The following is a 288358-nucleotide window of genomic DNA, read 5'->3' as shown; positions in this document are numbered from 1 at the left end:
AAGGGTTGAGTCAGGAAGGGGTGATAAAGGGCACCATTAGAAATGAGCGTTAGAACTCTAACTCTAAGAAATTGCAGGGCAGCAGAAAGGAGGTGGAGGAAAAATAAAAATACTATCAACCATCAAATATTTTGCGAGCAACTTAAAATGTACAATAATACATTAAGGAACTCAAGAAATTCATACTTCGCCAAAATAATCAGTAATAACAAAAATAATCCCAAGGTCCTCTTTTCCACCATAGATCACTTATTTAACCCTGATTTTAACAGCTCCCAAAGAACCCCCACAGACTCACTCTGTGAGCAGTTTGCAGACCACTTCAGGGGAAAAATCAGCGCCATCAGATCTGATATTTTATCTAATCGCGATATGTTTGTAAACACATCTGATGGCTCGATTGTACCTGAGGAGACACTGGACAGCTTTGTCCTGGTTAATGCTGAGAACCTTCAGAAAGTTTTCTCCACAGTGAGACCCACCACATGTCTTTTAGATCCAATCCCTTCTTCACTCTTTAAAACACTTTATGGATTTTTTGAGGCTGAGCTTTTATACATGATGAATTGCTCTCTTCAGTTGGGTGTCTTCCCTGCTGCCTTTAAAACGGCGGTGGTGAGGCCCCTTCTGAAGAAGAGCAATTTGGATTGTAATGATTTTAATAACTACAGACCTGTATCCAACTTACCATTTTTAAGTAAAATCTTAGAAAAACTTGTTTTTACTCAGATTACTGATTTTCTCAATGATAGACAGATCCTGGAGATATTCCAGTCTGGATTTAGGGTGAACCACAGCACAGAGACGGCTCTCCTAAAGGTTTTAAATGATCTTAGATGTAACTGGGACTCCCAAAAGCTCTCAGTCCTGGTGCTACTGGATCTAAGCGCAGCCTTTGATACAGTAGACCACGCTATTCTTTTAAACAGACTAAAACACATGGTGGGCCTCTCTGGTGCTGTACATAACTGGTTCACTTCCTATCTCTCTGACAGAACTTTTATGGTGAGTATGGATACATGCTCCTCTAAGATCCATAGAATGACATGTGGTGTGCCTCAAGGGTCGGTTTTAGGCCCTGTACTTTTTAATTTGTATATGCTCCCTCTCGGCAGTGTCATCAGGAGGCATGGAGTGAACTTCCACAGTTACGCTGATGACACGCAGCTGTACATCTCCGTGTCTCCTGATGACACCAGACCAATGGATGCCCTTTTTAACTGTATCTTAGATATACGATCTTGGATGGCAGAAAACTTTTTACAGCTTAACCAGGACAAAACTGAAGTTTTAATCGTCGGTCCCGAGGCTCAGAGAGAGAAACTCTTGTCTAAATTACAGGCATTTTCACTATGTCCTTCGCTACAAGTGAAAAACCTGGGTGTTATTTTTGACTCTGAGCTTGGTTTTATCCCACATGTTAAACATGTAACCAAAATTGGATTTTATCATCTAAAAAATATAGCCAGAGTCCGCCCTATTCTCTCTCGGGCCAACACGGAGATGCTGATGCATGCTTTTATTACCAGTCGCATTGATTACTGTAATGCCCTGCTCTCTGGTCTTCCTAAGAAGAATATTTCAACTTTACAACTTTTGCAAAACTCGGCAGCTCGTGTGCTGACGAAGACCAGAGGGCGGGCCCACATTACACCGGTTTTAGAATCGCTGCATTGGCTCCCCGTGTGTTTCAGGATCGATTTTAAAGTTCTTTTATTGGTTTTTAAATGTCTTAATGGTCTTGGGCCTTCTTATCTCTCAGATCTGCTTTTACCATACGAACCCTCGCGGACCCTGAGGTCCTCTGGTACTGGCCTTTTGATTGTCCCTAAAGTCAGGACACATACTCACGGAGAGGCAGCTTTTCAGTGGTATGGTCCTCGTCTGTGGAACAGCCTGCCGGAGGAGCTCAGGGCCGCAGAGAACGTACATGTTTTTAAGAACAGGCTCAAGACCCACCTTTTTAATTTAGCTTTTACTTAGCGTTTATTTATTTTATGCTTATTTATTCTTTCCTGTTATTCTATTATTAATTTAGACTTTACCTAATATTTATTGATTTTATTCTTATTCATTTTTTAATCTTCTTACTCTATTTATATTTATATTGTATCCTGTTCTTATTTATTTTATCATTTTACCCTGTATATATCCTATTGTGTCATATCTCCAGTGTTTCCTCAGAGGGCGCTCTCTGCACCGGGGCTGTGATCGACTGTGGCTGCTGGGTCTCTGGGGGTCCTCTCAGCCTGGCTGGGGGGCTCCTTGGCCTCCCTCCTGCTGTGTGCCCAGCCTGGAGGCTGCGGTCTGTGACCGGCTCCCGGTGCAGACGGCTCCCTGTTATAGTGTTTCCTCACTTGGCTCATGCGAGCCCAGCCCAATTTTTACTCTTTAAGTGTGCGCGTGTGTGTGTGTGTGTGTGTGTGTGGGGGGGGGGGGATATATGTGTGTATTCACATCATTTATGTTAGTGTGGGGAGTGAGTTGGAGGGTGGGGTGGGCTGCTTTTAACTATGTAAAGCACTTTGTGCTACATTTTTTTTTTGTATGAAAAGTGCTTTATAAATAAAGATTGATTGATATATTTCTAAGCATGTCCTTTATTATAATAATAATAATAATAATAATAATAATAATAATAATAATAATAATAATAATGTATATAAACTATACATTATTATTATTTTTTATAAAGGGAAAGATTAGAAATGAGTATATCTGAGGGACAACTCAACATCACCCACTGTCTCAGATCTTTCTTTTAAAGGGACATTTTCATAAAATCATCCAATATAAAAGAAAATGCTGTTCTGGAATAAACCATCAAATTTGTGCATATTTTAGTAAATGAGATTCATTCTAAACTGACAGGTTTGTGCAATCTGCATATCATCTGCATACTGCCCCACCTCGATTACTCTATATAAGGAAAGTTGTTTGCCTCCAGGTATAGTGGAGAAACTGGTCATGATATTGCAAGATAGAAACCTGCACCTATAAGGCAGGGAAAAAGTCAGATTTAAGAAACTCAGGCTGAAATAATGGAGCTTCTGAATATTGCAGCACTCAGTGTGGCTTAAGTGAGGAAAAAGTTTGGGCATCAAATATGATATAAAAAAAAAGACTAGCACACTACAAGAACACAATATCATATTTGCCATAATACCAAGAAAGTAAACATAGTACACGTATTGTCTGATTGATGTTGTACCCAAATAGATTCATATCACATACGCAGGGGAATGATGAAATTAACATAAACACTCGTATGAATGATTTATGTACAGATTTTTGAGTACCCATTGTTAGTAAATGGGGACCAATGGATCTGCATTGATTAAAAACCAATAGTGTGAGAGAATACACAGAATTTTAATTTTCTTTATGTAATCAGTTAATCAGTCAGTCTTTTTTAATTATCTCATAAGGTGTAAAGCTTTTGACAAAATGTATATTTGAAAATGCATAATCTGCTATAGGGCTGCACGATTTTGCATAAAATGAGAATCACGATTTTTTTTTTATTAGAATTGAGATCACGATTCTCTCACGATTTTCTTTTCCAGTATAAATATTTATTGCACTTATTCACTGCACATTAACTTCGTAACAGTTGAGACTGAACATAAAAACAATAAATAAACATAAAAACAATAAATGTCTCACATTTTGTCGTTGCCGCAAAATGTTGTACTGCTTGTAATTCCGTCTCCACCGTTGCTCGACACTGCGTGTATAGAGCAGGTAGTGCAACAATAGAAAATAGTTGCAGGACAGCACTGTGTAGCGTTTGTCTAGGGTGTTGATCATTTTCCTAAATCCCTCGTTTTGAACAGTGTTGATGGGAGCCATATCTTTGGTCAGGTGATAAGTGATAGCCTCCGTAGTTTCTTTGCCTGCGGGAGTTCGACGGGTATGGGGAAGCGCTGTATAAGGTTCCCATTATTGATGTTTGGGTGGTTGACCGGGACGGATTTTCTCCTGTCACTTTCTTGGCCTTTACAGCTTCCTCATCTCTCAGGTGCTCTCCGTTGTTTTTTCAATGCCAGCTGACTTCTGTATCACGTGGTATAAGGCTCCGCCTTTGTCATTTGTTGAGCAGGAAGAGTGAGCGCTTGTTTTCATGCAGCTTATGTCCCAGATCAAAATGCGGTACAATTGTCATCTTTTTCTTTTTTAGATCGTTGTCACTTGGAAATGAGAACGCACATAAGTATGAATTGAGATCGTGATTTTCTAACGACTAATTGTGCAGCCCTAATCTGATATAATATACAATGATTGAAGCATTGACAATAGTGGAAAGCCTTAGTATTTCTGTATTGCCATGCTTTCAGTTGATCTCTTCTTCTGGGCAAAATTCATTTCAAACTTTCTCACAATACAATTATTGCCGAGATTTTTTGTGTTTAAAAAAAATACATAGAAATCACTATTTAGGGCAAATATGAGGAAGATGATTGCATTTGTCTTCATAACCAGTAGCTGCATCTGGTGCTAAAGAGTTTTACATCTTCATGGTGTCTTTTATTCTAAAATCTGTAGGGCCTTCCAGTTCCTTCAGATGGTGCTGCCACACTGCACTCTTCTTTTAATCACAATGTTCAGGTTGGCAGACAGGTAAGGAAGTATCCTCCCACAGTCAATTTCAACTGTGGGAATGAACCATGAAAAGAGGAAACGTTTGTATCCATACTGGTGTGCTCACACACCAACACCATACCACAGAAAAATGGTGGTTAAATGATAGATTTACATATGTGATTCAAACCGCCTGTGCTGCCTGTGTCTGTGCAGTAATAGCTTTGATATTTTCATTTAAGAGTGGGTGTACAAGCAATATGTGCATCTTTAATAAGATACAAGTGCACATAGCTGGAAGTGCTTGTAACTTGTTAAATACATGTATTTGCGAAACAGAAGGAGAATTGAAGCTTTTGTAATTATGTCAGGTGGATAAGTGAGACTGCGTTGCAGGTAATAGCTCACTTCACTCTTTTTCTTTTTTGTTTTTTTTTTCTAAATCGATAACGCATTTCAGTGTAATATCCGTCGCTCCAGCGCCTTGATGCTGCATGCGGTACCTCTGCCTCAGGATACATTTTCAGAGGTTATCCAAATGAGATCTGCCTTTTTGTGGCTCTTGTTATTACTCTACCACTGGTCCTGTTTAAATCAATTCAGTTTCTCAAAAAAACAACGCTTTGATCCTTGATTTTATCAACTCCAGCTTTTTAGTGTTTCTAATTTCCTCATCCCCCAACATTTTGTTTTCATCCTGGGCCAGCTGTTGTTTTCCAGTGCCTCCCTGTAATATGTGTAAGACGTTTTCTTCTTCATGCCTCAGCCTTGTAAAAATCCTTCTTTTCCTCTTTCCTCAAGAAGTAATTTGCCAAGCGCAACATAAACAAGCTTAGTATCATTTTATCCAGTCTGGCTTGGAACGTGTCAAGTATTTATTACTTGTTCCTCTCTCTCGGTCAGCATACCTTGTGGATAGAGCTCAAAGACTGTCACTCTAGACAACAGAGTAAAAAGCCCATCAAAATCACATTAGGACTTGGTTTATACTCAGTGACGCTGTACTTTATAGAAAACATGTGAAAGTGATTGTTCTTTTTGACATATTGCTATCAGGCAATCAGCACATTATATAAGATTTATGCATTATTTATAATTATTAATAAACATGTTCTAACTCTGCCACAGCATTATATTATGATACATTACACAGAAAGTACAATGGAGTGCCCTTTTGTCCTGCGCAGAAGATCTGCGGCACAAACCACCTTTGAAATTGCAATGTTCTGTTTTTGTTGAGACTGTCTGAGACCTGTTGACTTAACTCTGTGGTCATTTTGGAAGCTGTAGTTTGCGGTAAAGTTGTACTGGAAAGCAAACCAGTAATTCAAACAGGTCTTTGTTGATGTTTAGCATGGTACTACTACTACTTTAAGGGTGTACTCACACTAGACACTTTTGATTTGCTCCCTGCCTAAGCATCAATGTCCCCTTGTACCACTCCAATACTGGCTTGTGCTATATTTGCCATTAATCTGTGCCTGATTGCACTTCAGTTTATCTTTGTTTGTTTTCATACTCCATACATACTCCTGTTCAGTACCTTTAAATTGAGCTCTGGTTTGTTTTTCTCCTTTGTGCAGTTCATATTTTGTAAGGTGCACTCTATATTTGCAATCGGACCAAAGCAATATCCCCAGACTTTTTGGGCGAAGTGGTCTTAGCTGAGTTCCAAACAAACTCCAGAGTGGTTCATTTAAGATGAAATTGTGATTCAACCTTAAGCCAAACCAACTACCAGGTGTATGTTACAGACTTGAGCTAAACGCCTTTCCATAACTATGTATGCTTTGCATTTGGGGTGGCTGTGACTCAGGAGTTGGAGCAGGTGATTTACTTATTGCAAGATTGATGGTTCAATCTCTGGCTGCTCCAGTTTGCCCAGAGTTTTCTTGCACGGTGCATTCACTGGCGTTTAAATGTGTGTGAATGTGTTCCTGAATGGGTAAATGAGACATGTCGTGTAAAGCACTTGGAGTGTGGGTGCTATGTAAGAATCAGTCCATTAACCATTGGGAGATGCAGCAAAGTACCATAAACCGCTTATTTGTTTTGAAAAGTGCTATACAATTAAAGTTTTTTGCCCTGTCCCAGTGTTGTCAATAAGTGGGCTGAACAATCTTATGTGGTTTGTAGAAATGCAGGAAAATTGGTTTTCTTTGAGTTTACTTGCAGTTTCTTCTGTGTGAAAAGAAACCAAGGCACTTAAAACAGTTAAGTGTACAAATATATCAACTGATTGAGAGCAGAGTAAATGAACTATAGGTGTGCAAACTCTTCCCTCTTTCATACATTTATGCTTTTGAGAATTGCACTTGCACAACGCAGTGAGATCCATTATTTTATGACATTTTGCAGCCTAATTAAAGCAGTTTTTGGAAGTAGTGGCACGCTGTCCTGTCCTTATGGGTATGGCTAGCAGGACACTACATGCGTCTCAGGGCCAAGTTACACTTGTCAAACAAACTGGAATTTAGGAGTCAAATGTGCTCAGTCACAGTGTTGTGAGTACACCGTGATATACCTGTATTCTTACTTTGACCCACTAACTTTTATAGTGTGAACAATGTTGGAGTGGTTAACACATCTGCCGAACATGCAAAAGACCCCTGATTTTAGACCAGAAGGAGGCAGAAACCCAGCCTCGGGGTGTCTCAAGCTAGTGTACTCACAGAGTTGGTTCCAAGCCTGGATAAAAGGGAGGGTTGACTCAGGAAAAGGCATCCCACGTCAAATTTGAGGATCCAGCTGCTGTAGCAACCCCTTAAAAAATAAAGGAGTAATGTGTAGTAGCCAAAAGGTTGAGGTACTTGACCCTAAGTTACTCAGCAGTGCGTCCATGCAGTCTGAACCCAAGTGAAAACACTTGGGTAGAAAAAGCACAGAAAATTTTGCTTGTATGAATTGGTGTGAAGGGGTGAATAAGTCAAGTTTTATAAAGTCCTTTGAGTGCTCAGAGTAGAAAAGAGCAATATAAGAACCGTTTGTTAATCACTTCCTGCAGAGCTAACATGTATAATATTGAATTACAGCAATCTCAGGATGCTGGCTGCCCTCAGTATTCACCAGAAGTCGTCATATTGCATTTGTGTTTTTGACTGTATTCTTGTTGTTTTGTTTTTGTTTTAGGTTTTTAGTCCGCTCATTGATCAAAATGAGTCACAACCCTTTGTTGAGGCTGGAGCAGCGGGCAGCTGAGGCCGATCAGCTCATTGAGTACCTCAAACAACAAGTCCAGCTACTGAAGGAGAAAGCCAGTAAGATACGCTCATACACTTTTGTTTAAAGAAATTTCTCAGCTACTTTACATATGTAAGGATTTATGTTTATGTTTGTTTTACATTCAGTTTTTCCGTTATTTATTACACGTACTTGCAATAAAAAAAAATAAAAATAAAAAAAGCTTTTAAATAGTTTCAGCTTTTTAGGGAAATATATTTCCACATTTAGCCTCTCCAACAATGATGTTCTGGGCAAACAAAAACATTGGGCACTGCCATGCCTAAATGCTAATACCAGTATTTGGGGTGGTAAATTATTGCATACTGGTTGATAATGAAGTTTGTTTGATTTTCTAATTTGTTTAGATTGGCTACATGCAAAAAGTCCCTGCACATGCCACTCCAGTGCCATTAACCTGTAATAAATAATAAAATGTTGCATTTCTTTTTTGCATTTCTCCTTTGTTATTCTCATGAAATAAACAACGTTTTGGGTGGATGCAGATGTTTACAAGAAACGTCGAATGAGCATTACATTTTTTCTCTTCTGTTAACTCATAGGTGCTGCATTTATTTATAAGGTTTGCCATAAATGTACAGTCTCAAAACTGTGAAACTCTATGTTAATTTTGTGGGGATTTTACATTCAATTGTGTGCTGACTAGTAACAAGAATTTACTGCAGTTCTCCAGGCCAGCGTCAGAGAGGAGAAGAAACTGATGGTGGAAAATGCCAAATTAAAGAACGACATAGAGGAACTTAAAAAGCAGCTGCTGGAGAAAGAAAAGAGAAGAGGAGGTATGTTGACTTTTTGTTCCCGGCAAGGCTTCCATCACAGATTAAATGTTTGTCTTCAAAAAGATTGATGTTGTTATCCTTTATATCTAGTTTTTGAAGCAATTGTGAGCACCGCCTGACCATTTGATGTTAGTTGTTGCTCATTAGAGCGTTTGTTTGGTTTGTGCTATCAATGATAACATCTTGTGCATTCTCGCCTTAGCCTATTATAACCAGCTCTTTTTTTGGGGGGGGGGGTATAAAACAACCATACTGCTTCAAAAACTCCCCGTTATATTGTGGGAATAACATGTGTGTCAGCCATTGCACTTATGACATATATTGACATTGAGAGGTAAACAGCTGAGGCCATTTAATGCTTTCCAGAAAAAAGATGCAGGAATAAAAGAGGGCTGGAAGAAATAAGTAATTTATCCTTGCTCAAAAAGCTGGATATGTTTTGGAGAGTCGAAAGATTGTGTTCCAATAAACTCAAGACAATGTTTTTCCACACAGTATATATGATTGTGATGTTTAGCTTTGGGGTTTCTTGTCGATGGCTTTAAGGTGACTGAAAATGGCTCAATCAAAACGTGGATAAATATAAAGGTTATTGAAAGTCAAAGAAATTCCTCAGCTTTGGATATCTGCCTGCAGCGGAGTTATGTTTTCAGTGCCTTTTGTCTGTTTGTTTTGTTCTGTCAATGAGATTACACAAAATCTACCAAGCTAACTTTAATGAAGCTCAGTGAAGAGGTTAGGAATGACCAAAGGAAGAACGTGTTCAATCCTGATGAATTGATTGAAAATGCTCATGTGAAGAAGGATTTCAATGAGAAACTCAGCATATTGCAGAAAAATAAATGTCAGCCTGAAAACCAGATTTCTAAAATTTATTATGAAATGTGAATGATATGCAGATAATTACCAAGGCGTCTAGAAAGGTTACATTTCAGGTAATCGCGCACACATTTTTTTTCTTGGTATTGATATTTCACTCGGGGATTGTATCTTATGTAATATTTTGATAGAGAAAGGGAAAATTGGTTTAAATGTGGAAAAAACCTAGAGAGGAAACTTAATGGGAATGTTAAGAGTTTTAGAGGTTGTTGCCTGTAATTCCAAGGTAAACCGGAAAGGTCCTGATCTCAGGTCCCAACATAGAATTAAGGTAATTAAAAGCATTATGGTGACGGTGGTGTGCCTGCAGACTGATGTTTGTCAGACATAGACACTGGATTTTGTAGGAATTCAAACATCAGGCGCCTGAAATGAGGGGTTACTTGTTCCTACAGAGTTATTGTCGGACATTGTTCCCCGCTTTATGGTTCCTTTTCCTTGTTTCCATCAACTTGGACACTGTGATTTTCCCATCAAAACAGTTTGCATCAGGAGAGCAATCCTCCCACTGGGTGTGTAAATAAAGCACCCCCCTATATCATTTCATCATATTATGTTGATGCAACCAGCTCTGTGCATGAAAAGGGTCAACCAAGAAGTTGTGTATGTGAAGTTTGAATATTCTCTGTTTTGTTCCAGTGCAGCTTTGTGTTCGTTCATTCATTCACATCGGATTTGGGAAACATGGAGTGCGTTCAGATCAGCCACAGAAAAAATGAGTCAATTATTAATCATGTACATTTTACTAATATTTTGCATCTGTTCTTTCTGTAGTGCTTGATGTTCCCATGCCATCAAGTGCCACCACTGTCGAGTGCAATTCAAAGCCCACTCCTCCTAAACCCTCTGGTCCAGCGCCTTCTGGTTCAGCACCATCTGTTGCTGCCGTCAAGGACATCTCTCCTAAAGATGAGGCTAAAAAGAAGAAGCCTGAGAAAAAAGGTAAAAGGAAAAAGATCAGCAGATGTCAAGCTGGCTCAACTATTTAAGTTGCTTTAGCTCATCTGCAGTTGCTGGACATGTGCAAGCTGCTTTGCAGCCCACCTCCACCCATCCATCCATTTTCTTTCACATGTCTAATTCAGGGGCTGGAACCTATACCAGCTGTCATAGGGCGAAAAGCCAGGTACACCTGCACAGATCACTAGTCTATCCCAGGGCTAACATAGAAAGACTGATCATATAAAAGACCCTCATATTGTTCACCCTCATATTCAAATCTATGGCCAATTTGTAATCACCATTTAACCTTACGCCATGCATAAGTTTTTGGACTGTGGGAGGAAGCTGGAGTACCTGGCGAGAACCCACGCAAGCACAGGTAGAACATAAAAACACCACATAGAAAGGCCTCAGGTGGGATTTGAACCTAGGACCTTGTGGCCGCGAGGCAAACCTGGTAACCAACAAACATCTTTCTCTATGTAAATGTCTAATATCAAGTGAAAATGAGAATTATCTGCACATGTGGTCTGTTTTTATGCCTTAATGGTTCCACAAAGCACTTTACAGTATGTTCCCTACTGGCCCATTCATGCACACACTGACACGTCAGGTACAACTGGATGCAAACCAACTTGTCAAAGGACTTTTATTACGTAGTTGGGTCTGGGATCACTCCCATTAGTGGACAACCCACTCTACCACCTGTTCCATGGCTGCCTCATCGCCACAGCCTGTTAATGGATCCAGGATTTCAGGCTCCGCAGGACAATATCCAGTGACGTTTGATTTGTTTGGAATTTGTAAACCACATATATGACAAGTCGTCTTTGTGCAATGTCACAGCTAATTGGATCTAATTTGAGCGTAATTTAATGTTAATGTTTCATTGATGTGCATCATTTGTGTACTTTATTATGAAGTTAAACTGTTTTACGTTTATGACAAGTTTACAGTACAAAACAAGAAAATCCATGCCATAAACCTGGATTAATTAGCAGTAAAACAAATATTTATTCTTGTTTCAGGAAATCTTGTTTGACCTAATTGCGAGGGCTGCAGCATACACACAGGCAAGAGTCAGCTCTGGGTTTGTTTATGAGGTTACTATTTAAAAAGACACTGACTAAACTAAACCACATCCCACTTCTAAAGAAAGTAGAAGGCGATCTGACTAGATGGAAATCTTTACCCATATCACTCATGGGAAGGGTCGCCACTATAAAAATGATGATCTTGCCAAAAATAAATTACTTATTTTTGATGATCCCTAACAAACCATCACAAGATTGGTTCAGATCTCTGGATTCATATATTTCCAAATTCCTTTGGAAAGATAAACCCCCGCGTATTAGCTTAAAAACGCTACAAAGAACCAAGGATAGAGGAGGATTAGATCTGCCTAATTTTCACCAATACTTCCTAGCCAACAGGCTTCAGTTCATCTCAGAATGGTTAAAACATACCTTCTTAGTTGAGCCCTGGCTAGATGTTGAACAGGCACTATGCAAGGATCTAGAGATTTCAGACCTACCATTTATTAGCTCAAACATCAAAAGACATGAATGCTTTAAAAGTATCAACATCAGCTTTTCTCTAACAGCATGGTGGGAGTTTCTAAAAATAACGGAGTCTTCATTAATCCCATGCAAACGTACACCTATCTGGAATAACCCTGACATATTACAAAACAATAATATGATTAATTTCCCAGAATGGAGTTGTAAAGGAATTAAATACTTAGAACATATATTAGAAGGAACAGAATTTATTCCATTTGACAGACTAGTTGAACAATATGGGATCAACAAGACAAGGTTTTTAGAATATCAACAAATTAAATCCATAGTAAAAAAGAAATTTAACCTCAGTCAAGTTGAATTACAAACACCACTAAGTGCGGCACATTTTCTTACTCTTAAATCCCCCAAATTATTATCTAAAATATACAGAACACTTTCTAAATTAGATGAATCAATATCCCTTCCTACTGCAAAGTGGGAAGCAGATTTATCAGTCAACCTAGACCAAAACTTCTGGTCTCAGATTTGCTTAAAAACTTTTAAATTAATTAAAAATCCCAGTCTGCAATTAATACAATACAAAATACTTCATAGAGTGCACTATACAGGTCATCGGATGTTCAAGATGGGCTTTACATCTTCCAACAACTGCTCACACTGTCAAGGCAATACACCAGACAATTACATCCACGCTCTTTGGTTCTGTCCTCCAGTGCAAAAGTTTTGGCGCGAGATATGTGAAGACTTATCAAAGTGTCTGAAATGTAACATTCCAACTTCCCCCTTAGTGTGTCTACTGGGCAGCTTAGATAATGTCACTTCAGAAAAGAATATAGCCCATATGATCTTCACTGCCCTATGCATAGCCAAGAAAACAGTCCTCATGAACTGGAAAAATAAAAATAATCTTAATTCTAACCAATATAGAAATTATCTATTAGATTACATTAGTCTTGACACAGCCTCTGCCACCACATTAGATCAATTGCTCTGGGCCCCTTTTATCAGCTCCATCACCTAGTGGGGGTGGGGGGGTCATAGTTCGGTCCCGCCTTCACTGTTGTGATTGGTGAGGGGGTAGGGACAGGCTTAGGGCGTCGGGGGGTTCCCCGGAGGCATCTTCCTTGGGGGGCTCAACCCGGGGTAGTGGTCACGTCCGGTTGGGGGCTCTGTTGGCTCTCAGGTGACTGTTTCCTCGCGGCTGCGTGCAGCGGGGCTAGGGGAGGGTCTGTGCTGACGGACGTGGGTTACTGACCTGGCAACCTGGCTGCCCCTGGGTGGGTCCGGGATGGGGGTGAGGTTCTGGGGGCGCTCCGTCTCTGGGCTGGGGCCCGGGCCGGGCCTCGGGGGCTTGGGTCCTGGTTGGTGTGTTGCCGGGGTTGTGGGCGGGTGGGTGCATGGGGGCCCGGCCCTGGAGCAGGGTGCCGCCGGTGCGTCGAGCCGCCTGGGGGGCTCTTCAACTGGTAGGGGGGATGGTCACATCTTGCAGGAGCTTTCTTCTCTTCAGGAACTCTCTGCAGGAGGGGGAGATACAGGAGAGGTGGAGGAAGATCTCAGCCTGGGCGTTTACCGTCTTATGTAGTCTGGAAGATGTGTGGATGGTGGGGTGGGTGCAGTTTTCTCTGTGGTGGGGTTTGGTGGACTGTCCAGGGCTCTGCGGAGCCGGGGGGCGCTACTGCACTGGGCCCCGGTCTGATGGGCCTGGGCCCCCCTTCCCTGGCGGGTCGCGGAGGGTGGGAGTGCCTACTGGGGTCAGCGGGGGAGCTGGCCCCAGGGAGGGGTTACCTGCCCCTCCCTTCCTTCCCTCCCCATCTCCAGCTGCCTCCCTCTTCCCGCTCCTCCACAACCACCCACACATGCAGGGCCTTGGAGTGGGGGTATGTCACCAGGGTGCAGAGGAGGCTACCCCCCCCCCCCCCCGTCCCCTTCTGGCTGCCTCTGCCTCAATTTTATCCCACAACTTAGACATTCACATTATTCACACTCTCATTACACATACATATAGGATCTTGGGGGTGGGCACAATCACGGAGTCCAAATTACCATCAGGGTGTATACCTCACCCCTGACGTCGTTGCCCACCTCTCAATTTTAAATACACTTAGTCATTGAGGGCTAGCAGGAGGGACTATGCGCTTACCTGCTGCTCCTTGGCAGGTAGCTCCATGCCCTCCTGGGTTTTAATTGCACCTTAGAACACATATGCATCAACACTACAATGAGCGGGTGGAGGGAGGTTTGGAGTCTTCTCCCACCCCCATTCTCTGCGGCCTGCTGGAGCGGGAGGGCTAGTAGGAGGAGTTGGCCGTCCGACTGCGGTCTGGGGTGTGGGGCCTCCCTGCTGCTGCGGAGTCGGGGTGGTCTGCCTCTCCCCACCGCAGGGAAAAGGGTAACACCACCTGGGTCTGGGTGCAATTCCCCCCTCCAGGGGCAAGGGTACCTAGACCCGGTTTGTAGAGTACGCTTGGGGAGTGTGATTGTGTGTACAGCGTCTCTTTATGTCTGTCTCCACGTTGGTTGAGTGTGGAGTGAGTGCATATGAGGGTGGGAATGGATGTTTGTATCTGTGTGCGCCTGTATGTCTGTGTCTATATGTCAGGTTGGGTATCAGACGCCACCTCTCTGGGGACACCTCAGGCCCTCCAAGGTTTGGAGGCCTATCTCCACCCACCACCACTTCCCCTGCCGGTGGCGGACTCCCTCAGGTGTCGGTGTGTTGGTGGTTCTTTGTGTCTGGGGGTGGGCGTCCGGGTACACACCGGCTCACTCCTTGGCGGCCGCTTGTCGGGGCCTGGGGCCTGGGGCCTGGGGCTCGCTCGGGCCCCTTTGGAGGTGGGGTGCCCCCGGCCTCTCGGCCTGGGGCTCGGTCACTCAGGCACAGCTGGGGGCCGGCGGAGCTCACGGGCGCGTCACTGCAACTCCCCCTGACTTCTGCTCCGCGGCTGCTGGGCGAGCCCTCATCTGGGACTCTCCTCAGCTCTTACTGGAACAGTGGCGCGGCTGCCCCTCTGTTGGTCTTCCATGGTCTTTTGTGTTCTGGGGGCCTCTGGATGTCTGGAGTTTTGATCTCCTCCATACCCGCTTCACACCCTGGAGGACGGGGCTGTGGCCCCCCCACACTCCCTAGCAGATCATTACATGGAGAAACCTTTGGAATGCAAGCATGCTGATCCACACAGGTATGCACACATGGGTATTCACAGACGCGGACTAAAGCTTTCTTGGCTGCTGCCTCAAAGCACACTGTGCGCTGTCTATCTTGCGTGCTGCACAATATCGTTTATTATTTAGTAAATATTGATATCTATGACTAGCTAGTTTATTGTGATGGTGCTTTGTTTTCTCTATTATTATGTTGCTCTTTGTTGTTTGCTGTCTCCTCTGTTTGTTTTTTTTTGTTTGTTTTTTTTTTTTTCTCCATACAGGTGACCCAGGAGTTCTTTTTTTTTTTTCTCTCTCTTCCTCCCCCTTCTCACCGTCTCTTCTCCCCTTTGGTTTTCTTTCTTTCTCTCCCCCTCTTTCTCTCATTCATTCCCCCTGTCCTATTTATTTAAAAAAAAAAAAAAAAAGACACTGACAAATTCATTGGAGCTTCTGGCTTTTCTCACATCCAGAACTGTTCATAAAAATGGTGACTTGGTCTTTACTTCATTCAAACACTTATCTATATAAGCTCATGTGCAGCTTTGGAGGAGTTTAAGTAATGTTACATGACTGTCCTGTCATCACAGTAGAGAAACAATAACATGGTGTAAAAGCGATGAATTTAAATTAAATGCAGGTTGCAATTTCAATGCTTAAGAGCTAGTTTGGCCTTTGAGGAATGATAGAAGACTGAGATGATTTCATCACAGCATGGTGAAGGAAAGCTGCTTGACCTCTAGAAAGTAGCATTCAGTGGCACTTTTCGTAAATCAAACTTGGGTATTGATATTGTCAGTAGGTCAAAATATGTCCTCTGTAATCCTGCAAGTATGTGAAAAATATCCCCTCGCCAAAATTATTTCCGAAGTAAAGGAATTTGCAACACAGCTTTTCCAAACATCTTGGTTTTATTTTGGATGCTTACATTATTTTACTTTGCACATAGAAACAAAATGATTTCAGCCTACAGTTGTCTGTTGTAGTTTTAAACTACAGGGAGTGCAGAATTATTAGGCAAGTTGTATTTTTGAGGAATAATGTTATTATTGAACAACAACCATGTTCTCAATGAACCCAAAAAACTCATTAATATCAAAGCTGAATGTTTTTGGAAGTAGTTTTTAGTTTGTTTTTAGTTTTAGCTATTTTAGGGGGATATCTGTGTGTGCAGGTGACTATTACTGTGCATAATTATTAGGCAACTTAACAAAAAACAAATATATACCCATTTCAATTATTTATTTTTACCAGTGAAACCAATATAACATCTTCACATTCACAAATATATACATTTCTGACATACAAAAACAAATCAGCGACCAATATAGCCACCTTTCTTTGCAAGGACACTCAAAAGCCTGCCACCCATGGATTCTGTCAGTGTTTTGATCTGTTCACCATCAACATTGCGTGCAGCAGCAACCACAGCCTCCCAGACACTGTTCAGAGAGGTGTACTGTTTTCCCTCCTTGTAAATCTCACATTTGATGATGGACCACAGGTTCTCAATGGGGTTCAGATCAGGTGAACAAGGAGGCCATGTCATCAGTTTTTCTTCTTTTATACCCTTTCTTGCCAGCCACGCTGTGGAGTACTTGGACGCGTGTGATGGAGCATTGTCCTGCATGAAAATCATGTTTTTCTTGAAGGATGCAGACTTCTTCCTGTACCACTGCTTGAAGAAGGTGTCTTCCAGAAACTGGCAGTAGGACTGGGAGTTGAGCTTGACTCCATCCTCAACCCGAAAAGGCCCCACAAGCTCATCTTTGATGATACCAGCCCAAACCAGTACTCCACCTCCACCTTGCTGGCGTCTGAGTCGGACTGGAGCTCTCTGCCCTTTACCAATCCAGCCACGGGCCCATCCATCTGGCCCATCAAGACTCACTCTCATTTCATCAGTCCATAAAACCTTAAAATAATCAGTCTTGAGATATTTCTTGGCCCAGTGTTGACGTTTCAGCTTGTGTGTCTTGTTCAGTGGTGGTCGTCTTTCAGCCTTTCTTACCTTGGCCATGTCTCTGAGTATTGCACACCTTGTGCTTTTGGGCACTCCAGTGATGTTGCAGCTCTGAAATATGGCCAAACTGGTGGCAAGTGGCATCTTGGCAGCTGCACGCTTGACTTTTCTCAGTTCATGGGCAGTTATTTTGCGCCTTGGTTTTTCCACACGCTTCTTGCGACCCTGTTGACTATTTTGAATGAAACGCTTGATTGTTCGATGATCACGCTTCAGAAGCTTTGCAATTTTGAGACTGCTGCATCCCTCTGCAAGATATCTCACTATTTTTGACTTTTCTGAGCCTGTCAAGTCCTTCTTTTGACCCATTTTGCCAAAGGGAAGGACGTTGCCTAATAATTATGCACACCTGATATAGGGTGTTGATGTCATTAGACCACACCCCTTCTCATTACAGAGATGCACATCACCTAATATGCTTAATTGGTAGTAGGCTTTCGAGCCTATACAGCTTGGAGTAAGACAACATGCATGAAGAGGATGATGTGGATACTCATTTGCCTAATAATTCTGCACTCCCTGTAGTGTCACACACGTCTCCTGAGCAATGCCAGCCCATTCTTCTTTGGCGAATCTCTTAAACTCCTCCAGATTTGATGTTCCTTTGGCACGGACCTTGATCTTAAGTTCACCCCACAGCTTTTCGATGAGATTCAAGCCAGGGCTTTGTGCAGGCCTGTTAATACCATTCACGTTGGTCTTCTGGAGGTAGTTCTTCACCAGGAACCACATTTGTTTTGGGTTGTTGTCGTGTTGGAAGACCAATTACAACCCAGACATAGTTGTGCTGCTGACTGCTCAAGGTTTTCTTTGAAAATCTTCACATATCCTTCTTTCTTAGTGATTCCTTCCAGTTTGACAAGATTCCCAGATCCAGACATGTGAAGTGTCACCACGGCATAATATTCCCACCGTTGTGTCACAGTGTGGAGGCGGTGTTTTTTTCTATGCCTTTTCCTTTTTCTCTATATAAACCTAAACTGATTCCTTTTGTTTTTGGCTTGATGTTTCATCAGATGACAGCTTGAACCCTTGAAGTCTTTTATACTGTATGTTATTGGAGGATAACCCTCAGTTTTAACTTGATTTTTAAGTATCACAAAGTTAAAGTTCATCGCTGCACAGCAGTTTGTTATTTTATGGCTAAATAGATATTGTCTGTTTTACCTTTTTGTGACTTGTCATCTTATGTGCAGCACTTTGTGTTTCTGTCTAGAAAGGTGCTATATAAATACAATTTTATTTTTTATTTATTTATTTATTTAATAAAAGGGTCTGTTTTTCAGCAGGGTAAATAATATCGGCACCGGTCATTTTTGTTTTTTTTATTAATATTATTCTGTTTTTGTGTGCAAATAGAAACTATTTATGCTTTGTAAAGAAAACTGCTATGTTTAGAAATGTTATTTCATTGGGGGGCTAATAATTTTGTCCTCATCTATATGGTTCACACTTTGTGGCGTCTGACTTCATTTCCTTCTATGGAAATGGAAACATACATTGGTGATATTGTTTCAGCTATGGTTTGTTTTCTGCAAGATTCCATGGGAAGTCACCAGTTGGCTGAAAATATTCTCAATGCTTTTAAATAAATATTTCCTGTCATATTATTCACATTTATTATAATACCATGAAAACTGTGACAGATGTGTTTCTTCAGCAGATGTTTCTTTTAATACATGATGAGTAGCTACTGACTGACTTTCCTTTTAAAAGCATTTTTGGCACTGAAATGTGCAATTTTAAATTAAACCATGTTCCTGTACACTCTTAGCGTGAATTTATTTATTTATTATTTCTGCAGGAGAGAAAGCTGAGAAGAAACAGGCTGCCCCCAGCCAAGAGGATGCCAAGGTGGATGTGTCTCGTCTGGACCTGCGTATCGGCCGTATAATCACAGCAGAGAAGCACCCGGACGCTGACAGTCTGTATGTGGAGCAGGTTGATGTGGGAGAGGCTGCCCCCAGAACAGTGGTCAGCGGACTGGTCAAGCACATACCTCTGGACCAGGTACAGTATTACTCCTTCAGACAAGATAAAAGTTTTCCTGTTATAAATAAGATTAGAGAAAATACGCATTTATGTTAAAGTTTAAGGGGTTTTATTTGCTTACAAATTATTTCGATTTGTTTCATTACAGATACTAAAGTAAAATGTTTATTAGAATTTTATTAGATAAACAAAGGTACGACAAACAACGAAATCCGACATGTCGAAATATCTTATTACTCTAGAAGTAGAACATGATGGAAAATTTTCAAATTAATTTTGCATAATGTGTGGTGTTAGTTACACTAAAATAAAAGCAAGTATTGAAAAACGGAAACAGACTGACGGGCTCATCGGCTGCATCTTAAATTGAACTCACAGCTGGCTACAGCAAAATAATGTATTAAAATCTCTTTTTTATTATTGCAAAAGTACAACAGTGAAAGTTTCTGTGTGCACTTCACTGGACCTGCAGCCTCTCGTCCACTCTGCTCCACCTCAGTTTGCAGCCAATCACGTACTAAACTTTGTTTGATTCAGCCTCTGTGCTCCAGATTTGACTCCTTATTTGCTCGGATTAGCTCTCCACACTCTGGATTCTCTTCTCAGCTCAGCTACAATTGACCAGTCTATTATGGAAATGCTGTTTTATAACATTTCTGTACTTTCTCCAGCTTTCTAAAACTCCAGAGACATGAATCAAAAAACTAAATGCAACAGCACAATGAGTTATTTTTACATTGATATAGCAGACCTTATTATTGTAGGATCTTTACCTTATAATGTAAAGCAGATTGAGGCAACTGCTGCTATGATAAATTAAGTTGAATTGAATTTACTAAAAGGTGTCCTACATTTTTTTTAGAAAAAGGTCTTATTTTCTTAGATCTGGGATGCATCATCTCATCAAAATCCTTTTTTTTTTCTTTCTTTCTTTCTTTCTTCTTAGCTTTTAGGGAAACTGTCTTCTTTTAAATCGTGGTAAACCTCAGAGGTCTCCTGGGTTTTTGCTTCCTTTGGTTATTGAAATGAGGCAAAGAGACCATAAAGCCTTGGATGCAGTCATTTCGAATTAGAGCATTGGAATTAGCATTATTGTTTCTGATGTATTATGAAATTCTCAGTCCTGTCCTCAAACAAATCAAATTCCTTTCAACCAAAGGAATTGGATATAATTTGTTTTTCCTCTTTCTCTTTGTATGCAGATGCAGAACCGCATGGCAGTCCTGCTGTGCAACCTGAAGCCAGCCAAGATGAGAGGAGTAGTGTCCCAGGCTATGGTCATGTGCGCCAGCTCGCCGGATAAGGTTGAAATTCTTGATCCTCCTAGCGGAGCAGTGCCGGGTGACAGAGTTACTTTCCAGGGCTTTCCAGGTACGGTTACTCTCGTCACTTTAATTTACCTGCACAAAAGAATATGCCGACCCATCAGAATTGAGGATTTTATCTTTAAACTATTTCCAGACAAGCAAGCACCAGGGATCACTCGCTGATTACCAGTGATAGTCACTGACATTTAGTTTGAAAAAATTTCCCAGACTCGTATCCACAAAATGACTCTGTGTTTGGGAATTGAAGGGTGTCGCTGAACCCTTTCACTGCCAGAAACAACATGGCGGTTTGAGCACTCATTCCTATGAAGACACCAATCACAATTTGTTTTTAGACCCCACTGAAAGCTCTCATTAGCTGACCCCTCGTTTCTGTTTGGTGGTAGCTAAATGGCCTGTGACTGCTGCTTCGGCAGGCTAATCAACACTCCCTGCTAGCAGCGTAACGTGATCTTTTTTATTGTCAGTTGAAAAGGTAATTACCTTGTTAAGCCCAAAGGATATAAATGAGTTTAGAGAAGAGAACACACGACCCCCAGTTCCTATCTATTAACTAATCAGCAAGACCATGTAGGAGTCAGGTTCCTTTCCTCTGAAGTTTCCCAAACACTTTCCAGGATATATGACCTGAAACGGCAGAAGAAGAAAAAAAGCCATCACAAAATACATTTGCAAAGCTGAATATGATGAAGGGGTTCACAATAACAATATTGGGAGTTCACTTTTTTGAAATGAGATATAATCAGCCTCAGTCTATGGTCCAAGAAAGGGTATTAGGCTACGTTCACACTGCAGGTCTTGATGCTCAATTTTGATTTTTTGATCAAATCCGATTCTTTTTGTCTGCTTGTTCACACTACAAATAAAATGTGACAGCAAACGCGCTCTAGAGTGAACCCTCAAAGCGGCCCGCATGCGCAAAAGAAGACGTCACACACAACGCGCTCAGTTTAGACCCAGACCAAACAGTATTGTTCGACTGATCGCAATTAATACAAAGACTTGTTTCGGACTTTACGTTTCCCAATTTTGCTTTATTTTGTTATTTACATATGGCCTAATAATGATCCTTATTGCTGTTTTAGAGAGGAGCGGTGCTTCAAGGATAGTTGCAGATTTCTGTCAGAATCTGCAGATTATACAGTACAAATAAAATGTTCACGTTTCTGCAACGTTGTCTTCCCAACAGTTTCACTAACATCTACACGGGATGGCCAGGAAGCGTTCGCGATGTCTTCTCGGGTGCTTCTCCAGAGCTGATAATTGCCGTCTGTCTTGTGTCAGTGACGTAAAAGCCGGATTTAATGCGACATGACCGTTCAAACAGCAGTCACTTTCTAAAACATCAGATATGTATCGGACTCAGTACCACATACGAAAGTGACCCAGATCGGTCAAAAAAGTCAGAATTGATGTGCTTTCGCCTGCAGTGTGAACGTAGTCTTAGAGGTAACAGACACTAAATACTGCAACATGCACGGGATGTGAACATGAATGGGTGTCTTTCTCTAGCGCTGTAATTGGCGTCCTGAAGGGAGGGGCAGAACTTGACACTGACAAAAAAATTTAAAAAGGAAATGTATATACAGGAAAAATCTTTAGTTTTTCATCTTTGGTGAGTTTAAAATCGCAAAGTCATTGGTGCATATTCACAACTCTACTGCCTGCTTGACTAGTGCAAACGGGTTTGTGTTGTTTTGAGCTTCTTTAATTGACACTAAACGGAAACATGCAGACACCCTCCGGAAATAAAATGACACAAAATTGAAAAGAAGAAATATTTTTTAAAAATCTGAGACTTTAAAAAAAATAAATAAATAAAATTAAGAAAAAAGAAAATATAAAGAACTATAATAACTCTTGCCTCAAGTGCAGCAGGCCACATGCATCCGCACAGGCTTTCAGCTGTACCACTTGAAAAGCGTTCTTATTCATCGTGTCCTCTTTTTAACCAGAACATTTTTATGGATGCTACATTAAAAGAGTCCTGTTCTAACCATCCTCTAAAATGTGGTTAATGAGAAAACAAAAGGAGTGGAGAATGGGAAAAGATGGGATTGGGATTTTTTTTTTTTTTTTTTTTTTTTTTGTAATAACGTTTTGTTAAAAAAGTCAGGGAAGTTTTTAAAATACAGTGAAACAAAGGTGAAAAATAAAGCTGTCCTTTATTTTCCTCCTATCAAAACTCTTATAGCAGAGTTTCAGTTGAAGACAAACGACTCCTGGTGTTGGTAGATGGTTGGCAATTGTTAACATTTCCCCCAACTAATGGGACCCAGTACTTCTGCTTGAACTTAAGAATGTACACAAGTGGCTCATCAAAACCTCTTTCACGCTTCTGATCAAAAACTGATTGTTGCCACTCTTGGGTTGTAAACCAACAGAAATTGCTGCCCTGAGAAATGAAACACATTTGTGTCCTCATAGCCCGAAATGGTTGTGTAGAGTGGAAAAAGTCAACACCAGACAGAAGTCAGCCAGTACCGGCTATAAATCTTCCTCAAATGCCAAGCAACATCAAAAACAAGGGCATCATAAAATGAGAACCTCACCTAATTGTTTCCCTTGGATTCATATTTTGATTCTGAGAAATTCGGTTTAGATGTTTTGAATTACAAGACCAAATGGCCTTTTTCAAAAAGCGGATGCTCTAATAGCACATGACATAAAGTCAAACCATTCACAATTCATGTGGTAGACATAAAATAAGGATTAGCTGGATAAATCATGAAATTACATATTGTTGGTCAGTTGCTCACACTTTCATGGTTTCAAGGTCTCCAGGGCCCGTTTTTATATTCATAAACGAACCCTCATAATCTCAGAGAAATGTGCTTGCTTATTATTTGTATATGCAACCACAGAAACCCTGTATTTTGTATTAGCAAAAGTAGACTTACTTTAATAACAGAACCCTCTGTATGTTTCAGGAAAGGTGTCAGCTGAATGATAATAGCTTTTGAAAAAAACAATTATGAAGTTCTTTGTTTTGTTTTCGTGTCATCGTTGCCGTCTTCAGGGCCAATCTGGCATCTTTTGAGTAACAGCTGGTGTGTAATGCCACATAGGAGACAGTATAAAAGATGGATTACCACAGCAACTTGGTGAAGTCCCATTTAAAGGCCTAAAGCTGAGCGTTTTTGCTGTAGCTTTCTTGATGTTTTGAGATGTGAGGAAAGAGGGTTGGATCCGACTGTTAAACCACAGATTCATTTGGTAACTTTCTGACTTCTAATGGCTTGTGATTGACAAGCCACTCAGCATAACCGCTTCTTTTTCTCTGGCTTTAATAATGACCAAACTTAAGACTCAGTCACTTTTATTCATTATTTATTATTCATATTTATTCTCACTCCAAGCTCTGCACAAGATTCTCAATGTACTCAGACATAGTTTATGCATACGAATGGAAAAATAAAAGATTTGATCTTTATCCATCTTTATTTAGCATTTCTGGAGGTCACAAGGATTTCAGAGTGTTACATGCTCTCTTTCCAGACTATATTCCTGGATGACTGGGGCTTGAAAAAATGGAAATACCAGTTTAGCCCATAATGTGTTCTGAGTTCTCAGAACGTGGGAATCAAGTGCCCTTTTTCCATGGACTCCTGTAGGCAGTTTTTTGCAATCGGAGAGGGTTGCTTCGGGCTCGCCTTTACAAAAGATGCAGATTTAAGCCAATTCTGATTTGTCTTCATCATTCCTCAGGGTAAATTCATTTGTTTTCAACTTTATATGTGCTCATTAAGCAGTGCAGAGGCCAACATGTTCTTACTTGGATACAATAAAGCTCCTGGATAATGGGTTTTGACAGAAAGTGTGGGTCTTCACACATTTTTCTCCCGTTTTGGATCAACCTTTAAAGCTGACATGAGCAATCACGTTTAGAAGTGATTAGATGGGTCACAGTTTGCAACAGCTTTAACCCATCTGGTTATAAGGGATACCTAAAAATCAAATGCAAAGAGTTGGAACATCACAATAAAAACATAAACTCGTAGTGTTGGAGAATGTCCTTCACATGAGCAGAGAATAAAAGGTGAAGTCTAATATTTTCTTTTGATTGCAGGTGAACCTGATAAAGAGCTAAACCCCAAGAAGAAGGTGTGGGAGCAGGTGCAGCCAGACCTGCGCACTGACGACCAGTGCGTCGCAACCTACAAGGGAGCTGCGTTTGAAGTCGCTGGTAAAGGAGTGTGCAAAGCTCAAACAATGAGCAACAGTGGAATCAAGTAAACTAACAGAGCTGCTAGAGAAAAAAACCCTCAGTGTTTACTTTGCAATCATCTTCAGTGATGGATGGTGGAAATGGAAGTAAATGCTTTGAAGATGTTCAATAAAGGGGATTTGAAAAGTCCTACGAGTCTGTCCTTTGACTTTCAGGTCTTTTCTTTTTTAATGCCTGAACTAGACACAGTCATGGTCTATAAAGTGTAATCAATATTGTTGTGTTTATGGTTTAATTCTCCAGGTTTTGTCTTCCCCCAGGCACATTAGCTTGATTGTGCTTTGATTTTGCGGATGTAACTCTACCAAACTGGACTCCAACTAGTTTTGAGCATTTTAATGAGCTGGAAAGGAAATGGGGATGTTATACTGCAAAACCTCAACATATATCAGCTGCTTAATCGTCTTTCAGAGGCTACCTAAATGGATCTCAGCCCTGGCATTTTAATCTAATGGTCCACTATTATTAGCTCCACCGTTGCCGGTGCCCTGTGCTTTGTTTATTGCCGTCTTGAAAGTCTACCTTCCACCAGAAATTTCCGTCTTCCCAAAAGAAACAGAGCTCTGCATCAGAGCCTTTAATGTTACATCAACAGTAATTAAGGCCATCCACACTACAGAAACATCTGTCATGTTTTTAATGCAGGCCACCACAGTCTGAGTCCTATTCTCAAGCACTCCAGAAAGTATGTGCTCAATTTCAAGCACAATTTTCCGAGGTTTGTTTTGCTCTATGGTTAGTGAGTTGTGATGGAGTCAAGAATTAAAAACCAACAACAACTGGATACCAGTGGTTATTTTCTTTTTTTCATAACAATGAATCAAACAGAGACGGCATGATTCACACTGAACCTACGGCAAGATATTACATAGCTTAGCTCTAGCTAACAAACTTATTCTGTGGAGGGATGTTTGTAGTTCAGTTAGTTTATCTGCTGATTGTTAAGGGATAATTTTCATCTGTTGCCAGAGGCCAAAAAAGTCACCTGAACTTAAAATAAAATGACATTTAATTATAACAAGGAAAGCGACTGGGATCAACAGCAACTCAGCCATGAAGTGCACAGAGGTTGAGGACTTATCCGGAGTCAGTTGCTACAGACCTTCGAAATTCACGTGGCCGTCAGATTACCTCAAGAACAGTGGCCGAGCCGCTGCACCCAAGCCTTAAATCACCAAGCGCAATGGTGATGTAATGCTATAAAGCATGCTGCCACTGGACTCTCGACCAGTGGTCCTGGTGATCTTATCAGAAATGATGAATGCAGAAAAGTACCATCAGATTTTGGCCCACCATGCAATGTCACCCCGAAAATATCTGAGTAGCAGCGGCTTAATTTTTCAACATAACAATGATCCCACTGCCAATGCAGTAAAAGCATCCTGCATAGAAAAACACAGTGGAACACCGCCAGACATGGATTGTCCTCCACAGAGCACGCACCTCAACGTTAATGAAGCAGTGTGGGATCGTAATGACAGAGAACAGAACAAAAGGCAGCCAAGATCCAAAGAAAAGCTTTGAATGTCCTTTAAGAAGACTGGAGAATATACCCTATTTTCCTGGGAAATGAAATAAGCAGGATTCTTGCACAGGATTTTAGAGAGTGTAATCTGCCCAGCAGGTAAATCTGCAAATTTTACCACAGTATGAGTGGTACCTCACAGCATATAGACTTTAATGGCTGTTCCTCGATGCTTCACATTTTCTTTTTTGAGATCCAGAACATATATTTTTGTTGAAGCAAACATCTCAGCTATTAGACAGTGTGGCATGGCGGTCATATGCTTATAAATGGCTTTGCTTGTCATATTCAGAACCCTTGTATGGCTCAAGTAAAATAACTGTTTGGAAATCCTCAAGGAGAAAAACCTGTCATTTGGGTTTAGGTGACATAGACAGCTCTACAAAGTGACCCCTGCTAAAATGTACACTCACTTAAACCACAGTGTTCTATTTGGGTTTTGTGCAGCCGCAAGGAGTGTTGCAATCTGAAGGAAAACTCTCTCCGTGTTTGTTTTCAGGCACATGTTTGCACATTTCCTGACAAAATCTTCACCTTCTTCATGAAACAGTTTATTTATTCCAACAGATTATCGTGTGTCTCTCATATCTCATTATTAGAGTTTACCAGATTGTTCTGTGTTGAGTGCATTTGGTTAACCAAAGCCTGGATAAGCAGGAATAAGAGGGGAGCGCTGTGTAGTTATAACTGTTGATATCAGAAATAGTTGGCTCACCAACTGAAAATACTTTGTGATACCTTAGCAGTAGATGTTGATGTTTTATTCTTTATCTTCCAATGTCCTCAACCTGACCTGTGCAAAGAAAAAGAATTCTTCCTGCACCTTCAGAAATCACTGAATACACACAAATAACTTTTTGATGTGGTTATGTTAAACTCATTTATGTGAACAGACAGATAACAATAACTATTCGTGCCAATCTGATGTAATTTTTCTCTAAACTTTGTGGTTCTAAGCTTCACAAAGAGGTTCTCTACATCATAAGACAACAGGGCCATGAGGAAGATATTTCTCATTTCTGTGGCCAAGTATTTATTATTTCACCAAAGTGTCAAATTGTTACAGGTCTTTACAGAGGAATGCAAACCTTTTGGGATAAAAATCATGATTTGCTTTTGACGTGTGATTTGTATTTATATATGATTCAATCGAAAAGGCGCTGTGTGTTTCTTGATTACTTCAAGACCCTTTGGGTGTGTTTGGTGTTCTGTCAAGTTGATAAATGTGAGTGTGAGAGTGTGTGTGTATTTTAACAGCACTTTTTACGAGCCTTACTTGCAAAACTGATGTGTTCGCTGATGATCCAATTTATTGTTTGTGTGGCAAAACACTTTTTCCCATGCATTCTTGAACTGCTTGATCAACAGTTGCCTCGTGTCTACGGCATAGAGCAAGTCTATAACAGGAATCAACTTAGTAAGAAAAAAAATCACTATCGTACAGTAGCTGCTTACTGTAGCCTTGCTCGATCTTACCCGCATAATATATTTAGAACAAACTGCTTATGCTTATGTAACTGTCTAGACTCTAGATGATGGCACTGGGGCAACAGGCACAGTTTGCCATGAAGAAGGTGGCCAGGCCTTTAGAGAGGGAGGGACGCTGTAGTTACATCCCTGTCTACTCCAGTCTGCATGCTAGCTGCTTTCCAATGTGTAAGTAAATTGGAAAGCAATTTGTAAGCATGTAAACATAGAACAAAAAATAACCTGCTGGCTGAATGAGGCATGCTGTATAAAGTGCAGCATGCGTCATTCAGGCAGTAGAAAAGGGCTATTTAAGAATTAGTCCAGATTTCTGGCCCTGCTCGCCTACAGAGAAAACGAAAGTACAAGTACACCCTGACTGCTTCCACAGGAAATAACAGGCTAACTAGTGACCTGTTGTTGATAATTGTATGCACTCATCCAACTGATCATCAGCAAGTCTGAGCACCTCTATAAAAGCAGAGCTTTTGGCATTTTGCAGCTCTTGGACAATAATCCCACAATAATGAAACAATGTCCCCAAGGTCAGACAATGCAGTGCTCAGAAGAATAACCCAAGAGTTACTGCTCAGACTCTACATCCCCCCATTAGCATGCTGAATATTAAATTTCATGACAGTACAATTATAAAAAGAGTGCATTTCCAGGTGTTTCCTTCTTCTGACTGAAAAAGAACATGGCAGCACAGCTTAGGTTTGCAAAGATGCATGTGAAAGAAAACCACAAGACTTCTGGAACAATGTCCTTTGGAAAGACGAGATGAAACTAGACGTCTAGCCATTATTGTGCAGCATCACATTTGAAAAAAATCAACATATAATCACACAACACCTCATAGCAGGTGCTAAATATGGTGTTGGAGGGGTTGTTCTGAAACCAAGGGAGCTGAGTATAAAAAGTATTCTAGAGTCAAATGTCAGGCCTTATGTCTGCTAGCTAAAGCTTGGCTCAAATTGGGTCATCCAGCAGGACAGTGGTCGTAAGCACAGCTGCATATCTTTAAAAGAAAAGAATCAAGGTGTTGCAATGATCCTATAATTGAAATGTGGAGGGACTTTAAAAGAGCTGCCCACAACACTGACATTGCATCTCACTAACCATTGTTGATGACATTAACAATGGCCATCAACATTTCCAAACAGCTGATTTATGTATTACCTCCAGAGGTTGTAAAAGTAAAAATTTTAAGTAAACTAATGTAAAAACTTGTAGATTTGGGTAAAAAGGAAAGTACAAAGGCAGTTATATTTTCTTGCTGATTTAACCTGTGCTTCTTTTATGCCTTTCTTTTTTTTGTTGTTAATGTTTTGTGGAAATTGTTTGAAACCAGGTTTATATGTGAAAGAAGTTCATGTATATCTATATCTTATATAGAAGTAGCAAGTGTGATCGGGGAGACACATGTGAAGCCAACGTTCAGTTCACAGTCATTACATTCTTCCCTCTGGGAGACCCATCATCAGAGTGACCCCTGACAACCCTGACTAAAGAAATGTTTCTCCAAACTGATTAAGGAAGTTTTGAGCGATCGTATTTTGCCTATATTTGGAAGAATTTTGCCGATGGAGCCTTTGCTCTATGACTGTCACACACTTAAGCCTCTGAATATTCATATCTTCTTTTCTTCTTCATCCTTCCGCACTACATCACAGTTTAAGTAGTATTTACATAATGGCAAGTAAAATGGGACCAGTCAGAATGTGGTTCAGATCAGGGATAAACAAAACCTACAAATTAAAATAATCAACAGCTTTTTCTTCTTCTTCTTCTTTTTTCTCAATAATGACAATAGATGGGCAGAACTGTGTTTTGAGTGGAAAATACTTGTGAGTGTGCTGAGGGAAAGACAAACCTCCATGGACATATTTTGGCTGCAGTTGAAAGAGCAGCTTTTGCATGCTCCTCAGTGTGTGGTTTCATGCTTCACTAAGGTTCACAACGAAGAAAATTATCCAAGCTTCTCTTTCAACTGGAGGAAATCTATTATCCATATGATGGGCCCCGCTGGACATTTTAAAGTACTGATTACGTATATGAAAACATGTCTGCATCTGACATGAGTGAAGGGATTTTTTGGTAGAGAGCCGGTGTTCCCAGACCATTTCGGTTGTCGTTTTTGCCCAAGCTCCTGCGCTCCTGTCTCTTCACTTGTCACACAAGTGCTGCGACTCTACTGTCATGAGACTTAAACTCATCAGTCAACACTAAAATCAATGCAGAAATTACAAAAGTAGCGCACAGTAATTCAAAACGTGGATCCAAAGATAACAGCTGGAGGCTGTAGCATCAGCTTGGCTAACGCTGTCTGACAAGTCCGACTAAAAGGAAGAAAGTGATACCAGTTATTCTGTGGACACATGCAACTGATGAACACAACGCAGAAAATTCAAATGGTTAAAAAAATATATCGGTTATTAAAAAAACATGAATGCAAATGAGACATAAGAAACGCTGCTGTGATTTAAGACTTCATTCTCTACCTTGGAAAAACCAGTTGGCAAAATACAATCTCTACTGAATGGTCCATTCAGTAGCTGTTTTGGACCACTGAGTCATATCAGATGATCTTCAGCAAGCTAATCTGCCTGTTTTCATAAAGTGTAGATGTTGTGATAAAGATAGCATGTAACAAAATAGTCAAATCTCTGAAGTCCGCAGAGTTTTCAACTGGAGCTTGCAGTCTTCATCTCATGTGTGGAGCTGTTATTACCAAATGGAAGCCCCACGTTTAGAGTAGATCAAGCTTTTAGTCAAAAGCCAGTAAATTAATCTTCAGGACTGCTGCTAATGGTCAAATAATAAAGGCCCATTCCTAAATAAACATGGCGACTGGAGAAAGATGAATCAAATGCAAGTAAACTGAGTATTTTATTTCTCATCAGTGTCATTTTACTTGATTAAAAGTACAAAAAGCATGAGCGTCAAAATGCATCAATTGGCAAAGGAACTAGAGTACAGTTATAAACCATAATCTCACCCTAACCTGCAAAGTAAAAGAAACTGAAGTTATGAGATAAAAGAAAAGGAGAGTTTTTAATATATTGGATAAATATCCATCTGTCCGTCCATTCTCTTGTGCTTTAGGGTTTAGGGTTGTGGTTGGACTGAGGCCTATCCTGCTGTCGCAGGACAAGACTTGTAATTATAAGACTCATAAACAATAAATTGTAATACTTCTAATACTTGGTTGTGATAAAAAGACGACAATAAAAGAGTGTATTCTGACGTCCAGACTTTGTCTGGTGGATCTGCGTCCATGTTAAATTGTTGCTCACATGTCTTCTCAGGATGTTTATTGTGGCTTCTTCTATGGCCTACATATAAGACTACATAATTACACCTCTGCAAAATGCACTGTTACACCTGTTCTTTACCTGCTGCTACAATCCAATGACTCCTACATACAAGGTTGTGCTTGTGCTTAGACATCCGAAAACAAAGCGAAGACTTAAGGACATTATGTCATCGGACATATTAGTCACAGTATACAACAGTAACAAGAAAAATCACTGAACAAGTAAATGTATTGTACTTCCGAGACACCTTGAGAGTTGCTTTGCTGACCACAGGAGGGCAGAGCCCCACCACAAAAAATTGCCACCCTCACTGCACAAAGAATAGGCTTTGTGCGCTTCACTGAACAAATAAATGTGCCTGATTGAGCTGACCTTTTAGTATGGTAAATTGCCTTTTTTTTTTGCTCTGTTGACATTTAAGCCGATTTGAAGTGGTATAAGGAAAGTCCTGCTCATGTGGAATCATTCATTCCTGCTGCAAAGTGTAAGAGGATGTAGCGGAGGAGGAAGTATTATATGACTGTATAATTACCTTTCTGAACAAAATGCTTTGTTTGTGCTTATCTGATCCATTTGTGATACTGATCCATACAGGGCTGGTACATCTAGCCATCCATTTCTTATCAGTGAGCTAAGTGATGAAAGAATATTAGGAACAGAAATTTGAGTTTAAAAAAATCGAAGTAAATAAGGATGTGGTTAGCTTTGCTAATTACTGGACCTGATGCCAAAGAATGAAAAAGGAAAAGGCTGCTGAGACATGTGTTTTGAGTTGCAACCTTCATGGCTATTCCCTCACTTGTCTTAGGAGATGGCTGAGAAACAACCCAACTGAAAACATTTTGTTAGGGCTATATGTGTTAGCGCTGACCTGTAACATCACACACAGAAGAGCACTCGCGGCAGCAACATCAAAACCGAGCTCGAGGTTTTGATGCCGTCTCGATGACCTCATTCGTCTTTCAGCAGTCAGCTGGCCCGCAGAGACACTACGACATGCCAGAGGAAATAAGACAATTGACAGAAAGCGTCTCCAGTGAGACTCCAGCGGAGCTTCACCTCCTTTTCAAACAGCTTGGGCTTATCTTCATTTTCCTTTACACTTACTGAGTCAGTCTGAGTGTGTCTTTAGACCTCTTGGAGGAGAGAGAGGAGGGGAGTTCCCAGGGGGGAACTTTTGAGGTGAGGACCATAATTAGAATCAAACAAGGACACCACTGTCCCCCTGCATCCACAAGTGAAACCCAAGATAACAAGGAGGGGAAATGTGAATGGGAGCTTTTTTGGACAAATTAAGACTTGAAGTTGAGACCCTTACCTGTTTTGGTTTATGGCTTCTTGCCTGTTAAAGGCTGATTTGTATGCCAGTGTTCCTGGGCTTGACGGCAGATGACAGTCAGAAGTGTAGGGTAAGCGTAATTTGATACCTGGCAAATCAGTGAACACAGTTGTTTGATTTACAGAGTGAGAGTTGGACAAGGGGCTCTTGTTTCGCTGTGGTTGTTGTGTTATAAAGTATTATTATTCAGAGGATGAGATCGGTTTACCTTTCTAAGCACTGTCAAGTCCAACTCACATGAAAGCAGATGGCACGTAGCTGCAGTCAATTACCATATGGACAAGTGATATTGCGATATTAATGAAAGGCACCATGTAATCCCACGTTGTCTTGAATAACATGCGGTAGGTATAAAAAATGAAGACAGGCATTGGCGGTGCCCACAGTCCTTACTGCATTCGCCACATTGGATATAATGTTCTTGTTTCAATGCTTGTTGAGTTCGCTTATTTACCCGTAGCATTTTGGGGAAAACCCCTCATTTACTGACGAGAGAGGAAGTGCTGATGCGGGCTTTTGACATCCTGGTGCTGAATCACTAAATAGCCACATGTGCGCACAATCAAACTGCAAACTAAACTAAGAACAGGCTGAGCAGTTCCGCTGTAAATTTTTGACACTGGGAATATGACATTGATTCATAGTGCCAGGCAGAATTATCAGTTGAATAACCCATCTGGCTATTCAGCATCAGTGTTAGTGATGCTATCATGCCGTTGATCTATTCAGATGTGGAGCAGGTGACTGCATTTTGCACATCATTGCCTCTAACTCTGTGTAGTGTAGGAGCCAAATATAAATAAACTTGGAATGCCAGAGAATTTGTGTCACTCCAGTAACACAACATCAGATGGTGGAAAAAGTAAGAGGTATGACTTCAGCGTCTCCTATTAGTCAAACCAAAGTCTGAACTCCAGAGCCCTCCAATCACACCTGAAGCATGGAGTTGACTCATCCCTTTATGTGTGTGTGTCTGTCTGAGCTGCCTCAGCAGCCAAGAGGTGCATGGTGGGCTTTGATGACATCCCTGAGTGGAAAATCAGCTATGACTGTGCCTGAATCGTGCTCAATTGAGAAGCAACACTCATTTTAAAAGAATTGCTGGCTGTTAAACAGTCATTTAATCCCTAATATGGATTTTAATGCACTGTAGCAGGATTACAGATGTTTTTCTTAATGCTACTCCAATAGATGGTCCAGACATATCTTAACAAGCATTTAGTTAAAATTATGTGCCTGTATTTGGGATAAAGAATACAAACTTTGGTTTTTCCTGTAATATCACTACAAGTCTTACTTTTTGGGGGGTATTTAGTGCGATGTTTTGACTGGTGTTCTTGCCAGGGTATCTCCTGCCTTCAGCCATGTCAACTGTAATAGGCTTCAAACCTCTTATTTAAGAATAAATGCTTAAGAAAACTGATAAATATATGAAATGTTTTGTGTAAATACTCATGGCTTCTTGATATAGTGCCACAATCATGGCAGCAGTCGCCTCAAGGCACTAAAGTAAAGTAGAGACACTACATTAATACAGAAAAAACCTCAGCAATCATATGACTGCCTTTACGAATGGCTGGGCACGAGGGGAGAAAGACAGGACAAAAGACACACATACCGTATATCTTGCATAATATATGGACAAATGTTGCACTGCACTGCATAATATCTGAATTCAGATGTTTTTACTCCCATTCCCACAGGTAAATAAAATGGGTAATTCTCAAGGTCTGACTTAATTTGAGCGTAGTGCTGTAATAGGACACCACTGCAACAGGTCAGCTCATGAAATTTCTTCCCTCTTAGATATTCCACAATTAGCTCTAAGTGGTATTATTGCAAAGTGGTACAGCAAACTACAGGAACTCAGACAAAAAGTAAAAGCCTACATAAATTATAGAGGAGGTCTCAGAGTGTTGAGGTGCACAGAATAAAAGTTGCAAACGGTCTGCTGATTCAGTAACTGCAGTTCCAAACCTCCTCTGCCATTAACATCAGCACAAAAAGGAGCCAGGAGCTTCAAGTCATAGTTTTCCATAGCCAAGGAACGTGTAGGTGTAACATGTAGCTGGCTAGTTATTTCTGTCCATTTAGGGTCTTCATAAGTTATCGTATGTTCTGGGCATTAAGCTCAGAGCACCATTGAGCCCAAGTTCATCTTTAAAAAGTTGATAGCACTGCTATAGACTTACTCTTTTTCTCCTCACAGAGAGGCCTGCCAAAGTGGCATACATAACTAGCACAGCACCTCAGCCACCTTCACAGCCCAAGTGCAATGATGTAATGTGAGTGTGTGATGTAATGATAAATCTTGAGGCCAGAGTACAACAGTGACCTTCAGTTTAAGACCTGTCGATCAATGATGCCTTATCATGCAGTAGTTGATTGAGAGATATGCTCGGTGTCACGTAGGAGTATAAAGCCTGTCTTTCCTCTGATCTTATCAAACGGAAGGCCTCAGATTATGTTACAGGAGTAAACAACAAAAAAGTCACAGAGATAAATGGAGCTCTATGCTGGCTGATTCCTCCATATAGTGATAAAGACATGAAAATCATTTCCCCCAGTAAACATGCTAGCAAGACCTTCTTCTTTCAGATGTAGATTAGTCATGCTTACAGAATAATTTCAGCATCAAATACACCACAAAGTTGTGGCTAATATGTCTGGAAGCTTTTTCTTTTGAACTTTTTAAAAAATAAATAAATCAGAATATCTACAGGAAGACTTTGAGTTCACTTTAAAGGAAATTACTCACATATAATCTGACTTTTTCTTGTGTGAACAAATGTTTGGGATTATGACACTTAAAAACTGAGCTGTCCAACGTGCTGAATTTCATGACAAAAGTATTACCAAAAAAATTAATCACTCTTTTTGGGTTTTCAGAATTTTCATCTTTTTAAAAATGTTATATTTAGTATATTCAAACATAGTACTATCTCTATATTATTCACCTGTGAGGGGATGTGTTTGTGTGCATAGACCAGCTGTTGGTTGTCTAAGAAGAAAAGATTGCATGGGAATTCAACCTTTTTTTTTTCATAGTGGAACGCTGAAGGAAGAGTCACATCAAGCCCGTCCCATGGAGACGCTTAGATAAACACACAGCTAAAAGAGAGGGGGAGTCAGGTTTCACCATGAGGTACTCGTAAGAGAAAGGAGAAGCAAAAAGCATTGTGAAAGTATTGTAGTTGCTCTATTTTCCATCCCCCGTCATCCCCCCACCCCATTGCAGACCGGACATCTACAATTTTCAGAAACAAACACGAAGCAGCTCAAGCCTCGAAACAATGGCCTGGAGACCCGATATAATAATGTGAGTTGGTCGTAGGACTCACTTCTGACTTGAAGAGACAGTTAACTGAAGGGACTTATGGAAGGGACATATGGCCAAGTGTATCATTAGTATCAGTGAGCCACCTCCAACTACTGTCATTACTTACCATCACCCATTTCACCTCAGGCTGGCTAAATCAGTGTTTGAATCAACAAGGAGCCTTGCTTTGCAACACTTTAACATCTGGGCTCTGATTTATTATTATTATTATTTTTTATGATGACAGCCAAGTAACTGCCTCATAAAATAAAACAAAAAAACTTGTATTTTTTTCGAGAATCATCTCTAGTGTTGATAAATCATAAGTGGGAATCAAGAAGTCTAATGGTTTTGATTTGGCTCCACCTCACAGTTAATATGAAAGGCTTGTGAAAACACCAGGATCCAAAATAAAATTCCCCCCTCTGAATCACCAACTAATATTTGGAAACTACCAATAGCTGCAGTCAAATAATTTTGGTGGTCCTGACATGTATGCTTTATCCTTTTGAACCTCAAAACCATCCAGGTTGTCATTAAAGATTTATTTCTTTCATATCATACACCAGAGATGTTTGGATAGCGACTGTAATATTTCTGGAAAGCAAATAAGAGTCCAAAAAGAATCTAAGCACTTAGTTCAAATGCAGATTTAAAGGGTGTAGTACCACAGTTTTAATGGAGATTTGGTTTAGTTTTGAGTGCAACTGCTGAGGGTCAGTACTTTAACATGCTAGTCTGATCTTCACTGAATTGACGAGCCTGATTTGCGACTGCAGATGGGAATTGTTTCAGTTAAGATGTGTTAATTTGATCTTAAATGGAGATTTGGACGTGGAAAGTGGAAAAATAAAGAATAAAAAGAGCAGCCAATGAAAAGAAAACAAACAAAAAGCTTTGATGACTGCCAACGGTGACAAATGAGTGTGATTTACCAGAGCAAGATTTCTCTTTCATTTTAAGACTAAAACAGTTGTTGTACACTGGAGTATTTTAACTTAAAACAAACAGAAATTCATTAAAAATGAAGGCTAATTATTAAACCTCATATGGCTTTTTTTCAAGGTGCTCTGAAAAGGATATCTGAACACATCTACAGTATAATCTTTCAATGCTCGAGTCAAGACTAATCGAGTCTGTCATTTATTCTGTTCCAAAGGAAAAGAAAGCAATCATCTGGCGTGGTTATGTGCAGGTACAGTTACTAGAGAAAAAAGAAAAGACCGAAGCTCATCAATAATATGCAGGGAACCATGTATTTGAAAAGCACTGAAAAACATCTTTCTCTCTTTCTTTTTTCCCCCTTTTTTTGCCCAAAGAAAATACAGAAGTACTCCATCATAAAAAGGTTCAGGTCTCATTACTCATTGTCAGTGGGTACTAATGTTAAATCTGTCGATCTCTTTAATGTAACATGTAAGGCAGATTCCTTTTTTTTTTTTTTTTTTTTTTTGCCTGTCCCGTTTGGCTCTTTTGCCATCAGAATTATTGTCTAAAGGCGAAGAAAGATGCCTAACGGATTTACTTTACCAAATGGACCATCCCGGCCTTGCCGTAATGGTCTATTTGATTCACCTTTTATTGTTTATTTTATTTTATTTTTTTAATTGGTAGATACGGGACAGACTTGAATGAGGAAAAGAAAAGGGAGAAAGGAAGAGGGAAAGAAAAACAGCGTGGAAGAGGCACGGGGATAAAGGGCAAAAAAACAAAAACCAACTAAATAAGCAGACAAACAAAACATATATCAATCACCTGGATCACCTGCTGAGAAAGAAAAAAGAAAACAAGCAGAAGAAAACGAGAGCAATAGAATAAACAACATCACGATGATCTATGGGAATATAACAGTAAATACTAAATATTAAACATTATTGTGCAGCAAGTAAGATCGACAGCGCACAGTGTGCTTTGAGGTAGGAGCCAAAAAGGGTGTAGTTTGTGTGTGTGATCACCCATGTGTACACCTGTGAGCTTGGACACGTTTGTTTTTTAAAAGGTTCCTTCATGTAATGATCTGCTAGAGGGTGTGGGGGGGCCACAGCCCCGTCCACCAGGGCATGAAACAGGTATGGAGGAGATCAAAACTCCAGACATCCAGAGGCCCCCAGAACACAAGAGACCAAGGAAGACCAACAGAGGGGCAGCCGCGCCACTGTCCCAGAAAGAGCTGGCGAGAGCCCCAGATGAGGGCTCACTCAGCAGCCGCAGAGCAGAAGCCAGGGGGGGTTGCAGTGACGCGCCTGTGAGCTCCGCCGGCAGCCAGCTGCGTCAGAGTGACCGAGCCCCAGGCCGAGAGGCCGAGGGCACCCCACCTCCGAAGTGGCCCGAGTGATCCCCAGGCTCCAGGCCCGATAAGCAGCCACCGAGGAGTGAGCCGGTGTGTACCTGGATGCCCATCCCCAGACACAAAGAACCACCAACACACCAATGTCTGAGGGCGTCCGCCACTGGCAGGGGAAGTGGTGGGGGGAGATCGGCCTCCATATCTTGGAGGGCCTGAGATGTCCCCAGAGAGGTGGCGACTGATACCCAACCTGACATATAGACACAGACATACAGGGACACACAGATACAAACATCCATTCCCACCCTCATGCTCTCATATGCAATTACTCAACACTCACCCAACGTGGAGACAGACATAAAGAGACGCTGTACACACGATCACACTCCCCAAGCGTACTCTAAGAACCGGGTCCAAATGACTTGCAACTTGCTCTGGTCACCATGAATAATAAAAATGAAGGAATTTTATTTTATTTTCGGGGTGGGAGGATGGATTATTAAAAGATGGTCCAATATTGAGTGAGAATGCTATAACTGACTGGAAAACAGATGCAATGTAATCCCGATTCCCCACAAACTTGGGACACTGTGCAAAATATAAATAAAAAACACAATGCAATGATCTGCAAATCTCATAAACCCATATTTTATTCACAAAAGAAAATGGAAAGCATATCAGATGTTTGAACTGATACATTTTATTAATTTCCAGACTTTGTCATCTCATCTCATCATCTACAGTACATATTAAAATCAAAAGAATCTGGAGAAAAAGTGGAAAACTGTTCTGTGTTCATCACAACTTGAAATTATTTTGGGAAAACACAGACGCCGCATTCTCAGGAGTAAAGAGGAGGGAGGCCATCCAGCATGTTATCAGGTCTCAGTTTAAAAGCCTGAATCTTTGATGGTACCGGGGCGCATCAACCATCAGGTTGGTGGTTTTTACATTTGGAAAGACTCTATCAATGCTAAAAAAGACTATAGAGGTTTTAGAGCAATATTGGGTTCCATCCAGTCAAAGTCTTTTAAAGGTAAGGCCTTAAATATCTCAAAATGACAATGCTAAACCACATACTGCATCTATTATGACAGCATGGCTTTGTAGTAGAGGATAAACTACAGAGGGCCCAATTCTAATCTGGCCCACTGAATGGCTTTGGAAAGTATGCAGAAAGGCATAAATGTTTGACTTTTAAATGCATTCTCACAAACGTTACACCTTCTCCTACTGATAAAGAGGTCCCCCACATCTATTCACACTATGCTAATAACCTAACTGATAATCAGTTTAGCGTCTACAATACAAAAGTGTCAGGTTTTTCTTTACAATGTGTTCACTGTAAAATAAATAATAAAAATAGAACATTTTCTTAGAATTAAAAACGATCTCTAATATAATAATTACAGGACAGTCTGGGCTATGTAGAACCAGAATTGTACATATAATTTATTTCTTGTTCTTTGGGCTTAGTCCTTAATCCCAAAGAGACGTGTTGACAGATCCTACTATAGAATAACTTCGATGTACAGCTGAAATTGCACTTTGCATCTTCACACTGACAGAAACTATATTTTTACTTGTCCGGCCCACTTAAGACCAAAGTGGGTTGTATGTGTTTCCAAGTGTAAATGGAGCTCGACATCGCTGTTGTCTGTGTGATCAACTGGCCTGCTTGTAGTCCACACCATTTACCAAACGAAATAATTTAGTGCATCATTAAACAAAAAATACAACAAAGAAAATCCAGGACTGTTGAGCAGCTAGAATCCTGTATCGGACAAAAATGGGACAACATTGATCTCCAGAAAGTCCAGTAGCTGGTCTCTTCAGTTCCCAGATGTTTACATTTACATTTTATAAAACATCCCAAAGTTTTTGGCCATCCCAAGGTTAACCCTATATCTTTGTCACACTCAGTTTCCATCTTCAATCTGACACTGCAGACGCTCCATTTTAATCGACTGATTTCCATGAATCAAACATCGTTGCATGTTTTAACAGAAAGAAGATACCAATTTGAGTCAAAGCTACTTAGAGCTAAATTAACATCATTTTAAGTTAACACTGATGCATAGCCATACCAGCATACTGATTTTGTCGGGTTTTTAGGTGGATAGTCAAAAACACATCTGTTTTCCATTTGTCAGTCAATAATTATGCTGATGTATATCATCTGATGTGATGAAAACAAGCAAACACTGGCTATTAGATATATCTCTGTTGAGCTTGAGAATGCATACAGTATTGTTATTCCTACCCACATTGCTGATTGGCTAATTGGTCCTTCCACATGATTCACTAGACAGATGTTTAACATGTTTAACAATGTTAGCCCAATCAGACAACTTGGTGGAGTCGAAAGTTACAGAGGCCTGCAGCCAGACAAAGGGTTATCCCTACTTTGACATGGAGTTATTGTTCCATGGGGTTACACTGCAGCTGTTGTGTGTTGCCTAAAACCTTTTTTTTTTTGGTTACTGTTAATACTTTGATCCGAAAATAGGAAAAATAGAGCCAAGTATAAATACCCCAGTATAAATACTGGGATTTTCATCAATCATAGTGTACCACTGACTTTATTAGATATGTTAGTTCATCCTGTAAAATATCTCGAGGGAAAGAAAGTTGTTAATTTGTTATGACAGGGTAGGATATAGTTTCTGATAAAAGATTAGTAAGCCTGCCAAAGAGTACATTTCTGCAGCAGGACAAATCCTTCTTAGTCGACTGTGCCGGGTAAACAGAACAGTGTTATTCCTGGTTCTGTACCACATGGTACCCCATAATACTTCTGAACAGGCCAGTTGTTATAGTGAAATACAAAAAGATGGGTTTCAGAAAAAGTGCATGAAAGCAGAACATCACATCATAAATGAAACCTAAACACTCTCAACATCCTTTGTCTGTGCAACTTCTCAACTATATCAGGCAACCAAGTGTGCTGAGGCCAGACAATGGATTTCTTCAGGGAGACGCACTTCAGAAAAATATAAATCACTGCAGACTGACACATGCCATTACCCTAGTTTTTGATATATGATGACATTTGGTTTCAACCCATGCTAGTAGAAAGCCAAAGAAGAAATACACAGCACAGTAGAGAGTATTGGAGCAGATAACAAATATTTCATGGTGCCTCTGGTACAGTTGTGTGTGGAATACCTGTTATGCCATTAATCTTGGTGCCACGTCACCTTTGATGGTTAATTTTTTTTTTCAAATTTACTGAAAAAAAGACATTGTGGAGCTGATAAATAAAAACCTAATGTTATGTAATGTTACCTAAAAATAGAACATTTTAGGTAAAGTTTTCCACAAGTGAGCTCGCCCACACAGGACCTCACTCCATATTAGTTATGGTAAATGAATCTGGGTGGCGGCAGTTAATCAAGGAGTGAGAGGGATTCACCTCCAGTGTCTGTGAGAAAACCTCCCAGCGAGCTGTTGATAAATGACGGGTTGGCAGCCAGTTTTGCGGTTCGGTGTGCGCGTGTGTTTTTGTGCACGTGTTTGTGTGAATGAGAGAGAAGGGGAACAGGGCAGGCTGCTTCACGGTGCGCACATGGGCACTGCTGTAAAAGGAAATTAGAGGCCAATGTAAAGCTGTGGGCTCAGCCAGGGGTCCTGTGTCTCCATGTGTGTGTGTGTGTGTTGTCTATTCAAGTGGAGGAATGGGTGGGAAGCGGGAGCTGTCTTTTTAAATGGCTGGAGAGAGGAAGGATGTCTCCAGCCTGGACTCTGGCGTCCCTTTGTTGTTCGTGAAAACAAAACAAAAAGAGAGGAGGACAAGGGGAGAAAGGGAGGGAAGAAAAAAGAGCATGAGGGAACGGAAGAGAGAGGGAGGGATAGAGGGAGGGAGAGGGAAAGCAGAAAGTTAGAGCCAGTCACTGACAACAATGAAGTCTGCTCTGTGACAGAGACATGATGTCACATTAGTGGAGTCCCTGGTGTGGGGGTGGGTGATGAACGGGCTGGGTGGGGCCATACCTCTATCCTCCCTCTCCCCTGGTGTGTCTGTCCTTTTTTTTTTTTTAGTGAATGAACCTTGGGAAGCATAATGGGCCAGGCTCACAGCTCCACTTCCGACACTCGTCATTTGAAACAGTGAGATTTCCAGGTCGTTCATTCATGCCCTGGTCCCTACTGAGCACTGCTTAGAGAGAGTGATGGAAGCCCGGTAAGGGATCGCCCTCATGGGAATGCCTGTGTGTTTGTGTGTATGTGTGTGTATGTGTGTGTGTGTGTATGTTGGGGGTAGCAGAAAAATTGCAGGTGGAAAGAAGTAGAGGAGCCATATGTTTTTTTTAAAACACACTCCAATATAAATGGTTGTGCATCACATTCACTTCACCCACGTCGGGTTCATGGCCTTGTCTGGCATTTGCACTTTTTCATGTGAACATGCAGCTTGCGTTTGGATCACACATGTGGTCCTTGTGACTGCATTCCCTGACACCGTGGTGGGTATGAGCCTCAAATGATTGCCATATGCAACACTGGAATATTTTCTATGTTTAGTGAGTTTTCATTTATGATCACAGGCTTTAATTGCTTCTCTCATTAGTTATTTCACACAGCAGAAGAAATTATTTGTAAACTTACAAAACTGTTTTAGTCAGTATATGGACAAGTAATCCCTATGAGCCAAAAGCAAGACTGCTGCAGTTTTCTTTTTCCTGGTTTAAGTATAGAAGCTCCATCAACCTGCTGTTCAAACCTTCTGTTTGGGAGGAGCAGCCAGTCAGAAGAAAGTTGATTTAAAGTGAGCTTGACACTTTGTGTCAGAGTGGATGAACAGAGGAGCTGCATCAAGATCCAGGAAGGATAAATAAAGGTTATTTCACACTGTGAACTAAGCAGAGCATTGGAATAACATATGGTGCAGTGAAAAAAACATTGACCCTTAGCTTTGTCTAATATTAATCAGAGTAAATACAAAATATCGTTTTTAACTTCTAGTTTAATTTATTTAGAGAAAAAGCTGAACCTACCTGGCCCTCTGTAAAGGTAATTGCTTCTCATGTTAAATCATGAATTCACTGTCATTAGCCACATTGTTGAATTCAGTTTCTTTAGCCACACAAAAATATTATCTACTACTATACTACTACTATAAAAAGTACTGTCTGACCTGCTCAATCAACAAATGACCAATAAAGTGAAATAAGTTAAACTGTCTCAAAAAGCACATCATGACAGGATGCAAAGAAACAGCTGAGAGTCAGTGACATCTACCAGTCTGGAAAGGATTAAAAGACCGTTTCTAAGGCTTTGGGACTCCAGTGAACCATGTTATCAATTATCCACAAAACTTGGAACATTGGCGAGCCTTCCCAGGAATGGCCAGCTTACCAAAATTACTCCAATAGTGCATCAATGACTCATCCAGGAGGTCACAATAGAACCCAGAACTACATCTACAGGCCTCACTTGTCTCAGTTAAGGTCAGAGTTCATGATTCAACAGTAATAAAGAGACTGGGCAAGGCTGGCATCCATGGCGGGGCTGAATAACTCAAAAAAACAAAATCAAGGTTTTGGGGGGTGCATTCAAAGTCCGGACTTAAATCTGATTGAGATGCTTTGGAATGACCTTAAACAGGTCTTTCCTGCTCAAAAACGGGTCAAATACTTTTTCACATCATTGTAAGTCTACTTTAAACACGATACAGCTTCAAGTCACTCACAAATCACATGAGTTCATGTTTTAAAAACCAGTTAAATAACCCTACTCATCCCCACTGGTCACATTAGGTGATTTTTTTTTCCTGCAACATTTACTTTCACATTAAATTTGAAATGTATAATTCACACATTAAGTATTTATTATTTCATTAAAGTTCCCCGTATTCATGTGAATGTTCTTACCCTTTTGGCCTTCCATTTCCTTCTCTCCAAACAACCACAGCTTGATGCTATTTTACAACAAACTTCTCAGCTCAGCCTGATTAGTGACACTGAAGAAAATTTTAATTAAATCCAAACACATCCACTGCTTGTGTAGAAACACCTGGGTGGCCCACCATGTAAAGGAAAAAAAATAGCTGGCAAGAGTATTGTTCTATTAATACATGATCAGGAACAAGTGAGGATTTGAATCTCCCTGTAGTACATGAAGAATTTGGGAAAGCCAGGAAGAAAGTGTGCAAAAGAACCCACTGGGAGCCAAACCACCCATTAAGCAACCTTCAGTAAATCCAGCGCAGTCTTGGCTGCTGTGGACAACCTTTTGTGAGCTAATCAGCATTCACATCTGCCCCATCCAATATGTGAAACAGAAATGACCCCAGGGAAGCTTACATTTCTGCTTTACAGCATAACCAAAAAAGTAATGTCAACAGTGTGCTCAATTAGATGTACACGACGTGAAGATGTTTACCAAAGGCCAGGGCATCTCATGGAGTAAATAAATAGCTTGTAAGTAGGGAGTCTGCATGTATCTCATTGTCTTGATTGGTTGCAGAGTCCGTTGGCTCCTGCCTGCTGCAGAGCTGTAGAATATAATCAGAACTGGTAGGGGTGGTAGTATTCCACTATGTTCAAAACTGAGTGTGGAGGGTGTGGGGATCAAAGATTGATAGTTATAGGCTTAGAATAACAGAAAGACAGATGGACAGAGAACCAGGAGTTTAAGGACAGAAGGACAGTTAAATAAAGAAAGGACCTGTGAATCCACCATGGGAAGGTCGCAGTAATTGTTGGAGTTTATTATCTAGCTAAAGGAAATTGTACCCTTTGCCACCCAGGAGCACTCAATAGTAACTATCAAGTTAAACTGCCAAAGTGAAACACTGTGACAAAGCATCTTTTTAGAGATGAGGGATGACAGTGAGATGGGGATGGGGTGGGGGTTAAAGCTTGTCCCCTGGGAGTAGGAGGGGCAGTATCACCATTTGGAGCTGTTGAAAGGAGCACAATGATGCCTAGTATCAGATTTGCCTGTTTGACAAATGGATCTCCTGCTGTGATCGTGGCAAGTCCAAGAGCTCTTATCTGTTGACAACATCATAGGATGGAGATAAATATTAAGCATCTTATTAAATGCATTGCAAACATGTAAGCAAATATATTTTTTAAACAACATAATAAATGACACAAAAAATACTTTGTATCAGGTTTTATAATATTGCTGCCCAAGTCACTGGACTGAAAACACAAAAAAAAGGAACAATGAATCACTGAAACATAACAAAAGACACCTAACTCAAAGGATGAACCAGTGCTGTGTTTACATATAACAGAAAACTCAGCAAAGAACCAATTTTATATTCTATCTTTATTTTACAAGATGGTATATTTGTAATTTTTTAAATCATTAAAATACAGGAGAAATTATTTGATGGACAAAAAACTAATCATTTGGAAACCAACAATCATATGATAATAATAAATGGAGGAGATTAGGAGAGGTAAAACAGCGAGTGCCAACAGCCATCTGTAAAACATGGTGGAGGCTCTGTCATGATTTGGGGCTGAGTTGGAGATCTAGTCAAAACTGACAGAAAGTACTGTCAGATTTTGATTCACCATGCAACACATCTGGAAAACAACTGATTGGCAATAACTTCATTTTCCAGCATGACAATGATTCCAAACTCAGTGCCAGTGCAGTAAAAAAATCATACCTGGACAGAAAAACACACAATGAAACACTGGCAGTCATGGACTGATACCCCAGTGCCAGGACCTCAACATCACTGAATCACTCTGGGATCATCTCGAAAGAAAATGGAAAAAAAGGAAGCCAACATCCAAAGAAGTGCTTTGAATATCCTTCAAGAAGCCTGAACAACTATTCCTGAAGACTGCTTCAGTAATTGGGTGCAGTTATCTCCCATTTTTCAACCAAAATATAAAGAATCAAGGGATGACTTAAGATTTTGCACAACACCATCTACTAAAGCCAGAGAGTTCCACCTTAGTGGTTTGTGAAGTACTATTTTGGGTCGAGATCGGGATGTGTCTGCATCCACCTGTGTATCAAATTTGCCACATCCCAAATAATACAAAATTTTAATCCTTAATAAAAAAACTTTTATTTTCACAGGCTGTGCACAGCTGAAAGCAGAAATCTGAGATGGAAGCTGTTTGTTTTTTTTTAAAACCATGGTTTGAGAAACTGCTGTTCTTTGGCACTTCTATGTTGGTTTTATCTTTTTACGCTCTAAAGGTTACAGCTTTGCTGTATAGTGGAGCTACCATATATACTGTCCACTCATCTGTGGCAATGTTGATTGAGCAACAAAGTAATGGCAGCCACATCTTAATGACTCCCCACTGCTGTTGATTCCAAAAGGACCTTGGTAAAATAAACTCCGGTAGTGTTTGTTTGCAGTCAGTGTTACATTCAGTGTCCAAAAGAGTGGAAACACAAAAACAGAGCGCTGTCACCACCTGCAAATTAATGACTCACAGCATTGACTGAAGCTGTCTTTTTGTGCATTTGGCAGATTTAGAAACGCTGCAAACATAAAGCTGGTTATTTGTGGGCTAAAAAGATGTATATAGTTTGTTTTTTTAAACAGCCTTGAAAATATAAGCGCATGAAGGGTTTTGTGAAAATTATAATTATGTAAAATAAAAGCAGCACAATGAAGTACACATTGTGTTTTTTTATGTTTAAGTTTAAGGAAGTGAAAAGAAACACACCCAGACACTAAGTGAGTGATTTAAGGAGGTGAGCATTGACAAATGACAAGTGTTTCTGCGCGTGACTACAAGATAACCCCTCACCACACACAGGCACGTATTTTCTTACCTAATAATTAACCAGTTTTGACACATCTGCCCATGAAGTCCGTATGGACCTCACCTTTTTACAAAAATCCAGCCTTTGAACTGAGAAACTACTATCCTCGACTTACTCTCACCAATAAAACCACACACAAATCTTCAATCCAGGCCTTGTAAATCAGAGTGAGCGCTGATCAAAGCAGGCCTGTGAATCTTACATGACATATCCTGCATTCCTTGCTAAACACATTCACATGCTGCCCTCAAAAGCATAGCACTTGTTTGTTGAGCCTTTATTCATTTTGAGCGTTGTTTTTTTGTTTTGTTTTGTTTTTTCGGAGCTGGATTCATCTGACTACTCTCATGAGTTGCATCGCAAAACAGCACGAAGCTCGTTCGAGACATAAACAGGAAGACTGGTGACTCATCTGTGAGTTTAAGACCCAGTGTGCATGTGTGTGTGTTTTTATTTTTAACTACTGCTTACTGAGGCATCAAGTATAACAGACAAAGTTAACAGACAAGTAAACAAAGCTTTTTTCAATTCGTTTCAAGCGGTTGAGGCATTTCCTCATTGATAGCGTACAATAAATCACAGACCTGAGTTCCCTGATGGAGGTGTATGTGAGATTGCAAATGTCGGCTGAAGTAGGATGGGTTGGACTACTAACACTCTAATGTATAATAAGTGTGAAAATGAATCCACCTACATAACCCTGGCACAAGTTGTAGTCAAGTGCATTCAAAGTGACCGAGTATCTCTTGGTTAAGATGCAGACTACCTGCGATTTTACGCTACATGCTCAAAGGAGCAACAACGTGCAGACATGATTCTCCTCAAACTACCTGGAGTTGACGCGGGAAAGCAGCTTAATTCTGTTTGAAAATCCGAGATACACTACATGGGAAAAAGTACTGAGCACCTCTTAATCATTCAGTTCAGCTGTTCTCAGGCCTATGGCCACAGGTGTATAAAATCAAGCACTTATCCACGTGACATTTGTGACTGACTTAGTTTGAGCACGGTACTGTAATGGGATGAAACTTCTTCAGTCTTGGATATTTCACGAGCAGCTGTAAGTGGTATTATTGCAATGTGGGAGTATTTAGTAACTACAGCAACTTACACACAATGTGACAGACCATGCAAAACTACATAGCAAGGTCACTGAGTGCTGAGGCACATAGCATGTAAAATTGGCCAACGCTATGCTAATTAAATAAGTGCAGTGTGGACTTGTTTGTTATTTAGGAAGGATTCATCATTATTTAGTACTCTAGTTTCATTCTGCAAGTGTTTATAGACGTTTGTCATAGATATTAGATTTATTTTATTCTAGCTCCCCTATCTTTGTGCATCTTACTGTTAAGTGACTCAATTGCTAGTTAGTTCCTGTTTTATTTTGGTAGTCATTCGTCTCCTGTGTCTTGTTTCCAGTTTTACTTCCTTTGTTATTGTCTTAATTCGTTTCAGCTGTGCCTTGTTATCTGCCTTGTTGTCCCTGATTTCCTCCTGTGTCTATTTTAAGCCTCATTTTGGCTTAATTGCTTATGGAGTCATACTGTGTCCCCATCTGCCCTTCCATGTGCTTTCCCTGTGTTTCAGTTTGGATTTATGGGCTTAGTTATTTGTTGCTTTGGTTTCTTGCTGCATTTTATTAATGAAAGTTATTCTTTGTTCATTGAGTCTAACTCAGTAGTCTGCGTTTCGATCCCTTTACAACCCAACATTAAGGTCAGCTAGAAATCTGTGTGCCGGAGCACTTGACATGGATTTCCATTGCAGCAGATGTATTGCGTAAGCGATCCAGTACTCACATAGGGTAATTCAGAACTAGAGATTTACTCTTGTTTCCACTTCCTCTTATGGCTTCATTTATCTTGCATACAATTAGTAACCCTCCAGTCTGTCTGCACAGCATACACTATACTGTCCACACTAAATAAAGAGAGGCTGCCTTCAGGAAATACACTGATATGCACTGATATATTTTTTTTGAAAACCGATTAATCTTTCACTGTTACAATTTCAAACATTTATCTAATTTAAATGTGTAAATTTGTAGGCCACTAACATGTTTCAAGTGGTTTTCCATGTTCGTTATTTCCTGTCCCCAGAGTCTACACTACAATTTATTCAGTGCTCTTGTACAGGGTGGGCCATTTATATGGAAACACCGTAATAACATGGGAATGGTTGGTGATATTAAAGTCCTGTTTGTGGCACATTAGTATATGTGAGGGGGCAAACTCCTCAAGATGGGTGGTGACCGTGGTGGCCATTTAGAAGTCGGCCATCTTGGATACAACTTTTGTGTTTTCAATAGGAAGAGGGCCATGTGACACACACATCAAACTTATTGGTAATGTCACAAGCAAAACAATGGTGTGCTTGGTTTCAACGTAACTTTATTCTTTCATGGGTTATTTGCAAGTTTCTGACCACTTATAAAATGTGTTCAATGTGGTGCCCATTGTGTTGGATTGTCAATGCAACGCTCTTCTCCCACTCTTCACACACTGATAGCAACACAGCAGGAGAAATGCCAGCACAGGCATCCAGTATCCGTAGTTTCAGGTGCTGCCCATCTCGTATCTTCACACCATAGACAATTGCCTTCAGATGACCCCAAAGATAAAAGTCTAAGGGGGTCAGATCGAGAGACCTTGGGGGCCATTCAACTGGCCCACGACGACCAATCCACATTCCAGGAAACTGTTCATCTAGGAATACTCGGACCTGGCACCCATAATGTGGTGGTGCACCATCTTGCTGGAAAAACTCAGGGAACGTGCCAGCTTCAGTGTATAAAGAGGGAAACACATCATCATGTAGCAATTTCAAATATCCAGTGGCCTTGATGTTTCCATTGATGAAGAATGGACCCACTATCGTTGTACCCCATATACCGCACCAAACCATCACTTTTGTTGTTCCAACAGTCTTGGAGGGATCCATCCAATGTGGGTTAGTGTCAGACCAATAGCGGTGGGGGTTTTTTTTTGTTAACTTCACCATTCACGTTAAAGTTTGCCTCATCACTGAACAAAATCTTGTGCGTGAACTGTGGGTCCTGTTCCAATTTTTGTTTTGCCCATTCTGCAAATTCTGTGCGCCGATCTGGGTCATCCTCGTTGAGATGCTGCAGTAGCTGGAGTTTGTAAGGGTGCCATTTGTGAGTAGCTAATATCCACCGAAGGGATGTTTGACTAATGCCACTCTCCAGTGACATGCGGCGAGTGCTACGCTGTGGGCTCTTGCTGAATGAAGCTAGGACAGCCACTGATGTTTCTTCATTAGTGACAGTTTTCTTGCGTCCACATTTAGGCAAATCCAACACTGAACCAGTTTCACGAAACTTAGCAAGCAGTTTGCTAACTGTAGCATGGGAGATGGGTGGACTCGCAGGGTGTCTTGCATTGAAATCTGCTGCAATGACCCGGTTACTGCATTCACCAGATATCAACACAATTTCGATCCGCTCCTCACATCTTAACCTCTTCAACATGTCAATGGTTGTGAACAAAGAGAAACTTGTAAATAACTCATGAAAGAATAAAGTTACGTTGAAACCAAGCACACCATTGTTTTGCTTGTGACATTACCAATAAGTTTGATGTGTCACATGGCCCTCTTCCTATTGAAAAAACAAAAAAACACAAAAGTTGTATCCAAGATGGCCGACTTCTAAATGGCCACCATGGTCACCACCCATCTTGAGGAGTTTGCCCCCTCACATATACTAATGTGCCACAAACAGGACTTTAATATCACCAACCATTCCCATTTTATTACGGTGTATCCATATAAATGGCCCACCCTGTAGACTTAAAATGCTGATGTGTCTTTACTACCATTTCACTGTTTGAAGAGTTTTGCAGTGATGGACAGGCAGAGAGAGAAACCTGTAATACTGCATAAAGCATACCAATATTTCTATTAAGATAACTACTTAGCTTTTAAAATGAAACTAGTATGTCACTGGTTATAGACACTGGTTGACAATAGACTTAATCAACTTAGAGTTTCTACTGATAATGCGTCTTCACTCACGCATACACACACACACACACACAGGTCTCACACTGGCCTACATCACACATGACTTTCTGCAAGTGTCAAGTCTCAGCTGGTTGCAATACTTAGGCCAGCATATGAGGTAAAGGCAGTGTAATAGCATGGGCATGTTACACTGAGGAATGCAAAAGAGTTGGATTGTGCTGTGCAGTACAGATGGAGGGTGACCTGAAACACAGTGCAACAGCAACTGTACTGAGAATGCCTTTCACTTACGGAAAGAACAAGACAAACAAGTAACAGCTGAAAACAGCTGCAATGAAGGCCTGCAAAGATGAAACGGGATGAAACCCATTCTTTAATGCCCATGAGTTGGACACATCAAACCATGCAAGGACCATGCAAAGAATGCTTGTACATTTTCTTTAACACTATATTATGAGATTCTATGTTTCAAACACTTAAAACCTCATTGTGTTTTACTTACAGTGGGAGCTTTTTGATGTTCTATGTTTCATGCAAAATTTAGTCACGTAACTATTTATACATATAACTATTTGTGAAAGCATTTCAATCAGCATATTAGAAAAATGAGCACCTTATCATTTTTTCACAGCCCATGACGAAAAACAAATTATATGCACACACACACACACACATAATATGGGCTGGGGTCGTTGCTAGATTTGTGTTAGCATGCAGTCTGCAAGATGCTTGCAAAGGACCAATGTTGCATTAGCAGTTGTCTCTGTCCTTGACGCACTTTGCCGTCACGCTCTTTTCATTTTGCACAATTTAAGTATCACCACTAGACAAATCCACCATTTTCCTCCTTCCATCACACAAATGGAAATCAGCTCGTTATATCTTTCAAATGATTATCTGATCCATTAGTTATTTTTGGTATCAGAGTATCAAAGGGGTTTTTTTTGACACTAGAAAAAAAACAAACATGTTCTAAGAGTTTTATTATTGAAAGGTACTGTAAGGATCTGATCTGGTGACATCACTAGATAAGAGGCTGATAAAAGAAATTATATATAAATATCATAGGTGTTTTAGACTTATGATGTTTATATATGTCAGCACTTGTTTTGAATGGTTCAGGATTACGTAAAACAGTAGATAGTATGTTAAATTATCTGTTGTTGTCTTTTTGAAAGAAATGCCAATTTAACACCATGTCTGACATGCAGTAAATCACCTCTCTAGTAAACATGACCTTAGTGTGATAAGAACGATGGCAGGTTTTTTGCTTGTTAGGTTAAAAAAAAAAATCTTTGTTGTGACATGAAATTGCAACCCAAAGGAGTCATGCACATGTTGGGCTTGAAAACAACAGCTGGCGAGCTAGTGCAGGTGGTCTAACGTTGTATCTAAATCAAGCTTTTTTTGTATTTGCTGAATCTATCCATATATTTTTCAAGGTTCCAAATTAAAGAACTATGAATACTTATTTAATTTGACTATATTATACATGCTGTTTCCTAAAAGTAAAATCAATGTGTATACCAGCAACTAATTTCCTTGAGGATTCTCGTAAATTTTAACACCATGAAGTCTGGCTGAGGCAAAGCTTGAGGAAGCCAAAACAGATGTTTTAAGATTTAAAAAGTGAGAAAAGAGCCATGACCCCAAAGTGTGTTGGAAATCAGCCTCAAACAGGTGTAAATGGGTTTATTATGATGATGAAAATGCTGTTAAGAGATGCATGGTATGTATTAGAAACAAATTCCTTTCATCTGTGCTAAGGTGCTGCCGAATATACAGCACAGAGCATCTACAGTTACACAACTAATGACCTGTAATGCAACTATTAGTGGATAAACAACATGAAAATACAGGTGAATACACATGAACGACAAGATACACATATACTGTACCATGGTAAATGCACATAAGGTTAAACACATTTTTAATGCATATAGATATCACCCACTGCTCATAATATCTGTAGGCTGTTATGCAGATGTGAAGCCTTGGAAAGCAGAAATACTTCAAGCACATGGTGTCTGATTCATAACTCGAGCATGAAGTAATTGGATCTAATATTTGAATGCTGTGCTTAATGTCCTGATGAAGAGTCCATCAGAAGACATTATTTTCCCTTGATTTGAACTATGATTTTGCTCCACTGTATGAAAATCTGAACCAGAAAGTATAAAAACAGGAATCAGTAAATACAAATGCTGAAGGTTTGGGACGTTAGCCAGCAATCCAACCTGTCAATGACTGGAGATGCCTCTTTTTTATCTTCTATAGCTGACTGTAATTTATTTTTATAGCATGAACTCACAGCATAACTCATCTTTAGTACTTTAATCCGACAATGTTATACTTGGGATTCTCTTCGCTTAAGTGTTTGGTGATCATAGAAAGGAAAAAAACAGAAACGTTTTATTGTAAGAAACCTCCAGAGGTAGGCTGGCAGAGAGCGGTCATCTGCAAAACAAAAGCAGAGAGAAGTAAAATGAGCAGCGATAAACCACAAACAGACAACAAGTAGACAACAAGTATTCCCGGATACACACAGGTGGCACATAAAAATGTAAAGACATATTAAAAGCTTTCAGCTTTGAAGTTGGGTAATAAAAATGTCAATGATGACAACAAAATTAAGTCAGATCAGGTTGAGATTTAGTCATAAAAGAGGTCTGGCAATTAGCGCTTTAATGTGAAAGTTTTCCAAACAACATGAGACAAATAACACAGCTTCAAAGATGTTAAATTGTCTGTGACCAAATTCCAAAATTATTTGGTAAGCGTGGAGATTTATGAGAAGACATGTCAAACACATGGACTCATGTACACAAACTATCAAAAGGGCCGTGGCGGCCAGCAGCCAAGAGTATATACGCACACATTGGTCTCGGATTAACTGACATTTAACCTGAAATGTCACAATTGTAAAGCAATGCTTATGTATTGTAGAGCTGAGAGTGTTTCTCCCATGTGTTTTCCTTATTATTATCTATCTGTCTATTTGTCATGATTTTGTAATGTCAGAATTATTTTGGAAACCTGATGCATAACTGACAATGAGATGTGGGAATATTCACACACTGAGAACGGAGGAGATTATAGTTCAGGTGGAAACATCTTGTATCATTTTGTTTTATTTATGTGTTTATTTTTTGCATTTTTTTTTTAAATTCTCCTGTTTTTTGTCAGACTGGTTTTTAAAAGAACAATTTTTCTCTTTAAAACATTTGAATGAAACATGTAAATCTAACAACGTTTTTTAAATATGAAAGGAAAAAGCAGTGAGACTAAAGTGGTGACTGTATATCAAATCTGCCAGTAAATAACTTAAAAGGATATATTCTTTTAAATTCATAAAAGACAGAAAAGCTCCGAGAGAGAGGAGGGAAAGGTGTGCAGTAAAACACTTATAGGTATTTCAGTTCTTTTTAACATTGTTGGAAAGTTCTTGTCAGCGATTTTAAAATGCTGAGAATCTGAAGCACATACACAGGTTAATGTGAATATACTGTTGTGGATGAAAAGCAGCCATAATTTGACTTGTCTTGACACAGATTCTATTTACAACACGTTGTATAGTGCCTCCCTGGCTCATTGGGCTGCTGTTACATGCACTGTGGTATTTCCATTAAGGACCAATGCAAATGTTTAATAACAGCACAGATATAGAGAGCTGACAAAAAGCAGCGGTTGAACAGGCAGGAGGCCCAGAGTTGGCAGGGACATTTCATCTGTTTGAATAACCTATGATGTAAAAAATATTCTTTTCTTGGACCATACACTGTTGCACAAGAAAGTCATGGAAAATAATAAATGTGAACCTTGCTATTATGTCAAAATAGAAATTTTGCCAGTTCAAACGATCGCTTCAGTGGCCACAGACTGCAGATTTAAGAAGATAAGAACACAATAATCAGCCTCCAGGCTTAGATATTACAATACGTCTGATTTAGTGCTGGCTGTGTGCACACATGGCTGCATGTGTGCATTCGTAGCAGTCCTTAGTATCCACTCTCTTAAAAAAAATAGCAGGTCATGACCCAAAACACAGTGTGAGCTTTAAGGGAATCCAGTTATCCATGCTAGAAATAACTACAAAGTAACTATCCTAATTTGCTCAAGTACTGTGAGTGTCATATCACCAAAAAGTAAATGCATTTCATCGTAACTCAACATTTCATGACCTGTCATATTTATCTTGTGGCCTTTCTGGAGCAGTAGCAAATGTTAAGTTGGCAACCAGTGGACTAAACTAACCAACTGCATAAAGTAGTGAAAACTTACCCCACCACCACCTCCACCTACAACAGTAAATTATCTTCACACCACTACTGACATAAATAAAATGAATGTGAGTGATACATCCCAGAAGGACAACATTATTTCAGAAAAAGTAACGACTTTCCTACTTTAAGTTCACTAATGTAACACTTTCTGCTCAGATTATTGCGCTTTTACTCAACTAAAGGATCACAGTTTTTCTTCCACCACTGGAATACAGATGTGGCTATCTCATTAACGCAACCTGTACCACCACCGCTTTTGCATTCAGATGGAGTGTGTCTAAAATGTATTTTACTGCATATGCTGCCTACTATTCCCTGCATACTATTAAAGCTTTAATCAACTTCTAATTGCAGGATTTAAGTTAATTCCTTAACTTCTGGTCTCGTGCAGACTGGAATAAAAGAGAACTCACAATAAGACCCAGTGACACAAAGGGTTTTTTAGTGGTTCAACCTGGTTTTCTGGGAATTTTTCCCTTAGCTGACAACATATTTGTTTTCATGGTGAGGATATGCAAATGATAAAAGACCAAGACAGAGACAGAAGAGACAAATAAAAATCACTGGAGCATCGTCATTTTTTTTTCAGCTCCATGTAAGTGTGATGCAGAAGGCTGTGTGATCAAGTCATGAGGTCTGCTTGCTTGAGAAGACTTTATTTCTCTGCCACAGAGAATGATATGAGCCATACCAACCCAAATTACATTTGTGATTTACATGGTGCAAACACGGGCACAAAATCAAAGCCTTCCACTGAATCATTTAGCATATTTTTTCTAGCTGCCAACCTTATGGGTAGTCAAACCTGTCTGCGTAAACGCCTTCATTTGTAATTTTTGCTGACACACACTGGAAAGTGCAGACCCAGTGACAGTCACTCTCTCATTAGCAGGTTTTTGGAGACTCCAGAGCCTGTGGGTGGCCTGGAACTGGAGAAAAGAGCTTTCGTTTTGCATCTACCTCTTCTTTCCATGGAGATTTGAAGTCTCAAGTCACCCTGAATTTACCCTTTCCAGCGTCTGTAGAGATTTTCTTTGCTGTTTATATTTTCAAAAAATGTATCCAGTATTTCAGCAAACAGAAACCTTATCCAAACAAAGGCAAAGGTAGGGCTGAGTTATTACATTCCATCAAAAGCACATGTGGAAAAAAAGGGACTGGACACTCGCTATATTGAAAGCACAAACTTTGGAAAGGGCGATGCACAGGGTTGGTGCTGAATACGCTGCTGCTTTTTACTTTCAAGAAATGTGAGAAAATGAGTTGCGGTGTGTGTTACCATCTTAAATTGAAAAATGTAGTCAAATATCCATAAAAATGGGCACATATTATGGAAAGGTTTTTAGTTTTTTTAAGCTAAAGTTTAAATAATTTTTATTGTTATTATAAGAATAATACTGAAAGTTATAACAGCAGAAGAAGACAGCAAGAATACCTTTGAGATTCTACACTTTTTTTTTACTTCAAAAAAATATGCATAGTGAACATCTGGTTAACACATTTACATAACTGGTCACTCCCAAATGTTTCCACAGCTAATGGAAAAACTGTACATGACTGAATATTATTTATTAATTTTCAAAGAAGACTAATAAAGTTCAGCAGCTAATTTACAATTACGCACACGGACCAGATGTTTATGAATTTTTACTGAATAAATATGAGAAGAAGCGTTTATCTTGGATTGAGGACTGCATTTTAGTGTAAGTGGATACTGACAGTAGTACTGGGAAATTTACTGCACAACACTTGTAAATCACAAATAATATTGTAGTTGATATATTGCAACACAACTTTCATAGGGCCACATGAACCTAACATCTGGTTCAAACTGTCTGTAACAACTTGAACAAAACCCTCCAACTAGTTTGCATGGGATTATTGTTAAGACAGTTTTCAACACCTCTGACATCAGGCTTTTTAACATTTTTGTAAGTCATTTTGAAAAATGAAAAAAGTCCCCTGGCTAGTAAGTAGAAGTGCATTTTAGACTTAATGAGGCATACGGAAAAGAACAATAGCTCCAAAATGATGCTGCTGCATTTGAAGTTTTGCAAAGTCTACATCTCCTGTTAGAGATGATGGAAAAAACATGTTGCTTGGGAACGGTCAAAAAGGATTGTACAATTATGTTCTCGAAATTGTGAGTATTGTTTCAAAGTAGCCTCTTAAAGAGCTTTCATCACATGTTGGCACTTTGAAGTGGTAAAAACAGTGATCGCATCTAGAAATGTCAGTATTATTTTCTATATCTCTTTTTAACCCTTGTGTACACAGAACATGCTATAAAGATGTTGGCTTGATGTAATCAAACATATGCTGCGCATTTTTACTGTATTTCTTTGAGCATATCAAAGACTTTTGTCTAGAGTTAACATCTGCAAAGCATCAGCCTATAATGGCTTTTAAGAAGTCTTATTTGTACTTCTGAAAAAAGCACAGTGGTGCTTGTACAGGACAGGTTTTACTCATAAAAGACAACTGTCGTCACTTTCATAGCACGTTCACAGAAAGTCTTCCTAACACGCTATCCCATCATGTCAGAAAGTAAGTACACCCTGTGATACAATAGTTTTTAGAACCACCTTTAACTTCAATAACTAGTTTATCAGTCTTTCAGTTTGTTATGGAGGAATTTTGACCAATTCTTCATTTTATAACATTGCTTCACTTCACTGAGGTTTGTGGGCATTTATTTATTCATTCATTTCACTCAGACTGTGGTTTTGACTTTGACCAGGTCATTGCAACACCTTGATTCTTTGTTTTTCAGCCATTCTGTTGTAGATTTGCTGCTGTGATTTGGATCACTGTTGCACAGCCTTAATTCAACCAAGCTTTAGATATCAAATGGCCTCACATTTGACTCTAGAAACCTTTTGAATACAGAAGAGCTCATGATCAAGACAATGACTGCAAGGTGCCCAGATCTTGTGGCTACAAAACAAGCCCAAATTATGACCTCTCCACCACAATGGTTGACAGTTGGTATAAGGTGTTTGTGCTGATATGCTTTGTTTTGCTTTCACCAAACATGGCGCTGTGCATTATGGTCAAACATCTCAACTTTGGTTTTGTTCGCCCACAGGATATTGTTCCAGAAGTCTTGTGGTTTGGTCAGAAGCAACTATTGCAAACTAAAGTTGTTCTGCTACATTACTTTTAGGGAGAAGAGAATTCTTGCCGGCAACCCATTCCAGATCTTTTTATTGTTTTTAACGGATGGATGTATAGATGGTATTGAATAGGTCTGACCTTTCAATTTATTTACATACAATTCAAGTGTATTTATATAGCACCAGATCACAAAGACAGTCATCTTAAATCCCTTTGTAAGGTTAAAAAAACAAAAACAAAAAACCCCTAAAATAATACAGAGAAACCCCCAACAATCAAAAGACCCGCTTTGAGCAAACACTGGGGGACAGTGGGAAGGAAAAACTTCCTTTTAACAGGATGAAACCTCTGGCAGAACCAAGGCTCAAGGAGAGGCAGCTGCCATCTGCTGTGACCTGTTGGGGGTGAAGGGAGGAAGACAAGACAAAGACATGCCGAGGAAGACAGCCAGAAATTAATAATAACTATTGATTAAACCAAGTGGTGTATAAAACATACAGAGTGAAAACAGGTAAAGGAAGAAGAAATACTCTGTGCATCATGGCAAACCCCCAGCAGCCTAGACCTAATGCAGTATAATTAGGGGACTGTTTAGTTAGGGGCCAATCCAGCTCCTAACTATATGCTTTCTCAAAAAGGAAAGTGTTAAGACTAATCTTGAAAATAGAGAGGGTGTCTGTCTCACAAATCCAAACTGTCAGTACGCAGCATTTAGGACAAAGTGATAATAGTCCAGCTTATAAGTAATAAATGTGTGAACCAGTTTTTCAGAGTTACTTTGAGACAGGATATTTCTCATTTTAGAGATGTTGTGCAAATGCAAGAAAGCAGTCCTACATATTCTTTTTAACTTGTATCCTGGTCAAGAAAGACTCCAAGATTCCCTACAGTGTTCGTGTGGGGAATCTGGTAATGCCATTTAAAGTAAGTATCTGGTTGGACATCACATTTCTAAGATTTTAGGGTCAAATACATCTTCAGTTTCATCTAAATTTTTAAGCCAGAAATTAGAGGTCATCCAGGTTTTTATGTCTTTAAGACATTCCTGCTGTTTAACTAATTGATGAGTGTCGTCTGGCTTCATTGATAGATGCGACTAGGTATGGTCTGCATAGCAGTAAAATGCTATGCTATGTTTTTGAAAGTTAATGCCCAAGGGAAGCATGTGTAATGTAAACAGATTTGGTCCTAGTATGGAACCCTGTGGAACTCCATAAGTACCTTAGTGTATGAAGACGACTCTCCATTTACATGAACAAACTGGAGTCTGTTAGATATCATTTAAACTACTGGAGCGCAGCACCTTTAATTCCTGGAGTATGCTCTAAGAATTAAAGCTACTTCTCATCAGCTGGGATTTCCTCTCCTAAGAAAGCCATGACATTGTATTTGCTGTTCTGAATGCTACAAGCTAGCAAAATGCCAAAACATATGAATTCATAGAGGTGTCCAAACTTGCTGATGATCAATTAATAAAGATCAATTAATAAAGTACATTTGATTATCAGCTGTCGTTATTTTTTGTTTCTTTGTTTTTAAGATGACTGCAAGTCCTGTGAAAACTTTCTTTTTCAGATAACTGTAAATAAACTTTTTTCATATTGAAAATATTTTTAAAGCCATAAATATAGTCTTCTAATTCAATTAAAACGTTGTAAAGAAATATATCATCTTACTGTAAAGCTGTAACAGTTTAGCAAGAAATTTCTGCAACTGTGTTTTGGTTATGTTCTAGTTTTGCACCAATAAATAATTTTCCTTTTTTAATTTCCTAGATTAGTTTTTATTTTCGGTATATCTTGGTAGTCACTATTAAATTGATAAGACTTAAAACTTATTTTTTTTGTTTGCATTTGTAATAGTTTGGTTTCAAATTATATAAGAGGTGACGACATGCCAAAACTCACCCCATCCAAAGATTGCTATCAGTGTAACAAAGCAAACATTTCAAAGGTTTATGCATGAAGATATTTGAAAGACCATTTATTTAACACACATATAACTTTGCTTTTATTTATAACAAATAAAATAATGTCCACACCTTTAATATCTAAAGTAAGATTTTCAGGGGCAAAGCCTGAATAAATTTGAGGGTCATGTCAGGAAGTGCATTCAGCATCTTTGCCAGATCAAATATCCGTTGGCTGTCCCAACCCCTCAGGGAAAGGGGTTTTTTTTAGCTATCAAAATGCATTATACGGTGTTTAATTTCCTGTTGTCATTGTAAGAATTCAGCATAAGAAGCAACACGATAAGCAAAAACAAGGCCCGTGTACTAGGAATACAAAATACATTCTTTTATTAATTCATCTTTGTAAATACATGAAACAGATCAATGCAGTGAATTCACAGAAACATCATTTCGTTGGATGCAAATCTTGAAACCATTTACACACAATTTACACAACACATTTTGGATTTTGATGCTCCCTATTTTAGGAACCATCCTTTTGATGCATTCAGTTTGTGATATCAGTCCATGCTATCTAAGCCTTTACCCCTTATCTACACCCACAACTTTAATCGATTTCAGTCTATCCAACTGTGCTTGTTTCTTCTGACATTACTCTTCTCACCTAGATCATTTTGCTATAACTTTTAGGATTCCTTTGTTATTATATGTACATGATATACATTGGTTCTTAAATACATTTGCTTTGCTTCCAGTCTATTTACAATATTAGAGCTTATTGGTATTTTAATGGTTACAAAATATATGTACTTGATGCTCTAAAAAATGTCTTAAAGCGAAAGGAGGCAAATGTTATATTGATTTGTAGGTAATGAGTGGTTATTTAAAGCACTGACACCAGGGGAGAAAAAGCATTGCTTCACATCCATTACACCATAAAACTCAATATTTCATCAAAAGAAAGTATCCAGTCGTATTTTAAAAGCAGAAAACTAAAGAGGGCTGTGTGCCATCAACAAGCCATTCGTTTTAACTGCAGTTCTCTTTAAAAACATCAGATTTGTGGAGCATTTTGCTTTCTAAAGGGAAAAATTGCGATTCCAACATATCCCTGAATCCCGTTTGTATGATTTGAAAAGCAGAACCATTCCGGTATTGAAACCACCAAGTCTGCAGCAAAGGACTACCTCAGTGCAAACAGTTTTAACCCGCACAGTTGTATCACAATAGATTACAGCTGTATCCTACATCAAACAAGATTCTCACAATGAATACAATACTTTATCTCTCTTCTTGTGGCTAAAAATAGGGTGACAAGCGAATGCCCCAGACGAAACTCATCATTCCAAAGCAAATGTTCTTTCTGTCTTTGGTGTAAGAGGCACACACACACATCAGGGAATGTATATTTGTTCTTTGGACATTGTTGCTGGTTGTAAATGCTTTGCGTAGCAAAAGCTGGGTTCGATCTTAAAATAAGTACTAAAGTTGGCAAACAGACAGTATAACATGCCAAAATTCTGATCCTATGAGTGTCACATGCGACATTATTTAAAGCTAACTGACTTCAGAGTTTGGTAGAGCATGTACTATTCAGTAAAAATATGGCTTTTGTGTTAATAGTCCTTTGGCTTCGAATATCATAAGCTGGAGGTTTAAGGAAAGACTGCTATGACTGTTGCTGCTATCTACAAAAAGTCCACACCTATCACAGCATCAGCTGACAAACTCTGTGGTTCCCTGATATTCACAAGAATGTGTAAAATGTTGGTTTTTCTTTGGGGGGGGATAGCATCCTATAAGCTCACTAATCTCTCAAAACCGTGAGTGTGTTTGTGTGTGTTTGTGTGTGTGCGTGTGTGTGAGGGTGCGTGGTTGTTATGTGGGGTGCAGGGATGGACCACTCACAGAGAACACATTAAAGCATTCCCATTTGCCCTCCGTTTGCAGAATAGCGAGCCTGAAGCCGCATCTGTTCTGTCTCTTGTCAGTCTCTGTCTTTTCCTTCTTTTCAGTACCGCCACAACCCATCCTTAAAAAAAAATAATCCCCTCACACATGGAGACGGAGGCCTTTAAGCCGACAACAGCTGCCTTCTGCTTCAGATCTTCTGGCACATGTGGAGTCTGGACTTGGACGAAGAGGTGGCGTCTTTCCACACCTTGCAGGAGAGGCCCTTGGCACAGTCACAGCGCTGGAAGAGTTCCAAGCCGTGAGTGCCTTTCTTCCTCTGCTTGGTGCACACTTCTCCCTGCCTCAGCACCGGTTTGCAGATTTTTGTCCAGAAATGGCGGGCGCAGCAGTAGCCGTCCGAGCAATCGGAAGAACGCAAGCATGGGTCACCCTCGTGACCTAGAGGAAGAAAGCAATAAAAATATATGACCAGTGATAAACCGACAAACAATAAAATGCAAACTTTGCATTAAACTGGCATATTTGCACTTGGAAAAACATAAACCAAAAAAAAAGCATGTTCACATATTAATGTTTAATACTGTTTTTAAATTGCAGGTCAACAGCGAAAAGCAGCCATGTTTTGCTAATTAAACAAAAGATATCAACAGCTGACTGATTCTATATAATAATAATTTCCATATGTCTAAATATGCTTTTTTTTAAACGCTCTTTCATAGGCTGTCCTAATTTTTTCACATGACTCTGTATATATCTAACACACTTGCCTGACTGAATCTTTATAAATCAACAATCACTAGAATTGAAACACTTTTACTTGCAGGCCTGTGACACAGCTTACCAGAAGCCGCATTATCATCCAATCCAGTCATCCTGTTTCCCTGACAAACCCCACTTTGCTGACTAGTTATTCCATTATTCCATCAGTGTGATGGACTGCTAAGTCAGACTGTTTTCCACTGGTTTAACATCACTGAGTTTCTGGGTTGAGTTTATTCAAGTGGCAACCTGCACCAGCCTATTATAATGTAATAATGTGTAAGGAGAGCGGGTGAGTCAAGTACAAGTAAAACCAAATGGCCTCATTTATGGCAGATTTAAGTAGTGCTCTTATTTCCACGATCATTTTAGCATTGGAGCCTTGAGGGCGTATTTATAGTGTAGTAATTTAAGTGTCTTATTAAACAGATTACTATATTGATAGTCCATTACTTGGCTTAAATCAGGTGACATGACTGCTAAGAACAGGTCTCTGTGAGTTATTTGCCTTAATTATGCCAAAGTTGCATTTTGTGGATAAAACTGGTGTATCATGGAAGGTGTCCTATCAATGAGACTGTTTGTATGGATTTAAGTAAGTGCAGAAACAGCAAAGGCATTGTGTTTTTTCTTTCCTTCTGGGATCTCCACGCTTAGATTGAGACACAGACACATGGGCAGAGGGGAAATGAGGGGCATATTTTGGTGCACTGCAATACCCATGAGTACTTTAGGGGTTTCTTAAAGTTGACAAGAAAACAATTCAGCCAGACCAGGATAGGAAAGGGACAGAGCAAATCTAACATTAGAGGGAAAGTAATGATGATAAAAGATAATGTCTTGATATCACTCGGTTCATACTGGACATGCTTTGCTGTCAGATCTCACCTTTTAGAGAATGCTTGGCCTGTCCCTTTCCATTCTTCCCACCCTTCCAGCCGTGGTCTTTGGAGGAGAGCTTGATATGTTCATCTAATGGTGAGATGTGAGGCGAGATCACGCTCTCAGAGATGGGGACACAAATGACTGTAAAAACAGGAGAAACATATATAGTTAACGAAAACGCCAATGCTGCTTAGTTTTTCAGGAAAACATGGCACAGACTGTTAAAGCTGAGCACATTAGCCTCTGTGAAAGGTCTCTCAAATGGATGCTTTCAGTGCATAATGCAAAGAACTCCTATATGTGTTAGTGAGCTATGTTGATTTTAAACAAAGAGCAGTTTCAGCGCAGCCTCTGCACACATTCACGCTATTCACACTAAAACATGTGACCACTGATTCTTAACCTCTGGGCCTCAATTGAATACAGTTCAGCTATGGTTCAGGGTTCTGTCTGAAAGCATGTGTTCAACATTATTTAAATAGATTGGCTCTATAACTAAGACCCGCTTTTTCAAGAACATTTGAATAAAACCAGAAATCGAATTTTCACGATAGTGCCCTGCAGTCATAACGTAATTGAAACTGAAATGCGCTACAATCATGCACGTGTGTGTGTGTGTGTGTGTGTGTGTGTGTGTGTGTGTGTGTGTGTGTGTGTGTGTGTGTGTGTGTGTATTCGTACAGTTACTGCAGCGGTTGCCAGCGCAGCACATAGCATCTCGATGACAGCGCTTCTTCCTCCTGCGACAGGTGAGGCAACGAGAAGGAGCCTGTTGAGGGCTGTGGCAGTAGCTGCCCACGCTGCACTCCTTGTCATTGCTGCAAGGGTACACCTGGATAGAGAGAGAAGATGTTATGTCCAAATATCTGTCTACCCAGTTTATGAAAGAACCTGTTATGTTGCGTGACTTCCTGGCAGCAGAATTTTGAATGATTGCCGTGGACAGCCCGATCTAAAAACCATGCCTCACATAACTTCCATTGGTGAGGCGACGTGTTTAATTGAAATGCTCCCTGGTGCAGTTTGAGCTATGCTGATGCCAGTTCAGTTGCAGGTTAAATACCCACTTACAAATACCCACTGGTTATGTTAAAAGCACATTAAAAGTGCTCGCAAGTTCTTAAAACACATTTTATGAAAAAATAAACAGAAAATGCTGCCTTTTGTTATTTGACTTTGATGTATTTGCCTAAGTGACATCAAGCAATATAAAGCACATGCACATATGGCTGCAGTGTAAACACAATTCCCTTAATTGCATCTGCAGGGTCGTTATTTTCTTCTTTAGAAAGGCGCACATCAGGCCAGAGTCAGAGAGTACCCATTGGGCATGCGGTTCCCTTGGCAACACTGATCCTGTCAGCATCCGAACTCATGTTATACCTCTTTTTACTGGGCCACTGGAACATCTTGAGATGGTAAACTAATCTGTTATCTCCACCCTTTATTTTTAATTTAACATGGCATATATTTTCTTGTAAAGATTTTGTGTCTCCCACATGTCATCACCCTCTGAATGTCTACAGAGTGCTGTGGTGCACATGGCATCACTGTTTAAAAGCGTTAAAGCTGATAGTTTTTTGCTCAAAGTATTGCGATACCTTTCCTATACCTTTCCAAAAGTCACGGCTGCAGCAAGCTAAAACAGTCAAGCCAAATGAATTTCACGTTACATCCAGGGGTCTTTGCAGAGACCCCTGATAACAAGAACACCTGATCCACCCCTGCAAAGGTGGTAGGTCTGTTCTTTCTAATCTGCAGCTGGGTCTTCAATTACTTTGCAAAATTATTGATTTAAGCTGTTCAACAAAGTTTCGTTTGGACCAAATACAGGACCTAGGAAAGAGCGAACTGAAGCCCAGGAGTTGTGTTTATTCGCTGTGTTACAGCTTCTTGCTAATGTACATGCCAGTGTCTGGTTGGTAGGTAAGCCTCTTGCATATTTTCCACCCTCTCATGAGCTAATCAGCAGCATTTCCCATTGCTAGTCACCTCAGAGTTGAGATTAGTTTAACATGTCACCCACCCACTTTGTGTCGCTTATTTCTCTGGTTCCTCCAGTTGTTAATTCAACTTTCTGAATAAAGAATTCTAGCTGGATTTTGATTGAAATACAGCAAATTCATATTTCTGAAAAGTAAGTTTAAAAACATGTGTTATTGTTTTGCAAGCCGAAGCTAAATTCCGCTCACTTTCTTTGTAATTACTGGGTGGCCCAAAAGACCCAAAACCTTAGCAAATTAACCCAAGAGTATCCAAGTAAATGGCTAGATACCAGTGGGGGTATGTGGTGAAACATATTGTTCAGTTTGTTGTTTGTAGATTGTTTGTTTTGGGTGAAATTACTACAGGCTGCGGTCCTTCTATACCAAGTTTAAGGGGAAAATATGCTGTAGGGATTAACTCGTCTATTACTGAATGTTTCTTTTTTTTTATTTTTCCGTGGGCAAACAATACAGCTATTAAAATGACCAAACCAAGGCAAACCACTTCAGTTTCTCTCAGTATTCCCTAACTGTTCACAGGCTTAATGGGGCTACATTTCGGTAGCCAATCACGCTCCTTTACAGTTCATTTGCCTTTGTTTTTGCTTTAGCATTTCTTGTTTTTACACCAAAAGCCTGAGAAATATTATGTAGCCAAGTACACAAGAGCTTTTACGTCTTTTCCCTAATGAAGGGACCACACAAAGAAGGCATAAAACTAACTATCCGTAGCAGTGAGAAGTGCAATTAAACCCAAGCTCAGTCTTCTGATAACAAGCGTGTACACTGACATGAGACTCTCTTTATTGGAACCACTGTCTTGATATAATTCCATACACATGCAAGTCCCATTGTCATTAGACTTGGAGCAGGAGCAAAGGAGTTTGGTGCAAATTGTAACACAAATCAAAGAACTTTGCTGACAAATGGAATAATGTCACGAATTTGAGCTGAACTCATCAACGCAGGGGGACATTTTAAACAGCTGCAGGAAAGGCTCACATCCACATCTGAGGGGACGCGCGCACACGCGCACACACACACACACACACACACACACACACACACACACACACACACACGAAAAAGAAAGTTCAGGTCACTGTGTTTCTGCACATCATTCTTTTATTTCCAACCATTCGGTTTAATTTGGAGGATAAGCTAAGATATGAAGTGGACCACATATTTGCACAACAGAACACCTATTCACGCATAACACCAAAGCTAAGATCAAATGGAATCTACTATTAATCACGTTCGCTGAAGACTGACATAAGCACACGATGTTTTGGTGGCGCTCCGCTGCCAACACAACATCCACATTTCCCTGGCACTGCATTGACAGATTTGATTTATTTGGTTTACCACTGACAAACATGGAAGAGTCAACATGTGAGTGAACATAAAAGAGGTTTAAATCAGAGTAAAATCATTACAGCCGCAGTAAATATAACAAACTCCTTTTGGGGGTATGAAGGTCAGTACAGAGAGGTCTACCATCCCCAAAAGAGCGGGCGCCGTTCCAGACGTCGATGTACACCACATGTTTAAATCAGCTATCGACAATATCAATATTTCAGCACATTAAAAGTTGTTACTCATGTGCTTTAGCTTCAGAAAGTGAACAAGATTAGACTTGCTGGAGGTTTGCCATGCTGACTTTCTCAGACTGGAAACACATGGATGCAATGATGTAGCCGTAGAAAAATGAGCTGAAATATTCAGCTGAACGCTCATCTATCATTATGACAGATTCCCATAATGCAAATGATTAACATTGCTGATGAAAGCAACAAATCCTTGGTGCTTTATGGATTCCCAAAATTTCTTAATTACTACAAGGTTAAGAACTGCTGTCAGGATGTGGAGAGGTCATATTTGTGCGTAAGCAGGAGGAAACGCTGAAAATTTCACCTCATCGATTGTTAAGATACGGACCCGCCCTGTCAGCACTTCTGAAGCTCATTAATAAACACAGTATGGACTTTTCCCAGCTCCCAGTCTTTGTACTAAGCCGAACTAATAACCTCCTGGCTTCACCTCTCTATTTAACGCACATTAAGTCGGCATTGATTCCTCAAAACAAACAACCCCAAACTGTTCCTCCCAGGTTTTTACAAACTACTGCTGTTATAATGAGAAATAAACTTTCCCGCTCAACTGTGGAGTTCAGTTTCTCTGCTAGCTCCTCTTTTAAAGAAATACGGACATTGCCGTGGACTCTCAAGAAAAGAATTTGCTGGAAATGTGGACTGAACAGAAGTTCAAGTTTTCTTTTTCTCTCCTGACAAGAAAAAAATTCTGGTTATCTAAAGAAGACAAATGGATCCAGACGTGCAGCAGTACTTCATACTACCTGCATTCAAACCTATCTGTCTTTCTGAGCTAGCAGGTTTGCATCGATCACAGTACACGGGGCACTGTGGGAATGGGGCTCACCTCTTCCATCATGTCTCAAACTGCAAGACAATCCTTTGAAACCCAATGATACGAGGCCGGCCCCCTAAATCACAGCTGATAAACTTGCCTTATCTTGTCATGTTTTAAAACGCCTCTTTTGCAACATCTGAGGGACAGGGTTTCATTTTGGGATGCATCTTATTAATCTCAAATCGCTTTTTTTCCCCTGTTGCTCCCTTATTTTTCCTTAGACAGCCTAGCAACATAAAAGAAGAGCCTTGGATCCTGCATAGGAAGTGGGTTGAGCACTCTGTACTGTGCAGCCTCTCATGGTATGCTGGTGAGACGATAAAGGAAGAGACAGACGGAGGGCAATAAGGGAAGCCCCCGGCCCTGTCTCGTGTTGCTCTCGTGCTGGTAAAGCTCTACGGCTTTGAAGAGGAACCTTAAATGTGCGGGAGCAACAATCTCCAAGGGATTTACTGCAGGATATACAGGGCTTTGAACCCTCTCTGCCAGTCTTTGGATCCCCTATTTACCTCTCTACAGTCATTCCAAAGTGCTGATATAATTCAACGGAAGAGCCCGGTAATGCATAAAAAAAAATAACACCAAGAATGTCTCCTCTCCTCTATGTCTAGAACCTAGGCAGAACCAAGAACCAGTATGAACGCTGGAAAGCAGCAGTGGAACAACATAACAGAAGGGTAATTTAAGCCCTTAGACTCCAGCTCTTTATGATCAACTGACAAAAAAGCAAAAAAAACCCCTCAAAGGTAATGTGAGAGAATAACAGACAAGAGGTTGGATGGGCCAACAAAATAATGGGCCAACATCAGCTGACAGGTTTGTTTGTTTTTTGTTTGTTTTTGTTTTTGTTTTTTTTAATAAAATTGCTACAATTGTTCCCCCAGACTTGTGTTTTTATTCTTGTGATCTGGACGATGAAGCTCAAACTTGCCAAAAACTGTATATTAGAAAAAAAGAAGTGAATTGAATTCTTCATCTACTTTGAACATTTTCTAAGATCAGATCAGATAGCACATGAGGGCATGGAGAAATGATGTATTTTATTGCTTCATTTGGAGCACTTGTAAACCTCACTGCTGAATGGAACGGTGATATTGACCTCCAATGCAAACACTAATAAAACATAAGGCAGAACTGCAGTCTGCTGCAAATGGCAAAGATCACCTTTATGAACCATGACATTAGTGAAGTCTCTCTTTTTCATGTAACTATTGACTATAACATCCCTCTGCCACCCAAATAATTTTTAGCATCTTTTACAGTTTTTAAACACACTAAGTTAAAGAAATTAGCGTTATTTCCTTCCACTTATTTTGCCTGGAACAAAAAAAAAAGTTGCAACAAAGCTAAAGCACTGTCTTAGGCATCCGCCCTCTTTGCTTTTTGTGCTCCTTCAGAGCTCCAGCTCATAACCTGAGGCAGTGAATGGTGTTAATGAGTGGCAGCGGCCTTAAAGAGTCAAACAAACGATGTCACTGAATAAACAAACTTCATTTGCCCTGAAAGCACAGACGGCCGCTATCAGATAACATAGGGAAGACTGCACACAAGTCACTCATACAAACCATGTCCTCAGACACAACTCGGCCTCTTTCATCACTCAAAACACATGTGTTTATAACCATATCCCTTTGAGCAGTAGGATCCAGAGTCTCTAAAAACTAGGCCTTCCTTAAGTTAAGTATACATTCTGAGTTGATCTTAGTCATTGCACCCATAGCAAGGCTCACAGTCACTGTACGCGAGCGGTGTCTTCAAAGGCTATCGGGGGAAAGCGAAAAAGTGCTCGATAGTAATCTGGGAGGTATGCTGCTTTAAAAGGTGTAATCTTGTGAAATAAGAGGTGCACAGGGTCTCTTCTCTCATTAACAAGTCGAGTTACAGTTAAGGTGGTCTCCACACAAGAACCCTAATGGTTCCGGCTCAAGGGCCTCATGGTACCCGAGGGACCCACATGCTGGAAAACCTGCAGAACTGAAGACTAAAACACACATAAGCAGTCACATCTTTTCTCTCTTTCTCAGCTCATTAGGATTCTTGAACAATCATTTTTGGCTCGGGGAGAAAGGCTACATTTTAATAGAGAGAGTCTCAGGAGATTGCTTGTTAAAAGTAAACCCTCTGGTGAATTCAATAAAGCAACTAGTTAAGGCCGACTGACCGGCTGCCGTTTTACAGGCACGTTATGCACGAATGCCGCCAGAGTGTTGGTTCCCTTGTGGGTTCAGAGGTTACAGTGGTGAGCGCTGCCTGCCCGTGCTATCCATTTCTGTTGGTTCCCTTCCAAGAAGCCCAGAGTGCCACCCACGAACACTGGCTGTCAAGGTCTTGGAGGTTTTGGCTTTGTCGGTTTTACTCCAGTCAGGCTGACGTGTAAGGGACGAGACAAAAGGAAAACACTCAGCTGTTTGCCCCGTCTGTACACGCAGGAATTCCTAACGCCTTTCCTGGTTTGTGCGTGATTAATGTCACCCTTATCATCAACCTTTGTCAGCAGCTACAGGAAATCAAAGCACATTACGTTATCAAATGCTTCCTTTAACCCAAAAGCTTTGACCAACATTTCTTATATCCATCATCTGATGGGTACAAAACTAAATTACACCCTGGTTTCCTGCTACAGCCACTCATTGTATTCCAGTAATCTTCTACAAAGTGATGTAAAACCAACGTTTGGGGAGATTCCTGGTAATTTTCAGAATAATTGTTAACCTTGAGTGAGTTTCAGATCCCCAAACAGCTGTATTAAACTATGTAAAAGTGAACTGAAGTACTAAAGAAAAACTGCATTTTAAAATAAAAATGGATACAGTGGTAAATTGTTCAGATTGTCTTTCACATAACTTTCACAAACACTAATTTGCTAACTATCCTCACCAGTTGTGGCAAACTCAGCAGTATTACAATGCATTCATAACACAACAGCGCCAAAGTCTCCTCCTAAAACTGACGCCAAAAGAAAACTTGAGCCGACACATGCCCTTTTCCCCAATCTTCACCCGAGTGCTAAACTGACATATGAAAGTAGAGAGGCACCTCAAAGATGGAAATATAGGATGCCAAAAGCCTCAATAATGGAGATTTTGTGTGTGTGTGTGTGTGTGTGTGTGTGTGTGTGTGTGTGTGTGTGTGTGTGTGTGTGTGTGTGTGTGTGTGTGTGTGTGTGTAATTGTGCAAGCTAAGGTACAGATATTGCAGATTTACCCCAAAAAACTTGCAAAAACTGCATCCTGTTGTTCTCTTCTAAATTAATTGTGCAGGACATTTTTACTGAAACACAAACAAGACTTTGATTTATTACACTATATAATACAGCTATTTACAGATAGCTACTGCATGATGAGAGGCAGAAGGACAGTGCAGCTCACTCACTATCGTCGAGCCACAAGTCTTCGCCAAGGCCGAGCTGCAGCTGTTTCTTTACCACTCTGGAAAACCTCATAAATGATATTAGCCATCCTGGTTTGGACCCACCACACCATGACATTATACTTTTGTAACAGTGTGGTGGTTTCTGCACACACATATTGTTTTCCCTCAGTCCAATCTTCCAAACCATTGCAAAGGCATGAAAGTAAGCAGGCGCTCAAAATTGTGGTCTGGCACTGCAGCTTTTCCATAATTCTTCTGTATCAGCTCGATGCCTCCTTTTTCAAAACTAAGCATTTCACTGATATGCAAGACGATCAAAAAAAGGCAAGGTGTACAGGCCAAATGCAAACGAAGCAGGTGAGACCACTGGGGGGAGGGGTGTCCTGGAGATGTGGCAGTGCCATCTACTGCTCGCACACTATCTGCTATGCTTATTTTATACATACACGCCTGCCTTCCAAGCTGATTTAAACATCCACCTCTCAGGAATTATTATTTGTTGGATTGTGAATTTTCCTGGCCAATCCACAGGTTTAGATGTTCACAGTTTTTTTTAATCTCATATTTGCTCTCACAAGCACTCTCTACAGAAATGCGGCACTTTGTTGAAACAGTGGGGATCGATACCCCTTTGAATGGGTATAAAGTGGTTGGTAAGAGTGGCCCCACAGAATCTCATAATCCCAGCAAGCGCCTGGACCGCTTTAATGACACGCGGATCCAGACAGAAAATTACCCCAAGTGTTAACTTTTTCTCACTTTTCTGACGGCATTAATGATTTACTGTGGAAGTGTGCTGCACCCGACTGTGGCGTCAGGTTTGAAAGGCAATTAGGATTTATGAGGGGTCCAATCCTCCCAATTTCCAATAACGATCCACACATGACGCAGCTTTCTGAAGGTGTATATTACTATTTTACCCTTTAATTGTGCAAAGGAAAATGTTTCCCACTCAGCAATCATAAATTGGAAAAGGGGAACTCGTGGAAGAAAAGTTTTTGCTATTACGATTGTTTTTGTTGCATTTCATAAACTGTCTTCTTAGTAATACAGGGCAAAAAGTGCTCTGACATCTCCGCTGATATTTTCTCAGACAGTGAAATAACTGAAGTTACCTGGATGTTGTGTTTCTTGGTGACTGTTGCAGATCGGTTGGTTGCCGGTGTCGGTATTTCTTCCAACTGACCGGGTTTGATGGAATTCGCCTTCGGGCGCGCCTCTGATACCTGGGATGTCCCAGTCCTGAGCGCAGTGACGAGAAACACTACAACACAATATCTATTCCAAGCAGAGACGACCATCCTCAAAAAATACTGAAATATATGGAAAAAGGAAAAAAATAATTTAGTAGAAAAGAAAAGAAAAATAAGTTTCTCAATGAGACGTGTGCGCCCTGGCAGTGTCCATGCGTCACGCTTGTCAGACTGCAGTACACACAGTGGTGATGATGATGATGATGCCAAGTTTCTGGTCCTGAAAAGGTCAAATAATTTAAAGGACTGCCATTGAAGATTCTTTTAAAAGCAACGACACAAACAAACACGGGGAGCCAGGTGCACGAGTAAAAAAAATTATTTTTTTTGTATGAACCTAAACTGTTAAAATGCCGATGCTCTGAGGGTCAGACAGAAACTTGACAAGAGGTCTCCACTGTGCCTCAGTCTGGCTGCGAGTGAGCGCTTAGTCCTGTAGCCGGCTGTTTTATGATCTCGGATACTTTCTTTTTACAGGATTCTAATGAGTTTGCTTCCTCCGCCCCTATTCACAACTGACAAAGAATGAAACTGATCTGTGCGCTGCGCTGCTGCTCTCGCATTGTCGTCTGGACACCGGCACCAGGAGCTCCGTTGGGAAAAAGCTATAAAATTATACACTGTGTATTTTAACTGAGCACTTAACCCTTTTTTACTGCGATCACGCAAAGGAAACGGGAAGGGAAAAAGTCACTTTGGCGAGTCCAAAAAAGAAGGAGAAAAAGGCTTTCTTTTGGAAGTGAGGTGGAACGCTTTACTTTAAAAAGAGAATTAATTTATCTGTCTGGGGGAAAAAATTGCACCTGTGCTTAAAATTTAAAAACTACCCCGCCTAATGTTAAAGAGAGAGAAAAAAAAAAGCAGTTTAGGGTTAACCAGCATTCCGGAATAACGTAGAATTTAAAAATAAAATCTGATAACTATTGTTTTCTCCCTGGGAAAGACATCCCTCATGATGCAAGGGATGACGACGGTGATAAGGTTACTGATGCAAGAATTATAGAGGCTCCTTTGTTGTTACGAGTCTTGCATGGGGATAAATTATATTCATGTTGGTTAGATAATGTATTTCTTGGTACAATGGCTTCTTTCAGTTTTAGGCAGGTAGAGCAGACGTGAATAATTCACTCAGGGAGTGATTCATTGTAGTGATTTCGGTGATGTATTGCTCTTATTGTGCGCACTTTACATGCATAAAATAATGTGATGTGCTTGGTCATGATCATTGATTATAGCGTTAAACATGATAACTTTCCGATGTGAACCACGTGCATGTAAATCAAACACAAAATTAAAAGAAGAAAAAAATAGCTGCCAGCAATCAAAATCATTTGCACACAATAGCTCACCTAATACTACTTTAGTCTTCACACAAGCTGGAAGCTTCTATTGAAGGCTGGAAGCCTGGCTGGGCAGGGATGAAACCAGAATACTGGTAAAGGCTTCTGACCTCAAAAGCGATCCATCACAGCCTCCAATTCAAAGTGTCAAGTTCTTTTGTCAGAGACAATGGGCGACCAACTGAACTGGGGAGTGGGAGGAAGTATTGGACTTGTCTGATGTAACTGTAGATGCGGAGGTGATACTATTTTAGCCTCTGTTGTCACCTGAGCGTGCACTGATTTACCAGACAGATGCTTTTACCAGAAACACATCTGAAAAGACCTCAATCCATTTTCAGACAAGTTTAATGTGGGAAACAAGGTTTGGATAATTAATTGGAGTAAGTCTGCATAACATAAACTTGCACTGAGTTAAATAGTTCTGTCACAGGGAAGTTTTTTTGTCCTTTGTGGGATAAATGGAAGATTATGTTCTTATGTTCAAATAACCATTGCAAGAAAGAAAGAAAGAAAGAACGGAAGGAAGGAAAAAAATACACAGAGCAAAAACTTTGATTTATTCCACAAACACTGGGTGGTGCCCAGCTGGACTTTGTCTGGCTTCGTTATTCCTGATGAAACAGCTGAAAAAGTCCCGAAAGAGACGGCAAAATGGGCTGACAGTGAATCAGAGGACCAGAGCAAAGAGAGATGGGTTTGGTTGGTCTGTGGCATTTCAGACACAGTCATCAGTTTAATACATGCAAACAGGAAAGAGAGGACACTTCAAATGATAGTCTACAGAAGCGTCAGAGGGGAGGAACACGGCGTTTTGATGCACTAGTGCTGATAAGTGTGGAAACATCTGCAGAAACCACAGCAGATTAAACGTGACGGTATCCTGCTGGAGGGAAGGTGATGTGAAGACTGCGGGCAGCAAAGCTTCTGGTCCATGACGGTGTGAGCATATTGCATGTTAGTGGATGTCACTGATAAGTGTAAGAAAAAAAAGATATTAAAAAAATAATAATATTTGAGTTGGGATTCACAGAGGGGGGGGGGAGAGCACAGGCTAAAGAACCTGGGCCAAAATCTGTGATTGCTGTCTTGGCTCTTTTAGTAGGAAATAGTTTCCTGTGGGATTATCTTATGTTCTGACACGCTATCATCACCCGAGCCTCCACACGGTAACCACATTTGGACTGTTATGTTGCTGTGTTAATACTTTAACAGAGGCAGATTCTCAAATGTTTAAGAATTTAAGCTGTCTGTAAAATCACAGCATAGAAAATATCACCTGTGAGTGACAACGGTGAAAGCAAAGCACAGCTGATTTGCACTTTGAACTTGAGGGAAGATTAAAAAGTGTATAGTGGAAATTAGAACCCATTCACACTAGACTGGATAAGGTCTTCCATCACTTTCAAACAACTTGGAGCTGGAGAAAAACTGATAAAAACTGTAAAATTATAGCCATGTTTACACTGGCTGAGGCAATCTGATTTTGCAGATGCCCCAGTTTCAATAGAATTCATGGCAACTAGACAGTGTAATAGCTGTGGCCAGTTAGGTAAACACACATTTTAGGTCTTAGATACTCCAGACTAGACTGATTAAGACTTAAGATTACCATTTGTTGTTGCTGGACGCACTGTTCACCGGCTTTTGTGATCAAAAAATTAATTTTCTTGAAAGTCAAGCATTTTCCAGTTGTGCCAGATGTGTGTCAGCAAACAGAAGGAAGCTGACTGCAGGGAAGCAAACGTGGATGCTAGCGTGTTTTGGCATCCATGAACTGACGTGACAAACTATTGTCATCTGTAAAATAAAATCTTTTTTTTTTTCATTATTATTTTACTTCATACAAGATTTCAGCTACTCAACATCCCTGGTCTCACTTGCGATATTTTGAGTTTGGTAATATACCAAAACTACCGTGGGAAGGCCAGTTGAGCAGCCACACGCATTTACAACTAAGTAATTCTGCAAAAATCTGTGCAGTATATGGTTTAGGATTGTCTTGGTGAAATCAGCAAGGACACAACATAGGTTTTCTTACTTCCTGAAGTATGTGTTGTAGCAATTACTGGCAATTGCAAGCATAATCAGAGCTAAACTGTTTTTAATTAACCCAAACTCCCAAACCTAACGTCTCTTGCGTGGCCATTTTTTGGTTTTATGCTTATTAGTTTTGTTGCTACGTCACTTTACCCGTGACACAAATGTTTAGATGGAGAAAACTGATGTTTCACATCTTTTAAATCAACTCAGTTTTTCCCTTGTCTTAGTTTTTCTTCACCAACATTAAAGTCAATGTAACCACCAAGTTAAAACCTAAACAACAAAATCAGTGTTTTCTTTTGTTGTTGTTTTTAACTATTTGCCATGTTTTTCTTGATATGCACTGGAGTTGTGCCAGATGCGATGAAGAGTGCATTATACTGAAATGACACAGGTTCAAAATCAAATAAATTGGCACAACTACACCCGAGCAGTACGGTAATCTGTAGCTACAACATTTTACGTCTTGTGTGAAGAACAATTTGGATTAACATTTTTGGATTACCATCAAAGCCGTTGTGGGTTTAAACTTTTGTGTAATTGAAGACAGTGTAAACCAGTTTCACTGTGCCTCACTGTGTCTGCTTCTTGTTAATAGATCACACAATCCATGAATGGTTTCACCTTCCCAGGCTTACCACCCACAACTATGCTTCATTACAACACATCAGTCAGTGTAGTGTAAGTCTGCCTTTGATTCGGGGTCACTCAGAAATTTGGGTGTTTATGTTCTGTCCGTAGTGCAGGGTTTCCCGTGGTGGAGAACCAGCAGCATATCTGTCATGCTTTGTCAGTGAGGTGGAGCTGAGTGAAAGACTGCCGCTGACTTTGATGTGGCTTATACAGAACATGCATATGGACTACACCCCACAATAGATGAACAATTTATCCAAGAGACTGTCTCTCCACTTTTTTTTTTACACATCCAGCAGATGTGAGCTGGCCTGATGACGTGGGTCATGCGGCAGATGGCTCAACATTAGAACAGCCGGCCAAAAGGAAGCAAGTCTGGATCCAGCAAATTAAATGTTTGGACGTCACACGAAAAAAAAAAAAAAAAAAAAAAACCACATTGGCTTTGATTTCATTGAAGGTGACTGTTCTCATTTTTATCACCAGCTTCCTTCAGGACGACATTAATGATGGATTATCTCGACATCTCTTCTCATAAAGAGCTGTTACCAAACACCATTTTGCTCCACATATTCTATTGCTTAAGTTGTGTTTTTACAACAAAATTCCTAGTTTACATCTATCGCTTGCAGAAATGATCCGGACAGTTTTTTTCACTACTGTTTCAACTCTTTCCAAGTAAAAAAACATTCTGCTTTTAATAAAAGATGAGCCCCGTGACTGATGCTGGAGTTATCCAGAAATTAAGACTTTGGGATCAAAGAGTTTTCAAACTTAAGTGCATTCAGAGACAAACAGAGATGTTTTGCAGAGATACGTCTCGCAGTTCATCAGCTCTTCGTACGCTCTATTTTTTCCATTACTACACATAAAGACTGATCAGTCCCTATTGCAATTATTCTTAAATCTTCTCTTGAATGCACTACTTCAAAATGTTCATGCTTCACTCTCCACAATTGTCATCAATCCTTACCAATAAGGATGGCTTGAAGATTCATTTTTCTGAAGCAGAAGTCAACAAAATCCCATATTTATTTTCCATATCCAACCTAGAGTCGCTCTATAGGCCAGCAGTGAGGCCTGCCCGACGGTTTCAGAGTCACTGCCATTTTGTAGCATGCTCGTAGGTTTACTTTTACCTTTCTTTAGGATTAAGGTTAAAATGTTAATTTAAAACTAAGGTCCAGGTTGAAGGGATAGGTCTGTGCAGGCAGAAACACCAAGACCTTCCAGAGGAACACCAAAGCGTTCCCGAGGCAGCCGTGGACGTGATCTCTTCAGTGAGTATTGTGTCTGCGCTGGAGTTACCTCCCAGTAGGTCTGAGACAGCTCAAGAGACGAATTGTGACTGTGCAGAATTGCCTGCAGAGAATTTACATTATAATGTACCAACTATGCATGCTCCACAGGTGGCAGACCGCAGCAGAGTATAATCAAGGCATATGGCTAAAGCCTTGATTATACTCCGTTCCTGACACGGATATAGAGACCTGGAGACACCACAGCCGAGTACTCGTGCCTGTTATATTTTTTTTAAGTCCACTTGAAGTCCCCTGCCTGGGATCCATACGCAGTTGTTGCTGCGATGCTGCAGTTATGTCTGTTTGTGTTATTTGCTATTTGCTTACGGAGAGGCTACAGACAGGACAGGACACAGACAGTGTTCCAGTCAGTCCTCTAAAATCCAAACTGCATTTTGCTTAATGTGGATGGCACTGTGTGTCGGTCAATGCTTATTCAATGACAACTGGACCAGAACAGGGAAGGGAGTGACAGTAGAGTTCAGGGGGAATGGGAAAAGTGTAAAACAATGGTCACAATTTTCATCATTCTTAACACTCTCTTTCACTTCGCTCTTTTTATGTTATAAATGGAACAGCATCTCACAGCTGACTGACAGCCCAACAACAGCAAGAGTAGCCAAATGACCAGTTGTACCACATATTTTTGACACTGGCCCCATTTGGCAACAGACGATCTGTGCAGGTAGATAGAGGAGCACTCTCTAGCTGCCTATGGACAGCCAGCATGCTACCAGTGCTGTACCATATTGGTCAAATATAAAGTCTCCTAGGACAACCCCCCTGAGGTCGCAAAGAACAGGCAGGCACATGGATGTCCACAAAGCCCTTGTGCTCAACCTCTAATGGTGAAATTTACTTCACTCGGACCCGAACAGACCCTAGTGGCCTCATGTAGGTGGCAAGTATAATCAAGGTCTAAGGCTGAGCCCAGACACTCTGGTCTTATTCGTGTGGTCAGTAAACTGACAGATAAAACAACAGTTCCAGCTCTTTCTTGACCACAACAGACCAGTGCAGCATTCACATATTTCATTAAGTCTTACTAATCTGTCACCTCACTCATTTGGATGTTTCAAAAGAGGAACAGAGAACCTTTATTTTATGTCAAATTAAAAACAGGGCGGCAGGTAGACTGTGTTTGTCTTTATTAAAAGCAGCAATTAGACACTAGTGTCAAAGTGATGTCATATTGTTTTCAGGCGCAGGCTTATAAATACAACAACTTTTAAAGAATACAGTAGCTAAAAAAAAAAACAGTAGTTACAAATCCAACAGTTTCCAAAAAAGCAGAGATGGAATCTTATTAGGTGCTTTGGCAACCTGTAAAAAAGCAAGAGGCCAGTTTTTACAGAACACTCTGTGGTTATGATGTGCTACATGTTAAAGTTAGACGGGGAACTTTTCTCCCCTCTCAAGAGTTTTTGGCCTGAAAAAGTTTAAGAGCTCCTGTTCCCAACATCATTTTCTCTGCTTTACTTTATTACCTCTGCTTCAGCGAGGGAGCAAATTTCATGACAAAACATTTCTAGTTCTGATCTCAGAAGTGCAGCTACCAAAAACTAAGTATTGTCTGAATTTAGAATCAACAAAACAAACAAAACTCCCCATCTTATTTCCCTGGCTTATGTATAGATTTGCCATACTTTCAGGGGTTTATGTAGTGGTTTTGATTTCTTAATCGCAATAATATGTTCAGTATTTCTTACTTTTTCTGGCAGGACCTGGATTACAAGTTGAAGCAACAGCAACATCTGCCCATCTCTGTCTCAGTTTTTGCCATTTTACTGTGACCAGGCATTGGGAAGCCAAATCATTAAACGCTAAAAAAAAAGAAGCTATTTTGTAGACCTAATATAAAGAAACAATACATTAACCAATAATCTATAAATGTTTCCCTTACAAACATAACCCCAATGACACCAAAACTACTCAAACTGTTAAATTACATCAGCGGTACAATGAGAAGGTAATTATTTTGTCATTAGGGTAGTACAAATTCAGATCTCTGCCATATGTGCATGTCATTACCCAATGACTGAAAGCAATTTTAAAAACTTTAACCAGCATACAGAAGTGCAAGAAAGCTCTAGATGTTCATTCTTGTGACTATTGGAAAACTAAAGCCACAGCATAACTTCCTCTGACATGTAATGATTAATTGTTCCGACCCGAGGCTCTCATGTGGATCATTAGCAATATCACTTTAATCAAAAGTCCAACACTACTTTCATAACTTCCTTCAACTGCACATTCCAGGAAGATGAACTGGAGGCTGCAGTAAGCAGTGTGCACAGCTCTGTTAAAAAGAGGACATGCTGCTTGGCAGATAATTGTTCCTATCCTCTCATTTCTCAGGAAGATGGATTAGGCCATTTCCGAAGAGTCTAGCTTTCAGCACATGAATGCACCCTGTTTCTGCTTTTAAACGACTGAGATTATTTAATCGATAACACTGACCCTTCCCTTGCAGAATGCTGACCACATGAAAGCACGCAGGGCTCCACTAATCAGGGACCTAAAAGGCCATTCCTGCCTCTAAATCAAACGATGCTTTCTTTGCCTCAGGCTGTGTGATGTGGTGACACACAGAGGCGCACTGTCACTGCTATTTGAAGTCGTCTTTAAAGATGCCCTCCTGAAGTTTCAGCGTAGACAGCTGATATGATAGAAAGGCAGCTTTGGCATTCTATGATCATTTCTCATGTGCAAATGAGCAAAGACATTAGAGTACAGGTACTACAACGAGACAATGGCATGCATACATACCAGGCTTTTGTTCTGCTGGCTTTAGTGCCACAGTTACCATAATAATACATGGAATGGGAGAGAATTTAAATATAGTTGTCTATGCTGAGGTTGACAAATTTGAAAAGAAAATTTCAGCCTGTGGTTCAGACGAGCATGAACCACGAATAACAGACTTCAGGTACGCATTCAGCAGAGCAGTGTGTACTGGGGCCAGAGTCTGGCAGCTTGTGGCCAACTCTCAGAATGAGATTTATGATGTGCTTGACCAATATAAGCTATAAATACCATGTTCTCATGATAAACTGTGATTTTACAAATATTTCATTGATATACCAGAAAATTAGATAATACCATCTGTGGGATTTTAATAGCATACTTAGACCTCAGCAGTCCGTGGACAGCAGAGATAAATGAAAGTTTAATTATTGTTGCTGAGGTCCCCGCGAGGAGTGTTGATTAGTTCTGACAGTAATAGTGTTTTAATTGAAGCCAGCCTCAGCCACATGCATGTGAGCTTGGTAGTATACATGCTATGTCTGGCTCACGCGTGCTATCAGCAGTTTACCCTAAAGTGCTGCTTTAAATATGTCTGCAGTAATTACAGCTGCATTTACAATTTGTGGTCTGTAACTCGCAGACCTGTCTGTGTATGTCCAGTAACAGCGTTTTCAGGTTTTCTAGGTAGCTGTTTCAGCAAGTTTATTACACTATGCTGCAAAGGGTTTGCAGCAGACATGTGATTTTCAGCTGGTAAATCTTTGATATTTAAGAAATTACATACTTCTCTTTCTGCCATTTATGTATGTGTATATATGTTTAGGTATAAATAACAGAATACTTGCAACTAATACAGGAATTCATAGATATTGAGAAGTCGTGTCATCAATTGTCACTTACTTTAGAAAATAAAACAATAAAACTGATTTTAAAACTTGGCTAGGAATATTTTAGCCTCAACTCTAAGTGTTAAAACCAGGATTCAAAAAGCCCAGAGACAAATAAGTCTGTTAATGCTTGAATGTCTTTTTATTGACAAATGAAAAGAATAGAATAGAATAGAATAGAATTCAACTTTATTGTCATTGCACATGCACAGGTACAGGGCAACGAAATGCAGTTTGCATCCATCCAGAAGTGCTTTAGTGATATAGATATATTACAATATATATTAGCAATAATATAGATATGTAAGTATATTACAGAAATGGGTCTATTATGGTATGTTATAATGTACACGGTATGAAGTATGTTGTGAATATTCTATAACTATAAGTATGTACAGGCTGTAGTGAGTACAAGCTATGTACAGGATATGAACAGGATATAAATATGAAAAACTATACAGAATATGAAATAAATAACTTTACAGAATCTGGGATATACAGCTATACAGAAATGGGAACTATGCAAGTTGTAAACAGTTGTAGGATTAAAGATTATCGAATGTACAGAATGATTATTTACACAGAGCTATACAGTAGTGCAGTTAAGATAAGTGAGGGTGTAGATAGTTTCTACAGAGGCTATATAAAGTGCTAGTAGTTGTGAGTGGTGGTTCAGTCCATGTTATTATTGTGTTTGAGGGTACAGTTGTCCATTGTGGGTGTGTGTATGTTCAGTCCATGAGTTTAACGTGGGTCAGATGTCAGGAGGCAGAGTTCAGGAGTCTGACAGCTGTGGGGAAGAAGCTGTTCCGGTACCTGGTGGTCTTAGTCCGGAGGCTCCTGTAGCGCCTCCCAGAGGGCAGGAGGGTGAAGAGTCCATGTGATGGGTGACTGGGGTCTTTGATGATTTTCCCAGCCCTTTTCAGACACCGCTTCCTGTAGATGTCTTTTATGGCAGGAAGTGGTGCTCCGGCGATGCGCTGGGCAGTTTTCACGACCCTTTGCAACGCCTTCCGGTCCGAGGCAGAGCAGTTCCCGTACCAGACTGTTATACAGTTGGTCAGGATGCTCTCGATGGTGCAGCGATAGAAGTTCACCAGGATGTCTGAGGACAGGTGGTTCTTCCTCAGAGTCCTCAAGAAGAAGAGGCGCTGGTGAGCCTTCTTGACCAGCTTGGAGCAGTTGGTCGTCCAGGTGAGATCCTCGGAGATGTGGACTCCCAGGAACTTGAAGCTGCTCACACGCTCCACAGCCGTCCCCTTAATGTGGATGGGTGGATGTGGGTCAGCATTCCTCCTGTAGTCCACGATGAGCTCCTTGGTCTTCTCGGTGTTAAGCAGCAGGTTGTTTCTGTCGCACCACTCAGCCAGACGATCCACCTCCTCCCTGTAGGCGGCCTCATCGTTGTCACTGATGAGGCCAATCACCGCGGTGTCATCTGCAAACTTAATGATGGTGTTGGAACAAATTTTAATTTTACCCAGTCAGCCTCTCTGCCCATTCCTATCTCCCCATCCTCTTTGTCCTTTTTCTTCCTGTAAACAAGAAACTGATCTTAGCGCACAGGCTTCAATGATGTCTCAATTCCAAAAATGCATCTGGAGCAAAGATGAGAGGAAGCTTCCTGGAGAAGCTATGATATGACTTGTGTATTTCTTGCATGTAGTTGCGCTTTTAGTTTTAACTATTCTGTGTGTTAATGTTTGTATTTTTGATATATTTCTTGTTGTGGTTGTATTCGTCAGTTGTCATAAGACAGCAATGAAATAAAAAAATAATAATAAAAGTTACTACTAGTTTGCATGTTCTCTCCGTGTTTACTTGGGTTCTTCCCAGGTCCTCTGGCTTCCACCCACAGTCCAAAGACATGCAGTTAATGGGGATAGGTTAATTGATTAATCTAAATTGCCCATAGGTGTAAATGTGGGAGTCAATGTGAGAGCGAATGGTTGTCTGTGTCTCAATGTGTTAGCCCTGCGACAGACTGGCGACCTGTCCAGGGTCTACCCTGCCTCTCGCCCTATGACAGCTGGGATAGGCTCCAGCGCCCCTCACAACCCCGAAAAGGATAACCGGAAGTGAATGGATGGATGGAGGTTACTACTTACTGAGTGAGAATGCAAAGGTTGGTGTGGGAGGGGTTGAGTGAACACAAAGACTGGTTGTGGTAGTCCAGTGCGGGGAAAAGAATCACTTTAAATAAGGGACAGTCATTTCTGTTGTGAGATCCAGCAATTTTCTGTGTACCAGCTGTGATCTCCTGAGTTGTGCTGCTGTTTTTGAGATCTTTGCCAACTGAATTCAGCTACATATAAGCAGGTGCCATGTCAGCTGTACAGCTAATTTCCAACCTCTAAGCAATATAATGGTTTAATTCAGTGAGTGAATCGAATCAACATCATCACCTTAAATTTAGTTTGATCTCTGCTACACCTTGTGTAACCTAAAAATGACCATGAACACCACAGCTGCTCAGCACCAGTCGAACATAGTGCATTACTGCAAACTTCACAACAGTGATGCAAACTAAACACTGTAGATTGCATTAAACTGCCCAGTATTTTCATGCAACCATTAAATAACAAAAAAGGTCAAATTAAAAAAAAATATATATATATAACTTCATCCATAGACCCAGAGATCCAATAGCTGTTCAGAAAACAATAAAATAAATGACACTACATGTAAACCTATAAATTTCCAGAAATACATGTCACTAATTAGTCCTTACCTTTATAAATGATCTCTTCTTCATCTTACATTTGGAGTGTTTTCTCTCCCCGTGAAATACAGCAGCTATAACTTTAGCTGGCAGACACACTGTGAAACAAACTGCACAGTAACAGTTTGTGGGTTTGTTTGATATTTTTTGAGTTCTTGTAAATGTTGCATTTGAAACTACCAGACAGTTTAAAAATGTTATTTCCTTTATGTTCACTTATCTTCTGTAGCACTAGCTAAATGCTAACCATATCTCGACCGCAACTTACCGACACCTGCAGCAAATACTCACTTTAGATTACTGAGGGAAAAATCCCCCAGATGTGTTAAATCTGAAGCAATGAGACTGTTTTCCAAACGTGAGGAGTGAAAAAATAAAATGTATATACAAAAATTTTGCGTAAATACAGTACTTTGTTACTTCCCTCCTCTGGAGATATTTCATTCTACAGCTGATGACTCAGCTCTTCTCTCCTAGTGCCTCCTTTGCTTGTATTTCAGGTTGAATGGACTAAGAGGAGAATGAGGATGCGCACATTGAGAAATGAAAAGGTTTTCAGCAAGGTGCTTACCTCTCTGAAACCATACCTCTCAACAGTCCACTACCAAATGCTTTCATATTTGACCACAAGCCATTATCATAGACTGTATGATAATGATGATAATCTATTGCTCATTCACTTTTATACCATCCATCTCCATCAGCTCGCTGCCAGAGTGTCAAGGCTGCTGAGAAGTATCTTTTCAGACCGTCTGCCTTGTAACTTCTAGAAGATGAACTATTTTTCTTGTTTTAAAAGAATAGGCATGTTTAGTTTGAGCCTTTACTATTACTGAACCACTGCTATAGCTAGTGTTGTTTTCTTATTTGCCAAAAATCAGACAACTAAACAGAACTAAACAAGGAAGAGAGCTGTTCACACTTGGGGATTTGGTAGGCCAACAGCATGAATACAACACTGAATGCTGCCTATGATCTCCAAAAATATATATGTTAATGAATACAAGTTTGACTTTTGCTTTTTTCTTTGTTTTTGTTTTTCTTTTGTTTGTTTGTTTTTTGCTAATTACCTGTTTTAAACATGTAGGTCTTATATGTTATATTCTGCAAGATCTCTGTTATGTTTTGCTTAATAAGAGTTTGTTAGGTAGTTAGCAGGTAGTAGTTAGGTAGCAGGTTTCAGATCTTTTGAACCTTGACTCATGTTATTGGTTACGTCTCTATAGAAATGTACCCAGCACCGCAACGCAATCAGTGTGTTTTATTTGGGGCTCTTGAAAATCTGACTTCCCTCTTGGGTTTAATCTGACTTCAGACCTGCCCATCCTAAAAGGTGCTTTTTTGTTGTTTGAACCAGACAGCTGTGGTGACATCACTTTTCTGTGGTCATTTGCTGTCATTGTTACAGAGTACGAATAGACTGAATGACTGCCACACAATGTTGTCTTGTCCCAAAAACTGTGATGCTGATGCAAAGAAAAGATATGGAAGTGGATTTCTTTGCACAGTCCGAGCATAGACTTCCACCACTGCAATTACCTCTGAGGTCTTTATTTGTGATCACTCAATCCATACCACGCTTGCTTTTATTAGTTTGTTATTTGTTTCAATTACTAAATCTCACTGAATATTTTAGTGCTCAGCCAGATTATCTTTGTTTATTCGCTCTTGTGTTGATTTAATACCATTACAAGTTCAAATATATTACAGGTTTTAGTTAGGTACAAGTCAGATACTCACACTGGTAGTTCTTTACTAGAAGAGCAGTAGCAGTTTATTATAATGCTTGTGGCTTACATTGCAATTTCCCACCATTTACCATGTAATTGTTTTGATGGTGTATTTTAGGCATTTTATTAGTTAATGATTACTTTTAGAGTTTTTAAAATAAATTAGATTCCACTTATGTATTTGTGTAACGTATCTTCACATGTTGTAGAGAGAAGGAAAAATTGCCCTTTTTTTTACATTGCATTTAAACAGTATTATTGGCTTTTTTTGTATTTTAGAGAGTCATATCCGCCTCCTTAGAAATTGTAATGCACATTACTCTCAGGTGTAGGTGTAGTGTGCTATTCTGTATTAACATATAACTAACATTACAATATAGTCCTGTGAGTCTAATAATGACAAACCCAGACCTTTAATGTAAAAAAAAATAGACAAGGATTTTTTTCTCTTTAATTTTAGATTATTAATCATACACTGAAAATTTGGACAACTTGTTGAAATATAAAAATTTAAATCACTAAAAAACTAAATGCTAAAAGTAAATTTAGCAAGGGAAAACAAAACAAAATATTTAAAAAAAATCAGGCGTATAACTAAGCAACTTCATTGGTCATTTAATCAACATTTTTCATGTATTTATTTAGTCCTTTAGGCCAAGGCTAGCTCCCCCTGTAAACGTGACAATTGTAGACGTAACTTGTAAAACAATGTTTAACTGAATAATAATTAATTAACTATTTGGGATGTTATACTTTAAAAAATCAATAATAGTATTTTCTAATGCCAATGCAAGACAGATTAGGGTACTCTCTAACACAGCACACACACACCATGATAATATGTGATCAAAATGAAATATTCGGACTCCTAACAATACTTATCAGAGCTTTATATTATATGTATAAAGCACTGATTATGAGACACATAATATATATTATATATTATGTGTCTCATTTCATTTAAAACACCTTACTCACAAATCCACTTAAAGTACAACTAATTTCTCCTTTGCTTTAAGTTTGCTAGTTGTTGCGCCCTTGTTCTGTCGTACCTAAATTAAAATATCATCAGAAAGTATTGTTAAAATTACACTATATTCACTCCAGTTAAGAAGAATTTAAGAGGTAATAATTTGTAAGTTTGGCAATACACAGTGTTAAAATAAAAAGCATCTGCGTTGGTTTTGCTCATGAAAATAAAATTACTGCTTCTGTTTTTTAGGCTCTTGTGTAATAATTTAGTACACGGAAATAATCATAATCTTATTTTTGAATATGATCATTTGCACATTGATTTAGTTTTGGTTTTAGTTTTCAGAAGTCCATTTTGGACACCCACACACAGCCAAAGCTGCCAAATACAAATATGGTGTGATCAGTAGCCACAGTATTTGGGCACTGAGCGTTTTAAGCATTGTACTGAACCAACAGATGAACCAACCAAAGTTAATTTGTGGTTCATCTGCGAATGCATTTTCATTTCTCAACAGCGAGGTCCGGCGTGGCGTGCCATGGTCCTTTAATTGATTGTTGACAGCGTAAATGAGAACAAATTCATTCCAGAGGATCCTTGAAGTGTGAGAATTTATCAAACTAAAGACACTCTTCCACATTCACTGAAACACGTTCACCACAATACCAAAAACATTTGTGACTCCTCTTTCCGGTTCAGTTATGAGTTACTCAGATTTGTTGGTCACAGCTGAAATATTTCTGGTTTGGACAAGTGAAGATATTCAGATTCAGATCAGTCAGATCCCAAATCTCTGGCCTTAATGCTGCAAAAAGATAACTCACTGCTGAGAAGCTGACTGTTTGTCGCAACTGAAAGACAGACATAGTTGAACACACACTTGATTAAGGCTGAAGCATCCTGCTTAATGACCCTGAGTGATGTATTAGGATGTTCCAAAATCATGCTGTTGTCACTGAAGGCTGCAGAAATGTGACCAGACGGTAAAGAACTTTGTAAATGGGGCAACAGTTAATCTTAAGGTCTTCATCCACTGGTGTGCAGGCTGTTCCTGAAAGATTCTTGGTAAAATCAAAACAGTGGTCACCATTTAGAGATGACAGTGTGTGAAAATGACTGTCATTCATGACCACAGTCATGAGTGTTACCCACCCCAAAAGGGTACTAATGGTCAATCGATACCTCAAAGCATGTGAGCTTGTGGAGAATAAACAAGCTCCACATGCAAGGACTTTTCTTGGAAAGTAAAGACCTTCTTGTGAAACAACTGAGTCTCCGTGCAGCTATTTTGTGCACTTAAAAATTTCAATTATGTTTAAACCTTACTTAAGTTCAAGAGATTTCTTTCAATTCATTTTTTTTTAAAATCTCATGCCATTTGTTATATACTTGTTTTAGCAATATCACAGTATTTTGAAATCTTATCAAGTAACTGTTTTAGGGGCAATGAAAGTGTCAAAACTATAAAGGAAAACAGACATCCTAATAAATCAAATCGAGACTGCAATTGTCAAACAAAAGGTTAAATGTTGAGAGAAGTAATAATAACAAGGTTCAGTGCTGTTCCCCTCTAAGTGTCAAAAAGTATTTTGGGAAAGCTAAAGGAAACTCAGCTTTTCTGTTTCCATTCTTGTAGTGTCAAAACAGCACAGGCGATACAGAAAGACAAATCTGTGGTGTCTGGATTAATGTGTCTGGTGAGTGTAGCTGCATATGTGCAGTGGTGTGAATTACGAGCCCCCTGAAAGACTATTATTTCGCTAAACACCCACCTCTCTTAATAAAATAATCCTACAGGAATTTTTCTCCAGCTGTGGGCCTCCCAAATTGTCACAACCTTTCATCCATCTAGCATCAGCAATATCCCGGAGGCAAAGGGCTGAATCCCTCTGTGCAACCTCTGGAAGCTTTCTAAGCTACAGTGGTGTGTCCAATAAACACAAATCATAGAGTGTTTTTGATTATGGTTAGCTATATTGGTCCTGGGTGTTTTTACTGATTTGATGTGACCAGATGTGTTTAGGTGTTAACTTTGACCTGGTAAAATATTATGTTTTCCCTTTGTCCCACAAAAAAAAACTTAAAGCAAAACTGAAGTTAGTTATGTGATATGTTTTCATTGTATCTCCAAGAAAGTTAAACCAAAGCCTTCAGTGTTTGAAAGCAGTTATAAATCTAACAACTTTTGGGAGATTGATGTAATAATACAAAATGGACAATAATCATCCATCCACCCCGGGTCGCGGGGGCAGCAGCCTAAGCAAAGAGGCCCAGATCTCCCTCTCCCCAGCCACCTTCTCCAGCTTATCCGGGGGAATACCAAGGTGTTCCCAGGCCAACCGAGAGATATAATCTCTCCAGCGTGTCCTGGGTCTGCCCCGGGGCCTCCTCCCGGTGGGGCATGCCCGGAACACCGACTCCAGGAGGCGCCCAGGGGGCATCCTTGTCAGATGCCCGAACCACCTCAGCTGGCTCCTTTCGATGTGGAGCAGCAGCGGCTCTACTCTGAGCCCCTCCCGGATGGCCGAACTTCTCACCTTATCTCTAAGGGAGAGGCCAGCCACCCTTCGGAGGAAGCTCATTTCTGCTGCTTGTATCCGCAATCTCGTTCTTTCGGTCACTACCCACAGCTCGTGGCCATAGGTGAGGGTAGGGACGTAGATCGACCGGTAAATTGAGAGCTTCGCTTTTACACTCAGCTCCCTCTTCACCACGACGGACCGGTGCATCACTGCAGCCGCCGCACCAATCCATCAATCTCCGGCTCCCTTCTCCCATCACTCGCGAACAAGACCCGAGATACTTGAACTCCTCCACTTGGGGCAGGAACTCATCCCCGACCCGGAGTGGGCACTCCACCCTTTTCCGGCTGAGAACCATGGCCTCAGATTTGGAGGTGCTGATCCTCATTCCCGCTGCTTCACACTCGGCTGCGAACCGTTCCAGTGCAAGCTGGAGGCCATCACCCAATAATCAATTAAAGGAAAGTTCCTCCTTATAAATTAGTAAGCACATCATTAAGAGATGGTGTGTCATAACCATGTGCAACCTGTCCCACTCACAATATCACAATTTAGAGATGTGAAATTTTATTTATAAGTTAACTAACCCCTCATTTTACTGTTAAATGTATCACATTAAATATTGTGATTTATCATTGTATATGTGTAATTGGGATACATTCTAAAATAATTTAATATATTTCTTTGATTATTAAATATACTCCTATAGCTATATAGAGACAATGGCAATTACATTCTGATGAAATCGGCACAAATAACATATATATCTTATATATTACAGTATAAGAAGATATCTTCATATACAGTCACTGGCCATTTTATTAGTTACACCCTACTTAGACACCAGGGTGCTGGAAACATTCCTCATAGACTCTGGTCTGAGTTGACATGATAGCATCACTCAGTAGCTGTAGATGTATCAGCTGCACATCCATGATGCCCAACAAGTCTCAGTAGGTCGCGGCATTTAAATGATGATCAGTGGGTAATAAGGGGCCCAAAGTAAATATCACCAAAACCATTACACCACCAGAGCCATGCGTTAATGTTGTTTATGAGAAATTCTGACTCGACCACCTGAACGCTGCAGCAGAAATGAGGACTCATCAGGTCAGCAAATGTTTGTCCAGTCTTCTGTTGTCTAATTTTGGTGGGTGTGTGCCAAATATAGCCTCAGCTGGATTTGCATCAACAACCATGCTGCATTCCAAGTCACTTAAATCAGCTTTTTTCCTCATTCTGATGCTCAGTTTGAACTTCTGGAGGGCGTCTCGAACATACATACCTAAATGCTGCCATGTGATTGGCTGATAGTTGATTTGTGTTAACAAGAGTTTGAACAGGTGTATCTAATGAAGTGGTTAGTGAGTGTATGTGCTAGTGGATGATGATCAAATTATACTACTGCATAAGGTTATGCAATATTTCAACATATTGTCTCAAGAGTGAAAAAGGGCTGCACTTTTCATATACATACCAGGTAGTTTTGGCAGCTTTTATTACCTTCAATTTCAAAATTTTCTGATAGCTACTTTGTAAAAGGATGTCAATAACAACCATGTATAACCAATTAGCCAGAACTTAGCCAAATGTCCTGCGTTTGGTTAGACTTTTGAAAGATTTATGAAGCCCATGCCCTTGTGTTGCACGCTTGCTGCTTGCCCTTGCAATACACATTGTTTGACAGCCCGGACCTGGATATTTAATGTTTCCTCTAAAACTGAGGTAGTGAGAAAGTCAAAGCCAGGGAACTTGTTGCTTCCAGCAAGCCACTGGTTTCAAACAATGTGTCACTAACAAAAAGGCCTAATAAAAACAAATTAAGCGCTGAGATGAAAGATGAAAAGAATTGTTGATACTGGCTTTGCTAATAAGATCCAGGTTCAAGCCGGAAAACTATGACAGCAATGAATCTGTGAGTCGATGTGTTTATCTCTGTGTCTCTGTACGTGTGTGGATTCAGTACGTGCCGTAATAGATGCCAGGTGTACGGCCACTCTCACGTAGCAGAGGAATACGCTGCAAAACGTGATAAACATTGACCGGTGACTCTGCAGTAATACAAGCTTGGTTAAAAATATATGCAGCTTCTGTGACTGCATGAGATGACACCACAACATAATGAATGATGTGAAGCATAGTCATGTGGGGCAAGCATATTTACATAGCAGATGTTAGACTTCATGGAGGTCTGCTACTTGAAAAGACCGTTGATTTACACTGACTGTCTCAAAAACATTAAAACAGGTCTACAGAGCACTGAATCAAACCAAATGAAATAGTTATGGTTGAGCTGGCAGTGAGCTCTGCATAGTCCAGTCAAAGAAAGTTCTCATTTTTAGAAAACATGTCATGGACACACTTTAGTCATTTGTGATATTTGGTCAAATTTCAGTTGGCCCTAATTGTGGCGAAGAACCACATTTGTCATGGTGGTTTTGACAACACTCGAATACTCGAGGGGTATTGGGAATTTCTGAGAGGCATGCTGACCCATTGCCTCTCCGGGGAGTTGTTAGATGCAGATGTGATGCATATTGGGCATGTTTTGTTTCTCAGTCACCGTGCACATGCTGTGACTGGAATTCTGCCTCGAGAAAGTGAACAAAGTGTCTGTGGTCAGGCTCAAAGAGAAGATCCATTCCCCAGGAAACATCAGAGGAAGATGATGTCCCTTTCCTTGAATGTAAATGACACTCAAAACATTTCCCAGAATTTTGTTTTTGTAATATAAGACCTCTGGGCCATGTGAAACTGAAACACTTCACCTTCATTACATATTGATGACTGCGCTAAATTAACCCCGTCAGAAAAAATGTGTATGGACTCTGAGTGTAGACGAAATTCGAAGCTACTTTGAGACCATTATAATCTATGTTGCATTACTTTTAGCAGATGAGTGGAAGTGGGGGGTTTTTTTTAAATAAGATTAAGCATAAAATATTTTCAGGAAAGCTGAACAAAGACGAAGCAGATTACAGGCCTGATATCTAAAACCAGGCCAGTAATTACCAGAGGAGATGATGTGTTTGTGCCGTGGTGGTAGTGCTACAGAGAGGTCAATAACAACATGGGGGACTTGATTTTCCTTTCTTTTTTTCTTTTTGAAGAAACATTTGTAATGTGTTTGGTTCAGAAGACTCACGCACAGCTCCCCTGCAAAAGTATTTTTTTAGTCACTCAGAGTAGCAACTAAACTATATTCAGATTACGCAATCACTTAAATAGTGTTCATACCTTTATCTTCTCTTCTACTATAATGAGTGTAGCATAGTAACACTTATAGGAAAATGCTGCTGTCAGGCCTCATCTTATCAGAGAGCACTTCGCACTCATACTGTTGGCTTACTTGTATTTCCAATGTATTGAAAAGTAGAATGGGAGGCAGACCCTTCAGCTTTCTCCCATTCTACCAGCTCCCAGTTTGGATTCAGGAGACAGGCAGCCTCCACTTTTAAGATTAGGCTTAAAACGTTCCCTTTTGATAAAGCATATAGTTAAGGCTGGATCAAGTGTGATACATCGATGTGTATTTAATCAAAAAGTTATTATCAATCTCTGGCTGTCTTCCACAGAGTGTCATTTTTCTTGTTTCCTTCCCCTAAAAGGGAGTTTTTCCTTCCCACTGTCTCCAAGTGCTTGCTCATATGGGGTTGTGCGATTAATGGGATTTTCTTTCTATTACTGTAGGGTCTTTATCTCACAATGTAAACCAATTTGAGACAGCTTTTGTGATTTGTCGCAATATAAATAAAATTGATCTGAACAAAAGTAAAGAAGCAATGTTTACAGCTGTTTTTGCTGAGATTTAAAGCAATGAAAGTGGGCCGCAAAGTTGCATTTAAAAATGTTCAGTCTTCATAGAAAATCCTGAAGTAAATTAAATTACTTCATGGGGATTTTCTTTTTTCCTCATGCAAGTGAACAGACATATTTCATCATCAGAATTCATCATTAACTTGTCAAATGTGGTCATAGAAGAAAAAGAAACCTCAACCTTTTGTTATAGTCTCCACCCATTTTTTTTTTTTACTTCATCAAAGAGCCAACATTTGCATGCTGCTGTTTTCCCCCAATGCTTTGTTGATTATTGTTGTGAAATTTGTTTGATTATAAGGATCTTCTTATGACAGCTGGGATAGATACATAGATAAATTCGTTATTGATCCCACAAGGGAATGTGTTCATATATTAAAAGTATAACAAAGATTGTATCTGTGTTCTGAGGATATTTTTAACGTAAAGCACATTTACACAACAGAAGTTGACCCAAAGTGCTTTAGAGACAGGCACATTTACATTCCAGGTCTCCAAAAAGTTGAGTTTCAAAATACATGAAAGGCTGAAAGGTGGGTTTCATTGTGGAAGGTAAAAATCAAAGTGATTCACTGGTCACTAAAATGTGTTCAGAATTTGCAAATTGATCTAATAAAACATGACACACTATTGTCCCCTATAAGTTAACGTACCCAGCCAATGGCTGAACCTCACAAACAAATAAAAAATCAGCTGTGCAGCCACCAAAATGTGAAAATCAGTGCTTCCAAACACAATTTCAGAAACCAACTCCTGAAGTCATTGTGTCCATCTTGTATAAAGTGTGTACAGGGAGGCTCAAAATCTTTTTCAGACCTCAGACCATAAAACAATTTTCCTTTTAACTGATTACACTGTATTTTATTACACTTTTTAAAGTTTAGTGAGAATGACTCATTAAACATATCTGCACATTTCATGTTTAGTGCAAGTCATTATGCTGGAATAAAATATTTTAATAAAATTAATCGTTTAACCTTTTTAACAAGCTCTTTAAAGTGTTTATGAGCTTAATAATGTGAAGCTACGAGAAGCATCTGTGAAACAACCAACCCAGCTACAAGATGGTCCTACAATCACCTTTAAATCTCATAAAATAACAATTTATGTCGGTTTTACTTAATCCATACAAAAGTAGAGTAAATATGCAGAAAAATAAAATAGCATTGTGATTCTAAGAAAGCTTCTATACAGGATGAAGTCACTGTACGCCACAGTAACCTTCTTAATGTCCTCACTATCTGCCAGGCAACTTTATAATGTCATCAGATCTCAATGAATTAGTCCACCCTCATTTCCTCTAAATACAATATCACAAGGTTTCACCTGTGTTTCTGAAATTATATCTGACTGAGCATGGCCGTGGCAAAAACACCAAACTCAGCTTCTGAGGGGAAAAAAGTCACAAAATCTGTTATTTGTTTATACAGTGTGTGATGTTACCGTGCATATGTATCTATGGTACATGTACACCAGGTGATAGAGTGAACACCTACCGGAGGTCCTCATCCTAAGGCTAATGCAGGGTAATATTATAATTCTGAGGTTCAGCCTGTGATGCCGCAAAAGATTAAACTGAGCCTCAGGCACAAAACTGCAACCACAGAGAGTAGGATAAATGCTCTCTTTCTGTGGAAGCGTAAACCAAATTACAGGTTAACATATTAATGTAAGCTCAATAAATTTTATTTGGGATGTGATGCATTACAGCAGCATGTTTGTTTTTTAGTAACCATGGAGAATACTGGGGAAAATAGGAACAGATTTCTTTGGAGGGATTTTGGTTCAAGTCCAAAAAAGAACAGTTGAACACTTTTTTATTATTATTAAATTGAATTGATTTTTGTACAGCTGTATAGCTTTTTTATGGTGGTGAATTCTTTTATTTATTATTTCTTAAATGTATTTATTTTTGTATGTGTGTTGGTGATACTGGAAATGGACCCAAATTTGCTGTACCAATCATCTCAAATGCTGTTTTCAAGTCTTTATCTCTTTAATTTACTTTGTCAACAAAATTAGATCCTATTGGCATTGATTTTTTTTGGAAAACTTCTGAAAAATCCAATTTATGCTATACTGGCTGGGGAACAAAATGCAGCATTAATTGGCTAGAATCTAGAAATTTCTCTTTGGACTTGGTAGAGAGCAAATCAGAGCCAAAATGAGCAGTGGGTTTATATTCATCAGTTTGGAGTTGTTCTGAACTTGTTGGTTGAATAAGCAAACAATCTCTGTCTGTGATGTCTGAGTGCTCATTTTACCTAAACATCTTCTGAAACTTATGAAACATCTTCCTACTTCCTAGTTTAATATCTGTTCCAGTGTGATGGTATCATCTGTAATTCTGACTCTGATTAGTTTCCAAAACAAATATTTTATAACTAAAATACAGAAACAAAAAACAAGTTGAGTCAATTTGGGTGGTGGTAGAATTGAAGAATATGATCTCGTGATGTAGTTTCACTGATTTTCAGGATATTAAAAATCAAAGTTTTAAACAAAGGTCGACTCAGAGCTCGGTGTTTCAATGACAACAAGGCTTTCTTTTACTCGTGTGGTAACAGGCGAAGGCAAACTGATCTGTGTGAGCAATGTGAAAATCTGGCCATGGAAATGTCAGGAGTATTTATCTTGAACTGCAGTGTTTGCTTGCAGAAGACAGTGAGCAACCCATCTCGAGGTGCATCATTACACGCTGGCATCTGAACACACCACATCATAAAATAATGACCTCCCTCAGGATACACATCTGATACTGTTGGTGGGTGCATAGTTCCCTCCCTGTGTTCTGAGGATGTTTTCCAATAAGAAATCAACTCAAAAGTTGCACTGCAAGTTTGGGGCCTCATTCCTAAATCAGCTTTGTTTTGGGTCACAGTAAGCTCTTTAGAGGTGCTGGCAAAGACATACTCTGCCAGCACTCACCATGCTTTTGACATGTCAAGAACCAGTAAACTTTAGTAGCTACTCAAACAGTACAAAAAGTGGCTACATAGCCGTGACTGCATATTAAACATTTTATCTCACCTGAAACTTCATCCTATTCTTTTTATTCTCAATATATTACTGTATGGAGTGAGATCGCAATATACGCTTTTCAAAAACACCAAAAAAAAAAAAAGAAAAATAGATAAATAAACCTACATATTCATTGTATTAGACAAAGTAATCAAATACAGGCACTATTAGCATCACTATTTGATGAACACATTCCAGCGACTCCAAAGTGACACAGTGTGACGGTTGCCAGGAGAACGGTACTTGTCTGACCACATTGTGCCAAGTGTAAAGTTTAGTGGACGGGTGGATTATGGTGTGTGGGGTTGTTTTTCAGGAGCTGAGCTTCCCATGAAAGGATCTCTTGATGCTTTGGCATAACAATACATTCTTATACAGAAGCTTTTAGGACATTCTCATTAATATGGCGTCGGCTCACCCTTTCCAGCTATAACAGCTTCCATTCTTCTGGGAAAACCTTCTGCAAAATTTTGGACGGTCTCTGGGACTTTTCATCCAGTCATCAAGAAAACCATTTTTTAAGGTCAGACAGTGATATTGATGAAAGGGTCTGGCTCACAATCTCCTTTGTGGTTCATTTCAAAGGTGTTCAGTGTGGGTCAGATCGGTGCTGAAGTTCTTCTATGCTAGACTCATCCAACCGTCACTTTACGGATCTTGCTTTGTGTACTGGGGCAAAGTCCTGCTGGAACAGAAAAGGGCCTTCCCCATCCTGTTACTGTGACGTTAGATGCATAGAACAGTCCAAAGTGTCTTGGTAAGCTAAAGCATTGAGATTTACCTTCACTGAAAGGTGCCAAGGTCAACCCCAGAAGAACAACCCAACAGCATCATAACTTCCTTACCAAACTTTACGGATGGAGCAGTACAGTTAGGCAGGTAATGTTCCTCTGGCATTCAAGCCCAGACTCTTCCATCAGACTGCCAGAGAGAAAGGAATAATTCATCATTTCACAGAACTCATTTCCACCACTCTAACGTCCAGCTGGGGTTTTCTAAACCAAGCCGTGAAAAGCTTGGGCTTGGTTATGTAAGGCTAGCATGCGGCTCCTTGGCCATGGAAACCCAGGCCATGAGGCTCCTGGTAACCAGATGCTATGCTGATGTTTATCCTGGAGAATTGTTGTGGTTACTAAATGCTAATAATACCACATACAGCTGATTGTGGAATATCTAGCAGGGGAGAAATTTCATTGTTTTATTTCCTTGTGTTACAGTGCCACGCTCAAATTCAGTAAGCTCTTTTGAGTGACGCATTCTTTAAATGTTTGTAAAGACAGACTGCATGCTGAGGTGCTTGATTTCATATGCATGTGGTAATGGCAGTGAAAGCACCTGAATTTATAGATTAAGAGATGTGGCCCAGTAGTTTTCTCCATTTACTGTAAACGGTGGTTGTGATTTCAAGAAGACAGGATTTAGCAGGTTTCTGTCTTTTATCAGTTTGTGTCACAAAATAAGTTTGCACTGAAAAATGCAATGATGCTAAACAAATTATTGCCATATCTAACAACTTCATCTTCAAAATCACTTAATTACTTTTACACAGATTTTGTATTTGACTTATACCAACATCTTTATGTTAATCTTGCTGTATTTGCAGCATTAAAGTATCCTTTTAATTCTTATCTTTGCAATGTAATGTATTTGGAAGTTTTGTGCTGATTGTAAACTTTTGTCCTGATCCTGATGTTTAGTATAACCGCTTCTTCCGTTAGCTGGTGCCAGTACTTATTTTTCCTGTTTGTTGTTGTTGTTCTGCTCCTTCTGCTGTGATGCTTCTCTGTTTGGGTTTAAAAAAAAATACGACATTCAGTTTCAGTGCCAGCTGCAAACTTCTTCAGTCTGGACAAAAGTTTACAGTATATGCACAGATTGTTTCAATTCCCTATTAAAACAAAGATATTCAAATGATCAAAAAAAAAGTATTCAGTTTTTACAGGTTCGTCTTTTTGGTGGCACATACTGACATGTTTTTGATGATCAGTAAATTAAAAGTTTCGTGAAACCTCTTCTTTCCTTAAACAGCATGGCCAATCACCACTGGAAGGGTTAGAGCTCACATAATTAAAGGTTTTATGGTTATAAATGGAGAATTTCCGGAATTTCTGTCATCATATTTTTGGATAACCACAGTGAGGTTCTACTGTGGCCAGATGTTTAATTCACAGAGGTTCAAGATCTTCCAGGAAGTTACAGTGGCGTTTCACAGGAATCCTAATTACCAAATATTATCACGGTATGCACGCAGCGTTTGGAATTCAAACATGTTTGTTTCCTGTCAAAGGGAGGCTACGATGGACTTTTTGGCCTCAGCCTTGTGGCAAGTGGGGGGTTAATTCTACCCCCACCCCCCAGATAAAAATGAGTCACAGCTTGTTTTTAGTTTTGATTACTGCGATTTTCCAGAGTTTATCATGAACCATTTCCTGTAGTCAGGTATTGCTCATTTATTTGTGACTTGACCTTTGGAATAAAAGCTAAAGGAAGGTGAAAGGGAAGATATCTTTTTAGTTTCGGAACACCGATTCATTACCGCATCTGTACTTAAGTGATGGACTGCTAAGTGGCTGCATGCTGGTAGCTATGCAGCAAAGCCTGTTGTGGATGACAAGCATGAAGGCTGTACTTAATCAGGTCCATTTACTCTCTCCCACATACACTCGGCCCGTGTCAGTGCTTTTGTACACACTCTGGATTCTCCTGATCCAGCATTGTTTCCAGTGGGAAGGATAAGGCCTAGAGTAATTACTGCAATTTATGATCAAAGCTAGAACAACGTCCAAGAGAAACACAATGGTGGCATCGGGTAGTGGTGCGTGTGGTTATATGGAGCAACTTGAGATTTCCTGAATGAGCGGTGGCAAGGAGAGGGTGAACCCACATCACTGCACTTAAGAGCAAAAGCGTGTGGAAGTCAATCACTGGTACTTGTTATGTCTTTATGAGTCAACCTCATGAACTCAAAATGAACTGAGGCGCATGATGTGTGATTCCGAGAATAATAATAAGGGTCAGCAGCAGATGGGCCACACTGCAGAAACCTGCTAATTTGTAGCGTACGAGAATGGTAATTAGGAGTAGAATTTGTTTTCCTAACATCAAGAACTACAAATCTCATATCTCGTCATCACATAGTTTTTCCATTACTAGCTTGCAGTGTTTTACTTTTGGTGCTGTCTCACAGAATGGCCTAGAAATCACTGAGGAGCAGAGATGGGCAGTAACGCGTTACTTGTAACGCGTTACTGTAATCTGATTACTTTTTTCAAGTAACGAGTAAAGTAAGGGATTACTATTGCAAAATCGGTAATTAGATTACCGTTACTTTCCCGTAGGAACGCTGCGTTACTGCGTTACTAAAACCGTGATTTTTTTGCGAGAATGTCTCATGACAGTGACGTAAGCAAGTGCGACGTTGGTGACAGCAGCTGTGTGCAGATCAACAATGGATAATATATCGAGTGCGGGAGAGAGTATGAGCGTGCAGCGTTTAAAGTGTGGAAGTACTGACCTTACTTTGAGTTTGATTCCATAAAAAGTGACAAAAACATTAGCGTCCATCGTGCGTGGGAAGAAAACTTCTTTTTACAGCGAAAAAAACCCCTAAACTTCCGAGCAAGCACCGAGTAGCTACGACGTGATGGGAAACTCACAGAGACACTCGCGCGGATTCTTCAACTGACCGCAGCACACCTACACCAGGGTAACCCTCCGCCTACCCTGCTCCTGCTTTACAGGTGAAAATAGAGCAAAAGGACCGCTGAGTCTTTGACTTTATTTATTTTCTGCTGTGTTTTACTTGCATCTGTTTGAAAGAGTGAGTGAAAACACAAAAAATATTTTATTTTATGTGCTGGAATGTGTAGAAAATAGGTTTAAATGTTAAACTAATTTATTCAAGTCAGAGAATGTTGCATATAATTAAATGTTTTGCTTGATGCATAAAGTTAAAAGATTAAAACTGATAAAACAAGTTAAAAAAAGAGACTTTTCCATTTGATTACATTTTGTATGATGGATTATGTAGAAAAAGTAGAATTGGGCTGAAAGATCTATCACTTTATCACCTCTTCAGGTTGTAAATAGTGTTTTTAAAAAGTAACTAAGTAACTAAGTAATTAATTACTTTTGAAAATAAGTAATCAGTAAAGTAACGGGATTACTTTTTGGGGGGAGTAATCAGTAATTAGTTACTGATTACTTTTTTCAAGTAACTTGACCAACACTGCTGAGGAGTATTTTGTGAGGACTTTTAAAGGGAATTTTCTGCATGTAATAGGAAGCCAGAAATAAAGACATTGTGGTATAGTGATATGGGGGCACCTAGATGAACCCCCGAGAGTTAAAAAGTAAGTTGATGTGTCATTTTAGATACTGTTACAAGAATGTATAAGACGAAATAGAAGAAACTGTGTTAGCTTTGGCATTTTTTACAGATTCGGCTAAAGAAGTAGAAGGAATTTGTGCTTTTATGACACACTACAAGTAACAAAGGGTCTAAAGATACTAGCTTCAGTAGCTCTTTCCCATATCTTCATTGTATGGCTCCTCCCTGAACCGGGTTCTGCTGGAAGTTTCTTCCTGTTAAAAGGGAGTTTTTCCTTTCCACTGTTGCCACTGTTTAATAATAGCGGGCCATCTGATTATTGGGGTTTTCTTTCTATCATTGTAAGGTCTTTACCTTTCTTGTCGTTGTACATGTACACACATTGTACACGAACAAAACTGTGGATGCTCCACACAAACTCTGTGGGTACAATATAAAATTAGTAAAACAGCAGGAATAAATAACAATCATGAGAAATATATACAAGCATGAACGCTCTAGACAAACAGAAGGCATATGTACAAACAAGAGGAAGACACACATTAGAAGAACAGGTTGCAAAGTGCTTGGAAGTAGTGCAACGGAGGTGTCATTGGCGTACTTGACAGTCACATTGGTTGGATGGATTGGATTGGTGTACAGTCATGCAGGCATGCAGCAGGGGGGCTGTGGGGATCTGGTGCTGAGTGAGATTGGGGGGCTTTATATTGTAAAGGTTGCTTTACAAATAAAACTATTGTTGTGATTTGGTGCTATATAAATAAAATTGAACTGAACTGAATTGAAGTGAATTAAACTATAAAACGCAGATATGGAAAACACAGAACAATTTAATCCGTCAATATTCTTCAAATGTTAACACATACTGAAAATGTATACACCCAGCATTCACCATGTTATTTTGTTGGCTTTCAGGTCAATATACTGGATATTATAAGACTTATGAGTCCTGTATCTTCTGTTTTTTCATACATTAACCTCTTCCAACATGTGCAATCCCAAACCGAGTGATTCTCTGCCGCAATCAATCCCAGCGCTCTGCAGAGCAGGCTCTTTATTGCCAACACCGCAGCGCTTCCATCTTATTGTACTTATTGCAGCATGTCAGTGGGAAAATGGTCTGTATACAGAAAAACCAGCCGACTGTCAAAAACTGTCCAGGTTCAATAAACCATTTACTTCCAAATAGGAATTGGCATGAATAAGTAAACAAAACGAACTCATGCTGAAGCAAGTGACAGGTTTAGTCATTTTAAAACATATCCAAAAAACAACTTAAAAACAGAGCGTTTCCCACTACCGATTCCAATCACGTCTGAGCCAATGTTTGTTAAAAATTTAAACACTTAACACTGAAAGACAGAAACCAGAGTAGTTGAGGTGACAGTCTGACACAGACAAGAGACAAACCTTAGAACTACATCACAGGCCACAAAATGAAATATCTGGATACAGAAATATAGAAATGGGATTCTTCAGTGTTAAGTGGTTTGGTTTTCCAAACAGCAGAATAACCATGTGTTCTAATGTGAACCAAGTCAAGTCCCATCCAGTTTTGCAAGAAAAGGTTTAATTAATTTAGTTAAATAGAATTATTTGTGGCTACTTTTATGTGTTTCAGATGTTGCAATAATAAAAATACTTTGGTCCTTACCAGATCTTAAAGTTGGGTAAGTACAACAGCAACACATGACATATTACAGCACGTAGTTATTTATTTACCAGAAACTGAGAAAAAATGCAGAAGAAGTGTGTGAAAAACTAAATAGACTCTTACTTCCTCCATAGTCTATAATCAAATGCAGTCAGTTGGTCATCAGCAAGTGTGAGCTCTTGTAAAAAGCAGAGGTTTTGGCAGTTTGCTGGTCTCGTGCATACAGGGATGCCTGTATGCTCGATGCAAAGGAGGAAAGACATCAGTGATGATCTTAGAGAAACAATCTGGGAAGTGTTATAAGACTATTTCCAAATAAATTCGAAGTCCATCACTCTGTGAGAAAGAATATTCACACCATGTGGAAAAAATTCAGAACCAATCTTCCCAGGAGTGAACATCCCAGCAAATTCACCCCAAGGTCAGACTGTGCAATGCTCAGAGAAACTGCAAAAACCCAAGAGCTGCATCTCAGACTCTACAGACTTCAGTTTGCATGCTAAATGTTAAAGTTCATGACAGATCAATGACAAAACGACTGAGCAAGTATGGCTTGTTTGGAAGGGTTCTTCCCTCTATAAAGAACATGACAGCACAGTTTGCAAACCTGTATCTGAACAAGACACTACACAGGCAAGACCATAGTGGAGATTTTTGGTTTCTGGTGAAACCATAACATAGCATATCAGCACATAACAGCCTCGTGCCAGCTGTCAAGCACGGTGGTGGAGGGGTGATAATCTGGGCCTGTTTTGCAGCCACTTGTAACTGAGCTCCAATAAACAGCTCTGTATATAAATTATTCTAGACTAAAATGTTAGGCCATCTGTCCAACAGCTAAAGTTTGGTTGAAACTGGGTCATGCAACAGGACAATGACCCCAGGCACAGGAGCTAATCTAACATAAACTAGCTAAACGAAAAATAATCAAGCTGCTAAAATGTCCCAGTTAAAGTCCAGACCTCAACCTGACTGAAATGGTGTGACATTAAGTCAGATGTGCATAAACAAATACCCACAAACCTCAATGAACTGAAGAAAAGCAGTACAGAGTGGGCCAAAATTCCTCGACAACCATGTGAGAGACTGATAAATTCTTACAGCACATTTCATTATTTGTTAAACAAATAATAAAATGGTGAAAATTGTTATGTGTTGTTTTACACCTGGTTAGATCTCTATTACTTTAGAAGCTGTTAAACGTCAGGTGACTTTTATTTATTTAATACCTCAGAAATGATAGAGTGTACTATGTGTATTCACAGTGTTGGGGAGTAAATGGAATACATGTACTGGTGTCGTGCCAAACTAGGTATCCCCGACAGAATTTGTTTCCCCTGTGTCGGGAGCATGAACTGGCCTTTCAAAATCATGGACAAATGGTATCCCACATTTGTGATTTTTAGTTCATACACACTTCTTATAATGACTGACTACTCCAGAAATTTTGGAGATGTTAGCTCTTCATACAGTAAAGTTACAGTGGGATACAATTAATATCAAGCTGATCCTGCCACACTTTGTTCCCCCTGTCCAAAGACTTATTGCTCCTAAAATTTTGGAGGTTTTAGCTCAGTACAGTTCTGTACAGCTACAGAAGGATACAAATAATGATCAAAATGTCATTGGTTTATTTAAATAATCCCGTCCGATGTTGTGCCAAGGTGCCAACGCAGGGGAAACAAATTCTGTGGGGGACACATAATTTGGCACGACACCGGAACCCGATGTATTAGCCAGAGGTCCCTTTACTACGGTTCGGAGCCGCGGACCTGCTTTATATACACGCGGAACAGTTTTCTATACGAGATCGCTGCTCAAAGCAGCCTTACCTAATGTCCACCCTACTGTTACTCGTTTTATATTAAGATTTAAAAATGTAGTTGGTATTGGTATGGCGAGTAACCTTGAGTAATAGTAATAAATCACACAGCAATAGTACAGTCATGTAGCTGTAAAAAGCATGACAGTATATTAAGCAATCCAAAGTATTCAGACTACATTACTCTCATTGAGTAATGTAACGGAATATGTTACGAAATAAATTTTGGGGCATGTATTCTGTAATCTGTAGTGGAATACATTTTAAAAGTAACCTTCCCAACACTGTGTATTCATTATGGCATCCTTGAACAGTGGGGCCCATGGTACGTTCCCACCATACAGATTAAACAGGTCAGTAATCCCAAGTGGAGGAGGAAGGAGACCACCACTATAGTAATCCCCATTAATAGTTATATAACCTGCCGTGCAGTCTACGTTATTGCACATATAGCATAAAAAGACTAAGTGAACTGGACATAAACAATGATTTAAAGAATCTTTACCTTGATTTTCCTGATTAGACTCAATCAACTGTGGCTTTACTGTTCCTGTTCATTGATCAAATTTTAATCTACCCTACCGTATTCATACAGTGGCTTAATTTAATAAACAAAACCTTTCTAGGAGCATCATAGTCCAGAAACATATTGCTCCTAAATACGAGAACAATGCAGGATGCTAACCACATGTGAGAACTTCCTAAAAACCCACTTCGTAAAACAATATGTGAGACAGCTCACTCCACTGTCATCATCACCATCCAGATGGTCATAAAAAAAAAAAGTGATTTCTGCCGATGATGACCGACAGCACACAGTCAGAGCCATCACTAAGGAACACGACTCTTCTTGAGTTTTATAGTGCTGTATTGCTGTGTGACACTTTTCAAAGTAAAGCTTGTTTTTGTCAAAGCTGCCTTTGAATGAAACTCGAACCAGATGTATGTAAACTGGAGATGAATGCAGCTTGATTCTATATAAAAAACAGAACCTTTTGGTGGTATAGGATGACATGGCAATGATATTACTGCATGTATGTATGCACAGGAGAAAGACTACACTGGTACAGTCTCTTAAGGCAGAACCAAGAATTTATATGGTGTCAGTGTTCAGTTTTTAGGCAGTTGTTGACGTATATCGAAAGTCTTAAAGACACAAAAAGTGATGAGAGTTTGTTTGTTGTGTTTTAACTGTGTAGGAAAAAGAGATTTGGAGGCTGACACTAACAGAAACTGAATGAATTAGTTTTTCTTTAGTCATTTTTATTAGTTCCATCTGAAATACACTCACTTTATTAGATACACTTGTTCAGCTGCTTGTTAACGCAAATATCTCACCAGCCAGTCATGTGGCAGGAACTGGTTAATCTCAATCAGAAGAAGGTAATAAAAGGTGAAAGTGACTTTGAATGTGGTATGGTTGTTGGTGCCAGATGGACTGGTCGGAGGATTTCAGAACCTGTTGATCTATACTGCCATTTTCCCACAGTAACCATGTGGAGTGTTTCCAGAGAATGGTCTGAAAAAGAGAAAACATCCAGTGAGCGGCAGTTCTCCGCGAGACAATACCTTGCTATTGCCAGAGGTTAGAAGAGAATGCACAGACTGCTTCAAGCTGTTGCATCCAAGGTATGCAGAAGAGCATCTCTGAATGCACTACACATCAGACCTTGAAGCAGAACACCACACAAGGTATCACCCAGGAACATGGAGCTGATGCTACAATTCACACAAACCAAAAGATGACAATAGAAATATGTTTACTGGTCTGAAGAGATATTTTCCTGGGACACTTTGGGCCCCCTAGTACCAATTGAGCATCAACGCTATAGCCTGAGTGTTACTGCTGAGTGTGTCCAATCCTTCATCATTACAATGAACCCATCTTCTAATGGATGCTTCTACCAGGATAACACACCATGTCACAAAGCTCAAATCATCTCAAACTGCTTTCTTGAACATCATAAAGACTTCACTGTACTCTAATGGCCTCCACAGTCACCAGATCTTAATGCAGCAGAGCACCTTTGGGATGTGGTGAAACTGGAGATTCACATCATGAGAGAAACTATCAGGACATTTGCACTTACTGGTACTGATTCCCTCCAAAACAGTAGAAACAATTCAGTTGTCATCTTTGTCCCAGATCTTAGTTCTAAGCAATACATCAAACATGCAGCTAAGTCTGAATTTTAATCACTGGGAGAATATTGCCAGAGTACAACAGTTTCTCTCTTGAGCCAATGCAGAGACATTGTTACACATTTTTATTTCCTTAGGATTGATTCGACGCCAGCTACCCCAATAGTCAGCTGCATGGGTTCTGACCAAGGCCATAAAGAGAGCACATGTAATACCAGCTTTAGAGTCTCTGCACTGGTTTCCTGTCGGAATAGATTTTAAGATTCTTATACCGGTTTTTAAGGCTCTTAATGGTTTTAATCCTGACTATTTATCGGAACTGCTTTTTAATTATGAGCTTATTAGAACCCCCAGGTCCCAAAAGGCAGAACTAAAACTTACGGTGAGACAACTATCCATGATTATGGCCCACGTCTGTGCACCTAAGGACAGCAGACTAAAGCCAAACCAAAGACCCACATCTTTGAAACAGCTTTTATTTTAAATGATTTCCCCCTTTTACTTCTGCTCACACCTTTTATCTTGGTTTGTTTTTTTATCCTTTATTCTGCTTTTATTGTGCTTTTTTGTTTTTTTAAAACACTGTTTAATTTATACATTGTGCTTCCATATTTCATGTATTTGTTTAACATTTTTCATTGGTGCTTTTTGGTCATTGATAGTGCTTCCTCATTTGAGTTTTTAATGTTTTGTATGTGTTGTTCTCAGTTTTTTCAGGAGTAATTTAAGAACATTTAGTGTTGTGAACCTTTATACATGTAAAATAGTTTTGGCATATTAAAAACTGCTGAAATGATACAACCATACATGATCACTACACTGCAAACATATTTCATATTTACACAGCAGTGAAAATGCTTACCTCGATTCAAAAGAATATATTAAAGTATGCTTTAGCACATTAAACATAAGTGTACATATTGCAAAATCTACACCTCCTTTGAAGATGACACTAAATGTGTGGTTTAAAAAAAAAAAAAAAAGTTGTACAATAGTCCTTCAAGTCATACGAACAGCAAGTCACTCTGGCAGTTTGCCATGTAGTAACACACCTTCAAAAGGGTGAAAAATTTCAAAGCAAGATCTGATTATGGTGCAAGCAAGGTGAAAATGGACCCAGAAGTAAAATACACTGAGCATGCTACAACTGAGATAACATCAAGAGGTTATAGATACACACAGTAACAGACACCTGCATCACCCAGAGAGCACTGATCCTCTCCAGACAGTTAAAAGGACAACAGAAATCATAAGGCAATCTCCTTAAGAGAGGGGGGAAAAAAATCATTTGATCATTTTCCGTGTGAAAAAATAGCTCTGCTTTTGAAGTTGCCCCAAAGTCCTAGCTTGATTACCATTTGAGATTAAACAAGATCTGGTGAAAGGTGGAAAAATTTGCTGCTGACAGGTCTCTTCATTACATCTTGGAGCTGGGTTAGATGAAATATCCAGGGTCTCTGACAGATCTACTCTTCCCGGGTCTGGACTTAACCCTGCAGGTTCCACTTTCACTGCATCTGGGAGCCAGCTGCAGATCATTGTATACAGCGTGGAAGTGTGTTTAAGTTTGATTGGGGTCACTAGAAGGTCTGTCTTATTCAATATACAGCTCAATATACATAATGACCAACTGGGGGGTGAACTGACGTTCCAGCAGACAATGCTCACTAAGGCGGAGAAATGTAAATCTCCAGAGTTCATTGTTCATTCAGATGACCGAGTCGATTGAAAGCAAGTGAACGCATTTAGCTGCCAAAATATAAACAGCCACCGTGAGATAACAGTTAATTTCTAGAATAAACCAAATTCCTAGCTGTCAATTAAAAAAAAAAAAAAAAGAAGAAGAAATCTTTGAGAATATTTTATGTATATAAATCTCTTTGGTGTGCCTTAAGACGTGTTCCTTAATGTATCTAACAACTTAAGTTTAGAGAAAGAAAAAGGTACACAAATTGTTCTTTTGGCTAAAAATGATTTATTGGACAAGGAAAGATTACAAATCTGATCCCATGGTGAAGCACAATAAAATATTAGCAATACATGACATGGGAGAAAAAAAGTAAATAGATCTCAAAGCAGCAAAGCTACAAACACAACACACAAAAAAGCAAAATTAAAATGGAGTGATACGTTTTTCTACAAGTTTAAGAAAGACTGCACTATACGGTAAAAAACAAACAAACAAAAAAAACATAACCGCTGATCTGTTTTTCACAATTTTCTTGACATACTGGACCATTTCAATGTAAAAATACAACCAGTGATAGAAGAGGCAGGTGTCCAACTTCAATGTGAACATGTGAACTGACTTTGAGGACCAAGGCACTCAATTTTTACTTTAAACACTTGTGTACAGTAACATTTGAGCCACTACCACACCTGCGTGTATGCATACAGTAAAGAAGGAACAGCGTTAAGTCGACTCTAGTGAGTTGAGTAACATTTTAAATACTAGGACAAATTGTAACAACTTCTCCCGAATATTTGAGTACTGGTCAACAGTGACTCTTCATCATCATTTGGATGTTTAAAAACAACACTCTTAACCACTGATCAGAACTTACAGTTGTCATGTTAGTAAAGAATATCTTCTTAGTATACTGACCTGTGCTTCTACATTTCATAGTCAGAGGAGAGGTTTAGTTAAATAAAGCACATACAGCTAAAACACAGATAAGACTAAAACCATGACAGAAGCCAGAGTGAGTGAAGTTTGTGATAGAAATGAGTGAGTGGTCCCAAACCTCAGTAGAAACCACCACTGTGTTCCCATGTTTTTTGTCACGTTTTTCCTCCCCCCCAGCTGAGACCTGACCTTTAGGCCTTCTCCAGTGACTTGTAGTACTCTTTCAACACGGCCCAGGCTTTGGGCGCCATGAAGCCGTCGGGAGGGTTCTCTCCCTCGCGAGCCATTTTACGCATGCGTGTGCCTGAGATGAAATCGTAATCTTGATGGCTGTAATTAAAAACAAAAAGACAGAGAGTGTGAGAGAGACACACACAAAAAGCAGGGGAGCTTTGAATAACAGATCTACTTCAATCAGTGAAAAGATGCCGATCAACGGCACGCCCAACAGAGCCAGCTGCTCTTTTACAATCAGTTGGATCAAGGAGCAGGCCAGTTAACATTTCTGCAAACCAAAAATGAAGCTTTTATGACACTCTCTTGTGACACATCCCACCCTGTGAAATTTGACATGATGATTGTTTGCATATGAGAATATATTTATGAATGACATTTCATATGCTGACCATTTCTCACAGCATGACATTCCTGCAAAATCACTCTGTGGCAGGAGAGATAATGTCACACGATCCGGCAAGCACCAGCATGCCATAGCAGTGGTGGCTGGAAAAGGAGGCCAGTGCAGCTGACTGTCAACATGTTGCGCTGTGATTTATGCGCCTGTGTTGTGCTGCTATCTGCCTCACGATAGCTGTTGCTGCAAACCATGACGAAGTGAGAGAATCTGCATTTCTTTAATCCTGGGTTTAAACTGGAAAAAGGCAGCTGTGTTGGGGAAGCTTTGCAGAAAATACCAACATATAATCGCAGCTGCTTGATAACAGCAGTAACTGAGAAACGCTGGCTTTTATTTGGAGTCATATTTGTGTCCGCCTGGCCCATTGTGTTCATCGGCTAGACGATCTGATATTTGCAGTTAAGCCAGTTACAGTGAAAACAGTGGTTTTCTACAGTGAAAAAGCTCCATATGAGAGCAGAGAGAATGAATAAAAACAGCTGAAACCAGGAGGAACTGGTGGGACCTCTCTTGACTAGTGTATGGACAAATGCCGTGCGTTCGCAGGGGAAACATTTTGTATTTTATAATCAGATTTGATAGACCCTGTATTTGTGATCATGCAACATTCTTCAATGATTTGATTTTAATTGAAGCATCTTCTGAGTGAACTCACAGACCTCAAATGCATTTCCCACTGTTGCAGGGCAAACTGTGCTTACTGAGGTTCTAGAGCTAGATGCTACATGAACAGTATTAACAGTGTTTCCCCTGAGACCGCCTTGAAGGGAAGCACTGCATAAAACCTGCAAAAAGCCTAAATAAACAGGTATGTCAGTAAGCTGGATATATAAGGAAGTCTGGGTGTTAACCTAACTTGCATGTTTTGGACTTTTAGAGGAAAATGGAGTATCCTGAGAGAACCCACACAGAAAGATCCCAGTCGGCTGGCGGACTTAATTCAGAAACCCTTTTGTTGGTTTGTTCTTCCCATTCAAGAGCAAAAGGTTTAGTTTTTTTTAAAACAACACTGTCAAGAAAACGTTTTATGGTTTATATTATGATTTTGTTATTAGTTTAAAAAAAAATTTTTATTTCGTTTTGACTTATCTTTTTAATTCAGTCAAGTTTCCAGAGTGCATTTTACTGTTGCAGTTCAGTTTTTATTGTTTAGAAAAAGTTTGGTTTTAGTGTTGTTTTCATTAGTTTCAGCACTAGTTTTAGTTTTTTTTTTTTAAATAGTTATTGTTGCAGGTTATATGTCAGAGGCAAGATGTACATAAAAACTAACCGTTTTACCTCAATAATTTTATTGGAGTCTTCCAAGTTCACAAAATCATTTTTAATCTTTTTCAGTAGTCAAGTTTTTCTTTTTCTTTTAGTTAGCTAAAATGATTTTTTTTCTCTCCTAGTTTTAGTTTCAATTAACTACAATAACCATGATTTGTGGCACCTTAAAATGACAGTTATTAAACTTTTACGGTTTGCGGTTTAATGCAACCTTGACTGATTCTAATACAGATTTAAATTATTACAATTAAAGAAAAATAGTCTTTGGTCCTGGAATCCAGAGCCTGCTTAAGCATTCCCGTATTTCAGTCCAAAGACTGTTATGCATGTTAGGGTGACTCTAAATTGGCTGTAGGTATGAACACTGACAGACTGACAGCCAGTCCAGGGTGTAGCCCTTCTTTTGCCCGATCACAGTTGGGATAAGCTCGAGTCCCCTCAGGACCCTGAATTGGACGAGCGGTTAAGAAAATGGATGGATAATATAAAATAAGCATCACCACTTTTGGGTAACACACAATACAATCAAACTGTCAGACTCACTGTCTGCACGAAGGAAATGCTTTCTAATATTGAGACTGAATTCTCCTCTCCAAACGTTTTTTTTAAGTATCTTTCACACGTTCTGAGATCCTCTCCTTTATATTTTTATGATTGATGGTTTCTCGCTGCACATTTGAGGTCACATGAAAAGTTCTGAACAGCGCTGTGTGAAGTAGTCAGCCAAAGACAGTCTTCATCTTAGACCAGTGCTAAGTGTAGCCCAGTGGCAAACAGATGGAATTAGAGACTGTTTATTGTAATTATTATTAAAGGTGTTTTATTTTGTTCAGTTAAAAGCACTCATGATTGGAGAGAGACTCTAAAGAAAAAATCCAAATTATTTTGTATGGAATTGCATTATTTGTGTTATTTATTTATTTATTTTGTTTCTCAAAGGTTATTTTTTGACCTGGATACAAATGCAGTCCAACCAATGGGATTGTTTGTCCCGCCTTGTTTTTCATGTTTGGTTGCGCTGCTAAGGCTGCTTAGACCACACGCGCCATAGCAGTACCTGTGGGGAAAACGTGGTAGCTGTTGAAACAGCGAAGCTGTTGGTGTCTGCTTGATTAGCCGCCAGATTTGGATAGCCGAAGCTAGTTTTATGAATACGAAGTGCTTTGCACTGGTGAGTAACGAAACTGTTATAGCCGCTGATCGGCATCCTGAAATGTTAATGTTGTTCGCTTCAAAAAACAAACGCTAATGGTGACGGTACTATGCAAGTAGCTAGCGAGTGTGCTAAACGCTCACTCCCGTTGTTAAGCGTTAGTTGAGAACTTATTAGCTGTTGTTAGGTTAAGGAAAAAACAGTATGTCTATCTGTTGTATTGAAATGTTTTATTGTGTTACTTTTATTCATCACTGTTGTTACTTGACCGTGAGCAGAGTATATTGAGTTTGCTGCTTTTAATGAGCAGTGTGAATTGCTTTAATGATTGGTGATAGCTACATTGCCATGTAATGAAAACGTTTAGAATTTGATTAGTTGTACAACATTAGAAATTGAAACACATTTTGTTCATGATTTATACTTTAAACAGAAGTGTTAGTTAAGTGTGAACCGTGTTCATTTGAAGTAATTCTGACCTCACTCTTAGGTCAGGTTTTTTGAGTTGGAGAAAGGAGCCGAGACTCCTCGGAGAACATTGGATTACAGACTTTGTGGAAATCCGCAGAAGAGGAATAATTTTCCATTGCAATGGATGGCGAGCCACAGCCCATTTGGAATTGAATCTTGAAGTCTGGTTGCCTGAACTGTGGTAGGACAAAACAGTGCAAACCATACATCGATCGTGGACTGAACTCACACCAATAACTCACCAGATCACCAAACAGGCCTGATCTGGATCCTATTGACACTTTAAAAGACCCGGGTCTAACATTCTTTTCTTTTTTATTTTGGGTATCTGTGCGCGCACACACAATTTTGGTTGTTATTGTAAAGGCAATACAGTGCACAAATTTCAAATACAGTTGAACTATTGCTTCATCATTTGCAGTTGTGTTTTCATTGTGGTTACCCATCCTCTGGGCTCCTGTTGTTCCTGAAATCTTCTGATTTGCCCATTGTTTATATATTTTGTTACATACTGGTTACAGTGTAAAAGTGGCGAGCCAGCCAGGAGCCTTGAATTAATGGGTGACGATAGTGAAGCATATTTTGTGTGATTGAGCTTTTGGTAAGACCGTCTGTCGCACCAAAAGATGGATTTTGTTGAAAAATTAGGTATTAAGGTCCCAAATGCTGTCATAGTGCGTGGGGTAACAGGATCAGAAAAGGATGAAGAGATTTTTGAGTTCTTAAAGCAGTACGGCTCTATTAGTAGGGTCCTCACCATTGATGATCAAGTATCTGAATTCAACAAGGATCAGATAGTGGAGTATAACTCAGGAGTAGCAGTGCAAACATTAGGACCCTTGTTGCCCTATGTCCACCCCTCAGCTGCCAATCCTGATGTAGTATTTTCTGTACATGCTTTGACAGATGTTTATTCCCAGAGAGTTGGGGGGAGTGTCACAGATACTTACCTGAGTGAACTGCGAGGAATAGCCAAGCTAAGTGGGAAAGATTTTGAAGAGGTACTGAGAGAGGTGATGACAAAAATTGAAAAGTCTGTGGGTGTCGCCGAAGAAAGTGTTGCACTCAGTACTGAGGTTGAAATAGAGGAAGTTGATCATACTGACAGGCCCAGCCAGACCCCTGCTACTTTTATTGAATCAGCTGGTATTTCAGTCTGTCCTAAGCTTGGCCACGCTGATGATGAATATCGCACACCGACTTTAAGCTCTGGAACCAAGAGATCCCTGACTGTAAATCCTGGTGAGCTTAACCCACCAGACGTACAGAGAATTGTGGTTGAACACATTGTAAAGAGTGATGATAAGATGTCACGTACCCATTCCACCTTGAGACTGAGAGCTTTTTCTGGGAAGATTCCCCGGCCATATAATGAAGCTGATTATGATACTTGGCGCTCTCATGTTGATTTAATGATGGAGGACACTTCTGTTTCTGACTTGGAGAAGACTCATAAAATTCTCGAGAGCCTCCTCATTCCTGCTTCAGATGTAGTTCGACATCTTGGACCTGAAGCGCCACCATCTACCTACCTGCAATTATTGGAATCTGCCTTTGGCACAATTGAGGATGGGGAGGAATTGTTGGTGAGGTTCATGAACACGTTGCAAGATCCTGGAGAAAAACCCTCAGCTTACCTGCATCGCCTGCAGGTGGCATTGAACCGTACTGTACGCAGGGGAGGTGTACAGCCACAAGAGGTCGACAAACACCTCCTGAAACAATTTTACAGGGGTTGTTGGAATCATGACTTGCTTGCTGTCTTGCAGCTAGAACTTAAGGATCGACAACCCCCATCACTCGCTGAGCTTTTGTTGCTGCTGCGTACTGCAGAAAATAGGCAAGAAACAAAAACTAGTAGAATGAAACGGCACCTTGGTACTACCAAACCTAAGGTTGTCTCCCATAGACAAGAGTGTTCAGGAAACAAGCGAAACACAAGCTGAATCTGAATCAAGTGACCTAAGTAAGTTAAAGAAGCAAGTTGCTGACTTGAAGAGTCAATTGACAGCACTCATGAAACAAAGAAAACCCACTGCTTCTAAGAAAGAACACATGCAGAAAGATGAAACTAAAAAACCTGACCATGCAAAGACTGAACCAGGGCCCCCTCCACACAGCGCTTTAACTGTAAAGCCAAAACCGTGGTACTGTTTCCGTTGTGGGGAGGATGGTCATATTGTGGCCACCTGTGAGTCAGATCCAAATCCTGCCCTGGTAGCTGCTAAAAGAAAGGAACTGAGAATCCATCAGCAGTTATGGGAAAGCCAACACCGAAACACACCTTCGTTAAACTGAATTCAGTCCCTGTCGTGGGACAGATGGGGACTGCAACGGGTCAAACACGTCCCGCTGATAAGAAGCCTAAAGTGACCACTAAGGGTGCCATGTTAACATTGAATGCTGAGCGTGGTAATTTCAAATTACCCAAAGGTTTAATAGGGGCGAAAACTACAGCACAGGTTCAAATAGAGGGCAATTGTGTTAGCTGCTTAATGGATACAGGCTCTCAAGTCACCACTGTTCCCCAGTCGTTTTACAATCAGAACCTGTCACAACATGAGATCCGGCCTCTCTTTGAGCTTTTGGAGGTTGAAGGAGCCAATGGCCAATCTGTGCCTTATCTAGGCTACATTGAGATTAATGTTGTATTCCCCAAAGAGTTTTTAGGTGCTGAGGTTGAAGTCCCCACACTAGCATTGGTGGTTCCAGATGTTCGTACAGTCCCCCAGCCACTAGTTTTGATAGGTACTAACACACTAGATCTACTTTACGAACTCCATCGTGATACCTGTCCTGAAGAGTATGAACCATCACAATATGGTTACAAAGCAGTGCTAAAGATTTTGGGGCTGCGACACAGGCAGTGCAAGGATAACCGCCTTGGTCTGGTCACCTCGCTCGGAAAAGACCCCCAGCTAGTTCCAGCAGGACAAACCGTAGTGTTAGAGGGGTTCATTGATGTAAACAGTCATACCACTGAGAAATCTGTCCTCTTAGAACATCCCTCCTTGTCAGCACTGCCAGGTGGGGTGTTAGTTAAACCTTGCCTCATTGACTTGCCCCAGAAAGCGCCATATAAAGTGCCAGTCGTAATGACTAATGAGCTGGATCATGATGTTGTTATTCCCCAGAAGTGTGTGATTGGGGAAATCAGTGCATTTCATCGTGTTCTCTCACATGAGCATTGTGTGGTGACACCAGATTCTAGCACCAAGCAGAAGCTAGGCCTCAACTTCAACTTCGAGGACTCACCCATAAGTGCTGAGTGGAGAGAGAGAGTAACACAAAAACTTGCCAATATGCCGGAGGTCTTCGCGCAAAATGACATTGACTTTGGGAGAACTAATCAGGTAAAACACCAAATCAAGCTATCTGATGAGACTCCATTTAAGCACAGGGCACGCCCCATACACCCAAATGATCTGGAAGCTGTCCGAAAGCACTTGCTAGAACTTCAACAGGCAGGTGTGATCAGGGAGTCCACATCACCCTTCTCTTCTCCCATAGTGGTGGTGAGGAAGAAGAATGGGGATGTGCGTCTCTGTGTTGATTACAGGAAGCTCAATCTGCAAACAGTGAAGGATGCTTATGCACTCCCAAACTTGGAGGAGACTTTCTCCACGCTGACTGGTTCCCAGTGGTTTTCTGTCCTCGACTTAAAATCTGGTTACTACCAGATTGAGGTTGAAGAGGCTGACAAACCGAAGACAGCTTTCGTTTGTCCCATTGGATTTTGGGAGTTTAACCGTATGCCGCAGGGCATTACGAACGCTCCAAGCACATTTCAGCGTCTCATGGAGAAATGCATGGGGGATATGAACCTGAAGGAGGTTCTTGTCTTCCTTGATGACATCATTGTTTTCTCTAAAACGCTGGAAGAACATGAGACCCGACTGATCAAAGTTCTCAACCGTCTGAAAGAGTACGGGTTGAAATTATCCCCTGAGAAATGTAAATTTTTTCAGACATCAGTGAGGTACTTGGGACATGTTGTGTCTCGTAATGGGGTGGAGACTGACCCTGAAAAAGTGAAGGCTCTGCAAACTTGGCCAGTGCCTACTGATCTGAAAGAACTGAGGTCTTTTCTTGGTTTTGCAGGGTATTACAGACGCTTCATTAAAAGCTATTCTAACCTAGTGAAGCCCCTCACCAATCTGACCTCAGGTTACCCACCCCTTCGCAAAGGTACCAAGCCCAAAGCTAACACTCCTCAGTATCATGATCCGAAAAAACCCTTTGGTGAGCGATGGACTCCAGAGTGTGAACAAGCTTTCCGAGCGATCATTGAAAAGCTAACTACTGCTCCGATCTTGGGTTTTGCTGACCCCAAGTTGCCCTACACTCTCCATACGGATGCCAGCACTATGGGGTTGGGTGCTGCTTTGTATCAGGAGCAGGAGGGGCAGATGAGAGTAATAGCATATGCTAGCCGAGGTTTGTCCAAGAGTGAGTCTCGCTACCCTGCCCACAAACTAGAGTTTTTAGCTCTAAAGTGGGCAGTTACAGAAAAATTTTCTGATTACCTCTATGGTAGCCAATTCATGGTTGTAACTGACAGCAATCCCTTAACATATGTTCTGTCTACAGCCAAGTTGGATGCAATGAGCTATCGTTGGCTAGCAGCACTCTCCACGTTTAACTTCCAGCTTCAGTACAGAGCTGGAAAGTTAAATTCTGATGCAGACGGTCTTTCAAGACGACCACATGGAGAACTGCTCAATGACACAGTTTCACAAAAAGAGCAGGAACGTATACAGCGGTTCATTGAAACACATCTGTCTGGTCAAGGAGTCACTCTTGGCCCAGACGTGGTCCCAGCTATCTGTGAGAGGCACCTCATTGGCTGTAGCCCAAGTGAAAACAAAGAGATGGATTGTGCTTTCACCCTGGTAGACTCTTTGGCCATGTCTGTATCTGCTATACCAGATGAGTTTGTGAATGAAGATCAGTGTGGTGGGTTACCAGTTATTCCCCATATGCCAGTAGAGCAGCTAAGGGCAGAACAACGAGCTGACCCGTGTTTGAGGGAAATTATAGCTCAACTCGAGACTGGGGACAAGGTTCCACCCACCGTTAGAAAGCAACTGCCCGATATTCCCTTACTAATCAGGGAATTCAGTCGCCTTGAGCTACACAATCAAATACTGTACCGAACACGACAAGATGGAGGTTGTGTAACCTGGCAACTTGTTCTTCCAGAGCAGTTTCGAGACACAGTCCTCCATAGCCTCCATGATGATATGGGCCACTTAGGGATTGAACGCACTCTCGACCTGGTGAGAACAAGGTTTTACTGGCCAAGGATGGCTGCAGATGTTGAGAAAAAGGTTAAAACCTGTGATCGCTGTGTTCTGAGAAAATCCCTTCCTGAAAAAGCTGCTCCTTTGGTCACCATAAAGTCCACCAGACCTCTTGAGCTTGTTTGTATGGACTTTTTGTCCATTGAGCCTGATAGGAGCAATATTAAGGACGTCCTCGTACTTACAGACCACTTTACTAAGTATGCCATTGCCGTCCCAACTCACAATCAGAAAGCTCAAACAGTTGCCAAGTGCCTGTGGGATAATTTCATTGTCCATTACGGCATTCCTGAACGTTTGCATAGTGACCAAGGGCCTGACTTTGAGTCACACATCATCAAAGAACTATGCAACATCCTGGGTGTTCACAAGATTCGTACTACGCCCTACCATCCTAGGGGAAACCCTGTAGAGCGTTTTAATAGGACGCTGTTGAGCATGCTTGGCACATTGGAAAACAAGGACAAATCACAGTGGCATAGCTTTGTGAAACCATTGGTTCATGCGTACAATTGTACAAAGAACGACGTTACAGGGTACTCACCTTATGAATTAATGTATGGCCGTAAACCCAGATTGCCCATTGACCTGGCTTTTGGTCTTCCCCTCAGAGACGACGGCTACAAGTCACATTCGCAATATGTGCAAAGTTTGAAGTCACGTCTGGAAGAGAGTTACAGGATCGCGGCACAAAACGCAGCAAAAATTGCTGACAAGAATAAGACCAGATTTGACTTGCGTGTAACCGCTTCTAAATTGGAAGAAGGAGACAGAGTTTTAGTGCGTGCTGTACGCCTAAGAGGGAAACATAAGCTTGCTGATAAGTGGGAGTCAGATGTTTATGTGGTGGTAAAGCAGGCGGGAGATCTCCCAGTTTACACAATAAAACCTGAGAACAGAGACGCTCCTTGGCGAACTGTCCATCGAGATCTCCTACTCCCTTGTGGTTTTGTCACACCCACTAAGGAGAAGCCTGTTATGACAAACTCCACACGCAAGCCTGTAACACGGCAATCAGCTAAACAGTATGATGAGACTGAACCTTCTGAGACAGAGGAGGATACCGTTTGGTTTCGTGAGAGGCGTCCCAGAGAAACCATTCGATTCACCACATTGTACGAGATTCCAAAATCATCCCCTGACACCGATGATGGTGAGGCAGCACAGATAAATTTAACTGAAGACTGCTTAGCTGTTAATGATACGGTAGTCAGAGAAGACTTGTCTCATGGAAATGCAGAAATCATTTTGGAGGATACTGCCTTGGATGCCGTGAGTGAAAAACGCTCAGCTGCTGATGTACCTGGAAGTGGAAATGACTTAGCAGACACATCCACCTTTCAGGGAGATGTTCTTCTAAGCAGAGAAGACTCTGACAGTGAGCCTGAGGCCTTTAACAAAGAAGATTCACAACAGAGCGTGGAAGGTGATAAAACGGACACTCTTTGACGTTCAGTGAGGAATAGAGGTCCGCCAGGAAGACTGCAGTACACCCAGTTGGGTAATCCACTGATATCTATTGTGCAATCCTTATTCCAAGGCTTGAGCTTAGCTTTTACTGATGCTTTGCAAGAGAGTAAGGAGGTTGGAACTTACCAGGAGCCACTCTCTCAAGTGGTGAGGTCACAGCCATCTCCCATGCAAAGGGACTTGCATGAATTTAGGAGGGGAGAGTGTAGCCCAGTGGCAAACAGATGGAATTAGAGACTGTTTATTGTAATTATTATTAAAGGTGTTTTATTTTGTTCAGTTAAAAGCACTCATGATTGGAGAGAGACTCTAAAGAAAAAATCCAAATTATTTTGTATGGAATTGCATTATTTGTGTTATTTATTTATTTATTTTGTTTCTCAAAGGTTATTTTTTGACCTGGATACAAATGCAGTCCAACCAATGGGATTGTTTGTCCCGCCTTGTTTTTCATGTTTGGTTGCGCTGCTAAGGCTGCTTAGACCACACGCGCCATAGCAGTACCTGTGGGGAAAACGTGGTAGCTGTTGAAACAGCGAAGCTGTTGGTGTCTGCTTGATTAGCCGCCAGATTTGGATAGCCGAAGCTAGTTTTATGAATACGAAGTGCTTTGCACTGGTGAGTAACGAAACTGTTATAGCCGCTGATCGGCATCCTGAAATGTTAATGTTGTTCGCTTCAAAAAACAAACGCTAATGGTGACGGTACTATGCAAGTAGCTAGCGAGTGTGCTAAACGCTCACTCCCGTTGTTAAGCGTTAGTTGAGAACTTATTAGCTGTTGTTAGGTTAAGGAAAAAACAGTATGTCTATCTGTTGTATTGAAATGTTTTATTGTGTTACTTTTATTCATCACTGTTGTTACTTGACCGTGAGCAGAGTATATTGAGTTTGCTGCTTTTAATGAGCAGTGTGAATTGCTTTAATGATTGGTGATAGCTACATTGCCATGTAATGAAAACGTTTAGAATTTGATTAGTTGTACAACATTAGAAATTGAAACACATTTTGTTCATGATTTATACTTTAAACAGAAGTGTTAGTTAAGTGTGAACCGTGTTCATTTGAAGTAATTCTGACCTCACTCTTAGGTCAGGTTTTTTGAGTTGGAGAAAGGAGCCGAGACTCCTCGGAGAACATTGGATTACAGACTTTGTGGAAATCCGCAGAAGAGGAATAATTTTCCATTGCAATGGATGGCGAGCCACAGCCCATTTGGAATTGAATCTTGAAGTCTGGTTGCCTGAACTGTGGTAGGACAAAACAGTGCAAACCATACATCGATCGTGGACTGAACTCACACCAATAACTCACCAGATCACCAAACAGGCCTGATCTGGATCCTATTGACACTTTAAAAGACCCGGGTCTAACATTCTTTTCTTTTTTATTTTGGGTATCTGTGCGCGCACACACAATTTTGGTTGTTATTGTAAAGGCAATACAGTGCACAAATTTCAAATACAGTTGAACTATTGCTTCATCATTTGCAGTTGTGTTTTCATTGTGGTTACCCATCCTCTGGGCTCCTGTTGTTCCTGAAATCTTCTGATTTGCCCATTGTTTATATATTTTGTTACATACTGGTTACATAAGTGTAGCCCAGGCTATCCTTATTTATAAATTACTCTGAGGGATAATCAAGACTTTAAACATCTTGTTAGCAGACATTCACACTTATCTGAAGTGGGCTCACATTCAGAGAGGGTCAAAGTTGTGCTATTTAAAACGCTAAATTGTTATCACATGAAAGTGCACATCTTGAGGCTCTGAAACATTAAGAAACAGTGAAAGTAAGGTAAAAGAGCTCCAGGCAAATTCTTCAGAGAACAAGTTATAGAGTGTCAAATTAGAAACAGCCTTCCGTGGTCTGAGCCATTGTGCTTCAGAGAAAGACTGAGGGGTGTTGTGATTAAAATGAGCGCCCATATTAAACCTAAAATGTGGCAAGGGCACCGTGCTTGAAAGAGTAGAAGATCATAAATCTAACTGAGTGACGACTGCAGATTTTAGAAGCTGAGTTGTGTTGAATGTCTGGCATTAGCATTAATATAAAAATGGACAAAATATAAAATATGAGGTAATATTTTGAAAAAAATAAATAAAATAAAGCCCGTTTGCTCGAGGCTTCAGAGAACAGTCAGCAGTATGGTTGCTGGAGGTTCCTGACAGTCATCAGGTAAAAATGCACTGTGTAAACAAATACACAGTGCTACTCCAAAAACCTCCTTGTCCTTGCACTGCTCGCTAACAGTTTGCTGCAGTACCACATAGTTTGCATGGAAGATGCACACGTTTCTGCAAACACCCACCAGCTACTCACTGAGCAGAAAGTGCAATACAAACAGTTCCTTCAAAGTAAAAGTTCCACATTACAGAAAGTGCAATTTTTCTGCAGACAGCGTCAAAGTCTGCAGCAAACTTTGACACGCTATGATGCGTACGGAATTGTTTCCATACATGTTCATTTAACAATATGTGGCAAGTTATTTTTTTCCCTTTGGTTTTTTTCTGTTTAGGTTATAATATAAACTGTCAGATGCTTAAAATAATTCAAGCACACATTCCATTTTAACACAAAACCTCACATTCTATTTATATAATCAGACAACAGAAATTTTCTGTCAAGTAAATGTTTCACATGCAGAGCACCAAGCCAGTGGTGTCACTTCAAAGCCAACGATTGCTTAACGAAATCTGCTGATAACATTTTAAAACAAACTATTTCAAGGAGGCAGCGTACTTCGATTCACAGAAGAACTAGATGTGCCTGATCGGCACTTCACTTTGGACTTTACATCATAAACATGCATCATGGAAAACAAAGGCAATCTTTTGATTAGTGCTGCAATATTTAGTTTTAACGCTGCTGGCTGAACACAACCCAAGTTGCACAACCTGATGGAACAGGCTGCATCAGACTGCAGGAAAGCCAAATAAATTGCATGATTGTTGTTAGTCACAACGTGCAGTGTCCATATACAGACTGTAATTAATGGCAGGTCTCTGTAATTTTGAGCAACATCAAAGCCCGTAGTGTTGCACAAAAGCTTTTAACTGTATACGAATGAAAAACAATTGCTGTTATTCTTGGCTCAGCTTTTTAGGGCACAGAGAGAAGAAGAAAGCAAGAAAGAAAAATGAGGATTTTTTTTTCTGCATACAAGACAGACCTAATGAGTAATTAATTTAAGGAATATAATTTCTGTTTAGGCTGCTCACTCTAATTGACCTAAATGTGAAGTATTACTCTGGACAAAATCTACAAATGTAATTTAATGTGAGTGCGCGCTGCCTGTGAACCATCTCTGTAATAAATTGATTTAAAACAAAGGAAACAAAATGGAAAAGTTTTTTCTTAAATGAAAAACCTTCAACAAAAGTACTCACTTTTTTGGATCATAAAAATCCATTGCCCTTTTGACCTTGTTGTAAGCAGCAACCTTAAATGGAACAATTTCGAGGGTGATGAGGCCCGGAGCCATGGTGAGCACCTTGGCTCCGTGAGTGGGCTCGTACAGGTCCTTTCCTGTGGCAGGGTGAGGCATGCCTGCAGGGTCACGACCAACAATGTAGAAATTGGCCCCGGCCACCATTCGTGCTCTGCAATGCCACTGAACCTGTGGACAGAGAGAACAAAGAAAATGCTATAGCTGTGAAACTAACACTGCTCCACTTGTGTGGGATTTATAAAGACACACAATATGTCTTTATGACAAGTGTGCAAGACTGTACTAAAACACAGCAATCTGGGTAATGAAAGCAGCAACAATGACACTGTTAATAGCTCAATCACACTAGAGTCAAAATAGCACGACAACCTTTCTGCAACTAGGAAAAACTGTTGGTTGCCAGGTGATTCTGGCAACCACAATCCTCCATCGCAAGGTGCGGGACGACTGGTTGGAGGACTGCAACATGTCTCCAAATGGTCTCAATCTGACAGAGACTGACTGCATTCACTCTCATGCAGGCTGATGAAGGTTTGCAAATATCTGCATTTATAAATGCAGACAGACTGCCAACACATTTCAATCCGAGTCAGTCTACACCAGGGGTCAGCAACCTTTAACACCCCAAGACCCGGTTTCCACGCAAAAGAAAACACTGGGAGCCGCAAATATCTTCATTTTAGATGTCAGAAAGTAACACTGTATATACTGTTTTTTACTTTTATGCTTTGTGTGAACAACTAAGGTGTGTTGCTTATGAAATCCTTGAAGTGCTACAGAGAAAGTTACATTTTATTTATGTAATTGACACATTTTGAACTCTTAATGAAATATAGCAAAAGGAAAGACACCCAGCTGAACTAAAATGATCCATGTAGCAAACAAAAAGTGTTGTGAGCCGCCACCCTTATATCGCCTTTGGGCTTTTGGAGCCTTGACCTGACTTTTAAAAAATAATTGGAAAAAAAGGACTATGCTGCTAAAAGATGAAAAATAGATATTTGCAAAATTCTGCCTAAATATGTATTTTACCTGGTTAATGTGTGTGGCGTGGCTTGGTCTGCAGCGCCGCTGCAGGGGAGGCGACGCACCTGAGCGGCACCGGCAATCAGGCCTCGCCGCCTTAATGTCTGTGCTATCTATGCTGTTGTGTTGGTGTGTGTCGGGCTGTGAGCTGAAAAGCTACAGCCGGCTGTATGTGTACAGCAACCGTGTGTGAAAAGTGGTCAATAAAGAGATGCTGAAAAGCGTGTTCATGGAAACATCGTCGGGTCTGCCGTGATATGTTTACAATGGGACTTCTGCTCCTGAACCTCTGCGCACAGCGTCTGCAAATCGGGGCTGTACAAGTCACTTTCATCTTTACGCAGGACTGTAAGCTGTCATCTGTGAGGCGTGAGCGGTGTTTGTCTTTAACATAGTTCACGGTGGAGAAGAGCTGCTGACATAATGTAGATCCGAAGATCCATAATTGGCCTACCTGGGGTTGAAAGTCTCGATAAATGCACGGTGTTTCGGCAGGTATGCTGGCTTCCGCGAGTGTGACGCTTATTTCAACCAATGAAAAAAATAATAGAATATGATTTTATTTTTATATTTCAATATCACAATAATCTTCCAATTTAGAACTACAAGTTAAAAAAAGAACATAAATAAAATACACTTCAGCTAAATACTTCTAATTTATTTTCCCAAACCACACGGAGCCGCACTATAAGGACTAAAGGTTGCCGACCCCTGGTTTACACCAATAAGCACAACTCGACTCTCTTTGCTCTCGGGTGCTCAACTCAACTAGCTGCAGATTTTGATTATATTCTCATACAAAAGCAATGCTGCAGAGCACCATTTGGAGGAATTTCTAAATTATCATTTCAGAACTGTGAGGTTCTGGATTGACTCTGAACGTATCAAATGTCTGTGTATGTAGACAGCAACAATTGGTTGTTTTCACTGATTTATCATGCTTAATTGGTATATTATTATCACAAACAGATTGCATGTAATTGCCAACTTGACCCCATTCCCTAACTCACTGCACTGAAAGCAGACTGAGTGCAACACATTTTATTGCTGCCTTGATGCACCACAGTTACTTTGAAGGCAGCAACTGACTGCAAGTGATCACAAACCTGGTCCTTGTCTTCAAAGCAACCATTTCAAAGGTGATGGAACTGCACGTTTATTGCACACGGTCACATTAACTTTGGTTGTTGCTTTTCTCCTACGCTGTTGCTGTTTTTCATTATCAATAACATCAGAAACTGGACTTTTTGCCTTGAAAATTACTATTACTACTGCCATTAGGTTTCTACATGTTCTACATGATTTTTAGATAAGACTGAGGTAACAGCAAGCCTTTAATGGGCTAAAGAATACTTTGAAAATTGTATTAATGAAGAGGAGGTTCTACATCTCTGTGGAAAACCAAGTCAGAAAAACTATACTCAGGTTGCGACCGTGCATAGTTTTCAAAAATCTCCCTTTCAGAATTAGAAACTGATTAAATTCGCAGGCTGAGATCCACCATCCTGCAATCTGCTCTCAATAATTTGTAACATATCTTTCTGATTATCATAAATGAGTGATTAAAAGATTCTCAGCTACAATCAGTCACACACAGAGGTTTGTGTATGGCATGAAAACGTTAAACAGAGCGCCTCAAGACAACTGTAAATTTCCTTTCCTGCCATTTTTCACTCTCAGAAATTTGCAAAGAAATCATGCGACAGCCCACTTCCTTTTCTGCCTGTTGTTATTATTCAGAGCTGCAGCCACGCTTTTGTTCTCTATCACGTTTGAAGCGAACCTGATGCCTTGTTTGAAGAAACCTCAAACATTCTTGATAATCATTACCTCAGTTGGCCCTGCATACATCATGGGTGAGGGAAAAATGGCAACAATGGTAGATTCTGGATTCAGAACGCCCTCCTCCAGCACAGCAGCATGCTGCTTCATTCTCCAAGGCAGTGGCACGTCATCATCTTTGGTCCAACCTCCTAGTGGGTGGAGCAGCAGAACAGGCCGACGGTAGCCTCGCTCGATCAGACGCTTGTGGGTGTCCTGCATCAGGAGAGCATGCCCGTTGTGGACAGGGTTACGCAGCTGAAAGGCAAATACAGCATCTAGACAGAGAAAAAGGAGGAAACAAGTTTGTCAAATGGCAACCAAACACATCTGCAAAGCAAAAGCAAAGCAAACAAAAGAAAATCATCTACACACAGAAATCATCTAGCTGCTTCATGCACATGAACCACATACAGTCTGTGTATTATTGATGAAGTGTTGAATAACACTGTAGTCTTTTCTCTTGGGACCTTCCTACTGTGATGCTGTTATTTATTTACCAAATAAACAAACAAGTGAGTAGACTGAAGGCACCAGACTGCTTAAAGTTTTCCTCTTGTTTTAAAAGAGAAGGAAGGTAGCTGTTTATAAATACTGGGGCATTACCATCACTCTCCCTGGTTCAGAATGTCATCACTGGGTTAATTTAGCTCTGACAGAAAATAAACAAACAGATATTGTTCCAATACCTGCATTCATTTCTTTGAACTTCTGTTTGAGCTCAGTGGGTGTCAGTCGGTATTGGTCGAGACCGTCATTCCAACAGATCTTGTCCAGAACCTGCAGGTCACCACCGACCAGCCAGTCCCCGCTTTCCATCACCATCTGAAATAGGAGCCACAGTGATCGTGACGGTGAACGCAACACAAACATAAACCAGATTTAAGACACCGCTCTTTAAAAGTCTCACTCTGTTGGAACCACTCCAGGGTGAATTCAAATAAACCCCTCAGTTATTACCCAGTTGCAAAAGGACAAAATGAAATAAATCAAAGTCTTGGTGAGTTGTTAAACAGCCAACAAAACTCTGCTGTGCTTTCCCCTCAGCATTTGTTAATTTCAATAACAGACAAAATCAGATTGCATTCCGCAACGAAACCTGGGGATGAACTCATGACCACAGCGCAGAGAAATTTTCCCCTCGTGAGATTCATCCAACAATGTCACCAAAGTGCTCAGGAAGGATCCAGGCAAAGGCTGCTATTGTTTCAGGCAATATCTTCCACCTGCTTCCTGTGGCACTTTTGAGACTGTAGCTAGAGTTACTGAAAGCACTGGCCTGCACATTGTTAATGTGATACAAAGTGACAAATTTCAGACCAAGCAGCAAACGCATCACAGCTCCAGCATTTAGACTGTGAACTGAAATAAGACCAAAAATAAAAATGAAAACAATAAGTGGACAAAAAAAAAAAAAAACCTGTCTGTCATTATTTTGTTGACATGTAATTTATCATCTGAGTACGCTTTGATATCCATACTTTACAAACACACTGATTCCAGTTTGAGCTGGCAAGCTATATATAGAAATCTGAATCTTGTCAGCAGAGGAGTGTCTACGTGATGCGATCAATAACCACCTGCCCTCAAGTGCTCCAGCTTGTCTGCTGCTCACCCGATAAAAGTCACGACATACGCTTTACAGCACTGATAGCACTGAACAATAGGATAGGCAAATCACCACAGATTTTGCCAACATAAGTCAACAGAAAACAAAACGTCTACAAGGCTGTATGAAAGCAGGAGGTCTAAATCTGCGATGTTTACCCATTATAATTTCTCTATGACTTCATTTGTAAAAGGGGGCACTAGCCAAATAAACCACACCATAGCTTCCAGTGCCGTGGATTTCATGTCTGAGTGACAGACAGGCAAACAGGAAGCGTGTGGATTAACAACATGTTCCGTGGAGCAGAAAAGAGCCTGGATCAGAACGTCGTAGTCATGAATGAAGGAGTGTGCTGACAGATTGGTTCTGGTGTTGGGAGTTAAACATTCACTCGTGTATACATACATACATTCTAATGAGTGAGAGCTTAATTAGAGCAGGCTGAACACATGATAAGTTAAAGTGGATAAAGAACGACGGTTCGGGAAACACAGAGCATGTGGCATGTGCCTAAATCCAGAAATGAGACATCAGGTGTTGACACTAAGGAGTCACGGCATCAATTCATGAAGCCTGCAGCTTCTAATACATCTTAAAACACATTACCATGCCAGACTCCATTATGAATAAAGTGAAAGAAGGAAATCTTTGAAAATTAAAAAAAGAAAACTGCCAATAGTGGTGCGATATTAAGAGAGCTGTTAAGCCAGAGGTTAAAAGTAAGTCTGACCCAAGAGTGCAAAATCACTAGACACCACAAAGACTATTAATTTTGACTTAAACCTTTGCCAATAAGCAGACTGCACTAATCCACAAAACAGCCACTTTTAAAAGTTTACTAAGGTGAAATTAAAAACAAACTGTGTCACCAACACCAAAAATTTCTGCTGCTTTCCATCAACCCATTGACACTTTAAGCCAGATCATTTCAGGACATTAGCACACCAGAGCGTCTACCTGAGCCCCACAGCGCTTGATAAGAGACACATGGAAACAATTCCTCGATCTACTTGGAGATGGGCTGGGTGAGCAAAAAGGTGGAAGCTGGCAAATGAGCAGTACAATCTCAAACACATTTAGTTGAAGGCTGAGCAAGAGACTCTGGATCCAACTATAACACCTGCAATATGAGGGTGTACCAAAAAGATCAAGTGATTACACTGGGCGTCCTGACAGACTGAGAAAAACTCCACTCCTCCGCCTATTCAGTCTTTCCATAAGCAATGCGCAAAGGCCAGCTGGGATCTGTGTTCTATCAGTGCCGAATCCAGGGAGGCAGTTTGCTTTCACATGCAGCATGTTTATCACACAGTACTCTGAGACAGACAGTCTGGAGCTCTGCAGATGGTCTTCAGTAGTTTCGCCAAGGCTCAGCTTCTATACCATTTCTAACATACTAGCCCATATTGTAAATTCAATCTTCCCAGCAGGAGAGAATTCATTTAAAAAAAAAATGTTTAAAAAGCCTGAACAGCCAAGGAATGATCTTTGCATTTGTGCCTTTTTTTTTTTTTTTTTTTCCATAAAACATGTACTAAATGTTATGTGTATGCATTTAATAGTTGAGTGGTTCATGGGGTGTGAAATAGTTCTGGATTGAATTATGAAAGTCTCTTCATCTCTAATATGAATAGTTACACACTAAAACTTACAGGATGGTTAGCCTACTGTAGAGCTCTCAGTCAGAATGCCTAGATTTTGCAGCCTATCATTCAATCCAGACGGACAGGCTAAAAAAAAAAAAAAAGACTGCACGCTAATCTGAGCTCTGTTTTTGTTTGTTGATGGGATATTACTTTTGGCTGTGAGATAAGAAACTGTGGAAGTCAAGTGAACAGGGTGTGTATCCCACATTGTTCAGGCTACCCCTGCTGGAGAGCAAGTGCTAGCTGTCTATGGATATTTGGCTTATGTCTTCTTAAAACAAACCGAGGTCACCCTTGCTTTTTCTTGAAAGTGATGCCATCCCTTAGCTAAAGCACCTGGTAGTGACAACCCAAGCTTCATGGGGTAGCCTTTTTTCTTTTGACTGTGTGCAATATGAGGATACCTGCACGAATAGTACAGGTGCAGTCTATTGGCACAGGCCCTGGAAAATATCAACAGTTTTACAAATAGTGAATGCATTTACCGTGTGTATATTACACTATTTCACTTCCAAGGAAACAGTGTTGAGTGCCTGACGATGGAAGAAACTGAAGTTCCACAATAAATTTTGAGAACTGCTATAAACATCAAGAAGTAATTAATCCTGGCTGCTATTGGAGGTGCGTTTCACCTGTCTCCACTGGCATTTATGAGACAGCCCCTGGACTTACTGACTGGGCTGTGCGATGCTGATGTGATACAAAGAGACAATTTTCTACAGACTAAGCAGCAAACACAGCAAAGCTCCCGTGCCGAGACAGAAAGAACCAAAACAGAAAGGCCACAAATGAAAAGCTGAAGATGACAAAGAGAAAACCATGTTGCTTATTTTGTTGATATGTAATTTATCATGTGAATATGCTTTGATATCCATACTTTGCAAACACCCTGATTTCAATTTGGTCTGGCAAACCATACATACAAATCTGAATGTTGTCAGCAGCACGGGTGTCTACGTGAGGCGATCAATAACCACTTGGCTCTGTTATAAGATGTTTTCAGGATCATGTTGTGATTTGTTTTCCACACTCTAATTACTCCAACCTGTCCACTGCTGACCCGATAAGAGTCACGAATGATGCTTAACAGCCTTATTCTCTGGAGAGATCAACAGCATAGGAATGTCTGTATTGATTTTCCTAACAAAAGTGAATGGAAAACATGATGTCAATGTGGATAAATCAAAGGAGGGGGCCAACATATACATACGTATCCACTCTGTTTAACCCTCTTAACTGCCCCATAATTTCACATGTGAACACAGAGTTAGCCAAATAAACAGCCACTACAACACCACAATTCAAATGAATTCTAGACATTGCCAATATCCCGCCCTGCTTCACTGAGCAAAAACTGGAAGGTTGAATGCACCACTCCTCACAGGCACTGACCTTGATGTAAGGGTGGTCCTTGCAGGTGGTTCCCCACTGCCGAGCACAGCGCTCTTCTTTTCGATGTTCGTAAAACTCGGGATTACGAAGGATGGCCACTCGCCTACCCGCGTAGACCAGGGCCATAGCTGTCGCGCCATCCAAACGCTCTTTATCTGAAGTTGACACTGGCAGCACGATAGGCACAGAGAGGTTGATCACGCCACCTATGGGGTGAAAAATGCTGATTCATGGAAAAAGAAAGAATCCACAATCTGAAATAGCCTGAAAACATTTCAGATCATTTTTCTCGTCAAGGAGTTCAAGTGTGTCCTGGTCAACTGAATTATTGATGAAGCTATCAGTGTTAATAGTTTCCCGAGGGAGTTTTTCAGTAATTACAGGTGTTGTAGAAACCTTGTAAATGACTGATTTTACTTTGGGTTTTTGATAAATTTGGAACAAAAATTCTAAAAATAGTTTTAAATTGCCAGAAATGTAAATTGTATCTGCTTTAAAAAATTTTGAAAAGTCCAAAGACACTAAGATTAGGCAACACACAAAAGGCAGGTTAAAATGCCCAGAGACTGGGAATGTGCAACAAAATATCCCGACCATTCTTGTAAAGTATAACGTTGTACGGCTTCAGGCTAAATGTGGAATATATGTTTCAACCACTGAATACAGTGAATCTTCAAGGCTGCAATTTAAGAAGCTGGAGAATAAATATCCTTACTCTACACTCTACACTGAGTGAGACCCTCTCTCACTCATGAGTTAATCCGCAGTCTTTTGCAGCATTTATTTCACCATGCACGTTGATGAAAATATTGAGACCAGCACGTTTTTCACAGATCAGCTAAAAAATATAAAATAAAATAAAAATATAAATTAAAAAAAAATGTGTAACTGTGACTGCTGCTAGCCCCAACTCTCCCTGGACCTTCCTTTGGTCCCCTCTGTCACAAAGTAGAGCTTACAGATGGTTCCAATAAAATGCACACACAAGCCTGCCAAATGTCCAAACGAGGGAGACACAAAATGAATATATTGGGGTTTCTGTTTTGTCAACTACTTGATTAGCAGAACTTTCAGTTCTATGCTTCCTGACCAGTTTTAGCATAAATTGTGTGTAATCAATCCTCCAACTGTCAAACCTCTGGAACATGGTGACAATGGGAAATGGCTGTGTGTAGTGTTGATCAATGCACAAGCTTTGTCCTCCACATTCCAGTCCTCAGGACTAACAGCAAAGTGACTCATAACTTCTAATCTATACACAAACTTATACAGCATGCTTAAAATATGTGTAAAATATGAATATTGTGAGCATGCATAAATACATTTACTATCCACTTCATTACATACGCCTTGCTAGTACTGTTTTGGATCCCCTTTGCCTTTAGAACTGCCCTAATTCTTCGTGGCACAGATTTAACAAGGTGATGGAAACATTCCTCAAAGATTTTGTTGACATGATAACATCACGCTGTTGCTGCAGATTTGTCGGCTGCACATCCATGATGCAAACTTCCTGTTCCACCTCATCCCAAAGATTTAGATTGAGATCTGGTGACTGCCGAGGACATTTGAGTAGTGATCTCACTGCCATGTTCAAGAAACCAGTTTGACTGGTCATAACAGGATGGTCAGCAACAACATTCAGGCTGTGGTGTTTGAATGATGCTCAGTTGTTACAAAGGGACCTAAAGTGTGCCAAGAAAACATCCCTCAGACCATTACAAACACCACCACCATTATGAACTGATGAGTAGACACTTTCATGTTGTTTATACAAAATTCTGAGCACATCTGCTTCAGGTTTCCACATTCAGAGATGCTCTTCTGCACACTTTGGTTGTAATGAGTAATTATTTAAATTACTGGTTCCCTCCCATCAGCTTCTGAGAGAACTGCCACTCACTGGATATTTTCTCTATTTCAGTTCAAACAGAAAGCTATTTTCTGTTTTAGGTAATTATTGTGTCAGCATTAAACTCCACCTAATGCCCAGCCGCATGTTTAATGAGTTTCCTGTGAATATATAATAATCTTACCATCCAATAGGCAGTCAAAATGAAGACATTGCAAAAACTCTCTCTCTCTCATGAAACCATTGAGAGGAGTGGCCCAGCCTTCAGCCAGCACCTGTACCCACTGCATGTCCACCTGAGGATTAAACAGTCACATACATAAGAGAAAAGGTAAATCTATCAGAGGATACTCGGATAACAAAACGATTATCATTTAGCTTTACTTATTAAAACGCTTTGTGATATTGAGATATTCACCTTCCCAATCTGTACAGCAGGAAGTGTCTCTGCATCAGCTTTGGCCAGATCCAGTTTGTTCTCTTGAACGTACAGCTCTTTCACTTCATACGAAGCATCGACAGGAACTATATCCTGCAAAGTTTAAAATCAGGATATCAAATTAATAGGTATAAAGAAATTATTCCAAAACATCACACATAATGAAGATGCTGGTAAAGGAATTTGTGCATATGTGCATATATATATATATATATATATATATATATATATATATATATATATATATATATATATATGAATGAAACAAAGTGGAGATGCATTAGCATCAACATCCACACAAATGTGATACTTTCCTGCCATCTAGTGGCTCACAGAAAAACAACAGCACTGTAATGCATTAAGTCTGAACTTATAGGCTCCAGCTTAACCTGTGATGGTGGTGTAAAAGATGAGGGAGCTAATTGGTAGAAGAAAAATAGCATCAGCACCAGATATTTCCTCTCCTCACCCTCTCCTGAAGAAGGTCAACAAGCTGCTGTATGCACTCATTCACGTTGCAGGAGTCGGTCTTCAGCACCAGCTCTGGTGCCTCTGGCTTCTCATACTCCGAGTCAATGCCAGTAAAACCTGATTACCAAAAAGAAAAAAAAAAAAGCACAATCTGAGCTCTGTTTTGTTTTTAAATAAAATATATTTACACCTAAGCAGCAGGTTATTTTTTCCTATTTTTATATTTTTATATGTTTGAGATGAACACAATATGAAATACAGAGCTCCAATTTAAAATTCATACTATTAAACACATCTGTGTGATAGTTTAGTTGTCAAACAGATCGATTAACCTGATAAGCTGAATCAGATCGTTTCTTATTTCAGTACAAACAAAATGCAAAAGCAAGGAAATGAGGTAGATTGAACATATTTCACAAGCAGTAGTCAGACTGTTGAAATATGTTGCATGCTTGCTTGCCTCCTGACCTAAAGAATAGTTGAGAGCACATTTTGAGCCAACATTTTAGCTCTAAAAAGGTACATGCATGAAGTGTTTCACACCAACCATACACATAACATACAATCATACAGGCAGGTAAAAAATACAGAAATGTAATATATAAATTCAAAAATTTATATCACTCAGTTAACATAAACCTCGTGAGCTACAAAAACAAGATAAACGAGTGAGCGCAAAGCTCACGCTTGGTGCAGAACTTACTTTTAAAGGAACAGTATTGTATTTTCTAAACATGTATTCTTTGTTCATTTTAAATATACTTTAAGAATTTTGTGGCGCAGTAAAACTCTGTAAAGAGTAGCATGCTAGATCTTTACTGTAAACATGTAAGTGTAGATCATAGATAATAGGTAATGATTTGTAAAGAACTGGACATTAATAAGTTGAGCTTATAATAAGATGTTATACTACATTATGATATTTTATATTTTATACATTTTGGAGGTCAACTTGAAAGAAAGCCTGGTGTAAAATGTAAAAGTGAGACCAGAGGCCAAATGTGACATGATATTTGGGTGCAAATTATAATGTTATAATTACAATTCCCATATATCATTCCCTACATGCCAGTCTGTTGTCAATACAAACAATGAGAGTAAGAAACATAGTTTTCATAAATAGCTCTTTATACTATTATCATTTTGACCTTGAAGGAGAGGTCAGAGGTCAAATGTGACATGATTATTTAAATCTTTATATGGTACTTTCTGTATGTCGACAATACCAGCCACACTTGTAAGACACACAGTTTCTAAGTTATAAGTCTTTTTAAAATGTTTTCTACCAATTAATCATTAAGTGGACCTTAACTTGAATTCATTTGAATTTAATTGACCAAAATTTATTGGACTCTTGACATGACGCAGCTCTACATCTGTACAAAGTTTTTTCTGAATTCATCCAAAATATTTCAGTGCCCATGTTTGCAGACAGAAATACACATATGCAAACGCAACCAAAAAAAAAAAAAAAACTTCCTTGGAAGTAATCATACTGTACCTGTTATCTCCCCTGCTCTTGCTCTCTTGTAAAGCCCCTTCACATCCCTCTGCTCACATACGTCCAGTGGGGCATCCACAAACACCTCAAAGAAAGGTAGCCCAGCAGCCTCATGGATCTTTCTGGCATTGAGGCGATCCTGATGGATGATAATAACATACAAAACTATGTATAAATAGGAAAGACAAAAAGTGAGAGCAAAACTTAGCTTGGTGTACTGATGATGGTGACAAATTAAGAGCCTAATTTACTGAAATACCACTGAGATCTAGGCACACTTCTCATTGTCATCATCTCTTTGTCTCATTCAGCTAACGCCTTCTTTGAGGAGCTACTCACCCTGCTGTAGGGAGAGATGAAACTGGCGATGCAGACGAGCCCTGCATCAGCAAAAAGCCGGGCCACTTCAGCAATACGTCTAATGTTCTCTTCACGGTCCTCTGGGCTGAACCCCAGGTTTTTGTTAAGCCCCTGACGGATGTTGTCCCCATCAAGTGTGTAGCAAGGGATACCATGACACACAAGGTACTCCTCCAGAGCCATGCTCACTGTGGTCTTCCCTGCACCAGACAAACCTTTACACAGAAGAAAAACAAAGGGTTAAACTAAGAAAACAATGACATCTTCATTAAGTCCAACTTAAAATCTCTACAAATAACATCTTTCAGCCTACCAGTCAGCCAAACAGTGCATCCTCTAAAGCCTCCTCTTGTGCCCACAACCTGCCCACGCTTGTTTCGGCTTACATGATGAGCTTGATAGGTGACATTAGTTGCCCGTTGCATTCCCTGAAATAATACAGATTTAATGTAAAGTCAGTGGAGTGAATACAAATTTTAAAGAAAAACTATTATTTGAATTATTTTCAACACCTTAGATTATGGGATAGGTTAATTGGAAAATCCAAATTGCCATTAGGTGTGAATGTGCGAATGAATGTGAGTGTGAATGGTTGTCTGTCCCTGTGTGTTGGCCCTGCGACAAACTGGCGACCTGTCCAGGGTGTACCCCGCCTCTCGCCCTATGACAGCTGGGATAGGCTCCAGCGCCCCCCGCGACCCTGAAAAGGATAAGCGGAAGCGAATGGATGGATGGATGGATGGACCTTAGATTATGTCTTAGGCAACATCATTAGAAGACATAGCATAAATTTTCACTGCTATGCAGATGACACCCAGCTCGATCTGTCCATGAAGCCAGATAACACACACCAATTAGTTAAACTGCAGGAATGTCTTAAAGACATAAAGACCTGGATGGCCGCTAACTTTTTGCTTCTTAATTCAGATAAAACTGAGGTTATTGTACTCGGCCCTGAAAATCTTAAAAATATAGTGTCTAACCAGATTCTTACTCTGGATGGCATTACCTTGGCCTCCAGTAACGCTGTGAGGAACCTTGGAGTCATTTTTGACCAGGACATGTCCTTCAATGCACATATTAAACAAATATGTAAGACTGCTTTCTTCCATTTGCGCAACATCTCTAAAGTTAGAAATATCCTGTCTCAGAGCGACGCTGAAAAACTAGTTCATGCATTTATTAGGGCTGAACGATTATGGAAAATAATCTAATTGCGATTTTTTGCCCCAATATTGCGATTGCGATGCGATATGCGATTATTTTTTAAGGTCTTTGTCTTCTGTATTATTAAACAAAGACAAGCAATACATCATATAGTATGGCCAATACTATATTACATTAATTTTAAACTGTTCTTTCCTGGAAGACAGACCTCTGTTATGATGACATGAGGTGATGCATGAATTGATGACTGACATTTTTATTTAACTTCTTCAATCACAACAGTATATTTGAACATACACAATAGTTTATTTTTAGCTTACAAACATCTGAGCATAAAGTGCTGACAAGGAACCCTGGTGTAAACATTAAAATGAAAGTCAGTACAATGTGCAGATTGCAGAAATATACATAAACAAAATCAGTGGCTTTACCACACTCAGTTTTTCGACATCTGTGAACTACTAGACAGTCATTCAATTAAAAAATAATATTAAATAAATAAAACTAATAAATAAAAAATACACACATCTTACTGATCTCTGCAGTCAGTAACATTACACATAAAGTGCAAACATAATAGCAATTGTATAAACACACACACAAACACGCCTTTAAAATTTAAAGGCGTGAAATTGGACGGTCTAGCCTTCTGATTAGCGTCACCGCTGTCTCGGTGGAGTTTAATAAACTCGGCCGTCTGCTTCTTGCTATCTAAAATATAACCAGACACTGGTGTAAATTCTCGACTGTCTCATATTTCTGTTTAATAAGTTTTCTGTTTGACGTTTAGTCAGCTGTGTGAAAACCAAGGAGGAACCCACCCGGGGGATTAATAAAGTTTTATTTTATCTAATCTAATAACTTTAATCTCAGCCAAACCGATTTACTCACGAACAAACAAAACACTGAAAAAAGCCCAACAATAACATTTTTAGGTTGTCTAAGTGACTTATATATTACGTTTAACCCGAGCAGCGAAACTCCGCGGTGATCTGAAAATGATGTGCCGGGAGTTGTGCTGTTCTCGGCCGCATCAGTAACCCTCGAGCTCCCGGCTAGCTGTCGAGCTGGTGGGTAGCAGACGCCTCTGAAAACGTCGAAGCACTTTTGCAAATATGGGATATCTTGATAAACTGAGCAGATATTTGATGTTTACACAACTACTTTCTCGCCTGAAAATATTTTAAAAGTTTATTTTGTGACCCAGAAAGATTAGTATGAGTAATTTTAAAACTTAGTAGCGGCCGCCATTGCTGGAAACTGGAGTTTGGCTGGGCCGCGCTATGAATTCTGGGATATGGTAGTAATTTAGACAGCCTTCGGCGCGTCGCTGTGACGTAATCGGTCTACAAATGCGGCCTCAGGAGGATGCAGCCCATGAATTTGGACATGTCCAGAGTATAATCGCAGCCTTTGCGGTTAGAAAATTGCACTTGATCATGTCGCGATATTATCGCAAATGCGATATATCGTTCAGCCCTAGCATTTATTACTTCCAGGCTGGACTACTGTAATTCATTATTATCAGGATGTCCTAAAAACTCACTGAAAAGCCTTCAGCTAATCCAAAATGCTGCAGCAAGAGTCCTGACAGGGACTAGAAAGAGAGAGCAGATTTCTCCTGTTTTGGCTTCCCTTCATTGGCTTCCTGTTAAATCCAGAATTGAATTCAAAATCCTGCTCCTCACATACAAGGTCTTAAATAATCAAGCTTGTAGTACCATATCACCCTATTAGAGCACTTCGCTCTCGCTCTGCAGAACTACTTGTTGTTCCTAGAGTATTTAAAAGTAGAATGGGAGGCAGAGCCTTCAGTTTTCAGGCCCCTCTTGTGTGGAACCAGCTTCCAGTTTGGATTCGGGAGACAGACACTATCTCTACTTTCAAGATTAGGCTTAAAACTTTCCTTTTTGCTAAAGCATATAGTTAGGCCTTAGTTATGCTGCAATAGACGTAGGCTGCCGGGGATTCCCATGATGCATTGAGTTTTTCCTTTCCAGCCACCTTTCTCACTCACTATGTGTTAACAGACCTCTCTGCATTGAATCATATCTGTTATTAATCTCTGTCTCTCTTCCACAGCATGTCTTTTATCCTGTCTTCCTTCTCTCACCCCAACCGGTCGCAGCAGATGGCCGCCCCTCCCTGAGCCTGGTTCTGCTGGAGGTTTCTTCCTGTTAAAAGGGAGTTTTTCCTTCCCACTGTCGCCAAAGTGCTTGCTCATAGGGGGTCATATGATTGTTGGGTTTTTCTCTGTATCTATGAAGCGCCTTGAGGCGACTTTTGTTGTGATTTGGCGCTATATAAATAAAATTGAATTGAACTGCAGAGCAGGAGGTAAGGATGATTTACATTATTAATCAATGCAAAAACTTTCCTAATTTACTAAAAACAGTGTGGTCTCAGAATCTCATCTCTGCTTTTCGTGGATGATGTGGTTCTGTTGGCTTCATCGGGTGACTGTTCTTGTTTATCCATTATTATTGTTGCCACATGTTAAGCTGCAGCTACAGGATACACACTGCTAGTACCATGCTGTGACAGCGCTGCAACAGTGTGTGACATTCAAACCAGATAAACCTGCGACACACCTCCACCTCGCTTCATTTTGTCCACATTTCCTCTCAAAACTTCTTATTTCATCTTGAATACATCAGAAATTTTTAAAGATGAAATATTCATGCTGCAATTCATTTCCCGGGTTGTCAATCAATCCAGTCCTTTTCAGCCACTTCAAATATCTCTACACGACTGTGGCATTTTATACTTGTTGCAATTTCTGCTGCCCTTTTGGCTAGAAAGAAAGGTGTTAAGATTGTTCTTTCTGGCTCAAAATAACTTTATAGCATTGATGTTTGAGACATGTTTGACAGATTATAAATTATTTGCAGATTACAGATGACAGATTATTTAGGCAATTATTTAACAATTCAGAAGCTTTAATAGAAAATTTCGGGTTGTTGTGTTTTTTTGAAATTACATTGTGTGTTCAAATGTGGAAGACGGTGATGAATGACAATACTGTGCTGCAGCGTTATGTAGCAGAGAAATTACACAAAGAAGCACAGCACAGTCTGCCTGTACCACCAAGGTAATGTTATCACACCTGGAAATGCTGTAACTCAAATCAGTCAAAGCCCCTGCATTCATTACCGGGGGTGGTAGCAGCTGATTCGTGATTACTTTTATTACCCAAAGCTTTACTCGTAAGACTAGCTTTAGCTTGCAACTAACGTGTGACAAAAGTGTCGCTAACTAGCTTACTGAGCCTGTTAGGCAGTTAGCTCAGAAGAAGCAACTTGTTTGTGGATGTGGACGGATATAATGAAACGGTGCGTTGAATTAACACATCTTGGGAGAGAGAGAAAAAACTCACCCAGCTTTCAGCAGTGTTGGTTAGCTTCTGTTTCTTGTTCGAGTTGCCGAGAGTCTCCATGCCTGGCAGCAGTCAGCAGCTAATTCAAACGGTACCTATTTAGAAAAACAACCAAAAAAAAAAAGCAAATACAACACCTAACCCGGTTTATTTACTTGTAGAGGTATCTGTTCGTGGGTCAGGTGCGTCTAGCGGATGGAGGAGACCGGAGCTGAGCAGCCTATCTAGCACAACAACCGGGAAGAGGTATTTTTCCAAGCTGCCACGTCACCATCGAAGAAGTGACGCGTTTCCTCCGTCTTTGGTTGGTTCCAGAAAAACTGACCTGGTGTCAGTTCTGCTTCGTCATCGTCTCCTTTCGCGCAATAGCTGACTCGGAGACGTAACTGATCCGCAACCTGCAAGTGTGAAAATACATTTAAAAAAAAAAACAATGTAAAAATAAATAAATAAAAGTAAATAGATGTTTTCGAGGAGTCATTTCAAATATTTATGTTTAAAAAAATAAAATAAAATCTGTAGGTTATTATTACCAACCTGGTCATGTGTGTAATTATACAAATAACAGCGCTGGCAACTGGAAAAAAAGAGGGGTTTGTAATTAAAAAGGTAAACTTAATAAAAATAGAACAGCTATTTGCAGTTGCAATCAGCTACAGGGTGGTGCGTACGCTGATTATAGGACTGCTGGTGTGATTTGAAGGGGATGCTGGGCAGGAAGCTGCTTACTGAGGCTGAATCAGTGTGAGAAATACGCGCAGCATCAGGGAGGAGCGCTCCCTCAAAAGCGAGCGGCTCTGTGGCGTAATGTAACAGACCAGACCGAGAGGAGCGGCGAGCAGACAGCAACGGGGATTTAAGGAACTGCAACTCCGGGAAGAGGCCCGAGCAAGGCAGGTATGATGCTATGAACTGTGCAACATGTGAATCTAAATACAGAGAGATCGCATTCTCATCGTTAGCCTATATGCTGGCTTAGATGTGTTTAAAAGGCTACAGTAATTGTGATGTTAACAAGCTATGTGGTGTTGGAATAAATGAATATTGCTTTAGTGATGACATTTAACTTTTCCCCCTTTTCTTGTTTACAGCTTTAGAAATGTACTGTAGGTATGACTCCTAGTAAACGTACGTGGACTGTCTCTGATGTTGTATATAGTATAGGTTTCATTTATTTGCATATATTGATGCAAAAAGTTATTTTCCGTAGATCGTTTTGCATGAGCTGGAAGGCTTCGCTTTTATATGACGATGAAACATCAGGTGACATAGGCTGCAGTGAAAAAACCAAGTCCACACAATGCAAATTAGGCGGCCTATTTTTGAAGTATACAAAGTAGTTTTGGCCTCCTTGCACCCTTGGCCTTGCTTTAATTCTATTTTTAATAATTCACTTCTCTGTTCCAAGTTGCATTAGCTTTGACTTGAAACGACAAGGCTTAATTACAGGACGTGTAATGACCTGTTGCCCCACCCAGTAGCCTTGTGTTTTAACCTAGTGTTTCAAACTGTGTGTGGGGCCACTGTGCTACACCCCAAAAGTAAACTTCAAAAACCAGCTGTGCCGCACACATCACATGTGACAGACTGCCACCCTCTTATATATATATGGGAAGCTTGGGAGACACCCAGTCCCAAACCTGACATTACTGCCAGAATCCACCCCAAATGTGGCCAGGCAAGCCAGAAAAGTACTCTGAGGCTATTTTTACATGTGCTCTGTGGAATAGGATGTGTTATACCAGAAGTAAAACAACAATGGCTTGTTCTGTTAGTAAGAAATTAATACTTACGTGTCTCGGTGAGCAAACTGAGATGTTAAACTAGTGCTGTTTAGTAGTCGTGAGATCTATTACAGGACAGAAATGTTTCAAACATTTGCTCTGTGATTAACATTATTGGGATACCATGTTTACTAGGAGTCAGGGAGAGAGATACAGCATAGTATCACAATATTTATCTTATTGGATAAAGTAAATACTGTCAAAGCTTAGCTTTAAGGACGTTATTTGCAGTTGACAAAAGGTGATAAATCGCAATATAGGTTATTGCTATGCTCCGCATATTGCAAAATTTAAAAACAAATGGCAGTAATAAGATATCATGAGTGAAGTATTGTAAATATTAAATACTGTAGCGCCGGGTCTCTGATGATTCGCACATCTATCATCTATAGATAGATATGTACATGTTGTTAATAACTAATAGTTTACAATAACATCGTTTATTCTAAAGAAGCTTTCTTACATTTTTACAAACTTTCATTTTCCCTTCATTTTGATTGTATTTCTCTTACTTCCCAACAACAGTCATCTTAAAGTTTTTTGTACTATAAAGTAAAATCCCTACATTCCCCTGTGAGTAAGCAGTCAGCAATGGTGGGGAGGAAGAACTCCTTTTTAGCAGAAGCAAACTCAGAGAGGTGCAGCAATCTGCTGTGACAGGCTGAGGGGGAAGAGAGAAAAAAGAGGAGAAGAAATGTTCAGCACATCATTGGAAGTCCCCCAGCAGTCTTACCCTGTAAGAGCACAACTAAGGGATGGTTCAGGGTCACCTGATCCAGACTAAACTATAAACTTTGTCAAGACTTTTTAAAGGCTAGTTTAAGAAGTAGAGAGGGTGTCTATCTACCCTATCTGAACCCATTTGACATTTACTTTACTTATTCTCTCTTACTTGATGTTACACATTTCAGCAACAGAGAACTCAGTTATTTTTACTTTATTATTTTTAGTTAAATTAATTTAGCTAATAAGAGTTTATGTCACACATTTTGTTACTTCACACATTATGAATTTGTATATTGACCGTTGCAAAGCGAGTTTGTTTGGGGGCACAGGTACTTCTGAGGCTGAAGAAGCCCAGTTACCCATTAATGCATCAATACTTACAATCAGATAAATATTAATATTAATAATTAACAATTTGGGACCATTTATCTGGAACAGCAAAGACTTGAGATATGAGAGTGAGTAAATACTTAAAGAGTATTTAAACATTAATTCCGTTTGCTCATAATATTTATCTGGTTTTATCTAGGCACGATGTTGAAGGCAGTATTTCTTTTACTTCCAGTATTGAATTTTTACTCTGAGTCTGTAGTATTTCTACTCTTTTTAAAGAGCAATGAATTATTGCTATTCCAGCTACCAGTACTAACTTATATTAATATTAATTATTGTTGCAGTGTCATTATTGTTGTTTTTGTTTCCATTATACATCAGCAAATACCTTGGGAGTTTCATCAATAAGGGAAACTGGTATAAAAATAAAAACAAATAAAATATGTAGAGTTTGCTGTAGATACCCCCGTGTGAATGATTAGCTTTTTTTCCCATCATTGCAAGCCTATCTGGACATTTCTTTTTTATCATAGATTACTACTACACACAGATTATTACAAAATCTCAACTATATGAGATACTTCTTTAACACATTTTTGTGTTCATGTCCCGAAACAGTAAAGCTAAAACTCCAGAAATGCTTTACTTCTGAACACAGAGAAGCGTTTTAGTAACTTCATAACATAAAGTTAACTCCCTGGTCTCGTCCCTTCCTACAAGGCAGGGCCGCCGCTTTCCTTTATTGAAGGCTAGCTACATGATGCACAGACAGAAATGATTGGACAACAAGGCAAGCATATCATTATGACGGGCCCAAAATGGAGTTGAAAGCCTGGTTCCCCTGGAGTAAAATACAGCCTTTGAGACAACTGAGTGACTTGTCTTGAAATAGCTTGGGTGAGTACTGGCGGCCAAGTTATCCATCATGGCTTGTGACCATGTGGAATAGTTTTTTGATGCCAGGTTTCCATCACCACCCATCCCATGAGTGTTCTGGTGCTCTGGCCAGTGGGAAAATACTGTCGTTGGCACACTGGGGAGGGAAGGGGACAGGAAAACGGGTCCGCTGACACCCGTGTGCAGTGTATATAGTGCAATCGTCTAGGAAACAGAAAACCACATAAAAACATGTGTCACAGATAACAGCCCCCCTTTCATTCTTATAACAAACAAACAAACAAATAACAACAACAACAGCATTTAATATGTGTTTACATTGTTGTTTATTGACACCTGAGACTGCTTTAAACTAGAATGAATGAATAGTTCCTTAGGGTTTGTGCTCAACCACACTGCCTCTAAATGATACAGTGAATCACGTCTTGCATTATACCAAACCAAAAGATACATAAAGCCTTGTCACTAACATTACGATGGTCTTATAATGTTTGCTTTGTTGTGTTGACCTTGTCCAGAGTCTACATTTTCATTTCATTTCATTTCATTTTCATTTTTCATTTATTTATTTATTTATTTCACACTTGGTACAACAGATCAAACAAACCAACCACACTTTCTATCAACAAAGCACTACAACCATGTGTGAAAAGGAGCAGGAAGAAGAAAATATTCTTATTAAACCCTGCCCCCTATCTACAATCCAACTTATATTACAAGTGGGCACCAAAAATCAGGGAACAAACTAATATTAACATTTCTCTCCGGTCCTAACCCAAACCAAACAACAAATTTACAATCAGAATATACCACTCCACATAGTAACAAGGAGAAAAATAAAATTAAATAAATAAAACAAAAAATTATAAAGTTGCAGGTTATTTTTAGTGCAGTGTTTAGTGAATATTACCAGACAGGCTAAAGGCTAAAGGTAGAGCTCACTTTACTTAGAAAATAAATGCAAGAAAGAGAGGACAAGGGAGGTAATGACTGATTGGGGGAAATTATAGTACTACTGTGGATAATTAACTTTACATGTAAAGTTCAATATAGTTTACCCATCCGCAGGAGCGATGATCGAGTCTCCTTGACCTCTCAGCAACTTTTAATCATCATTAGTTTGTGCAGTACAACCAGCCAAAGACAATGAAACTTATAACTTCCTTTCTGTACTTCACACATTACAATATCATGTGAAGTGTGACAGATCGTGAGCCAGATGAGTCAGTGTCTTTGACATTCTGGCTTCAATCAGACGGTGAATTCATACATCGCGTGTCGCTAATGTGACTTGGTTATTTAAAAGTGAAAAATGCCGTTAAATGATTAAAAACACATTTAATGTTAATCCAGGACGATGACCACAGACTAAACTCGGTAGTTTGCATAACTGTGATGGACTCTGGACTCTTGTATTTGTGGACGCTGCTATCTTAGGTCCTGGGTAGCAGCCGAAATATTGTGAGGGAGAAAGAGACGGAACTGAAAGAATTCCAAGCTGAAATATATGGGATCATTTTTTAAGAACCAAAGATGGTGGAAAAATGTGACTTCCAGAGGGTGAAAGTTTTTTCAAGACATGCTGTTTTATGTTCCAGTTAACCACTGAAATGACAGTAAATTTAGCTGTAAGTGAATAACTGTGTTTAAACTTTCAATTTGGATGCTTTGTTTTAATAGAGCTTACTTCTAGCAGCACTTTAATCCTTTGAATGTAAGAAAATGATGTTCTTTACTGGGACTTGCCAAATTCCACATTTATGCTAGCTTTACACCAGCTAAGGGCTGGAAAGCAGCTGTGATAGGTCAGGTAACATCTGCTTTTATAGAGCAGCATCCAGTTGGCTAAATCCACAAAGAGAAGTAAAGCTTAGAATCACCAGTAGCAGGTGAGCTGACCAAAGCCTGTCCATGAAGATCACAAATCTACTGGAGCTCATAATACAGATTTTTATGTGACTTATTTGTGCTGCACAGCAACACCAGAATTTAGGGTCCCCCCAACCTCCAACTGTTAAATCCCACTATAACCCTTTATTATAAACCATTAAAGCCTGTTAGACTTTGTGTTCTTCAGACCTCCATCAGTTACATAACACAGACTGAATCCTGTGTGGGTTAGTCAGAGGGCATTCTGCTCTAATGCTTTCTCTCCAGCAGTAATGTTTTCCTCAAAATTGATCCGAGGAAACTGATACTTTGGGTAGGCCTCCTGTATCCAGCCACGCTCTATTTCTATCCCATGTTTTATCCTACTGATAGGTTTCTAAGTAAACATAACATCATGTATGTATCCCAGATGACTTTTATTGTGATGCATTTCAGGGCTGATTGCAATAACCTCCACGTCCATTAAAGGAGCTGTTACCTTTTGGATGTCAAAGGATGAAAATGATCAGTGCTGTAGTGTACTCTCACAGTCATTAAGTGAAAATAGCCCAACAACAAACACTTCACTAACTCTTCTCCAGTTTTGCAAACAACAAGGTAATGTTTGACCATACACTGACTGGAATGACCATAGCAGTTGCTCGCTGAGAAAAAAAAAATCTACAGCAGTGTAATGGAAAGACTTTAGAAGTACTAAAAAAAAAAAGGATGATTGAATGTCCAAACAGAAAACTGCCTGAGTGCTTCTGGTGAATGTCCAATAAATGGAAAGTATAACTCGCAGCATTAACTCATACAACCACATTTGGCTTTGTGTCACAAACTCCAAAATAGCTTTTTAAGATTAAAATGGACGTTTTATCCAGTGGAATCCAAGACTTTGTGTCAATAAAACATTCATGTCTTCATTGATTACTCCTAAAATAAGGAAGAGCAAAAATAAACGTAAACCCGAGTGTTTTCCAGCTCTCGTTACTTGTTTGTACTTTTCTGTCTTGTACAAATGACAGTTGCACACGCTTTCCGAACCTAACCGCTTGTCAGTGTAATCCTTTTGTTTTCTCTCATCACAGCTATAAAGCCTCAGCCCAGAGCCACATTGTCTGTGCATGGACAGTGCAGGCACCCATGGCATCACAGGAGCTCGTGGATGCGAGAGACTCAGCCGCTGATAATACGAACCCAGGAATGGAGGGTGCCGCGGTGCCCAACGGCGGTAAAACTTGCCCCGTCCATGCAGCGGGTGGAGAGGATACAAAGAGGAGCTTTCGGAAAGGCATAGGCAGGCATAATGATTACGTGAAGATCTCCCTGCCGGAGTCCAAGGTCAATCGTCTGCCTATGGAGTGGTGGAAGACAATAATCGCTTTCTTTTATGCTGGTTTTAATTTGGTCCTGACAACAGTTGTAATCACAGTGGTCCACGAGAGGGTTCCACCCAAAGAAAGCAGCCCGCCCCTCCCTGATAAGTTCTTTGACTATGTTGACAGAGTCAAGTGGGCATTTACAGTAACAGAGATCAATGGGATGGTGCTGCTGACCATTTGGTTGATACAGCTGTTCTTCTTTAGATACAAGTAAGAACCAACAGCATTAACTGTATGTTGTTTTCTTTTATTTGTTTTCTCTTTTCAATTTGTTCACGATTGCTGTGTATACTGTATGTGACAACCAACCCTTGAAACTTGTCAGTGATCTGCGCGTCTGCATGTGTGATGAACTCAGGAAGTTCATCAGATTACTGAGCCTTCTGATCAAATCAAAATCATTTTCCGGCCGTTTCAACACTGGAGTTTCCTCTTGTATGGCTGTTCATTTAGAAAGCAGTCTTTGTGATTTAAAACTGAGTACAGGCTAAGTACCAGGCTATAATCATTTTAATCCAGCTGAAAAATGATGAATTTACATCATGTAGTCTTCTACATGAAATTACTTGTGGGAACTAAGACATAATTAAATTGACAGTGCAAGTAAAATCACAAGTTTTACCGTCACGGCTTAACCTCAGTTCAATTGGCTGAACAGGAGCTATCATATTTGATGCGTTGATTGATCATACGGAGTTAAATTGCCTCCAGTCATTAGCATTTTGTATACTTTGATAGATTTTTCATTTTTTATCAAAGAAGTTTACCTTTTCACAATTAATACCAGTGACTGTAAAAACTGTATGTATCAGGCAGACGCCATCATTTATACCTCTGTGTCACACTCTCTTCTTGTAGGTCAATAGCATGTAGACGGTTCTTCTTCCTCATTGGCACCCTGTATTTATACCGCTGTGTCACTATGTATATTACCACCTTGCCTGTACCTGGCATGCACATGACCTGCGCTCCGAAGGTAAGAAGCATGCAAGCATCAGAGTGTTACTCGTCATTTCTCGCCTGTGCACTCTGATGCACTCTGGGACTAGTTGTCTTGCACAGCCACTCTGGAAAAGCAGCTATAAAAAAAAGAAGTCATTTTAGGTTTTTATTGCCTTGAGACATCAACAATACTGAGGTGCATTAGTGTCTGAACAAAAACATCTGCTCCTGGCAGTTGTTTTGGTTGGATACTGCAAAAAGGTTTGCAGGTTAGACAATTTAGTAGTTGTTCTTTTCCTAAGAATTGGGAATGTTGTGGATTGAGGGTCAAAGCTGTCAGCTGTCTTTAGGAAGGGAAACATCCTGCATAATTTGAGCAGCAGGTCTAACAGAAAAATCTAATTTACATTTACATTTATTTAGGTGTGGTTGTTGGTACTTCCTGGCTTGTGTAGCCACTAGGTAACAAAAGCTCAACACTGCGATTAGCATCGTGGAGCACTTCTGTTGTGTTTTGTACGTGTTTTGGAGTTTTTACGTGCTTCGGAGTTTTTACGTGTTTTGGAGTTTTTACGTGTTTTGGAGTTCGTACGTGTTTTGGAGTTTGTATGTGCTTTGTCTCTAGGGGCCACCGTAAATATACTTCTATTTATTCACTCCACATAAAATGTAAAAAATATATCACATAATATAAAAACCAACTTTTTACATTTCAACTTTTAACTATTTACATTTTCAGCTTTTTTTGGAGAATTTATCCAATATTTTATCTATCAGAAAATATACACTCATTGTTAACTTTGTTGGGTACACCTAGCTAGGATCAGGTTGGACCCTGTTTTGCCTTTAGAACGGGCTTAGCTCTTCGAGGCACATATTCAACTGGAAACATTTCTCACAATTTTTCATCCACATGGACTAGATAACCTCACACAGATGCTGCAGATTTGTGAATCTTGTGTCCCACCACATCCCAAAGGTACTCTGCTGGATTGAGATCTGGTGACTGTGGAGCATGGTTGAGTGTAGTGAACTCACTATCACGTTCAAGAGATCAGTTTAAACGCCAAATTCTGAACTAACTGTCTGAGAAATTTAGACTTACAGACCAGGCAAGATTTTTCCAATCTTCCGTAGTCTCAGTTTCCTGTTGTTACGAACAGGATGATCTACAGCACTACGAGAACAATGGTCTTTAGTGCAGTAGCCAATGAAGTTGTAGCGCATTCGGAGATGCTCATTTGCAGTCTTTGGTTGTAGAAGGCGGTTATTTAAGTTGCTATTAGCTAGAAGCAGTCTGGTCATTCTTCTCTGACCCCTGGCATCAACAAGGCATTTTCAAAAAAATCCTATAGATAGTTGTGTGGAAAAGTTCCAGTGGGTCAGAAATTTCTAAAATACTCAGACCATGCCATTTGGTCCTATCAACCATATCATTTAATCACCTTTCTTCCCTATTCTGATGCTCAGTTTGAACTTCAGCAGGTTATCTTAATCATGTATACATGTCTAAATGCACTGGGTTGCCTCTATTTGATTAGAAGATTATACATGGGTGTTAATGAGGAATTTAACATGTGTACCTAACATAGTGAATGGTGAACATATATTAATACTAATAATAACTCTCTTTTTCTAGGTTCTCAAATGTGAAGATTAGCTTATTTTTCCATTTCACATTTATTCTGTAGTGAAAATAATTCCTCTGTCTCAATATTACCTCTGATCCTGTGTTTATCTCTCTCGTTACATCATCAGCTTCACGGAGACGCCCATGCGAAAATTCAACGAGTCCTGCGGCTGATTTCAGGTGGAGGGCTTTCCATTACAAACTCCCATCTCCTGTGTGGAGACTTTCTTTACAGTGGGCACACTGTGATGCTCACGCTCACCTATTTGTTCATTAAGGAGTGTAAGTACTCAAAGTAATGCTTGTTTGCTTCCGTGTGTGGGAGAATTTATGGGATTTCTCTATGAATAATACATGAACTACATTGGACTCATTCAGCTTTTATGAAATAGAGCGCTTTCTTAGCAGGAGCTAACAGGCTACATATAACTGACAGTTGCTGATTTGTTGCTTGCTTTAGTGTTTTATTAAAAAGTTTGACCACAAAAACAATCAGTATATGTTTTATTTTAAAGCCGTGTATTTCTGGATATGTACTGTATTGGTAACTAAAGGTTGATAAAAATGTGTTTGGCCAAAAAAAAAAAAGGGGGGGGGGGAGTCAAATGTTTCAAAATAGCATGTGTCTTAGTTTTTACTGTTACTAAGATTTTACTTATGGAAGCAAAATAAATAAAGTCAGAATTTTAGCAGGACAATGAAGAAGCTGTTCTGAGATTAAAGTCACAAGAAAAAACTGCAACCATACTTTTCAGCACTTTGCAAGAGCAGATCAACATCATTACATTCAAAGACATTAGTGAGGAGGTGCAACAGTATACTAGATGTAAACAGTGGTATCTTGGCATTTGTCCATTGCAATTTGCTTCCTAATGAACAAAAAGCTACCATGTCATCCATCTCAGTATATTATTCTGAATAGTAATCTCTCTTCAGGCTCTGGATGTGTATGATAATATGGTGATTCCGGTATAAAGGCCCGTTATTTCATTCTACTGTAAGCAAAATATGCAACATGCTGTATCTTTGTGGTGTGATGATGTTAATTCAGCCTTGCAAAATGAAGCAAAGATGTTCTTTGGTGGGAGGAAAACAAAAGCTTCTCCCAAGTTAATTGCTTTAAATTCACGGAATATGAGAGATCTTTTTAACCGAATACTATCCATCACCCTTGGCTCGCTAATGTTTTCCTACATTATCTTTGATAAGACTTCAGTAAATTGAAAAAACAACATTTTACAAATAAATACTGACAGCAATCTTGTCTTTCCTGCTTCCCCCGAAGACTCGCCGCGGTCCTTTTGGTGGTACCATCTCGTTTGCTGGCTCCTGAGTGCTGTGGGCGTGGTGTGCATCTTGGTGGCTCATGAGCACTACAGTGTGGATGTGGTCGTGGCATATTTTATCACCTCCCGTCTGTTCTGGTGGTACCACACCATGGCTAACTTACAGGTTTGATCAAAAGACACAGGACTCCTCAAGCATGGAGGACTGTTTTCCTAATGGCACTGGGTCCACTTTGTTGTGGGGGGCAGTGGGGAGCTATTAGTTATTACTGCTTTTGTTTATAGGAAATGATATATATTATTATATATGCTTACAATTCCTCAAGTATTTTTAAACTGTGCCAAAAGCATCTGGGTGTAATTCTATGTCATTGCACCATTACAATGATACATTACACCCTCTAATGGACAAATTTTAAGCACTGTTGATGGAATTGATTAATATGCTTGGCACACTGACCACAATTTATTGTTGTTGTTTGGCTCAAGCATTATGCTTTCTCCCTTCAGGTCCTTCATTCATTATATATATATATATATATATATATATATATATATATATATATATATATATATATATATATATATATAATTTTATATATATATATATATATATATATATATATATATATATATAAATTTTATATATATATATATATATATATATATATATATATATATATATATATATATATATATATATAAATTTTAAACTGGAAATTTCAAGTTACTTTTCTCAAAATTTTGAGTTAATAACCTGAAATTTCGAGTTAAGAAGTCGAAATGTTGAGAAAATAACTCAACATTTCGAGAAAGTAACTTGAAATTTCGAGTTATGGATCCTTTTTTTTGTGGCGGAAACGGGCTTCATAGACATCAGACAATCTTCTGTCACAGACATTTGGGTGACATAATGATGTTACTCTAATGTGAACTTTTTTTCGGTCTTCTCTTCAGACCCTGAAGTGCTCACCCAATAACTACCTCACCAACACCTGGTGGAACCCACTCTTTAACTTCTTGGAGAGGAACGTCCAGACCGCAGTGCCGTGTTCATACAGTTGGCCCATAGCCTGGCCTCCTTCCTGCCTGAAGAATCCCTGTAAGAAGTACTCCATGGTACAGAGCACACGAGAGGAGTAATATGACCCGGATATGGCAGCAGTGTTGCTCGATAATCCACCGAGGTGGTATTCATTCATCAAAGTCTTGCCTACTGGGCAGAAACATTGATACCAAATGTGTAGATACGAGTATGTCTAAGAAGATAATCATACCATCTCTGTTTGTTGTCACTGTGATTTATTTATAAGTTCAAGTCCTGTAAGTTGGGGTTTTTTTTTCCGTAAATGATAAAGTTGATTTTGCTCCTGGTCAATTTCTTTTGATAAATGGACAGTTTTTATGATGCCTACTTGCAGTTTTGTTGCAGTATTTCATTTGGTATATGTACATTTTGTCAGGGTTTCTCTCATTGTGATATTAATGTGCTCAAGTCACAAGGTGCCTTAGTTTGTTAAATGTCTATAGGTGTACCAAAGCTGCCATTATCAGTCTAGGTATATTTGGGTTTTTTTTTCTCTATTATTATTAATTTTGTATTAATTTAAGTAGCATTGACTGTGTATCCCAGCTGTAGTCTTATCATTGTAACTTTGTATTAAAATGTACCCTTACCAAAGCATAAGAGTGTTGCTTTTATTTCACTGAACACTTCATCAGAGGAGATTGTTTAAAAACTCCAGGTTAACAGAAAATACTTCCTCTGGGCACATGGTAATTAAATCAAATCCACATTAAAAACAAAAACTCTCTTGTTTTTGCAAACATGAAAAATTTGAAATTCAACTTTCTGACTGATGAAAAATTAAAAAGAAATAAAATTTTTACTGTCAGACAAAGGCTGCTACGGAGCCCCGCAGGGGACATGGGAGAGAAAAAAATTAGGGAGAAAAAAAAAAATTAAGACAGACTTTTAGCCGCATTCTTCGGAGGCCGCCAGCTCGAAGCCGACCGGGAGGTCGAGGCACGATGTGCCGGGAAAGCGGTGTTCCTCCCGGCTGTAGTAGGTCTCTACCTCCCGTTAGCTTCAAGCTAGTGGGTGTCAGATCTCCAAAAACATCGGAGCACTTTTGCAAATATGTGTTGTCTTGTAAACCGAGCAGGTATCTGACGTTTACACAACTACATTCACGCCTCAAAATATCTTAAAAGTGTATTTTGTGACCCAGAAAGAGTAATATTACAACTAAGTAGCTGCCGCCATTGTTGGAGTTTTGCGAGATCTCGCAAAAGTCCGTCTTAATTTTTTTTTCTCCCTAATTTTTTTTTCTCCCATGTCCCCTGCGGGGCTCCGTAGGCTGCTAATACTTAAGTACATGTTGTGTTTTTATTTAAAAAAAAATTTTTTTTAAATAAATTTGAATTACAAGAATTACTTTTTTTACTTTTCATGATGAGGTAGTGTGTGTAGAATCTTGAGGTGGAAAATGAATTGAACTCACTATGGCATATGGCTGAAATATGAGACTATCTGGAGCTACTTTCTAGATGCCTTGCATATAAGTGTTGACAGCGCAGCTCTTTGTATACATTTGATTTACTTGCCAAAAAAGTGAAAAAGTATTTTTTTCTTTTTTTTTTTAAAAGTAAAATAAAATGAAAAATAAAGCCTCAAAATGGATAAAACCGAGAATTGTGCCACTGCCAAACCTGGAAGACAGAATTAATGGCTCTAAAGGCCAATGACCGCTGGCCGCCAATCAAAATAGGAGGAAGCACTGTCAGCCAATAGGAAGCCAGTAGCGGTACCACGTTGTTCTTGGCCTGCCACAACAACACAGGAAGAGCGTGAGCGTCTGTCTGTAAAACAAATAAATAGCAGCTTCGTGGTGTCCGAGTGCTCAGTCCTGGACATGTATTATCAACTAACAGCTTTGAGTTAATTTGAACGCTGACGTCATGATTTCGCTCTCAGGCCTGAACGACTCCTTGCTGTTAAACTCAAACGTTGCGGCTTTAATAATAATCGCGTTGGCGCTGGTTGCTCTTTATCAAAAACAGCGGAATTTAAGATATAAAAACATTCCGCCAGGTCCGAAGCCATGGCCAGTGGTCGGAAACCTCGGCGGCTTTCTCGTACCCTCTGGTATCCTCAGGAAACGGATCATAAACCCCACTGACGGTCTGGCAGAATTGGCTAAAGTTTATGGTAACATATACAGCCTTTTTGTAGGGAGTCAACTTATCGTGGTGCTCAATGGCTATGAAGCGGTCAGGGATGCCCTCTCAAACCATCCGGAGGTGTTCTCCGACAGGCCAGACATCCCTACCGTCACTATCCTGACTAAACGCAAAGGTAAGCAAGTTCTTGTATTAAATTAAGCAACTGTTATTGTAGGTTATCGGTTGAATAAGGCTATAACCGTGTAATAATAACCCATAAAAAATCTAGTAATCGGATAAGCGTTAGAATAGAGAGGTTTCACTGCCTTTGGTTAGTGTAATAAAAGTTTTTGTTTTTTGTTTGTTTTTCTTGACAGCTGGTACAGTGTTGGAAAGCCTCACTGTCACATTCATATGTGTATGTAAACTTCTGAGCACAACTGTAATGTCTCCCCCTCAGTGTTATTACATTATGCCTAACAAAAAGTAATTACACACTGTGAGATTGAGTGCTAGTTGCTTTATTCATAAAATTATAGAATATAGCTGATCAGTTGTCTTCAAATTGAAGTTTCTCTTTAACCTTTAGGATTCACTGGAAGTATATTGCATTTACTGCAAATCTACAATTAATATGCATGAATGCACATTTGAACTTGATAAGCCTGTAACTTAAACAGGCTCTATTTACCACATTAAATTCTCCAAGCGGGATTGAGGGTCAGTCTAAACAGTAGATTTGATAGTCTCCTCCATAACTTACGAGATGTAAGTTTTTAGGTATTCTACAATTTTAAGAGTCTAGTTAAGTAGCCAAAATAACAATGACATACACGCTGACATAAGCTGTCCTTTTTTTCCTGGTATAACTGAACTTCAGGGATCGTCTTTGCACCTTACGGGTCAGTATGGCGAAAGCAGCGCAAGTTCTGCCACACCACACTCCGCAGCTTTGGTCTGGGGAAGCTAAGTCTAGAGCCTTGCATTAAGGAAGGCCTTGCTACAATCAAAACAGAGCTGCTGCGGCTGAATGAGGAGTGTGGTGGCGCTGGTGTGGACCCGAGTCCACTAATTGGCAACGCTGTGTCAAACGTCATCTGCACACTGATCCTGGGTCAGCGCTTCCACCACGAGGATCGCGAGTTCCGCACCATGCTGGACCTGATGGCGCGAGGACTGGAGATCTGCATGAACAGCCCAGCAGTCCTCATCAACGTTTTCCCGCTGCTCTACTGGTTGCCTTTTGGAGTTTTCAGAGAGTTGCGTCAGGTGGAAAGAGACATCACCGTGTTTCTTAAGAGGATTATTACAAAGCACCGCGCAACACTAGATGCCGACAATCCAAGGGATCTCACAGACATGTACTTGATGGAGATGCTGGCCCAGCAAGATGCTAGAGAGGAGGACAGCAGCTTCACAGAGGATTATCTCTTTTATATCATAGGAGACCTCTTCATTGCTGGCACTGACACCACCACCAATTCGGTTTTGTGGACTCTGCTTTATATGGTCATATACCCTGATATCCAAGGTAAAAATGGCAGCAATCAGTAAAGTCCATCCTTTGCAAAGTGCATGTGTTTGTGAAATCAAATCATTTCATTTGGACTCCACAGCAGTTTTGGGAAAATCACATTTAGTGTCAGAAATACCACTTTAAGTGTGATTTCACTGATTTGAAACAAGTGGATTTTGATAAATGACAGTGGCAACATATGTAAGTATTGTGACTAAATTTTAGGTTGCCAAACAAACTTTTATGTGGGGGGAATTGGGAATCTTCTGCGGGAACCCACGTCTGGGACGCTTTTTGGTTTCAATACATGAACATGTCTGGCCTCCTTGTGTATTTAACCACTTCTCCAATTGTTGCACGTGCACATAGATTGGCACATGAAAATATGCATTTACTGCTGCATTTTACTTCAAGTTCAAGTTCTAATAAGACCGTTTTTTTTCCTGGTTTGATGTGATGTGGACTTCATCCTTAATCCTCCCTTTCTCCTGCTGTGTTGATTCAAGACAAGGTCCATGCAGAGATTGATGAAGTAGTGGGCAAAGATCGGGTGTCGTCTCTGACTGATAAGGGAAGTTTGCCTTTTACTGAAGCCACCATTATGGAAGTGCAGAGAATGACTGTGGCAGTTCCCCTGGCTATTCCTCACATGGCCTCACAAACAACAGGTAAACAGTAACTGTGACCCTTAATCTCCACATAACCTTCATACAGATCTGCACATAACTGTTCAAGCACCCTGGATCCACCCTAGCAGATGCCTGTTGCCAAATTTGTCTAATTCCCAAGCTCTAAACAAAGTGTTCTTCTTTTCTTTTTCAGAGTTTAGAGGCTACACTATTCCTAAAGGGACTGTCATTTTGCCCAACCTGTGGTCTGTCCATAGAGATCCCACTGTGTGGGATGATGCAGACAGTTTTAACCCAGAACGCTTCTTGGACAATGAGGGAAAGCTGCTCAGGAAAGAGTGCTTCATACCATTTGGGATTGGTATGCCTTCTTACTTATATGATCCATATGAGTGAAACATAAACACTGATCCATAAATTTGATTTCACTGTTGTGTCTCAGGTCGCAGGGTATGCATGGGTGAACAGCTGGCAAAGATGGAGCTGTTTCTGACGGTCACCAGCTTACTGCAGGCCTTCAAATTCAGGCTCCCAGAGGGAAAGCGTCCACCTCCCCTGCACGGACGGTTCGGACTGACACTAGCACCTTGCCCATTCACTGTGTGCGTGACTGCTCGCAACAGTGAAACTGACGTCCTGTAACAAGGAAACTCTGATGAAGGACTTCACAAAAAGTTGAAAATATTTTGATCTTATTCTCCTGGAGAGATCTAAATATATAGGAAGTTTATAGACACATTTTTTTATTAGAGAAGGGTGCTCCTGTTTGACTGAAATCCCAGATAATTTATTTTTTCATTACCATCTGGATTATGTGGATGATTTAAGCTGTTGCTGAGTGAACAGAAATTTGAAAAGTAATAACTGATATTGAGACTGCAGTACTAAGTGATGGCTTATCTCATGTAAAAAAAATATTTAAATAAGGTCAGTGTTGCGAGATGACTCTAATTTTAAAAGTCATAAGATAATAACTGTATTAATATTTATCCTTTTATTGCATGATTTGCTTTGCATCATAGAAATTAGCAAGCATAAAGCAATGTGCAAAAGTCTTGAGCCACCCCCCATTTCATTATATTTTGGTAGGGAAATGAATGCAAAGATTTAATTAGAGGTGTAAAAAGAAAGTACATGGAACAGCTGTTTATATGTAAAAATGTAATATGTACAATTCTAGCATCCTTGAAAGTCAATAATTGACAGGACCACATTTATTCTTCAACACAGTCTGAACTCTTAGGCAGCTTTCTTGTTATTTCTTTAAGTAGTCTTCACCAGTCTTCTCCAGGCTCCTTGAACGACATCCAGAGCTCTTCTTTGGATGTTTTTGCCTTTTGTTCCATTCTCTGTAAAGTTGTACATCTCTTTTGACAACCTCATATTGGTGATGGTTTGAACTAATTATTTCAAATTTGTTACCACTGATTTTCGGTCCAGTTCTTGTGTGATTTGGCATACGTGAGCCTATTTCCTTTGTTTCTATTTCATAAGAATGGCTTCTCGACAACCAGCTTTCCACTGACAACATTTCTGATGAAACTATGGCAAACAGTGGATGAAATATGATGTGCCGCATCCATCTCTCCTGTGTCAGGTCTTAGCTGCATTTGTTTCCTGTTTCTTAAAAACATGACTTTCAGATACTATTCATCAGATGTTTTTAGACCTGCTGCTTTATTTGTTTGTTTGTCCTCAGCGTGTTCATTTTCCTTATTTATTTATTTTTAAGAATACACTGCACGCCATGCTACGATATGTCAAGTTTTAAGCTAATGGCTCTTTGGGAATCACCTTAGTGATGGAAAATACTATTTCTAATGTCTGTCAAACTCTTTTACCTTTTCCATTTTTCATAGATTCAGCTAAAGAAATGGGAAAAAAATATGTATTGTTACTAACAGTGCCTAAACTTAGGAGAGAACCAATTTAAAATGTATTTTTAATAAGTCGTCTATTACATGTAGCTATAACACTGGTTCGTTGAATAAGTTAGATGCTGTTTTTTTTTTTTTTTTATCATTTAATGATACATAGGTGAGTGTTAGGTGGCTTAACAAAAATAGAAAAACACACACACATTCCACTGAAAAAGGTCGGGTATAAGGACTGTTTGTTCGACAACCACAAACTCTGGACTCAGGAAAACACAATGTGAGAGTTCATTACATATTAAATTGCTAGCTGGTGCCTTCTTCTTCGTTTGCATAAATTGAGAAATTTAACCCATAAACTGATAAACAACATGTAGAAATTAAGAATGAATGATACAGACCGAGATCGTTTCTAATGTAATCAAACCCAGAAGATGGCAGTAGTACAACTCCACGATTGCAAGCGGAACCGGCTGTGATCACGTGACCGCCAGCACTTCCGCTTGCCGCACATCTCTTTGGAAGGATGCGTTAACACAGTCGCCATATTAGTCAGGGACAATTGCTATTACTGATTAACACAATATAATTTTCAATATTTGTTTTCTGACATAGCTTTAATTAAAATACACAATTTATTTTTATGGCATAATGCAGCTTTAAACTGAGGCACGTTTCCACCAAGAAAACATCCCTATTTTTTTTTTATCTTGAATTAATATAGTTGAAATTTAAGTCAAAAGTTTAAAATTTTACTAAATTTTCGATTTACAAAGTTCCTTGGAATTACAGGGTCTCTAGCTAGTTGAATAGGATACCTAATTCGAAATTTTGAGTCATTAACTCGCAATTTCCGAATTAAGTTGGGAAATAATTAACAAAAAAATAACAAATAGAAAAAAATAAATAAAAATGAATGGCGGACTGGCAGTTTTGGGTGAGTGCGTGTGTGTGTCACTTAACAGAAATGATCGTTACTTACTGTAAAGGGTTACTCACCCTAATAAATCTAATTGAAGACTAAAATGTGCTTAGATACTCTATAGACTTGTGAAATGTATTAACTGTTGCTTAGGTTTCGCATTTCTTTTTTTTATTTAAAAAAAAAAAAAAACAACCAGCAAACACACAAAAATTTGACATCAAACTTCTGAAATCCACAGTCTGACCCCGGAGCAAGATGGCGGCGGTGCAGACGGATCTCACTAGTCCAGCTAGGGGGCTCCTGTGCACTGATATTAGTGTGTCCTTCACTTTGGACCCGAGCGGACACCGGTCAACATGGCTTTCGCAGCTTCTCAGATCGTCAGAGGCTTCTCGTCTTCAGCTGTCCGAAATGTTGTTATTAAAAATGTAACGATCATCGGAGGTGGACAGATGGGTGCTGGGATTGCACAAGTGAGTAAGCGAAAAAGGAGCAGTCTGGCCCGTGTTTAGCTAAGCTGCTAGTTAATTTCAATGGGTCAAGGCCAATTTGGCTGTCTGCGTTATACGTACGTCATATTCGCATAGTGGCACTGAGCAGGTTGTCTAGCACTAGTTATTCAAAACTTGTTATTGTCCTCTTTTATCGCCACTTACGCTTACAGGACACTAGTGCATGCAGAGTAAACACACCGCTTTGAATTTCAGTTTGTTGAAAATATAAAAATCAAAGTGGACTTTGACTCTGTGCATTAGAGTTTTTTGCATTCTCTCATGTTTACTCTTAGCTGTGCTGTAAACACAACATCCTGCTTACGTGGAGTTATATAGCTTGAAATAAGGTACTGGGCTCAGAGCCACCCCTTGGCAAGATTGTTCATGAACTGTTTAGACAGATGCAACTTGGTGGAGAGCATGCAAAGACCCTGTTACGTTTTTGTTTGATCACTTTTCTTTTAGATTCTGTTTATGTAATTTGGTGATAGTTTTCCAGGATTTTTCATTTTTATGTTACACATCAAGGTCAGTAAAGTTACCATATAAAGGATCCTGGTGGCCATTAAGTGAACTTTATATTTGGGTGTAGTTGGCAGGTGTTCAAGTATGTCTGCCTAGCCTAGTCAAACTAACCCACAAAGAGTTTGAATGTGTCGGATTCAACCAAAACCGATCCCCCACTGGTGGCTGCGTTTGGAACAATCTTGAAATATTTTCTTTCTTTAAGGTTGCCGCATCAACGGGCCACTCTGTGACACTGGTGGACACGTCTGACGACATCCTCAAAAAGTCCATCAAATTAATTGAAGGGAGCCTTAAACGAGTGGCGAAGAAGAAGTTTTCCGATAAGCCAGAAGTGAGAGGCTGTAAATTTACTGACAAAATGAGCAGCAATATCAGCCACACCATGAAATTTGAGCAGTTTCTTAAAAATGTTGATTGGTTTGTTTCAGGCAGGTGAAGAGTTCATCAAGAAAATTGTGCAGAAGGTGTCGACCTCGACAGATGCTGAATCTGCCGTTCAGGGCTCGGATCTTGTGGTGGAGGCCATTGTTGAAAATCTAAAGATCAAGCAGGATCTTTTCAGTAGGCTCGACAAGTTGGCACCATCGTAAGCTCTCCTTCAGTTCTGTTTATTTGTGTAAAGTGTAAAGCTTTTAGCTCTTGGCTTAGATCACCTAACATACAATGATGTGCAAAAGTCTTGAGCCACCCCTCATTTCTTTATATGTTGCTTCCAAGGAGCCAGACTTTCCTGTCATTTATTGAACTCTCAGTCTGGTGTTCAACTAACCCTGTGAACCCACGATCAAGGAGACGTAGGGTTTTCAGATTCATACTATAAGGCCTTTGACCTCAAGATCGGAGAGGTCATGATTTGCATTTCAGCCAGTGGTGTTGGAGATATTGTCAAAATGAATTATGAATGCAGAAAAGTACCTGACTGGCACCAACTTCATTTTTCTGCATGGCAATGATCCCAAATACACTGCCGTGCTGTAAAAGCATACCTGGATAAAAAAAATACACAGTGGAAGACTGTCGTGGATCGGCCTCATATTATTGTAGCAGTGTGGGATCATCTCAGCAGAGTACAGAACAAAAGGCAGCAAACCTCCAAAGATGAGTTTTGAGTTTCCTTCAAGAAGCCTGGAGAGCAATTCCTGAAGACTACTTAAAGAAATGACAAGTAGTGTATGCACGTATGAAGACTTTTGGTGGCACAAATGTACTTTCATGGCATTTATTTTTTAAATTAAATATATAGCCAGTTTGGATCTATTTTCAACTCCCAAAGGCAATTACGCAAGCAAACTTGATGACACCTCCCACCCAGATCCAGCAAAACAAATTGGACCAGACTGATTTAAGATTGTGTGACCAGACTTTTTCATGATTGTGTGCTCCCTGTCTTTTCTATGCTGATTTATCTCTCAGAGTTCAGCATCAGCTTGCACACTCTGCCTGAATGTGAACACCTTTTGGCACAGTCAGAAAGACTTGTAGGATAGTGATCATTAAAGTGTTCACCATTAGCTTACCATGGCCAGTAAGGGGGGAATTATTCAGATGTATGCTTTAGGAAAAGCAGCAGTACCACCTTATAAAGATACACCCCACTATAAATAAAATGTTGTAAATATTATTAGCAGGTTTTAAACAAAGTATAAAAATTAAAAGAGAAAAATATTCTCCATTAGTGTAAGAAGCAGGAGTAACTTCACAGACAGCTGATTGTTTATCCACACTGTGTAATCAGTCAGAAAATACTTGTCTCCCAGCTTGCCAGGGTCTACTTTTGTTAAGAGGACTTGGAAATGCTCAAAAAATGACAGACTGTAGACTCCAATGGCTTGTAGTCAAGCCAGTGTCCAGAGACAGTACCCAGCTGTAGCCACAAGATGGCAGTAATTTACATAATGGACACCAACACGCAACACGCCCAGACGTTGCTTGCCTTTCTTGTAGTGACCATGTTACAGATCAAGTAAGTTAAGTAAGTTGATCATGGCCTTGTTAAAGGCAATAAAAGGCGTATTTCTGCTTTATCAACTGATGTCTGTGATATGTGTTGATTTCTTTCTTTAGGCACACCATCTTTGCCAGTAACACATCCTCGCTGTCTATCTGTGACATCGCCAGCTCCACCAACAGGCAAGACAGATTCGGTGGCCTTCACTTCTTCAACCCAGTTGCTATGATGAAGCTGGTAGAGGTAGGGTCTTAAGAAAAGAATCATTATTAGCACGCTCATTTTCTTTATTTAACAAGATACAACACAAATAAACATCTTTAAATACCAGGAAGTAATATAACACATTTATACATGTATATCATGTATAATTGGCTCATATAGCTGAATCCTGTTTGCAAGAACAATAAAAGAGTTACTAACAGGATCTGTCTTGAGTTTTTTGTGTATTGTACATCATAATGCACGTAGTGGCATGCAGGCACACATGTCTTTATAGGATTACTATAAGTAGCCTATCCTATAGTTACGATAGTATAGTGATCTTTGTTTAACTTTACTATAGTTATAGAATTACTATATCTTGGGCAAACCCTGTATTATTAGAATTGCACTATTACAACAAAAGCTGCTAAAGTCTCCATCTTCCACAGGTGATTGGAACTCCTGCAACAAGCCAAGACACTTTGGATTCCCTCCTGGACTTCAGCAAAGTGCTTGGAAAAACACCAGTGTCCTGCAAGGTGAGGAGTTTTTGCCTATAGCTTAAGCAATAAAGTTGCTCATTTTGTATCAGTGGCTCACGTTAAGGTCTGGGATGTGTTGTATTAGATGGTAAGAAAATGGCTTGCACATGCTCAGTGTATTGGATTGCTGTGGCCGTCTGTGTTAAATCTTGAAGTCTTGGTACCAGATACTGCAGGTCTGCTTCAAAGGTCGATTCTGAGCTGCTGTGTTGACACAAGAAACATAACCTGTTTTCACTACACTGCACTAAACCTTACCCAATATTACCCACAGAACTATGAGGTTTGATCATAAAATTCTTCAACTCCACCCATTTAAAAAAAGACAGTCAGACTGTCAGCACTAGTGTAACTTCATGCAGCTGCTGACGGAGAACATTTGGCCCACACAACCTGAGCTGTGGTGTGTGCCACTGTGTTTTCGCCACTCCAGAAGCAAAGCTTCGCTCACCACCCTCGTTGAACCAAATCCAGCGTGCATAGCAGACACACAAGTGCAAGTGGTTACGATGAGGCCGACAGCAGCAGCTGGAAGTGGTGCAGAATTTATAGTTTCCCAAAATACTGTAAAGCAAAATGTGGTTAAAATTCAGTAAATAACAATAAGGGATTCAATCATGTCAAGCTATTTGCTAACATGCACACTGTAGTAATATGCATGCTTCATGAATCCAAGGCTGAATTTCACATGCACACTTATTTTGTGTGTATTTAAATGGACTTTTGTAGTGCTTGTCTACTCAAGAAAACACAAAGTTGTTTTTTTTTTTTTGTTACTACAAGTCTTATTCACCAAACACCAAGCATGTTCATTCATAGTTTCATCTATACCTAAGTGCTTTGTCCAACATTCACACACACTCACGCTTGGGGCATAAATAAAAAAAATAAAAGGATGCATTGAGCCAGGTATTGATCCACCGATTTGTAGATGACCTGCTCTACTCCCTGAGCCGCAGGTCACAAAAGTCTTAATAGGGACTTTTAGTCTTCCTTTTTCTGCACACATTAGTTCAATTCAATTCAGTTTTATTTATATAGCGCCAAATCCAGTGTTGGGGAGTAACGGAATACATGTACCGCCGTTACGTATTTAGAATACAAAATATGAGTAACTGTATTCCGTTACAGTTACCGTTTAAAAAGGTGGTATTCAGAATACAGTTACTTTGTTGAAATAAATGGATTACACTGCGGTACTTTCCTGTTTCATATTGTCGCGGGTCAGGACTGTTTGGGTTTTGTTTGACAGCTACGTTCTGTTGTTCCAGGCGGCAGCGTTACGGTTGCCATGGTTACAGGGCGACGCTCTCTCTCTCTTTCTGCGACTGTGTGTTTCCTGGGTGAGAGAGCGCCTTTTCGTTGTTGTTGTTGTGCTAAGCTAACAGGCATTATGCTACAAGCATAGCTCTAAAGAATGTTGCATCATGGGCAGTATAGTCCGTGTTGCAGGGAGAATGCACTGCCATACACGTTATGTGTCTGTGAGCGCGAGGAGGGAGAAAAAGGCGAGTGGAAAGGTACGGGTTGTCGTCGAGGAAAAACGGGAGCTGGAAGCATGTAAATATAATAATAACCACTGCAGCCAAGAAGAGTGCCTGACGAGCCCAGTTGTAAGTAAGCTATTAAGACTCGACTGTACACCGTGTTCGTGTTTTCCTCCGAAAACAATAAGTTCCGTTGGAGCAGCCTTTCAACGCCTCTCTCTGTCTCTGCTAGCAAAGTTGACCCACACAACAAAGTAAAGCTATTTTTCGGCTATGAGCCGACAGGGACCCCGCCGTATTAGTCAGAGGTCCCTTTACTACAGTTCGGAGTCGCGGACCTTCAGTAATAGTAATAAATCACACAGCAATAGTACATTCACGTTGTTGTAAAAAGCATGATAATATATTAAGTAATCCAAAGTATTCAGAATACGTTACTCTCATTGAGTAACGTAACGGAATACGTTACAGAATACATTTTGGGGCATGTATTCTGTAACGGAATACATTTTAAAAGTAACCTTCCCAACACTGGCCAAATCACAACAAAAGTCACCTCAAGGCGCTTTATATTGTACAGTAGATACAGAGAAAAGCCCAACAATCATATGACCCCCTATGAGCAAGCACTTTGGCGACAGTGGGAAGGAAAAACTCCCTTTTAACAGGAAGAAACCTCCAGCAGAACCAGGCTCAGGGAGGGGCGGCCATCTGCTGCGACCGGTTGAGGTGAGAGAAGGAAAACAGGATAAAGACATGCTGTGGAAGAGAGACAGAGGTTAATAACAGATATGATTCAATGCAGAGAGGTCTATTAACCAGAGGTGTGGACTCGAGTCACATGACTTGGACTCGAGTCAGACTCGAGTCATTAATTTTATGACTTTAGACTTGACTTGAAAAAATGTTCTAAGACTTGTGACTTGACTTGGACTTTTACACCAATGACTTGGGACTTGAATTGGACTTGAACCGGTTTACTTGAAAAGACTTGATATTTTACCCCAAATATAAAATTTAACATGCATATTATATAGAGATTGAAAATGTGACGTCATTCACGGGTAGAACCGCAAAGGATTCTGGGAACTCGTGGCAAGCGGTACTAGCGCACGCAGGCTTTCAATTAAAATCAGTTATACAGCGATAAAAAGAAACACAAAAATGTCAAGAAGCTGTTGTATTATTAACTGCAATAGCCGGTCGCATGACAGCCACGGGAAGCCGACGGGTAAAGAGATCGGTTTTATCGGATTACGTCGTTGAAGAGAAATTGTTCGAGCCATGTTTCCGAAGTAACAAAGACGCGACGGATGGCCTGGATTGCAGCCATTCAAAGATCAAATATAACGTCCCAGAACACTCCAGCTCACAGGTTAGTCTGCTCCAAGCATTTACACGAAGGTCAGTGTTTTTTAGTAGTTAATACGTCATTTTCATAACATAATTGGTGATATAGGTTACAAGCAAGAACAGAAATTGTCGCGCTATGCTCCTTTATTTATTGTGCATAAATAGTGAATTGTCCTGACACAATATTGCGTTTCGCTTCTGTTATTATGGTACATTGACAAAAACATATACTTTTATTCACAGGATAAAACAGGTTTTTTGTATCACTAATTGCCCAGTACGATTACAGCATACAATATTATTGTCACTGCTACATTTCTGTGATGGGTACCAGAAATTATTTCCACTACTAATTAATTACCGTTGAGCTCAAAGGTCCTATTAATAAACGGTTAAGGAATGTGTATTTATGAAGACGATTTGTGAGACTGGTAAACTTATGATACGTACGATGGTCTTTCGTTCTACACGGTGCATTTCAAGGTCCTGCACCCATCCGTCGGTAAACTGTACCTGGGCTTGTTGCAGTGACCTGAAGTTACTAAACTTCATGAGTGTATGCACTCACTCCAAGAAGCGTATAATTATAAATATGCATATAAATATGCTACAATGAGATAGCTGACTTCATCTAACTAGCAAATGTTGTCCAGGCTACGTTGGTGATGCAGTTTTTTTTAATGTGTATGATATTTTTGTCATGCGATTTTAAAGCTGGTCCTACAACCGCATCCAAGAATAACATGCAGCTTATCTCAGAACTGTCGGTGAAAATTATTCTTGGAGCTAGGTTTAATTGAGCTGCATTTTAAAGAGGTGCAATTTCACAATTTGTGTATATTTTCTAAGTTCACTATTTTGTCATGTGTTGAGAAAAACACAGATTTAAAAATTAATGTTAAAAATTACATGTTAGCATATAACTGCAACATTATTTTTTCGTTTGTTTTTTTTAAAGACTCGAAAGGACTTGAAATTCAAAGTTTCAGACTTGTGACTTGACTCGGACTTTTACACCAGTGACTTGAGACTCGACTCTGACTTGCCTGACATTACTTGAGACTTGACTTGAGACTTGCAAAACAATGACTTGGTCCCACCTCTGCTATTAACACATAGTGAGTGAGAAAGGTGGCTGGAAAGGAAAAACTCAATGCATCATGGGAATCCCCGGCAGCCTACGTCTATTGCAGAATAACTAAGAGAGGATTCAGGGTCACCTGGTCCAGCCCTAACTATATGCTTTAGCAAAAAGGAAAGTTTTAAGCCTAATCTTGAAAGTAGAGATAGTGTCTGTCTCCCGAATCCAAACTGGAAGCTGGTTCCACACAAGAGGGGCCTGAAAACTGAAGGCTCTGCCTCCCATTCTACTTTTAAATACTCTAGGAACAACAAGTAGGCCTGCAGAGCGAGAGCGAAGTGCTCTAATAGGGTGATATGGTACTACAAGGTCATTAAGATAAGATGGGGCCTGATTATTTAAGACCTTGTATGTGAGGAGCAGGATTTTGAATTCAATTCTGGATTTAACAGGAAGCCAATGAAGGGAAGCCAAAACAGGAGAAATATGCTCTCTCTTTCTGGTCCCTGTCAGGACTCTTGCTGCAGCATTTTGGATTAGCTGAAGGCTTTTCAGCGAGTTTTTAGGACATCCTGATAATAATGAATTACAGTAGTCCAGCCTGGAAGTAATAAATGCATGAACTAGTTTTTCAGCGTCGCTCTGAGACAGGATATTTCTAACTTTAGAGATTTGTTTGACAACTTCTCTTTCAAGGATTTTTGATATGAAAGGAAGGTTGGAGATTGGCCTATAATTAGCTAAGACTGCTGGGTCTAGAGAAGCTTTTTGAGTAAAGGTTTAACTACAGCCAGCTTGAAGGCCTGTGGTACATAGCCGATCATTAGAGATAGGTTGATCATATTTAAGATCGAAGAATTAATTAATGGCAGGACTTCTTTGAGCGGTTTTGTAGGAATGGGGTCTAAAAGACACGTTGATGGTTTGGAGGAAGTAATTATTGAAGTTAACTCAGAAAGATCAATTGGAGAAAAAGAGTCTAACTTAACATCAATGGTACTAAGAGTAGCTGTAGATAATATTACATCTGTGGGATGATTATGGTTAATTTTTTCTCTAATGATTAAAATTTTATTTGTGAAGCAGTTCATGAAGTCATTACTAGTTAACGTTAAAGGGATTGTTGGCTCAAAAGAGCTCTGACTTTTTGTCAGCCTGGCTACAGTGCTGAAGAGAAACCTGGGGTTGTTCTTATTTTCTTCAATCAGTGACGAATAGTAAGATGTTCTGGCTTTGCGGAGGGCTTTCTTATAAAGCAACAAACTATTTCTTCAGGCTAAATGATGATCCTCTAAATTTGTGACACGCCATTTCCTCTCCAGATTACGAGTCATCTGCTTTAGGGTACGTGTTTGAGAATTATACCACGGAGTCAGGTACTTCTGATTTGAGGCCTTAGTTTTCACAGGAGCTACAGTATCCAGAGTCGTACGTAGTGAGGAGGTAAAATTATTAACAAGATAATAATTTGGTTGATGGGGTAGTATTCAGATAGCTGCTCTGCTCTATGGGTACTGAAGATGCTAACAGTGGGTGGATTATATTCTTAAACTTAGTTACAGCGCTTTCAGAAAGACATCTACTTTGATAAAGTCTACTCTCCCCTGCTATGTAATCAATTATTGTAAATGTAAATGTTATCAGGAAATGATCAGACAGGAGAGGGTTTTCAGGAAACACTGTTAAATGTTCAGTTTCTATGCCATATGTTAAAACAAGATCTAGAGTGTGATTAAAGTGGTGGGTGGGTTCTTTTACATTTTGAGAGAAGCCAATTGAGTCTAATAACAGATTAAATGCCATGTTGAGGCTGTCATTTTTAGCATCTACATGGATGTTAAAATCACCCACAATAATTATTTTATCTGAGCTCAGAACTAAATTAGATATAAAGTCTGAGAAATCAGAGAGAAACTCTGTGTAAGGCCCAGGTGGACGATAGATGATAACAAGTAAGACTGGTTTCTGAGTTTCACAGCTGGTGTGGACAATGTTAAGCATCAGGCTTTCAAATGAATTAAAAGTCTGTCTTGGTCTTTCGTTAATTAATAGGCTGGTGTGAAAAATTGCTGCCACACCGCCCCCTCGGCCTGTGCTTCAAGGTTTCTGGTAGTTAGAATGACTCGGGGCCCGGGGGTGTTGATTCATTTAAACTAACAGAATCATCCTGCTGCAACCAGGTTTCTGTAAGGCAGAGTAAATTGATTTGTTGATCAATTATTAAGTCATGTACTAACAGAGACTTGGAGGAGAGAGACCTAATATTTAATAATCCTCAATGTTTTACTCTTTGGTTCAGATGTGGATACTGTATTGTTCTTTCTTTGTAATTTTTTTATGTTTAAGTTGTTTGTTGCTGGTTTTTAGTTTGTTTTTTGTCTTTTTGGGAGCTGACACAGTCTCAATGGAGATGGGTTTTGGGGGGGGTAGCAGGAGGAGAGAAGCTGCAGAGAGGCGTGTAAGACTGCAACTCTGCTTCCTGGTCCCAACTCTGGATAGTCATATTTTGGGGGGTTTAATAAATTTGTCCATATTTCTAGAAATGAGAGCTGCTCCATCCAAAGTGGGATGGATGCCGTCTCTCCTAACAAGACCAGGTTTCCTCCAGAAGGTTTGCCAATTATCTATGAAGCCTACATCATTTCTGGGACACGACTCAGACAGCCAGCAATTTAAGGAGAACATGCGACTAAACATGTCCCTGCTGGTCTGATTGAGGAGGGGACCAGAGAAAACTACATTGTTTTGGCAATGATTTAACAGAGTACACATGTGAACAACTCTGCTTTCTGTCTTTAGTGTGGAACTAAAACCTTAATCATGTTGAACCTCTCTTCATTCAGGATACCTCTGGATTCATTGTGAACCGTCTACTTGTTCCATGCATGATGGAGGCCATCCGGTTGTATGAGAGAGGTGTGTGTACCTGCTGTTTCTACAGCTCCTTCAAGCATCCTTCAAGCTTTTCACCGATTCCTCTAACTTTGTTGATATTCTGTTTTTCTAACCTCTCAGGCGATGCATCCAAAGAAGACATTGACATTGGTATGAAACTCGGCGCTGGTTATCCCATGGGGCCATTTGAACTTGCTGATTATGTAGGACTAGACATAGTAAAGGCTGTTATTGAAGGTGAGTAAAAATCCATAGACACTGTAGTTGTTTATGTGATTTTGATTTAAACATGTGACAGCCTGTGATGAGATGGGACCGTCTGTCTGTATGTCTTTAGCCTTCAAGACAAAGGATCCTAAGAACCCTCTCTTTGATTCGAGTGACCTGCTGAACAAGCTGGTTGCAGAGGGCAAACTTGGCATAAAGACAGGAGAGGGATTCTACAAGCACAAGTGATCTGCTGTGAATGTGTGCATTGATCACTGAAACTAGCTCAACAACTGATCAGACACTGGAATAGATAAGTGCCTTTGCCGTGTGCATTAAAGAGCAACTGTTTGCTAAGTCAGCCTGTCAGTTTCCTTTCAGTGTCCAGCGAATTTTAAAGCTGAATAAAGAGATTTTTAAATACTTGCTGTCTGTTGTTATTTTTAGAGTGAGAGATATCGATGACTTATTGGATGTGCAGGTATCATATTTATGAGCATCAGTTAAAAAAGGAAAATATTTTAATGGTAATAGAAGAATGATGATATTGTTAAGACAAAGACTAAAATGTAAGTGGTTGTGCCATAGAAGGCAGCCCTCAAACTAAACTTTTGAAGTTGCTATGATGGATACTTTCATACTGGACTTTCAAGTCAACTCAAGTGGCTTTATTGTCATTTCAGCCACGTGGAGTGGCTGAAATGACAGTGAAGCGAGACAGCGTTCCTCCAAGACCACGGTGTTACATATAACAGACAATCAGCACAGGACTACATAAAGTGCAAGTGTGCAAAAATTGCAAACTGCAAAAAAAAAGAAAAAAAAGAAAACCGTGCAACACAGTCGTGAGTCATCAAAGTGAACAGCAGTGGGCTGAGCACACAGCCCTGAGGGGCTCCAGTGCTCAGTGTGGTGGTGTTCCTGATGCTGTTACCGATCCCAGCTGACTCAGGTTTCTCTGTCAGAACTTTCATGATGTATCCAAAAGACAAAAGGTTTAAATAAAGCTTTGTTTGCTAAAAAGTTCATAATATCATTTTAAAAGTTGATAGCATAAAAGTGTTGTTTTCACACGGTCTTTGACACTATTACTAGTGATTGCTGTGTGCACAGAACAATGAAATAAATTATAGAATGATTATTATAATAATTACAGTAACACTGCTTTAATGTATTTTTTTTTTAGGTTTTGGGGTTTGTTTTAGTAACGGACATAAAGCCACTCAACCTTTGAGCAGAGTCTGACTCTGTCTGCCCTGACTGGTGCAGAATTCATATGAATTCATACTTTTGGATCCTCAATTCTCTTTTATGGACTGATTTACGTTTTTCACAGCAACTTTGGGAACAGAAACAGGTATCTGAGATGCTTTCAGACATTTGCTGTTATGACAGCGGCCAACTCTCATTAGAAATAAATGCTCATAATGTGCAACTTTGCTCTGCGCACACAAGAATTACAGTATGCACACTGATGAAAGAAAGACATAGGACTTTTTAATTCTACTTTTGATTTGGAAGTTGGATGAATAAAATATACTTTTCACAGAGAGGACATTTTGTGTGAAAGAACTAAATTATTTTTGAATAATTTCATAAAACGGGCCTGAAAGACAGCTTCAGGCTGGAGAACTATTCCTGAATACTGCTCGAAGAATAGATGTGATCATACCAAGCAGTAAGTCAGCATTGGGTAAAACATAAAAAAAGATCCTGTGTTGCTCAAGACTTTTGTACACTACTGTATAGTGTATAGGCTATTCCTACAACAAAAAATATTCTGGGAGTGTGAGTCACTGATAAGTGGTGAGAAAGGTGTCAAGAAAAGAAGAAAGTTGTGAACACAGCACTTCAGTAGTAACTTTTTTCTTACAGCTAGTCCCAATCACTTGCGTTTTCTTCCTGTTGTGTTTTCACCACTAAACAGCTTTGAGTTGTACTATAGATTTATTTAATTATTTGATTTCACCAAATGCTTCATTGATCCCCAATCATGATCAGGATTTGTTTTTCAGACCACATTTCTTCGTCCAAGATAATGGTTCACTTGCAGGGTTTTTTGTTTCCAGGTAGGCTCTTTCTATTGTTGTTTACCCAGTAAGCAGCACTGGAAAATATGTACACAAGAATGAACTGGCAGTGTACAACTTATCATGTCTTTGCAGTTCCTGTTGCTTTCTTTTTTAAGAAAAGGGAAGCTATTTTTCCTCTTCTGTGTGTCCTCTGCATTCTACAGAATTTAATCTACATCATTTTTCAGTGCTTACTCTTGTGTTCTTATGCTTTGCCTAAAGTAAACACTCCACACGGTGCTTCAGTTGAGTTCTCCGCATGCTGTTTGCTCAAAATGCACAGCAATCTGCTTACATGGCGTTTGTATATCTGCACAGTGCCATCTGTCAACAAGCTTATGTAAAAACAACTAAGACAGATTTAATGTAAAGGAGCCATGAACTTATCATCAAGGTCACTTTTCTTCAAAGTTTTATGGTTAATGTTATATTAATATTTATGTTGATCACGTCTCCTTCCAAAAATAACAAGCAGCGATGGCTTTGAAATGATCTTGAACCGTTTTCTTTAAAGGTTGCCACATCAACGGGCTACTCTGTCACAGTGGTTGACGCGGGTGACAGCATCCTCAAAAAGTCCATTAAAACAACTGAAGGCAGCCTCAAGAGTGGCGAGAAGAAGTTTAAGATAAGGCAGAGGTGCAGTTAACAGGCTACTGTTCACTGGTTTCACCAGACTTAAGCTACTGTGCAGAGGTCTGGGGCAACAACTATAAAACAACATTACATTCACTTTTTACTCTTCAAAAAAATAAAGCAGTTCAAATCATCCACAATGCAGGTTATAGGGAACATACAAACTCACTATTTTTGCAGTCTGAAATATTGAAAATTGCTGATCTAGTGAAATTCCAAACCCCACAAATTCTATTCAAAGCAAAAAAAAAAATTCAGAGTATGTTTTCTTTGAAAGAAGTAAGTTATAATTTAAGGGGTTTTTGTGACTTCAAAACAGGGAAGGTACGTGCTACAAGAAAAAGCTTTTGTGCTTCTGTTCATGGAGTGAAACTGTGGAACAGTCTGAATATGGAACTAAAGCAATGTCCAAACATGAAACAGCTCAAAAAGAGTTATAAAAATATGATCTTCTCGAACTATAAAGAAAGGGAATATTGAAATTGAGTGAATGTCTCTATTTAAAAAATTTCATGATGTGATATTATAGTATATAGTATATATTGTATTCAGATATCTGTTCACTATTTTTATTACAGATTATATCAGTAAGGAAGCTGACTAAATATTAACTGATAACTTATGGCAAAGGGGTGGGATTAAATAAGTGTGTACTTCTTCCCACTCCCTTTCAACATGTAAATGAACCAGAACGGTAGAAATATTGAAATGTATTGATTTTGTATAGTATTTCTTTTTTTTTATCTCTTATTTTCTTTACCAAATGTACCTGTATATTGTTTACATGTTTGAAATAAATTAACAAAGAAACAAACAAGCAAACATGAACAACCAGATCATTAATCCTGTGAAATGTGTGCAATATCTGGATAACGTTGGGTTTGGTTTGTTTCGGGCAGGTGAAGAGTTCATCAAGAAATGTCGTTGCAGAAGGTGTCGAGCTCCACAGACGCTGCATCTGTGGTTCAGGGCTTGGATCTTGTGGTCGAGGCCGTTGCTGAAAACCTAAAGATCAAGCTTTAGATCTTTCATCATAAACTCTGTCTCGGTTCTTTTTGCTGTTGTAAGCTTCGGCTCTATTGAACACATAAGATATATGGACTGTTGCAAAGCTGCAGATGGGCCTGTTTTTGTTTTTTTAATTATCTATCTATCTATCTATCTACCTACCTACCTACCTACCTACCTACAGTGGGGCAAAAAAGTATTTAGTCAGCCACCGATTGTGCAAGTTCCCCCACTTAAAATGATGACAGAGGTCAGTAATTTGCACCAGAGGTACACTTCAACTGTGAGAGACAGAATGTGAAAAAAAAAAATCCATGAATCCACATGGTAGGATTTGTAAAGAATTTATTCGTAAATCAGGGTGGAAAATAAGTATTTGGTCACCTCAAACAAGGAAAATCTCTGGCTCTCACAGACCTGTAACGTCTTCTGTAAGAAGCTTTTCTGTCCCCCACTCGTTACCTGTATGAATGGCACCTGTTTGAACTCATCATCTGTATAAAAGACACCTGTCCACAGCCTCAAACAGTCAGACTCCAAACTCCGCCATGGCCAAGACCAAAGAGCTTTCGAAGGACACCAGGAAAAGTATTGTAGACCTGCACCAGACTGGGAAGAGTGAATCTACAATAGGCAAGCAGCTTGGTGTGAAAAAAATCAACTGTGGGAGCAATCATCAGAAAATGGAAGACATACAAGACCACTGATAATCTCCCTCGATCTGGGGCTCCACGCAAGATCTCATCCCGTGGGGTCAAAATGATCATGAGAACGGTGAGCAAAGATCCCAGAACCACACGGGGGGACCTGGTGAATGACCTGCAGAGAGCTGGGACCAAAGTAACAAAGGTCACCATCAGTAACACACTACAACGGCAGGGAATCAAATCCCGCAGTGCCAGACGTGTTCCGCTGCTGAAGCCAGTGCATGTCCAGGCCCGTCTGAAGTTTGCCAGAGAGCACATGGATGATACAGCAGAGGATTGGGAGAATGTCATGTGGTCAGATGAAACCAAAGTAGAACTTTTTGGTATAAACTCAACTCGTCGTGTTTGGAGGAAGAAGAATACTGAGTTGCATCCCAAGAACACCATACCTACTGTGAAGCATGGGGGTGGAAACATCATGCTATGGGGCTGTTTTTCTGCCAAGGGGACAGGACGACTGATCCGTGTTAAGGACAGAATGAATGGGGCCATGTATCGTGAGATTTTGAGCCAAAACCTCCTTCCATCAGTGAGAACTTTGAAGATGAAACGAGGCTGGGTCTTCCAACATGACTGATCCAAAACACACCGCCCGGGCAACAAAGGAGTGGCTCCGTAAGAAGCATTTGAAAGTCCTGGAGTGGCCTAGCCAGTCTCCAGACCTCAACCCCATAGAAAATCTGTGGCGGGAGTTGAAAGTCCGTGTTGCTCGGCGACAGCCCCAAAACATGGTAAATGGTAAATGGCCTGCATTTGTATAGCGCTTTTCTAGTCCATAGGACCCCAAAGCGCTTTACACTACATTCAGTCATCCACCCATTCACACACACATTCAAAACATCACTGCTCTCGAGAAGATCTGCATGGAGGAATGGGCCAAAATACCAGCTACTGTGTGTGCAAACCTGGTAAAGACCTATAGTAAACGTTTGACCTCTGTTATTGCCAACAAAGGTTATGTTACAAAGTATTGAGTTGTATTTGTGTTATTGACCAAATACTTATTTTCCACCCTGATTTACGAATAAATTCTTTACAAATCCTACCATGTGGATTCATGGATTTTTTTTTTCACATTCTGTCTCTCACAGTTGAAGTGTACCTCTGGTGCAAATTACTGACCTCTGTCATCATTTTAAGTGGGGGAACTTGCACAATCGGTGGCTGACTAAATACTTTTTTGCCTGGATGGATGGATGGATGGAAAAAAAACACAATAACCCAAGAATCTCATTTTTTAGGTATACTCTTTCAGTTCTAGGAGGCAGGAATGTGTTGCATGCCATCCGTTGGAAAAAAAGTGCAACACAGACCGATGACTCTGTGTCTGTGTGTTAGACGAAGTGTTACCTACAATTTACTAGCTGGGCTTACATCCTCATTTTAAGTTTGACAGGGTTTCAGTAGGTAAAGGTAAATGCTTGGACAAGAATTGAGCTGCAGTTTGGGGAAGGCCTCGAAGGGGGCTGGCAGATCCCCCTGTACTAAATAGGAGTGAAGAAGTTAAAGTAGGGATGCACCGATACTGGTATCGGGTATCGGGGCCGATACTGTAAAATGTGTGTGTACTCATACTCGTAAAAGTTAACCGATACCATGAACCGATACTAACTTATTTCATTAATTAGAGGGTGGCTTGTCATTTCTGTTGCAGTTTTTTAGATTGGCCACTAGGGGAACATCCCGCGCTAAACAGGCACAGGGTTAGGCGAGTGAGACTGGTGGCTCCAGATAAAAAAGAGAAACTGGAGGCTGCTGTAGCAAGGCTAAACAAAATGTCAGCAGTGTGGACCGGAACAGCCAACTTTAACTCAGGTTTTGGAAAAGCGATGAAAAATGTCAAGAGAAAATCCACGGGCAGTTAAAATAACAGTCAAAGTCAAGTCAAAGTCAACTTTATTGTCAATTCTGCCACATGTACAGGACATACAGAGAATAGAAACTTCGTTACTCTCAATCCCTAGATAAAATAGAAAATGAACATTTAAATATAAGAGTGATTAAAAATGCAAGTAAAATATTTTAAAGTAAAAAAAATTAAATAATATAATACAATTTTACATATAACAAGAAAGCTATACAATATACAATATAAGGGTAAATGACATTGAGTGCAAACCAGGCAGAGTAGTGCAAATAGGCAAATAGTGCAAATGGAGATTTGGTAATGTACGGTATGAGATAGTGTAACACAAAGTCTTATGAGGTAATGGCAGTCCAATGCTCCACAAAGTGACTGGTAACTGGTGCAGGCCAGTGAGTGAGTCAGAGAGTGTGTGTGTGTGAGTGTGTGTGACAGAGTTCAGTGAGACCGTGGAGGAGAGAGGGGAGAGGGGGCAGAATCGGGAGGGAGTTAAGCTTCCTGACAGCCTGATGGATGAAGCTGTCCTTCAGCCTGCTGGTCCTGGCCTGGAGACTCCGCAGTCTCCTCCCCGACGGCAGCAGCTTGAAGAAGCTTTGCATTGGGTGCGTGGGATCAGCCGCTATGCAAAGGGCTTTTTTAGTGAGACGGGTGCTGTAAATGTCCTGGAGGGAGGGGAGAGAGACACCAATGATCCTCTCTGCAGCTCTCACTATGCGTTGGAGGGTTCTGTGACAGGACGCATTGCAGGCTCCAAACCACACAGTGATGCAGCTCGACAGGATGCTCTCGATGGTGCCTCTGTAGAAAGTGTGCATGATGGGGGCTGGTGCTCCTGCTCTTCTTAGTTTGCGGAGAAAGAAGAGACGCTGCTGTGATTTCTTGGCCAGTGCTGTGGTGTTGTACGTCCAGGAGAGATCCTCTGTGATGTGCACACCCAAGAACTTGGTGCTGCTCACTCTCTCCACAGACGCTCCGTCAATGGTCAGAGGAGCATGTTGGGTGTGCATTCTCCTGAAGTCCACAACAATCTCCTTTGTCTTCTCCACATTCAGAGAGAGATTGTTGTCAGCACACCACGTGGCCAGGCGTCTCACCTCACTTCTGTAGTCGGTCTCATCCCTGTTGCTAATGAGACCCACCACCGTTGTGTCGTCCGCAAACTTGATGAAGAGGTTGGAGCTGTATGATGGAGTGCAGTCATGGGTCAGCAGAGTGAAGAGGAGGGGGCTCAGCACACATCCCTGCGGGGCCCCCGTGTTTAAAATGATGGTGCTGGATGTGTTACTGCCGACCCGTACTGTTTGAGGTCTTCCGGTGAGGAAATCCAACAGCCAGTTGCACAGTGAGGTGTTGAGCCCCAGCTGGACCAGTTTTTGAGTGAGCTGTTGGGGGATTATAGTGTTGAATGCTGAACTGAAGTCTATGAACAGCATTCGAACATATGAATCTTTTTTGTCCAGGTGTGTGAGTGCTGAGTGGAGTGCAGTGGAGATGGCCTCATCGGTTGAGCGGTTGGGCCGATACGCAAACTGGAAGGGGTCCAGGGAGGGGGGCAGGACAGTCTTGATGTGCTGCATGACTAGTCGTTCGAAGCACTTCATCAGGATGGGAGTAAGTGCAACAGGACGGTAGTCATTAAAGCAGGAGGGAGATGACTTTTTTGGAACCGGAATGATTGTGGTGGCTTTAAAACATGTGGGGACGACAGCCTGGATGAGTGATATGTTGAAGATGTCTGTGAAGACATCAGTGAGTTCCACTGCACAGAGGCTCTGACTCATTTTATCGCTCTGGATGACCAGCCAATGCCAGTCGTGGAAAATCAGGGAGATAATGGTGCCAAAACTTTCTGAAGAGGTAAAGACAAGCAGTGTGGTCATTTTTATTAAGATTTTATTTTTTATCGGCAGATAATAAAATAAAACCTGTCTTCCAATTCATTGCATTTGTGTGTGTGTGTGTGTGTGTGTGTGTGTGTGTGTGTGTGTGTGTGTGTGTGTGTGGTAGAAGTATCGGTTTTTGTACTCTCTATCGGCAAGTACTCAGATCCAAGTATCGGTATCGTATCGGTTTGAAAAAATTGGTATCGTTGCATCCCTAAGTTAAAGAATTGAGAACAAGGAGGGACGGAGGGTGGGGCACGTAAATGAGAATGAACAGCTTGCAGAACTGAGGGAACCTATATAGATTACAACCGGAAGGAGCGTGCTTGGAGGCGTGGTCCCACTCCTGAAATTCCGATACATAATCTCCAATAGTTAAAAGACATGATCATAAAGTGTAACTTTGGACCGTTACTATTTTAGTTCTGGCTACTTGCAAGTGCACTTCTGTGATTCTTTTCTTTTTTCCCCACTGTCTTAAAAGTTTTACAGACCGCAATCATCAACTTGCATGGCCTTTATGTTGATGACATAAAAGGACACTCAAAAAAAGTTGCCTCATGGCTCTTTACACTGTAGGGTACGGACTCTAGAATATTAGAAAAAGAGCCCTAAGACTTAGAAAATCCCCTACGAGCTAGCACTAGGTCACGTCAAAGGAAGAAATCCATATCTAGTATAATTTAGTGCATGAGGGGGAAATGAAGAAGAGCTTAAGAGAGAAAAGACAAAAGTTAGAGATGTGTAGTAATGGTAATGAAGGCTCTCATTCTGTTTTTGGAAACTCCAGGAACCACAATGTAAGCCTGCAGTCTGAGAGTGAAGCACTCTATCTGGATAATTTGATACTGTGAGGTCTTTAAGGTGTGATAGGGTCGGATCATTGAAGATCTTCTCCATGACCTCAAAACACCTGGAAAATGCAGATATTTTGTAATTGGGGTTGAGGGTTTTGGTTTTCTGTTTTGGTTTTCTCCACTTCATTCAAGACACTTCATTCACAACTAGCGCTATATTGGAAAGTCTGTGTGATATTGGAAAGAATCCAGGCAAGAATATTAGTGCTGCAGATAACATCACAGGGAACTCACTTGCTTCACAGTAGCACAATTAATTCTTGTATCTTTCTTTTTTAAATTTAAACCCATTAACCATTTGATACCATTCTCCTCGCTGGTTACCCAGCTCACAGCTACGGCTCTCGAAAATCTTGTTGTTTATGTGGTTCAGGATTTAAAGGTTGTTTATGATTCAGAAGGTCGGTGATTCGATCGCCACCTCCTTAGTTTGTTGCAGAGTCCTTGGGAAAGATGCTGGGGAGTTGCTCTAAAAAGCAGCTTTCTGCCAGTGCAGGGGATCTGACAGATATTCCAGGATGGCGAAATGATTTGTGGGTTTGTAGTGCTGATCTCTTAAACTTAAGGCTAGGTTTGCGGCATAAGTTACCATGGAAATTTATCCCACTAACCACCTTCACAACCCTGAAAACCCAGTTAATCCTGAAGTTACCTTGCTAAGCACTTAATTCTCATTCATAGTACAGGCTTTAGGTGAAGGAGAAAGTGAAGGAGCAAATATTGTTAGTTTAGATTAAATCCACTGCAACATTATGCTATCCAATTTGTATCTGGATGTTTGTTTGCCTGTTTGTTTGTTGTTATTTTTTTACACTTGGAGAACATCACACATGCAAACAAACATATTAGATTTTTAAAAAATTAAAAAGGGATGGGGGGTATGGTTCTTCTAGTGAATTTAAATAATTCACTTGGTAAATAATTCACTCATCATTTAATTGCTTTGCTAAGAAATTTATTAGTGTTTTATAATACAGCAATTCCCATTCATACCTATAAATGTAAGTACAGTGGAACAGAGTGATAACTGTTTTCAAAGGAGAAATAAATGACAGTGTTTTTGCAAGAAATGGTTATCTACAGTGTATTTTAAAAGAATCGAGGCACAAATTATGCTATCAGAATACAAAGTAAATGTTGGTAAATTCGACCAAAACTTGTGGGCTATATTACTGCTCCACCACAACCCAAAGGTGCTCTACTGGATTGAGATCTGGTGACTTCATTGTCATGTTGAAGGAACTAGCTTGAGATGATCTGGCCTATCATCATGTTGGAAATGGCCATCCAAAGATGGCTATACTAACAGTGTCAGCAGCAACACTCAGGGAGACTCTAGAATCGAATAACTTTTCTTCTGTATTTTGATGCTCGGTATGAGCGACGGTAGGGCAACTTGACTGTGTCTACATGGTTAAACGCACTGAGTTGCTGCCATGTGATTGGCAGATTATAAATGTGCAGATCTGCGTTAATAAGCAGTTGAACAGGTGTACCTAACAAAGTGGCCAGTGACAGCTGCCAGACTACACTGGCTACATCTTACACAGTTAACTGTTTTTAGGCTTTTAGTGATTACGTGGGTTTGCTGTCATTCCCTTATTTTTATTATTCACAAATGTATTTTTATTGTATTCATGTATTCTGTTATTCACATCTTTTGTTTTAATCTTGTAGCTATGTTTTGAAAAGTACTGTACAAATAAAAGACTACTTTCACATAAAACTGTGGACGTTTTTATCCATTTTAAACTCAAATGAATTGTGAGCACAAAATGAATACTTTGCAGATGCTGTCATAATGCACTTGACACATTCTCAATCTTTTCCATGTCTTGTTAACCCAACACAAACACAAGGTGGTGCTGTTTCACTTGAAATGGTCCTTGATGAGACTGCAGGGTCACAATTCGGTTCTTTGGATTTAAGACATTTCAAATTAATCAAAGGGATCGATTTACTTTAAAAATGAATTTTATCACCATAAGAGTTTTAACTGAAGACTGTTAAATCCGATAACTGTGCAATTTTTACATCTGGAAACTTGTTACTCAACTGTAGTTTTTGTTCTTCTTTAAAGGCTCAGATACTCCAAGATTATATTTTCACAGCAGCACTGCTAGCACTACTACTTTAATATACAGTACTGTTCAAAAGTCTTGTGTCTCATTTCTTTATATTTAGCTTCCAAGAATCTTCTAGCTTGTTTGTTTGTTTGTTTTAAGTGCTCTTGAACAATAGTTCAGGCTTTCTGAAGGTCTTTCAAAGTTTTTCTTTGAACATTGGTTGCGTTTTCAGCCATTTTTGATCCAATCTTTGTACTTGGTCATTTTCGAAGCAATGCTTTTGTTTGTTTGTTTGTTAATTGACTTAACACTGACTATTGAGTCATTCAACCATAAATGGCATCTTAAGTCAAGAGAGGTCCCTGTTATAGTTGGCAAATTACCAATTTAAAATACTATTTTTAGGGACTTAAAGCATCTTTTTGTGCTGTTATCAGCAGCTTGCTGGAAAAACACATAATTTGTTACCATTATTTTTAGTCAGATCTACACACACACACAAAAAAAAAGGACAAAGTTTGACAAACAAGAAATTGAATTTTTGCACTAACAAGGTGATTTCTTAGCCAGAGAGCTGTTAGCCAAAAACCTGGCATATCACAGCATGGTGTGCAGTGTGTCCTTCAAGGATTTGAGGAAGAACAGAAGAAGTGGCAGGCAGGCAGGCAGGCAGGCATGCGTGCATGCATGCAGGCAGGCATGCAGGCATGCGTGCGTGCATGCATGCAGGCAGGCATGCAGGCATGCAGGCATGCAGGCATGCATACATACATACATACATAAATAAAAAACTAGAGCAGATGAACGTCTACTTCCTTAAGAAACAGTTACTGTTCACTGAACCCTCTTTAGAAATGGTCTCAGTGGAAGAGCAGCTATTAGGGGAAATGGGAATAAAAGGCTGAGGTGTGCCACATTATAAGGTCAGGAAAAAGGAACAGTTCAGCCAGTACTGAAGTATAAAGATGGCCATGCCACATATGGACTTTCAAGCTTGTTAGAACTGTACAAACTCTGTTTAATTTATATACTACATTTCCATGTTTCTTTGCACAACTTTCAGTAAGTCTCTAGACCTCTTTCCCCATTTTCATATCACAATGCAAAGAAATTAAGGAGTTGTTCAAGACTTTTACACAGCACTGCAATTCTGCATAAATTTAGTCCCAATATTGTTGCTTGTCAGCTTCTTTAAGCCTTTTTATAAGTTTCCTCCAACGCAAAAGCAAAGCGATGTCATGTTTTATCCGTGTCACACCACCGAGTGTCACTGCTGCCTGCGAGTGCTAAAACTGCACGCTCCAATGACGACACACAGAATGTTACATCTGGCACATCTAGCTCTGGTCTTTCCACCACACAAGTGATCAAATGAGCCAATGGTGCCTTTTTATTGTTTTTCTTTAAAAAAACAAAACAAAAAAAAACAAAACATGTTGAAACGGTTCAAATATGACCACTTGGGAAGCAAAGAAAAAAAATGCTATACCAAGATGACAGTGACCTAAAACATGAGACTTTAGAAAAAAAAAGGAATTAATCAAGTAATACTAAAAATAGAGCATTAAAATCAAGATGTTACAGAGATGTTTGCATGGAATAAACAACATGGCTAAAGACCACACTATTAGCTACCAGAGAGAAAAGACAAAAAGGTCCATTGCAATAAAAGACAGACTGTCAAGTGCTGGGGTAAATATATATTTCTGCTTCATATGTCATGTTTTAGAACAATAAAATATAGGCCTCTGAGCTGTCACTCTCGCCTTTGTCCTAATGTTGCCTGCAAAAATACCAAGAAAATTGACATAATCCTGACAGTTTAAAAAGTACACATACTGAGCATTATTTTACATCTGAGCAAGACTCGAGGTCACTATTTGTTACAAATAGTTATCAAAAGAAGCCTTAAGTTTCAATTTTCTGCAAGACGCTTCAACAAGAAAAATGGCTTTCCTGTGTCCAAAGCTTATTTTCATATATACCACTATATATATAAAAAACAAAAACCATATTAAACAAAGGGGAAAAATAATCACAGAAATATACACCAAGAAACTGAACAAGGGTTCAGGATACAAATAAAAGGCATTCAAAAATTATATTCAGTCTAAAATGAAAAGCAAATCCAAAATGTTGATCCTTTTTTTGCACCAACTGGTCGTCAGCAACGAACTAGAAATCTTGAGGGCGTTTCTTGGACAAGATGAGATCCCTCCATCTTCCTTAGTGCAGTCTAGAAAGAGGTGTTTGGTCAGTCAGGGATGGAGGGGTGGGGGGTGGTGGCAAACCCCCAAAATGGTCTCTCAAAAAAAACCAAAAAACAACAACAACAACAACAAAAAAAAAAACCCAGTGAGAGAAACACAAGGGGCGGGGAAGTAAATTACAGCCTAATGAACTACACAAAGGGGAAAAAGAGGTGGCAAAATAACTTAGAATAACTTAGTAGCAGGTGTTTTGACTGTTACGGGCAGTGCAGAGTGGGGGAGGGGGGCATTTGTGCACACATCACAATTGCTGCTATTTTTCAGTGCAGTGCCACAGATTTGCAGTAAAGCCAACATTGGAAAGGAAAACTGACGAAACAAAAATAAAAAATATATATATTAAAATGAAAATAACCACACAGATGTTAACTCGATGCTTTCAGAGTGAGACGGCACGGTTACGTGAGGGTGCTCCTACTATAATCATGATTGTCTCGGTCAGTTCGGTTCAGTGTCTCTACAGCAGGCGCCTTTAGGGAGGAAGTAGAGTCAAACAGTGATTCTGGTGACGGCGGTGGCATGTGATGGTGGCAAAGGAAAGCGGGTAGGGTTAGGCAGGGTATCGACGGGGGGGTTGTGGGGTGCTGTGGGGGTTTCTCTGAGAACTGGAGGCTTCGGTTTTGGAGATTTAAGGGTCTTCATGGGATCTAACAGGCCTCCATCTCTAGCAGAGGGCCTGAAGCTGCTGCCTTTGCTTTGCATGTGGAGAAACTGTTGCGTTTTCCTCCTAGAAGAAAAGGGAATAAAAGAAATGACTGCATCTGTACACGAAAAAAAAACCCCCAAAACTGCTGCATTGTGAACACCACATGCCAAAACATGAGTTATATTCACACTGTTCATCAAAAAGCAGACAAGACAAATAGAGATGACTCAGGGTGACTCCCATGTGTCTCACCATGCAAGCATGCTCCCCTTAGTTCAAGGGGGTGGGAACAAATTATCTGTCATCAGCACCTACATAATCAATCATTTGCTTTCAGTTCGTGGTGTCAAAGCTGGTTGAATGAAACTCTTTGCAGCAGTGTGGAGCCTCTGAGCTACAGAGGCCTTATAGGTCAGTGGCAGGATGTGGGCTGGTCTAGCTTTGATCTCATGTAACGTGGGGGTTGCCTTGACCCAGCTGGCAGTGCTGCGCTCTTCTTTGCTCATTCCTCCTCTCATGCTCCCTCTCTTTCTCTCTCTCTCTCTCTCTCACGCTGGGGTTGAGCGCCCAATTGTGTTTCTTCTGGTTGACATTTATGCTGCCATTGCAGGTGGGCGACGGGAAAACAAGAAAAAGGAAATTCTGGGTCTGTCTGAACACCCACGCTTCTGGTCTTGGGACAACATAAGAGCGTGGTTCTATAGGTGGTAGACAACCGTATCCCACATTAGAAAAATGCCAGCAGGTACTATTATTTGATCCCACGCTTGCAGCATATTTGTAATAGCTTCAAAGTGGCATTTATAAGCAAGTGTAGCCTATGACTGACCCCGGTCTACTGTGCCACATCAATCTGTTTTTGACAATAGACGAGGAATCACAGGTTTATGCAGAATACAGTACTTAATACATTACAAGATATCTGTGACTGCAGAAGGATTAGTGTATTATATGGATCACTATTAACTTTTAATGTGTTGCTTCATCTAATTAGCTTCCACCACTGCAAGTCCTTTTGCTACAGTGTGTTTCTTCTACTTTACAGACAGTTAACAGACTCAGAAAGTAGTACCTCCAGTCGCTCAGCTTAAAGAGTGTACTGTGAAGCAAGATTACCAAGTTAGCCAGATACACTGAGCCTAAAGACAGAAGCGGCTCTCTTTAAACCTGGATAAATCACCAAGCTAACTTACGCTAAACACATTACCTGGTCATGAGCAGATCTGAAAATCAGTTGCATCATGTTATTACTGGTTCTTTTATTAACAGCATGTTTTAAGAGTGATGTAGATTCTCTGCTGAGAGAATGTGTTTCATTGTGCGTGCAATTTGTTTAGCCATAACTTACGTAGAAAACACCAAATGATGTCCCAGCTGTAAAGTTACTGGAATTTGCCCGCATAAATGTTAGTTAGTTTCAGATTTGGTTTTTAATTTGGTGCCAGCGCATAAAGTTGCAGAGCTCCAAAAACGAACAGCTGTGATAAAATACATTAACTCGAGTAAATTTGGTTATTTTGGTTGCTCTGTGTGCTATCATCATAATCATCTGATAACATCTCCAATCTGAGTAGGGGACACTCATAGGGATCATTTTGTGGGGGGGGGGAAAAAGCATTGCATGGCATGTGGAACGCCCCCTTTTTTATGTGAGCGAGTATAGAGCCCGAAGCAAAGAACTGGGCTTAACAAAGAAAGCTGATAACCACTGCCCTAAAGCCCATCACCTCTTACTGTGGATTTAGGCTTTGTCAAGCCAGCTAATGCAAAGAAAGCCTGACTGTGTTGAATTTTCTTTCAGTATACCCCTCTGTTAGGACAACCTATTAAGAGCACTTGTGTACTTTTAAAGACTATACATATTTAGTGCCCGTGTATTGCTAAAGCTGATATTAATCGACCGACCAGATGACAGTGAAGCTGATGACAGCTTGAATATTTATATTTGTGTCCAATCAAAGTTATAGCAGAACTTTATCACATAATAACAGTAGTCTTTTCTTCTCAATGTGAATAATCTTGAACATGTGACTTTGGGGAAAATGTGTTCCATCTTTAACTGGAGTGTTAGAGAAAAAGCTTTGCCAAAACATAATATCCCCCTCACATCTCCAGTGTGGTGTGTTATTTACTAGTACTAGTAAAAACCAGTCATGTACAATATTTATAATTTCAAAAGCGACAGGATGTACTTATCACCCCAGCTGTGTCCCTATGAGCTCGGGTAAACCTCCACAGGGTCTGCAGTCTTAAGAGGCACGTGAGAACTGTGTCTATCATGTAAACTATGTCGCACAACAGGCACCTGACTCACAGACGCACTATCCTGCACAGGAGACTGCCATAGTTCATGTAGCTATGTTGTTAATTACCCAAACCTGCGTGGTTCAGGCAGAGGTCGACACGAGGGTGTAAAAATGTTGCGCGACTCCACTTCACAAGACCTTCATGAAATCAGCCCCGGTTCCCTGACGAGGGAAAATTGTTTGTCAAGCTGCAAAAGTGTTCTTTTCCCCTCTCGTGATCCAAGCTTGGGCTAACATAACAAAGTTAGCTTCAGTTATTGACAAGCCAAGGAGAGTTATTTTAGACCCAAGCAGCATCAAATAGAATCAGTGATCAAAGTGGAGAGGCATAGACAGAGGTGGATGGATGTCTCCTGTGACTAAAAAGATGGATGTTTTGTGAAGACGGTAGAGAAACGAAAGAGAAACAGTATTAGTTTGCTTCTCCCTCGTGGCAAAGCCGAGAGTGAAGTCAGGCGAGTGCTACTGCTGTTCGCTACATCTTAACACTTAAAACTGTCTTAAGCACACACAAACACACAAACACGCGTCACCACGCTGACTGCTTCACCACATGTGGATAAAAGAGAACGGGACAGAGGCCACCTTTCCCAAAGAGAGCTGACCCGCGAGCGGCACAGGACAGAAACTGAAAGGAACACATGGCTCAGAGAAAAAGAGAGAGCTCCTGTTGCTTTTATTTACCTCTGCCGCCCTCCCTCTTTTCATCCTAGGATCTCAAAGCGGACCCGCACGCCCGGCCCTGCACCCAGTTTCCTGGGGAGCATTTTTCCTTCCCCCCACCGCAGACATGAAAAGCGCTGGCCTTCCTGCCTGGGGAAGAGTCCTGAGGGGTGGCGGGTGAGAAGTGTGTGTCTGCGTGTGTGTGTTTTTCAAAAAGAGCTAGTGCTAACAGCAGGGGTGTGTGCTTGCGTGGTGGTGGTTGGTTATAGGGGGCATCAGGCCAGTGTTTCACAAGGTCCAGCCGACACAAACACTTGGATTCAGGAGCAACTTGACCCCTCCTCTCTTCTCGCTTCCCTCCGTCTCCTCCTCCGCCTCCGTCCACATTAGTGCTCAGGAATGTTGGCCGGTCTTTTTTGCAGGAAATGAAACGATCCTCTGTTCAGAGGGTGAGTGAAGGTTTAGTCTCCCCCCTTTCTCTCTCTCTCACTCTCCCCCAATTCCTTTGCCTCTATGTGAGGGAGGGAGGGAGGGAGGAAGGAGTGGGACGAGCCCTTGCCCGGCTTTTGAAGTGTGGGAGGTTAAGATAACTGGCACGGCCTCGCGCCTCAATCGCCGCTTTCACCTCTCAGGCCGAATCAAAGCACCCGCAGCTGGGACCCACACGCCTTATAGCCCCCTGACCTCCATCCCGTCACCCCACCCACCCCTATTCCCTTCAGCTCCCCTCAATCCCAGCACAAAAGCGCTGGGGTTTCTTTTCAGTACTATTAAGGAGGAAAACATTGCTGAATTGCTAAATTACTCTAAAAATAAGTCAAGTGGAGAGTGCAGACTCTACCATGAGAGGAAAGACCCTGTGGTTGGGAGATGTGTCCACTGATGCTACTGAGCAGGAATCACCTTTTTAGACTTTCCTTGTATTGCTCTCTGACAGGGCAAGAAACAAGTACAGTTGGATGATTTTAGGCTGTAAACAAGCCAGCAGTGCAGGCAGATTACCTAAGCTGCTTTGTTTCTCAGGCCCAGACTTGAGCCTGGTGTGCTGGAGTGTCTCGGCTATGACCTTGGCCTTGTATCGCACAACCAGCTTTGGTGGCAGCTTTTCAAAGAAGCCACAGCTCTATAAAAAGTGTTACAGTGATGCTCTTAACAGCAAAAAAAAAATGTTGGAAGAAAGGGGAAAAACAGTAATAGACGGCCCATTAGAAGAAACACCTGGAAGAGATGGCAATGAAAGGAAATATTCATTAAAAAAAAAGGGGGGGGGGGTGAAAACATTGGTTTGTATTGGTTCCACAAGCATTATCAGAAACGAACAGTTTAAAAAAAAATATGAGAAGCGAAAAACGTGCCTGTATAAAATATTGGAGCGTGAGGAAGGGTGGGGTCTGGCTGTGGTCAAATGGGGGAATAGGAAGAGGGGGAGTCACCCAAAAGCCCAAACCTCAGGCATGTGTGGGTGAGACTAGGGGGGAGCACAGGAGGGTGTGGGGAGGAGTGGTGAGGTGTTGCCCACATCTGAGGAGGCATTGCTGGGGGTGAAGTCTGGCCGTGTGCCCCCGCACAGCTCAGTCTGAGCCACTGCAAACCGGGGGATGTCAGGGAGGAGGGTGGTGGTGCGGCACATTCAAAGGGCCTGCACAATGACTGTTCCCTCTGCTGTGGTCTCGCTTCAAAGGGCCTCCACCGCCACTTATATTCAGCATCAGGACAGAGGAGTGGAGCAGGAAGAGGTGGAGTAGGGCGAAACGAGGCAGCGAAAACGAGTGGAAGAAGAGCTGGGATAGTCGTTTAGCCTCCTTTAATAATAAACACGACTTCCTTTTGACGCTCCGTCCTTTGCCTGCCTGCGCCGTGTTACCTGGGGCGCTTTCATTCTGATAACTCACAGATAAGCATCTCACAAGGGGAGGGTTTTATGGAGGTCACATATTTTTTGCCTCTTCCGAGAGGCTGCAATGCCTCGAGGAGCCCCCGGAGGGGGGATGATGGAGGGGGGTGGAGGAGAGGAAGAGAGGAAGTAGAGAAGTCATCACAAAAAAGCCATGAGACTGGACCCTCATGCTGTTACCGCAGCTGGCCAAACCACGACACAATAGGCCCGTGACTCAATCAAAACAAATTCCAGGCCCCAGTCTAAACAACAGGAGAACTACAGCTTCATTTATTCCCATGTGGAGCCTTCTACTCCGTCCCCTATCCCACCCCACCCGACCCCCCCAAGAGAGAAGAAAAAGGTGTGAAATAAGGCTGCCAAGCCAGGATAAGACAACTATGTCAGTGTGAAAGATTTTTTACTTCTGAGCGAAAACCACACACTCAACTGAGGCTTCACATGCTAAGTGCTGAGAGAGTAGTTTTACTTCACAGTGTATGCTTTGTGGAGGGGGGGGGGGGACATTTCCGATTCCATTTCCTACCTAAAGTAACATTAGCTGGGGCGTCACTCTGATTTAAAATCTCTCCTCCACCTCCTACCCATAACTATCCCCCCACCATTTTTTTTTTTTTTTTTTTGGTACAGTTTTAAAAACATCCTCTGATCTCCCGCGTGCTGCTCAGAGCGAGACCCACAGTCAGTTTCGCAATCCGGATTCCTTCCCCAATTATCCCAGGTCACTAATAAGGCTGGGTGTGGAGGCACTGGGCTGTGCCGCAGTAGCCTAGAGGCTCGCTGCCAAATTGAAATGACTCTGGAAATGGAGGCAGACGCTGAATCTTGCCTAATTGCAGCCTGAGTGTGTGGCTGGCTGCTCAGATTTTGTGCAATGTGTTGAGAGTGATGAGGGTCTGAGAGAGGGAGAAGATGAGAGGCAACAAATAAAGACAGAGGGGAGGGGGGGCAGAAAATGAGGAACGGAGACTGAAGGATGAGTGGCGGTTGACTGAGATTGGGTAAACTCCGAACTCTGGAGAATGGGGTCTGCTGGGGGATTTTCTTCTGGGCCTTTTCTAGCCCTCGCTCTCCCCTAACGCGCTCGCTCCCTCCTCGCTCATCAAAGTCTTTTGACAGCTGACTTCTGGCTGCAGACATCAGAGGGAGCAGAGCTGGGGCACGACCGAGACAGACAAGAGGAGATGAGCGAGAGTGGCCACCAAAGCTTCTGCTTGAACAACACTTTCTTTTATGCTTCTGGAGCAGGGCGTGTGGTTCCAAATGACCTTTGATACACTCTGCAGATGTTCATAATGCATATCCAGGACCACCTGATTTACAAAATAAAAATATACCACCTCGTGCCTAGTTTGTGGCAACTCCCAAACAAACAAAAACTGTGAACTTGTATGCAGCTTCACGGCAACTCTGGGGGCCCTTGTTAGCCAGATTAAAAAGCCACCTTTGTTAGGAGTGTCTCCCCCATGTGAAAAAAATGTGCAGTGGCTGAAACGGGAGAAAGCCTTGGGGGCATGTAGGGGTCTCAGCCAGATAACTATCTCAAAGGCTGTGAATCAGAGGGCTTAGTCAGACAAAAGGCTAACAGCACGAGAGGAAGCAAGATGGACAGAACCAAAATAAAGAGGTGCAGAAACAGCGAAGGGGAGTTTAAAAAAAGTGCAAAAAGAGTAATTTCCACTTAGTGTAAAGAAAGGGGTGTGAGGGAAGGAGCGGCGAGAGAGACAGGCAGAAACTCTAATTTCACAATGTCAGACTAATGACTTCTCTAAGAGCCGCTGTACTGTGGTGAGAGCCAGCTGTGTGGTGGACCCACTGTTTGACATGCTAAAGATAACAAAGGGAACCGACATCACGCCATAAAATGCTGCTCTGAGGCTCAACTCCTGGCTTGCCAGGCCTTTAAAAAAGGCCATTTAATATGAAAATGCATAAAGTCAGTGCAGCACGTCACCAGAATATTCTTCATCACAACCGTCCAAATGTTGAACCTCCGTACAATAGAGGTGTTCACAACAGAGTCCCCAAAATTAACTCGTTATCAGATTTCTTTGCAGATTCTGCATAACGGGGGAGAGACAGATGGGTTAGAGGCGCGGACAGATGAAAAGGAATAGACAAACGAGTTCATTTAAAGATGCTTTTTGGCGTCTACAGCAAGCTAACCTCAATCCAGCTCTTTGGGATCTGCATAAATTGAGGGCTTGGGGAGTTGTGGCAGTATCCTTGGTATTATGCATATTAGTTTAAGGCTGTCACTGAGAATCAGCAAGGGTGTCCATCCCGCTGCGGCTAGGCACTGCTAATTATTGGATCAGAGATAAAGTGCTTTTTAGCGCTTGCGCTCTCTGTTCCTTGAAAACTGGCTGTGGTCACCAAAAAAGGAAAGAGACAGAGAAAGAAAAGAAAAGCCCAATTTTGGGTTCGCAGAGCCACTGGGTCAGGAATCGATCAAGTGGAAAACCTTTGTGTGGTTAGGGGTGATTTTGACGTAAGACCAGATTTGTCACATCTGCCCGGCTTTTTCTGCTGCCAAAAGGAAGCGGAATAACAGGATGCTACCAGACTCTCAGGGAGGGAGAGAAGCGACTCAAGGAGAGTCAGGAAGATCGAGAGGGGGGAATAGAGTTGCCTTTACCACATACTGGGACTAGTAATCCTCCTCTTAAGAAAAAGAAAAAAAGAAGAAAAAAGGACAGGTGACAATTCAGTGAGGCCTTTCTTGACATTTGGTGTGGATCGATATCTCTCTACATATTGATAACGTGTTGAAAAAGCAAGGGAGCGAGAGACTACATTGTGCCTTTGTTATGAGAGCATTATAGACACCCTGAAAGCCCAGATACCATGAAATCTTATTAAAGGTATAGCATCTCATTAAGTTCCTGCCAGACAAGCTGCTGGATCCTGCCCTGCTTCACAAAGACGCAGAGAAAGACAACACATGTAGCCCATATGGGGCTGAGCTGATATCCTAGCCTCCACCAGAGCAAAAAAAAAAAAAAGTTTCAGATGTATTATTTATGCCATGTTTAGAAAACACTGAGTTCATGAGCTGCATGATTTATTAAGCAATATTTTTAGTTTATTTGGACACTTTTACCCCCGAATAGCATACGAGTTCTCATCCAACCAGCTCACAAAGACACTGAACTGACCAGTACATGCATACGCTTGCATGCAGAAAATTTAATGTATATTGTGTTGAGGCCATTGAGCAAACCACACACACGCACACACAAACCACAATCCCTCTTCAGGCCTTAACACAGCTGACACAATGACTATGGCAAGGTTAGGGTGGACCTTTTTAGGATTAGTCTGTGAGCACATACTCTCTCAAAGTCAGTGTTTAGCAGTTTTTTTTAAAAGAACAAAATGAAGGATAAAGAAAAAGCTTGACATATATCAAACTGGACCAGACAGGGAGGGCATAGAGGTGGGGGGGTTGTCTTACCATATTCTCAGATGTACGCCGTTTTCATTCTCTGGCCTGTACCTGCAGAAAATTGCATCTTTAAAAAAAAAAAAAAAAGGGTATCCGGACGGCAAAAGATCATAACCGTCCATCTGGCCTATACAATTGTACAGACCAAAAGGAAGTACTGACATTTTACTTAAGAAGTAATTCTCAGTGGATTACAGTTGCAGTGCTAAGGAAGAGGCTCAGAAGCGCAGCTAAACAAGGTCAGCAGAAAGACACACTGTAGAGCAGCAGGCAAACAAATAATGCAAAGCCCAGAAATCCGTAAGCAGTCGTATAGAATGGACAGACTAATCCCAAAGTAGGTGTAATATGAGAAGACAGGGATAGAGACATATAAATGAAGGGGTGTACACAAGTCAAGTTTGAGGCTAGACTGAGCATAGTGAGTGGGTTAGTTTGGTTAGTCTGATTCTACTAGCTGTCAGTCAATGAGAGGTTAGTGGTTTGTTTCACAGGGCGAACATTACTGCAAATGCGACAATTTGCTGTAAAACACGACCCCACAGAAAGATGGTGGAAGTGATTCCCAACTGCACAATGAAACCAACAAACAACGGCGTTTCCCAAATGAGCGAGGAGGCAGGAGTTGGAAGCGTCTCTTACCTGTGGCCGATTCCTGCATCTTTTCCCTCTTCCGCTTCTTCTTCTTTCCCTAAAAAATATACAGAGGAACGCATAAAGTGTGGCTCCAGCACTCACGCTCACTAGACCACTCTTGATATCCTGCTGCTGACTGCCATGTTCACTCATCCCCTGCTGGGCATCCAACCAGCATCAACCCAGACTCTGGACTCCACCACAAACTGCGACACTGAGGGACAGGCCGATGGAGAGCCGGATCTCGTATCAAGTGTGCTCTACCTCCTCTCGACCGCTTTTCCATAGTCTTCAGGCCTGTTGAAGTGTGGCCATTCCCGGCCGAGTGAAAGTTCTGCTGTTTTGACAGCTCTGTGTCTAGCTTTGAAGTCCCCCCCCCCCCCTTGTATTTTTTAAATGACAAACATTAACATGAAGTGCAATTAAAAACGCTCACTGCAATTAGGCTGTGAAGAGTAGCACTCGTTTTTCCAGTGAGGTGGTGGGAGTGCGTAAGGATTTTTTAGCTTATGCTAAATCCCCAGGGGGGAGACTATAGGTATAGATAGCAGTGTAGAGTCGTTTTAGTCAAATATGAGCAGCACTTTGGTTTCCTGCTGCAAAGTCTGCTAATCCACTTATTCATGAGCTAATCTGCCTTCTACTGCCGCGGCAGACAGGGAAGAAGAGAAGCTGAGTGAGTGTGGGTGAGAGAAAGGGTGGGGAGAGATAGGAGGGGGTGCACGGCAAAACTATGAATGATACGCGATTTTTCCACGCCAGTGTGTTGCCTATTTTGGGTGTTTCCAGGCACGATGCTCTGTCTGTAATACTGTGATTGTGGGAGCGGTCACAGAATAACTAATTCCAGAAGGATACACCATCTACTTTGCACTACCCATTATCGTTACCTTCGTCGTGTGCCACATAGAAAGCCATTCCTCTAACCCCCTTCTAAACATCGAAACTACTGAGAAAACAGGAAATTCAACAGGATCCGGCCCAAATGTCACCAATGCAGTGATGATGCGCATCTTTAACTCTGCTGTGCTTCACTGGGAGCAGAGCTATGAACAATCCCCCGCCCCACACACACACACCCCACCTCAGCGAGGCATTTTGGCAGTGGAGCCGTGGAGGCAGAAGGAGGAGGGATGCTGTCGGTGTCCGAGGGGAGGCAGATAAACACCACAAAGCACTTTGGTGGTGGAGTGAATGTGAGTGCTGGAGCCACACTTTTAAATAAAGGCTGGTGCTCTCTCTCTCTCCCAAACACACACACTCACAAAGATTCATACACGTCACACGTCACTCAATAACACATTTAGACTCTCATCCAGCAGCACGTAAGTACACATAAATGCTGTAACAATAAACACAGGCTTCATCCTAAAAATCCAGCTGAACCGCCCAGATTCACAAACAAAAAAACAAAACAAACAAAAAAACGGGCAGCTGGGGGAGCAGAGGTTGCTACTGCTGAACGCCACATGTATAATCCAGCCTCCTCGACTCAGTCTAACAGTTGCTTTCTACATCCGAAGCCGATATGGAACATCAAAGAGCGCCGTAACCATTACCAGGCAATTTTCACTCACAATGGCAATAATAGTGTCCGTGGTACTGCAATCCATTTTAGTGTGGATGGCACTATAACAGTGAATCACAGTGTTATGAATTACACATTAGGCTGAAACAAAGGGTCTACAAATGGACCCCATTAGCATGGAGGAGGACTGGTGCAAATTAGTGTGTTGGTGTGTGTGTGTGTCATTCCTGTGTGGCATTTTAAGAGCAAGTCATGCAACGCTGACATAAAGAAACATGAATCAACACAAACACATTCGCACATGCACGCACACGCACCTCTGTCAGTCTGTTCTGTTGATACTCACATAGTTGTCTCGAGCGGACCAGCCTGGGTAGAGCTGCATGTGGAGCTGCCGTTCCTTGCGGGCTAACTCGTAATACTTAGCTTGCTCTTCTCGAGATAAAGCATGCCACTGTTTCAGTACAAAGGAGATTAAGGGGGAGGAAAAAAAAAATAGCATACAGTCAATTACTGGCATGCACTTGCATGTTCTCTGCGTACAGGCGTGCGCTGGTGTTTTGGTATAGAAGGGGGAAAAAACTTTTCAACTTCCACATGTGTATAAAAGGAAAAAAAAGCGGGGGGGATGAAAGACACAAAGAAGAAGGGGGGGGGGGGGGGGGGACATGATGAAGAGATTAACATGTGCAAGAGTGAGAGAAAGAGAGAAAAAAGTAGGGGAGAGGGGGGTGGAGACAAGAAGGGGGGGGGGAGACTTTGATTTCTTATGAAAACAGTGCTTTTTATTCAAACTATGTCAGCAAGCAATTACCCTACGCAGGCCACAAACTAGGCTTTGCTGTGGCTGGCTGCCTCAACCGCCAGGCCTATTCGTTAAGGCTTTTAACATGGCTCTGTGGTTCCATTCTTTTCCCAATCCTCAAAAGGAACAAATTTTGTCATTTCCAACCGTGCCATTATACAGGCATATTTTATTAAAGCCAATCTGATTAAATGTCAGTTAGACAGGCAGCCCATGTCTGTGCTGTTGAAAGACAGAGAGAGGTGGGTGTGGGGCTTTAGGGGGAAAGTGGAAGTAATTGGCTTGAGTATCATCAGGGCAATAATCACAACCAGTTTATAAAGACTGCTAATAAAGGGGAGAAATCATTGCACTTTTTCAGCTAATCGAGCAGCCTCCTCAGAGAACATGACATAAACTATGATCTCACCGCGATTCAGCAAAGATAAACTCGGGGGAAAAAAAGAAAGAAAGCTAGAGATCGGCGTATAGGTATACTGCGCGACCCACCCTTCGTCCCAGGATCTGATTGATGGCGGCGCTCTCCTTCAGCGTGCACTCGGCAACCACGTTCGCACGCATCTCTTTCATGTAGAGCATGAAGGCGTTTAGCGGCTTTTTGATGTGCGGTCTTTTGGGCTCCTGCTCCTTTCTCTGTTCGTGCTGCGGCTTCCTGTAGAGAAACGGAATACGACAACAAAGTGGAGGAGGTGAGAAAGAGAAAACACTAAAAAAGTTAGAAAATAAGCAAAATAAATTCAAGTCCAAAGCAACGGGAGAAGGAAATTATGTTGCCGCCGTGGCGACAAAAGCAGCCAGGGTCTGGCTGCACTCAACCAATGGCGAGGCAGCGTGAGAGGGGCTGCCACGCCATGGGCCCCGGCCTCTTTAATCATGTGCAGTTGTATAGTTGCAGCCCTTCATGCAGAGAGATTACTTCACCAGTAATGGCAACCAAACTTTCTTGTCCGCAGCACACTGGTGAATACTTAAAACCAAATGCTCTCGCGCTAAAAGAAAACACTGCTCGACTTACTTTCTAACAACCTTTTTGATACCAGTACAGTCTTGGTAGGAGGATGTCCATGAATAATGGAAATATCAGTGATAACCACTTCAGGGCTCTTACAGCACTTCCCACTGCACACGCTGGGGATGTGAATTCTTAGCACTAATCTAGGACCTGTATCTGTTGTCAGCTAAGAGTGTTGTGATCCCAGAGGCCAAATGAAGCATAGGCCTGTTATCAGCAGAGCGTGGGCCCTCGCCATTTATCTGCTCACATCAAGAGAAAGAGAACAAGGCATTGGGAGAGGGTTTGCTGAGCATTGCCCTCCTGTAGCGAGTGGAGGAGAACACAAATACCTGGAAGTTTGTTGTGTCAAAAAATGCTGATAGAGGAGTGACAGCACAAGCTTTAAGGTAATATTTTTTGTGTTTGCAGGACTCACATGTGCATGATGTCACCGTCATGAGGCGGCTCCTGTTTGACCTGTGGGTTGACAATGGCCGGGTGAGGGATTCCTGTGGCGTGAGGACCTGGGGGACCTGGCACCATGTGGTGCGGGAACCTGCAATAACAGGACATTTTGATTATTAAAGACTAAGAAGAGGATCAGAGGAGTGGAAAATATCTTCCAAATGGCATTAAAGTGAGAAAAAAAGACTGGGAACTGTTTTATATGACTTTAGAAATTGTCACACACGCCATACGCATGACTGCATATGGCGTGTGTGACAATTGCATGACTATAGTGTGTGAATGTGTGCGTGAATGGGTGGATGACTGGATATGTAAAGCGCTTTGGGGTCCTTAGGGACTAGTAAAGCGCTATATAAATACAGGCCATTTACCATTTACCATATAGCCAATGATTGGTTACGCCTCAAGAACAAGCGTCTCTTTCACCGTGTTTTTACGCTTGTCACATTTCAGAATTTGTGGTTAGATCTCACTTTTTAACTTTTCTATCAATAGTTTATAATATTGTTAGATTTTAACAACATGGTTATAGCTTCTCTTTAATGAATGAATAAAAAAATTAAAGTGAAGTGTCAAACAACATGGTTCTAAAGTGCAAATGCACCACTCCCTCAGTCTAACAGCCTTGTTGCTAGGTATAGACTCTGCCTAGGAAACCAAAAATCAGTGGGTGTAGAAAAACAGGGATTTGTTTTTAAATAAAACAGCCGCCTGTCCTTAGCCTAACTCCTTAAATCAAAAGTGAGTTAGTCAGATTTACAAGGGCATGAGGAGGAAAGGTGGTGGAGACTTCTGGTCATGTGTGATCAAGTGTCCTGCTCGTGGACGTTACATCTGTCTTCACTCAGTGTTTGCCCTAAAGCCAGCAGAGTAAGAGATAGTGAGGAAAGTGAGAGAGATATGTTTGGGGGATAGGGAAAAAAAGCACAGGAAGTAACAAGGATGCAGTGGAACAGGACTAAAGAAAAGCACTTGAAGTAAGTCTCAGAAAGAAAGAAAGAGAGAGAAGCGCTTCCAGAAAGCTTTGATAATGGTTAAGCAGCCATATGGCTATGCAGGGGCACGAATGCGGTGATGTATTTGACATGTGCTGGGCACACAGTCGAGTGGTGTGGCTGTGGCCACAGCAGCACAGCACAAACCACCGGAGGCGGACCTCCCAGAGGAAGCTGCTGTTCCAGGCCAGTACTTCTCTATTCAGTACACAAAGCCGGTACAGTGTCACTGTCCATAAGATGTAAAAACGCTGCATAGTTTCTGGTCCCTTTTTGCATGAATCAGTCGTGCAGGCTTTTGCTTTAATCTGCCTGTGACTCACCATCCCAGCTGTGATGTGAGCTGCCCCACTCCTCCAGGAGACAAGGAGTAGAAGTTGGGCATGTCTGGTCCGGGGTGATGCCTGGGCATTCCTGGTCAAAGAAAAGAAGAAAAAAAAAGCAACACACAACTATTAGATAGGCAGAATGCAGATAAGGAGGAAACAGCGCAAGCAGCAGGTTAGCAAAAAAAAAAAAAAAAAAAAAAAAAAAATCCCTTACAGACATATTTTAGCGATTATTCAAGAAGTGTGTGTGTGTGTGTGTGTGTGTGTGTGTGTGTGTGTGTGTGTGTGTGTGTGTGTGTGTGTGTGTAAAGTTGGGATTATCATCGGGTTTGCATATTCCTCAGTCATACATTCTGGTTAAAGTCATGAACTGCCAGTTTCGGAACAGGGCACACACCGGGGCATCAGCATGGCTTCTTGACCTCACATTATCAACCCGTGAAAGGGGCGGATAATATTTTCCCCGCTTAAGCTCGACTCCTTCCAGTGTGTTTCAGCATCTTTAAGCTGGATAATTGAGGCTTCATCTTTATGACAGAGGCTGTGGCTCTCCCTGTAGACACAGGATTGACACAGACTAGCTGTCTGTGGATCTCCAGGACTAAGCTCCTCTATCTCCAGCTCGCCTGCTCTTGTTGGGCTTCAAGGTCAAGGGGTATCTTTCTGTGAGAAGACTTAGTGAGAAATGGGCTGCGGGGCGACGAACATTTAACATCTGTAAGGTCTCATGGTTTTTTGTCTTAACACACATTTTTCCCCCCTTCTTATTTCACAGTTGTGCAAGTAACAATAAAAGTCGGAAGATATCAGCAAATACTGTTTATACACAGGCAACTGGAATGTGCCTACATGTGTGCTCACGCAGACACACACACACAAAGAAAAGAGGGCAAATGCCTCCAGATTAACACCATTTTCTAATCCCTGCTGGAGCCAGCCTTTTCTCCCTGCCTCTATCTTTTCTCTTCCTCCTTCTCTCTCTCTCCAGGCTGGGGTCTGAAGGGGGCCTCCCTCCTCAGAGAGGCTGGCCGAGTGGGAGGCTTATATCTCCAAAGCCAGTGTAGCAACGCTGGATTCATAGCACGGATAGCGCTACTCCCCTGCCTACTAATCCACCACCTAACACTCCTTTAGGGCTCTCCTGAGTGCAGAAGAGAAGCAGGCGATGGCTGAAGCAGCAGGGGAAGAAGAGAGCGCCCCGGCGTGTTAACCTTGTCACTCACACCCCTAAGGTGCCTAATTACTCACTCCCCCCTTTTCAGTTCCCGTTGACATCCCGACAAAGCTTCACGCTCCCGTTTCCACTCTGAACATGTGACACCGATGTGACTGTCACCATAAAAAACAAAAAAAAACAAACAAAAAAAGAGGATTAAAAAAAGTATTCACTAATCAAATTCATGCTATATGTCTTTACCCCCCCACCCCACCCCAGACAAACCTCCCACTACCCTCCCCTCCGCTCGACCTTCCATCCCTCATTGCAGGCCTTGTGCATATTAGGGCTCATAATGAGAAAATCCATGATTGTTTTTCATAATTAACGAGCAGATCAAAGTCTGAGCCCACTAAGGAGTGCAGAGCGGCAAATGGTCGATATGTGTGAGAGAGAGAGGAAGAGACAGAGAGAGAGAGGAAGAAAAAAAGAGAATAAGAGAGATTTCGTTTTAAGCATTTTGGCTTAGCTCTTCTGATATCCACACACATGAATATGCCTAGGGAAATCATTTGCTGCTAATTCTGCAACCAGATCGCTTGGACATGGATTTCTGTTGGGCTGCGGGTGCAAAAAGATCAAATAGCACGAAAAAAAAAAAAGAAGGAGAAGAAGGACCTCCAGGGCTCCTTTCAGCTCTTGATTGTCAGAGACCCAACGTGAACAGTGAAACGGGTGTGAAGCGTTTTTCCTCAGACTGTACAACGTGACAACACAACTGTTAAATCTTCCGTGCCTTCGTTATTTCCTTCTGCTACCTGTTTATCCTCTCCTGCCTCGACAAAACATGTCAGACGTGTGATTTTTCTGACATATGTGGAGCACTGTTTCGTTAAATGTCCCCGCTCCCTTCATCTCTGCTACTCTGTGTACTCCTGTGCTCATTTCCACATTGTTATTTATAGCTGGTCCCTCAGAACCTCCGAGCCTCAACATCATCATCGTCATCATCATCATCGCCCACATCTTGTCTGATCCCTCCTCCTCTTTTTTTTTCCAACTGCCAGCTGCAGGAGAAGAAAGCAGAGAAAAGAGACAAGGTGTGGGACAAAACTGCGGATGGGCCACGTCTTTTTTTGTTTCCTTTCTTCCTTGCATTAGCGAGAAGCTGCCAAAGTCTCCAGCTGTGCAGGGCTGAGGAGCTCGCTCCCAAACGGCTCAGGAGCTCCTCCGCAGCTGTCAGAGCTGCAGCTTGATGTTATAACTGAGAGGCGAAGAGTGCAGAGGGAGAGGGCAGCAGAGCTCAGCGTGCCATCCCACAGGCTGCTTCAAATGAGCTCACACTTTGAGATGATAGGAAGGATGACTGTACTGCGACACTTTTTCCCCCCTCTCTCTCCTGATTCCCGTCTATCCAGACATTTATGCAAAAAAAACCTAAATGCAGTCAGGGTTCATCGATGCCTCCATATCAAGCTGCCATGTAAGCGAATACGGTGCAAAAATCCATTTCAATGTCACATTTTATTGCATTAAGAAGTACTGGTGACCTATAATGTGTCTGTGACGACTTTCTTTATTGTATCCTTCTACAGTTTTCACTCTTTCAGTCAGTAAAAACTTGCTGACAACAAAGTGTTCAGTGCCACAGCAAACCCCGTTTTTTGTGTTCCCTTTTACATAGATATATATAAAGAAACGACCCCTTTTAGTTCCACACAGTGTGATAAAAGGATTTCAAATGTGGGATAAGAACAGCAAATACTGCTGTGGCATTTCTTTAGTGTCTTACCTTGTTTGTTGTTGGCATCCTGGGGGTGATGGCCAGAATGGGACACTGGAGCGAAGTGTTCGTCACTGTACGTGATCAGGGGGGTGAGCGGGTGGACTGCATGAGACGGCTGCACCACGGGGACTTTGTTGGACTGTGGAGAAAAATGCAAGAAGATTTACTTTTTTATTTTTTAAATTCTGTGAAAAGCTGATGCCTTTTGTGTTATTCCATCTGAAAAAGGGGCCCTGATCCCTCACACATGATTCATAGAGTACAGGTGGTCTTGCTCTGCAGCAGCACAATGCCTTCTTGACTTTCATTGTATGGTCAAGAAGTTACTATACATATATATTTTTAAAAAACATTTCTTGAATTTCTTCTCTCTTTACTAGGCTGGGCACAGCAGTTCAAAACTTTGTTTAGCCTAGGTCAGCAGGTTTGAAAATCCCCACATCCCCCGAAGGAGGAAAAAAAAAAGAAGAAGAAACAAGTCAAAAGAGGTGCGCGAGCATGTCTGAGACAGAAAAGGGGAGAAAGATGCAAACAGAGGTGGAGCGAATAGAAGCGGGCAAGCGATAGAGCAAAGGGAAGGGAGAGAAAAGAGAGACTTGCAGGGTAGAGTCAGAGCAGAGGTCTTAGGCGGGAGATCAAAGGCAGTCATTAGCTGGTGAATAAGGGGAGTTCATTACAGACCAAGAGCCGGGGGAAGAAGAGATGAGGGATGGAGGAGGAGGAGAAAGGTGGGTGGGGTGGGAGTTCTGGCTATGGGGAGAGAGCGTGAGTGAGACAGATGTCTGCAGCGGTACTTAATGCAGGGGTAATCACGTCAACAGTGGCCTGGCCACAGACCCCTCATCCCAGGCTGACTCAGAGAGACGGAGAGCGAGAGAAAGAGAGAGAGCTTCCTCTGGAAAACTAAAATAGATCGAACCAGGCCCGAAAACCCCCCAACCCCCAGCCAACAGTGCTTACATGCTTCAGCTGCACTGAACACATGGTAATGCTTAGCCATGCTAAATCTACTATTTACAGTCTGAGCCCAGAGCTGAGCTGAAGTCAAAATATCACCTCCACAGGATATATGGCTAATCGGGAGAGACGGCGGTGCACCGATGGGTGAGACGCCACTTACATCGGGCGGCTGCCAATGAGCTCTCCCGAGTTTTTAGGAAACTCTAATCGATTTTATTCCCAGAAACAGTCACATGATTAGCAGCGTTGTTAAAGATACCCATCTAAATTTAGGATAAGAATCAAATTATGACAGGATGATAATAATAAATGGACTGTTCTTTATTAGCCCTCGCTTTGTTGTCTATGACATGTGTGCCAAGGTGAAATTCCAGCAGTGCTAAGTGGTGACTGGTGCCCCGCCTCACCCACTTACGCACACACAGAAAAACTCCTCGGACACAGGGGTGGCTGGAATGTCTGAGTTTTTCTGAACCTCTCGCAGACTGGCACCAGCTTCAACTTAAGAACCCCTCCGTCCTCCCCCCATCTCACCACCTTCTGGGAATGTCCTCAAAGAGCAGTACGTGTGGTATGTGTGTGCACGTGTCCAGCTGCATGAACCATCATTCTCATCAGGGTCCCAAATCATGCCGGGAATCTCATCTCCTCAGGCCAATTCAGTTCCCGGTTTGGAGACGGGGTGTTACGGCACCATAAAGCACAGGTTGCACTGCACATGTGGTAAAGTTTGTTCTCACACAAGAGAAGCCCTGCCTGAAAACTAAGCCAAGGATGTAGAGGTGTAATTTTCTCACACCAGCCCAGGTGTGTTGCATTCCCTGGTCAACAAAGAGCCAAAGGTTAGTGTCCAGCCTCATCTTTAAGAAGGTTAGGCTTATTAGCAAGGCTGCTAAGCCTAAAAAGAGGGGACTAACTAGGCCTACAGTGGCTGAGACATGCCTCCACCAGGGGCTAAATGACAGCATTCTCACACATATTATTTTACGCCTCTCCACTCCCATTTGTTACGGTGTGGGAATGAGATAAGAACCTGGAATGCTATCGTTAAAACCTGCTATGCTCCCCAATATTGAAAGAAAAGCCAGCTGGAAACAAAAAAAAAGTTCTCATGTTTGTGTGTACACATAGAACTACAATAAAAACAAACAAACATTTAAAACAATATTTTAAAGCAGGGCGACTAACTTCTTAGCACCTAAGAAAGCTTGAGTTTTACTGCCACAGTGGAGAAGCCCTCTTTTGTGCTCTTCCCAGTTACAGCTGTCAAATCCCATTTTTCTCAACTTCTTAATAAACTGCTTCCATTGTGGGGAAGAAAAAAAAGATCCACCAGGGAAAAATCTGCAGGCCTTTGTGACCAATAGCAAATTTATGCCCGTTTAGGGTGCACACTTACGCAAATTGCATGGCCTAACTGTAGTTTACTTTAGAAAAGGAAAGGAAATAAATTGTCCGTCAGGCTTCCAACAGCTTCATTATACTCTAGATATACATAAAATTTGATTGTGCAAACCGTATCAGGGTCAAGCCAAATCCTGGTTTAGATAGTTTTTTATTTGATTACATGCAAAGAGGTATTGCTGGGGCAACATTTTACCACCATAAATTAAAAAAGAAAAAAGAAAAAACAACATTAAAAACTGACACCAGTAACAATTTACTGAAAAAAGGAGCTGGAGACACCCAACTCCTGACAACAGCCATGAGGGTCATGCCATGTCCTAATCTGATTCCTTCTCATACCCTACATACCCAGCCCTACTGGCTGCAGCAGTAGCGACACTGTTGCAATGGGGGCATCCATATTGGAGGTCCCTTTTATTGTACAGGAGAAATAATAGGCTTAAGATCTTTCTATTCATATTTTTCAGGCAGAGTGAAAGAAGAGAGGCGGCGAGGATTGAAAAGAAAAACGTTCCATTTGGAATTTCATATCCAGGCTTGGCCGGCCCTTTAAAAAAAAAAAAAAAAACCCTTCAGATGTGGTTTTAAGAGAAATTCATTGTGCGGAACTGGAGCTGGCAGGAAGCCCTCCATGGAGGAGACACTCCAGTGTGTTTCAGCAAGGGGAGCCATCTGAAATTGGGGGTGGGGAAGAAAAAATGGGACGTTTCACTTTTGTTTTGTTTTTGTTGGGGTTGTTTTTTTTGTCCCCAACCCTCCTGCCTTGATTTTTCTGACGACACGCCGACGTCTGTGATCTTGTATTCTGTCATATTCCACCAACATCGTGTCACGGTCGGTAAAACAAGAATTTGCACATTTATACATGTGTCTACGTGGTGTACGGAACAGCCATCCCTGCAATATTGCCTTTTTAAAGCATCTCTCTCCCCTCACAGCACAGCTTTTGTACTCCACTCAATTATACCACTTCTGCAGAGTGGAGTGGAAAAAAGGGAAAGCGGGAATTTTATAATAATCACTTCCCACTTCTGTAATTTATATGCAATGAGGACTCTCTGCGCCTGCAGCTACAATCAAGTGTGTAGAAACCGTGTGAGGTGTTTCACAAACAGCTGGGGAGATGTCAGCTCAAACGGCGGCTATGGATTCTCATGCTGCTAAGTCTATTTGCTGAGAAGCCCTCCTCACCACAAAACCCAACCTCACCTCGCAGGATTTTCTGCACTCTGGAGGGAAAGGGTTTACAGGTGAGGGCCGAGGATGTGAATGAAACAAAGAGAGAAAATGCAACATGGACTGGCCTGTAATTATAAGACCCATCAACAAAGATTTGCAGGAAAATCTTCACTTAAAAAGTTTTTAAAAGAAGAACATATGATTCTCAGCATAAGTGAATCACAGGTCCTCCACACCCTCCTTTGACTGTTTAAGTACATTTTTAGCTACTGTTTCCATTGATAATGGGCTCAAAGAAGAAGACGAGATTACAGACACAAAGGCTCTGTAAATGTCAGTAGTTGGGAGTATGAAGCGAGGGTGTGTCCACTACTGAAATCCTACAGAGTCGCCCTCATAACCAGGTGTTCACTCTCAGGTGTGTTTGTGCGCAAGCTGTGCAACCTTTACCCAACAAAAGTGAGCAAACATTCTCCTGTAGTAGCTTTACAGCATGGGAATGAAAAGGCACTGTACCTCCCCCTTGTACCAAAAAAAGGAAAGAAAAAAAAAAATCAGCAGAGACCAACCTGAGGAAGCTTAAGTAAATAACCAATTACCATTCGCAGAGCAGGTTGAACCCCACCAGCTTTGAGAGGAGCGCTAAAAATGGGATGTTTTATTGGCAGGATGGCCCCTTGGCCAAGGGGCTTAATGTAACGAAACCCAATTAATGGAGAAGAAAGCCGGGCCGGCGGCAAGTGAAGGAGCGCCACGTGCCGAGGGTAATGAGACGAACAAGCGAAGCTAACCACAGGGACAGCAGCAGAGGAGGCTACGAATAATAAGAAAAGCATACCCCAGAGAGAAGTATACATCTGCGATGCCCTCCCAAATGTCTCCTTGCCCTCTCCTCATTATTCCAATCAAAAAATTCAGGTATTCTCTCTTAGCGCTATTGAGGGTTCCTGTAGTTGAAGACATGCAGTGAGACTGAAGGCAGTAGCCAGTTACTAAAAATAAAGAGGAGGTATATAAAGAGCAACCCAAACTTGCAGCTGAGTGGAGTTTAGTGCAAAAATAGCCACGCTCCATATGTTCAATTTCATGGCTTTAGTGGCCAAGCTTCAGCGTAAATTATCAGGCAAGGAAACTTGTCATGCTGCCCTCTAAATACCGACACTGCACCCACAGACATGACAGCTATAGCTGATGTCAAACACTTTAAGTAACCCCACCTACACACACACACACACACACACACACGCGCGCCCGTGCGCACACATGCACCAACGACGTGTGTTAAAATATTTCAAGCTACATGAAGGTTGTGTTAACCACACATTTAATAACTTAAATACACAAACGCTGCACGTGAACACAAAAGAGCTGTTAACAGCCAAGTGTCTCTTTCCTCACCGCGTCAGAATAGGACGAGATGGATTACCCATCATCCCTCAGCTGGCATGAAGAGCGTGCGCTCCGAGCAAACCAATCGCGGCTGGCTCTCGCGCTGACATTCTCAACGAGCAAAGATGATAATTTGTGTGAAATGTGCCTGCCTTACATGAAAAGACTTTATCCGCTTTTTAAAGTGTTCAACTCTTAATTTCTATATGTCGCGGTGCCATTTAAAAAACAAAAACAAAAAAAACCAAAACAGAGTGGAAAAGGAACAGAACATTAGAAACGATCCAGGTGCCATTTTCCTCCTTACACGTTAAGCCACAAAAGGTAGAAGGAGGGAAGTGATGTGACGACAGGGAATCTGTTTTTAAAGAGCTCTGGCTCTAAAAAGGTGCACACAGGAGGTGAAGAGGGTTTGAATAGGGCCATGTAATCTATTCCATGTTGTGAAACTATGTTTTACTAAATAAGTGTTACGGTACCTGTAGTCCAAATTCCTTCCTGTAACTGAAGCAAAATCAGGGTTTTGTTTTATAGGGTTTTAACAGATAAATAAAGAATGAGACTCTTTGTATTGCATTTTTTCTCTGAACAACAACAAGCAATGTGCTAAAACCTTTTCAGACATGACATATGTAACATCAATCATGTTCTTCACAGGTTCATTCAGACGTGACTGCGATGCAAGATATTCCAGAATAGGTATCAAGCCTTGGGTAAGTACATCACGCAGCTTGTAGTCGATGAGGTCAGAGCTGTATTGCTACAACAATGGCAGGCAAATGACGAAAGCGTTCTCTTATTTATGCTGTGTAGAGCAATCTTTTATTTAAAGAAGCTCACAAAGGCACAAAGCCACTACCCACTACTGTGACTTCTGTCATATTTAAAGCGATACATCAGGTGTGTGTAGATCTGATCTGGTCAGATTGCTGTGGTGAAAGAAGAATAAAAAAAGCACACTGAGACATGTCATGCTTGAGATGAGAGGTAAAGATGGCAACTCTGTTTAAGACTATCAGCCCGAATTCCCACTGGGAACAAATTTGAACTATGAAGGCCTCAGTTACACCTCTACCTCTTGGAACCCATTTAATGCAACAAGATAGCATTGGGTGTACTCGATAAAGTATAACGTCCATATTCGCTTGATTACCAACTGGTATGTGTTTTTAACAAATATTGGACAACAATGGAAAAATGAAGCGCAGAGGAACAGCTTATATAGACCATTGTTAGCAGCAGGCATCGACTGTCCAGGGACCACAATCAGCCAATGTGATATATGTCTGATTACGAACTGGCTCTCACCATGTATGCAGAACACACACACAGTGGTATCGGCACAGCTCACTCACAGGCACGTGCCATGCGCAGTCACATGTCGTAAGCGAGTGGATATGGTCATTTGAGAGTTTTTCAGTGTGAGTGAAAAGGACCGTGAAAACGTATGTAACAGCAAACTTAAACATTTAACTCACCCTCACTCATTTAAGATTGACATTTTCAAGAAGCTAACAGAGGGAAAGCGGCTAAAGCTAAAGCTATCCAGAGCTCAGAGCCTCGGTATGAGCAACAGATCAAAGCAAATAAAGGAGAAAAAAAACTGCAGACAGTAAAAAGTAAAAAAAAAAAAAGAAAAAGAAAAAAAAAGAAACGAAAACAAATGTAACAACAAACCTAAACACTAAACTCGCACAGAATATCAACTCAAAGGGTTGATATCCTGTTCAGACTTATTTGGTGATCCTGGAAAACAATTTCAGTAACATTTCTTTTGTTATACAAATCTCTTGCACCTGCTTTTATTTAAGGTAAAATATGATAGGTAAAGGTGAGCATACAGCAACACATTTTCTTTATCTGTAATTCCTTCCTGCAACATAGCACCTTATTTTTAGTTGTTTAAATGAGAAAAGATCCTGCAATTTACTGCAGCTTTGAGTAAAGTTTAATCATTTATTTGACTATAAAGAAGAAAAGTAGATTTTTGTTTGGCTATGCTGTTAATTATAGTTCTTAGAGAGAAAGCTGGTACGCAAGGCGTCACTTAAAAAATAAATATGTATTTGCTGAGAAATTGGAATCAATGCATCTCTAGATAGTAGTAGCAGGCTGTAGATTTTTGAACACATTTACTGATACAGAGGAAAAACTATATATAAGTCACCACACTCATCCTATAGATAATTTAAGTAGTCATTTGAATTTTTACATAAGATGCTCCTGTGTCAAGCCAAAGCTTTCAGTGTGTTCATATGATGCACTGTGTGGAAGCTGAGCAGAGATCGGCTTCTCCATTCTTCTGTGCCTCTGTGTGTGTGGTGGTGGTGCGGTGTGGTGGTGGTGGGGGGTTGGGCTGCTGCTCTGGCAGAGCCCTGGGCGAACTGCAGGATGTTCACCTTGCGGCGGGGCACAGGGCTCATTATCACAGCGGGACCTGGTCACATCAAAGGACTAAGGAAAGGGCAAACATTCTGCTGAAGTGCCACTGTCAGCAGGCCTGCAAGCGCACTTGCAAACACATACACAAAAAGACAGCCCGCACACACACTCGAGCACACACTAGGCATCTATCCCCTCACAAAGAACATGGCAGCTTTTCTAAAACCATCACTTGCTTCGAAACTCTAGAGATGCGCTACCTTAAAATCCAATCAGCTAGTATAGCAATGGATTTGTGTAATGAATGTGGAGAAAAAAAAAGTGTTGATGATGCATCTACCTGATCAGCTGTGCACTTAAAAACCACACATGGTGAACGAAGATCTTGGAGCCCTGTGTTTGAATACAACAAAAATGTTTGGAGTCCTCCCCCCACACCCCTCTGAATCAATCAGCATCCCTCCCTCTGCAACTATTTATAGAAACCCCACTGCTGCATTAACACACTGCATGATTTATCATTAGAAACAGGCTCTGGTCTGCTGAGTAGCTACATTCATGCCAGGCAATGCGTTGGTGCCAACATCCACATTCAACAACAACACTCGAAGGCCCCAAGACATGTACACAAATAAAATCGCAGCACAAGCTAACTCTGTGCGGCTAGTGGGCTAAAACCTTAGCCTCCGTACAATACGACAGTAGGCGAGAAAGGGAGGAGAGAAAACGAGGTGCAGAATGGGAGGAAAAGTGCTGATGAGTTGCCTTATGCAGGAGGCTTCATAGATCCGTTGAACAAGAGCGGATTTGCCTGCTACACCTAGATAGTGTTTCCCCCCCTCAGCTTTCGCCCAGGTATTCTGGGCATGAATGGCTGTCAGTTTGGATTTGGGAGCTCAGCGTTGAGGGGGGAAAATAGAGTCTGGTGGGGGTCTTTGTGTGTATCTACTTGTGGAGACGGGCGCGAGAGACAGTGCTCTTCTCGCTAAGCCCCAGCTAGCAGAGAAGAGCACAGGAAGGAGCGGCGATGCAGGATTTCACATTGCAGACAGGAGGAGGTTAACATTAGCCTTGCGAACTAGCCAAAGAGAGATGGGCGAAGTCAGGCGGTGGCCGGGCGTAGAGGCGCTGCTGTGTTTTTGCTGGGAAGGTTTTCAGTGGCACACACACCAGGAAAAATGTGGATGGGGAGGCGATTTGAATGTGAGCTGCTTCTGCCTGAGCTGAACAGAGTACTGACCTAGTTTTCCTTCTGTATTTCACTCAGACTGATGCACACCCACCCACATGGTGCGTAAGAAAAGAAAGAATAAAAATATTGATGGCTTAGTGAGTAACACTGATGACTTAATGGAACAAAGAAGAAAATTAACAGGAAAAAAGAGGTATGGATTCAGTTTCTAGTAAGAGGGTTCAGTGAGGTTATGTAATCTTTAAAGAGCAGACCACAAGAAACCCTTTTTGCCTCGGGTGCCACGACACCTGTGATCAGGCATCGATTTGAACTTCTGACCCCGCCACCACATCATCATCACTACCTTTTTCACCTTAGTGCACCTTTGCTCTTGAAGACGTGCGCGATCCAACTATTTCCCATCCTGTTTTTCATTATGTCACAACCTGTGCGACTCTTGTGGAACAGGGTATAAGGGGTTCGTGCCGCAGAGCTAGGGGGAGCATTCACGGCTGTGGATCCCATTGCAAACCTTTCCTCTCATTCGCATTATGGGCCATGCAACAATACCAGCAGCCCACTGTTTGGGTGTGATTCCACGTTTTAAGGGATTAACTGGTAAAGACTACCAAAAACTGCCTTTCAGGGTGGAATTAGTCATTAATCAAAACCACACATTTTAGGGTTTTTTTTCCTCCTAGCTGGGTGCACACGCCCCTGCTAAGATCTGAATGGCAAGCACAAAGCTATTCAAATCTGATCCCCTCCGAACAAATGGCTTTTCTCCATCCCCACAGAAGCCGGGAACACTTAAAGAACCTCTCCAAGGATCTGAACGGTCACAAGAAAACTCCACCCCATCAATTAGCTTTGTGGCAGGGTTTAGTGGGCTTTAATACAAACAAAACAATGACCATGTACAACATGGCAATGGACAACGTCTGCTTATCCCTTGATATGCCTAAAGAAATGGTAATAGGGAATTTCTGAGGCACAAAAGGGACTTCTTAGGCTCAGGGCATATGGTTACAGCGACATAGAGCATGCTCGTGCACCTGATGCCTCAAATCTGGATGATTAGTCATATAATGAGCACAACAAGGTTGTAATTCAGCTCTTAGCTGGATTTATTAATACTGGGCTTCTCACATGCTTAATATAATCTCATTTGTCTCATTAGAATGAGCTGCAACTTTGTTTTTATTTGATCAACAAACTATAAAAGATGAATAACTAGCAAGAGTGACTTCATGTTTTCATTTACTTAACAGACAACTTTTGCACTGTAATGGGTTTAAAGAAGTCTTTTTATTTGTTTTAGACTGACAAATAAATAAATGAAACTAACCAAAGTGTAGCAAGTGCTAAAAGGTTTCAAACACAGGTAAAAGTGAATTGATGCAATTTAAATAAGCTGTTCTCACTCATTGTTAACAAACAAAGCAATGCAAGGACAAATTTGGATAACTGCTGTTAAACTAACTCAAATAAAAGTCAAATGCCACTTTTCCACTGCACTGTTGCCTCTGCGTGGAAGTGCCACGGCTTACGAAAGGAGTGGAAATGCAGAATTGACGTGCGGGGGTGGGGTGTGCTCTTGTACCCCCACCGAACCCCCCATCCCCATCTTTCATCTTGAGACAGGGGTACAGTGGGGGTGGATTGATTTGATGTTTTGATGCATTGTTTGATGACGGGCAGCTCAAAGTGGAGGATGCCTCTGTGATGTCTGTCCATTGGAGGACATGAAAAGCGTCACCTGGCCCCTGAGCTGAGGGTTATGGCTGATAGTGGATTTAAGGGCTCCCGCCGAGCTGGACGGTGGCTCCGTTCTTGCCACATAATCCACTCAGCGTGACCTTTTATATTTTTAGAGTCAGTACCACTTCCCCGTCAGCCGGCCTGGTTGAAACGATCGCAGCCATTAGGGTCCTGAACAACTACATTGTGTAACTGTACGTGTAATTTATTTAATGCGCGCATCCCATGAGGAAAATAAGAGCTTTCCATCACTGCCGAGCTGTCCGATGATCAAAAGAAACACGGAGCACAAGGCGAGCTCATCAGATGAACAAACACATTCTTGCTAGATATCTTTGTGGGTTTCATCATCCTGCATCAAGTGACTGCTGGGGAAAAAAACAAAGCCTTGTTCTCATCCCTGTGACATCAGCGCTTACAGACAGAGTGCAAAGGAGGATTCAAAGCAAGGGCGATCATATATTTCCAATTAACCGCCCCCACCTCCAAAAAAAGTGAATCTGCAATTTTTCCTTCTGCCCTCCACCCAGCATCTAATTAATGGTTTCTAAAACCTCACAGGTTATTAAGGGAAATAGGAACATCTTAATGCAGGTTAGGCAGTACTAGTCGCAAGGTTGGAACTCGGAGCCCGCCCTAGATTTGACTAAACTAGGAGCAAGCATAATTGGTAGAAATCTCCTCGCTGAGCCAAATGAAAAAGCAGAAAGGCGTAAATTGTTACACCGCTGTGTGTTAAGACACTGAAACTGTTGCAGAGATCAGACGAATTGCAGCAGCAGGAAAAGAACAGCATTCATTGCTTCGCTGTTTTCCTCTGTGACTTGGGGCCACTGAGTTTTTCTCCAGCCATAGTAAATTGGGCGCCTGGGGCAGGAGCCTTGGCCGAGCTTGCATTTCGGCGGAGCTCACTGTGGAGGGCATGAGGGATAGAGATATGGCACTGAAGCGGGGGGTGGTGTAGGGCAGGGGAGGACTCCAAAGCATAGCAGAGGTGACATCACGCACATGTTTTAACACAAAAAGGGACCTGGCTCGTTAGCGCACTAACTAGCGAGCTCCATGGCAATCAGCGCTCCTCATTCTCTCCGTTCCCCTGTGTCCACGTCGTCATAAATACGGCTACATCTGCAAGTGTAATCACTCCATTGTGCTCTGATTTTCTGCTCTGCTGGGCAGCAGCATGGCAGCCTGATTTTCAGCACCCACCCCCCCTACTCGGTCCCCTCCTCTCTCCCCTCAAGTGCCCTCGCCTGTTCCTGGCTACTCCTTTGCCGGTGAGGCCGGTGTGTCTCACAGATTACAGAGCTCTGGTCGCTCAGGTAACAAGAGTCACTAATCTGGCTGGGGTTGAATTACACATAATTGCCTCGGCACCGTGATTGATTTCAGCCCTGGAAAGGAAAAGACGACCCCCCCCCCTACCCCCCCGCATCCCCCATCCCCAGCCAAACACCCCCCACCTCCACCACCTCCCTGCCTGCCTCTCTCCAGTGCTCACGAGCGGCAGCCAAGACTCTCCATCTAGTAGGAGGCAGGAGGCTTTGAAGAGATCAAAGCCAAGGCCGGGAGCAGTTGCGCGCCCTGGGAATACGGGAGAGAGGCTTTCTGCTCCTCAGCCCTATTTTCTAGCGTCATGTTGGATTGCAGCTGTATTGCATTTCGCCAGTTTTCTTAATGCTCTTGGTTTTGACTTTGACATCAGTGATCCCCCCTCGGTTTCTTCAAAAACAAGGGGGGAGGAGAGAGGGAAAGAAAAAAATAAGAACCTGAACAAGAGACCGGGGGGGGGGGGGGGGGGGGGGGGGGGGGCAAAGAGGAAAGAAAGGGGGGTAAAGAGATCTACAGACTGATTTTTATTTTCACAACTCCATAATTGGCTAGTTCAAAGGAGATGGGGGGAGACTGTAGCATTTGTTTTCAATTCCACTGCCGATATGAAAGGAGCGACAAACTTTTATGGGTTTCCCAAAAATTAAAGACAGGCTCTTTTTTTCCCCCCCTCCTCTGTTTCACAGTCAAAGAGCAGGGTGTTTTTTATGACCAAGACCACACAAAATGAACTGATAGCAAAGCCCTCCTCTTTGTCCTCCCACAGAAAACTCAATAGTTCACGTGTGTGTGTGTGTGTGTGTGTGTGTGTGTGTGTGTGTCGTCTGACAGCACTTTAGTGTGCGTCAGAAACAGTTAAGACGAAATGAAAGTGGTTTGATGTCTAGCTCGGAAAACACAAAAGGAGGCACGAAGAAAAAGAGCGCAAGCTATATCCATCTATTCATTTAATAGCTCGGCTAATAAAGCCTGGTGGCAAGAAGGCACCCTTTGTACTGTAACTATGTCGGCCCTATACCAACCTCCTACACTGGGGACCATTAATATTTCAGCGCTGTCAGATACACATTGCATGTGTGAGCCTCTTTAGCACTCACACCCACAGCAGAAAGAAATAATGAGCTTCTGAAAAATATGAAACAGCAAAAAAAAAAAAAAAAAGGGAGGGGAGAGGAGGGCGAGAGCACGCCCGGGACTGACCAACTTCATACAACAGAGCAGCTATTGATCATAGCTCTGTTTCTTAGCTGGACAAAGTGAGGGCTGTTTGAGCTTCTCTGAAGTCTGGACGCAGCCGGCAGGATTTGTAGCCATGTATCACTCCTGTGATCCTATTGTTCCCCTTCCTGCAGTTTACTAGTTGGAACACTGTTCGCCTACACCAACTAGACCCTACAAGCTGTCGGGATGAAGTCAATAAAGCTATTCATGTGTGTGTTTTTTAACTCATTTTTTATGGCTATATCAGGCAACAGTGAGGTACTGTGATCAGTTTTTTTAAAGGAACTTCTGCCAAGCTTCAATCAGTGCTTTAAAGACTCAACTTGTGCTGTAGGGTTTTATAAATCACACTTTTTTATGTAACAAACAAGCAGCTCTAAAGTTGGTTTTGGTGACTGATTCGAAAATGTTATTTCATTTCGAGCTCATTCAGGCCGACACTGAGTTCCAAAAACCGTTCCCAGAGACTTCTCCCACTAACCCCTTTTAACTATGCAGTCATAACCAAAAGTGACAACAGTTGCAAAACAACTTGACGAGAAAAAGAAGAAAGAAAGAAAAAACCTCTTGCACACATGCACACACACTGCCCTCTAGTCTACATTTCTGATCCACCCTTACAGGAAATCCACACCCAGACCATTCAAACAGAACTGGGCATGAGGGACAACCTTGGCGAGGCCCTCCATTGACCCCAGGAGATCAGAGGCAGACTGCTAGTGAAGAGTGAAGCCCTCTGAGCAGGTGCTGAGGGCTTGAGCTGCAGTCTGGCTAAGGAAGCCTGGCTGGTTGGCTCCAGGCGGGACTGCCTGATTGGTTAAGCTTCATCCGATTCAGCGGGACGAACGGGAGCGAAGAAAGTGTCATCTTCTATGAGTGCTTTGCTTTGAGCAAGAACACGTGCCCAAAATAAACATAAACAGGGTGTGTCAAGAGCGTGCCTGCATGTGACGCTCACGACCTTGACGCTCCCAGATTGCCTCTCTTGACACAGACGCCTTTTCAGGGTTCTGAAGAGTTAACAATTTCACCTTTGTCATTGGTGGGCTTTTTCCAAATAGAAACAGAACGAAGTCACATGTTTGCTATTATATCTACTGATCGCTCAGCCCACTCTTTTTTTTTCTTCAAATTAAACAGATGCAGTGCTGATCTTTTCTAGACATTAACAAACGGGGGTTAATGTGAGAAGGCAAATGCCCAGCACAGCCACATGGGTCATTGTACGCTTTCGTAACCCGTCAGCTCCCCAGCACTAAATCTGTGTGATGTGTGTGATTGTGCGATTGATTGTGCCAGTGTGAGAATAGTGCAGGTAAACACTGTGTAGTGGTGATCCTGTACCCTGCCTCCTGCGTGCTAGTCAGGCAGCATAAAACATGTTTATTTTGATTGTCAAGTCCTTAAAAAAAAGCAACCCACAGCTTTATTTGAGAATTTAAACAAACAGAAACAGGAGACTTAACAAATCAACCAGCAGGCTGCTGCGTTACCAAGAAATATAAATCATCCAGAAACTTCAACCTTGATTGTCTTCTTTTTGGTTTTCATCTTGAAAAAAAGAAGGCCATATCTCTTGGTACAACAGACGATTGCGCTGCTGCGCTTCATTTAACATGATGAAAACATAGATAAGGTGATTGCAACCACATGGCATCATTAGCGCCGTGCATATGGAACGAATGTGTCAACCACCATCGCCATATGAGCTGAGAACAGGAAGAAACCTTGGCAATTAAATGGCACAGTTTATAAAAACACTATGACACTACGGAGAAAAAAAAAGCGCTTTTTCTGTGTGAGGTCCCTGCTGTGGTTCTTGATGTGTTCACACATATTTCACTGCGTGATGGATCTGCACAGCAGATGACATCAATGTCAGTGTGGGTCTGATGCATGCGCTGCCAGATTGGTGCTAAAAAGAAATCTGTCTTCTGACAGTTGTTGTGTTTTCTATACTTTCACACTAAATATGCAACCATGCACAGCATCACACTAAAGCCAGTGTACTGAAAATTAGATGAGCTGACAGTGAGATAATCATATGGAGGTCAGCTGCTTAAAAGGCAAAAATGCAACATTGAGCTCTAGTAAATTTCACAAAGCATGACCAGTCTGTTGTGAGACTTAAAGAAAACTACTCAAGGTGCCATAAGCTGCCAACTAGAACATTATTTGTGGACATGGAAGGCTGCTGGTAAATGTAGTGTTCTCTTTAACAGGGATCTTCCACGGTAGTGCTGAGGGCATGAGCTTAGGACACACATGGCACTGAGGGATACCAGAGCGGTCCTACCAAATCCCGTTAGGTAAGCCTGGGTTAGTGATTCCACGCTGCGAGACACTGGCTAGCAGATCCGTCACGTTCCCACTACATCAAAGGAAAGTGCAGCGCTGCACTCCCTTCGCCCCCTCTTTCTCGCCACGAGGATCTTGCAGTTGAGGGTCCAAAGGGAAAAAGGAGTGAACGGCAATAGAGAGGGAGATCTCTAAACCCCCCCCCCCCCCCTTAACCGCAGCAACAAAACCCAGTGATTCTATCCAGTTCTCTCTTCAAACTGATGCCCAAGACTCACGAGACTGCTCTCACAGTTGGAGATCGCAAACACATCTTGAAACTAAAAGGTGGAAAAACCTGGTACTCTACGTCTGCACTATCAACATGTTAAAACTAAGAGCATGCAGCAGCATTTTTATCTTGTCAAGCACGCATTAATACGTTTATTAAAAAGGGAATATGGCAGAATGCCGTGGGCTCACTGGTTCTAGGGATTTGTTTAAACTTAAAAAAGAAAAAAAGAAAAAGAAAAGAGCGTGTAGAACAGGATTTTTTGCAAATGGGAGGGTGTTTATGTGACAACAGCAGCATGCTTTGAGAAATTTTGGGTCATTTAAAAATATGCGCTGCCCATCACGTGCACTGCGATCTTTTTTTAGAAGCTGTCGTTTCTAAATCTCAGCTTTGGTTTGTGAGACTAAAGAAGAACAGATTCAATGATAAGCAAGGGCCGAGTGCGTCGTCTTTCACACATCAAACCTGGCGCGATGACATCCGTGCTGCTTTGAAGATCAGACTTTATATTATGATCATTCTGACCAAAACTGCAAAAAAAAAAAATCTTATTTGTCAAGGTACAGATGCAGACACTGAGCAAATGAAGGTCCTTACTGCTCTTGACAGTCCTTCTAGTTTTTACACAGCAAAGGTTTAAAATAGCACAAATACAAATTATTCCAGGCAGAAAAACACTTTTCGCCTTATCAGATGATTCTGTAAGTGCTCAGGAAGACTGTTCACGGGAGGAAAAAAAAAGAATCCTGATGTGGGCAACAGCAAATAAAAATGTGTGTGAGCTTCAGTCTCCTTAAGTCAAGGCTTCTCAGAGTGGAGACATTGGGTAACTAGTGAGTTGGTTATCCCTAGGCAAAAGGATACAAAAAAATATTGTGCTACAAGTTAAACAGTTGTACTGTAAATTAAAAAAATAAATACATTCAGATCAGGGGTATAAAACAAGCATACTGTGTGATTTACTCCCATCCACATCATCCTTGGGTCAGCAGAAACTGATAAGATTGTATCCTCTAGACTTGCGACATGTCACAAGTCAAGCGTTAGAATGATGAGCCTCTTTAAAAAAGACCTCACATGCAGTATATTCCTTTAAAACATGTCCACTTGTTCATATCAAAGAGTGCACTGAGCTTAAAAAGTCAATAAAAAGCTGTAAATCAGCCAAATTTGTCGACAAAAAAGCTTGCCACCACCCCACTAACCTGGTTTTCTGTATGCCTATAATCACAGCCAAGGTAATGAGCAACAGTCCAATATGGACAAATGTGATAATCGCTTTAAAATACACACTTCAAATTAGACAGCAGTTCCCACTAGCATTTACCAGAAACTCCAGTTTCTGTTGCTTTATGATCACCAAGGTGTAGATTACAGTCCTTACACTTTTACGCATTGAACTGTAAACTGTAAATCTTCAAAAGCTGCAAGTTCACTTAACAAATAAATGACTCCTTAAGTTGGCTAGCTTTGTTTTAAACCCACACGTATGAGGAACTGGCATCATCACACATCAAATTCTAAGCTCTTGTGCCGGAGTCAGCTTATCAAGCTGGAAGTCCTAAAATCTGCTGACAATCAGCAACTCCCAACAGCTCCGTCGTGACTGGACGGCATGTGCAGGAATGTCATGGTCAATGGAAATCAATCTAAACTACTGGGATTGGGGGCGGTGATGGGGCTGGGGATGGAAGAGAATGAAAGAGAGAATGTGCCTTTGATCTCAGTGAAAACCGATCCCAGGCCTGCAGATACTGTGGCTGCGGTGGCCAGCAGCAGAGGCAGCAAGCTGACATCAGTGAGAAAGCCAGAGGACTCATGTTCCGTGAGCCCTCCACCAAGCCTTGGCTCTTTTTATTGGATAAGTGAGAGAAACGTATATAAAATGACTACCGTTTTATTGAAGACAGGGAAGGAGGAAAATTGAAAAAAAAAAAAAAAGCAGCCATGGTAAATGAAATGAAAGCGTGGCTTTAGAAGTTTTGGCAGCAAGTATACTGCCTAACTGCCTGGCCTAATTCATCTGCAGTGAAGGGTAATTTCCTCTCACACAGTCAGCTGGTCTCCATACAGACTTCTATGAGTTTTTCTTTTAACTTTGTGCTATACAATAAAATAATAGCTAAAATCTACCAGAAAACAAGCCAAAAAATAGAATTTGGAAGGTAACATACCCCGCTTGTGCACTATGCTGCTTGTAAACTGAAAAAAATCCCCCCAATCCACAATGTCATATACTTTCACCTTCTGCAACTTTGGCAGGGAGGAAGCATTGCAATTTTAACATCATTCTATGATAGAGTTGCGTGTGAATGAAGATCCTTTACACACAGCATGTGGCATCTGCCCCCGACAATCACATCTGCTTCCAAAAACTGATTCTTACAACAACACAGAGCTCACATTTCACAACTTTACCCTGATGAAACCGACTCGCACGCACTGCAAAAGCACAACAACCGAGCGTTTCCCGTATAGAGACGCCACACCGTAGACAAGACTGAAGCTGGCTGCAGAGACGTGAGCAGAGCAGGGCCAGACCGGACAGCTGCTCGTGCGCCCTGTGTTTTATGTCTGTCTTGAGGAGAAATTTGCAAACGGGACAGACACAGGAAGCCGCCAGTCAGAGACCTGCAGCTGGCCTGAAATTAATACCGTCACAGGGGCGATATCTGCAACACACGCCACCCCTAACACGGTACTATAGCCCCAGAGACATGATGTTGGCTCCCTCAGTTCTGCTGGGCTAATTAAAGGGTTTACTTGAGTCATGTAGGCATGCATCACTTCAGATTTTAACAAGATGAGAAATAGTGTACATCTCACAGAGACCGTTCACAAAGTATGGCTGGCGTTTGGTTTTCAGTGGTCACGTATAGCTGTCAAGAGGGCGGATATCAGCACAACACAACGGCGAGACAAATATCAAACATCACAAACACTGAAAGAGAATATTTTCGTGGTGTTATCCTGATGATGACATAAGGTTTATGCCTCTAACGAGAAAGCCGAGAAATCTGATTTTTTTTCCTTAAATCCTCTTAATCGACTCTTGGAAGTATTCTGTGCTGAGCTGAATTTTTTAGCAGGAATTATTTTCTCGCAACTAAATGGTTTGAATTTTATTTTAAAGCCACCAATTAGATCACTCTGTAAAATGATTTACCTGCTGATATCCAACTCTGAGTCAATTTTACCCAAAAGCTTAAAGATGGAAATCTCTGTAATAAATCTTTCAATGCTCCATGAGAGACACCACAAAAAACGTCCCACATTGGCAAAGGACCTTTTATTTAGAGCAGCAAATATCTTTTTAGTTGTCTTGATACATCTCCTAAATTTAACACACACGCACACACACACACAAGCGCACACACACACACAAATACCAAATGCAAGCTATTGGTGTTGAAAGCGAAAACTCAAAAACCACAGATTTCACTTAATCGACAATATGAAGTTCTCAATTTGCAGTGGTTAAAAACAGAAACCAGCAGTCACAGCTACAAAAACATCAATGAGGTTATTTTTAGCTGATACATCATAAATGGTAAATACTAAAAAAAAAAAAAAAGGTCCTGAAAACTCTAATCTTGTTGTAAGGTGACACTTTTGGTTAAGTCTTGCACTCCTCTACAAGCGTCTGAGACATACATTTGATTTATTTCTGGGATCACTGTGAAAATGTCATGAGTAAAAAAAATAAAAAAACAGCTACAACAACAACAAAATACCATCCTGTCCTGCTGCCTGTTGGCAACCCTTTGACAGTCTGCGGGTAGGTAAAGCAATAGCTCCTTCAGTCTGACCACACTCTTTGTTACATTAGCAGGATACGTGACATTACTGTAACTTAATTTAGGATCAGTTTTGCTTTTTAGTTTCTCTTGTCAGGAGAAATTTTGTCCTGAGCCTGGACTAAATCTGAGCAGGTGTAAAGTTGGCAGTTAAATCTCTGCTGGTGTTTTAAAGTTACCCATCATGTTTGTTTTTACCTTCCTTCCCACTAGCACTAATTAATTAAACAGAAGTTCCAAACTATTACTAACATCTACTATCATTTAACAGTATTAAAAAAACTAAATTAAAAAAAAAGCTTTAACCCATCCAAAAAAACGAATTTCTCTCTAAAAATGCACTGCTTTTGTATTCATTTCATCACTCAGGACTGTCAATTATTTACTTTTCTCATAACTAAATAATTTTTTATATTCTTACGACGTAAAATTTGAAAATTCCTCTTTGTCTCACAGGCAAATGATATGCTGACTAACACACGTCAAGCTTAAGTTTGCATTTCACATCATGAAATAACACAAGTTAAACTGCAATAAAAACTGGAAAAAAAAAAGAGCTGGTACTGACCGTTCTGGGCATGGGCGGCGAGAGGGAGCCATTGTTCATGTAGGAATCAGTGTTCATGTTGCTCATCATGATGTAACCTGGGTAGCCCGGGTACGGATGGCCTTTACTGTACATGTCTTGATGCTTTCCTAATAAAAACATTTTTTAAAAAACAAAAAACAAACAAAGTAAACGCGTGTTGGTCGCTGTGTTTTTGCACAGAGAGCACAAACACCAGTAAAAGATTAATTAGCCAGAGATTCAATAGCTTTAATTACAGTCATATCTTCGAAATGGCTGATTTTAATCAACAAACTCGATAAGCAGCAACAACAAAGCCGAGCACAAAGTTGGCTTGGCTGTTTTGATGTAGTAATGATATCGCTGTCGATTGATTTAACCCCTGCCCTATTTTGCCACGGCCTTTTGTTTGTGCCTTTTCTTTCCGCCTCACAGAGGCGGGTCATATTATGCAGCGGAACAATGGAGCCCCTCTGTGCCAATTAGCACCAATTAAAAGAACATACAGACTGTGTCAAAACAGGAGACGCCCCAACTGTTCCTCTATGCCTTTGACCTGAGAGGGGGGGGAGCTTTGCACAAGAGGCTTCAATACAGCATCACTCGCCACTCGAATGTGCGCGGCGTAATAAGGCCTGGAGGGGCTGGGGCTGGGGCTGTTTCTGGTATACAATGTGACGGCAACATAGATCTTGTTGTGAAGAAAGCCAGTGTTTGATTTGAAGGGGATCCCATTCAGGAGTGAAAGGGGAACAAAGAGGAGGCATACTCCTCTTCAAAGCCCTAATAATGACCTGCAGCAGCGGGGTCAGACTACAATAGCCAGAGAGCAACAAGCCCCAAGAGGACGCAACATGTTGCATGCGACAATGCAACCGGAGAGCTGAGGGATACGACAGGAATATTTGAGGAAACACGACACGAAACAGCCAGACAAAAGTTTTGCTTTTGGGTTGTGCTCAACTGCTGCCATAAGTGCATATTTTTGCTCCTTCTTCTTTTATGTCCATTTGTGCAGGTACCCTCATCTACCAGGGAGGTAACAGGTAGCTGTGTTTATGAAAGTACAGCATGCCCTGACTAGACTTAGGATGAGCAGGAACAGGGGCTCTGATAAGAGAAGTACCAATAGTTTCATCACTTCTGCGTGGTGAAAACGAGGGGCCACTACTTCCACCTTATCTTCTAAAGCAAAAGCAAACCACATTTAAAAAGGAAAAAGGAAAAAAAAGGACTTTTATTGCAAATAAATGTAGTGCTGATTGTCCTATAACACATGCTGATTGTGTCTCTTACCATCTTCCGGATGGTCTCTGTGTTTTTCATGATATGAATCTTGCGGTATTTGGGACTGTCTAGCTGCCTGTAAAAAAAGAAAGAAATAAAATTAAAAGACAGAGAGAGGGAGGGAGAGGGAGGGGGGGAGGGGGGGGGGAAGAGAGGAAGAATCAATTAGAAAGGCATTCAAACACAGTTACACACATGCTGATGTGGTCAGACAGCCACAAACATTGCTGGGACAAACATCGTCCCTTTGCCTGTCACCAAAGGAGAGAAAGCTTATAGACACACACACACACACACACACACACACACACACACACACACACACACACACACACACACACACACACACACACACACACACACTCTATCTATAGAAGAGTGATGGAGCAGCCTGCATCAAAGCTTCAGAAGAACCACTTAATTAAGCTTCATGTCTTTAAGGAGCTTACAAATTAGCTTGTTTTCAGTACCATAGGTCCACTCTCATTTTCATCTTCCAGTCTGAGCCTCCTTCTCAATTCAAATAGTGTGTTTGTGTCATAAATGAAATAGCTGTGTGCAAAGGGAAATAAAATCGCTCCATAAAAAAAGAAAAGAAAAGGGAAACAGTACCGACTATTTTCTGCTTATGAAAAAAAAAGAAAAAAATCCTCTGCACTTTGAACACCCATTTCCTTTCTCTTTTCGAATCCGAATTGGGAAGGGGACCTCTTTTTTAGAGTTCAGACCCCTCAGGATGGCTTCAAGTTGAGCGAGGGAACTTCACTGGATTCCTAATTAACATTCAGCCTCTGTCTCGTGTGTCCCTAGGACATTCGGCAGGGAATGCGTACAGTTTCGTTCAGGATGTAGCCATGTAGAATTTTTTTTTTTTTAAATCAGAAAAGAAAGAAAGAAAATGGATTAACACCACGGTTAATAGCAAAACAGCCAACTTAAATGATGGGGATGCTGCAGCCTGCATCCTAAGGCTTGATGGATGCAGGGGAAAAGAAGAAATCACTGATGGTTCACGCTCTGTCACTTCTCCCCTGCTTAGAAAAAAAAATGCCATCTTGCAAGTGCGATATATAAAGCACGACTGCAATAATTTTTCATCATTAAAAATTAATCTAGAAGAATTTTTCCACTGAGATTTTCAATCCATTTAACATTCACCACAAATTCAGCACATCCACACATGCAAGGATTTCTTCTCATGCACCCATCTGGCCTCTCAGCATCCTTTCAGTTTAATCAAATGGAACAAAGCAAATGCAGAAAAATGTTTATTATACAACCCCCCCTCCAATTCCAACCTTAAAAACTGAAAAGAATAATTTATAGGCACAGTTTTAAAAGGGGCAATAAAATTAATAAGCAGAATGAGCCGGAGTGTGTGAAGATCACATCTTGAAAACGAAATAAAAGACTGCATCCTTTCATCCAGGCAGAATTTTAAAAATTGTGAATATTAAGGAAATTCACAATATTGCTGGCAAACAGGTTTTAAGCCATGTGTGCTAAATGGATTCATGTGCTGGTGTTTAAGCTGCTGTGGGTGTACCACTGCCAGCACAGCCACCGAGCCCTGCTTGTCACAGGCAGCTTCGCAAGGCCCTAGTTCTCACATCTCATACAATATCTTTTGCATTTAGCTCAATCTGCAATTTCATTCATTTAAAGAAAAACATAACAGTAACAGAACATTACAATTTAGGCCTGCATTTGTTACAGTTAATAGACTGCTGAGTGTTTGCCTGTGACATCTTTGTTTTTTTCTAGTTTAAGGAATCAGAGCCATATCAGTGGCACAGCTCAAGTTACATTTTCAATTAAAAGGAAAATAAAATGGAAATTGTGAATTAATAATGATAATAAACAATAAAGCTCTAATAATGATTTGTCTATAAAACTAAGCAAAGGGAGAGGAGGCGTTTTTGCTCACAAGACATTCAGGTAAACTAAAGCTGAGTAAAAAACTAGATTATTAATTAGAGGGGATCAACTTTTGTTTTAAAGGCTCCTGCGGGCTTTTTAGTTGTATTTTTATTAACCTTCCCTCTATGCTGGGGAGCTCTCAGAGGATGCCCACCACCACATCAGTGAACCCACAGCAGTTACTCACGTCGTGGCTGTTGGGGCTGCTTTCCGACTCGTTGACCAGAGATGACTTGATGTCTGCCAGGTCCCCTTCCTCTTCCGAGTGGCTCAGCTCGGCGAAGATCTGCTCCTTCTGCGGGTCCCCCTCGTCTTTGAACGGGATCATTTCATCTGTGGCGCAAAGCTCCGGGTCTCCGCCGCCTGATAACTGGGGCATTTTTTCACAAAGTGTTTCGCTTCCCCGAGAAAATCGAAGACAACAACGCGTGCCACCACTGCCCCGAAACTACACAGAAATAGAGAGGGGGAAAGATGAAAAAATAAAAAAAACTCCCACCGAAACGGAGTGGGGACCGTTGCCTTCCCCCCCTCCACCTCCTCCCCTGTGTCACACCGGAGAGTCACCCGGAGAGGAAGCGGCGTGCGAGCACACTGCCGGTGTGTTTTTACTGAAGCAACAGGAGGCGCGAGGCTGCTGCCGGCGTCCTTTTGTTGTTGTTTTTTCACTTCTTTTCTGTTCTTTTTCCGTCGCGAGAGTTTAACTAAGCTTGAAACTCACACACTAAAAAAAAGTGAGATGCAAAGCGGTCGGAATGAGAAGTCCAGTGCACGCCTCAATGTCATGAGGAAAACATAAAAAGGGGGAACAAACCACGAGTTAAAATCTCATCACCATCTTTTTTTCTCCCCTCTCGCTTTCTTTCTTTTTTTCTGTTTGAAGTCAGCACGCGACGACCGCCGCGTTCCCGTAAAAACGACTCAACGTGAAAAAGTACATTTAGAAAAGTGAGAGAAGATATTTCCTCGGTGGTCCCGGAGACGAAGCTGCGAGCGTCCTTCAGTGTGCGTGTGGAGAGGTTGGAGGGAGGGGGGGAAGTAAGACGAGGAAAAGGGAAAAGAAATTAAGTGATGGATGTGTAAATGGAAGAAAACGCAGTTGTTGTTGGGTTTTTTTAAAACAAGCAAATACTTGGGCGACAAGCAACGCAGCGAGACGCCGTGATGCTTAAAAATACATCCTCGAAGCTGCTCGTCGGAGGAGGGATAAAAGCAAAAAGAAGAAGAAAATCACAGAAAACAATCAAAAAAAGAAGGCAAGAGTGGAAAAACGCGTGGACCCGACTTCCCACTGCTCCCGCACCGCTTCCACAGCGTAATGTAACCAGTGTGTGTATGTGTGTGTTGGTAATGTAGCCGTGCTCCCTCCTCCTCCTCCTTTTTCTCTCTCTTCAGTCACTGGGAGGAAAGAGAGATGAAAGGGAAGCCGAGGCTCTGATTGACACCGCACCGATTGACACTCCTCCTGAGAGAGAGATTTATACACAGCTCACAACAAATGGGCAGACAGGAGGGGAGGAAAAGGAGAATGAGCGGAGAGGCTGGAACTTGCTGTGGATGTGATGGGTTAAAATAATGAGGAGACATAAAAAATGATAATTGAAATATAGAGGGAAAAATATTGGACAAGCTTAAGCCCGTTTTGTTGGTGCTGCATGTGATTTAATCAATCTGCAAGAAGTGGCAATGGCCTGTTTTGGAAACAGAAACAAAAAAAATGATAAGCTGAAGGAAGTTTAGAAGAAGAAAAACACACAACGTATTCTCCAAGTGTTGGAAAAAATATTACACACACATACACATACACACACGTATGTATGTATCAGGTGTATGTCTATACGGGGACATAGGCCTGTTATTTATTCAGCTTCCTTTAAACTACCTTGCGGTATATCGTGGGCATATTTGTGGCTACATGGTGCTTTCCATGTTTTCTACTTACATCAAACAAATAAGAACGTATTCAGAAGGTGTCTTCGCTCCCCAAAATGGACAGATTAAAAGAAAATGTGATATTGTACTCACAGGTTACCTGCCTATATTTAAAGTCCCTTTTTCATATTAATTCATTATTAGCACATGAGCAATGAAATTAACAAAAATATAGAAAACAGTTTAAAGGCCAGCCATTGGTCTGTTTGCTACTTTTACCACTGAAAAAACCCGTGAATATCAAGCCGCAGACGAGCGGATAAATATTTATAAGAAAAAAAAGAGTACTTTAATGCCGATGTATTTAATGAGAAAATACAGTTGTTGCTTTGTTGTTTTAAGAAAAAAGAAAGTAAACAAAACAGGCAGTGGAAGTGGCTGAGTTTCTGCATCTGTCTGAGCACTAAGAGATTGCGTGAGAATCAAAGTTGGGATGGGGAGGCAGATCTTTATAAAGCGCGGAGGTGGGGTTAGCGGGGCGGAGCCGCGGCTGCCTTTGATCTTGCGGCGGCTGGCTCTTTCATCCCCGACTCCCCCCCACACCGCGCTTCCACCGCCACCTCCCTCCCTCTCTCCCTTCCTCCCTCTTCCACCCCTCCCCTCCTCCCCCTCCTGCACTCCCTCGCCTTTGTATGACTAAATTTGGTCTGAGTGTGGAGTCGGGCCAACATTTCCACGTGTGCGTTCATCCCAGCTGAGAGAGAGAGAGAGCGAGAGAGCGAGGGGGTTCTCTTCCGGGTAAGGAGACAGCGAGGGAAAAAAAAAAGATCAAAGGCTTTTGGGTTTTGGAAGCCGAGTGTGGATTCAAAAGAGCCGAGACTGGCTGCATTCCAGAGTATAGCGGAAAGCGCGCTGCTGCTGCTGTCGCCGCACGCGCGCCGCGCGTACGCACACATATTCACGCACAAGTCGGCTACGCACGACCGCAGCAGACGCACACTAACACGCGCACAAAAACACAGCAGTGAAAAAGAGAGTTAATTAGAAAGATTTCACACAGGCAGACAAGAACAAGCAAAGCTTTCATTTAAAAGACCCTTTAACAGTATTTTTTCTTGTTTCCAGCCAAAAACTGTGATAGCCTACAAGGTAGGGAAAAAAAAGAAATCTTCTCCTCTCGGTAGGAACTGTCGGTTCTACTTCATTACATTGTTAATTTAATTATCCGGCACTATTTTTTTTCCTGGCGCGATCTCAAATGATGCTACAGCACCACCACCACCCTAAAGCCATGCTAACAGAAGCAACCTAACCGTTTTTACACTTGTATAAATATATTTTTCTTTTTTTCTCTCCTGCATGTGTTCTGCATTTACCTTGGATATGGTTTTAAATGATAAAATTGGTAGAAAGGGAACAATCTGGGAAGAGGAGGGGGCGACTTTTGGTTGCATTAAGGCCTATTAAGATACTAAAAAAGAGAGTACAGGCCTGCAGGGCCTCTGAAGTGGAAAGATCCCACAGTGCTAAAAAAAAAAAAAAAAAAAAGGAAACAGATTAAATATAACTCACAAGCATAAATGACTCATGTTTATTCTTTGGTTTTTGGTTTATTGGCATTCAAATACGTGGTAAAATGCAACATATAAACCTTAATCCTAATGCTCTGTTTTCAGCATCAGTGAGACACAGTAGGCCCCAGTTTAACGGTCTAAAAACACACTCAACAGATTCATACTTTATGTTTCCCATTTGATTACAATTATATACAAACATGATTTAAACTGATTGCAGTGTGGATTTAATGCACACTTTGGTGCCAGTGCCAGATGAAAGACTGGCAGGGAGACAGTTCTTCACAGCAAAACTCTTCCCAAAGAATAAATGAATTTTTGTATATTAATATGTGATTATACCCTATGCAATGTATAAAATGCATAAAACAAACAATTATATAAAACCATAACAATGCTTTATTTTTTTTAAATCAAAAGGTGGCTTGCAAAGGGTAATTTTGACCTTCTTAAACTAAATATGCAAATAAACAGAGACAATCAGCAATAGATCAAAGATTTTTACAGAGATAATTTCTTAACTTTTATTTCTAAAATGATTTTTGCATATACAGCACAGCATCTGTGGAACCCTTATCAGCAAGCAGATAAATCAGCAACAAAGCAGTCCAGACCAAGAAGATATTTACTATGATTGAAGATAAATTAACACTAATAACAAAAACTAATAATATCTGCACAATTGAATCACAAAAATAAAACAGATTTTTCCATCATGACAGATTGAAATTTTTTTTCAATAAAATTATGAAACATAGTGGATCAGTGACAGAAGTAGTTATGGAAACATAAAAACATTTATCAGTAAAACAATTGAATGCCAACTATCAAATACCTGTGTATACTTTTATGTTATATTGTTATTGCAAATGTTTCATATTTCATAATGCTACATCTTCCTGATTAGCAACCCTGAGAGGTGAGGTTATTTGTTCACTAGGTGACACACACACACACACACACACACACACACACACACACACACACACACACACACACACACACACACACACACACACACCAAACACATAACATACAGCTTTTGTTTGCTGTGTAATAATTCTAGTTTGGGACTTGATGACAAGGCAACCAGCGACAGCCTCTCTAATGAACTGCTGTCAGAACCACCTAACACACCTTCCCTTGACATGAAACTGCATTATATATTCCAGCTTGGCTCTATGCATCACGGCCCTCGTTGTTAAAACAAGCAGGACAGTTGAAGTGGGAAGAAAAGAGAGAGAGAGAAGGAAGAAGGGGAGGAAAAAACAGAGCTACATTAGCATTTCTCTCCTAATGAGTTCATAAGAGTGACCCCTCTGGATCTCACATGAAAAGGAAGATTTCCTGCTGCGTTGTGACCTGAATTCAGTTGTCTCTCACTTTAGATACTCCATTTTGCATGTTATATAAAAGGAGAAATATATCTATACACACGGCATAATTCATCACCAGCGGATTCTGATTTCTTTTCTCCCTCCTTTAAGACTGGTAGTCTATCTCAAGGAAGAAATAAATATTTTAATGGTCTGCACATTGTGGTAAGACCCAAAGTGTTGATGAATTTAATAATGCATATTTAGCTTATTTTGTTTTATATGATGTTTTTCCTCCTCTTGTAAAGTTGGGACAGGATCTCGGTTTCGCATACAGTATGAATTGTGTCAAACAAAATGCTCTTTGTTGGAACAACATTCAGTCAAGGTCCTCTTTAGATCTATTATTGTCTCATCTTTTATCTGTTCTATTTTCATTGCGATGCATAACACTTCAAACAAAAATTACCCTAATTATCTCTTGTTCCCACACTGTGCTGTGTATGTGTGCTGCGTCTGTGTGTGTGAAATCAGCCTAGTCGGTGTTATCATTTGTCCTTATCAGTTACTTAAATGACTTGCCGGGTGATTTCAATGCTGAAATCATTACTCTGCCTTCTATTCCACCTGCTAGTCATACATAACAACTTCCTTCATGTAAAAAAAAATTACAGCCCTTACACTCGCAGCCACCTTCAAGAAAACGACAGGAAACAAACATTAAATTATGATGAAAAGGCTTGCAATTAAAGCCGAGAAAAGACACCATTTATCAAACGTGCAAATCAAACCTGGGGGAGGTCCGGGTTGAGTGATTATTGGTTCAGCCCTTTGATTGGTGGAAGATGAGTCAACTTCTTGAAGGGAAGGAAAGTGTCTTGGGGGTAAGGTGAAGGAAGCGAGAGGCAGGCCTGTGATCTGTTGATTTATGGCAATGTTGTCAGAAGTTTGTCTCAGACAAACTGTCATTAAAATGAAATTATCTCCTTGATGGAAAGGAAGGGGAATTTGTCAGGTTATGTAGATGTATTTAGTTTTGAAGCTTCAATTTTAGAACTGTGGCTGTTGCCGTCTTAGTTGTTTGTTTTGAGGTTTTTTGTTTGTTTTGTTTGATCGGGGGGCCAGCAGGGTGTTAGGTTTATTTCTATGGCCACAAAAAGATTTACGGTTGTGTTTTTTTTTCCTTTTTTCTGTGAGAAAAAGCATATTTGAGCATATTTGGATATGTGTTATTAGCTATATACTGTGTGGATTCATTGCAAAGACACAAGTACTGGCTACATTTTACTTTAAAAAAATAAAAGTGAAATTGTAGACTTGCTAAAACACAAAATTCTTAGGTAGGGTTTCAATGAATGAAATAACTGAGGTGAAGCCGAGCAGAGAGCTTGTCATGAGTAGGGAAGCTCACACACTTCCGGGGAAGTCTCAAGTGGCAATTTGAGGAACTGCCGGCTTCTTATTTTTAGCCCTGAAAGATGCGGCTTAAAGTGTCCAAAATGTTCGCATGCTAACATTTGTTACTCTAAGTGCTATAGCCGAAACATAACACTGACGTGATAAAGGCTAAAAATGATACAATGCATTATTTCTGCCTTTACTGCCTCTTACTAATTACCAATGCACAGACTTTCCTATTGTCTTACTGGCAGAGATAAAAACTGATTCACACCAACTGGCATGTGACTCCACCCTCCCATACTTACCAGTCAGTGATGCTGACAGAAGCACTGAGCACAACTTCTCAGAGAAAGGAACAGTTTAGGGATCACCTTTCCTCTGGGACTTGACTCACATTCTCCGAGCTTCAAAAAAGCAGAGAGCTTGCGTGCCGCCATGAATCACTGGACAACACTGAACAAACACGCACATGCACAGACAGAATCTCTATTTTGTCTCTGGCAGTCCTCACTGACGCAGCACACGGCATGTGCACATAATGCAGCGAGACTCAAAGGTGCTACCTCACTGCAGCCAAGAGAGTAATCCTCTGGGGCATATAACATAACAGGCAGTCTTTCTTCTCTCTGTGTGCACATGCAGCCCTGTTGCGCTATCGCACCCGAGGGCTAATTTACAGGTTAACATTTGGCTGACCCATGTGTCTTGAAGAAAACCGTTGGGTGAGGGTTTTTACCTGCACACTTCACCCAGCTGGGAATGCCACCTTCTCTCCAATGAACTCTGTTTGCAGGAATCTTTAGAAATCTGCTTAGCTTGCCTGTTGGCACCCGCAGCTTTTGTTTAACTTGGTATATGCAGAATGAATCAGATATGCCACTATACGATTTTGGATCTTTTTATAAGAAAATCAGCTTTTTTTCTAAGTGAAGGTTTCCTTCAGTTACACTCTGTGAAAGGGAAAGGTCTAGACTGCTGTAATTGATCAGGTTGTAGAGGCATGAGAAAATCCCTTTTTTTCTGCATGTCCAGAGGTTGGTCGAGCATCACCACCAGCTGTCCTGCACTATGTGCTGCTGTGTTGTGCTGCATTCTTTGTGTCCAAAGGGGAAGTGGTCCACTCCTCAGCACACACAGATACTCCCTTCACCCCGCCGTGTGTTATTGGAGAAAGCAATGAGCATTGCTTCAAGGCCTGCTGTGTCTGGGTCAAGGGTCAGAGCTGACCTGCTAAGAGGTCACAGGGCCCCTATCCAGTCTGTAATCAAGCACGCAGCACACCTCGCTGACCCCACGCCTCGGTGTGTGTCCATCGCCCAGCCTCAGAGCATCTCGGCTGCCTGAGATCAAACAGAGCAGCAGTACCTCTGGCCCTGTGTTATCAGCCTGGGTGTCTCATCACATCAACACGCAGGGCTAAACAGTAAACACTGTCTCTCTGGTTTGCCTTACTGTGTGTGTGTGTGTTTGTGTGTGTGTCCAAGCTGGTGTACATGTTAGTATAGAAGCTCGACCACATGTGATGGTTATCTAAAGCAGCAGGTTTGGTTAAGCTTAAGATTTTTTTTTTTTTTAACTAATTCTGGCTTACATTTTAAACTTAAAAAAAAAAAAGATTTGGATCTTTCTCATTTCATTCAAATACTCAGAGAAACCTAAACGTGTTAAAACAAAAACAGCAGTAAAAGCATGCAATGATTGATTTTTGCCACTTGGGGCACTAGAACAAACTTTACAAGCTAGAGGTAAAAGGGTTTCCCTTATCAAGTAAATACAGGGCCAGTATTGCAGATACAAATACAGATATCAATACTTATGTGGGGGGCTGTGTGCAGGCAGGAATGGTGACCCAAAATGCAGACTCACGGAAACAAAACGTGAAGTCAAAAGTGTAACAAAACTAGGACTACAAAATAAGCTTACACAGACAGCCCACACAGCAAGACGAGGGTAGATCACAACACAGACACAGAGAAACACAGGACTTAAATACACAGAGGGAACAATCAGGGAATGGGTTACAGGAGGGAAATACAGCTGGGGCAAATCAGGCCTAACGAGACAAAGGAAGCAAAACCAGACGCATTTACATGAGACACGGACTTTCAAAGTAAAACAGGAAACATAACACAGACTGAACTTACAGACACAGACTCACAGACAGACACTACAACAGAGGGAACAGAGACGTGGGACCAGGGCAGACACTGACCGGACACGGGGATATAGCAGACAGGGGAGACAGCAACAAAGGATTACAGACAGAAAACAGAAAGCACAAATCTGACAAAGAAACCAAAAGACTAGAAATGATAAATAAAGGCAAAAATCAAAAAATCAAATCAGGCACCCCAACAGTGGACCGGCAAGAGTGTGGGGTCCCAGCAAACACTTTGGTGTTGTATAATTATCAGCTAACTGTTTTGTTTTTTTCTCACTATTTTCAGTGTCTAGTTGTGGTTGACAAATAGATAAAATGGAAGTTGAAATGAGAGATTGCTGACTGCTCTTGAGTGTTAGTTGATGATCTTTTTAGATTTTGTAGAAAGAGCAGATTTTTTTCATTTTATCGATTAAAATAAAGTGAAATAAACAAAACATTCCTAATTGAGAGAAGAACATAAAAAAACAAACTCCACAACTCAAGCTCCTAATATGCAACCCACTGTATGTATTCTGTTGATGGCTTTAGCTATATAGTTTAAATTTTATTTGCTTTTGATGTTTATGTAAAGCATTGAGTTGTCTTGTAAATTAAATGTGCTATATAAACAAACCTGTCTTGCCCGAATGTCTCATCTTCTGCTCTGGGTCCCATTTCTCATAATAAGAAAACTGGCTACAGTTATTCCGTGTGTATACATCAGATTTTGCATTTTTTTTTTTTGCCATCGCTTGCTTTGAGATAACAAAACTGTTTCAACCATATTTTCTTGGTTTTGACCTTATTACTTTTTCCCACTGATGAGTCAAATCCAAATGTCAGTTCAACCTACTAATTCTGCAAGCTAAAGCATTTTGACTGTACAGAATTATACTGCCGGCGAACATATGATTAACATTAAGAGCTTACAAGACATAAAGTTCAAAAACACTCCTCAGTTGTCACAAAACCTGTGTTTTTGTTAGCATTTCAGACTTTAGCTGAATATTGTGAGGCCAACCATTATCATTACCAGCTTTCATGAATTTTAGAGTCCATGTCTGTCCTAGACCTGAAAAGATAAATCTCATGTAATCGGCTCAAAAAAGCCTAAAATACTGACTTTAATTAATTTGATTACGTGTACAATTTGGCTACATCAGTACGATGTAAAACATAACATTTTATAGAATCTGGTCAAATGAAATTAACTTGACTGCCATTCAGATTATATGAAGTATATTTTCATTAATCATTATCTTTTTCAATATTTCAGTTGCATTTTATTCAAAATCATTGATTCATGTTTATGAAGGCCAAGAATCTTGTTCTTTTGAGTACATGAGCAAATCCCTTCACCGTATCCTCAGCTAGTTAATAATATTTCTGGCCGCCCTTGGTAACATTCACCAGCGTTTCAGTCCTTTTTTTCCCTTTGGTGCTCACTGATCTGGCCATAAACTGAAGCAGTGAGCTCAGAAGAAACTACAAAGCATGTATGAGTTGTGCAGTAACAGTCATCGGGTTGTGTACACATAGTTTAAGCCATTCAGTCTTGTAGTTTTTCTTGTTTGAAGGGTAAATAAAGGAAGCGTGTCACATATAGGCTATGTTTAACCTGTGTGTTATGTGTAACTTGCAGTGTACAGTGCAAGAGTTAAACAAGCATGTGGATTCACGAGCATTAGTTTACCTGTGAGGGGGGGTTTTGTCCATCATTATGGCTTTGACAGGAGACATCTCATAGCGTTATGAGATGATGTCAATCTCCTTATATTAAATCATTTTTAACACATCTTTTTTAAAGGTTCTTTATCATATAAATTCAAAACACTTTAAACTTTGGATTGTTTATGGATGCTCCAAGTAGCACATTTATGACTTATCTGGGTTGACTTCAGTTTCAGTTTACATCATCTGTGGGCAAAGGTTAGGCATTTCAGCAATCAGATGAAAGATCACAATGAGTGTAAGGGCCCACAGCTGAAGGGGGCCTGTGGAAACAAGCTATGCAAGCAATAGTTAACCAGATTGGTAGCTGATTTCCTGTGTGCAGTAGACTACACCATCAGGATATTAACTGTTAAAACCACCGGGGTGTGATACCTAGTCGTGCTGATTGATTTCTCCTTGTCTCACAAAGGAACAGTCCATAATTCCCAGGAGTTGTTACTAGAGAGGAAAACATTTCCAGACGCAGGCACATGCTGCCAATTTGACAGGTTTAGCTGGGCACCTTGGCTCTGCTCCTTTGTTGTGTTTAGAAAGCATTAGGTGAGTGAGTATGGGTTTTTTTTTTTCTTTCTTTTTATAAATAGGCTGTTAGACTCTTTCAGAGTGGGGAAATAACTCGTTTTCTTTTCTTTGTTTAAGGACTTCCCCCCCACACATTTCCCAACACGAAGAAATTATTGCAAATGAGTAATTTCTTCTTGGCAGGCCTCAGGCTAGGAGGGGAAAAAAAGAATAGCTGTAATCTTGAGAAGACAAATGTGATTTACTTAGCCTGTCACCACTTTTAATTACCTTTGATAAAAAGCGGTGATTATAGATTTTGGAATCTAAAAAGTACATTTTTGGAAATTGTATTGTCTTCTACGAGGCACAGAAGCTATTTTCTTCACTTGCATGTAGAAAAGTTCTGTGTGGAAATTGCACACGCGTCGGAAAAGATTTTGGAAAATGTGCATTGAGGTTTATGTTTATGTCCATGCATGACTTCATGTGTTGGTAAATGAGTGTGTTATTGTTCTTGCCAGTCTGTGAGGGAAGATCAAAGGCAGGCCTTGTCTCTCAGTAACTGGCCTTCGTTTGTGCACTGACTCTAAACTGAAAATGTCATATTTTCCCCTCCCTGGTTCTCTGAGCCACAACATGTGGTTGCAGGTAATATTTCTGAAGTTCAATACATCCATATGCGCTTATCCTCAGATGAAGCATCTACTATTAATCTGCAGCTTGTTTTGTCTTGTTGCTAATTTTATTGCGGCTTAAATATGAGGCCAAGAGAGCGTTTGAACTCTTGGCCTCAGTCTCACCCAAATTGTGGCCCAATTTGAGCCAAGTTTGAAACAGTAAAAATCCCAAAGGATGTATAGTAAAGTGGCTGTGCCAGACTCCTTCTTGCCCTGCCATCTGCTTCATAAAGTCTAGTCACGAAAAGGCCTTTGAGAGTAAGATTTAGTGCCACCACACCTTAAAGACATTTCACAAAGTAAAGCTTAGCCAAAATGTTCTGTAAACATTTGAAAGATGTTTCCAGATTTCCTTGCATGTAATTAAAATGTATCAGGAAGGTATTTATTTCAGCAGCTCTGGCTGATTTTTTTTTTCCAGTGTTTCCACCACTGCTAATGCCATTTGCCTTCTTCTGATTCCCGGCTTTGACTTGAAATGATTCTCATAAACAAGATTGTCTCTTGTGCATTTCTGTTTTCGTCTTCATCCAGTTCCACCCCCTGCCTAAATGTTTGAAAACACCGGCCCCGCTAGGGTCACCGTTTCAGATACGAAGACAAAGAGGATGAAGCATGTGAGCGAGAAAGCCCACATAATGATTTAGGAGAGATAATCCTCTGACGACGACACTCCCAATGTGTGAAAGAAATCCCTCCCATTTCACATAAAACATGTGAATGTATTTCCTCTCTCTAGACTGCCACTAGTCCAGGTTCAGACTTAAAAGGCATTCCCAACCCCTGAATTGAGCCCTTGGGCCCAATTTTTATATTGTTCCTTGCTTTATTCCAACACATTGAAAGGCAATTCTCATGTTATGAGAATTCCCCAGTTTAAAGATAAAATAATTGATATGGAAAAATCCAATTCCTCCCACTCCTACCTACAAGGAATTTTAGCCAACATAAGATGATATGATTAATTATGAAATGCTCTCATTTTTATCAGTAATGGCAAAAAAAGTCACTTCGTGTACAGTGCCGTGAAAAAATGTTTTCCCTCTTCTTGATTTCTTTTTTCTTCTCTACTCTTTTAGACTTTGACTAGGCCACTCGAAAAGCTTCTTTTTTTGTTTGGGGTTTTTTTCTGAGCCATTCGGACTTGCTGGTGTGTTTCAGATCATGGTCCTGCTGCACAACTCAAGTTCTGTTGAGCTTCAGGGCATGATTTTGTGGTAGTGAACAGAATTCATGGTTCTATCAATTACAGTAAGTCGTCACTGTCCCGAAGCAGCAAAGCAGCCCAAGACCCTCACACTGCCACCACCATGTTAGATGCTGGTATGATGTTCCTTTTCTGAAACCCAGATGTACGGGACACAAACCTTACAAAACGCTTAAAGTTTGTCTCATCAGTCCACAGAGGATTTCCCCAAAAAATTAGTCTTTGTAACCTTTTACAGACTGACAGATATCAATGAGTTTGTTTCTCAGCTGTTTCTTTGGATTGCAGCCTGATGTGTTGCTCTTTGAGATCTTTTAACCTGCTTCACTTTTGCAGACAGGTTCCATTTAAATAATTACTTCAGCAGATCTGGCAGTAATCAGGCCTGAGTGTGGCTAATGAAAATGTACTCTGCTTTCTGAAAAATGCGGTTATTCACAGTTAACTAATTTCACTTATTTCGGTTGAATTAACAAGAGCCAGGTAGGTTCATTTAAAACTTTGTCTAAGAGTAAAATTTGTTTGATGATCTGAAACATGCAAGCGTGACAAATATGCAAAAAGCTAAGAAATCAGGAAGCAGGCAAATACTTTTCCTGTGTGTGCTGTCCAGGTTTGTGTAGAAACATATGTATTTTTATCCTGCCTCAGTCACATCTCCTTGAAACCAAAATGGTGCTTGTCCTGGTATTTAATGGGATACAACAGTTGATTATTTACTTTCTAGTCAAGAGTTAGATGGAAAAAATCAATAGAACTCTGAAGACTTTCCATTAGATGCAAAGCAGAGCCTCTCCAAAAGTAGCACAGCACGTAGCCCGAATAAAAAGGCATTTTGTGGGTGTGTTTGGTTGGGGTTTTTTTACACTGCTTTTTATATGCGTTAAACAAAGGAGATATAATGTAGTAAATATTTAGGTTTAGATACTACATGCAACATCCTGATATTTAGACATAGCCAGCCGACCTTAAGCGAAGGCAGACATCTCAAACATGGACCAATTGAGGGTTCAAGCCAGTCGGTTCAAAAACTGCAAAGAAGAATGGTGTCTTTTTTAAAAAACGTTTTTACTGTCCAGGAATCACTTTATAAAAGTGATTGTCTGAACCTCTAATCCCATACTGACAGATACATTACTCATGGCCTACCTTACCAACTTGAAGCAGGATCTTTAAAATAAGCAGCTGCGCCATCGTGTTTCCAAGATTTCAAACCTATCTTGAGATCGCTGACCTGAGTGTTGTTGTTGACCCTTTGAGCCTCATCTCAATCAGAATCAGAATCAGAATCAGAATACTTTATTGATCCCTGGGGGAAATTATTTTTTGTTACAGTGCTCCATTTTAAACCAACATTAAGACAAGACAGACAATACGCTAACTAAGAATAGTACAATATATACATATATATACATACATACATACATACAAAAGCTCAGTGTGGACCTACATGACCAAACACCTAAGAGAAGTGAAACATTTTAATGAGTCCCTGAAAGAGAGAAAGCGAAAGGCTTTCATGCAACCAGCCAAACTGCATGAATGGAGACATTATTAGTTTTAGTCTGCAGCCAACACTATGTATAACTGGACAGTGCTGGCAACCCAGCATGAGTGTTGGAGCAGTGAATATGTGTTTTAGGCACCCTGAGTGCTGCTTGGCTTCGGTGAATTAGCAAATCTGGCCAGATGCTCAGCGTGATCTGTCATAGGGGATCGGGCTGGATCACAGTGGGTGAAAACGAAATGAATCTCGCTCCAGTACAACATCGCACAAGTGTTTCTTCTCAATGATTCAAGAAATGCTTAAATAAGAAGAACAAACCAAAGGAAACTATGTGTATTGCGGTTGTTTTATGATGTGAGAATGATGGGTGGGGAATCCTTTGTTCTTTCAAAATGTAATGATTTTTCTGAAAAAAAAAAAATTCTGCCGTCATCAAGACCAGTAGTGAAATTCTCCTGGAAAGTCCAATTAAAATATACAGTTTTGATGTATAATTAAAATTGCTTAATATATAATATAACCTTAGAGTTAAGCATTATAATTTTATGAGGCCTAAGTTTAATCCTCTAGCATTCAAAATCAAGATTTCTTTTTTAAAAGGAATGAAACACAAAGCCTTTGAATGTTTTTGATTTTGCGTGTTCATACTACGTGATCTGCTGTGATGATTTACATCATGCCGTAAACATTAAGACTGAAAAGCGATCAGATGTTTATAGGTACATCTGGTAAGAATAAACCATTTAGAAACAAAAGGGATTTATTCAGAATATAAGCAATTATGAAAAGACAAGGGAAAAAAACAAAGGCCCTCTACCTACACTTACTATTTAGAGGAGATGACACTGCTTTAGCATACATTACACATGCTTATTATCTTCCCTAATCACGCTTTTTGTGCGCCTTATTGCGGTGTTGCTTAAGACGGAGAGAGCAGGGGGCTCTTTTGTGTCAGAGCTAATGATGTCCCTTTGTGATAAGGCTGGGTGTGAGGGTTGAGGACACTGGTATAGACTCCGAAGAGTTGTTGTATGAGTCTTAGTGTGACTGGCAGCTGCAGTAATCCGCCCTTTGTGTCTTCAGCAGGGCCCCACTGAGCTCCCCTGACAGGGACCGATGTAGCCAGCTCCACCAGACAGCCCAGATGGGCTGAGTGACACAGGAGGAAAAGGAGAAGGAGGGTGGGGTGCTGAAAGCATCGAGATAGCGAGGCAGAGAGAATAAGAAAGTCCAAAAAAAGGAGAGGGAAGGAAAGGAGAGAAAGGACAAAATTAGGGTCAAAGAAAATCTAAAGCAGAGGGAGTCAGTTCCTGAGAGCTTTGTGACAGCTCTCTTCCTGCTAGGACAGGATAGGCTCAGTGGCTTTGGATCAGGGCTTGGTTTGTTTGCCCAAAATGTGTTTTTTGTTCCTTTATGGTCACCCTGAAGCATGCCAATGTAATCCTTCTGATTGGTGGAGGCATTCTGGGTAAGCACAATTAAAATCCACTGTCGCACACTATTAGAGCAATGTGCACACTCTCGGCCTCTCTTACTGTCACAGACAAGTGTTTATTTACACTCAGTGGCCTGTCATAACGTCTGACAGGGCCAAAAGTTTTTCTGTAGCTACTTGTGGTTTGTATTTGTCTCATCTCATTAGTATCAGTGATGTGCCGCATGGGTTTCCTCGATGACTGCATGACTAAATGAAGAACTGCATAGTAAGCTCCGGTAATACTTTTCACGTCTGCCGTGACCACATCCTGTCTCACAGCGTCATAAGAGATCACTGATTGAGTTTTGCTTCGCTCTTGGCATAATGGAGTGGGGTTTAAAGTTCTGAGAGTACCATCAAAATCTGCCATGATTTCACGCAAACCTGGAAATATTCACAAAGTCTGAGTATTTAAAAACAGAAACATGTAAAATGAAGAAGCAACATTTAAGTATCTCCTTAGGGAAAAATGTTACATTCAAACAAAAGGTCAGATCTTCTTGTTCAAGTCAAACAACTTGCAGCCATTGTTCTTCTGTTGTAACTCTGGCTATGCCTCAAGTTTCCAGCAGACCATTGCAGATCTATATCAGTGTGAAACATGGTGGTGGGAATATTACTTATATTATTATATTATAACTATAACTCTACCAAACTGACTGTTTCCTCACCAACATGATGTACTTCATAGATATGGCATGCCTCTGATTTGCATCTTGGTGGAGAAGAATTCATACTGCGACTTTACACAAATCTACCTGAAGACTGAGGCTACGTCCACACTAGCCCAGATAAATTTGAAAACGTTCACACTAGCGTTTTCAGTCGTTTTCACAGAGTTGTGCATCCACACTGAAACAGCCAAAAACGCTTACGTTCCAGTACCGCACATGCGTGAAACGCAAGAAGATTCGACCTGCCTCATTTCTGCCTGCCGTTTATTTACCTTCCGGCTCTCTGAAAACAAAATGTCGAGGAAAAGCACCGAGTTTTTTAAATGGACTAACAATGAGGTGCAGTTGTTGCAAAGTACAAAGTTGCAAAAGTGAGTGAGAATTAAAGAATTTGAAGAAAAGCTATCTGGAGCGTGTACAAACTGATATTAATCTTTAATAGGGCTGTCAAAATTGAGCGCAACCAAAACAATTTCTCTATAATGCCCTCCGCTATCTTGGTTTGATTGGTCACATGACTGCATCACATGACTAAAGTGTGTCATCGTTTTCGAAAAGTCTCCGGGTTCGCTGTCCAAACCGCGAATGTATCCGTTTTGGAGAGTGTTTTCAAAACGTTGCATTTTCCTTGACCGAAAACGCCGTCTCAGGCTACGTCCACACGTACACGGGTATTTTTGAAAACGAAGATTTTCCGTTTTCGTTTATAAAAAAATCCCGTCCACACATAAAAGCCAAAAACGAAGGAAAACGCTGCTAGGAACATGCCAAAGCAACAGGTGGCGCTATATACCTAACCGTGCAGAAATGTTGGCCAATCAGAAGTCTAGAAACCTGGGTGGGAAAGCGTAAACAAAGATGGCACATAGAAGCAGAACTGAGTCGTATGTGTGGAGGGATGGTAACTGTGTGTATATATGTAAGCATTTAAACACTGCAGAGAGTAAAATTAACAGTATTTTGTCTAAGTCCGCCATTGTAGAAATTCATTTCACCGAAACAATAACGTGGCGCACAGTGTGACGTCAAAAAATGCGCACACCTTTGACACTGGGTTTTCTCCGTTTTCCTCGTCCACACATAAAAGCAAAAACTGAGTTTTTGAAAATATCCACCCTGGCAGGAGTTTTTAAAAATCTCCATTTTCAGTGACCGAAAACACTGTTTAGGTGTGGACGAAAGGCGCAAATGCATAGAAAAATCTGCGTTTTCAAAAATACCCGGGTACGTGTGGTGGAGTGTGGACGTAGCCTCAGTGTGGACGGAAGGCCAAAACGGAGAGAAAAAGATGCGTTTTCAAACGAAAGCGTATTAGTGTGGACATGGCCTGAAGACGACCAAAATCTGGTGACTGTGCAGTCATCACTTCTAATCACCCCTGTTGTGCAAGCCAGGGCTGGTATGAGTAGAACCACTAGATAAATGTGAATTAAATAGTGTAAAATATGCAGTAAAGTATTTTCCCCTTTCCTGATTTCTTTCTTTTTCTTTTTCAGTTTCTTTTCTTTTCTTTTTTTTTTTTTTGCATATTTGGCACACTTAAATATTTCAGAGCACAAAACAAATGCTAATGTTAGAAAAAGATAGCTTGAGTAAATACAAAATGCAATTTTTAAATGATGATTTCATTTATTACGTGGAAAAAATCTATTCAAGCCTACCTGGCTCTATGTGAAAATATAAATTTGAATTAACCCATTTTAGATGTGATTAACTACATTGTTTTGGAAAGGTGAATTAGAGTGGGATGCAAACGTTTGGGAAACCTTGTTAATAGTCATTATTTTCCTGTATAAATCGTTGGTTGTTACAATAAAAAAATGACAGTTAAATATATCATATAGGAGACACATACAGTGATATTTGAGAAGTGAAATGAAGTTTATTGGATTTACAGAAACTGTGCAATAATTGTTTAAACAAAATCACGCAGGTGCATAAATTTGGGCACCACAAAAAAAGAAATAAAATCAATATCTAGTAGATCCGCCTTTTGCAGAAGTTACAGCCTCTAAACGCTTCCTGTAGGGTCCAATGAGAGTCTGGATTGAGGTTGAAGGTATTTTGGGCCATTCCTCTTTACAAAACATCTCTAGTTCATTCAGGTTTGATGGCTTCTGAGCATGGACAGCTCTCTTTAACTCACACCACAGATTTTCAATAATATTCAGGTCTGGGGACTGAGATTCCAGAACATTGTACTTGTTCTTCTGCATGAATGCCTTAGTGGATTTTGAGCAGTGTTTCGGGTCGTTGTCTTGTTGAAAGATCCAGCCCCGGCGCAGCTTCAGCTTTGTCACTGATTCCTGGACATTGGTCTCCAGAATCTGCAGATACTGAGTGGAATCCATGTGTCCCTCAACTTTGACAAGATTCCCAGTCCCTGCACTGGCCACGCAGCCCCACAGCATGATGGAACCACCACCATATTTTACTGTAGGTATCTACAGTGACTCCATCTGCTGCAAGATGATGTTGTAGGTCTTTGGTGCTGGTCTGTGGGTTGACTCTGACTTTTCTCACCATTTGTCGCTTCTGTCTATCCGAGATTTTTCTTGGTCTGCCACTTCGAGCCTTAACTTGAACTGAGCCTGTGGTCTTCCATTTTCTCAATATGTTCCTAACTGTGGAAACAGACAGCTTGAATCTCTGAGACAGCTTTCTGTATCCTTCCCCTAAACCATGATGGTGAACAATCTTTGTCTTCAGGTCATTTGAGAGTTGTTTTGAGACCCCCATGTTGCTACTCTTCAGAGAAAATTAAAAGAGGAGGGAAATTTACAATTAACCCCCTTAAATACTCTTTCTCATTATTGGATTCACCTGTGTTGGTAGGTAGGTCAGGGGTCACTGAGCTTACCAAGCCAATTTGGGTTCCAATAATTAGTTCTAAAGGTTTTGGAATCAATAAAATGACAACAGTGCCCAAATGTATGCACCTGCCTGATTTTGTTTAAACAATTATTGCACACTTTCTGTAAATCCAATAAACTTCATTTCACTTCTCAAATATCACTGTGTGTGTCTCCTATATGATATATTTAACTGACATTTTTTATTGTAACAACCAACAATTTATACAGGAAAATAATGACTATTAACAAGGTTGCCCAAACTTTTGCATCCCACTGTAAGTTTCAGTCCCTCAGGCCTAATTCCAGATGTGCTGAATAAAGACATCCTTAAATAGAACCAGTCTGGCAAAGTGAAATAGGTTAAAACATCTCAAAAAACAGCACATCGTGGCAACACCATTTCTAAGGCTTTGGGACTCCAGCGAATCACGAGGAGACCACTACCCACAAATGGAGGAAACTTTGAACAGTGGTGAACCTTCTCAGAAGCGGCCGGCCTACCAAATTTACTCCAACAGTGAGCACATTGACAATGCATCCAAGAGGTCACAAAAAACCCCAGAACAACATGTAAAGAACTGCAGGCCTCACTTCAGTTAAGGTCAGCCAACGAGAATGAGAATTAACAAAGACGGCCCTGATGGGAGAGTTCCAAGAAGAAGAAAAAATCGTCTGACTAAAAAGAACAAAAAGGCTTACTACAGTTACCAAGGCTTGTGATTAATTTGGTCACTTGCAGATTTTTATCTGAATGGGTGCCAATTTGTCTGCCATCACTTGCCAACTACTTCCACGTGTTGTGAAACTTGGAAAAAGTGCAACGCACATAGGAAAGGGCGACTGTTTACCTTCAAGGTAAAAGTGGTGCCTTTTTGAAATGTGTTGGTTGCAGTCGTAGGGCACCACTTTTTCTTTGAAGGTGAACAGTCTCCATTTCTAATAAAGAAAGTGTGGAAATTGGCCAGTTTGGAAACTGGCAGAAAGTGATTGCACACAAGTCAGCGTCTTCTATGCAAACTATACAAACTATAGGTGCGTGTGGCTACCTGCTAGTGGCCAAAGCAGTCACAGGGAAGTTTTTGGTGCAACACCATCTTTACCTTTGATTTCACCCCAGTGACAGCCAGCAACCACTTTCTAAATGGTTGGTAACATATTTTTCAAGCAACCCATGGTTACCAAGGAGGTTACTGACCAATCTCTAGACACGTGTGACTGATGGGAAAGAAGCAAAAGCATTTGCAGTATAGGGATGTTCCATAAACCAAGTGAGTAATGCTGTGTTCTCAAAGTGTATTAATTATTTTAAAAGCTCATATATTTAGTTGTTTGTTACCACTGTGACAGCTACCATTGCGGGCGATCGTGGCTCAACAGTTGGCAGTTCGTCTTGTAATCAGAAGGTTGCCGGTTTGAGCCCCGGCTCCGACAGTCTCGGTCCTTGTGTCCTTGGGCAAGACACTTCACCCGTTGCTTACTGGTGGTGGTCAGAGGGCCCGGTGGCGCCAGTGTCTGGCACCTCTGTCAGTGCGCCCCAGGGCAGCTGTGGCTACAATGTAGCTTGCCATTACCAGTGTGTGAATGAATGGGTGAATGACTGAATGTAGTGCAAAGCACTTTGGGGTCCTTAGGGACTGAATAAACCGCTATACAAATACAGGCCATTTACCATATTGGTAACACAGTCTAGTTTCACCGTGTAGTATCAGTCACTTGTACTTTATATGTGCACTTGAATCAAATAGGAGTTGCTTGCAGCATCTGTCTGTTAAAATTTCCCATGAGGCTGTTTTCTAAGTGGTGTAAATATGCTGGTCAGTTAGCAACAAAGTAAAAACCAAGCCCAAATAAAGCTCCCGGTGGAAACACAATTTCCTAAAGGCTTAAGCGTCAACCCATACCCAAAGTCCTGCACCGTGATATTATCTGCTCTTACTGCAACCAAGATGACAGGTCTTTGATTTTAGCGTGAATGAGCTCTTCACTTGAGACATCAAACAGAACATAAAGCAATGGGGATTTGAGAGTGATAGAAACCCCATTGATCTTCCGCTTTCTTCTTAATTTATATTTAACCATTGGCTTGGCACCAAAAAAGATTGTGTTTATGGCCTCCTAAAATCCATCATTAATTTCTTAGTACTAAACCCAGGCCAAACAATGTCATAAATAATGTTAATCGCACATGAAACTGCATGATTTCACCGTCAACATTTCTTCAAACAGCACTGTATTTACCCCTGCTCCCGCAACAAGCTGTTGAGCCTTAAAGTCTTGCAAGTACACTGCATGTAGGAGAAGTAAGTGTCTGCATTGAATTGCATGAGCTTAAAATGGGAACTTGCTCAGATGCGTTTGGAAACTAATTGGTAGACAGAAAAACAGCAAACAGCTCTGGTGCAGGGAGCCGGGTCAAAGTAAATTCACACAACACAAACTCTGTTAAATAATATAGACTGCATATTCAGACGAGATGGTGTGTGTATGTGTGTGTGTGTGCGCGCGCACAATGGTAGTGGTAAATGAATTCATTAATTAAACAGTCTAGTCAAACAGAATTTTTCCTCAGACAGGAGGAAGAACGTGACTTTGAACTAAGTAAAGCCTCAAAAACTGTTGGCAGTATTTGGCTTTTTTTTTCTCTCTGACTAAAAAAGGGTAGAACATGATTTGTTTATTTTAAAAATATATTATAATTTTCTTTAATTGAATATGCAAAGTGGCTAATAACATAGAACACAACAACAAACTTTGTTGCTCACTTTTTTAGGAGCTGGACAACTTTGAAGTACATTTCATTTTTATGAACTTGATAATATGCCCTCTCTCCCCCTGAAGTCTGCAGATCGAGCCCTCGTGGTTTCACCTGGATAAAAGTTAGTGATCACGGGTGATTGAGTCGACACGATGTCACTCTTCTCATGCTAAACTCATTTATTCTCTCACTTCTTTATATCTGTTTTGAAGCATTTCACTTTGTCAAAGCTTTTGAGGGTGTTTTGGATTTATTTATAGATTTTTTAAAAGAAATCCTATGTATTTGATGTATTTTATGATGCTGTCTTTACCTTCTCTGAAAACCACATCCTTTGGCCTTTCTTTCATGCTGCCTGTATTTTAGTTTGAACCCTATCTCGGGTGCCGACAAATGACAATTCGACATACTAACCTATTGTTTGCAGCATGAAGCAAAGAGAGGCTTATAGCTATGCTTTAGTTCTTTCTGTCTTTTAAAAATGATTTAAATACAATTATTTCTATCCCGTTTTTATGGCCTTTTAACCAAACCATTAAAAACAGCTCCAAACACTTTAAATGTGGTCAGATGGCAAGCTAGTTTATTATGAGGATGCTTCCACTTTTAGACTCTTGCCCTTGCACTCTAATGTATTTTGTGCATGTGTGCGTGTGTGTGTGTGTGTGTGTGTGTGTGTGTGTGTGTGTGTGTGTGTGTGTGTGTGTGTGTGTGTGTGTGTGTGTGTGTGTGTGTGTGTGTGTGCCTCTGTGCCTGTGCGAGATGTCAGATGTGTTAAATGAAGGGCAGCGAGTGAACCAAATCTGATGCGCCTGCTCTATAGATTTCCCAGTTTGGGAGCGGATTAGAAGTTGGAGAGCTGCACATCCACCCTTCTATCTCTGTCTAATTGGCATGTCATAATTGTAAGTCCACAAAGCCCTGTGATGTCTGGACATCGAATGTGTAAAACCAGGTGTCTTTACATCCCACTCTCTCCCAGTGATGAAATGTGCTGTTTGAGGCCTGCAATTTTAGTAGCTCTGGAAACCGAAAAACCTCAGATCAGGGTTACAATTCAACATAATCGATGACTATCATCACCCAGTAGCTCACTTTTTCCTTTTCCTTGAACTACAAGTGCTATGTACATGCAAAAAGATCTGAAGAAAAACCAACTGCAGGACTACAAACAAGCAGCAGAAGTGCAAAAAAAGTGGTATATGACTATAAAGGGTGCAACAAAACTTTCCAGGGAGTTTATGCTAGTTTCACATAAGTCATATTTTAGCTTGGTCTCAAGTGTAGCTTCATGAACATGATGAAATGGCCTTTTAAAGTACTCTCAGAGGACCCAACACTTCAAGGGCTTCTTAGAACCCGCACCACTGCCTTGTATCACCCCGGGAGAGGGAGAGAAAAGAGGGCCAAAGAGAAATAGAAAGAGAGCGCAAGAGACAGCGAGCAAGGAGGGAGAATACTCTAAAACCGAAATGCAAAAGAGTCAGAGGAGCTGAGATGAGCAGAGAAACGCTCACAGAGAAAAAGAAACTCGAAATGAAAGAGCACACAGCCCAAAAAACTTTTACTCTGAGCTGATCCTCAGATCAGATGAGATAAGAGCACAGTAAGTTCACTCTCTGCTTGCAGCTGAGTTCAGGCATTTCTTTTTCCAACTAACTGAATGTAGGACTAAAAGGAGGACCAGAGGAAGAAGAAGGCAAGAGCACTATGAGCGTGCCCACTAGCTTTTAGTCAGGAAGCCTAATGAGTTCCTGTGGGATGTGGGCTGCCTGTCAATCATCCTCATTCTTCTCCCAACACTTTGCCGTGTTGTGTCCTGCATATGCAGAACCAAGGGGCATGAAATAATTAAAGATGGCCAGCCAGCCGCAGTGTGACTCGGTTGTCTGGCAGGGGAAGGAAGTCACAGCGAGACTCGCTCGGGCGTGGGGAGGACATTTGAATTAGTTGGATTAAAGGTTCGGAAAACACTGTACCCGCTTTCACGACGATGACTCTAAAATGTGACAATGAGGTAATAGTGTTTCAGCATATTGCATAATGTCGCCGTGATCCCTCACTTATTGTGAAGGTGATGAAAGAAAAAAGTGGTGAGCAATGGATTCGGCGAATTATGAAAGGGAGCCCCCGCTGATAGGGCAGCTGTGAGCCTTTTTTTAAAGACAGGATTGAAGAAAATGAGAAGGAAAGGAGGCAGAAATGGATAGTGATTTTTTTTTTCCTAAAATAGGCCGTGAATCAAATTTTATGTCCTTAATGAAATATTTATCACTCTTCATCTATACAGTAAGCAAACATGTGCAGGGAGGGGTTGATTGCAGACCATGTAGTCAATTAACATTTCTGTACCATCTACATCTGGGTTTAACCTCCTTCTTCTTTTGGCTATAAATGGAAATAAAGAAACGCATAAATAGGAGAAGAGGGTACTGTGGGAGTGGGGAGCCAAAACAAAATGAGCCGTCCCTGAAACAAAACAAGAGGAGGATTTAGTATCATCTGCATGTGAATAGATCCTGCCTAACATAGGGAGCAGCAGTAAGGGCTTTATGTAATTGCAGATGAACAATGTCACAGAACCGGCAGATTGGGGGAGGGACAGCAGAGAGGGTTGCGTGATGTGAAACATCTTTATATTGGAAGCAGAGATGCAGCTGTATGACTCTGCAAATCTAAATTCAACTGTAATACCTTTAATATGGTCAAGGTGAAAGAAAACTGTGTGTATGGGCTGTAATAGAAAGGTTTGCAAGACTTAATTCATATTTTAATTATTTTTTTTTGTCCATGCCCTCCAAATTAAAAGCCAGCAGTACAGCAAATTTTGTCCACATCTTACCAAAACTGTTAAAAATCAGTTTTCAAAATTAAAGCAAATATATGATCTTAAAAATCTGTCTGCTTTTGGAAAGTTAGAGCCTCTGTGTCCAAGCTTCTACTTTGCTTTCTCTGGCTCTCATCTTTTAACATGCTTCAGTCCCGTGTCATCGGAATTCATCTAAAAAAAAAAAACCTGATTCCACGACACCGTTATTTTAACACTTTATAAAAGATGAATCTTTGTCTCGAATACAACAATTTTTATATTTAGATGAATCTTACAATAAAGTTTCAATTCAAATTCAGTCCAGACCCTGTTATAACATATTAACTGTTAACTTCATGTCACGGATGGTGCTTGCATGTGCACTTGCAGGTGTTGACGGACTTCACTGGCTGACTCTCAAAGAGGACTTTCATTGGGTTGTGATTTAGCAGATGCCGATGCTCTCCACAAGAGTTAGTGATAGTTACAAAGAAGATATTAACCCTCAATGATACAGTTCAAGAGACCAGTTAGCAGCCCTCTGGCAACCTCCAGTTGCTAGAGGAAAAAATATGTATTCTTGGAACAGGTGGTGAGTCAGTGCTGGTTGTGTGATGGGTGGATGGGTGAAATTTGTTGCAAAGAGGTTGCTGTACCGAAAAATTCCCTTGTGAGTGCTTGGTCATTACAGATTACCTCTGTCGCTCATTGGTTGGATGGAGGCTGCCAACTTGTCTGCAAACACTGGCCAACTACTCATCTAGTGGTAATGAAATGTGAAAACGTGCAATGCAAACCGAAATGGAGAACGTTTGCCTTCAAAGTAAAAGTCGCGCTTCACTGCTGTAACCAACACATGTCAAAAGGGACAACCTTTACTCTGTAGGGGAAAGTTCTCTGTTTCAAGTTTGTGTCATTCATTTTATAGTTTCATTACAGCTCGGCGAGTGTTTTCAGAAACTCCGTATCAGACATACAAAACATGGGCAGCTGTGTTAAAGGCGCAGCGACCAAGGAAACTGCAGGACAGTTCAACATTTTCTCCTTCTTTGCAGCCAGTTACACCTTGGAATTGCCAGCAGCCTCCAGCAACCATTGAGAAACAGATATTTTTCCAGAGTAACCTGTGGTTGTTAGAGTGCTCATTGATCAGTCTTTTGGCCTCTGTCTTGGAGCTTTAGCTATTGATCTCACAGCAACTGCCATCTACCACTAGCAACCACTGCCAACGATCAAGAAACACAGATTTCTCCCAGGTGTTGCTGGGGGTTGCCAGCTGGTTTCTAGGAATGCAACTGGGACCATAGTCTTCTCAGGGATTACAAGGTAAACATTAGAAGATTAATTTTATAAAGCAATTCACTACATATATGTTATTGTGAATATAGCATCCTATCCTAAAAACTCCCTGAAAAGCCTTCAGTACTGAAAGGGACATATTTTTCTGGACTCTCTTCATTGGCTCCTTGTTAAATCCATAACTGAATTTAAAATCTTTCTCCTCACATACAAGGTATTGAATAATCAGGCCCCATCTTAAGTTATAGACCTCATAGTGCTGTATCACCCCAATAGAGCACTTCATTCTCAGACTTTAGGCTTACTTGTGATTCCCAGGGTAACTAAAAGTAGAATGGGAGCCAGAGTCTTCAGCTTTCAGGGCCCTCTTCTGTGGAACCAGCTCCCAGTTCGGGTTTGTGAGACATTCCCCCTCTCTACTTTTAAGATTAGGCTTAAAACTTTCTTTTTGATAAATAATATAGTTAGGGCTGGATCATGTGACCCTGAATACTCCCGTAGTTATGCTGCAATAGGCCCAGGCTGCTGAGGGCCTCCCATGGTGCACGTTTCCTTTTCACTTAATTCTTTTTACCCTGCATTAAATCATTAGTTATTATTAATCTTTGTCTCTCTTCCACAAAGAGAGTCTGTCCTGTCTTCCTCACCCTAACTGGTCGCCGCAGATGGCTCCTCCTCCCTGAGCCTGCTTGTGCCGGAGCTTTCTTCCTGTTAAAGAGAGTTTATCCTTCCCACTGTCACTAAGTGCTTGCTTATAGAGGGTTGTCTGATTGTTGAGGTTTACAGTATTATTTTAGGGTCTGTACCTTACAATATAAAGTGCCTTGAGGCAAATGTTGTTGTGATTTGGCTATATATAAATAAAACTGAATATGTGAGTAAGGCATATGTATGTGCATTATAAAATATATATTTTTAACAGCAGTGTGAGAATATTGGGGCACCCTGAACACGTGGGAGCAATAACGGAGTTTGTAAAGGGAACAGTCAGAAACAAGCAGAGATGCTTTGTTAGTTTAAGTTAGTCTTTTGGTGCGCCACCAATCCACCCCAAACTCCTCCCTCTGTGAACTTAGTATCTCTACAACAGCATCATTCTGTTTCCTCCTTTACTTCAGAAGAATTCCTATACCCACTCGAGGGCCTTCTGAAGCAATGTGAATGTAAGCAAATTCTGAGACATTTCCTGAAAAACACGCTCTCATTTTACTGGTCCAAGGTGACATTTTCTTATTTTGTCCAAACAACAGCACAAAACAGTCACACAGGAGGGAGAATTTGAGCAACCCTTACAATCAAAGAGCAGGAATTAGTAGATGTTTGATATGTTTGCTTTACAAATAACTAAACAAGATATTTGTCCGATTGATTTTCTATCAGCAGCATAATTACTGCAGCCCAAAGTATAAACACACATAACTTTAGTCATGCTGTTTGCCTTGTAGCTTATTGTGATTAATCCACAAGCCTAGGCTTTGTGAACAGCCAGTGAGCCACCAAGGTTAATGGATGGCATTTTTTTTATTATTATTAATTTATTCCCCTTGCTAAAATTCCCAGCTGTTTGCTAACCTGCAGTTCATACCTCTTCAGGAGCCTTCACACAGAGTAAAAACACACACAATCCAAGGTTAATTGTTTGTCCATCTCTTGATAAAAACACTGTATTGTATCCTCTTTGGTTTGTGTAAAAAGCTGGCAGGGAAAGGAAGAGCTGTTTGTGCCAGGGGTGATAGGATGGGCACCGGCTCAGGGGACGGAGTGTGAGGGTGTAGAGTGCAGCCAAGGTTGACCTACGAGGCGGGGCAGGAGAATTGGCCCGGGATCTGAGGCTGTGGTGTGAGGACACTGGGGAGCCACTCTATCTGTGGGCATCGAGCCAGCTGTGATCTACTGCATTTCCCTGCCTGACAGGCCAGTGACTCTGCCGAGAGGAGAGAATATGAAGCTAACAACAACAAGTTAACAACGAGGAAAGAGGCAAAGAACAAGAGTTAGAATTTTTAAAAACCTTTTTCTGCCTTTAAAACTGAAATTTTCTGTTACTTTTATGTATCACACTTTTTCTAAATAATAATGATTCTTTAAAATGAAGAATTAAATCACTGGAATATTTTTAACCTCACTCCTTAAACATTTTAAAATCAAAATGAGCAGATTTTGGTGCTTGCAGGTTGATTGAATTGCCATATTGTACAAATATAATAGTTCACCCTCTTATAAGGTTCAGGGCAATTGATTTCTATAACCTGCTTGAAAGTAACCAGACAAACAGGTTGAAATATTGTGGAGTGAGTAGGTGGTCCGTACTTTGCCTTTGCAGGGTTTAAATCAGACTCTTTGACCATGACCTGAGGCCTAAAGACCGACTACCCAGTTTTTCCACCAACCTCTCCAAATGTTGTATGCCTTGCAAATCAGGATCAAGATAACTGCCACAGCTAGACCTTTTGTGCAGCAAATCTGCAGCAAATGTCTGTGGTTGTCCCTTCGTTCTTAAGCCACAGCTTTTTCCCTTTGTTTTCCAGTTGGTTTGTGGCGTTTTTCCTCTCCTGAATCAAAGGCATGGAGATAGTTGGGTGTTTGCGGCGTGATTTCAGCCTAAATAACTTTTCTTCATATCGCAAAAAAGAAAGTGCTTTCAGTTGTTTGTTAACTAGCCTTATGCTTTTTGTGATACTGAAAGATTTGGGCTCTATTACGTGGCATGAGGGCATAACTTGTATAAAAACTGAGAATTTGGTTTTAAAAAAATCAAAAAAAAAAGTTTTTCTTTTCTTTTTTCTATTTTGTCCACACAAGATGAAAGAAAACTGTTTCTACGTGTTAATATTTCATCCTTTGGTCGTCATTTTTAGCTGCATGACTATAGTGATCACAGTCATCATTCTTATATCCTTTTTTCCTTTTTTTTCTATTACGAAATCAAACTGCTACTGTAAACTCTCCATCCTTATAGAGAGAGCAGCATGATGAGTTAATGCAGCATGTTGTGTCCAGGCTCCTTGAGGCCGGGACATAACAGTATCGTCTACACTTTGTCTCTGTCACCCAAAGGAGTAGCTCTTAAATGCACTCCCAGTTACTGCAGCTCACATTATCAGTTCTGCTCAACCACCATCTGCCTTCTATTTTTCCCCTCCTTTTCTCCACTTTTCTCTCACTTTCCAATTTCCCCTCTCGGCTCTTTTGCCTTCTCTTCTCCCGTCATTCCCCCCCCCCCCCCCCGTTTCTCTATTTCTCTTCCCTTTCTCCTCGGCCTCTGCTGTCCCCAGGGGGTATGAGACAGGCTGGGAGATTCGCTGTATGTGCCGCTGTGATGGCCTGAGCTCCCTAGTTGAGGAGCCTTTGATGGTGTTGGGGATTATTCATCCTGCTCGTTGGGCCGTATTCGACTGTCACACAGCAGCAGCAGCAGTAGCACATGCATGTACAGACATACATATAAAAATAACTGCAGCAATACTTCCTACTCAGGAATATTTACTTTTTCCATTGGTGCACTTTGATGTTGGCACTGCTGTTGTTAGTCATATATTTATAAAGTTATGATGTTGACTCTGAGCTCATGAAGTCAGTGCAGGCATCATTTACTTGGCGTTAAAGGTTAAACGATGGAAGCAAATGATTTATTTGTTTAAATTTCCTTTTTTTAAAGTAAAAAAGCCAAACATTGTAAAAAATCTGGCAAATGCAAAATTAATTAACTGAAGCGGCACACTCTCATTTTAAAAGCAGTCCTAAACTGCACATGCTGCACAACATCGTACATGTTCGTTATTTGCAAACCAGCATCTTATCACTTTGTAAAATTCAGTCACAGAGAGCGAGCTGCCAACTGCAAATGGGAGTCAAACTGACCCTCAGGTGAGCTGGAAATTATGCAGAAATCTCAGGCTAATGAGTACAATTATGATCGTGGGAAGAAAAACAAGGTGACATACTCTTTTAAAAAACAAATAACCTGTATCCATCTGCACTAGGTTGAATATTAAACGATACTTCTACCTTAAATCTAGACATGAGTATTAACAAAGTGTCTACATCCCAGTAGGTCTGCATATACTGTGAATGCGCTATGCTTTTAAGGTGCGGGTGGGAGGTGCTCCTTCAATGTGAGGAAAAAGAGAATAGTGACATTTTGCAGGATTAAAACTATTTATATTTAATGATGCGAAGCAACTGATGCACCACTGTGTGTGGTTAGGACTGTTGCCTCAGAGCAAGAAGGTTGTGGGTTCAAATCTACCCTGTGTGTGGAGTTCGGATGTTTTCCCTGTGCTTAGGTGGGTTCTTTGCGGGTATGGCTATCTGTTAGCTGGAGAACCTAAATTGGCCTTGTGAAGAGTGAATGGTCATCTGTCTCTGTTAGCCCTGCAACAGTATAGTGACCTGTCAAAGGTGTAAGCTTCCTTGCACCCTATGACGCCTCCAGCCCCTCAGATGGATATTCTGACATCTTTTGGACACAAATTAATCGAATAGATCCTATTACTTGCACTACATTGCCAAATGAAGAATCACACATGTCGCATTCATGTTTGCACAAATCTCGTGAAAATAAAAAAAAGTAAAGTTGCATTCAAATCCTGCGGGTTCTTGTCTAAACAGAATCTGCATCAGTACCTGCTGATTAAACCTGTTGCTTTTCTTTCCTCGGTGAGGGGAACCAAGCTAAGATTAACTTAATGTGCTACCGCTCACGAAAAGGAGGGAGTTCAAATGTCAAGCGTGTGTCTGTGATTTGCTTTCTCTAATCCTTCCTTGAAATGTTTCGGGTGGTGCCTGCTCCTGTCTTGATGGTCATGTTACCTCTGAGTGTTGGTCAGAGGTTAATTTGCGCTGTGTGAACAGGTATGTACTGGTTTGAAGATGTGACTGTAACCAGAGCAAAATTCTCACCTCAACCAAACTCATGTGTGCCAATCTGAGTCTTTCTTTCTTTCTTTCTTTCTTTCTTTCTTTCTTTCTTTCTTTCTTTCTTTCTGTGTCCCTAGAGGAATTTGAGAGCATCTCCTTAATGATCCTGAATGGTGCTGCAGTGGCAGTATGTGGGCTGCTTGTGTGTGTAGGCGAAGGGAGATGGAGCAGCAGAGCTCCACAGCACCTCATTAGGCCCAGGACTCTCAAGCTGGAGCCACATTAAAGAGAAGCCATGCCTTTTAACATGTGCCGGCTGGTCTCCTCAGCTTGAGCAGCCCCCATCACATTTCAAATGCATCCATACATATACAAAATGTAATGGGAAGAGGGGCTCATTTAGTGCAGTTTGGGGAAATGGTGAGCTATCATTGCTGTTGTGACTTTTGTATTGCTGTGAGCTATTCATTAACACCATCACCAACACTGGTGGAAGGTTTCAGTCATCCTTGTTTTCAGTTTTACACAGTACTGTGCAAGTCTTGAGCCACCCCTCATTTCTTTATATTTTGCTAGGAAAATTGAAAGTATTTGCAGAGATTTACTGAAACATGTAACATAAATGGCACTTCGTTAAAAAAGTTTCTACATTTCCTCAGGAATCATTCTCCAGGCTTCTTAAAGGTTTTTAAAGCTCTTCTTTGGACTTTGGTTGCCTTTTAACCTGTTCTCTGTCACGCCCTGTTGATGTCCAGGATCCGGAGAGGCTTGTCAATGTTCCACTGTGTGTGTTTTTTATTCAGGTATGCTTTTACTACACTGGCATTGTGTTTGGGCTCATTGTCGTGCTAAAAAAATGAGGTTTTTGCCAGACAGATGCTTTCTAGATGGTACTGCATGGTCGATTAACTCTGGTGGTTGTTTTCTGTGTTCATAATTCCATCAGTTTTTACAAGATTTCCAACACCGCTGGCTAAAATGCTGCTCGAAACCATAACAGAGCCTCTGCCGTGTTTTACAGATGGGTGTAGACACTCACAGATGTTTGGATTTATCACTCCATAAGACCTACTGTCACTGATATTCAGTCCAGTTCTTATGTAACGTGGCGTACCTCAGCCTTGCCTGTTTTCCTTCTAAAGAATCATTTTCTGACATCCATCCTTGCACTGAGGCTCTTTCTGATGAGGCTTGAACTGCCAGATGATCACGTCCAGTGTCAGGTCTTTGCTGTAGTTCTTTCTATTTCTTAAAGACGTGACATTGGGATACTGTTTGGAGCAGATACGTTTTTAGGCCTGCCACTTCATGTGTGGTCCTCCACTTGTCCTATTTCCTCACTTTTTTAAAGGATGCACTGTACACCATGCACATGTCAGCTAACAGATCTTTGGGAACCACCTTATTTTCGCAAACTTATTATTTTATGCCTGTCAAACTGTGTTTTCTTTGGCTTTTTCTTGTCAATTAAACTAAAGAAATCAGAACAAAAATGAGTGAAAATGAGTGAAAACTCTGGAAATGTCCAATGAAAAATGTTGGAGGACCTGGAGAACTATTGATCAAGACCACTTAAAAATTACAAGTCAGGCTCAATGAAAGCAAAATATAAAGTGAAGAGAAAACAAAAGCTCTTCTCTTTTTTCTGATTTACTGATATCTCGAGGAGCGGGTGTCTTCAATGATCTGTGACTGTGATCAAAGATATTCAGTGTCTGATGAGCTCAGAATAATCATTTTATTTCAAAATGTATTAAAACAAGAAGAAAAAGAAGAAGAAGTGTCACCAGGAAAACAATGATGGCAGCGATGGATCATCCTCAGATCTTGATTTTCAGCACAGACGCTCCCTTCACCAGCCAGCCAGGCAGGGATCACAAAAATCCACTAAAGCCCTCCACCTTTTCCCACACTTGACAGAAGCAGGGGAAGGTCCTTCTCTCTCTGTGAAGTTGGACTTTTGGAGGCTTCACCGGGTCAGCCTCTTTGTTATCGCTGTCATATTGATGAAGCACTCAGCTCGCAATTGGTTTCGCAGCCCGCCCATATTTTAAGTGGAAAACCCAGCTAAGAGGAGAGAGATTAAGTTGCTCTTAACTGCACAGAAAGAGTAAAAAGACTGTTTGCTAAGGATTGGTTTCCAAATTGCTGTGGGATTTTTTTTTCCGCAATGCATGTGTTTGTTATCTGTGTTTACGATTCAGGCTGGCTTTGCTGTAAACAAGCAACCATGAAAGACAGCGAGAGAGACGCTTGGATGATATGATAAAATGCACATCTCTTTTAAGTGGTGGAATCAATATCCCGTATAATCACAAGCATGAGGGCATTAGAGAGCGATGTTCATCTCTGGTCGGTGAGGACGTACAGTGTGTCATGTTAATGCAGTTTAATTCAATTAGCACTCGCAGGGCGTGCCACAGAATCCCACGGGGAAATTTTGGTGATGGTGTGAAAAGTGAGTAGAGAGGAAGGATCACCAGTTTGAACATGATGACACGATGGTGAGCGTTCGGTGCCATAACAAAGCAACAAACTGAAAACTTTTAATTAAGAGTAAAACAAGGCTGGAGCGAAGAGTGAGAGCAGGCCTGAAAAATGCTTCTTCTTCTTCTTCTTTTTCTTTAGATGGGAGTAATAATTAATATCAGACTTGCAGCGTGTATGTGTTTTTCTCTGGCTGTCAAACAAAGGGCTCATTTTAAAGTTGAAGCTCAAGCAAATTTTGAAAAAAAAAGAAAAAAAAGCAGCTATTGTCGCCAGCCGACACGTTACAAAAATAAAAGCGTGCCACAAAGGAGCGCCCAAAGGTTCTCCCTCTCGAGCGAGTCCCCCCGTCACGAGTGACACAGGCAGTTATTTTCCTATTTTTACTGTATTTCATTTAAATTTCCACTCTGTGTCTTGGAAATGAATATTTGATCTTTTCCTCCTGAACCTGTCACTGATGGGCCTTTGAAGCTGGGAGACACTGCATTGTGTTTGTGACACTGCGGGATATACAGGAGAAAAAGATCAAACTCCTCTGCACAGAGAGAACATGAAAAGGTAAACACTGTGTCCTGGTGGTTTACCTGTTTAGAGACCCTCTTTGTTTCAAATGTTCTGACCACAAATGTTTGGGGGCAACAGTCTTGTTCAGTGTTTGCTTTTCTGGAAATGACTGTCTGCTTTAATGTTTTTTTTTTCTTTTTTTTCTTCTTGTTTGGATTGTGTTTGTTCTGCGAATGCTGCTGCAGTTTGCAGAAAAAAAACTTTCCCTGTGTATTCTGTTCACTTTCTTAAGCTTAAGTTTTTCGTGCTTTTAAGGGCACGCGCATGCATGTTTGTGCTTGCATGTGTGTCTGTGTGGTGGCAGTAGCAGTAGCACTGGAGGTCTGTTGCAGGAGCAACTTTTGGAATTCCCCCTTACCTGAGATCAAATAGAAATAAAGATATATGGGCTCTCGCTGCTTTCCAATTAATACTTAACCTGAGATGAAACGTGTCAACAGCAGAGATGGGAACCAGCCAGAGGTTGAAAGAAAGTGTCAAAGACAGAGGAGGGGGGGAGGGGGGGGGGGGGTGTCTGGAATTAGCTGCGTTGGAAATCTTTGGATAGGCTCTCACGCCCATCGGGAACCAATGTAACAAAGTGCGGAGGAAATACAGAAGGTGTGCAGGAAAATTCTGGATTCTATGCTCCTAATTATAGGCCTATGTGGGGAAAAAAGAGAGAGGGAAAACATGATAAGCACGGTCTCATAGAAAAAGTGGAAATTGAGCAGCCTAGTTAGTCATAATTGGCTAATTTTGTTTGTAAGGTCATGATAGCACTTAAAGCCTCTCTGGATCCCTTCCCGCAGAAATGCAACATGCAACACAGGCAGCCCTTTTGTGTGCCAGCGAGCACTGATGTGCTTTCTGTTTCCATGCCAACTCACTTTCATCTTTCATCTTTCTTACCAGCTCATCCTACGCTTCAGATGAATTAGGTTTGTTACAAATTCTTTTGAAGTGCACAGACACACACGCACGTGCAGGCACGCACACACACACACACAACACCCCCTATACCATCCCACTTCAGCGAAACAAAACAAAAACACTGAGGAGCTACAAATGTAAGCCAGTAATCTTGCTCGTTTCGGCTCCTTGGCTAACCAATGGCACCACGGACAGGATATTTCCACTTCATTTCAATTTGGAATACGTCCCTTGCTCCTTCTACCTCTTGGCTTCCATTTTCTGCTGTTGTGAGCTGCTCTGTGCCACACAATTCATTTCCATTATGGAGACAGTCGCTGAGAGGGTTGCATTGTGGGTTAGTAATGATCTTCAATTACACTGATGCCAGTACCTAAGGGGTAAAAAGGAAGGTGGGGGTCTCTTAAGGATCAAAGGTTTGGACCTGAAGAGGACTTCTGTGTCCTTGCAGATGCATTTTCTCAAAATGCTCCGGTGAATTCTGCCTGCGGTCACAGAAAGGCAATTTCCAGGCCCTGGGCTGTATGTGTGTGTGTGTGTGTCAGGAAAAGAGGCGATGGAAAATCTGGTATCAGCTGGAGCCCCGGCCTTTGAGATATCAATGAGAAAATCATCAACTTTCTTTTCTTCTGCTCCTTGATTTTTAACCCTAATCTTGACCTCAGGTTGATTATTATCAAAGCCGCGTTCATTATTTTTTTATCTGCACAATGGATGTACTGACTGCACAAAAAGTGAAAGTAGGCGAGCAAGCAAGATGAAGCACTTTACACAGAGGATCACAAAGATTAAAGAGATGAATCAATAAATAACACAATTTATACACAAACTGACAAACAGATATATACTTGTCTGACTTTAAAGTCCACAGAATCAGGAAACATCAGGTGAGCAGGAAAAGTACTTTACCTCAAAAGCACCAATGCCATTACGACAAAAGTACAGTGACAAAGTTCAACGGAGCATTTTAATGCCTTTCAATTTGTTGTTTTAATCTTATAGGTCATATTTTTATTCGGCAACACTTTACACATCCTAAAATTGCAAGATTGTAATGCTTCTATAATAATTAGAAGTCTTTTAAAAAGGAACAGTGAATTTGATGGTTTTTTATCAACAGATATTAACCCATGCTTTATCCGAAGGCTTGTTTTTACACTTGTTAAAGTGCATATTTGCTCTGTATGCTACCTATCCAGCACCAAAGACAAAGCGGGAACTGAACCGAGTTAGATAGTGCTTTGCTCAGTATATTGTAGCGCTAAAGTTACTGCAAATATTAGATATTTATTAGATTGCCAGAAACACAACTTCAAATAAATATTAATGTTGCCCCACTAGATCTATAAAGCCGAACAACTTGCTTGCAGTTTTCCTGCAACTAACTTCAATCAATGGCAATGTTTTGTTCACATGTTTTGTCACCATAGTCAAGCAGACACATTAAATACTGTGTTAACATTAAAAACAATACTTCTCAAGTCACTTTATGATTATTGAAGACCCCATTTGGAGTAATTAGAGGGTACTTGTTGCTGTAGATTTACAGCACCATACCAGCAAATTCAGATACAACTGATCAAAAGTTCCTTTGAAACAGAGAAGTCATGGATAACAACTACATCAGCAATTAGAAGCCACATAACCAGGAACTTTATTTTGTGGTAATACACACAGGAAATGTCTCACGGTCCACTTTCCCACAATCATCGTTTTAATGTCAGTCTTTACTGTACACATCGATGTAATTTCTGACTACGACCATTTACACAGGACCAGAGCGGATATCCTATTTATCCTATTTATTGGATATTTCTTGAATCAAAACTAATTCTAAAAACAATCCTCGATATACCGTTTATGATACTGCGCAAAATTCTCACACCGTCCTTCTTTTCTTTGTATTTTGTGAGGAAAATGAAAAATACACGGAACCATTTATTAAAACACCTGCAAGCACAAGTGGAAATATAGTATATAAGACAAAAACAAGATGGTGCAAATTTAACAAGACTGCCTTCATTCGTCAATGCAGCCTGAACTCTCTTAATCAAGCTTTCTATTTCTTTAAGTAGTCTTCAGGAATATTTCTCCAGGCTTCTTGAAGGACATTCAAAGCTTTTCTTTGGGTGCTTCTGCCTTTTGTTCCATTCTCTGTCCAGGTGATCCCACACTGGTTCAGTAATGTTGAGGTTTGGGCTCTGGGGAGGCCGATCCATGACTGACAGTGTTCCTTCTTATGTTTTTCTATGCAGGTATAATTCTACTGCCTCTGCAGTGTGTTTGAGATCATTGTCATTCTAAAAAAAAAATGAAGCTTTTACTAATCAGAGGCTTTCCAGATGGTATTACATGCAGTCTTGACAACATCCCTAATACTACAGCTCCAAACCATGACAGAGCCTCACTCCCTGTTGTCCATATCGTCTCACCACCTTCATACATACTGAGGACAGCCTGAACCAAAAATGTAAAACTTTTCCAAATGATTCTTCTCTCTGTAGCTGGGTTTTCAAGCCTGCCCCTTCACCTTTTGTCCTGCACTTCAGCAGCAACCTCAGATTTTTTAAGCACTCAGTTTACAGTTCTTTAGGAATCACCTGAGCCGTGCAAAAATACTCTTTTATATCTGTCAAAATGTGTTATCTTTGGCATGTTTTTTCTAGATTCAGCTAAAGAAACTGGAACAAAGCATATCTTTTTGCAAATGTCTAAGAATTTAAAAATTTGTCCTGTCTTCTTCCCCTCATTGCCAACTGGTTCTGAGGTTTCTTCCTATTAAAAGGGAGTTTTTCCTTCCCACTGAGTCCTTGCTCATATGGAGTCATCTGATCGCTGGGATTTTCTCTCTATTATCGTAGGCTCTTTACCTTGTCATATACAGCATGGTGAGTTGACTTTTGCTTTGATTTGGTGCTATATAAATAAAATAGAACTTCATCGATTTTGTTAAGTTCTCATTAAACTATCTGTAGACACAACACTGGTTTTCCCTTTGAGTGACATGTTTTCTTTTGCTTAATGAGTCATAAATCAGTATGAAGTGGTTTAGCAACAAAAAAACATTCCCCCAAAAATGCTCAGGTACAAGGTCTGGACTAAAATGGGTGAAAAAGCAGCCAGTGTCTAAGGAAAAGGAAAAAATGACATGTCTGGTTTCTTGGAACCAAAATACAAAGACATTAGGGACAACTCAGGATTTTTGCATAGTAATGTGTATAGTAAGCCCTTTCACCCTTTTTTCTCACATACTGAGCTTTTCCCCTTGCCTTCTCCCAACCTCAGCGTCATGCTTCACACAGTTCATTTGAAGTTTTTTTGACTCCAGAAAAGACGAAGAAATAAGGATTTTAAGACTGTTCAGATTTCTGTTCCTCACAGAGCAAAGAAGGTTCAAGCTTTGAGGTTTTCAGATCATTGCTAGGGCTAATTTCTTAATGAGCACAACGTGGGGAAATAAAGCAACTGAAGGAGAACGGATCAACAAACATTTCTACACTAAGAAAAAAACCCTCCGTCATTAACTTCATCAATCTGAAAGCAAACACTGCCATAACAGTGTGAATCCTGGTTGGGCTTATCGGCCTGAAATGCTTTTATGTGATTTCACTCTACCCATAATTCTCTGCATTTTAGCCTCTAATTATTTTTTGATTTAGAGCATACAGCCAACAAACGGACATGAGGGTAAAGCATAAACGCGACAAAGGATAGATTAAAAAAACAAAAGCAAAAAGTCACAATGAAGCCACTGCCAAAGTACATCAAAACACACACAAAGAAGATGCGTGTAAACCAGAAAAATGCATGTAGACCCGGACCGACATCGTCTCATTTAACGCTCAATTATGCGTGGCAGTTTGTGACAAAAATTAGAGACACTAAAATTCCTTGGTCAGCCTTTCAAAACTGGGATGCTGTGGTAATTTACTTGATTGGAATACAATTTTGAGGTTCAATTAATTCCAAGCTGATTTGGAATACATTACGGGAAGACTGATTTATTTAGGTTAAGCTTCCATTGGTGCCTGGCGGAAGAGCAAGGAAGCTTTAACAGAATGATATTTCATAGTACACAAGTGAAAAATATTCAAGCCCCCTTGAAAAGGCGTTAAAGGAGCATGAAAGGAGCCAAGGGTGATACTACACCCCTACAACATTTGGTTAATTGGAGATTGGTCACGGGCTGTAATATTTGACTGTAATCTGAAAGGCCTGTGAAAGCAGGAGTGTGCAGTAAAAGAGAGAGAGAGCAAAAGAGAGAGAGAGAGAGAGAGATCAGCACAAGCTGTAAGAAGCAGCCAGTGATAAGATTAAACCCATTCACATCGTATAATGGAAAATGAGCAGCCCTGGCTCCTTTTTATCAGCCTCATTTCTTACGTCGTCTCTCCTCTGGGTTGTTTTCATGTAAATAACTAAATAAGAGAGTCGACAACACATGTGCAACAATACCCGTCCCCTTGCATAACACGCAGTAACACACGTTCACTATGATTGGGACTACCAGGAGGAATCAGAGGTGGAGAAATAGCACATGAATATCAGCCCTGGCCTTATTTTCGCCCTGTTCCTCTGCGTAACCAAACTGACTCATTATGAACTTCAAAGACACAGATAGGAGTTTTAATTAAGAGAAATGCTAGGGAGCAGTGGAGATAAGTAACACCCCCACCCGCCCGCCCCCTACCCCCGATTCCCCCTTGCTCCCCATCCTTCCCTCCCCTTTCCCCCCACCTCTCAGCGCTCAGACATCATCATTAGGACGGTACAGAGGCTGCCGGTGCGCAGCAGCCAGCCATCATCCCACCGCATGAAACCAAAAGCGCCGTGTGGCTTCTGTGTGGTAATCCTCACATCACAGGTCCTTTGTACTAATGTGGAGTGACACTGTGCATGTTTCAGTGTGCGCATGCAAACATAAACACGGGATTATCTGGCACAAGCAGAAGCAGCAGCACCGGTGCTTTCACTGGAGTCAGTTGTGCTGTAAGTAGAACAGAACCAAGAGGTTTGGAAAAGTATGAAAGTGTGCACGTTCTATCTTTCTATTTTTTGTTGTTTTTTTGCCTTTTTCAGATTATATAACACTGGGAAGGTTATAGATCATCTGTAAAGCCTTTAACCGCAGAGAAATGCTGAGATCAGATCACATCTGTTATTCAATATTAGTATCACAGGCTGGTCAACGTCCAACTGGATCACAGAGCTAAAACTACTGGCCTGTCACACATGAAGAAGTAATTGGAATTTCCCACTTCCAGCTTTTTAAATGTAAATATTTTATTGCGTATTGTCCCCAAAACCCTGTTTCTTTTCTTCAGAGTGTCACAGGGAGTCTGGAACCTTCACGCTGAACAGGTCACAGAGTCTGTCAAAGCTCTAACACAGTCCCAACAACCACACAAGCACTAGGAGAACGTACGACCATGCTATGCTATGAAGCAATGGTCATAACCACCAGGCCTTCCTTCATGGACCATCCATCCATCCATTCTCTGCCGCTTATCCTTTTCAGGGTCGCGGGGGGACACCCAGCTCTCTCAGGGCGAGAGGCAGGGTACACCCTGGACAGATCGCCAGTCTGTCTCAGGGCTAACACACAGACACACACAACCATTCACACCTACATTCACACCTATGGGCAATTTAGAGTTTCCAGTTAACCTATCCCCACTAACTGCATCTCTTTGGACTGTGTGAAGAAGCAAGAGTACCTGGAGAGAACCCACGCAAACATGGGGAGAACACGCAAACTCCACACAGAAACCCTGCCTGATGGTGGACCTGAACTCAGGACCTTCTTGCTGTGAGGCAACAGTGCTAACCACAAACAATTAATAAAAAAGATTAGCAGGTTAGAAGATTGCACGAATTACAATAATAATTACAATAGCCATCAATAATAATCACACAATACTCAGCCAAAAGTACAGCCTGTATGCAAAACAGCAGTATTTATTTTAGAGACTTTCAATGTTAATGATTTTTACAAAGTGATTAAGTGGCTTTGGACCAAACTAATTTAATATAATGATTTTGTTATAAAAGCTCCTGGTGCTGTTTCATCCTCTGGGAGCAGAAATCCAATGCAGAACTGCAGTTCCTTGAATGGCCACTTGAGGCTGGCTCAAATAGTGAGTCAATCCCCATAGTGAACGTTAACACAACCTGGCACACAAAAGAAGAGAAAAGATCAACACTCTTGGTCTCTAAAGCTGTTTTTAAAAAAATAAAATTATTTCAGATTTATATATTGATCATACTGTGGTTTAAAGTTTACATTACTCACTGGTGGGAATAGCTAGACTTCACTTCTTTTTTTAATTGGACCTCTCAAACATGTGCGACATCTCAGTGACTCAAATGAGCTGAGGTTAAGCCAAGCGTACAGCTTCACGTTTCACCATCCACTCATCCCTGCTAGCAGCCAAACCCCTAAAAATGCACGACCTTAAAGCATACAACTGTACAACTGTACAGTGATTAGCATTCAGCTACAGATACCAAGGTTTTTTCTGACAAGTTGGCCATTTTAACATGGCAGTCTTTGGAGATTTTGGTGTCACTTCTTCAAACTGTAGTTTGTTTATATTCATTTTTTCAGCAAGACTTGTTTTGTGGATTCTGTCCCTTCGCAGGTTCATTTTAAAAAAGTCAGTGAGTGAAACTATTACTCACTTGACAGATTAGTTGAGCGAGAACATAGTGAACCAGGTAACCATCCATGCAATTATCACTTTTTTCCCCTGTTTATCCAATTCACTGTTGCAGAGAGGCTGGAGCCTTTCCCAGCTTTCATAGGGTGAAAGGTGGGGTACAGCCTGGACAGAACGCCAGTCTATCTCAGGGCCAACAGCGAGACAGACATTCATTCACACTTACATCAACCATGAGGTCTGTACTTTAGGTTCTGTTGTGAGACATTTGTTGTTCAAACTTTCTGGCCATTCTTCTTAAGCTAAACGTTAAGGCGCCATCACAATCTGGAGGGGCTCATCAAAGCCCTTTCAAAACCCAGTGGATAATGTCAAGATGCATTGTCATCAAAGTAAAACTGAGGCAGTCTGACTGAGATAACCCTCAAAAAAACAACAACAAAAAACAGTAATCGCATTTTATAAAGTGACAGACTTTCCAACTTTTCAACAATGGATAGATGTGTATTTGCACTTTACGAGCAAAACTTTTTCCTGACCAACTAGGTCTGCTAAAACACAGCAGTCAGTAGGGAGGGAAATTAAAGTGCCATGACATTACTTGAAGTGTGTTATTACACTTAATTTGCAGATATTTAAAACTAATCACATCGCACTATCTACTATCTGCCCAGACAGGTGAGTGCTGCAATTGCTTATGTCTCTCCCAGTCTTCAGGTGTATCCCCTCCTTGCTTGAGTAGACAGGGTGAGCTCTCAAGCCTCCCCCCTTCCCCAGGCCCGCTCTGTGGGGGAGATCAGTAGCAGCAGAGAGAAATCTGCTTCCCCGGGGGAAGGCCTGATGTTGGAGAGATTAATTGCAGACTACGGAGCTGCAGCATGCTGGGAGCACACATTGCTCGGAGGCTCAAATATATTCATCTCCATACACACAAACACAGACACACACACACACACACACACACACACAAGCCCAGTCTCCCTGTCCTCCTCGCAGGCAGCATCCATCAGCATGTTGAATCCCAGATGAACATCAACCCTGCCCTCCTCCACCACCACCCCCGAGAGGCGCTGCTCCTTTGTCTCCAGGTAGCTCTGCTTGGCATTCGGCCCACTGCCTCCCGCTTTCATGTGGCCAAGGGAATTATCCTCCCTTTTGTGTGTGTTGGTGTGTATGGTTTGCACTAGAGTGTGACGCCTTCACAGGTACTAGCTTTCATATCTGTTTTCTGTTCTGGCAACAGGCCAGCAAGCCACCTGTGAGGTTGTTTTCCCAGAGGCCCCTAAGCAAGGCAGCGCCGTGGCTGAGTCTGCAGCCAGCCAACGATTACGAGAAGAGCAGTCAGAGGAGGGACACAACCCTTAGACTCTAGTTAGTGGTAAAGGGTTAGGAAGTGGTTTGCCATGTGTGTGCACTATGTGCATGTGCAAGTACAGTAAATCACAGAGATTTTTTTTATGTGTGCCCCTGAATCAAAACAAGTTTCCCCGTCTGCTCGTGCACGGCCGTGCGTTCGTGCTTCCCTCATGTTTAGTTTTATTTGTACAAGGAGAAAAACTGAAGGTACAAACCCGCAGTGTGCTGCGCTGCTTATTTTGGGGAAACATAACAACTGGTATTTCCCACTCTTCAAAGAAAGCTGTATAATACTTGCTTCTGCTGTCTACTGAGTGTGCTTTGCGGAGATCCCCACCGTGAATCCAGCTTAAATGCTTTTCCATCCCGCAAACTCCTCGCTGAGTACTGCGGCTGAACAAACCTTGAAGATGGCTCTAGAGTCTCAGCTAACTTTTCACAACAGAGATCACCGATGGCTTTGTTGTGCAGTAGGATATGTGTGCTCATGCTTGTGTGTGTGTGTCAATAGTCTCTGATCAGGTGCATTTACTAACTAACTAACTGACTGACTGACTGACTGACTGTCTGTCTGTCTGTACACCATCTGCACCTGTTGGCCTGAAGAACTGATTCTGTGCTGTGTGTCTGCGCACATTTACAGCCTCTCCTTAATGGGCCAGTCCCGAAGCAGTGCAGGTATGTTTACGCTACAGCAGAATGAGCCTGCAGGATACACAGCAGGTGGCCTCCGTCTAGCAACTACAGCTGCATCCCACTTGTTGATACTAGGCCAGGGGTATTCCTCCGCTCTCACTCTAGACTCTCAAACTCCACAACCCTCCAAAGTGCGTGTGTCTACAGGAATAAATGCTGCCCCTAATGTGATGTGCAAAACTTAGATAAACAAAGACTAAATCTGTGCGTAGCTGAGATACAGCTGCATATCGTTTTTTTTTGTTTGTTTTTATGTTAAATATATAAACTTATTAGTACAGTAATTAGCCCTGTATGCGTCCTGTACAATTATATAACACCATGTTACTTTAATATTATCCTCCAAAAGGCACAAAACACCAATACAGTTGTTTTTTTGTACCAGACAGCTTTCCTTGAAAAAGTTGGGGATTTTAACATGGCATGCCTTACTAGTACTGGATTGGACTCCCATTTTTACCTTCAGGACTGCTTAAATTCCTCGTGACATAGGTAGAAGAAGGTGGTGGAAACATTCCTCAGAGGTTTTGGTGGTATGATAGTCTCACACAGTTGTTACAGACTTGCTGGCTGCACGTACATATTGAACCTCCCATTCCACCACATTCCAAAGTAGAGTTCTGGTGACTTTGGAAGCCTTTTGAGTACAGTGAAGTCATCGTCATGTTCCAGAAACCAGTTTGAGTGATCTGAAGTGTGTGGCACGGCGTGTTATCCTTTTGGAAGCAGCCATCAGGAGAGATCATGAAGGGATGGACATAGTCTACATTCATACTCCAGTAGGCTGTGGTGTTTAAATGATGTTAATATTGGTACTAAGATCCCCAAAGGGCACAAAAATAATATCCCCCACACCATTACACCACCAATAGCAGCCTCAGATGTTGATGTGAGGCTGAATGGATCCATGCTTCCATGTTATTTATGCCAAATTCTGACTCTATCATCTAAACGTTGGAGCAAATATCAAAACTCATCACAACATTTTTCCTGTTTTGGTAAGTCCATGTAAATTATAGCCACAATTTCTTGTCCTCAGCTGACATCAGAGTCCATCTGCTCCAAGGTTCCATGTGTGGTACATTCAGAGATACTCTTCTGCTTGCCTTGTTTGAAACAAATGGTTATTTGAGTAATTCTTGCCTTCATACCAGTTTGGAACAGTCTGGTCTTTCTCCTCTGACCTCGGGCATCAACAAGACATTTTCTGCAAGAAAACCACCGCGCAATAGATATTTTCTCTTATTCAGACCATTCTCTATAAACACTAGAGATGGTTGTGTGGGAAAATCCTAGAAAAGCCTGTCTGGCATCAACAACCATGCCACATTAAAGAAATCACCTTTCTTCTCCATTCTGATGCTCAGTTTGAACTTCGGCAGGTCATCCTGACCGTGTCTATATTCCTAACAAAAACAAACAGATTTGAAAGCATCAGTCTGGGTGTTTACATTATTTCCGATTCTGAACCGCTCCAGCGATACACACGCAAACTTATGTAATAATCCACAACATCTACACACATCTTTCACATCTGTCTGAACAAAGCAGAGTGGACTGCTTTTTTTAAATGAATATAGAAGACAAAATGAACAGGATCATAACCATCTGAGACGATTAAGATAAATTAAGCAAAACAATACTAAACGGATCAACACAGCACCTACTTCACAATATTTTATAATAGTTTGATTTAAAGAGGGGGGAAAATAATCAATTTTTAGATTCTGTAACCTCACATAGGATACGAAAAACTGGATACTTCATCACCTCAGTGCCTAAAGTCAATATTTCTTCCAAAATAGAAATCCATTCTCCCACCTACCCCTCCACCCCAAGCTCCCTTTGATGTGTTGGTGTCTGGGTCTTACATCAGACATCAGGGTCAAAGCCTGAAAAGGCAAGTCAATTTGCAGACAGACATCAGAAGGAGAGGCTTCTCCTGCACAGGTAGGGCCAAGAGAGCCAGAGCAGCAGCAGCAGCGCCGCAGCCTCCTCATCTGTCAAATTTGAATGGAACAGACAGCTTGGATAGCTCGGCTAAAACAGGTTCATTGTTGGGTTCGTTACACACATCGATTTTGCGAGCTAGAGTGCAAACAGTTCAGCGCACAGTCAGGAAGCAGTGGGCTGACTAAGGTGGTGTGTCCAGCAGCAGCCATAAAGGTTCACATGTCGGTACATCAAAGCACCTGGAGAGCGTGCTCCGACAGCCTGTAAACTGCTTCACGGTATTAGAAATTTGCCCGTGCACCTTTATCTTCACGGCTCTTAAAAAACATGGAGCTCATTCAGAGAGACGTGAGAAGGATGACAGGAAACGAGAGCTCACTCCACCAACAGCGGTTGGTCCAGAGTGACCGATTTCGAACTTGATGTACCGTATTACACAAATAAAGCAAATCTTGTTTACATGCCGGCGGGTGTATTGGAATTTGAGTTTGACCAAAGTTAAGATTGAACTTTTCTGTTTTGATCTGCATGAGGAGTATTCAAACCACTGTAAGCGGGGGGGAAAGAGAAGAAGAAAAAACACATATTTTACTTTGAATCGCAGTGAAGTCAGATGTAATATATGTCTTTGCATGAGGAGTTGTCAGACATCAAATAAATGTAGCAACTGGTAAAAAAAAAGACTTTGTTTTCAAATCAGCTTCAGTAGAGCGTTTTAATGTGAACCCCACAGGAGAGGTGGCTGCTTCGGAGAATGAATTGCTCCGACTGTTAAAGAATATTTAATTTCTTGACCAAAATGTGAAATGTGCACGCGCGGAAATCTCTGAGATGTTTGGCGAGATCAGATTTCTGTGCACAAGGAAAGCCAATTACACAGCACCAGTTAAACAGACCACATTTCTTATGGCTGCGTTCTTTCCAAACTCTGATTTGTCAACACACCCAAACTAACACTTGACAGACTGCCTGCATACATGTCTCATGTTTTTCTTCGTCGTGCCCAAGAAGCATTGATTTTATCGATCACAGCAAACTTCTTTCTTTTCTTTTTTTATGGCATTTTTTCCTCTGTGTAACCCAGATTACGCTATATTACAGGACAGAGCAATGCATCTACTTCCACTACTACTCTCCCTGCAACATTAAGGTCTGGCAGATTCACATCAAATGCAAACACGGATGAAAGACGGAGGTGAAACACCTCGAACACAGGTCCTGTATTTGCCATTACATGCAGCAGAGTTCATTAAGCTGAGTATGTGAGGAGAGATAAAGGCTCCTGCGTTGGGGGATTTCCCCAAGCTCGGATACTGTCTGAACATGACTTCCAGGGTCTTTGAATGCTGTACAAATGCATGGCTGAGGGCGTACTCTCATCAGGCCTTAGATCCCAGATCCTGTCGTCTTTCCACACACAGATGGAAGTTAGTTCTCTTTTCTGTCTAGCTTTTTTTTTACTAGCATGCTAGTTAAATAGTACATACAGAGATTGAAATATGCCTTTGATAGGGATGAAAAATTGATTTATGGCCATACTTTTATCACCGCTCACTCATAGCCGACTGCCCCGAGCACTCTATCCTGTGGAGAGGTTTTTGGGGAGGAAACCACCTGCTTTGATTTATAACCCCCATGGATTGAAAGTTGTAGTCTGGAGTGAAGTGTGTGAAATCCCTGACATCTCTTCTAGGTTCAGTCACACTGCTGGACTCTGAGCAGTGCAGACCTGATGGTCTAAATTAGAGGTTATACTTGAGTATGGACTTGAATATGGAAAAATAATCTACAGCAGAGACACCTGGCAAGAGTTAAATGCAATATGCATGATCGACAGTAACATGGGGAAGATTGGGACCAGTGACATGCAGCCAATACCCACAACCTGCATGACAAATTACCTTAAAGTCTACCGAATCACTGCTTTCATGTTTACGCCTGACTGTCGTTGCACTTTCCCCCACCCTGTTCACAAATATAATATGGCAGCATAAATACAATGGCTCCATGCTTTATGCTTTATTAAGTCAACAGTTTGTAACAGAGAGCTGCACACTTCCTCCAGTTAAGCGCGCTGGCAATATCCCGACTGGCACTTCCGATACTCTGAGATCTGCATTGGAAATGCAGCTCGTCTCCTAGGGCCAGAGGCCCTCCTCCATTGTTTCACGGCTATCTTGACACCCACTCACCAGTATGGAGGCATGCCGCAATGAACCCTGGGATCTGTGATCCTGCCACCGATAGGCACAGCAGTGCCACAGATTCCATTAAGCTCCAAATTAAAGCAGGCACATCAAAGGGCCTGTGAGGAGGCAGCATGGAGATGTGACAGGGAGAGGGGGAACAAAAATGAGTGAGGGGAGAAAAAAGAAAAAAAAAGAAGAAGAAGAAGAAGAAGCCTCATTTACGCAATCCCCGAACGTGACAGAGCCTAATCCAAATCAATATCTGTGAGTGGTGGAGTGTTGTTACAATGCTAGTGTGGAACATATTAGCGGAAGATGAAAGCATCGAAGTGGTTAGCTAGATAAAATTATGTCTTTTATATCATGAGAAATAATTGGAAAAATCTGGGAGAGCTGGCATACTTTTTTTTTCTTGCTAACATGCAAATGTTCTTATATGGGGAAGTAGAAGTAGTATCTTTCTTTGTCCCAGGAGTCATTTAACCTGACTGACAGCTATAAGAAGACTGTTTTCCCACTGCGTCCATCAAAATAAATCAACAGCATGTCAAACAGCATCAGTGGAAATCACTTGACTTGGAGACACACCCACGCTGTTTTTGACGGCTGGCAGAAACATTTATGCAACATTTCAAAGCTTTGTTGAGGACCTATAATGTAAATGTGACAGCTTTACTGTACATGTTTCCCATATCAGAAGCCTTTTCTTATTTTTATTCCCAGTCTATATCTGAGAGGCTTTATCTGTGTCCTCATGCAGATGGCAGCATAAGGAAGACCACTGGGATCACACTGTCTCTACAGATAATCTCTATTTATTTTTCTGTCCAGGGTGGAAAATTTGCTACAAATCCCTCGGGTTTCTGTAAGTGTTTTATCACTGAGAGATTCTCCAGGAGATGGTACTGATGATTGGGAAGCGGTAAAAACTCTATGTGATGCCTTCCGCATAATTCCCAAGGCTTCTCCTGAGCCTCGACTGCTCAAACAAGGAGCCTCAGAGCTTGCTGTGAGCATCCCTCTGTAAGGTTCGAAAAGCAGAGGGGTGAAGAGGGGTTTTGGACAGCGGCGGTGGGGGTGGTGTTTGCGGCCCTACAGCAGTCTGCCTGATTACATCGCCACACAAGCGTGCCTTCAAAGCCTTCCCCTCCCCACCGCCCAGTTTGACCAGATAAGGGCCCCCTCACGCTGTGGTTCGGCTAGGGGACAGGAAGACACACGAAGGGGTCAACAGTAGTGCCATCTGCTCCTCGTGTACAGCAAATACTACACATCGACATCTGCACACCGCTGTACTGTCCAGACACGTACCCCACCCCACGATATGGCCTGACTCCTCAGAGTATAGCCTCGGTCACTAAATAGGCTTTATATTGAGGCCTGTACTGAGTAATACAAGTTTCACGAGGACACTGATTGAGGCGGCATGTTGCTTCCATCATTTTATGCCTCACTCAAAAAGCAGAAGGCTGGGAGGCCCCGGCAGCAGCCTGGCGCATGCAGTGTTAATGATCTGTGTTAACGGTATGCTGATATGGGTCAGCTCCCATTCCTGTGTCACTAACAACAAGTGCCATGACAGTCACTGACAGCGGGCGCGGCACGCTGAGACGTCTCGTTGGGGTGCAATTTAATCTGCAAGCAACAATCCTAAAAATGGAGGATGGTGTATCATTTGCCTTGTGGCATTCTGGGAGAAGCATGCCAACCGCGACCCCACACAAAAACCGAGCACGCTGCCAGCCATAGCTCCCGACTGGTTCCACAACCTCTGTCTACACATCAAGCAGCATCAGCAGCTGTCACGGAGACCATATCGGGTTGCATGCAGGCAGCCAAGCCACTGCCTCCAGGTCTACTACTCTTTAAGGTGCCTTTTATAACAGCTTTTCATCTTTTTTTGTGTGCGTTTGTGTGTCTTTTCCTTCTATTCACTCTAGCATTCCTTTGTGTCATGAACAGGACGCTCACTCCCGGTGCTAACACATTATCAAGCCAATCAGGAGATAATGACTATCATCTGGATCTATGTTTAATTAAGCACTTTCCAGTGTGTTCTAACAGAAGCCTCCTATTTCTCCTACCCTCATCTTGCCACCACAAAAAAAAAGCAACTGTCTAATGACTTCACCTGAAAAGGTGTTTTCCACTGTTTGGTAGGTAAGACCTGAGGGAGTTTGCATCTTAACAGCCAGGGCCCCCCACAATCAGAGATCGTTCTAAAAACTTCAATTACATCTGTGGCTCGAGCCATTTGACAAATGAACGGTTTACTTGCCAAGACAACAAAGGAGGGAGCGCTGGATACAGTCACCACGCTGGGTAATAAAACCGGGGAATATCAAAGTCTTTAGTCAGTTTAAAGACGAGCACGAATCTCTGCAGTGAGTGAAACTGCCATGTAGGGACTTGAAAGGGAGCCAATGAAAACAGAATCAGCTTTGCATAAAGAGAAAAGTTACACAATGGAGCCCGTAATACCTGGTCAAACAATCCTGTGACTGATGCTCTCGAGACAATGGAATAGTTCAAGAGAGAACCATGAGAAACATGGGACTCTGACCGAGCAGTCTATAGATGGAAGAGGGCTGCAGGCAGCGAGTGATTCACTCACTGGTAACCATGTTTTATTTGGAGAAAGGCTGGTTTATATTACAACTAATAGGAAACAATTTGCTTGAACATATAGTTCCCTAAAACTCTGGTATTCCCTACTCAAATACCCTTAGAGCGCATAACCTTTTCTGTTTGGTTTGGCAGGGAGAGATAATGACAAGCAAGATCGAGGGTTACTGGGCCCGTCTTCTCCTGACGTGGGCATGGGAACCTCCCCCCCCCCACCACCACCACCAAAATAATGAAGAAGTGACATAATAATCCACGAAACCACAAGGACACGAAGATGAAGAAGCACTAAACAGGGCCAGGCATACGGCTGCAAGAGAGAAGCGAGGGGACTGGAGGAGGAAAATCTTAGAGAAAAGACTGAGAGACTACAAACAGGCAGAGCAGAACAATGAGGCTCTTTCACTCTGCCTTAATGACGAAGGGAAGATGAGAGGGAAGAGGACAGATGAGGGTGAAGTGTCAACGTAGCTTCCACGGGCTCAAATTGTGGCGAGATGACTGAATCACAGTCAGACGTACATTTGTACAGGTTGTGTTGCATATCTTTGGATGTGGCTGCACCATGTAATGTGGCCGTGGACTAAAACGTAAGGCTCGACGACAAAGTTATAAGTGTGTATAAACGTACACACATGAGTACGTATGTCTGCGAGGGAGCATGTGTGTGCGTGCATATGGTGTAAGGGTGGGGCATTGAACAGAGGCCCCTCTAGTCCAGACTTGAAAAGGCATTCTTTCATCATTGCTAATCTCCCAAACATAAACATGAGAGCATCCACACAGTCTCTCTCTCAGGGCCAAAAGGGGTGACCCTCCCATGACTGGAGATGAGGGACTGCACGAGCGCAGGGCTGTGCGTGCTTCTGTCTGCCGGACTGTTTGTTTTAGGGGGAGATGCAGCCACTGTATCAATCAACATATCAGATTCATAACGGTTGTTTGTGAGCAGATTCTAAGAGCGTTTCTGCGTACGTGTGCGCTCCTGGGCGAATCAGACTCCAAACCACGTGAGACAGTTTCATCAACAAAACCATGTAGAACATAATTGCATGTGATTTCAACAGGAAAATTATGTCCAAAAGCATGTAATTCTCAGATATGGGGACACACAAAAAAAGGGAGAGATCTGATATCAGTGCCCGGCAATCCAGAAACCATATTCCAAGAAGCAGATTTGCCACTGAGCACGGACCAAAGAGGAAGAATCGGAAACTGTGTCATCTGGGAATAGCTGCCAGCCTTTCGATGGCACAGGGTCTCTCTCTATAGGGACACTCACTTTTACAGGCCCTGCACTGCTGGCATGAAATAAGCTCACGCGCATACATCCGAGCTTGCGTGCCGCACCGTTCCCCGTGCACATGCCAAATCTGTTTTTGCCGAGCATTTAAGAGATAAGGCCAGTGAGTTAATGCAGACATACTGCCATAATCCAGTTTGCCCCCCCCCACTTCTCACTCTCATCCACCCCCCATTCCTTCTCTTCTTTTGCAGCTTCTTTGCACTTCAGCTGCATATCTGTGACAGATTAGGGCAGATCACTGAGGATTACCTCCACCAGACGCAGCCTTCTACACGCTGACCATAGATGCCCCCACAACTGCCCCCCACAGGGAGAGGGTAAGAGTCAGGGAGCCAGAATAAGCTTCAGTGGCAAACGGCTTAATTTATTGATTACATGTTGGTATTTGTAACAAAGAGAGAGTGAGATCTGGTGAACGTTATATTTATTTGAGTCTCACATCCTGTGTGGAGTTAATATATCTGCTAGGAGGGTGCACGATGCCCCGGTACCTGTCATTCCTGTGGGATTCTGCTGTAGAGTGAATATAGGTCAGGCCTCATTTTCTGCTGTTATTTGCCTTTGATTGGTGGATTTTAAAAAAAAAAAAGGTGTCTGCAGTCCCGTTACTTGCTAATGATCTGCTTTTACTAAAAACACGAGGAGCGCTTAGTACCCAAAGCCAAATATCTGACAGAGGATTCATTACTTTTATTTTCTTTGTTCCATACTCAACAACTTCATTTTTGTGCACCGTATGTCTCAGCAACATCAGGTGGTTCATTTGGGTACTGCACGCTGGGGAGGGGGGGGGTGAAGCGGTTTATCGCATGGATTTGATGTGAGCATGAGATAAAATGAAGCTGATATCATAACACTATAAAATGTTGTTTTGGGGTCAATCTTTTTTTAAAACGATCAACTTTTTAAATATGAAAGGCATTTAAAATGAGGGGGGTGGGGGAGGGGGGGGGGACTTTCTGCACAACTTTTGCAGTTGATCACTGTTCCAGTCAAGAGAGAATATTTTACCCACTTCCGTTAGAAGAGAGCCTGAGTAAATTAGTATCAGCTTTATCTTTCTCTGCCCGACTACAGCACTTCATGAGATCATCAATCTTGTTTATGATCAATAATATATGGATCTAATCAATATGTATATACATAATTTGTGTATATTATATTAGCTCAGCTTTTTATAATCAGGATTTTAATCATGTTCTTTGTAAAAAAAAAAATCTATATTCTCAAAATAACTTCTACTAAATTGGACGAAACAGATCAAAGGGAATATTTCAGTGTTTTAACATTATAGAGGGATAAATTATTTTATGGGTAAAGTCAGATTTGGATTACAAGCACACTCCTCATCAGAGAATGATATTCAATTAGGGAAAAAAAGAGCTTAAAATGCAAAATAATGAATAAAAAAAACAGTCAATCTCTATTTGCATGCATGAAAAACAAAAAGGTGTGTGTGTGTGTGTGTGTGTGTGTGTGTGTGTGTGTGTGTGTGTGTGTGTGTGTGTGTGTGTGTGTGTGTGTTTGGATGATGGAGCAGGTGTGTGCGAGATAGGCAGATAGGGGGGAGGGAGACTATGGTCGGGGTGGGGTGGGGTCGAGGGGGGTACTGAGACTCCACCTGGACTCAGAACAAGCGGGGGACCAACTGGGGACGCGGACACTACACAACACACACACACTACAAAGGGCTGGCGGGGCGAGGTGCACGAACGCCATAACACAGCCAAAGTCCCATTGTTCTATCCCCGTTTCATCTCTCCTCCTTCTCTCCAAATATTTGGAGGAACGCTCTGAATAACATACTGGTGCTGAGAATATTGCACTCTGTATATTGTTGAAAGGAACTCGGGCATTTGGAGTTTTTCGCTCTTCAAAGACGTTTGCTTTGTTTTGTTTGGGTTTTGTTTGCTCCTGTACTTGAATTGTGTACGGCGATTTCGTGGATATCTCATTGTTTCAGGATTTGAGATTGTTGGACAGAGAAGCGCCCACTGGCTCATTTATTTTTATTGCATGATGTGACTCATTGTAATTGCAAGACACTGGGAAGAAGAAGAAGAAGAAGAAGAAGAAGAAGAAAAAAGAAGAAGAAAAAAAAGAAAAAGCAGGCAGGAATGATGCAAAAAATAACAACTGGCTCCAGTTTCCCACTGCCACTACTGAGAAGCTGTTTGTGAGAGAAGTTTCATTCTCCTTCATCATTAGAGTTTCAATAAGACCGTTCCTATATAGACTTCCAGGGTGCTCATTTCCATACCCGAGCCAATGGGAAGTCGGTGATTAAAAATACAAGACCGCAGCTTTTGCGTCGAGTTCAAAAACACAGAGTTGAAAAAGTGTGGAGCTGAGCTATTAATCATGTGATTGGCGGGGGATGAGCGCCAATCTTGATGATGCAGGGTTACGGTGCACCGTCTTGTAGGGTTGTTTGATGGCCCTTTCTCGGGGAACCCAACACTGATTGGGCCCTGAGGGTGCCCTATGGCGCTGCCCTGTCGCTGGGGCATGACTGACAGCTCTAATGAAGCCTGCCATCGACGGGCAAGGGACCACTCAAGAGAAGGCTCCGAACTTCAATGGGCCCGTGTGACATCCAAAGAGTTTTGATTTGTCAGCAGTGGTGAGGGGGGTGAAAAAAAGAAGACCCCTTTGGGAGACAGCCAGCCTTGTCCTGCCTTTGAATACTCGTCCGTTTACCGTGTGTCAGTTCTCGGTGCTGGAGACACACAGAAGAGACATGAGGAGTGGGGGGTGGCTGTGGTGAATTTTTCATAAGCAAAGAGAGAGAAAAAATGGAGAAGGGGGCCCACAGTCCCATGAGATCAGATGCTGGATGCTGTCATGTAAATGTCTCTGTGCCAGTTTACAATTACAGAACAAAGTTTTGGTGATGTACTTAAAAAAAGAGAGTCATGTCAGATAGGATAGGAGTTTTTTTACACTTTAGTGAGGACGGATGGAGAAGTTTCGACTATCCGTGCTTCTCCCTCGCACGCAAACACATCCCTACACCCTGGCGATGGAGGGATGAGGAAGAGAAGTGGAACCTCAGAAGACTCATCCTCACTTTGTTCTATTATTCACCATCTCTGGCTTCAGAACTCTCTAGGATCTCCATGGGGTTACACTCTCTATCCTGATGGAAAGACTCCTGTACCGCTGAGAGGCTGTTTACTCTCCGGCCCCCAGCACCACTGCGTGCCGCTGGAGTATACAACCCGGTCCCTTCTCTACCAAGCTCACATCAGAGCCATCAAAAATAAATCAAAAACGGAGTGGCGCGAGCCATTTGTTAATGCGATGTTCGTTGGCGCTTTCTGAAACCACTTGCTGAATCAAGAAGCTTCATTTTAAAGAGTGGCAGCCCACTTTTAATCTCAGAGAGACGATGGCGATGGTGGCGATGATGATGATGATGATGATGATGATGATGATGATGATGATGATGACATCCTGGCAGTCATCGCCGAGACAATTTGCTGTGCTGCACGCTTCCTTTTGTTCCCTTCAATCAGCAGGAATCTTTACATCTTCACTCGCTGTGATACAATGAGATCTCAGAATGCTCATTTGTACCAGCATAAATAGTTATTTGAGAGATAAAAGCAAACATGTTTGTTTTTTTGTTTGTGTTTTCTTTTTTCCCCTCTTTTCAACTCCCCAAAGGCATTTATGAGCACTTTGGTAATAAGGACCAAAGAAGGATTTAGCTGAAGAAGAGGAGCAGAGGATGCTTTGATGTACTCTTAGATTAAGTGAAGTCTACAGCAATGTCTACAGAAATACATGCAGTGTATACACTGTGCTCAGCTAGACAGATTCCTCTCTGCTGGCCCTTCCTCTTTGGTCCCAAACCACCACAGCATGAAAGACAGTCTGTATGCTCAGTGGTAGCGGGAGACTTGTATGGACCTTGTCGACAGCTTCAGATGAACCATTCCCCTAAGAAATGCAAACTGGGGAGATTTTTTTTCTTCCCCCAACAACAACAAAAAAAAAAAAACTTTTAAAAGCCTGGGTTCACAGTTGCTTTGATTTTTGATGTATTGCTCAGCTTAAAAGAGATTTAGCAACTAGGCAATGCTCAGAAGGCGAGCAAGCAACTTGACACAGCGCCAGTGTTTGAGTCAGAGGAAGAACGAGAGAGAATGATTTTGTAACCTGTTATGAAACAGTCAGCATCTTCAATTTTAGATACCATCTGCTAATTTAAACATTGGATTCAGTGTGATGAGATAGTCAGCCAGAGGGGCCAAACAGTCCAAATTCTAACCTTTTCATATTTTATATATTCTAATCACTCGCAAACTAGTTAGTAAGCAGAAAGCGAAAAGAACCGGCTGTTGGGGTTTTGGCCAGAGTGTGTGATTCGCAGTAATAATACACAGTAAGCTGGTTTACAAATCAGCAAGCAGACACTTTCTTAAGAAAACATTCCTTGGCACAGTGTGACTGCTATGATTCCCTCTACTGTATGCTGTGCAATTTGTATTTGCTTAGGGTGTTAATGAAAGCTTGCATGAATAATTTAACATAAACAAAGCATGTGATCTCAAATTAACTGCAGCTCTGCAAACAGGAGAAGCAGCAAAGCTGCATGTGGTAATGCTATGGTGATCAGAGGCTGACCTCTACTGGTCGTTTTTGCTGATGAATGCAAGATTATTCAGACAGAGTCAAAAGTAATGTGATGAAGACTGGAATAATGGATGCTGAAGAAAAGTCACACACTGTAAAATTTCGATTGACCGCCTTCGGTTGCAAGCATCATTTTGATAAGTTATGCAACGTCACAACCTGTGTGTAAAATCTTTTGCAGCTCTTCCCAAAGACTCTCAATGGGTTTAAGGTCTGGGTTCTGTGGTGGCCAATCCATAATGTCTCATTGTTCCTGAACCACTGTCACAGTTTGATCTCTGGCATAGTCATCTTACATCCATGCTAAAGGAGAAAAATCCACTGATGGAAAAACGTTATTATTCAGTGTTTTCAGGTAGTCAGCTGACCTCATTTTTTTGGCCATATAATTTTGTTGAACCAACTGACGAAAACCCAGATCACAGCAGTAGCCACTGTAGGCATGATGGACTGATGAAAGCCCTATGACCTGCTCCAGAGTCTAATCTTTAGACTCCTTAGTAAACCAAAGCCCTTTATTCCGTTTAGCCTCCATGAAAGCGCTCTTTTTAAGGCTACGCAGATGTTCCCTTTGTACTATACATGTGGAAAGGTATTTAAATTTACTATTAATGACCCTTCTAAAATGGAGTAATCTATTTTCTGCAACCACGGCATACATCTTCTAGTATAGTTGTTGCTGCTGGTTGTATCCATCCAGCCATCCAGCCATGTTCTTCCTCTTATCCAAGCTGGGATAGCTAGAGCGAGCTAGAGCCAACAGGATCAGAGGCCGGCTACACCCTGAACATGTCCTCACTGCATCAGTTAGTCTTAAATGACCTGTTGTCCGCCCAAACATAGTAATCACTGCAATAATGATCTAGTTAAGCGCTCTTACGTATTTGCTTAGGTGGTGACTTTTTCTTGGTGAGACTACATATATATAAAAACAATAAGTAATGAATGACTGCTGGTTTGAAAGACTGGTAACTTAAATGATTTTGCAGATTATGTTTCAATATATGTGAGACTAAGGTTTTCCAACTTGATAGTGTGTTTATTTTCTGAGCAGGTCAGCTATAAACTCATTGTAATCACTTTTGCTTCGTGTTTTTCTTTTAGTCCACTGATTAACTATGTTTTTAACAATAACATTTTGCATGCAATCTCCATGCATATCTACCATCTCCTTTACTTTCAAACCCCTATGACAGTATTTAAGACTGAAAGGGTATTGTGCCCATTTTTAGTTATGTATTTTAATTTTTAAAATTTCCTAGAACTGACTTACAGGATCCACTGTACAAAATAATCCTTGTTTATCTTATACGGGCATCGTCTGAAACAAGAGATGATGCATATTAAGGATACCTGCTGTTGTTGACGTTTCTGCAGCAGTGCATTTAGATAAGTTTGAAGCCAAAGCTTCTGCCTCATATGATTTATGTGTACATATACTGAACTATTTATTTAAAACTTTAAACTTCATTTGACAATTTAAAGTCTTCATGCACAATTTTACAGTTAGACTTTATGCTGTTTGTGGTATACCAAAAATTCCCAGCATTTTTTATTTTAAGTAGAATACATGTGCTACTCCCTGGTAGATCATCTATCTGCAGTTCTACATTACTTGTTTCGAAGCAATATATCAATGCAAGTCTGTCAGTAAAAACACTTAGAATCTGCTTCTCACAAATTCTGAGGGCTGTTTAGCTAACAAATTCCTCAGTTTACAACAAAGAGTAATACATGCCTAAAAATGTTTATTTCCTTCCTATTATTTGCAAAGTATGCAAAAGTTGAGAACATTTGCAGCCATCCCTTTTGACAACAAAAAACAAACCTTTTTCCTTTTTTGTTGCCCTACAACTTCAGGAAAACCCGCTTCCCATTGCCTCCCTCCACCGTCACCACGCAGACATTTACACACCCGCCAGCACTGCCACCCCACCCCGCTCAATTAACACTGCGGCTCCAAGGGTGTGAATTATTTAGCGATGAATTATTAATAAATAATAACAAAAGGGCCCGGGGGAGACGCAGCCCGGTCAATTAGGGGAGAAGGGAAAAGTGAAGGCAGGCAGCGGGGGGTTGGAAGCAGGGGATCTGCAGCTGATCTGATCTGCGCCTCATCATTATCGCCGCCCGTCAGACGCAATTACCTCACTTCCATGCTCCCCGGCACTTCAAACAACAGCCCGTCCTTCTGACTCTGACAGCCCACCACTTTCTACCGCCTCTGTTCAGCCAACACACACACACACGCAGATACACACACACAGAGTCCCGAAATGCATCACAAAGTTGAGTATTAGTTATAAGCTGTAACATGGCCACAAAAATGCATGAAAAGCTATAGCTCAACTTTTTAGATCAGTGAGTGTGTAAGGTGAACATTAAACTCACCTAACCCGACTATATTCATTTTTTTTTTTGGACACTTTATTTTAACAAGTACAGTTAAACATTTACAGTTAATGAGGTGCACTTGGACTTTATCCTGTATGACAACAATTAATTCCCAACACTATAAGGACTCTGACTAGGAGTTTGGTCCATATATTTTTGGATAGGTTAGGTTTTTTTGTTTGTAATTTTCCTCCGTACAACCCCACAGTAGACTGCAGACTTCCAGCTTTAATTCATAGGGGTTTAAAAAAAGTATTGCATTAGCTGTTTTGGAATTGCAGACATTTTTAGATGCTAACTGAGGTCTAGAATCCACGGACATCACCAAATTCTGTGTTTCTTTCCTTGGGTTAGAGCAGACTGCTGCATTATTGCTGTTTGTAGGTCTCTCTCTGTCTTCAGAAACTGAAAAGCATCCTCTGTTGGGCTGAGATCAAGTGACTGATTTAGCCACTGAACAATTTCTTTGCCTTGAGAAACTCTTGGGACACTTTTGCAGGATGCTCTGAGTCATTATTCATTTTACTGTGAAGCGCTGTCCAATCAGGTTTGCAGCATTGTGCTGAATCTGAACAGCATAGCTACAGAATTCACCCGGCTGCTTTTAGGAGCAGTCATATTGTCAATAAACACTAATGATCCCACTGTGTTTGATGTGGTTAACATTCCTTTCTTTCACCATACTTTTCTCTTCCCAAGGTTCTGGTACAAGTTAATCTTGTTTTTATCTGACCAAAGATTATTTCTTGCAACTGATCGCCCTCTTTTAGATGCTTTCTGGCAAAGTCTAAGCTGACTTTCCTGCCCTTGAGTGTAACTTTGCACCATGTTTTAAACCCTCTATATTTCTATTCATGATTCTTGATTGTTGACTTTGACAATGATATGCCTGTCTGCTCAAAAGTGTTCTTGACTTGGTTAGATGTTTTAAAGTGGTTTTTCAAAACCAAGGAAAGAATTTTTCAATTAGTTGTCTTCAGTGGTCTTTGAGGCCTTTTGTTGTTGCAGAGCTTAAAAAGGTACCAGACTATTAAGCTCCTAATTTCTCTCTGATAGGTTTATTGGGAGTTTCCAGCCTCATTATGGCATCCTTCATTTGCATTGACATATCTTTGGACCTCATATTGAGAGTTCCAGTGAAAAACTACCAAGTTCAACACTTTGAGTCAACTCAAGATCTTTTATCTGCTTAATTTGTCAAGGAATAATTAAAGAACACGCCTCACCTGGACACGAACCCACTGAAAATGAGGGACTGTGCATAAAAATCTCTGTAGTTCCTAGACTGTTCATGCAAAAGCAAAAAAACTGTACACTAATGTGAAGGTTACTTTCTTGTCTCCCATAGCAGTTCCCCTCCACATGTATATATAGTGTGTGCTTACCTGTGCTCGTCGTCAGTCCATCTGTGTTACCTCCCTACGTCACCCTGTGCTTCCTTCGTGTTTTCCTGTGTATTCCAGTTTCAGTTCTGTGCTGTTAGTTTTCCCAGTTTAGGTTTTTGCTTGGTTCCCATCCTCGCCAACTCCATTGCTGTTTGTTTCACCAACCTTAAATAAAGCTCACTTGCACCTCAGCCGTGCCTGCACCTTGGGTCCTAATTTCCACACACCACACGGCTTGCCCCAGCAAACTGTGACACAGACAATACCAAACTTTACAATAGAAAATAGCAAATTTGTGTGTGGTCTGCGTATGAAGATGATTTATTTGCAGCTGTTGAAGTTATATAACAAGAATTAGTAGTTCTTGCTGTGTTTCCTATTTACATTGGAGATGGAAATGTATACTGATGTGTGATTTCATTTTTCTGCCAGTTTTATTAGTCGTGGTTGTGGGTCTTTGTCCCAGAGGTTTGGGTTTAGAATTTCAGTTTCTATTATTATGTCATTTTTTCTTTGACTCATAGTTTGTTATTGTTTATACACTTTAGTTTTCCTGGTTGGTTTGCTTATGTCTACATTCTCAGGCCTTTTTACTTTAGTTTAGTTATCTGGGTTCTGTTCCTGGTTATAGTTTCCAGCCTCCACTGTTTTCCTTTTTTCTCATTGTTAAGTCTCCGTCTCTGTGTTTGGAGTTTTCATATTTTGGTAGACTTTGGTGTCTTGTGCTTTGTATTTAATTGTACTTCTCTTGTTTCGCCTACCTCAGGTGTATTTAGTTCTCCAGCTGTGTCTCATTTGCATTCTCCCTCAACGTGTGTGAGTGTGTGTATTTAAAACCAACGGCCAGTGCATGTCTTTACCCGTCCCAGAGTGTTTCCTGTTTCTGTTCTCCTGTCTTCCCTGGACTTTGTTACCATTTAGGACTTGTTATTTGGACTGTTTCAGCCATTATTCATTAAAGATACTCTTTAAGCTTCAGCTCGCCTGCCGAGGTTTAAGTCTGCGTTTGAGATTTGCATCTATACCTCTAAACAACAACTAAACACTGAACTTAAACAAGCAGGACACATCCACACCAGTAGCTGGTGTTTTGCGCCTTTGGTATTCCTTCCATTTCCTTTCTGTGCCCTACTCATGTATTCAGCCATAGCCCCTTGTCTTGATCAAGTGCTGCTTTCCAGTTGTTAAAACCAGTTAAGGTAAAAACTACATCCCTCCCATTAACAGTGCTGCCATATTTCTGACAGGGGAAACAGAAGCATTAAAATTATCGGGGAACACTCCCTTCAAGGGTAACAAGGAAGTTACCCACTGTTTTGGTTTTGTTCAGGCATGTGCAGAGGGGGGGCTAGAGGGGCTTGAGCACCCGCCCCTTTCCTGATGGGTGCCCAAAGTGCCCTTTTGTTGAGGCAACTTTTTTTTTTTAATTATTATTATTATTTTTAATGTGTGTGTGCGTGCGGAGTCCTGTCTGTGCCCCTCAACAATAATATTTAACTATTAATCACAGTTTTGCTAAATAAAAGGATCTGGCTTGCATCAGTCACATGATCACATTTAACCAATGATCGCCCTTGACGGCAGAACGCGCTGGTTACGAGCCGGGAACGAGCTCACAAAGAGCACGCGCATTTTTTGCGGACCGGAGCTGTAGGAGAAACACAAGTTAACTCAGAGACACAGACTGATGCGACAAAACCAGTAAGTAGGTGTACAGCGTACACTGTAGTGTATATTTGAATCCTGTTTTGTACCTGCAGTTGGTTGTCAGACATTTCTCTTCTTAGAGACTGACTGGAAGTCCTCCTTATTCTATGTGCTAAAATAAATTAATATGTGAGTGAAGAAGAGATTTCAAATGAGAATTTGAAAATGACTGGTCTGTATCAGAGTAGATTGTTGCTCACCTGATCCAGCAGAAGACAGTGAGAAGTATTGAAACCAGCAGAGCTGCAGAACCTCCTGCAGCTGCTGGTGTCCATGTCCCTGTGATACTTTGGACAGTGAGAGTCTTTGGAGCAGAGCTGATATCTTTGTTGGTTTTCACAGCACAGGAGTAGCTTCCCGAATTCTCCCTGATAACTCGGTCTAGGATCAGATGTTTGTTCTGGTTCTCTCTCAGGGTCAGAGGTGGACTGTTCAAGTACCAAATGTAGTTTGTGTTGTCAGTCAGAGGACAGCTGGTACTACAATTCAGCGTGACTCTCTGACACTCTGTCACCACTGCAGGACTCATCTTCACTCTCAGCTCTGAAAATTGGTCAAAAAAAATCTTATCTTATGAAAAATCTGCTCTGGCTTGCACATGAAACATCGTTTTTGAAGGATTATTTACAAAACACTTTAATCCTCCTGTTCAGTGGGGAAACACATTTACTAAGAACAATTTGTGTAATATTACTCTGCGCTAATAATTACAATAACAATAAAAATATTTTTTCTGTAATTTTAAATATTTCTTACAATTTGAACCAAAAGTGCTGACAATTTTTTTTCTTTTCCTTTCACTTATTGCAGTAGGAGGACTTTATTCTTAAGTGGTTCGGACCAGCAAAACCCATTCAGTCAGTGTAAAGAAGTTTAACTACACATTTACACTACAATTATGAAATTCAGGTGTTCCAGCAGCAATGTGAAAGGTAGACAGTGCTAAAAATTCACGCTTTAAATCTCATTCTCCCTTGCAGACTCTCTTTCATGCAACCCACTTCTTCTTCATCTCCACATCACCCATGTCACCTAGAGTTGCATCTAAGCCTCGTCTTCATCATCACCAACATCCAGTGTTGGTCAAGTTACTTGAAAAAAGTAATCAGTAACTAATTACTGATTACTTCCCCAAAAAAGTAATCACGTTACTTTACTGATTACTTATTTTCAAAAGTAATTAATTACTTAGTTACTTAGTTACTTTTTAAAAACACGATTTACAACCTGAAGAGGTGATAAAGCGATAGCTCTTTCAGCCCAATTCTACTTTTTCTACATAATCCATCATACAAAATGTAATCAAATGGAAAAGTCTCTTTTTTTAACTTGTTTTATCAGTTTTAATCTTTTAACTTTATGCATCAAGCAAAAATTTAATTATATGCAACATTCTCTGAGTTGAATAAATGAGTTTAACATTTAAACCTATTTTCTGAACATTCCAGCACATAAAATAAAATATTTTTTTTGTTTACACTCACTCTTTCAAATAGATGCAAGTAAAACACAGCAGAACATAAATAAAGTCAAAGACTCAGCGGTCCTGTTGCTCTATTTTCACCTGTAAAGCAGGACTGCGGTAGGCGGAGGTTTACCCTGGTGCAGGTGTGCAGCGGTCAGTGGAAGGATACGGCAGTGTCTCTGCGAGTTTCCCATTACGTGGTAGCTACTCGGTGCTTGCTTGGAAGTTTAGGGGTTTTTTTCGCTGTAAAAAGAAGTTTTTTTCCCACTCACGATGGACGCTAATGTTTTTGTCACTTTTTATGGAATCAAACTCAAAGTAAGGTCAGTACTTCCACGCTGCACGCTCATACTCTCTCCCACAATCGAAATGTGATCCATTGTTGATCTGCACACAGCTGTTGTCACTAACGGCGCACTCGCTTACGTCACTGTCGTGAGACATTCTCGCAAAAAATCACGGTTTTAGTAACGCAGTAACGCAGCGTTCCTACGGGAAAGTAACGGTAATCTAATTACCGTTTTTGCAATAGTGTTCCCTTACGTTACTCGAAAAAAGTAATCAGATTACAAGTAACGCGTTACTGCACATCTCTGCCAACATCTAGACTCTGGGTCCTACCTTAAATCCTGTCACCACTGTCTTTTTGTTCTGCCGTGATGGATCATAGGAGACTAATTGCCAAATGGCTTAATTAATTTCTCAATAAATTATCTTCAGTTTTTCCAAATAGTGGCTCCTATAGAGCATGAATTTGTGGAATCTGCTGTATCTGCAACACTGAGTTGAATTCTGCTTTGGTGGCAGTTGTCTCATTTGCAGCTTCACTAAAACAGTAAAAATGTTCACAACTCTGTTATTTTATTGTTAATGTGAAATTACACTTGTTAGTTTTAAATGTGCATCTTGGTTTATTACCACTGAACTCTTCAGAAGAACATTTCATTACCAAACACTTAACAGATCTATACTATTTCAATCTTCTTTTCTAATGAGATCATCATAATTTTGTACTTTAATGAAGTTTAAAAATCTTATCATAGCAAAACAATTGAAAATATATTTTACTAACAGAGCATTTCCTGTTTGTAACTTATACAGCAATAACACTGAAGTCATTGCTTATGAGACAACTATTCGGATAATAAGCATACAATGAAAAGCATTTTGAACAACAAATAGTCAATATGACTTAACATCACATAATTGAGTCAGTGATATTTATTGTGGGTTTTTTGTATGTTGTTAAAAAAGGACACAGAAGGTGTGTCTTGTGGTAGAAAAAGAACATTCAAATGTGTTTTTGTTACACTCACTGCCAGAAGAGAGATAATAGTAATAAATGTAATTTACTTCTAGTCTCCTAATAAATGTAGACTAGAGAAATAGCAAATAATGTGACAGAGAGAGAGAGTGACACAGTAAGGCTCAGTGAAGCACATGTACACATTCTAACAGCTGTCAACAACTGACCATTTTTCTTCTGATTAGGTTGGCTGAGTTTCTGGTGACCTCTTCAGGTTGTACCCTGTCATGACAACCCTGAACTGGATAAGCAGTTGTTGAACACTCTCTCTCAAACTTTCACAGTAGAGTAAGTCTGTAAGTCTGTGTCTTCTGGAGTGACACCAGATGCTCCGTCAGAGCTGAAGCTGACAGCAGCATAATGAGAATACTCCTGTTTTCTAGGATGATTTGACTGTACGGTGGAATAAAGAGGAACCACATGCCTTTTTCTGAAGTGGACCCTGCTGTAGTGGGCTTCATCCTCCTCCTTTGGTTGTGATGGGATGTTTTCATACACAGGACCAGGACTGAGCTGATGAAGACAAACAGCATTGGATTATCCTGTGTCCAGTGTGGAGGAGCTGGACTACTTGGGGGGGAAAAAACTTTTGCACAATCTCACCGACTTGCTCCTGATGCTGCAGAGTCATCTTTCGGATGAAAGAGGAGTAAACAGTTGGTGGGCTTTGGAGGACTCTGTGGTCGGACGCGTAGCAGTTTCCGTACCAGACTGTGATACAGCTGGTAAGGACACTCTCTGTGGTGCCTCTGTAGAAGGTGTTAAGGATTGGTTCACATCACAGGTCCTCTGTGTCCTTGCACCAAAGTGCCAGCCGTTGCACCTCCTCTCTGTATGACTCATCATCATCGTCCCTGATGAGTCCCACCACCGTGGTGTCATCTGCAAACTTGTTAACGTGGTTTCTGTTGTGTGTTGTTCTTTATCAGCACACAGTTAATTTGTAATAAACTTTTAGTCATTCAAGTGTACAATGAACCATTTCCTCCTTGAAGTCACATTTTGATCTGGGCAGGGCAGATCCACTGATTAACCTTTGAGAGCAAAGATCTTGGTGTCTCCTCCGTTGACATCTTCAACACAAACTTT

At 40.9% G+C, this 288358-nt stretch overlaps 7 protein-coding genes and 2 long non-coding RNA genes across 17 annotated transcripts in view; 6 read left to right on the top strand and 3 right to left on the bottom strand.

Moving 5' to 3' along the window:
* Positions 1–24785, top strand: part of aimp1a (aminoacyl tRNA synthetase complex interacting multifunctional protein 1a) — a 31427-nt gene extending 6642 nt beyond the window's left edge. For both annotated transcript variants that reach the window (XM_085409749.1, XM_085409748.1), the window contains 6 exons: positions 7711–7838; positions 8487–8600; positions 10254–10421; positions 18913–19118; positions 20303–20471; positions 24498–24785. In XM_085409749.1, the coding sequence (XP_085265875.1) occupies positions 7711–7838; positions 8487–8600; positions 10254–10421; positions 18913–19118; positions 20303–20471; positions 24498–24664 (952 nt within the window). In that variant the 3' untranslated portion in view covers positions 24665–24785. The remainder of the gene's footprint in view (positions 1–7710; positions 7839–8486; positions 8601–10253; positions 10422–18912; positions 19119–20302; positions 20472–24497) is intronic.
* Positions 24786–60352: 35567 nt separating this feature from the next.
* Positions 60353–73055, bottom strand: dkk2 (dickkopf WNT signaling pathway inhibitor 2). Its single transcript, XM_085409745.1, has 4 exons — positions 72424–73055; positions 64203–64353; positions 63525–63662; positions 60353–62315 (listed from the first exon to the last, which is right to left on the bottom strand). Exons 1-4 carry the CDS (start codon positions 72607–72609, stop codon positions 62065–62067), a joined length of 726 nt encoding a protein of 241 aa, XP_085265871.1. The 5' UTR covers positions 72610–73055; the 3' UTR covers positions 60353–62064.
* A 32320-nt stretch (positions 73056–105375) lies between these two features.
* Positions 105376–139541, bottom strand: papss1 (3'-phosphoadenosine 5'-phosphosulfate synthase 1). 3 transcript variants are annotated; one of them, XM_085409753.1, is made up of 13 exons: positions 139286–139541; positions 135255–135442; positions 135056–135170; positions 134722–134957; positions 134383–134521; positions 132880–132998; positions 132390–132503; positions 132156–132267; positions 130120–130325; positions 126162–126297; positions 125482–125750; positions 122564–122793; positions 108198–109201 (listed from the first exon to the last, which is right to left on the bottom strand). In XM_085409753.1, exons 3-13 carry the CDS (start codon positions 135165–135167, stop codon positions 109063–109065), a joined length of 1812 nt encoding a protein of 603 aa, XP_085265879.1. In that variant the 5' UTR covers positions 135168–135170; positions 135255–135442; positions 139286–139541; the 3' UTR covers positions 108198–109062. The 3 variants fall into 3 exon arrangements, with proteins under 3 accessions (XP_085265881.1, XP_085265879.1, XP_085265878.1); XM_085409755.1 differs by lacking the exons at positions 108198–109201; positions 135255–135442 and adding an exon at positions 105376–105622; XM_085409752.1 differs by lacking the exon at positions 135255–135442.
* LOC146667942 (uncharacterized) lies at positions 111741–112815 on the top strand. The gene is made up of 2 exons (XR_014912104.1): positions 111741–111948; positions 112421–112815. It is a non-coding gene; the product is annotated as an uncharacterized LOC146667942 (long non-coding RNA).
* On the top strand, positions 119585–120659 carry LOC146667941 (uncharacterized). Its single transcript, XR_014912103.1, has 2 exons — positions 119585–119792; positions 120265–120659. It is a non-coding gene; the product is annotated as an uncharacterized LOC146667941 (long non-coding RNA).
* Positions 139542–140042: 501 nt separating the features above from the next.
* On the top strand, positions 140043–152227 carry sgms2a (sphingomyelin synthase 2a). 2 transcript variants are annotated; one of them, XM_085408545.1, is made up of 6 exons: positions 140043–140182; positions 145989–146492; positions 147141–147258; positions 148983–149136; positions 150140–150306; positions 151098–152227. In XM_085408545.1, exons 2-6 carry the CDS (start codon positions 146044–146046, stop codon positions 151281–151283), a joined length of 1074 nt encoding a protein of 357 aa, XP_085264671.1. In that variant the 5' UTR covers positions 140043–140182; positions 145989–146043; the 3' UTR covers positions 151284–152227. The 2 variants fall into 2 exon arrangements, with proteins under 2 accessions (XP_085264671.1, XP_085264672.1); XM_085408546.1 differs by having other exon boundaries at positions 140054–140178.
* Positions 152228–152978: 751 nt separating this feature from the next.
* On the top strand, positions 152979–158384 carry cyp2u1 (cytochrome P450, family 2, subfamily U, polypeptide 1). The gene is made up of 5 exons (XM_085409742.1): positions 152979–153498; positions 154186–154836; positions 155328–155489; positions 155644–155811; positions 155893–158384. The coding sequence occupies exons 1-5, from the start codon at positions 153102–153104 to the stop codon at positions 156090–156092; spliced, it is 1578 nt and encodes a 525-aa protein (XP_085265868.1). The 5' UTR covers positions 152979–153101; the 3' UTR covers positions 156093–158384.
* Positions 158385–158531: 147 nt separating this feature from the next.
* hadh (hydroxyacyl-CoA dehydrogenase) lies at positions 158532–169411 on the top strand. Of its 2 annotated transcripts, XM_085409744.1 has the most exons (8): positions 158540–158722; positions 159474–159602; positions 159700–159857; positions 161336–161462; positions 161873–161962; positions 168730–168802; positions 168902–169018; positions 169119–169411. In XM_085409744.1, the coding sequence occupies exons 1-8, from the start codon at positions 158606–158608 to the stop codon at positions 169235–169237; spliced, it is 930 nt and encodes a 309-aa protein (XP_085265870.1). In that variant the 5' UTR covers positions 158540–158605; the 3' UTR covers positions 169238–169411. The 2 variants fall into 2 exon arrangements, with proteins under 2 accessions (XP_085265869.1, XP_085265870.1); XM_085409743.1 differs by having other exon boundaries at positions 158532–158722; positions 168730–169018.
* Positions 169412–182840: 13429 nt separating this feature from the next.
* On the bottom strand, positions 182841–224371 carry lef1 (lymphoid enhancer-binding factor 1). 4 transcript variants are annotated; one of them, XM_085409738.1, is made up of 11 exons: positions 223145–224371; positions 221047–221113; positions 219751–219878; positions 200015–200147; positions 197061–197151; positions 195711–195830; positions 194770–194932; positions 193822–193929; positions 191954–191996; positions 191321–191362; positions 182841–183078 (listed from the first exon to the last, which is right to left on the bottom strand). In XM_085409738.1, exons 1-10 carry the CDS (start codon positions 223334–223336, stop codon positions 191328–191330), a joined length of 1080 nt encoding a protein of 359 aa, XP_085265864.1. In that variant the 5' UTR covers positions 223337–224371; the 3' UTR covers positions 182841–183078; positions 191321–191327. The 4 variants fall into 4 exon arrangements, with proteins under 4 accessions (XP_085265864.1, XP_085265865.1, XP_085265863.1 ...); XM_085409739.1 differs by having other exon boundaries at positions 191954–191993; XM_085409737.1 differs by having other exon boundaries at positions 191954–192002; positions 223145–224367.
* Positions 224372–288358: the final 63987 nt, after the last annotated feature.

The sequence above is a fragment of the Rhamphochromis longiceps genome, linkage group LG6 (genome assembly GCF_057381845.1).
Source record: "Rhamphochromis longiceps isolate RC_006_pf linkage group LG6, R_longiceps_female_GT1.1, whole genome shotgun sequence".
NCBI classification, from domain to species: Eukaryota; Metazoa; Chordata; class Actinopteri; order Cichliformes; family Cichlidae; genus Rhamphochromis; species Rhamphochromis longiceps.
Note: the sequence above shows the minus strand (reverse complement) of the source record. Positions and strands in the feature narration are given on the sequence as shown.

Coding starts and splice junctions, on each gene's coding strand:
- dkk2 (XM_085409745.1), bottom strand. CDS start 72,609: ATGGTCGTCTCTGCTTGGAATAGATATTGTGTTGTAGTGTTTCTCGTC. Junction 64,354..72,423: donor CCAAGAAACACAACATCCAG/GTAACTTCAGTT, acceptor CTCTCTATCCAG/GTGTACCCTTGCAGCAATGA. Junction 62,316..63,524: donor GGCCAAGCATTCTCTAAAAG/GTGAGATCTGAC, acceptor TTCTTCCTCTAG/GTCACGAGGGTGACCCATGC.
- papss1 (XM_085409752.1), bottom strand. CDS start 139,345: ATGGAGACTCTCGGCAACTCGAACAAGAAACAGAAGCTAACCAACACT. Junction 132,999..134,382: donor AAGAGCAGGGGAGATAACAG/GTACAGTATGAT, acceptor TTTGGTAATCAG/GTTTTACTGGCATTGACTCG. Junction 109,202..122,563: donor GATTTTTATGATCCAAAAAA/GTGAGTACTTTT, acceptor TTTTAATTACAG/CCATCAAGATTACGATTTCA.
- sgms2a (XM_085408545.1), top strand. CDS start 146,044: ATGGCATCACAGGAGCTCGTGGATGCGAGAGACTCAGCCGCTGATAAT. Junction 149,137..150,139: donor CTATTTGTTCATTAAGGAGT/GTAAGTACTCAA, acceptor CTTCCCCCGAAG/ACTCGCCGCGGTCCTTTTGG. Junction 150,307..151,097: donor ACACCATGGCTAACTTACAG/GTTTGATCAAAA, acceptor TCTTCTCTTCAG/ACCCTGAAGTGCTCACCCAA.
- cyp2u1 (XM_085409742.1), top strand. CDS start 153,102: ATGATTTCGCTCTCAGGCCTGAACGACTCCTTGCTGTTAAACTCAAAC. Junction 153,499..154,185: donor TATCCTGACTAAACGCAAAG/GTAAGCAAGTTC, acceptor ACTGAACTTCAG/GGATCGTCTTTGCACCTTAC. Junction 155,490..155,643: donor CATGGCCTCACAAACAACAG/GTAAACAGTAAC, acceptor TTTCTTTTTCAG/AGTTTAGAGGCTACACTATT.
- hadh (XM_085409743.1), top strand. CDS start 158,606: ATGGCTTTCGCAGCTTCTCAGATCGTCAGAGGCTTCTCGTCTTCAGCT. Junction 158,723..159,473: donor TGGGTGCTGGGATTGCACAA/GTGAGTAAGCGA, acceptor TCTTTCTTTAAG/GTTGCCGCATCAACGGGCCA. Junction 159,858..161,335: donor CTCGACAAGTTGGCACCATC/GTAAGCTCTCCT, acceptor TTCTTTCTTTAG/GCACACCATCTTTGCCAGTA.
- lef1 (XM_085409737.1), bottom strand. CDS start 223,336: ATGCCCCAGTTATCAGGCGGCGGAGACCCGGAGCTTTGCGCCACAGAT. Junction 219,879..221,046: donor CAGAGACCATCCGGAAGATG/GTAAGAGACACA, acceptor TGTTTTTATTAG/GAAAGCATCAAGACATGTAC. Junction 197,152..200,014: donor GGATGCCAACAACAAACAAG/GTAAGACACTAA, acceptor TTCTTTGACCAG/GAATGCCCAGGCATCACCCC.